This window comes from Lynx canadensis, chromosome C1, assembly GCF_007474595.2.
Source record: "Lynx canadensis isolate LIC74 chromosome C1, mLynCan4.pri.v2, whole genome shotgun sequence".
Classification (NCBI taxonomy): Eukaryota; Metazoa; Chordata; class Mammalia; order Carnivora; family Felidae; genus Lynx; species Lynx canadensis.
The window spans coordinates 187,978,333-188,266,690 of NC_044310.1; the positions used below are offsets into that span (position 1 = coordinate 187,978,333).

At 37.6% G+C, this 288,358-nt stretch overlaps 1 protein-coding gene, 1 non-coding gene and 2 pseudogenes across 2 annotated transcripts; 3 read left to right on the forward strand and 1 right to left on the reverse strand.

Annotated features, from left to right (window-relative positions):
- The first annotated feature begins 15,232 nt into the window (after positions 1–15,232).
- Positions 15,233–15,566, forward strand: LOC116738237 (annotated as a pseudogene).
- Positions 15,567–20,292: 4,726 nt separating this feature from the next.
- Positions 20,293–20,739, forward strand: LOC115521918 (annotated as a pseudogene).
- A 19,615-nt stretch (positions 20,740–40,354) lies between these two features.
- BMPR2 (bone morphogenetic protein receptor type 2) lies at positions 40,355–240,186 on the forward strand. Its single transcript, XM_030328063.1, is given in 16 exon segments — positions 40,355–40,450; positions 152,389–152,559; positions 153,684–153,854; positions 194,375–194,485; positions 195,717–195,767; positions 195,770–195,807; positions 197,653–197,883; positions 198,610–198,654; positions 198,656–198,725; positions 202,997–203,157; positions 204,377–204,524; positions 211,093–211,229; positions 226,472–226,644; positions 228,846–229,387; positions 229,390–230,124; positions 232,758–240,186. Coding segments are annotated over 16 exon segments (3,111 nt in total). The 5' UTR covers positions 40,355–40,374; the 3' UTR covers positions 233,009–240,186.
- Positions 161,546–161,669, reverse strand: LOC115522666. The gene has a single exon (XR_003971552.1). It is a non-coding gene; the product is annotated as a U6atac minor spliceosomal RNA (small nuclear RNA).
- Positions 240,187–288,358: the final 48,172 nt, after the last annotated feature.

The following is a 288,358-nucleotide window of genomic DNA, read 5'->3' on the forward strand; positions in this document are numbered from 1 at the left end:
TGATCTGATTTCATCTTAAGAGATCTATAATGATTTGGAAGAGCACAAATAGATATTAAGATTTTGCTTCATTTTCTCCTTGTTCTAGATGTGCTTTTCTCTTTCCCATAGTCTTCCGTGGAGGCTTCCTCCATCTCTCATCAATTCTTCTCAAATCACAAATGTTTTCCCAGCCTGTGAAATCTAGTGACTGGCTGGCCAGAGCATTACGGCAATTGTGTTCTTCTGAAGGAAATCCTTTTTTTAACTGCCAGGAATTTCAGGCTCCAAACTTGGGGGGGCGAGGTGGGGGGGGGGAGACTTTTTGGCATAATGCCGGATAATTGCCTTCTTTCCCTTTAGCCAACTGAAGGCGACTGGCTGGAGCCCAAGGGTAAAACCACAGTCTCCCATGGCTGCAAGGGACAGACTTTCAGGGATCCTGGGAGATTGAGACCAGTCATTTCTCCTTCCATACAGACAAGACCTCTTTCAAACCACAGCCTGGCAGAACTTTAATGCTTTCCAAGGAGAAATCATACGACTCTATTCATCACAACAGCATTAAAAACAATACAATAAAGCATTGTTTTTCGTCTAAAACAGAGATTGGCAAACTTTTTCTGCTAAGGACCAGTAAATATTTTAGGCTTCACAGACTATATGCTTTCTATTGCAACTACAGCAAAAATAGCTGTAGACAATACCTAAGCAAATGAGCATGCTTTCCAACAAAACTTTGCAGGCACTTACCTGAAACTAATGTAACTACATTAGTGTATCAACTACAATAAAACAAAAACAAACAAACAAACAAAAAACGGGTGTCTGAGTGGCTCAGCAGTTAAGCGTCTGACTTTGGCTCAGGTCATGATCTTACAGTTCGTGGGTTCGAGCCCCGCCTCAGACTCTATGCTGACAGCTGAGTCTGAAGCCTGCTTCCAATCTGTTTCCCTCTCTCTCTGCCCCTCCCCCACTCCCATTATGTCTCTGTCTTTCAAAAATGAATAAAGGTTAAAAATAAATAAATAAACAAACAAAACTTTGTGGACACTGAAATTTGAATTTCATTTAATTTTCACATCACATAAAATAATTCTTTTTTTCCCCAGCCATTTACAAATGAAAATTTTTTAGCTCATGGTCTATATAAAAACAAGCCTATAGTTTATTGACCCTTGATCTAAATTACTGGTTTTAAACTGCTTTGGCAAGTCCTCTAAGGGGAAAAAGAGTTGGTTGGACTTGGCAATTCGCATTCAGGCTTTCATTATTGTAGCCATCCCCCTTTTTCCTGTTTTATAATTGGGGCTCCCAGGTTTGGGGGATTTTTTGTTTGTTTGTTTGTTTGTTTGTTTGTTTTGGGAGGTCTTAACTTTTTTTTAATTGAAGTATAGTTGACATACAATATTATATTTGTTTCAGGTGTAAAACATAGTGATATGACATTTACATACATTATGAATGATCACCACAGGAAGTCTAGTTACCATCTGTCACCACAGAAAGTTATTACAATATTGCTGACTATTCCCTACATTGTACTTACATCCCTGTGACTTATTTATTTTATAACTGTAAGTTTGTACCTTCCCAGGTTTTGTTTTATATATGGAGAGGTTTCCATAAAAAAACCAGAATCTCCTTTTTGCAATTTCAGCCCATTTTCTTTTGGTCTTCCCTCTGTGAAGATAGAAAATAGTAGCTAGTTTACTTTAAGGGCCTTTCAAAAAATGATCAACAGGGTGCCTGGGTGGCTCAGTTGATTAAGCGTCCAACTTCAGCTCAGGTCATGATCTTGCAGTCTGTGAGTTCAAGCCCACATCAGGCTCTCTGCTGATGGCTCAGAGCCTGGAGCCTGCTTTGGATTCTGTGTCTCCCTCTCTCTCTGCCCCTCCTCCACTCACACTCTGTTTCTCTCTCTCAAAAGTAAACATTAAAAAATTAAAAAAAAAATCAACAATTCAATCTTAAATAAGTCTTGTTCTTTCATCTGCCTTGTAAGTCAGTCACATTTTGCCAATGCTTTAGTTTGTATTTGAGATCTTTCTTTTTAAAAAAAATTTTTTTTAACATTTATTTATTTTTGAGAGAGAGAGACAGAGCATGAGTTGGGGAGAGGCAGGGAGAGAGAGGGAGACACAGAATCTGAAGCAGTCTCCAGGCTCTGAGCTGTCAGCCCCCGATGGGGGCTCAAACTCACAAACTGTGAGATCATGACCCAAGCCAAAGTCGGTCATCCAACCAACTGAGCCATCCAGGAACCCCTGTGTTTGTGATCTTTCTCTCCAAGTTCTCAAAATCCCTCAGAATTCCACAGACTGAAATAATATCTCACAGGGAAGAGCACCTTGCTGTGCATCCCCACATCTTTTCTCTATTAGTCAGGGTGTCCAACAGCACCCTGGCTGGAGGGAGAGCCCCCATTGTGCTTAGAAGGAAGAAACAGGTGGCAAGGCTAAGAAGACTGCTTGGGCTTGGAGTCTGGTCTGAGATCTAAGAGAGGTTTTTTTTGTTGTTTTTTTATTTTTTATTTTTTTAAAGTTTACTTATCCTGAGTGAGACAGAGATGTGAGTGGGGGAGGGGCAGAGAGAGGAGACAGAATCCCAAGCAGCTCTGCACTGCCAGCACAGAGCCTGATGCAGGACTCCAACTCATGGAACTGTGAAATCATGTCCTGAGCCAAAACCAAGAGTCGAATGTTTAACTGACTGAGCCACCTAGGTGCCCCTAAGAGAGTACTTATGTGGGAAAAAAAGGCCTGAGGTCAGAATCCAGGAAAATTTTGAATAGACAAGAAACAAAGTGGGCAGTAAATGAGAACAAGCAATTTAGGATAGGTGCCATGAGTAACACAGGGGTGCTTCAATATCATCTCCTATGCTGCATGTTTGTATGTATGTATGTATGTATGTATGTATGGAATAAATTCTACCCCTAATGTGGGGCTCAAACTCATGACCCAGAGATCAAGAAGCACATACCCTACTGACTGAGGCAGCCAGGAGCCCCTCCTATGCCTCTTTTATACAAAAATAATGCATGTTCATCACAGAAAAAAAAAATTATATACTGGGGCACCTGGCTGGCTCAGTCAGTGGAGCATTCAACTCTTGATCACGAGGTTGTAAGTTCAGGCCCCACATTGGGTGTAGAGATTACTTAAAGATAAAATTTATAAATGAATGAATGAATGAGTGATTACTTAAAGATAAAATATATAAATGAATGAATGAATAAAATCTTTTGAAAAATTATATACCAGGGGCACCTGGGTGGCTCAGTCGGTTGGGCACCTGACTCTTGATTTCGGCTCAGGTCATGACCTTGAGGTTCATGGGTTTGAGCCCTGCATCAGGCTTTTCACTGACAGTGGGGAGCCTGCTTTGGGGTTCTCTCTCTCCCTCTTTCTCTGCCCATTCCCCAACTTGTGCACTCTCTGTCTCTCTCAAAATAAATAAATAAACAAAAAATTATATACTAGGGGCACCTGGGTGGCTCAGTCTGTTGACTGTCTGACTTTAGCTCAGGTCATGATCTTGCAGTCAGTGGGTTCAAGTCCAGCATCAGGCTCTGTGCTGACAGCTCAGAGCCTGGAGCCTGCTTCAGATTCTGTGTCTACCTCTTTTTTTTGCCCCTCCCCTGCCCATGCTGTCTCTCTCAAAATAAATAAACATTAAAAAAATGAAAAAAAATTATATACTAAAAAATTAAAATCACCCATAATTCTGTCACTCAGAGATAATAACTGTTAACAATTTGGTGTGTGTCTTCCCAGAATTTTTTCTATGACCATACATATTTATAAATTTTAAATTCTCAGTTATATCATTTGAATGTCTCATGAGCAATTCAGATTCACTGTGTGCCATAAAAGTTTCTTCATCTCTAAACCTGTTTTACTGATACCCACTGCCCATTTCAAAACTTTGAAGTTCCTGGTCCTGGTTCTCCCTCACCACCATCCCATGGATCATTAACTCTCCCGGTTAGCTCTTCTTTTCCAAAAGTCAGAATAGTCACACTTTTACCCGTTCTTTCTAAAACATAAATCTGATTTTTATTCTTAATATAAAACATTTTTATTTCAAAAGAGAGTCTTTATATTTGCATAACTAAAAAACAGACTCCCTCGTGTAGAGTGGGCAGTACCTCTGCCAACTAATATCCTGTTATCTGCTGGACATTTGAAAAGTATCCATTGTCAGGGATACCAGTAAAAGCTGGTGCAAAATAAATTCATTAATTAATTAAAATAAAAGCTGATGCAAAGCCATCGTTGGTCCCTACAAAGTCAGGCATCAGTACCTGAAAGGTGAGTTCTAGAGACAGAAGAGGTACCTTTGGATCCTAGCTCTAAAATGAGTTGGTGGAGCACCTGGGTGCCTCAGTGGGTTAAGCGTCTGACTCTTGATCTCAGCTCAGGTCTTGATGTCAAGATTGTAAGTTCAAGCCCCATGTTGGGCTCCATGCTAGACATGGAGCCTACTTATAAGTAAGTAAATAAGTAAATAAATAAAGTTGGTTTTATTATATTTATTACATTATGGGGGCTCCTGGTGGGCCCAGTAGGTAGGGTATGCAACTCTTGATCTCAAGGTTGTAAGTTTGAGCCCCACGTTGGGTATAGAGATTACTTAAAAATAAAATATTTAAAGTGAGTTGATTATGGAAGTGGAGGTGTCTGATGCTGAGTAAACCTGGTCAGAATCTAAGGACTATTTGGAAGTGGGTAATTAATTTCAATTAACAGGAGTGCCTTCTCCTTAGGGTCTGAGAAACTCTGGAGAGAGGAGGTATCCCCAGATGGCAGGTATGCTCTCACAGTCTGCCATATTAATAACAGATAACATTTACTGAGCACTTACTGTGTACCAGGCACTGCGCTAAGAGCTTTATTTTCATGTTCTCTTATTCCTCACCCCAGCACTCTGAATAAGACATGTTTATCAGAAGAGGAAAGAGAGGCTTAGATGCTATGTTAAATAATTGGTCCAAGGCTAGAAAGTGCAAGAGCTGAGATTGGAGCCCTGGCTAAGTGACTTCAGAGTCCTGACTTTTATGTCATTTGGCTGCTGCTGTCCATACTCAGGACTCCACAGTGAGGACTAGTGTCAGACAGAAGAGGAGGTTACCCAGGAGGACAACCCCTATGGTCTAGTAGAAGCTAGGGCCAGGGTATAAACCCGGACTCTGAAGGGAGTGAAATTCCTCAGGCCAAACTGTTACCCCAAAGCTTCTGTGTTTGAGCAAAGGCCTGAAACAGAGAGACATCCACAGTAAAACAAGCCTATTTTAGGCTGTTGAAGAGACTCTGGGTGGGGAATTAGCTACCCTAGAGAATGAGGCCAGAAATCTGCCGTTATCCAGTCTGCTGTGTCCACTGCTGTCAGTGCAAATTCTTTACCTGCTGCTCATCCAATTTAACAATCCATAGACAGAGTTAACAGAAACCTGTGGGATTCCAAAAAACACTTGTCACATTGTAGCTCTCACTTCAACAATATATGGCCCTTGCAAGTACTAGACACCTGAAGATCAGCTGTACATTCACTAGCAAGTATTGCTTGAGTACTAGCTTTGTTTTAGGCACTGTGTCAGATTCTAGGGATACAGCAGTGAACAAGAAAAACGGTCTCAGGGCACCTGGCTGGCTCTGTCAGTAGAGCATACAACTCTTGATGTCAGGTTTGTGAGTTCAAGCCCCATGTTGGGTGCAGATCCAATAAGTAAATAAGTAAGTAAGTAAATAAGTAAATAAATAAATAAAAAGAAAGAAAATCTAAAAAAAAAAGAAAAAAGATAAACAGTCTCTGTATTCATAGAGCATAGGGCAGAAAGCAGGTGACAGGTGGGTAATTTGTGACAAGGTGTGAGGAATGATGTGATGGGACAGTACAGTACTCTAGGAAAATACAAAGAGATTTTCCAGCTTCGAGGTTAAGGAATGTCTCCTTGGGGAAAAAACTTTTAAGGTGAGACCTGAAGAAATAGGTGTTAGCCAAGTGAAACGTGAGCCACCTAGGCAGAGGTAAGGTAGCCTAGTGGAAGGAGATGGAGAAGCTGCCAGAGAAGAGTGAGGTCAGCAGTTGGAAAGGGAAGTGGAGTTCAGGGAGGGGCTTTGGTTGTTGATATGTTTATTTTGCAAGATAGGAGAGGTTTTACAAGATGGGAGAGAAAAAAAATGAGGGTAAAAATATAAACAATTGGTGGATTTGTGTAAAGGGTAAAGGGTAAATGGGAAAAGTTACCCCCTCCAAAGACAAGTGAGCAAATCATGTTAATTCTCTGCTTGTAACTAAGTCTCTAATGACTCCCCATGACCTGGAAATCAAAATTCATTAGGACTTCCATGGTTTCTGAGATGTGGGCCCTGCTTATCTGTCTGGCCTTATCTCCTTTCATTCTGTTCTTCATCACAGCATTCCAGCCACATGGATCCTGGAGCACTTTAAGCTCATTCCTGCCTGAGGGCCTTAGGACTTCCAGTTACCTTTGTCTGAAATACTCTTCCTCCAACTCAGCACAGCACGGATTTCTCATTCAGGTTGTAGTACATAGATTTCTTCCTCTAAGAAGCTTTCCCCAACCACACTTCTAACATTTTCTCATCCGTCTACCCCAGACTTTTCAGTATCTCAGTTATGTCTGCCTCCTCCAGTAGACCAAAAATCCCCAGAGAGCAGGATCTACTTTGTCTTGAGCATCACCCCACCTCCTGCACCCAATTCAGTAGAAAAGGATCTACTCAATAAATAGTTTTTGAATGAATAAATTAACAAATGAGGAAGGAGATTGTTGCCAGAGAGCACATTAGTGAAGGAAGTGGAACAGTGTTGATGATGAGGTTCGGGTGTAAAAGTGGGTGTGAATCCCTCAGTGCATTGGAGGCAGCTCACTGAATAAATGATGAATGAAGAAAGTAGATATCTATGGAGCACAGAACAATAATGTTGCATAGGAGGAAAAGACAGTTCCTATTGTTTCCCTATTTCCTTCCCGTCCTTGGAAGCTGGAAAAGGAGCTGCCATGGATTAAGGCATTTGCTTCTACTCGTCATTTGAATCTTTACTGCACTCCTGTGGTATAGAAGCTGGAAAGTAGCCCAAGGGAGTCAAAATCTTGACTTTGATTTATAAACATGTTTAAAAAAAAGAAAGAAAGAAAGAAAAAGAAATTGTGGTTATGACCTACCCATAGTCAAGAAATCTCTTTGACTTCCACGGGTTTGGTATTAATGGAAGCCTTTTATCTCCAGAACTTTGTACTTGTGCTGCCAAGCGGAGGAGGGGAAAATGCAGAAAGCTCTGTCTGCATAATCACCCCCCTGCTGGCCCTCCCCAAATTCAGAGCTTGCTTGAAGGCTCACCCCCCCCGCCCCCCCTGGTTCTCAGAGGCCCCAGGCTAGCATGAGAAATCAGTGGGAAAATGTTCCTTTAGATGTCAAAGCCACAGCTTCTACCAGAAAACTGGGGACAGATGAATAAAGCCCCGGGCAAGGACAGGCAGGTCCTTATGTTGCTTATGTGAACATTCTAAAAATTTCCTCATAAATGCTGAGCCTGGAGTTCTTAGACAAAATGCTAATAAGTTCTGCCCTAAAACACATTTATAAAATTAAAGGCACTTCACCCTCTCCCTCATGGCCTCTGTCTTTTGACAGGGCCACTTTCAAGGGGGAAATAGCTTATTTTAAAGTGTATTTTGCAATCCATGGCTCCCTCCAAAGAATTATCTTTTCTCCCATTTTCTATAAGAATTTTAATTTATTTTAATTTATCTTATTTTTTTTAAATGTTTACTTTATTTTTGAGAGAGAGAGATAAAGAGAGAGAGAACGAGCGGGGGTAGGGCAGAGAGAGAGACAAAGGATCCAAAGCAGGCTCTGTGCTGTCAGTGCAGAGCTCAATGTGGGCTCCAACTCAAGAATCCTGAGATCACAACCTGAGCCGAAGTCGATGCTTAACCGACTGAGCCACTCAGATACCCTAAGAATTTTTAAATAAAAGTTTTAATTTTGGAATAATTTTAGACTTAGAGAAAAGTTGCACAGTTAGTACAGAGTGCCCATAAAATCCTCTTCAGTTTCCTCTATTGTTAACATCTTTTCTTAATTACTACAGTACATTTGTCACAACTAAGGAATCAATATTGGCCCATTACTGTTAATTGAACTCCACACTTTATTTGGATTTCATTAGTTTTTTTCCCTGTTGTCCTTTTTCCATTCCAGATTCCATCCACAATATCATAGTATACATCTTTTGGCTCCTCTGGGCTGTGACAGTTTCTCAGATTGTCCTATTTATGTATTTATTTATTTAGTAAGCACTGTACCTGACTCGGGGCTGAAACTCATGAACCATGAGATTTTGACCTGAGCCAAAATCAAGAGTTGACGCTTAATCTTAACTGACTGAACCACCTAGGCACCCAGAGCATGCAACTTTTGATCTCTAGGTCAGGAATCTGAGCCCCACGTTGTGGGTAGAGGCCATCCTCCCCAGAAAAGCCAGTGGAGGAGGAATGGGGTAGGACAAGGTGTGGAGATCAAGCTCACCTCCTGGAAGAGGGAGCATTTACATGTATTAAATGGAATTCTTTTGTCAGGAAGATTTGTTTCTTCCTCCCCATTTATTTATTCATTAATTCATATTTATCTAAAAGACTCATACGAATTTTTACTTTGAGTTGTAAACCAACATGTATTAACTTTATTACTCAAATTGTTCTCATTTTGGCCATCTGGAGTTCTTTCAGGTTGGTCTTTGTGTCCCTTTGACATGTTCCTGTCTTACAAAAATTGTTAAATTTATTTATTTATTTTGAGAGAGAGAGAACAAGCAGGGGAGAGGGGTAGAGGGAAGGAGAGACAGAATCCCAAGCAGGCTCCATGCTATCAGCTCAGAGCCCGATACCAGGCTAGAATGACCTGAGCCAAGATCAAGAGTCGGCCACCTAACTAACTAAGCCACCCAGGTGCCCCTGTCCTTATAAAACTTTTAAAATATACAAATGAAAGCTGATCACTTATATTTTGAGGCAGTTTTTTCTTAACATTACATACAAGGTCTTGGCAATCCCCTAGTGACTCTAGAAGAGATTTCACTTTAAAAGGTAATGTTTTCCTAATCTGATTGTGCTGATATTATGAGTCATGGTTTAACTACTTTGATTTGTTTTTTTTTTTTTCCCTTGTTAAAAAATGTTACACTAGTAATCTGAGTTCATTGTAGAGAAATTGGAAAATTCAGATAAGAAACAGAAGAAATTAGCCATTATCTCATTATATCTTCCTGTACTTTTTTCCTTCCCAGGATGTGCATGTATTCATGTGCATATACCTCCAACCAGGATATTAACATCTTTTTTACATCATTAGATACATTTAATGGATATTTAACTTGTTTTCTACTTCTTTGCTATTATAAAATCCTTGTATATATTTTATTTTTATTTTTTACTTTTATTTTTTCTTAAATCAGAAAACATTTGCTTTTACTTGGAATACAAAGAAAAATTCATTTTTCACTTCTTGCTTTACTAAGGTAGCAAGTGGGAAATGGTCACTTGATGGGGCACCTGGCTGACTGGGTTCTTCTCTTCCTAGCCCAAGCCAGAATTCATTTGCCAGTCTCCAATACAGTTGGGTGGCCATGTGACTGTGTTCTGGCCAAGAGAATGTGAGCAGGACTGAAAGGCACCACTTCTAGGTCCATAAAAACCTCACGGCACACTCCTCACTCTTTGGCTATCCATTTTCCTGCTGAATGGAGAGGACTTTGAAGACAAAGAAAAGGGTGGAGCCACAAGATGGAAAAAGCCAGTGTTCTTGAATGATTATATGGGGCAGAGCCCCTTCCCCTCCTTGTCCTACCTCCTCCTTCCCCTCTCTTTCCTTCCCCTCTCTTTTCCTTCTGATTCTTCCTTTCTTTTTTCCTTCTTCTCTCCAGCCCCTCCACCAACCCATATTGGACTGTAAACAAGAGAAACAAACTTTTATTATGTCAAACCACTAGACTCTCAGGGTTCATTTATTATGACAGCTGAATTGTTTCTCTATGCAATACACAATGAACACCTGTTGGGATGAGCACTGGGTGTTGTATGGAAACCAATTTGACAATAAATTTCATATTAAAAAAAAAAGAAATATACCTTTTGGGATATTTCCTTAACTGAGATGTCCTACTCTGAGAACATTTTCTCCTTCTGCACAAATGGGAGTGAGCCTGCATAGTGAAGAATTAACCAAACAGAAGTCTGGCCTTTGCACTGAGCTATCGGGAGCTAATTGCTAGGCTATCTTTACAATAAACTACCCTCTGGGAAGGTTTCTCCTGCTTGCAGTAGAAAGAACATTGGCTAAGATGCTATGTATATTTTTAAATATTTTGCATAAAATGAGGCAATGAAGTCTAGAGGGGAAAAGTGCCACACTGTCAGATCTGTGTTCTAGACCTCTTCAGCCACATCTGTGTCCTTAAACTTTCTTTCTTTTTTTTAAGTGTTTATTTATTTTTGACAGAGAGAGAGCAGGGGAGGGGAGAGAGAGAGGGAGACAGGATCCAAAGCAGACTCCATGACCACAGACAACCCGATACAGGCCTCGAACTCATAAACCATGAGATCATGACTTGAGCCGAAGTTGGCCTCTTAACTGACTGAGCCCCCATGTCCTTAAGCTTTCAACATGTCCTAAGTTCTCTAGACCTTAGTTTTGTTATCTGTAAAATGTATGGTGGGACTAGACAGCTTTAATATTCTTTGGTTCTATTTCTTTCTTTTCTTTTCTTTTCTTTTCTTTTTTTAATGTTTATTTACTTTTGAGAGACAGAGAGCAGGGAGGTGCAGAGGGGCGGGGGGATAAAGGATCTGAAGCAGGCTCAGTGCTGACAGCAAAGAGCCAATGCGGGGCTCAAATTCATGAACTGTGAGATTATGATCTGAGCTAAAATCAGATGCTCAACCGAGTGAGCCACTCAGGTGCCCCACCTTTGATTCTATTTCATGTGGTTCTCACACAAACTACATGCAGCAAGGCAGGTAAAAGAGAAAGGTTTAAATATTCATCTAAAGTTTTTGGTCCTAAATATCCTAACTTTTCCCCAGAGAAGACCCAAAGGATACCAAACAGAGGTGTCATTTTATAGAGACAGTCCTCAGAAATGTGATTTGAAGAGCACCAGATATCCTTTTTTTTTTTTTTTAATGTTTATTTATTTTTGACACAGAAGAGACACTAGCATGAGCCAGGGAGGAACAGAGAGAGAGGGGGACACAGAATCCAAAGCAGGTTCCAGGCTCTGAGCTGTCAGCACAGAGCCCAATGCAGGACTCAAACTCACAGACTGCAAGATCATGACCTGAGCGGAAGTCGGATGCTCAACCGACTGAGCCACCCAGGCGCCCCCAGATATTCTTTTTTATCTAAAAGTATCTCTTTTACCTGCCTCACACCTCTGCACTAAACTTGACTGCAAGCTCCTTTCCTTGTATCTGCCTTTCCTTGTATCTTTCCTTTCCTTGTTATGCCTGCCCCTCAAAGTCTTACCTGCTAACACCTCTACTCTTCACCTCTAAGAACACCAGTGCAGCTGTTTCATATACAAATGTTTCCATCATAACATATGTGCTAACCCTTAAAGTGACAAGCATAATGGAAGCATGTGCAAAGGGTGATGGGATTCACAGGAGGGAGTAGCAACTCTTTAAGGAAAATTTGGAAAGGTTTCACTAGGAAGCTTGCAGGATTCTATCCATCCATTTGGTGGATGGATAGAATTTTGCCTGGTAAACACAAAGGTTTTTCCAGGTGAAGAGAATAGCATGCGCTTTTTTAAAAATTAAGTTTATTCATTTATTCTGAGAGAGAGAGAGAGAGAGAGAGAGAGAGAAAGAATGTGACTGGGGGAGAGGGAGAGAGAGAATCCCAAGCAGGGTCCATGTTGTCAGCACAGAGCCCAACTTGGGGCTTGAACTCAAAAACCGTGAGATCATGACCGTGAGATCAAGGGTCAGATGCTCAGCTGATAGAGCCACCCAGGCACCCCAGCATGCACTTTAATTATAAGATACTTCTTTTGAAATAGAAATACACCACTAGAGATAACACATTAGAGATAACACTACCATCCTACTCTAAGTTAGTCTATTGACTTATTTTCCCAATTATTTGAAGGTTCCAGGGTAACATAAGAATTCTGGGTTCCTGGAAAAATGGGAAAAAAGATTAGAACTAGAAGTGTTCAAATCATTTTTGCAATCATTAATTTATTTAACTCTGACTGAGGTAGTGAGGAATAAGGACACTAAGGCTCAGAAAGAGTGTTTTGATCACTAGCTGAAGGATCACTTTCCTAACTAGCAGAGCTGGACTAGAATCCAGGCATCTTGACTATGTCTAGCATGCTTTTCATTGCACTTCTGGAACAAATATGGCCCTCAGGGCGACATGATGAGAGACCTTCAAAAGAATCCACAGGAAGGGATATGTTCAATAATAGCAAGTTCGAGGCAAACATTGTGAAAAATTATAGTGTTCTGAAAAACAAAGGCTGAAACCATGTAATGTTGGATGATTGTTTTTGAATTCCCTTGATTCCCCATCAAGTTGGGTCCTGCACAGACATCAAATTCACTCTTTGTTTATTACTTGGCTTGAGTTACTAAAGTCAGTTGATCACATGCTATGGGATGCAGCCCAAACACCTGAGGGCTGATTTCTTCCCACCTCTGCTTTGTGATGAAAATTTCTCAAGTAAGTAGGTGTTATTTGCCAAGAGAGAACTTTACTTTAAAATGCTTAACAGGAAGCAAAGAGTCCTGGTTTCTTTTTCTTAAGAAACTTTTGAGTAAATAAGTGGGAAAATTTACTTGAAACGTTTTTTGTTGTTTTTTTTTATAACTCATTTGGGATTAACTTACTATTTAAGCATGTGATACTTCCTTTTACCAGAGCTTTTTTTTTTTTTTTTTTTTTTTGAGAGAGAGAGAGAGTGCATGAGTGGGGAAGAGGGTCAGAGGGAGAGAGAGAATCTGCGTGGAGCCTGATGTGGGACTAGATCTCATGACCCTGGGATCATGACCTGAGACAAAACCAAGAGTCAGACACTCAACCAACTGAGCCACCCAGGTGCCCCCATAACTTTTTCTAAGCTAAATTATTTGAAGGTGAGCTAGGGTACTTCCCTCAGTAATATAGTTCTACAAAATGTACACATACAGAATATTTAAAGGGTCCTTGAAAGAATGAAGAATGTATGAGAATACTTCCTGGTGTAGTACATATGAAGAACAGCTTAGCTGGGTATAGGATTTTCCCTCCTCACATTTGTGGCTAATTTTTCCTGTCTTCTAGTACTTGGTGTTAAAGAGAAGTGTGATAAAATTTGATTCTTTTTTTTTTTTGAGGTAGATTTTTTAATAAAATGTCTCAATTTTTGTCAGATTTGTTTTTTCTATCCTTAAAATTGTATTAAATTCTGATTACAAAACCAAGATTGGAGATTTCAGAAAATTTGGAAAGTAAAGAAAATTTTAAGAAGAAAATAAAAAAATAAATGAAACTACTACCTCAAGAGAACTATTGCTAATATTTTTTTATATGTTTCCTTCTCATCTGTATTTTCCCTTCTAAGGGGTGCCTACGTGGCACATTCTGTTGAGCATCTGACTCTTGATTTCAGCTCAGGTCATGATCTCATTGTCTGTGAGATATAGCCCCACGCTTGGCTGCACCCTGACAGTTTGGAGCCAGCTTGGGATCCTCTCTCCCCCACTATCTCCCAAAATAAATAAACATTTGAAAATAAATAAATAAATTACACTAAAAGTAAGGTAAGATAATAATATATGGTTGACCTTTGAGCAACACAGGTTTGAACTGTGCAGATGCCCTTGTACATGGAATTTTTTTTTTATAAATACAGTACAGTACTGTAAATGTATTTTCTCTTCCTTATGATTTTTTAAACATTTTCTTTTACTTTATTGTAAGAATACAGTATAGAATACATATACCATGCAAAATATGTGTTAATCCACTATTTGTGTTATCAGTAAGGCTTCCAGTGAACAGTAAGCTATTAGTAAAGTTTTGGGGGAGTTAAGAATTACATGCAAATTTTTGAGCAAGGTTGGTACCCCTAATCCTTGTCTTGTTCAAGAGTCAGCTGAACTTATAATTTTACGTACAGTAGAGAAACTTTTAAAATTATGTGAATTTGTAAACAATTCTAGGATATTTAATTGAAAGACAATGGTTCTTAAGACTTACACCCATGGAAACTCATTGAGAATGTGATAAAATATGAACCTTCCAGACAATGCAGTATACATATACTTCCAATATTCTGTACAGAATTTCAAAGAGTTCATGAAGTTCCTCTATATATTACAAATTAAGACACCTTGATAATAATGTCTAATAGGCCAACATTTATTAAGTAATCTTTATATGCTAGGCACTCTTCCAAATGTTTTATATATATTAACTAATTTAGAGTTTGTTATAACTCCATGAGGAAGGCAATATTATTATTGCTACTTTTCATATAAGGAACTCAAGGCATAGACAGATTAGTTAACTGACTCAAGGTTACACAATTAGAAAGTGGCAGAGCTGAGATTTTAATCCAGGTAATTTTGGGGCGCCTGGGTGGCTTAGTCGGTTAGATGTTCGACTTTGACTCAGGTCATGATCTCACAGCTCCTGAGTTCGAGCCCCAGGTTGGGCTCTGTGCTGACAGCTTGGAGACTGGAGCCTGCTTCGGATTCTGTCTCCCTCTCTGCCCATCCCCCGCGTGTGCTCAGTCTCTCTGTCTCTCAAAAATGAATAAATGTAAAAAAAAAAAAATTAAAAAAAAATCCAGGTAATTTAACTTTAGAGCCCACACTCTTAACAATGAATCTGTTATTAATCTATGTTGTCTCAACAGATTTGTGAAAGTACAATTGAAACAACTTTTAAATTCAGTTGAGAAAGCTCAACACCATGCCGTTACACATTGAAGCTGACCAGGACATCTAGGAATCTGGATTTAATAGTGGCCACAAGTTTAAGGACCATTGTTCTGTACTATGTAGCAACCTTCTGCCTGACTCTGCCAGGTTACTGTTGAATCTGCTTCTGAAGTTTGAAGATGTTCGTTCATGTTGATTTTCTGGCTAGTTAAAAAGTTTATGTTTCTCTTTCCACCATCTTGGAACCTATGGAGGCCTGCTGGGAACAGGACTCCTAAAAAAACAAATATGTTTGGAAAGCTGTGGTCCAAGGCCATTTTTGCTGGCTATAAATGGGGTCTCTGGAACCAGAGGGAGCACATAGCTCCTCTTGAAACTGAATGTGTTTATGCTCAAGATGAAACTGAATTCTATCTAGACAAGAGATACGCTTATGTGTACAAAGCAAAGGATAGATAATACAGTGACTCCTGGTGGCAAACCAAGCAAAACCACAGTGATCTGGGAAAAAGTAATTTGTGCTCGTGGAAACAGTGGCATGGTTCTTGTATTCCAAAGCAACCTTCCTGCTAAAGCCATTGGCTACAGAATCTGTGTGATGCTATACCCCTCAAGGATTTAAATGTACTAAAAAGTAAATAAATAAGGTGTAGACTTTTAAAAAAATTTTTTTAATGTTTATTTATTTTTCGAGAGAGAGAGACAGAGTGTGAGCAAGGAGGGGCAGAGAGAGAGAGGAAGACACAGAAGTCGAAGCAGGCTCCATGCTCTGAGCTTTCAGCACAGAGCCTGACACGGGGCTCGAACCCACAAGCCATGAGATCATGACCTGAGCTGAAGTCAGACGCTTAACAGACTGAACCACCGAGGCACCCCTGTAGATTTTTTTCTTTAAGTTTATGGCTTGGAAGTAGAAGATTGAATTAACTTTTAGTTTTTGATACTATTGGGTAGAAAGCTACATTATTAATGGTAATACGGGAAGACTTACACTAATGGAGCAAATAAACATACATGGTAGAGCAGTTTGCAAAGAAAGGGAAATACTTGTCACAAAAAGGTATTGTCAGCTAACTCCAGCTAACCCTAGCAGATGAATATCCAAATGCTAATTTTGACAAGGACACTAAGATACTACTCATATAATGTATTATAGTGTTTAATGCAAGTATCCTAGAATGACTTCTACATGCATGGTCTACATTTTGTATTAGAACATATAATAGAGAGTAATTCTCAGAATTATAATTTTGGCCAGGGCAGTTAAAGCTAAATCAAATCGATGATTAATTCATTTTTGTAAAACATTAAGAGATGTTTTACAAAATAAGATATAGAATTTGCTTGCTAGTCAAAGTGTCTCACTTTTTGACTTCATGCCATACTATCAGGCATAAATAAGCAGGAATTAATAGGGTACTAATAGGCATGAATGAAAGTTGCAGTCATTTGGCACATAGACATAAAGTGGGAGGAAAGTTTTCAAGGTAGTGATGGTAAACCAAGTGCTACAACATCTGATTCGCAATCTGGTTTCTGGATGTGGGCATAACACTAAGTTACACTTATACTTGAAACTAATGATTCCCTATAGGTAGCAATCAAATATTATGGTGTTTGGCATCTTTTATGCCTAATTAGAGAAGGCAAGTATTCAGAGAGTCTGAAAATTCTATATCTTTTTGCATCCTGTTTCTAGACCACAAGACTGAAGTCAGTAAATAAAGTGCCTTTGAGAGGGATTTGTTGATAATACTGCCATAGCAAAAGTCCTTAAAAAAAAAATCATGGGAGGGTTGCCTGGGTGGCTCAGTCAGTTGAGCATCTGACTCTTGATTTTGGCTCAGGCCATGATCCCAAGGTCATAGGATCGAGCTCCACATCTCCTCCATGCTGAGCATGGAACCTGCTTGGGATTCTCTCTCTCTCTCTCTCTCTCTCTCAATCTCTCTCTCTCTCTCTTTCTGCCCCTCTCCCCTGTTAGCACTCTCTCACTCTCTCTGAAAAGAAAGAAAGAAGAAAGAAAGAAAGAAAGAAAGAAAGAAAGAAAGAAAGAAAACCAGTAAAGCCAAAATAACCTTGAAAAAGAACAAAGGGGTAGGAATCACACTTCTTGATTTCAAAACATACTACAAAGTGACAGTGAATTGGGGTGCCTGTGTGGCTCATTTGGGTGAGTGTCCAACTCTTGATTTCGGCTCAGTTCATGATCCCAGGGTGATGGGATCAAGCCCCATGTCAGGCTCCACACTGAGTGTGGATCCTACTTGGAACTCAGGGCACCTGGCTTGTTCAGTTGGTAAGCATGTGACTCTTGCCATCCTGAAGTTGAGCCCCACTTTTGGCATAGAGATTACTTTAAAAAAAAAACTCAAAGAAAAATTAAAACAAAACAAACAAAAGTGATGACTGGGCAACATCAAAAGACAAAATGACAGAAAATAAATCAGGGAAAATATATTTTCAAAATGTATTTAGAAAAAAAAGACTAGAAAGACTAAAGACTAAAAAGACTACTTTACAAAGATATTATAAATTTCAGAAAAAAACAATGTTGAGAAGAAATTGCCAAAGAGCAAGAAAGAACATGCAATTCTCAAAAAGAATAATACCAGTAGTTAATTAAGAGGAAGAAATGCCTATATCATTTAAAGAAATCCAAGTTAGGGGTACCTGTCTGGCTCAGTCGGTGGAGCATGGGATTCTTGATCTCAGCATTGTAAGTTCAAGCACCACACTGGATGTAGAGATTACTTAAAAATAAAATCTTTAATGGGGCGCCTGGGTGGCGCAGTCGGTTAAGCGTCCGACTTCAGCCAGGTCACGATCTCGCGGTCCGTGAGTTCGAGCCCCGCGTCGGGCTCTGGGCTGATGGCTCAGAGCCTGGAGCCTGTTTCTGATTCTGTGTCTCCCTCTCTCTCTGCCCCTCGCCCGTTCATGCTCTGTCTCTCTCTGTCCCAAAAATAAATAAACGTTGAAAAAAAAAAATTTAAAAAAATAAATAAATAAATAAATAAAATCTTTAAAAATGAAAAAGAAATGCAAGATAAAAAAATAAAGAAATGCAGGTTAAAACCAAAACAACCTATTATTTTTACCTTTTTACCTATTATTATTACAATTATTGTTTTAACCTGTTTTTACCTATTATTTTATCCACTTCCAAAGCTCTTAAAAATTCATAATACCGAGGGTTGGTCAGAGTGTTAGGGACCAAACATTTATTTAAAAAGATTTTGTTTATTTATTTATTTGAGAGAGAGAGAGAGAGAAAGCGGGGAAAGGGCAGAGAGACAGAGAGAGAATCCCAAGTAGGCTCCACACTCTAGTGTGAAGCCTGAACCCATGAACCTCGAGATCGTGACCTGAGCTGAGGTCAGATGCTTAACCGACTGAGTCACCCAGGCACCCCAGGGAATAGGCATTTTTTTTTAATGTTTATTTGTTTTTGAGAGAGAGAGAGAGAGACAGAGTGTGAGCAAGGGAGGAGCAGAGAGAGAGGGAGACACGGAATCCGAAGCATGCTCCAGGCTCTGAGCTGTCAGCATAGAGCCTGACGTGGGGCTCGAACTCATGAACTGTGAGATCATGACCTGAGCCGAAGTCAGACACTCAACTGACTGAACCACCCAGGCACCACGGAATAGGCATTTTTGATGGGAGTAGAAATTAGAACAAATATTCTTCAGGGCAAAATGCCTTTAGTTATATAAAATAAAGTGCATCCTAGACTTTCACCCAGTTATTCTCTTTTAGAAATTTAACACAAATTCTAACACAAATAGGCACAGAGGTATATAACACAGATGCTCACTAGAAAATTAGAAACAGGGGCGCCTGGGTGGCGCAGTCGGTTAAGCGTCCGACTTCAGCCAGGTCACGATCTCGCGGTCCGTGAGTTCGAGCCCCGCGTCGGGCTCTGGGCTGATGGCTCAGAGCCTGGAGCCTGTTTCCGATTCTGTGTCTCCCTCTCTCTCTGCCCCTCCCCCATTCATGCTCTGTCTCTCTCTGTCCCAAAAATAAATAAACGTTAAAAAAAAAAAAAAAAGTTAAAAAAAAAAAAAAAAAAAAAAATTAGAAACAAATGTCCTTCAAAGGATGATTGGAGTTACGATCTATTCATTAAAGGAGATTATGCAGCCACTGAAAAAGATAGTTTTATGTGGGAGGATAAATTAATTGGGAAAAATAAAAAGCAAGTTGCAGGAGGAACTGGGACTAGGTGAGGCAAGGCCTAGGCCTCAAGCAGAACACCTAAGGAGATACTCTTAGAGTAGTAGGAGTGCAGGGCTGGACCCTGAGAGTGAGTGCCTCCTTCAATTTTACATCCTAGTCTTTCTCTTCTCTTGCCTTATTCTAGTCTCAGCCCTGCACTACAGACTGCATAATATAGTCCTGTATCTGTTAATAACAATAATTGTGTATATAAATGAATATTTATAATTGTGTGTATTTGGTACAAACTTTTTAGAGGGCATATGTATGTGTGTGTTTTATTTTATTTATTATTATTTAAAATTTTTTTTCTTTAATATTTATTTTTGAGAGAGAGAGAAAGGGAGACAGACCATGAGCAGGGGAGGGGCAGAGAGAGAGGGAGACACAGAATCTGAAGCAGGCTCCAGGCTCTGAGCTGTCAGTACAGAGCCTGACGTGGGGGTCCAACCCACGAACCGTGAGATCATGATCTGAGCTGAAGTCAGATGTTTAACTGACTGAGCCACTCAGGCGCCCTCATTTATGTTTTAAAGTAATCTCTAGCCCAACATGGGGCTGGAACTCAGGACCCAGAGATCAAGATTTGAATCCTTTTCTGACCAAGCCAGCCCGGGGCCCCTATATATAAGTGTGTATATACACAGTATATATATTAGTGTGTGTGTGCATGTGTGTGATAGTTAAAGGGAAAAAACATTAAAGAATATATATCAAACTATTACCAGTGTTTTTTCTGGGGCATGGGATTTTGGGAGATTTTCACTTTCTCAGTCACATACTTCTGAAATCTTGTGTTAAAAAACAGTTAACAGGGGCGCCTGGGTGGCGCAGTCGGTTAAGCGTCCGACTTCAGCCAGGTCACGATCTCGCGGTCTGTGAGTTCGAGCCCCGCGTCGGGCTCTGGGCTGATGGCTCAGAGCCTGGAGCCTGTTTCTGATTCTGTGTCTCCCTCTCTCTCTGCCCCTCGCCCGTTCATGCTCTGTCTCTCTCTGTCCCAAAAATAAATAAACGTTGAAAAAAAAAAAATTAAAAAAAAAAAAACAACAAAAAAAACAGTTAACAGCTTTTGGCTTTTTTGGCTCAGAGGAGGCGAAGGTGCAACTGTCTTTGGTCATCCTGAATCCAGGTTCATCCATCACCATCTGTCTCTACCATGCTGCCTGAGTTTGACCCCAGCGAAATCAAAGTTGTATATCTGAGGTGCACTGATGGTGAAGTAGGTGCCATGTCTGCCCTGGCCCTCAAGGTCGGCCCGCTGGATCCGTCTCCAAAAAAAGGTTGGTGATGACATCGCCAAGGCAACTGATGATTGGATGGGTCTGAGGATTACAGTGAAAGTGACCATTCAGAACTGACAGGCCCAGACTGAGGTGCTACCTTCTGCCTCTGCCCTGATTATCAAAGCCTTCAACATTGCCCCACAGATGCAGCACCGATATTTAGTCAGGCAACTCTCTGGAAACATTAAAGAGATCCTGGGGACTGTCCAGTCTGTGGGCTGCAGTGTTGATGGCCGCCACCTTCATGACATCATAGATGACATCAATAATGGTACAGAGGAATGTCCAGCTAGTTAGGAACTACAGAGGAAAATTTTTATTTTTTTTATTTTTTAAGTGTTTATTTTTGAGAGAGAGAGACAAAATGCAAGCAAGGGAGGGGCAGAGAGAGAGGGAGACACAGAATCTGAAGCAGGCTCCAGGCTCTGAGCTGTCAGCACAGAGCCCTACGCGGGGCTCAAACCCACGAACTGTGAGATCGTGACCTCAGCCGAAATTAGACACGTTTAACCGACTGAGCCACCCAGGTGCCCCAAGGAAAATATTTCAATATAAGATCATTTGACAACTAACCAACCAACCAACAAACAAACAACAGCAATCAATTAACAATTGCGTATTTTTGGTTACAGAAAAAGCAAGGAGGATTTTCAAAAATAATAGGGTAATCACACAGAGTTCCATGTGCTATATGTGTTTGAATACTGAATTGAGCATTTTGTGTATCTGTGGTTGGTATCACATCGCTACTACGTGAAAAATGAAATAATGAAAAAATGAATGAGTATCATATGTTTTTGAAACATGTATTTAGAAAGTTGTATGGGGCACCTGGGTGGCTCAGTCAGTTAAGCGTCCAACTTCAGCTTAGGTCATGATCTCACAGTCTGTGAGTTTGAGCCCCGTGACTGGCTCTGTGCTGACAGCTCAGAGCCTGGAGCCTGCTTCAGATTCTGTGTCTCCCTCTCTCTCTCTGCCCCTCCCCTGCTCATGCTCTGTCTGTCTCTGTCTCAAAAATAAATAAAAACTTAAAAAAAAAAAAAAAAAGAAAGAAAGAAAGTCGTACGACAGGGACCCCTGGCTGGCTCAGTTGGGAGAGCATGTGATTCTTAATCTCGGGTCGTGAGTTTGAGACCCATGTTGGGTGTAAAGATTACTTAAAAATAAACTTAAAAAAAAGTGTCAGCATTCCCTCTGCTAAATTACATTCTTGGCAAGTAGAAATTCAAGTTACACAAGCAAGAGCCAATTTTAGCTTCTAAGTGAATAGTGTCTTCCCGTGCATGCCGTACCCTTGTCTCTAGATAAAGATCAGATTAGGTGTCTTTCATATGGGAATTTCAAAGCAGTTTAAAGATATTAATTAGCTCTCACAACTCTGAAGTGGGTGTATATTATCATGTCTGTTTTCCATATGATAAGACTGATAGACTGTATGATTTCCCAGTATTCCATACCTCATATTGTTAGTGAAACTGAGAAAGCCATTACTTAATTGGCCATTTTTTATTTCTTGAGAAGAAATAAAGCAATTTGGGGGTGGATAAGTCAAACCAAAATAGCTGTTTATGCACCAAACATTTTTAAGACACATAGGTATTTTTATTTTTTTTAAACAATCTGGAGCATTTTAAATTTATATTCCAATAGTTGGTTGGAATAATATTTTCTAAATTAACATTTCTACTTTAAAATGTATAGACAGCCAGAGGTAAAGCTTTGTTGATCAGAGATCTGCTTTGGGTATTTTGTCAATTATAAGAAAGGTACTTACAGATGAAGTAATGTGGTTTAGTGACTTGGAGATCTACTTTTAAAGATCCTGGCCTGGCACACTGAAAGGGGACAATGAATTCTTGGAAAAGGGAGGATTAAAATACACTTCACTTGTGCCACTCCTATGCTAACAACTTTATTCACACTATCTCATTTAATCCACAACATTGTACTTCTCATTTTACAGGTAGGGAGAGACATGAGTCATGTTAAAGAAGATAAGAAGGCAGGCAGGATTCCAAAAGTCAAGTCAATAACGCCAATTTGAAAAAAAAAAAAAAAATGCCTATTTGATCCTGCCATCTTCTCCTTTTTGTTTTTTATTCCCCCACTTGAATGAGGTGCACGATTTTAACCTGCCATTTTGAACTCTGTATTTATGAATATACCCATTTAAACAATAGTTGTAATCTATTTAATTCTTGGTCAAATTTTTATGCAGTAATAGGGAAACTATTTCCAATTTTTTTTCTATTCTCATTTTTTATTTTACTGAAATGATTATGTCCAGGAGCAACTTTTTCCATGCACATTTTACATTGAGATTCATTTCAGTCATCAGCTTTTTATTCTCATCAAAATCTGTCCATTTAAACTACTGCTATAGTGACCTTTCTTTTGTAGCTATTATTTCCATGAAACTTTATTTTTCCCTCTCATCCAAAGTATTTATTAGGTTAAAGAGGTAGGGTCGAAACATCCCTTTTTGCCTGGGATACAGGAATTCAATATAGGTCATTTCTTATGATACTAATGATGAGACAAGTATTACCTGCTTTATCACCTCATCAGAGGGAGGCTCAAATGCAAAAATAGATGTGAAGGTGCTTTGTAATGTGTTAAAGTTAAGTAAATGTCACTTTAATTATTGTTAAAACAAGTCATATAATTCATCTCCTGGAACTGTTCTAGAAGGCACACACCTTCCTATTCCTTGCTGTAATGTTATTTGCAAAATTGCTTTCAGACTTCAGCTGATTTTCTAAGTATATCCCAGTGAGCTAGTGACTTCACTCACTGTTCTCTTGTCGTTTGTTTTCCATTCTGACCTCATTAATTTTTCTTTCTCTAGCCCTTGTACTGAAATCCTCTGTGATGTAGAAACCAGCTTTGGTGTTGTAATGGATTTGTACCATTGGTTATCAGTTTCATCATCCTGGTTGCTGTAATTGTTGCATGGAATTGAATGATAGTGTTACTGGCTAGCAGTTGTTTGAGAAAAATTAAAGCAAACCTGTGACCAAATAGATGATATCTCAGCAGAGGTTGCAGGTACACTATTATAAGAAATTCTCCTCTTATGACACCTCTGTCTCTTGCCTAATATACTACTTGCTTGTACAAGAGTTTTGAAGGAAGTAGAAAGGCTGCTGTTAATCTAAGCAAAGCTTAAAAATTTATTTACTTTAAGGTGTAAAGTTTATAGGTTCAGGGTTTTTCCCCTTTCTATATCATAAAACAGCTTAACATTTCACCATTGTTTTCAACAAGCCACATTATTTATAAATATACTGATAATATTAGGTAAAAATCCATGAGAAGTGATCCAATTTCATCATATTGATTTTATCCTGCTCCTAGTGTTAGTATAAGGACTAAGAGATTTTTTCCTTTAAGAATCTGCTGCATTTCTTGTGTATAGTTTTATTCTTAAAAGGTATCCTGCAAAAGAAGTAAAAGTTGGAGCGTTAGCAATGTAATTGTTACTGGCAAAATGCCTTTCAGTTCCTTTTTTTTAAAACCAGTTTCATTGAGATATAATTCACAATACAATTCATCCATTCAAAGTGGACGATTCAATTTTTTTTAGTGTATTCATAGAGTTGGGCAACTATCACAATCCATTTTGAGACATTTTCATCACCCTAGCAGGAAACTCCTTACCTAGTACTTGTCTGTTCACATTTATTCCCAACTCCCCTTTCCCTCCAACCCCAGGCAACCACTAATCCACCTTCTGTCTTTAGATTTGCCTGTTCTGGACATTTCATATAAATGGAATCATACAATATGTGGTCTTCTGTAACTGGCTTCTTTCACTCAACATATTGATTTCAAGGTTCATTCATATTGTAGCATGTATTAGTACTTAATTACTTTTTATGGGTAGATAATATTACGTTGCATGGATATGTCATATTTATTTACCCATTTATCAGTTGATGGACATTTGAGTTGTTTCCTCTTTTTGGTTATTATGAACAATGCTGCTGTGAATGTTTGTGTAGAGGTTTTCTCATTTCTCTTGGGTATATACCTAGGATTGGAATTATTGGATCATATGGTAAGTCAATGCTTAACTTTTGAAGAACTGCCAAACCTGTTTTCGAAAGTAAATGCACCATTTTATATTCTCATCAGCAATATCTCAGGGTTCCAATTTTTTCACATCCTTTCTGACACTTTTATCTATCTTTTTTATCTTAGCCACCTTAGTGAGTGTGAAGTGGTACCTCACTTAGGTTTTGATTCGTATTTCCCTAATGGTTAATGATAATGATAATGAAATTCCTTTCATATCTTAAATTTCTTTGAAAATTTAAGGCTCAGAGTCTGAAGCCTGCTTCAAATTCTATGCCTCCCTCTTTCTCTGCCCCTCACCCACTCATGCACTCTCTCTCTCTCTCTCTCAAAAATAAATAAACATTAAAAAAAAAAGTGGATCACTTTCCACCTTTAAAAAAAACTAAAAAAAAAAGAACTTGCAGGGCAGAGCACAAGCCTCTTTGGCAATACAATTGATAATATTTGAGCATATCATTCAGAAATTACAGGTTATAGAAAATATCACTGCCTTTCCAAGCAATAATAAAGGCACTGATCTCAAAAGCCATCTTGTATGTCAGCCAGATATGCATGGTTCAAGAACACATAAGACACATAAAATAGGAGCTGGCTCAGTCAGTAGACCATGCTAATCTTGATCTCAAGGTTGTGAGTTCAAGTCCCACATTGGGCATGGAGCCTACTTAATTAAAATAATAATAATAATAATAATAATAAGTTAAACAGATAAAAACACATAACACATAAAAGAAAATCAGCATTGGACTACACAAGAAAATAAATCAAAACAGAAAACATGACTTAGCCCTTTGTAGCTAAGGGTTTTCACAAGTTGTATAAAGAAGAGGAGATAGAAATAAATATCAGAATCTTCTGCATTTCATTTGTGGTTTGTTGCACATAGACATACTTATGTTGACTGTGTATGGGAGCTCTTTTATACCATGCATTTTAGCCACTTGGTAAGTTGTTTCGCTGTCTTCATGATCCATCCCTTGCTCAGAGAAAGCACTCCCATCCCAGCTAAATATGTGGATCTGGTGGAACCCAGCAGGGACAATTAAAATTCTAGTGCCAGAATGGTTTATTTACATTGTTTCTATTTATATCCCATCAAGGGCTTGAGGAAGCTTACATAGATGATATAATACAATAAAATAGAAAAAAATTAAAATAAGAAAGATTGTCATAATCTACCCAGTAGTAAACCAGAGTACTAAATATAATATTAGCATATCCAGAATATTTAAATAAATATTAGGATATGATGCTGATGATAAAGTGTCATCTGTAAAATAATTTGTTTTATGATAATGTTCAGAGAGTTTGCTTAATTTTTTTTCATTTCCTTACCATGAGTATAATATTTACTCTGGATACCAAAGACTACTTGTTTTGTTTTGTTTTTTTACTTTTCTTTGTCTAGAACTACTATTTGAAATAATATTTTTTCTAATTAAAAAAATAATACATTGTAGGAGGTCAAAATGTATCAAAAAGTGTAAGGAAGAAAATAAAATAAAAAATCACCCATAATCTCCTCCCTTCCCAAATCAAAACCAGCAACAATAAAAACAGAAGAGGAATGTTATACTACTCCAGAGTGTGAACAAAGCTTTTTGTGAACTCAGAGGACAAGGCAGGTAAATGATGATCTGGGGATTGGAGAATGCTTAACCCTCCAATTATGCTATGTGTGTGGGTTGTTTTTTTTTTTTTTTAAGCTTATTTATTTATTTTGAGTGAGCCGGGAAGAGGGGCCGAGAGAGAGGAGAGAGAGAAATCCCAAGCAGGCTCTGCACTGTCAGCGTATAGCCTGACCTGGGGCTCAGATTCACAAAGCATGAGATCAGGACCTGAGCCAAAACCAAGTCAGATGCTTACCTGACTGAGTCACCCAGGTGCCCCTGAAGAAAGAAAAGAAGGTGCCTGGAGCAGGGACAAGGAAAGGCATTGAAGGTAGAGGGAAAAATCTGTAGGAAATGACAGAGCCAGGGGCACCTGACTGTCCCAGTCAGTAGGGCATCTGACTCTTGATTTCAAGGTTGAGTTCAAGCCCCATGTTGGGCGTGGAGCCCACTTAAAATAAATAAATAAATAAATAAATAAATAAAAGTAAAACCTTAAAAAAAAAAAAAAAGACAAGAAAATGAGAGAGACGCTTCTCCCTTTTCCTTTTCATTAGAAAGAAGGTAAGTTTGGGAAAAGGCCCAGTATATTCAGTGAACTGTAAGAGGTTTAAGAGGGGTAAAAAAAGAGAGATAAAGCTTGTGAAGGAAAGATGGTGAAGGCCTTTGTTCATAAAGCTAAGAAGTTAGGGGGCACCTGGATGGCTCAGTCAGTTAAGTGTCCGACTTCATTCAGCTCAGGTCATGATCTTGCGGTTCACGGGTTTGATCCCCACATTGGGCTCTGTGCTGACAGCTCAGAGCCTGGAGCCTGCTTCAGAATCTGCCCCTCCCTGTCCCTCTGCCCCTCCCCTACTGGCTCTCTCTCTCAAAAATAAATAAGCATTTAAAAAAAAAAGAAAGAAAGAAAGCTAAGAAGTTAGGCTTTGTACCATAAGGATTGTCCTTAGCTATACTGAAATAGGGGAGGTAATGGATAACTGGAAATGTGATGTTGGTCATTAAACTTTTTTAAAAAAGATTTTATTATATTATATTATATTTTATTTATTTATTTATAGATTTTATTTTTTAAATGTTTAAAAAAATTTTTAATGTTTATTCTTGAGAGAGAGAGAGAGAGTGCAAGCGAGGAAGGGGCAGAGAGAGGGAGACAGAATCTGAAGCAGGCTCCAGGGTCTGAGCTGTCAGCACAGAGTGCGACACAGGGCTCGAACTCATGAACTGTGAAATCAGGACCTGAGCCAAAGTCTGACACTTAACCACTGAGCCATCCAAGTGCCCCCTAGATTTCATTTTTCAGTAATCTCTACAACCAACGTGGAGCTCCAACTCACAACCCTGAGACCAAGAGTTGCATGCTCCACCAAATGAGCCACGCTCCCCTGGTCATGAAACTTTTAACTAGAAAATTGTTACTTGGCCTAATCACCCCATCATATTGTCCTCTATTTCCCTATTTTTCTATTACTGAAGCCTTGTGGCCAAGATAAAACAATCCTTATAGGGAGATGTAGGAAGGCAAGACAATGGCAAACATTTCTTACAGATGTTCTACATAAAAACTTGGCAAACAGAATGCATATGAGTAATCCTTAGCTATGAAACCATTCTGGTAATAGTCTGTGTTTGGTATATTTTCTTAAAGGCACTTATTTTTGGAAATTTGGAAAGATTATTCAGTAATATTTGAAAGAGGAAAACCCCCCACAAGTCTGATAGTTCTCCTTTTTTATTCTGTGCTTTAAGAAGAATAAATGTGTACAGCCTATTTTTGGATAATAGCAGATACACACTGAGAAAATTGATTAATATGAGAATCATATAATGGAAAACAATCCCCCCTCAACCTCCAAGAGCAATGAGTTAGCCAGTAGTAGGCAATGATGGTTCTGAAGTAAAAGAAAAAACAGATATGCCCTGGGATGAACAGCTATAACCAGTCCTCTTTTGAATTATTTGTATAACTGAAGCTTGGATTTCTCTCCATTAAAAAAGAATAGGTGGTCATCTTGCTTTTTGAACATTTAGGCAAAGATTTTATCCTAAATTTTATTGTATGATTTGATTTCCTAGCACAAAAGAGATTTGGAAATTGGTCTTTTAGTTGAAGGGAAAGGGAACCCTTTTAAGTGGAAGAAGTTCAAAGTTTAAAGCATGATTAGTTTTGTGTTTGGAAAATAAAATCATTACATTTTAGGTCTAAATATCTAATCAGTTCTAACCAGAGAAAATTCTAGATTAAGGAAGAAAAAGTAAGTTTTGATGTAGATATTTCTGTGTTCTAGAGTCCTCTAAAAAGGATGAATAAATATCTATCTTGGGGGAAGGTTGTGAGGATGAGTATTACAGTAGCTTCAGCTGCTCTTGAAGTTATTTGTGTAATTTCTACAAGAAGATAGTCTAGTGCAGTTATGTGGAGGTCATTATGAAAGGGCAGATAAATATTTATTAAAAGCCAGAAAAATGAAAATGCAAGGCCATAAGACAGTCTTACTTCAGTACATTTCAAATGCTTATGCAACAGCCTCAGCATCCAAGTGAGAAAAATGTTGACATGCTTAATAACTGGAAAAAGTATTGAAAAAGTTTTAGCGGTGCCTGGGTGGCTCAGTTGGTTAAGCATCTGACTCTTGATTTCGGCTCAGTTCATGATCTCACGGTTGTGAGTTTTAGCTCTACATTGGGCTCTCTGCTGTCAGCACGGATCCTCTATTTTCTTCTCTCTGTCCTTCCCCTGCTCGGTCTCTCTCCCTCTGTCTCTCTCAAAAATAAATAAACTTTAAAAAAGCAAATGTATCAAACATTTGTAGAAAGTACAGTAAAAAAATATAGGGGCGCCTGGGTGGCGCAGTCGGTTAAGCGTCCGACTTCAGCTCAGGTCACGATCTCGCAGTCTGTGAGTTCGAGCCCCGCGTCAGGCTCTGGGCTGATGGCTCGGAGCCTGGAGCCTGTTTCCGATTCTGTGTCTCCCTCTCTCTCTGCCCCTCCCCCGTTCATGCTCTGTCTCTCTCTGTCCCAAAAAATAAATAAATGTTGAAAAAAAAAAATTAAAAAAAAAAATATATATATATATTCTATTATGCCTTTTTTTCTAATCCTTGAGATACAAATAAGCCTATGTAGGATCAAATTTTTTTCCTTGTTTTGTGTCCTCAGTTGGCTGACTTTTCATTTCGATGACTACTAAACATTTTCTAGGTGTGCAGCAGCATATGATTTAGTCACTGTTCTCCGATATTATAAATCTTTCTGGAGAAATAAGATTTTTACACATTACAGGGCACCTGCCTGGCTCTACCAGTTGGTAGAGCATGCAATCCTTGATCTTAGGGCTATGAATTCAGTGTCCACATTGGGCACAGAGTTTACTTAAGGAAAAAAAAAAAAAAGATTTTCACAATTAAGTAATTGTATGTGAAATAATTAAAGAGAAATAACTTTGCTTTTCCTCTTCTTATTTTACTTTTTTTAAGTAGGCTCCATGCCTAGCATAAAGCCCAATTCGGGGTTTGAGCTCACCACCCTGAGATCAAGACCTGAGCTGAGATCAAGAATCTGATGCTTAACCGACTAAGCCATCCAGGCACTCCATAATTTGTGCTTTTATCACTTCTTTGACAACATTGCATAACTATGTTATGTTCATCATTCTGAAATAGAGAACTTTTAAAACTTAATACTGGGGGCACCTGGGTGGCTCAGTCGGTTAAGCGTCCAATTTCGACTCAGTCATGATCTTACAGTTCATGGGTTCATGCCCCACTTCGGGCTCTGTGCTAACAGTTCAGAGCCTGGAGCCTGCTTAGGATTCTGTGTCTCCCTCTTTCTCTGTCCCTCCCCTGCTCCCACTCTGTCTTTCTCTTTCTCTCTCTCTCAAAAACAAACATTAAAAAATTTTTAAAAAGTTAATACTGATATAGCATTTGTACAACTCCAAAAAGGATTCAGTAAATGCTTATTGATTGATTAGTAGCTTTCACAAGTCATAGTACTTCTGAATAAATTGTAAGGGGTGATTCAGACCTTTCTGAGGATTATAAAGGGTAAATTATATACTTTGATCACATATTAGGAAATAAGTAGAAAAATCACTTGCTTCTACATTCTGACTATGAATAGTGGGAATCACATACATTAAGAAGAAAAGTGAATGGGGCTCAGTTGATGGAGCATGAGACTCTTGATCTTGGGGTTGTGAGTTCAAGTCCCACATTTGGTGTGGCGATTACTTAACAGATAAAATCTTTTTTTCAAGTGTTTTATTTAATTTTGAGGGAGTGCAAGTAGGGAAGGGGCAGAGAGAGGAGGACAGAGAGTCTGAAGTGGGCTCTGCACTGACAATGTGGAGCCTGGAGCCTGTTCCCCTTTCCGCCCCTTCCTTGCTTGTTCTCTTTCTCTCTCTCTTTCTCTCAAAAATAAATAAGTGTTTAAAAAAAGCAAAATAAAATCTTTAAAAAAAGAAAGAGAAAAATTAAAAAAATAAAAATGTAAAAAACTGATTTTTTGCTATGAAATTGTATGAACTGAGAACTCAAAATTATACAAATAGCTTCAGCCGAGGAGGGGGCAGAGGAGGAGAGAGAGAGAGAGAGAGAGAGAGAGAGAGAGAGAGAATGTTAAGTAGTCTCCATGCTCAGTGTGGAACCTGACTTGGGGCTCAATCCTACGACCCTGGGATCACAACCTGAGCTGAAATCAAGAGTCAATCACTTGACTGACTGAACCACCCAGGTGCCCCGAGATTATCCCCCTTTTTAATCTAGTAGAGGAGAAAACAAAAGCAAGGAATCAAAATGCAGCCTGATAAGCACAATATTAGAAGCTTATAAAAAGCGTATAGAAATAACGCTAAGAAGGGGTGCCTGGCTGACTCAGTTGGTAGAGCCTATGACTCTTGATCTCGGGGTTGTGAGCTCAAGCCCCATGTTGGGCCTAGAGCTTACTTAAAAAAAAAAAAAAGTAATGCAAAGAGGGAATAATTAATTCTGTTTGGGGTTTGGGGTCAGGGGAATCTTCTTAGAGGTGGTACTGTTTGAGCTGAGTGTTGTATGGTGAACAAAAGTTAAGGAGACAGCCAGAAGGGAAAGGATATTCCTGACAGATAAAATAGCAAGCACAAAGGCATGTATATTTGAGGAACTGTAAATTCTTTGGTATCACAGGGCTTTGCAAGAGCAGAGACTGTTTTGCTTATTGTATCCACAGTAGCCTAATACAGAGCCTGGACCACAATGAACAATAAATATTTGCTGAACAGAAGAATAAAAGAGACGGGCCTTGTGTCATTCTGAGGAGTTTAATTTAATCTTATAGCTCCCATAGGCTGAAGCTGACTGGAAGCCAGTGGGCAAGGGAGTCTTGGAAATTTATTTTGTAGGAGTCAGTCCCTGAACAAAGAAGAAAAGGGAAGGAAATGGAACTGAGAGCAAATAGTCAAATGATCCACACCCTTCTTATGACCTAACAGCTTTGTATCAAGTGGAACATGCCTGCCTCTCCCATGCTCCAATAAACTGGCCTCCTTTTCTTGTTTTCTTTTTTTCTTTCCTGTTTCAATTGGAAAACAATATACTTTTTAATTATTTTTTTATTTGGATATAGTTGATGCACAATGTTACATTTGTTTCACATGTAAAAACTGACCTCCTTTTTATTTCTCAAATATACCAAGATTGTTCTAACCAGCTTAAGGCCTTTGCTTATTTCCTAAGACAAAAAGAGTCTTCTACCAGATCTCTGCCTAGCAGAGATCGATACCTCAGGGGTCAAGTGATACCTCCCTAAACAGGACTTCCTGAAAAATCCTTTTAAGATAGAACAGTTGTTCCTCTCATATTGTCTCCCCTTTCTAAAAGGTAATGTGGTGAAATAACCTAAGGTCATCTCCAATTATCTACACCCTTGTAAAATCCTTTCCCCTTGAGTGTGGGTAGAACGTGTGGCTTGCTTCTAAATGACTGAATATGGAAAAGGTGATGGGATGCCACTCCTATGATTATGTTATATAAGATTCTGTCTTAACACACTGGAATAAGAGAAACTCTCTGTTGACTTTGACTAAATAAGTTATGTTGTGAGAACACCTATGGAGAAGGCTACATGGCAAGGAACTTTAGGAGCCTCCAGGGAGCTGAGAGTAGCCCCCGGCACCTGAATAAGATTAAAAGAAGATTCTTCCTTAGTCAACCCTCCAGATGAGAATAGCAACTGGCTGATGTCAACCTTGATTACAACTTTGGGAGACCCTGAGCAGAGGACTCTGCTAAATCAAGGCTGGACTCTAGATGCATAGAAACTGTGAGATAATAAATATGTGTGGTTTTGAGCTGCTAAGTTTGTGGTAATTTGTTAAACAGCATTAGAAAATAAATACAGGTTGGAGCACCTGGGTGGCTCAGTCAGTTGAGTGTCTGACTTGATTTCGGCTCAGGTCATGATCCCAGGGTTGTGGGATTGAGCCCTGCATCAGGCTCCATGCTGAGCATGGAGGCTGCTTAAGATTCTCTCTCTCTCTCTCTCTCTCTCTCTCTCTCTCTCTCTCTCTCTCTTTATCTCTCTCTCTCTCCCTCTGCTTCTCTCCCCTGCTTGTGCTCTCACTAAAAAAGAAAAAGAAACAAAAAAGAAAAGAAAAAATTTGAATACAGATAAATACCATGAGAGGATGAGAGGAAGGAACTTGGCTCTCTTGTTCTTGCTATATCACTATACCTAGACTAGTGATTGGCACATAGTTTAATAAACATTTGTTGGTTACATAAATGAATAAAAAGAAGGTGGATGAATGTATGAATTTCAGCTGGATGGGAGAGAGGATAGGACTGAATCCTTGGAACATGGCTAGTGACCATCAGCTAAGGAATACTATTTTCAGAGATGGGGTTAGGGGGGATCCATCAAGCAGGTATATATATGGTTCAAAGACTTCAGGGGGCAGTGATAGGTGATATACTGTTTTAAGATTTCCTTTACTATATTATAGAGTTGACCCTTGAACAATATGGATTTGAACTATGCAAATCCACTTACACATGAATTACTTTTGATAACTATAGTATAGTACTATAAATGTATCTTCTCTTCTTTATAATTTTCTTTTTTTAAAAAATATTTTATTTTTTAAGTAATCTCTACACCCAACGTGGAGCTCGAATTTGTAACTCCAAGATCAAGAGTCATATGCTTTACTGACTGAGCCAGCCAGGTAGGTGCCCAGTTTTGTTTTTGTGGTTTTCTTTTTTTTTTTTTTTCATGTTTTTAAATTTTATTTTTGAGTGAGAGAGAGAGCTCATGCATGTGCACACAAGTGGGGGAGGGGCAGAGAGAGAGGGAGACACAGAATCTGAAGCAGGCTCCAAGCTCTGAGCTGTCATCACAGAGCCCCACTTGGGGCTTGAACTCCTGAACTGCAGATCATGACCTGAGCTGAAGTTGAACACTTAACCAACTGAGCCACCCAGACTCCCCTGTTTTTGTGTTTTTTAAAGTAAGTTCTATGCCCAATGTGGGACTGGAACTCATGACCTGGAGATCAAGGGTCATGGGGGCGGTCTACCAACTGAGCAGTCAAGTGCCCCATCTTCCTTATTATTTTCTTCTTCTTTCTTTGTTTTGAATTTTATTTGTTTATTTTGAGAGAGAGAGAGAGAGCATGAATGGGGGAGAACACACACACACACACACAGAGAGAGAGAGAGAGAGAGAGAGAGAGAGAGAGAGATTCGAAGCAGGCTCTGAGCTGTCAGGGCAGAGCCCCACATGGGCTTGATCCCATAAACTGTGAGATCATGACCCGAGCTGAAATCAAGAGTCGGACACTTAACTGACTGAGCCACCCAGGCACCCCCCCCCCCTTATGATTTCTTTAACAACATTTTCTTTTCTCTAGCTTACTTTATTGTGATAGTGTATATAATACATATATCATACCAAATATGTGCTAATCAACTGTTTATGGTGTTTATAAGGCTTCCAGTCAACAGTAGGCTATTAGTAATTAAGTTTTGGGGGAGTTGAAAGTTACATGTGACAAAAAAGTTATATGCACATTTTCAACTGCCTGGAGGTTGGCACCCCTAAACCCTGCATTGTTCAAGGCTTACTATAATTTTCCTCCTCCATCTCCTCCTCCATCTTCTTCCAATGTGTAAACCTTAGTAGAAAATTTAACCATATTTTGGGGTAGCTTTGAGAATAAATAAAGGATCTTTTTGTTTGGTGGAAAGCAGAGCTCAGTGTCTGGCACCACCAAGGAAAAGCTCTGATGAAGCATTAAGGAATCTACTCCCAAAATCATTGTTGCACTATATGCCAACTAACTTGGATGTAAATTTAAAAAATAAATTAAAAAAAAAAAAAAGATGTCAGTAGAAAAGTCCAGAGCAAATGAGGTAAACTTGTGGAAAATATAGTCTTCCTCTGGGATTATTTATTTATTTATTTTTAAAGGAAGGATTTCTTCTTCTTCTTCTTTTTAATGTTTAGTCATTTATTGAGAGAGAGAAAGAGCATGCGTGTGGGGCAGAGAGAGAGAGAGAGAGAGAGAGAAACAGAGGTTCCAAAGTGGGCTCTGGGCTGACAGCAGAGAGCCTGACACAGAGCTCAGACTCACAAACCATGAAATCATGACCTGAGTCAAAGTTCGATGCTTAACCAACTGAGCCACCAAGGTGCCCCCCTCCCCCCCTCACTCCAGGGTCTTTTAATGCTTGGGGAGAAACTGGGTTTTCTTGCTGTCAGTCACTCAGAATGGGAAGTTCAGATGATTTTATTTCATTCTAAATGGAAGGAAAGGGAAGGGTGATTCCAGATACTAGGCTAACTAAAATTTCAAAAGTTAGACAAAAGGAGAAGGAAAGAAATGGGACAATAGATCTAGGTTCCAAAAGCAAAGCTTTATTATTATTATTATTTTATTTTTAAATTTTTTTATTTTTTAAGCTTTTCTTGTTTTAGAAAGAGAGAAATTTAAGGTTACTTTTAGGTCCAGAGAATGTCAAGTTGGAGGTGTGGGTTTGTCAGTTTCCAACCTCATTTTCCTTGTACGCCACAACTGGGTTTTCCCCTCTCCCCACAACTACACCTTAATGTTCCAAAAGGAACATTATGCCATGTCCCACTCCTCATTTTAGTCCTAAAGATTAAGTCCTAAATTTTCTAAACTGTTTTAAGTTGCTTTTCATTATTTTGACCCTGAAGTATGTCCCAGAGCTAACTTCTGGGTGTCTGTATTATTTTTTTTTCTAGAGTTGAGAGTTTTTATTGTATTTTTCTTTGACAACATCCTTTATAATGATAAAGCTTTTTCTTAGAAGTATTCAGTATCTGGGCACTTGGGTGATTTGGTCTCTTGAATGTCCAACTTCAGCTCTGGTCGTGATCTGAGTTCAAGCCCCATATAGGGCTCACTGCCATCAGTGTAGAGCCCACTTCAGATCCTCTCTCCCCCTCTTTTTGCCCCTCTCCTGCTTGCACTCTCTCTCACAAAAATAAGTAAACATTGAAAATAAAAGAAGTACTCAGTATCTCTGAGCTCAGGTAACTCCTATTTGTCCATATAACAGGGATTCTGCCTTGGTCCTTATTCAAATGCTTGTTCTAATAATCTGCTTAGTCCTCTACATCTCTCTTAAGACCAGGGCTTTGCTTTTACAAATCTTCTACCTCAGAGGAAAGCTATAATCCATGAGGGGCCATAATACATAGTGAAGATCCATCAGTCTTATAGACACTATTGTTCCCTTGGATTTCTCTGTTGGCTCCCTTCATTTCTGATTTCTTACCCCGGAATTTTTCTCATATGTTAGAAGATTCTCCTCTATCCTGCTTGGGCTTTGGTGACTAGAGTACTGTTATTTTCCCCTCGCACACACCATTGTAGTATTAAGGTTGTTCACAAAGTTTTATGTACCTCTTTTAGTAACATTGTATAGTATTACATTTCCCTGCAGTACTAGCAATTAAATTTTATGATGCCTACTGTAGCAATCTTTTTTTTTTTTCTAAGTAGGCTCTATGCTCAATGTGGGGCTTAAATTCAAGGCCCCAATATCCAGAGTCACATGCTCTACCCACTGAGCCAGCCAGGTGCTCCCCTAATGTAGGAATCTAGAATGTATCTCAGTGAAGCCTCCAATAGTCTGGTGACCTCACTGAATCATCAGAATCCATGTAGTGGATGTTGTACTGAGCTCCCAAGATCCACCCTTTAGGACTGAAGGCACAACCTCTCCCAACTGCTGCACATGCTGGTGGCTGACAACTTTCAGCTGGGGCCCTCTCTGAGGGTTGCTCTTGACTTAAGAGAGCTCCTCTCATCCCTTCCCTGGGTGCAGCCCATATCCAATGACAGGTTGATAGGAGGGTATAAGACCTAGCCTCCTGTCTCAATTTAGGACAATGTTAAAGGGCCATCCCAACTCCAGGGCTCCCTGCAGAACTGGCTGAAGCCTCAGTTGCAGTTGTGTTGCAGTTCAAGCTTTCCCCTTCCAGAGACTTTGTGACCCTTGGTCTCCAGAGATTGTTCTTGAGAGAACTACCCAATAACCTCCTGCATTCAAATCTCATGGTTTCCCAGTGAATCCTACTTGTAACAGGCTTCCTGATGACTTGTATCAAACATGTAACATGTATGAGAAATAAACCCTTGTTGCTATAAGCTGCTGAGATGTTTGCTACAAACTAGCCTATCCTGGTTTACAGATACCAAACCTTGGCTGCCCTGCCAATCCTTTGTTTTCACTAGAGCTTGACTTGTATTGTCTGTCTTGTTTTGTGGATGGATTGATGGCCATGTTCTAGTTCTTCTCTGATGGTTTTTCTCATAGTGAGTGAACAGCCATGTCCCAACTGAGATATTACAAGGAGCAACACAAAAGGGAAGAGGGTTGCCTATCTAGTTGTCTACTAATTATTCCTACCAGGTCAGTGGCATATATTTTTTTCACATGAACTTCCTAGGACCCTTTCTTCTTTTTTATATATTTTACCACACATTTATAATATGCATAAGGGTACTTAATTTTTTTAAATGTTTATTCATTTTTGAGACAGAGGTGGGGGGAGGTGCAGAGAAAGAGGAGGATGTAAGATCTGAACCCAGCTCCATGGTGACAGCAGAGAGCCCAATGCGGGGTTGGAACTCACAAACTGTGAGATCATGACCTGAGTCAAAGTCCCATGCTCAACCGACTGAGCCACTCAGACACCCTGGTACTTAATGTTTCTTAGGAAAAATTTTATGCAAATAAAAATAGAATAACCAAGTAGTTGATCCCAATTTGAGAAAGAATAGTATACTACTAATTAATAAACTTTCTACACTTCTAACTTACTAAAATCCAATTTCTTTGAGTGCTAGTTCTTATTTCTTGAAAGTCAAACAGTAGAACAATACCAGTTTCTTATTTTAGGCCTTTGGGGCAAAACAAAATATAGTAATAAAGCTAATGAATTAAAGCATATGTTCCTCCTAATTTATTTTTTTTTTTCTTTTTAAGGGATCTTACTATAAGAAAAATTTCTTTCTGCCTGAAGGGTAAACAGTATAAAAATATTTCCACTAAAAAGTCTGAGAATCCTGGGTTGCTATTATCAAAACCCATAATTATACTGGATATTTAGTATGATAACAGCAACTAGTTTAAGGAATGTGGAGGTTTATTCACATCAAGTTCAGATAAAGAGATAAAAGGGGACTTGAGCAAGCAAAGAGTATAACTTCAGGAGTCTATCTATGAATGTGTCTTTGGAACTGCCCTTATCCACAATGAAAGACCAGCAAAGCCAGCTTTCAGAATAGCCCTTCTGCTTGGTAGAAGGAAAGCTAGACTTCACTTCTAAGATCGCCCACCCACGCAAATTTTTCCACCTCGCAGCTAAGAATTAAACACAGACTTCCGATCATGGCGCCACGCACGTCACTTTCTCCCTTTTCCCCCAGCAAAATCCCACCCAAGTCGACCTGATCCCGCAGGAGGTGTGTAAAGGCTGCAGGGAGTGGGGGAGGAATTCCTTCCCCTATCCTGGTTGCTTAGGTTTCTGCAATTCAAAAAACCGACTAAACAGATCCTTTCCAGGAAGCTTGAGTACCAACAGGACCTCTTCATTTCCTTGGGTTCGAAGTCATTCTTTACCCTTAGGCAACAACTCCTCACCGAAATTTTCCTTTCACAGGCCCTAAAAAGCCCCTTAGGCCCTCAGCCTTTGTGAATAAAGGCCCACCCTGGAAGTGGAAACCGAGCGGCATAGACAGATAGGCACATACAGTTGAACAATGCATAGAATTTTAAAAGAAAGTGTTTCCTTTCTGGCTTCGCATCCTTTCAAATGTTAAATATTTCTGTCAGCTAAGAAGGGCTACGGTAATGGGCGCTTGAGAGAAGCAGGACACCGATAAGACCAAAAATATCAATTTAGAGGTGGTCTTTCCAATTTCTGCTTTTGTTTGAGTCAGGGAGGGGAGCCCGAGGAGGCCAAGGTCTCCAGTTCTGGGAAAGGAGAGTTCTTCTGGATTCTTTGGGCTACGGAGAGGCAGGCTCTGGCCCCAGGAAACAACGAAGGCAGTTCTGCCCCTCAAGGCTTTACTCCAGGAGTCCCGGAGGAGACCGCGACGCCCCAGTCCAAGTCCAAATCAGCCAGCTCAGAACAGTTTGCCAAGGCTGGACAAAAGATGTGGCCGCTCTCTCTTAAACACACACACACACACACACACACACACACACACACACATCCCGAGTGTGCCCGTATGGAAGGTATGTGTGTGTTAAGGAGAATGGCCATTGCTGCCCACTGCGGGCTGCCGGCCCCACCCTGCCCTCGGCGGCTCCAGGGAGACACACCGCGCGAGGGCCGCGGAGTCCTTCTCAGCAAGCCCCGGAGTGAGGGGCGGGGCCGGGCGGGGCCGCGAGCGCGCAGGCGCGGTGTAGGCTTCCTCGCGCCGCCGCCGCTGTTGCCGCCGCCGCCCGCGCTGCACCACAGGCCCGAGACAGACAGGGCCGGGAAGAGCCGGAGACTGAGGAGGAGGCGGAGGCGGCGGCGGCGGCGGAGGCGGGGCGACTCCGGTGACCGGGAGCGCCGCAGACTGGCAGCTGCGGCGACTCCCCCCTTTGTGTCTGGTCTGCTCGGAACCACTGGAAGTGCTTCCCGGAGGGGTGCGGGGTGTCTCGCCGCCTCGCTGCCCACCCTTTTCCCCAACCAGCCACCTACCTCCGCCCTCCCGCCGCCCCCCGCCCTCGGCCCGCGACGCCCGAGCTCCGCCCGGAGCCCAGAGCTGCGGGAGAACGAGGCGGCGGCGGCGGCGGCGGCGGCGGCGGCTTCTTCAGAGGGGTTGTGATTCGCTCACAGGAGCCATTGACGGGAGAAGAGGCTTTTATTCGTGGAATTTACCTCAGGCAAGATCGAACGGCTGCAATAAAAGAGAGAGAGAAGCGAATCCAGGAGGGCTGGAAAGGGCAGCTCCCCGCACCTCCCCTCCGCCCGCCGTCTCGGGGAGCTCCGGGCCCTGCCTGCTGACCCCTCCCCTCCCCCCCCTCGCTTCCTACTGCCCCTCAGCCCTCCGGCGGGGCCCTGGCAGAACCTCGAAGGATTGTTCGGCGAAGGCTTGAATTGAAGGCTGTGGTTTGACCATGGAGGCAGGCACCTTTTTCGATCCAGTCGATGAACAGGGTTTGTTGTTCTCGAAATCCGAGTGAAGGAAGCACCGAAGCGAAACTTAAAAAGGAATCCTGCCCTCCTGGAGCCACGGGCGATGCGACTTGTGCCGCCGGGTGCCGCCGCCGCCCGCCCGGCTTCGCCCTTCCAGGCAGTCGGGAACTTGTTCTGATCCTCAGCCCCGCCATCGAATCTCCGCTCTCCATCCTCCTACACCCTGGATATGTTTTCTCCCAGACCTGGATATTTTTTTGACATCGTGAAACTACGAGGGAAATAACTGCGGGGCTTCTTTCTGTCTCCCTGCTTCTCCACACGGACATGCCTTCAGTTTGGGTGGCCGAGACACCCGGTTCTAGGCGAATGAACCTCTCCAGCCGCGAGGGAGAGAAATGAAGGGAATTTCTGCAGCGGAATGAAAGCTCTGCAGCTAGGTCCTCTCATCTGCCATTTGTCCTTTCAGACTGCATTGTAATACCGGGCCGGACAAGTCGGACGAGAGCGAGGACCAGCCTCCCGGCCGTATCTCTCGGCCCGTGTTTACTTTCCATATTTCTTTTCTCTGCTCTCCTGCTTCTCGGCTGGCCCAGGGATGACTTCCTCGCTGCCGCGGCCCCGGCGGATGCCGTCGCTCGTGTGGACCGTCCTGCTGGTCAGCACTGCGGCCGGTGAGTAGCCCCCGGCGGCGCGTCGGGCCACTGCCCCTGCCTGCGGGTGGCGGGCGGGGAGCCCGCAGAGGCCAAGGCCTGAGCTCGCCCTTCGCGACGCGTCCAGCGATCGGTGTGGAGGGAACCGCGTCCCGTACCTGCGCGCCTTTCCCGTTCCTTCTAGGGAAATAACCTTGCATGTTTTTGTAGTTTCGAATCCCTACTTCCATATCCCCCCCTCACCCTCCACGGGGGGAGGGGAAAGACATACTGGGTGTGGTATCTTGACATTTTTAGCTGTGAGGTAATGCAAGGATTAAAAATAATATTTTAATCGCCAATGAACAGTGTCTATTATGAGATCTTTGCAAACACAGCTGTAGATTTTTATTTTAATGTAAAGAAGCGGATTTGGCTTACATTAAAAAGAACATCAACTATAGAACGCACACTTGAACCTTATTTTTAGATTTAGATCACTCTTTGGGAGTCCATGTTACTTTCATTATTCAGAAATGTTACGGAATGAATTGAATAAATGTTGAGTAAACCAGAACTTTGAGATTCTTAATACATTGTATAAGAATGTTAATTATTATCATTGGTATTGTTTTGTCCCAAAGTATTTTAGTAATTATATTTCCATTTTTCAACCTAGATACACTCGTATTTTATATGCTTTTGGAATTACTCTTGGCCTTAAAAGCATTTTCGATAACTTTACATTTTAGTCATCTGGCATCAATTGGCTTTCCTGTCATTGAGACAACTTTGACCTCACATTAGAGGTGTAGGAGATTTGAGTCCTAAAAGTTCTTTGGCATTTTACTAAGCTTAAAGGGAAACAGTAGTCATCCTTTCCTTAGGATTTTTTTTTTTTTTTAAGTTCTCAGATACCTGAGAGAAAGCGTCATGTTTCATCTGCAATTATTTTTCAAGCGGTCTTTTGGTGATACGCTCTTAGAAATTTTTGGGAGTGAACTGTACATATAATTCTTAAGTTTGGTGTAGGATGGCCAAATAGATTATGCATTTAAAAATGAGTGAAGGACAATATAACAGCTTTCCAGTTACTTTTTTATTTTTATAAGTGTATTTTTAACATTCACATTTCTCATTGCTTTGTTAAACACAGAGGTTGCTTGCTTATTTCCATTTTAAGAGTCTGCATTGGGAAAATTCTGAAAGAAAATTTGAAGTTTCCTTTAGTGCCTTTGATATTGTTGATTAATGTCTTATGTCTATGATAAATCTGTGTAGTTGTATTAAAAGAATTTGAACTTTTGAATTGAATATATTTTGAAACTGGTATTTTAAATTCTTAATCATCACAATTCCTTTGGGGATTAAAACAAACAGTTTTTCTCTAGATTTCTTCAAATTGTATTAGTTGTTTAAATTCTCTAGCTGTAAGTCTTGTGATTCCTGTAAAATATGAAGAGAATAAAAGGCCTTAGGCTTAAGCAGTCATTCTATGATCAGAGATCTCAGAACATAGACTTTTTATGTTCTTTGTTATTCTTGACCTTTTTAGAATGTAGATTCTCATTTATAGTTGACAGGCTTATCATTTTGTGATCAGAACTGATAACAGTAAAGGAAAGAACACTGATTTAAAAATAATTTAATTTGTATTTGGTAAATAAAATATTAGAATAATGTCCTTTAAAAAGGAGGGATTGAAAGAATCACTACTTTAAAGTGGTTTTAGTCTTCATTAGTATTACATAGTAGCAGATGCCAAAATTTGTAAGCTATAACAATAATAGTAATAATAATAATGTAATAATAATAGTGTTTATTGAATGCTTGCTCTGTGCCAGCAACTATTCTAACAGCTTTCCATGTGTTTTCTCATTTGATCCTTATGACAATTCCATACTCCAGCTGTAATTATGTTCCTTTTACAGAGAGGGCATGTGAAGTGCAGAGAATTTAAATAACTCACCACACCGTAAACTGTGGAGCCAGTAGTGCCTTCACTAAATCAGCCTTTGAAAAGAAGTAGGGACACTTGACAGGTTCTTCATTCAGCACTGGTTATTGCGGATGTTATTCTAAATGTGAAAACTTTGCCTAATATTGGAGTGGCGAGTTCAGTTTCATTAGGTACAAGGTGACTAGAGAGGGCCTACGTAGACTTGGGTTACATAGATGTAATGATGTAACCAGACAGGTGCAAATAGTACTGCTGAACAGGAAAAAAATACTAGAAGACCTGCTGATATCACATCCCTCTTTGGGGCCATAGGTGAATCCTTTATTTCTTTTGAATCCCTCTTTTCCATTTAGTGTATCTAGTTCTTGGATTCCTTAATTCTAAGAACATTTTGTATGCAAAAAATTAGAATTTATTAAAAAATGTGTTTGGTTTATAAATGAATTCTTAATTTTAATCAAAGGATAAAATACAATGCAGTACTTACCGCAGACCCAGCTTCTATTAAAAAAATTCGGGGGGCACCAGGGTGGCTCAGTGTGTTAAGCATTCTGCTTGATTTCAGCTCAGGTCGTAATCTCACAGTTCATGAGTTTGAACCCAGCAAAAGGCTCTATGCTGTCAGCACTGTCAGTTTGGGATTCTCTCTCTCTCTCCCTTTCTCTCTGCCTCTCCCCTGATTGTACTTGTGTGTGTTCTCTCTTTCCTTCTTCTCTCAAAATAAATAAATATTGACAAAATAAATTTTTGAAAAAAAGTCTTCATTCTTCATTTAGGTTGTAATGGTTACATAGCTAACCCTATATCCCACCCTACCCCCCTGTGCTTGAGCAGGCTCAGCTACCTTTTCCTCCAGTCTTCTTGTTCTCTTCTTTCTTGCCATCCTTGGTGGCCTGGGAGGCCAGGGAACCCATGGCATTTCAAATAGCCTTATTGTTGGGATTCACTCCTCGAAGGTTCTCCAGGACAACTAAGAAACTCAGGATTCTGCATCACATCATAATCCTCCTCCTCCTTGGCTGGCTTAGATGTGTCCAATGGCTGTCTGACATCAATGTTAGCTGAATCTTTATGCATTTGAAATAATTCACTTGATTAGATTTCTTTCTTTAAAAAAATTTTTTTTGTTGTTTTTTGAGTAAGCTCTATGCCCAACCTGGGACTTGAACTCACAACCTTGAGGTTAAGAGTCATGTGCTCTACTGACTGAGCCAGCCATGGTGCCACACTTAATTAGATTTCAGTTTTATATCTCTATAGGAATACATTGTCTACAGGAAGATGCACCTATTTAGTGTTCTTGAGCATTGAAGTTAATAAATATTGTTGAGGAATTAGAAATTTAGTAATCTTTACTTTTGTGTTTCTTGCCATGTGAACACTGCAACAGGGTCACCTGCAGTTTTTGATAAAATACGTATTTCTGGCACTATAGCGTAGATGTACTGAATGGATCTCTCTGGGAACTATACATTTTTTAAAACTTAAACCCTGAAAGATTCTCCCTTAGGCAAGTTTATGTAATCAGTCGTGATTGTTTGGATTTTTAAAGTATTGTGATTTAGTCAGCTTTTGGTGCATAATAGCTGGTAGCCATAAAAATATAGTGGCATACAACAATAAGCATTTATTCTGCTCCATTTGTCTCATTCTTGGGCCCAGGCTGGAGGTCAGGGTAACATCTCTCTGCAGGAAAGCTTGTCTTATGGCAATGGCAGAAGTACAAGAGGATAAGTTCAGTCCCTAGCCATTTTTAGACTCTTGTTCTTTTAACATCTTATTTGGCCAAGACTAAAGACAAGGAGTAGTGAAGTACACTTTGGCTATAATGAGGCCATGGTAATATATGGACATGTGGTACTATTGCTGGAGAATGAAGAATTGGGATCGTCAGTCTACCACATATGGTCAGGAAGATAGTCCAAACTCTTACTGTTTGAGCAGGGCCAGACTCTTTTTTTGTTTGTTTGTTTATTTTTTAAAGAAGTTTTTTTTAAAAAATCTTTATTTTGAGAGAGAGAGAGAGAGAGAGGGAGAGAAAGAGTCCCAAGCAGGGTCTGTGCTGTCTGTACAGAGCCCAGTGTGGGACTTAATCCCACAAACCTTGAAATCATGACCTGAGCTGAAATCAAGAGTTGGATGCTCAATCAACTGAGTCACCCAGGAGCCCTTATTTATTTAAGAGAGAAAGAGAGAGGGGGGAGGGGCAGAGAGAGAGAATCCCAAGCAGGCTGCATGCCCAGTGCACAGCCTGACACAAGGCTCGATCTCAAGACTGTGAGATCATGACCTGAGCCAAAATTAGGAGTCCAGTGCTAAACCAGTTGAGCCACCCAGGTGCCCCAGGGCCAGACTTTTAATTAGGCCTTTGCATAAAAATTATACCAGCTTTGATCTCTCCACAAGCCTACCCTGGCATGTGGGGTGATGTGGTAGTAGTGGTGTTGGTGTTCCTGTAATATGAAAAGTGGGAATAGAGAGATTAATTTCAAATGAGGACAACTCTCATTAAAGGCCAACTTTTCTTTTTAAAAAAAATATTTTGGGTGCACCTAGGTAGCTCAGTCGGTTGAACATCAGACTTTTGATATTGGCTCAGGTTGTGATCCCACAGTTGTGGGAATGAGCCCGAGTAGGGCTCTACACACAGTGTGGGGGTTTCTCTCTCACCCTCTGTCTCTGCCCTTCCCACTCTTGTGTGTGCATTCTCTCTCTCTCTCTTTCAAAATAAATGAATATTTTTAAAAACAGGATTTTATTTTTAAGTAATCTCTACACCCAACATGGGGCTCAAACTCATGACCCTGAGATCAAGAATTGCATGCTCCACTGACTGAGCCAGCCAGGAGCCCTTAAAGGCTAACTTTACCATAGAAAGAGAAGAAATTGAGTATTGATTTCTGATGGGTAAATTCTAACTAGAAAAGGTACAGAATGAAGTCAGAGTAAATCAGTCAATTTTATAAATGACCATACCACTTATTTTGGTACTTATTCACATATTTGTTGAATGTCAGTTTATGTATTTGCTTTGTCCTCCAAATTGCTTTTTGAGGACAGGGTTCCTACCTTAAACTGTTTTGCAATCTATCATATTGTTGTGCAGATAAAAGATGTTTAAGAAATACTAAATGAGGGGTGCCTGGGTGGCTCATTTGGTTGAGCGTCTGACTTTGGCTTAGGTCACGATCTTAGCAGTTCATGGGTTCAGGCCCCGTGTCCAGCTCTGTGCTGACAGCTCAGAGCCTGGAGCCTGCTTCAGATTCTGTGTCTCTCTCACAGCCCCTCTCACACTTGTGCTCACTGTCTCTGAAAAATAAATGAACATTAAAAGAAAATTAAAAAAGAAATACTACATGAATGAATAATAAAAAGAAATTGGAGCCAGGAAGTGTTCTAAGATTGCTCACTTATTCAAATGATGTATTAATTTATTCTTTCTTTGTTTTAATTCCTTCAACTATAAAGTAGTTTAAGTGGTGTTGTAAGAAGACCCCTGTCTTGAGTTAATGAGACCTGAATTCCGTGTGATTCTGGACAGATTACACAATTTAGTTTTCTCAATTGTAATATTATGGGATTGGACCAGATTATGTTTGAAATGCAGATTCCAGGCAGCTACTTCCAGACCTACTTAATCTGAATATCTGAACAGTGAGTTTGGGAATCTGCATTTTATTTATTTATATTTAAAATTTTATTTATTTTTGTAATGTTTATTTTTGAAAGAGAGAGAGAGGGAGGGAGAACGAGTGGGGGAGGGGCAGAGAGAGAGGGAGACACAGAATCCAAAGCAGGCTCCAGGGTCTGAGCTGTCAGCACAGAGCCTGATGCAGGGCTCTACCTCATGAAGTGTGAGATCATGGCCTGAGCTGAAGTCTGACGCTTAACAGACTGAGCCACCCAGGTGCCCTGGGAATCTGCATTTTAAACAAACATTTCCCCAGGTAAATTTTATGTACTCTGATGTTTGAGAAGTATAGGATCTAAGATTTCTTTTAACTCTCAGATTTTACTTTATTTATTTAATTTTTTGTGCCTTTCTGGATCTTTTATTCAGTCACATTAGTACAAACATTTCTTATTTTAAGCTTTAAGTAATTATCTAAAACCTTTTTCTTTTTTAAAATTTAAAAAATGCTATTTGTTTGTTTAATCTTGGTCTTAAAGGTGGTTTGCTCTTTAATAAAAAGTGCTTTGCTCACCTAATATTGTATTTGTTCATTTAGCTTGTATTTTGACCATTTTATTTTCCTTTTCCTTCTTCCAAAAAGAAAAACTACTTGTTAGTAGAAATAAATGGTTTTACTTTTAGTAAATTTACATGAGAACGGTTGATGAAACATTTACAATAGAAATAGTGTTAAATTAGACTAGATAACATTGATTTGGTTTTAGTTACAAATTAGTATTCCATGGAGTAAGTACTCCAAGTGGATAAATTGCATTTTTAAAATTTCTGTCCACCAAAGAATTATATTCTGATTTAATTGATGTCTGCTAGAAAAAAATTAAATATGAATGCTGTGATATCTCAAAATTCACTATTTTTTACCATCTTGCATAGTACTTACACATGTTGAAGAGACTCCCATATTACCAGACTATTTCCCCCTTGTAGTTAAATGGTCTAGTCTGTGAATCCTTTCTAGAAGCAATAAAGATGGCTTTAGTAGAATTTTGAGGGCAATAGACTTGATTTGTTTTTGTTTTTTTTTAAGCTTTTTTTATTTTTAAAATTTTTAAAAGATTTTTTTTTTTAAGTTTATTTATTTAGAGAGAGTGCCTGCATGAGATCAGGTGGGGGAGGGGCAGTGAGAGAGAGGGAGAGAGAGAGAATCCCAAGCACTGTCAGTGCAGACCCCAATTCAGGGCTTGAACCCGCGAACAGTGAGATCGTGACCTGAGCTGAAGTTTGTTGCTTAACCAACTGAGCCACCCAGCTGCCCCTTAAACTTTTTTAGATCTGTGCGATGGATATGACAGTTAAGGCTGCTGGATTACAAGAATACATTTATAATTTATGTATGGTCTATGTGACATTAGAAATAATCCTGTGGGTAAATGACATGAATATTTTATTTAAAAAAATTTTTATTTTTAAGATTTTATATTTAAGTAATCTTTACACTCAATGTGGGGCCCGAGCTCACAGCCCCGAGATCAGTAGTCACATGCTCTACTTACTGAGCCAGCCAGGTGCCCCTGACATGACCATTTTAGAATACATTGTATTATCAGAACTATTAGAACACAACATTTATTTCTTGCTGTTAATTGTACTTAATACAGTAAGTGTTTGACTAGATGTAGTTTCTATTCCAATATGCACCTATGGGACCAGGGAGAAGGGTACGGGGGCATGAATAGGATAGATAACATGTGGAAGGAGAACTAAAATGTCCAGTCAACAAACATTTATTAGTGCTTCCTTTGTGCAGGGTTCTTTTCAAAATATTGGTGGATATAAAGAAAAATAAGGGCCTCCTCTCCTCCCCCAAACATTTTATGCCATACCCTATATCACTTTAAGAAAGAGAATTAGATTTCATGCTATTTGGCAAGAGTAGGTATTTTGCAAATCTTACTAGCATTGTATTATTTCTTCTCTGCCTTTCTTTCAGGATGAGAAATTCCTGAAGGTATTCTGCAACACAGGGAAAGAGACTGTGTTCCTGTGTGTCTTCTAGCTGATCTCTACCCTCCTTTTATTTCTCTCTTCTCTGCCAGCCTTCTTGAAAGAGGAGTGAACACCTATGGACTTCTATATCCTCAACTCCTTACTTGTCCCATGCTGTATATTAAATCATCAGTGACTTTCTAATTGCCTTATCCAAGTGACTTTTCAATCTTGTTTTCTTTGACTTTTCTACAGAATTTGACAATTTTGGTCACCCCTTCCTTCTAACTCTCCTCATCTGACTTTATTAACTTTGCATTTCCCTGGTTATATATCATCTCCATCTTCTCTTCTCCATAAATGTTTTCTTCTTCTTTTTTAAATCTCCCTTAGATTGTCTTAAGTATACTTTTTTCTTATTGCAACTCCTCTTCCTTGTTGATTTTCTTTTATTGTTACTCTTCTCCTAAGCTTTAATTATTCTGGAAAGTAGATGACTTCTAAGTCAAACAGGCAACCAGAATTGGAAGCTAGAAAGGTTTGAGTTCCTTCCTAATGGTACCATCAACTATTTACTTTGGGCATATCACTTCTTTTGGTCTCAATATCCTCATTGTAAAGTGAAGGGGTTCACCTGTATGGTGTGTATAGTATTTATAGCACTTTTGCTTATGGTATGAGAAAAGAAAATATATTTAGTTAGTAGTAAGTGTATAGCATTTTGAATGTTATATTTTGTTATTATTGAGTATATATATATATATATATATATGTATATAGTACTTTGAATTTAGCTTAGATTGGGGAAATCTGTGGGATATTCTGAAATGGTAAAAGTACTGCTTTGAAAGAAACTTAATTTTTTGCAAATACATTTTATATGTTGATTGTCTATGTTGAGTTAGGATCACCAAAGTGTTCTAGAGAAAGGCTGTATAAAGAAGAATCCATAACTAAGGATAATCTATAAATATAAAGGATGCTTTATTTATTTATTTATTTATTTATTTATTTATTAAAGGGTGCTTTTAAAATAGTTAGAATCCTAGAATTTTAGAGTTGGAAAGGACTTTAGGGTAGACTTTAAATAGTTTTAAGTTTAGTTAAGAAGTTTAGTTAGAAGTTAGTCTAAGAAGGTTAACTTTTATACAATGTCTTTTGTTTTAATTTAATTTTTTATTTTAATTTCAATATAGTTAACTTGAAGTGTTACAGTAGCTTCAGGTGTACAATATAGTAATGTGACAGTTCTATTCATTACTCAGTGCTCATCATGATAAGTGTACTCTTAATCCTGTTCACCTAGTTCATCCATCCCCCCCCCATGGTGACCTCCCCTCTGGTAACCATCTGTTTGTTCTCTACAGTTAAGTGTCGGTTTTTTGGTTGATCTCTTTCTCCTTTGTTTGTTTTTTTTTTTTGTTTCTTAAATTCCCTATATGAGTGAAATCATGATATTTGTCTTTCTCTGACTTTACTTAGCATTATACTCTCTAGATCCATCCATGTTGTAAATGGCAAGATTTCATTGTTTTGTGTGTGTGTGTGTATATGTACATGTATACATATACATATACATATGTATGCCACATATTTTTTAGAACTTTTTTTTATTTTTTATTAAAAAATTTTTTTTAATGTTATATTTATTCTTGAGAGAGAGACAGAGCACAGCAGGGGAGGGGCAGAGCAAGAGAGGGACACCGAATCTGAAGCAGGCTCCAGGCTCTGAGCTGTCAGCACAGAGCCCAACGTGGGGCTCGAACTCACAAGCCGTGAGATGACCTGAGCTGAAGTTGAATGCTTTACCAACTGAGCCACCCCGGTGCCCCTGTTTTTTTTTTAATTTATTTAGTTAATTTTGCCACATCTTCTTTATCCATTCATCTATGGATGGACACTTGGACTGCTTCCATAATTTGGAAATAATGCTGCAATAAACATAGGGGTGCGTATATCTTTCTGAATTATTGTTTTTGTATTCTTTGGGTAAATACCCAATAGCAGAATTACTGGATCACATGGCAATTCTGTTTTTAATTTTTTGAGGAACCCCATACTGTTTTCTACAGTGGCTGCACCAGTTTGCATTTCCAAGCAGTGCACAAGGGTTCCTTTTTCTCCACATTCTCAGCACACCACATTCTTACCAATTACTGAATCTGTTGACTTGCATCTTTCTGATTATGAGTGATATTGAGTATTTTTTCACATGTCTGTTGGCCATTTGTATGTCTTTGAAGAAATGTTTGTTCATGTCTTTTGCCTATTTTTAATTGGATTATTTGGTTCTTTTGGTGTCTGAGTTGTGTAACTTTTTTATATATTTTGGAAACTAACCCTTTATCAGATATGTCATTTATAAATATCTTCTCCCATTCAGTAGGCTGTCTTTTAGTTTTGTTGATTGTTTCCTTTGCTGTTCAGAAGCTTTTTATTTGATGTAGTCCCAATAGTTTATTTTTGCTTTTGTTTCCCTTGACTCAGGAGACCTATCTAGAAAAATGTTTCTGTGGCTGATGTCAGAGAAGTTACTGCCTATGCTCTATTCAAAGATTTTTTAAGGTTTCAGGTCTCACATTTATGTCTTTAATTCATTTTGAATTTATTTTTGTGAATGGTGTAAGAAATTATTTTAATTTTAAGATAAATAATGCCAGGGGTGCCTGGGTGGCTCAGTCAGTTAAGTGTCCGACTTCAGCTCAGGTCATGATCTCACAGTTCGTGGGTTCAAGCCCTGTGTCAGGCTCTGTGCTGACAGCTCAGAGCCTGGAGCCTGTTTCAGATTCTGTGTCTCCCTCTCTCTCTGCCTGTTCACGCTCTGTCTCTGTCTCGAGAATAAATAAACAATAAAAAGAAAAAAAGATAAATAATGCCAAAGTCAATTTCAGCGTAGCTTTTGACTCAGTTATCACACATTCTAAATCAGTTGAGATCTAACTAATGCCATTTTAACTTCTGGTAAGTAAATTTTGTAAAACAGCTTTATTGAGAGGTAATTCCCATACCATACAATTTACTCCTTTAAAATGTACATGGGACCCCTGGGGGGCTCAGTCGGTTAAGTGTCTGACTTCGGCTCAGGTCATGATCTCACTGCTTGTGAGGTCAAGCCCTGTGTCAGGCTCTGTGCTGATGGCTCAGAACATGGAGCTGCTTTGGATTCTGTCTCCCTCTCTCTCTGCCCCTCCCCTGCGCACACACTCTCTCTCACTCTCTCTCTCACTCTCTCTCTCTCTCTCTCTCTCTCAGAAATAAATAATAAAACATTAAAAAATCAAATGTGCAATTCATTGTTTTGGTATATTATTAAGTTAAAAATTATGGTAAAACAGGGGCGTCTGGGTGGCTCAGTTGGTTAAGTGTCTGACTTCAGCTCAGGTCATGATCTCACAGTTTGTGAGTTTGTGAGTTTGAGCCCCAAGTCAGGCTCTGTGTGGAGGGCTCAGAGCTAGTAGCCTGCTTTGGATTCTGTCTCCTTTCTCTCTGTTCCTCCCCCACTCCCTCTCCCTCTCTCTCAAAAATAAATAAATGTTAAAAAAAATTATGGTAAAACATATATAGCATAAAATTTGCCATTTTAACCATTTTCCAGTATACGATTTGGTGGCATTAATTGCATTCACAGTGTTGTGTAACACACATTGAATGTGTGTCACCAAAATGTTTTCATCACCCCAAACAGAAACTTTAACAATTAAGCAATAACTCCTATTTCCGCCCTCCTCCCAGCCCCTGGTAACCTCTAATCTACTTTCTGTCTCTGAATTTGCCTACTCTAAGATATTTCATATGAGTAGAATCATACAATATTTGTCCTTTTGGTACTGGCTCATTTTGCTTAGCATAATGTTTTTAAGTTTATCCATGTTATAGCATGTGTCCAAATTTCATTACTTTATAGGGCTGAATAATAGTCCATTGTGTGTATATGTCACATTTTGTTTATCCATTTATCTGTTGATGGACACTTGAGTTTTCCCCTTTTGGCTATTGTGAACAATGTTGCAGTGAACATTATTATACAGTATCTGTTCTAGTCTCTGTTTTAAATTCCTATGGGTGTATACCCACAAGTGTAAATTGCTGGATCATATGGTAATTCTATGTTTAGTTTTTTTTGAGGAACCGCCAAACTATTTTCAATAGTGGCTGCACCATTTCACATTCCTACCAGTAATGAACAAGTATTCCAGTTTCTCTACATTCTTGCCAACACTCATTGCTTTCTGTTTTATTTTTGTGAAAAATTATTTATTAGAGCCATCATAATGGGTGTGAAGTGGTATCTCATTATGGTTTTGATTTTATTTGATTTTCCTAATGATAAATCATGTTGAGCATCTTTTTATGTGCTTATAGACAATTTGCATATCTTCTTTTGTTTTAAGCTTATTTTGAGAGAGAGAGAGCATGCAGGGGAGGGGCAGAGAGAGAGGGAGAGAGAATTTCAAGCAGGCTCCACATCATCAGCGCAGAGCCCCAGCTTCAGGCTTGAACCCACCAACCGGTGAGATCATGACCTGAGCTGAAACCAAGAGCCAGACACTCAACCTGACTGAGCCACCCAGGTACCCCTATATATCTTCTTTGAGTAAATGTCTACTCAAGTCCTCTGTCTACCTTTTTTTTCTTTTGAATTTGTTTTATTGAGATATAATTGATACATAACATTTATAAGTTTAAGGTGTACCACATATTGATTTGATACATTTCTATATCACATTATGATTACCTACATAATATTAGCTAACACCTCTATTACGTCATGTAATTATCATTTTTGTGTCTGTGTTGGGAATAGTTACGATCTAGTCTCTTAGCAACTTTGAAATTTATAATATATTTGTCTATAATCACTGTGCATTGTATCCAGGATTTATTCATCTACTAGCTGCAAGTTTGTACCCTTAAATAACATTTGTCTATTTTTTTAAAAAAATTTTATGTTTTATTTTATATTTGAGGGAGAGAGACAGAGACAGAGAGTGAGCAAGGGAGGTGCAGAGAAATAAAGACAGAATCTGAAGCAGGCTCCAGGCTCTGAGATGTTAGCACAGAGCCCAACGTGGGGCTCGACCTGAGCTGATGTCGGATGCTTAACCGACCGAGCAACCCAGGTGCCCCTGTCTATTTTTTTAATTGGATTGTCTTTTTGTTGTTGAGTGGTAAGAGTTCTTTTATATTATGAATGTTAACTTTCTATCAGGTAGATGGTTTCTGTATGTTATGGGCTGAATGTGTCCCCTCAAATTTCATGTTGAAATCATAACCCCCAAGGTGATGTATTATAAGGTGAAGCTTTTGGGAGTTGATTAGGTCATTAGGGTGGAGCCCTCATTAATGGGATTAGTGTTCTTATTAAAGAGACCCCAGAGAGATCTTTTCCTTTTACTGCTATGTGAGGTTACGCAAAAAGATGGCCATCTAGGAAATAGATTCTTACCAGTGACTGAATCTTCTGGCACCATGATCTTGGATTTCCCATTATTCTAGAGCTGTGAGAAATGTTGTTTAGAAGACATCCAGTCTCCGGTATTCTGTTATAGCAGCCTGAATGGATTAGGGCACCAATGTTTTCTCCTATTTTCTAGGTTTCTTTCCTATTTTTTAAAATCGTCTTAATAATATTTTTTGATGTACAAAATTTTTTAATTTTGATGGAGTCCAGTTTATCTATATTTTGTTGTTGGTGGTATGCATAATTTTGGTGTCATAGTTAAGAATCCATTGCCAAATCCGAGGCTGTGAAGATTTACTCCAATTTTTTCTTCTAAGAGCTTTATGGTTTTAGCCCTTATGTCATTGATCCATTTTTAAATGTTTATTTATTTATTTTGTGAGAGAGAAAGAGAGAGAGGCATGGGCAGAGAGAGAGGAAGACAGAATTGCAAATAGGCTCTGCACACATCATGGGGCTTGATCCCACAAACCGTGAGATCATGACCTGAATGGAAATCATGAGTCAGACTTGACTCTTTTTTTTTTTTTTTAAAGCCGTATTAAATTTTTTTTTTTCTTAACGTTTATTCATCTTTGAGAGACAGAGAGAGAGAGACAGAGCATGAGCGGGGAAGGGGCAAAGAGAGGGAGACACGGAATCCAAAGCAGGCTCCAGGCTCTGAGCTGTCAGCACAGAGCCTGATGCGGGGCTTGAACTCACGAACTGCGAGATCATGACCTGAGCCAAAGTCGGGCACTCAACCAACTGAGCCACCCAGGCACTCCAGGAGTCAGACTTGACTCTTATCTGACTGAGCTACCTGGTGCCCCATGCCATTAATCTATTTTTTTGAGTTAAATTTTATATATGGTGTGAGACAGGGATCCAGCTTCATTCGTTGCACGTGGGAATCCAGTTGTGCCAGTGCCATTTGTTAAAGAGACTGCTCTCCCCATTGAATGGAATGCCCACTCTTAAAAAGTCAGTTGGGCACAGATGTATAGATTTATTTCTGGACTTTCAGTTCAGTTCTATGGTCAGTCTTTGGACCTTTGCTTTTCTCTGTCTATACTTTGGTGATCTCATCCATTCTAATTTTTTTTTTTAATGTTTATTTATATTTGAGAGAGAGACAGAGTGTGAGTGGGGGAAGGGAAGAGGGAGAGGGAGACACAGAATCCCAAGCAGGCTCCAGGCTCTGAGCTGTCAGCACAGAGCCTGATGTGGGGCTCAAACCCATGAACTGTGTGATCATGACTTGAGCCAAAGTCAGATGCTCAACTGACTGAGCCACTCAATCTTCCTGCTCTCATCCATTCTCATGGCTTTAAAAATAGCATGTAGAGGGACACCTGGGTAGCTCAGTCAGTTAAGCATCTGACTCTTAGTTTTGGCTCTGGTTTTGATCTCATGGTTCATGAATTTGAGCCCCACATTGGGCTCTGTGCTGTCAGTGCAGAGCCTACTTGGGATTCTCTCTCTCCCTCTTTCTGGCCCTCCCCCACTTGTGCTCTCTCTCTCTCTCAAAATAAATAATTAAACTTAAAAAAAGTTACACTTTCCCTATAAAAGAAAATAGTATGTAGAGGTGAACAAATTTCAAATTTATTTCCATCCCAAATCTCTTTTCTTGAAATCCTGTTGTGTGTAACCATCTGTGTATTCAGCATCTCTGCTTAGATGTTTGATAGTTATCTCACACTTAATATGTCCTAAAACAAACTCCTTTAGTTTCTTCTATAGGTCTGTTCTTCCTGTATTCTTACCCAACTCAGCAAATGGCAATTCTGTCATTCTAGTTGTTTAGGCCAAAAATTGAAGATATTTTTTTCTTTTCTTTTCTTTTCTTTTCTTTTCTTTTCTTTTCTTTTCCTCTTTTTTTTTTTTTTTAAGTGGACTTCAAGCTCAGTGTGGAGCCCAACATGGGGCTTCAACTCACAAACCTGAGATCAAAGCCTGAGCTGAGATAAGGAGCCAGATGCTTAACTGCCTTAGCCACTCAGGCAGCCCTCAAAAATTGAAGATATTCTTGGGGGTGCCTGGGTAGCTCAGTCAGTTGGGCAGCCGACTTCGGCTCAGGTCATGATCTCGCGGTCCGTGAGTTCGAGCCCCGCGTCGGGCTCTGTGCTGACAGCTCAGAGCCTGGAGCCTGTTTCGGATTCGGTGTCTCCCTCTCTCTGACCCTCCCCCATTCATGCTCTGTCTCTCTTTGTCTCAAAAATAAATAAACGTTAAAAAAAATTAAAAAAAATTGAAGATATTCTTGTCTCTTTCTTTTTTTACACTCATATCCACTCTGATACCAAAAACTCGTGGTTCTACCTTCAAAATATATTTAGAATCTGACTACTTCTTAACACTTCTGTTGGTACCACATTAGTTTAAAGGCCACCATCTTTTCTCACTTGTAATTTTTCAGTGGCCTTTGTTTTCTCCAACACAGTCACTTTTATTATATTCGCTTTTCAATATAGTATCCTGGGTCACCTTTTCAAACAGAAGTCAGATCATGACGTTTCTCTGCTTAAAACTCTCCAAAACCTCTGCCTGTCATTCAGAATAAAAGTCACAATCATTTGATTCTACATAATCTGGCCCCTACTTCTTATGACTGCATCTGCTGATCTCTGCATGCTCAACTTTTATTGTGCTTTTAACTTTACACAGAAGAAAACATTTAGAAAATCAAATGTTTTAGAAGAGGTTAGATTTAAGATACTTTATTCTGTATAATTTGACAGTGGCTACATGTAATGAATAAATCTATACATTGGGAGAATAAAGGAGGAGTCAAATGAACATTTCTTGAGCCTCTAACATAGCCACTAAGTGCCTTACATATTTATTGTGTGATCTCATCCTTTAAACAAGCTAATCAGTACTATTATTCTTCCTTATTTTATAAATGAGTAAACTGAGTAAGTGGGAGACCTGGGATTCAAGCTTAGGCCTCTATAACTCCAAAGCAAAGCATTCATGAAATATATATCGTGTTAGCCTGAAGGTATAAAATACTTGGAACAGTATTTTAGGCATCTGAATATCTTACTGGATTTTAATCATTCAGGAATAATTTCTCAGGCTGAACTATGTCTTGGTTATGGTCTCTTATTTTGCAGTAAATGATAACAGATGTTTTAGGTTTTGGTTTTGTGTGTAGCATTCAAATGTTGATAGATAATAAACATTTTCATTAACGATTCAAAGCTTCAGTTTTGGAAAGGAACACTAGTTAGATCAGAAGAATAACGATGACATATTTAGTTGAGGATAAGTTTTTAAGGTTTCCATCTGTTGTTACTGATTAGAATCCTTAGGGGCCGGTCTAGTGTAAAGAGCAACTTTTAAATTTAGTTACTACACAAAGGGCCATATTGTGATGACATGAAAGGCAAGATTAAAAACAGCCAAATGATAACAAGAGATGAATTTATTCATGTTACTTATTGAAATAAAGTTTTTTTGTGAGAGATAACTTTTCTGGGATATTTATTTTTCCTTTGGCTAAACCAATGTGTTAGCTTGATGAAATGGTGTTAAGAATGTTAATCTCTAAATGAAGTTTAGTTTTTCGCACTAGTTATTATCCAGCTCTTCTGTAGGAATCATTGTTTTGTCCATTTACTTAGGTTTATGAAAAATTCAGTTTTACTGATCCTTGCTGCTAAGTCCCTCTACTAAGAGCAAGACAGTAGTCTTAGATTTATACTAACCTCAGATTTGTACACTAAGCAAGTAATAGGCTTTATATTAACGAAGTGATATAGATTAATGAAAATAGATTAAATTCATTACCTGAAAATAGATTAAATTCTAGTTATTTGGAATTAAAAGCCAGTGTGTTAATGCGTGGTTTTGGAAGAATATCACTTGGATAGGCTAGGTTATTCTAAAACAGCAGTGGTTATTTCTTGCTCATACTGTGTGTCCATTGAAGACTGGCAGGAGTATTCTGCTCATCATTCAGGAATCTGGTTTGATGGAATGCTACCATCTTGAAAGTTGATGGTTGCAGTGCTAGAGGTAAAAGAACGTATAAGAAGGTCTTTCATGGCAGTTTATATGCTCTGCCTAGAAGACCGTCCCATCGCTTTCACTTAAAACTCACTATTTAGTCTCCCCTAACCTCTAGATCTTTCCAAGTATCTAGAAAAGGAATTTGGGAAACAGGACCAATGGTGACTGTAAGGAAGTAATAAGACAAACATGTGTTGGCTTTGCTTTGTATTTTAAGACTTGTTTTGGCTTTTAGATTTTGACTTTATATCTTTTAACAATCTTTCTTGTTTTTCAGAATCCTAAAGTTGTAATAGAAGATCACTGTAGGGGTATGTAGATGGCTTAGTTGGTTAGCGTCCCATTCTTGATCTTGGCTCAGGTCATGATCTCACAGCTCGTGAGTTCGAGCTCCATATCAGACTATACACTGTCAGTGCGGAGCCTGCTTTGGATTCTCTCTCGTCTTATCTCTCTGTCCCTCCCCTGCTTGCTTGCTCTCTCTCTCTCAGAATAAATAAGTAAAATAAAAAAAAATTTTTTAAATATTGTAAAAACGATTTTAAATGATAATGAAATATAGAAAATTAAAAAAAATTCATTTCCATTTTACTTTTTATTAAATTCTGTTCCCTAGATGTAACCACTGTTAATAGTTTGGTGGATAATTTTTCATACTTTTTTGTATGCACTATAAATAAACATCTGTGTAATTAGAGTTTGTTTTTTAAGTTTATTATTATTTTTATTTGTTTTGATAGAGATGGCATGAGTTGGGGAGGCACAGAGAGAGAATCCCAAGCAGACTTTGGGCTGTCAGCGCAGAGCCCGACGTGGGGCTCAAACCCACAAAACTATGAGACCATGATCTGAGCCAAAACCAAGAGTCAGACACTTAACCGACTAAGCCACCCAGGTGCCCCTAGAGTTTGTTTTTTATTTTATTTATTTTTTATTTTTTATTTATTTTTTTAAATGTTTATTATTTTTTTTTTTTTTTGAGAGAGAGACAGAACGTGAGTGGGGGAGGGGCAGAGAGAAGAGGGAGACACAGAATTCGAGGCAGGCTCCAGGCTCCGGGCTGTCAGCGCAGAGCCCAAAGTGGGGCTTGAACTCACGAACCGTGAGATCATGACCTGAGCCAAAGTCAGACATGTAACTGACTGAGCCACCCAGGCACCCCTTGTTTTTTAAATAAAGGTAGAATTATATTATATATCTTATGTACAAATTTTTGTTATTAATCATGAAGGAGAGTTGTAGAAGTAAGATCATTTGGTCAAAGTTTGCACATTTAAAATTTAGATATGATGTGAACTTCCAAATTTCCCCCCCAAAAGATTGTACCAGTTTCCATTTCTACTAGTAGTATATCAGTGTCAGAATTTTCATTTTCTTTTGTTTTTTTTAAGGTTTTTCTTTTTTTAAGGTTTTATTTTATTATTTTTGCAAATGTTTACTTACTTGTGAGAGTGAGAGTGTGCCTTCACACGAGTCAGGGAGGGGCAGAGAGAAGGAAAGAGAGAATCCCAAGCATGCTCCACTCTGTCAGTGCGGAGCCCAATGAGGGGCTTGAACTGATGAACTGTGAGATATATCTGAGCATAAATCAAGAGTTGGATGCTTAACCGACTGTGCCACTCTGGTGCCCCAAGATTTTATTTTATTTTTTTGTTTTTAACGTTTATTTATTTTTGAGACAGAGAGAGACAGAGCATGAACAGGGGAGGGTCAGAGAGAGGGAGACACAGAATCTGAAACAGGCTCCAGGCTCTGAGCTGTCAGCACAGAGCCCGACGCGGGGCTTGAACTCACGGACCGCAAAATCATGACCTGAGCTGAAGTCGGCCGCTTAACCGACTGAGCCACCCAGGCGCCCCCCCCAAGATTTTGTTTTTAAGTAATCTGTACACTCAATATGGAGCTCAAACCCACAACCTGAGATCAAGAGTCGCATGCTCCCCCAACTGAAACAGCCAGGCACTCACAGAACTTTCATTTTCTTCTACCTTTTCCAATGTTATATAATATCTTTTCAATTTTTGCCAAAGCCAAAGCATCGTATAGTAAGACCTTGGTTTGCAAGCATAATTCGTTCTGGAAACATGCTTGTAATCCAAAGCAGTCATATATTAGAGCGAGTTTCAAGGACCATTGGCTCAGTTCTGATCATGTGACATTCAGCCTCACATACTACTCATATTGCAAGACATTTCTCATTTATCAAATTAAAATTTACTGGAAATGTTTGCTCATTTTGTGGAATATTCACAGAGCAAGTTACTTGCAATCCAGGGTTTTACTGTATTTTGTTTCTGTTTGCAGTGCTTTAGTTGTTAGTGAAACTGAACTTCTTTTCATATGGTTATTGTTCAGTTGTATTTCTCCGAATTACCTGTTTATATATCAGATTAATTTTTCTAATGATTTGTTTCTTTTTCTTATTGATTTGAAGGTGATATTTATATGATTTTATGCAATTAGAATTGTTTGTTTTTTCCTTTATGACTTCTGGATTTTGTGTTATCTTAGAAAAGCTTTCTCTATATCCACAAGTAACCAATTTAGTAGGTAGGTCTATAGTTTTTTTTTTTTGTTTTTTGTTTTTTTTTAATCTTTAGATGATTTAATGCACCTTGAACTATTCAGTTTTATATATATTAACTCAAAATAGTAGTATGAGACAGATAATATTATTATCTTCATTTACAGATGAGGATTTTTAGGCATAGAGATATTAAGAAACTTGCCCAAGGCAACATAACTAATAAAGCTGTAATATAGACATAGCCTATGCTCTTAACTGCTGTGCTTTACTACTTCCTATATAGCCAAGTTGTCTTTTAGTTACTGAATTCCATTTGAATTCACTGAATTGTCTTTTAATGACCAAATTGTCTTTTAATCACTGAATTCCACTGAAAGGCACTATTTGGGGAAGTTAATTTGAAATGCATAAAATATACTTCTGTTAACATGTCATAATAGATTTTTTTGTTTGTCATGGTAAATAGATGTCTAATATCAATTGCTTGAAATGCCTGAGCATGGGAACCTAGACATTTTTAGCTCTCAATTAGAGCCTTACCTATTACTTAAATTTAAAAATTTCTTAGAACCTTAGATGTTTGGGTTTCTAGCTTATAAAAATTGAGGGAATATCAAATCAATAGATGATTAATATGAGTGGCTTAAAATGCATGAGCACGTACATACATTTAATGTATGTAGAATATTTTTGAGTTAGAACCTATTTTCTGTGGGGTGCCTGGGTGGCTCATTTGGTTAAGTGTCCAACTCTTGATCTCAGCTCAGGTCTTGATCTCAATCAAGCCCTGCCCTGAGTTGTGCTCTGCACTGGGTGTGAATCCTACATAAACAACAACAACAACACCTATTCTCTGGAGTTGGTGTATGGAAATACATAGCATTAACTGGAACATTTTTGTAATCCTAGTTGTGCAGTCTAGTGGTTATATTTCATAGGATGTATATAGAGGTAGGAAAGAAGAATAGTAGCAAAAGGTAAAAGGGCAGAGTTGGAGGAAGTCTCAGGGAGAAGGGAGAAAAAGTAATTTACTTAATTTCCTCTTATATTGTGTGTCATTTTCCACCCAAATTCTCTCAGCTTGGTGTGGCTTTGCCTTTTTCTTTTTTTTTTTTTAATGCTTATTTATTTTTGAGAGAGAGAGAGAGATTGAGTACAAGCAGGGGAGGGGGACAGTGAGAGAGAGAGGCCCAGAATCCGAAGCAGACTCCAGGCTCTGTGCTATTAGCACAGAGCCTGATGCAGGGCTCAAACTCATGAACCGTGAGACCATGACCTGAGCTGAAGTCAGACGTTTAACCAATGGAGCCCCCAGGCCTCCTGTGGCCTTGCCTTTCTTTGATCTTTGTACTGGTGTAGGCTCCAAAGAAGCATACTATTCTTCATTGGGTAAGCTCTTGCAGAGTTTGTGAATTCAGACATTTTTAAACAGTAGCTATGAAATTGTAAAGTTTGGGGGCTATTACTTAAAGCGAAGAATTATAGTTCAAGTTCAGCTCAGGCCATGATCTTGTGGTTTGGGCTTGAGTCCTGTATTGGGCTCTGTGCTGACAGCTCAGAGCCTGGAGTCAGCTTTGGATTCTGTATTTCCCTCTCTCTTTCTGCCCCTCTCCAGTTCTCTCTCTCTCTCAAAAGAAAATAAACATTAAAAAAATTAGGGGTGCCTGGGTGGCTCAGTCGGTTAAGCGCCCAACATTGGCTCAGGTCGTGATCTTGCGGCTCGTGAGTTCAAGCCCCGCGACAGGGCTCTGTGCTGACAGCTTAGAGCCTGGAACCTGCTTTGGATTCTGTGTCTACCTCTCTCTCTGCCCCTCCCCAGTTCTCACTGTCTCTCTCTCCTTCAAAAATAAATAAACATTAAAAAAACTTTTTTAAATTAAAAAAGTGGACTTTATAAAGCAAGAAATTATATTTGAAAAGAGAACTCTGAATAATTAAATAAGTGACTATCAGAAGGAAGTTAATATGGTTAAGAGTACTAAAATTACTGTGGGTTGCATTTATCATCCGGTTGGTGAGCTGATTCCTGAAGTCTTTTCAGCCCATTTTACTTACTTAGGTCACTAATTAGAGACTTTTGTTGTTTAAAACATGGCATCTAGTTAAGGTGTTTGGAAAGAGATTCCTGTGAGATTCAACTGAGTCATGACCTCAGTAATTATCTTGAAAATTGTGTTGGAGAAACAGTGAATTTCTGCAGCTAATGAATACTTCATTATTGTTTAAAAGAATCTGTTGTATAAAAGATATATCAAAAAATGTTACATAAGTAATACTTGAATACAGAGAACTATACTAGATAACTACTGAGAGTAACAAAGAGAAAGAGAAATAGCTGTTGTTTAATAACTAACATCCCTCTTTATGAATGTCAAATGCATGTCCAGTGCAATGTTTTTATGTATATTTTTCCCTAATCAAAATAGCTGAAAGGTATTTTTCTTATTTTTGAATTAGGGAAAAGACTAACAGATTAGGTAGTTTGTTTAATTGAATGTACTTCTAATAATTACTGATTGCTTATTAAATTATTTATTATTTCTTTTTGACAGGTATTATGCTAAGGTTTTTACTTTATTTCATACGATTCTGATATCACTTTTGTGATACAGGTACTATTATTACTATTATCTTAATGTTTATTTATTTATCTAGGGGGAGAGAGAGAGCATGAGCAGGGGAGGGGCAGAGAGAGAGGAAGAGAGAATCCCAAGCAGGATCCGGGACTGCCAATGCAGAGCCTGACATGGGGTCCAAACCCACAAACCTGAGATCATGACCTGAGCCGAAATCAAGAGTTTGGCACTCAACAACTGAGCCATCCAGGCACCCCTAGGTATTATTATTATTATTTTTTTTTTTTAAATTTTTTTTTCAACATTTATTTATTTTTGGGACAGAGAGAGACAGAGCATGAACGGGGGAGGGCCAGAGAGAGAGGGAGACACAGAATCGGAAACAGGCTCCAGGCTCCGAGCCATCAGCCCAGAGCCCGACGCGGGGCTCGAACTCACGGACCGCGAGATCGTGACCTGGCTGAAGTCGGACGCTTAACCGACTGCGCCACCCAGGCGCCCCGGTATTATTTTTTAATAGATAAAGAAACTGAGGTGCACGGAGGTTAAATAAATCACCCCAAACCATACACCTAGAAAGTGGAAGAGCTGGAATTCAGGCTAAGGACTTGATTTCTCAAAGTCTCTGCTCTTAACCATATTTCCTTTCAAGATGTTCTCATGCTGTTAAAAAGAATCCATAGCACTGGGTGTTTTATGGAAACCAATTTGAAAATAAATTTCATATTAAGAAGAAAAAGACAAAACTAAAAGGCAACCGACAGAATGGGAGAAGATATTTGCAAATGACATATCAGATAAAGGGTTAGTATCCAGATCTATAAAGAACTTAGGAAACTCAACACCCAAAAAACAAATAATCCAGTGAAGAAATGGGCAAAAGATATGAATAGACACTTCTCCAAGGAAGACATCCAGATGGCCAACCGACACGTGAAAAAATGCTCAACATCACTCATCATCAGGGAAATACAAATCAAAACCACAATGAGATACCTCCTTACACCTGTCAGAATGGCTAACATTAACAACTCAGACAACAGATGTTGGCAAGGATGCGGAGAAAGAGGATCTCTTTTGCATTATTGGTGGGAATGCAAGCTGGTGCAGCCACTCTGGAAAACAGTATGGAGGTTCCTCAAAAAACTAAAAATAGAACTACCCTACAAGCCAGCAATTGCACTACTAGGCATTTATCCATGGGATACAGGTGTGGTGTTTCGAAGGGACACATGCACCCCCATGTTTATAGCAGCACTATGGACAATAGCCAAAGTATGGAAAGAGCCCAAATGTCCATCGATGGATGAATGGATAAAGAAGATGTGGTATATATATATATACAATGGGGTATTACTTGGCAGTGAAAAAGAATGAAATCTTGCCATTTGCAACTACGTGGATGGAACTGGAGGGTATTATGCTAAGTGAAATTAGAGAAAGACAAAAATCATATGACTTCACTCATATGAGGACTTTAAGAGACAAAACAGATGAACATAAGGGAAAGGAAACAAAAATAATATAAAAACAGGGAGGGGGACAAAACATAAACTCATAAATATGGAGAACAAACTGAGGGTTACTGGAGGGGTTTTGGGAGGGAGGATGGGCTAAATGGGTAAGGGGCATTAAAGGATCTACTCCCGATATCATTGTTTCACTATATGCTAACTAATTTGGATGTAAATTTTAAAAAATAAAAAATAAAATTAAAAAAAAAATCCATCACATTGAGATGCTTTTCAACTTTGAAATTCTATGAATTGTTCTCCTTAAAGCAGTAAAGTTAGGATAAATTAACATCTTCACATCAGCTGTATAATAAGAATATTTGATTCATTAGCAGAAAGACTATTACTGCTTGATCAGTTCTGCTTCTAAGTTAGCATGTATTCATTGAAAAAACAGTATATATGTATCTATATATCGTAACTGTTTTAGGGTCTAGAGTAGTATGAATTGTGGTCCTAATATTTAACATACTTATTACTTACCCTATTATAGGACAAGAGCGTAAATACAATTGTGTATGCTCAACTGCTGATTGGATTAAAAAATCTTAATTTGAAATAAGATATACAGAATGTATATAGACAGTTATTTAAAAAAATGTATGGTAACAATTTGGGCAGTGGATAGGTCATTGTGACTGGACAAGAGTGTAATAGAGTTAACAGTTCCCTTGAGGTTGGGCTAAGAGAATTGGCTTGATTATGAATTTATTCTGTAGAAGAGCAGCCAGGTGGCCAAGGCATAGTGACCAAATGTGTGTAAACATAGGTGTAAGCCATCCTAAGGAGCAGGGACAGAGGCTGAGAGGTCTAGTCAAGTGGGCTGAACTGTACAAAAAAAGAGAAGGGGAAAATTCAGCAACCTGAGTTATCCTTTATCATTCCTGTGGCCACTGAGTTTTAGATCTGATTGACAGTCATCCTACTGAGTCCCTGGATGAGCTGGATGGTGATGAAGGCTGAAGTTATTTGTTATGTATTCTGCTTTATTTAAGTTGGCTTAGCTGTTGTACTCTGCTCTGAAGAGTTGAGATCTGGCTAATAGCATCATCCTTTGTGGGGGAAGGCTGTGAGGAGGTATAGATGGGCTAAGGAGGTAACAATAAAAGTAGCAGTCCAGGATAGAGATATGCATGCAAGAGCTCACTGATACTGTTTAGGGTTGCATTTACAGCCGCATTTGTCCCTCTACATTTATTCTTTTTTTTTTTTTTTTAACTTCTATTTATTGAGAGACAGAGCATGAGCATGGGAGGGGCAGAGAGAGGGGGAGACACAGAATCCAAAGCAGGCTCCAGGCTCTGAGCTGTCAGCACAGAGCCTGATGCGGGGCTCGAACTCACAAACCTCAAGATCATGACCTGAGCCGAAGTCAAACGCTTAACCGACTGAGCCACCCAGGCGCCCCCTCTACATTTATTCTTGACAGTTGGAGTTTTGGGGATAGTCACATCTATTTTATTTGACTACAAAATTTAAATCAGGTGAGAGGAAACACTTGAACTGAGATATAGATAATAAAAGAAGACAGAGAATGTCAAAGAGAGATGTGAGGGAAAGAACCCTATTTTAATTATTAGGTAATATATATATTAAGTGGTTCATCATAGATACTGTCTGCTTGAATTTTGGGGGTTTTACAGATGCAGCAACAATATATTTCCTTGATGTGAGTGCTTTATCGTTTTCTTCAGCAAGACACTTTTTAATGATATCTTACATCTTTAGCATACTAAGGTTGGGATCAAGGTCACTAAGTTATTTTTCCCCTAAAAAACAACATGTTTCACTAAACCTATGAATTTTTTAAATCTATAATCTCATGTGTTTTAAGTTTATTTATCTTAGAGAATAAGCATGAGAGGGGGAGAGACAGAGAGGGAGAGAGAATCTCAAGCAGGTTCTGGCCTGCCAGCACAGAGTCCCATGCAGGGCTCTCATGAACTGTGAGACCATGATCTGAGCCAAGCAATCTAGAGTTAGATGCTTAACCAACTGAGCCACCCAGGCACCCCTATATCTATAATCTCATTTAAATAGATCACAGTAGTAGGAGAAAATGATTCTTTGGTTTCAGTATTTTATGAGTACATTTCTAAGGAGAAAAGTATAGATAACTTAAAAATGCTTCTTCATATTGTCATCTTCAGAGATTTTCTTTTCCAGTGTTCTTGGGAAAATTTCTCATTCAGCTCTTTTCTAATTACATATGAAAAAACTGGTTGTATAAGAAAAAGGGCTGTATGTGAAGCAAATTATATACTGTAATGCACCTAATGTTGCCAAGTATGCTTAATGAAGGAGGCAAGGCTAAATGGCCATCCCAGGGAGGCATAGTGCTTTTCTATAGGGAAGCAGTTAAAATAAGTGTGAAGACATCATGAGTTTAAGGATAAGAAGGCAAGTTTGTAACACTCATGAAATGAGATAAAGCACTCCCCTGCTCGTTTTAAAAATATTCCTTTCTATGTTTTCTAGTATTTGAACACTATTTAATAGTGTTGTAAGGAGATATTGAGCAAAAGAGTAGGAACACTTACATTCTGTAATCTAGCTTTTACATGTTATATTTATGAAGATTAAAAGAATGTCATAGTGTCTTAGAGCTAAGAACAAGGTGTTTGGATCCCTGCCTCAAATGGCACTTACATATTTGTTGAGAAGACAGATCATAGGTGGTAAATACGTAAATACACAAGATAATTAGAGATTATGATAAATGCCACAGAGCTGTATTAGAGGGTAAATAGGAAGGCCACTTTAATTAAGGTGGTCAATAAAGCCTTCCTTGCAAGGTGATGTTTGAAGAATTTAAATGAGCCAGATATGTGAATAATTGCAGAAAGAACATTCCAGGTAGAGGAACAGAAAGTACAAAGGATGGGAGGTGGGAGAGGTTGGTATTTTATAAGATTAGACAGGAGACTGGTGTGACTGAAGTATAGTGATGTAGGAAAAGAGATGCATGACTAAAGTTTAGATAGGTGGGCCAGAGCCAAATCATGTGACGCCTTTTAGGCGATAGTATAAAGATGAAGAGTTTGAATTTTATTCTAAGATAATAAAAAATGCTTTTGAAAGATTTTAAGCAGGGTAATTTCATGATCTAATTTTCATTAAAAAATACTTATTTACTTTGAGAGAGAGTGCAAATGCAAGCAGGGGAGGGGCAGAGAGAGAGAGAGAGAGGTGGGATGAGGAGGGAGAGAGAGAATCCCAAGCAGGCTCTGCTCTGTTAGCACCAAGCTTGACGAGGGGTTTAACTCAGGAACTGTCAGCACAGAGCCTGACTTGGGGCTCGAACTCAAATACCATGAGATCATGACCTGAGCCTAAGTTGGATGCTTACCCGACTGAGCCACCCAAGTGCCCCTCAAGGACTCTACAAATATGTGTTAGTGTTATCTATACTTTTTTATTTATTTATGTCAACATAGAAAGTATTTTGCCTCAGGTAATAATTCAAAGAATAAGGGTAGAATCCATCCCCCTAGATACCCTTTATGATGCAGAGAATACAGACTACAGGAATAATTCCTAGTTACATGGCCCTTTGTAAGTGAGGACTTTCCTGTTCATCCTGTTCTTAAAAGGCTTATTATTGCATTGTTTGAAGACTTGGGTCATGTCTCATTTGTATTCTCATTTAAAGTACAGGTAATGTTCAGTGTATCACTTTGAGATTTTTGTTGTTTTTTGTTGATGGTCTTCTACCCCACCCTCTCTGCCCACATATCATCAGGAAGTCCTCATTCATATATCCTTAGTAGTTTTTTGTCTGTGAAACTTTTTCTCATCCTTAGGTACTTTCAAATTGGAGGCTGCTAGTTTTCATACTTGGACTCTGGAATAAAGTTGGCATGACTGCAGTCTCTAATGTCTCATCAAAAAACAAAACAAAACAGAACAAAACAAAACAAAACAAAACAAAACACCTTTTTTTTCCCCCCCAAAGTAAGCACTACACTCAATTAGGGCCTTGAACTCATGACCCCAAGATCAAGAGTTGCATGGTCTACTGACTGAGCTAGCCAAGTGCCCCCCACTAAAAATCTTCTAAGTAGACCTCAGATTATGAGCAATAACAGATTTTGACCAATGAAGATGTCTTATATTCCTATAAGTGATAGGAGTGATATGGAGTGATATGAAGTGATAGCTCCATAAGGAAATGGAATAATTGGGGGTAAAATCAGGGTGGAATTTAAATGAAATAAAGATTTTATGTCAATGAGTAAATGAAATATTATCATCTCTGTTTTAAAAAGTACTGTAAACACACATAAGAATACACAGTGGTCAATAAGATCCCATACAAATATGTTACATTTAACAAATACAAAAAAAAAATTATAATAATGGCTAACTGCAAGAAGACCTAACATAGCTAGCAAAGTCTGTTTTCCGAATCTGATACCTCAACAGCAGAATTTTACACAGTTTACTATTTTAATTTGTAGATACTTAAACATTCACAAGATATGTAGAATTAGTGGCTTTTTTTTCTTCTGTTATTTAAAAACTAGCAGATATACAGAGTATATATTTAAAAAAAGGTTTTCTATCAGTTTTCCTTTTTAGTCTCAGAAGAAGCTTTTCTACTCTGCAATATCCCAATATATTAAAATTCTTTTCGAAATAGTTTTCTCTATGGCAAGTTTTCCTATACTTTAAAAAATCGTCTTGAATTGGGGTACCTGGCTGACTCAGTTGGTAGAGCATATGACTCTTGATTTCAGGTTGTGGGCTCAAGCCCCATGTTGGGTGTAGAGATTACTTAAAAATAAAATCTTTTAAAAAATATCTTGAATTAAGAGAATTATTTATAAGTTAGCACTTTTTTTGTGTGCAGCAGCAGCATTATTCATTTCTAAAGCCTTTAATTTAGAAAAATATAAGATTATAGACTCATAAAGAAAAACAAGTCTAAATAAATTGGAGGTTAGCTATTAAGAGCCAAATTCTATCCATATTTGACTTTTTAAGGTATATGGTAAGTGCATAAACTTTAAGTACTTAGCATAATGAATTTTCATAGAGTAATTTTTACAAAGTAAAAATGTGCATATAACCAGCATCCCATACATTAACTCTGGGAGCCCTATTGCACTTTTTTTTGTGTGTCACCATTCTGACTAAGCTGTAGCTTAGTATTGAATATAGGCTGAATTTTTTAAAAATATAACTTATTGGGGCTCCTGGGTGGCTCAGTCGCTTAAGTGACCGACTTCGGCTCAGGTCACAATCTCCTGGTTGGTGAGTTCAAGCCCCGCATTGGGCTCTGTGCTCACAGCTCAGAGCCCGGAGCCTGCTTCGGATTCTGTGTCTCCCTCTCTCTCTGCCCCTCCCCTGGTCACACTCTGTCTCTCTCTCTCTCAAAAATAAATAAACATTAAAAAAAAAAAAGATGCTCACCACTTCTGCTAATGTGTGTGTGTGTGTGTGTGTGTGTGTGTGTGTGTATAAATTTATTGTTGAATTGGCTAACCTATAGTGTGTACAGCGTGCTCTTGGTTTTGGGGGTAGATTCCTGTGGTTCATCACTTACATATAGCACCCAGTGCTCCTCCCAACAAGTGCCCTCTTCAATGCCCATCACCCATTTGCCTCTCTCCCCCACACCCCCATCAACCCTCAGTTCTCAGTATTTAAGAGTCTCATGGTTTGCCTCCTTCCCTCTCTGTTTGTAACTATTTTTTCCCCTTCCCTTCCCCCATGGTCTTCTGTTAAGTTTCTCAAGTTCCACATATGAGTGAAAACATGATATTTGTTTTTCTCTGACTTATTTCACTCAGCATACCTTCCAATTCCATCCATGTTGCTGCAAATGGCCAGATTTCATTCTTTTTCGTTGCCAAGTAGCATTCCATTGTATATATAAACCACATCTTCTTTAGCCATTCATCAGTTGATGGACATTTAGGCTCTTTCCATAATTTGGGTCTTGTTGAAAGTGCTGCTATAAACACTGGGGTACATGTGCCCCTATGAATCAGCACTCCTGTATCCTTCGGATAAATTTCTAGTAGTGCTATTGCTAGGTCATAAGGTAGTTCTATTTTTGATTTTTTGAGGAACCTCCACACTCTTTTCCAGAGTGGCTGCACAGTTTGCATTCCCACCAACAATGCAAGAGGCTTCCTGTTTCTCCACATCCTTGCCAGCATCTGTTTCTTGAGTTGTTAGTTTTAGCCACTCTGGCAGGTGTGAAGTGGTATCTCAGTGTGGTTTTGATTTGTATTTCCCTGATGATGAGTGACGTTGAGCATCTTTTCATGTGTCTGTTGGCCATGTGGATGCCTTCTTTGGAAAAGTGGTTATTCGTGTTTTCTGTTATAGACTGAATGTTAATTCTTTGTTGTTGTTGTTGTGTGAGTAGTCTCTACCCCCAACATGAGGCTTGAACTCATGACTCCAAGATTAAGAGTCTCATGTTCTACTGACTGAACCAGCCAGGCATCCCTGAATGTTAATTCTTAAGTTTGATGTTCATCATGCTGGATTGCATTTACTGTAGTATTACTGTGTATCTTTTCTACTAATTTAGTCTAATTAAAAAAATTTTTTTAGGGTTTGTTTTTGTTTTTTTTTGACAGAGAGAGTTAGAGCAGGCTGGGGAGAGGCAGAGAGAGAGAGAGGGAGAGAGAATCCCAAGCAGGCTCCATGCTGTTAGTGCAGAGCCTAATGTGGGGCTTGATCCCAGGAACCATGAGATTGTGAGCTGGGCCAAAATCAAGAGTCCGATGCTTAACTGACTGAGTCACCCAGGTGTCCCTAATAATTAAAATTTGATGTGAATTTGTCTTAATAGGGAAAAGCAACTACTTTTTTCTCTTAATTTTCAGAGAATATTGACTATCCAACTTTTTTTTTTCCTGATAGCTTCCTTTTTATTTTTCTGTTAGTCCTGCAGTTACTGTGGTTATTACTGTGCCTAGTTAAAGGTTGAACTTATCACTTAGCCTTCTTCCTGGTAATGAGGGACACAATACTTTAGTGAGATGACTTTTCCTTAATCCTGTTTTAAAAAGATCTCAGGGGGCACCTGGGTGGCTCAGTCGGTTGGGTGTCCGACTTCGGCTCAGGTCATGATCTCACAGTCCGTGAGTTCGAGCCCCGCGTCAGGCTCTGTGCTGTCAGTTCGGAGCCTGGAGCCTGCTTTGGATTCTGTGTCTCCCTCTCTCTCTGCCCCTCCCCCACTCATGCTCTGTCTCTCTCTATCAAAAAATGAATAAACGTTAAAAAAAATTTTAAAAAGATCTCAGACTCCAAGGTACAATAATTATTTCCAGTCTCAAAATGATATTTCATTATGATTATGTAGCTCATTAATTCACTCCATACTTATAGTGCTCACCAAAGAACCTTTGGGTTTCAGTCATACAAGGTTTAGTGAAGTATAATTGCTAAAAAAGCCATACAGTGTTATTGATGTTCTCTGAAGAAATATATTTGGTATATATACCAAAATACCAATATATCGATACACCCAACATAGGGCTCAAACTCACAACCCTGAGATAAAGAGCCAGCCAGGTGCCCCCCTATTTGGTATATTTTATATGCAATTTGGTTTATAATAAGTTATCAAAAGTTTGAAATATTTTATAAAGGACTGAAATGCTTGTGAAGTTGAGAGGATTTCCTGTAAGTTACTGTTTTTTTTTTCCATCAGCAAGAGATGTTGAATTATTACTATACTTGTATCAGAACAAGACATCTGCGTAATATACATAAAGGTTTTGAAGAATAATTGGTGCATCAAACTCATTTTTTCATAAACATTCTCACTATAGTATATACTCTTTTTGACTGATTCTTCTGCTGGTCATCTGGAGTCACTGTATTCTTCTATCTCCTTTCCCCTGTTATCAACAGAATCATAACCAGGTCTCCCCATCCTTAAAAACATAAAAGCAAGGAAACAAAATAAACCAACACCAGACATATACACATGTTAACTGTGTGGCCCCTTGTTTTATTGTCATTTTTACTACTAGATTTCTTAACCCTTTGCAATTACTTTTATAATTTTATTAAGAGTATTTCTAGAAGTTACAAAATTTAATAGCCTTTATATTTTAAATTTATTTTTTACCAGAGTAATATTAGAGAAAATAGCCATCCCTTAAAACAAATACTTAAATTTAAAAGATTTTGATGAATATATCATGTTTAAAATAAAACAGACCTATGTCTATTTGAATTTCAAGCTTTTTTGTAATGGATGTAGATTTTAAATTTAATAACCAACTTTAGACCACCTTAGCTAGATTAGCCTAAGAAGTTTGAAATATTGGGCCATGCCATTGATTTAATTTTCACTTTCTCCTTTTCTTTTGTAGGCTTTTCTAGTTACTTTATTTTATTTCAGTTTTGTAAATGTTTATTTTGAGAGAGAGATAAAGCTTGAGAGGGGTAGAGGCAGAGAGAGAGGGAGACAGAGAATCCCAAGCAGGCTCTGTGCTGGTAGATGAGGGGCTCGAACCCACTAACCGGGAGATCACGACCTGAGCCAAAATCAAGAGTCGGAAGCTTAACTGACAGAGCCATCCAGGCACCCCTCTAGTTATTGTCATTAAAATTAACCTGTCCAAAAGGGGAAAGAGCTCTTTTTCTCTGTACGTGTTATAAATTAGTGTTATATGTTAGATTTGAAAAACTAACAACATATTAGCTGTCATTTTTTGAGTACTTAATACGTGTGAGATATTGTGCCAATTTTGTTATTTTAAAAAATCTTTTCAACCTCTATGACGTATAGAATCTTATTTAAGAAACCACAGCCTTAGGGGCTCCTCGGTGGCTCAGTCAGTTAAGTGTCTGACTTCAGCTCAGGTCATGATCTCATGCTGGGCTGGTGAGTTCGAGCCTCCTCGTGTCAGGCTCTGTGCTGACAGCTCAGAGCCTAGAGCCTGTTTAAGATTCTGTGTCTCTCTCTCTCTCTGCTCCTCCCCCACTCATGCTCTGTCTCTGTCTCTGTCTCTCTCTCTCTCAAAAATAAACATTAAAAAAAATTAAAAAAAAAAAAGAAACCACAGCCTTAGAAAAATTATGTAATTCTCCATGGTACTTTAGCTAGTGATAGTGCAAGGGTTTGAATTCAGGTAGTCTGGTTCCTGAGCTCACCCTGTCATTGACAGTATATCAATGAGATTTTTCTTCTTCGTTCTTATAAAGGGTCTATGGGTCTAAGTTAAAAGAAACCAATACTTGGCTTTGATGGCTCAGTAGTACTGTTTTATGCTCAAGACCTGCCAATAATAATTTCCTTTCTTCTGGTAAGGTATCTTTGAAGAATAGGAAATAAATGAGTTGGGTCTGTTTTCCAGAGAAGAGCAGGGTCATATAAAAAATCTTTATCTGTGTGTCTATCTCCATCCAATAACCTGGATCTGGGGTAGGAACAGAGTAAGGTACCCACATGACCGGTGCTACCCTTTACCGAGGTGGATAGAAGCAGGCGGAGCAGGACAAGTTGCAACCTGACCTCCACACGTCTTTTAAAATACATTCCTGATGCCCAGGACAATTTAAAAATGAAAAGATAGTATCCCAAACATCAAGAATGTACCATTCATGGGGCGCCTGGGTGGCGCAGTCGGTTAAGCGTCCGACTTCAGCCAGGTCACGATCTCGCGGTCCGTGAGTTCGAGCCCCGCGTCGGGCTCTGGGCTGATGGCTCAGAGCCTGGACCCTGTTTCCGATTCTGTGTCTCCCTCTCTCTCTCTGCCCCTCCCCCGTTCATGCTCTGTCTCTCTCTGTCCCAAAAATAAATAAAACGTTGAAAAAAAAAATTAAAAAAAAAAAAGAATGTACCATTCATAAACTATGTGAAATAATTCCATGAAACACATCTCTGCTATAATTTTCATGAAAAGATGTAATTAAAAAATTTAATGAAAATTTTGCTTCACAAATGAGACTTAGTAGTGGTTTTAATTAATTAATTAATTAATTTTAAGTAAGTTCTACACCCCGGACGCCTGGGTGGCTCAGTTGGTTAAGTGTCTGACTTCGGCTCAGGTCATGACATTATTCATTCATGATATTCACTGTTTGTGGGTTTGAGCCCCACATTGGGCTCTGTTCTGACAGCTCAGAGCCTGGAGTCTGCTTCCCATTCTGTGTTTCCCTTTCTCTCTCTGTGCCTACCCTGCTCATGCTCTGTCTCTCTCTCCCCAAAATAAATAAACAAAAAAAAATTAAAAATAAAATAAAAATTAAAGTAAGCCATACACCCAAATAGGGCTTGAACTCATGACCCTGAGATAAAGAGTTGGATGCTCTACTGACTGAGTCTGTCAGGTGCTCCATTAAGTTTCTTTTGTTTTTGTTTTTTTTAAAAGAGAATAAAGATTGTGTTTCATTTTCAGATATTAACATTGCCTAAGTGTGGATTTATAAGAAATACTTAAAAATGTTTTCTCTAAAGTGACTCTACTTCTGTATGTTTGCTAAATTATGTAGGTAAAAATTTCATCATCTAAAAATTATGAGGATGATTTATAGGAAATGCTTAGTTTACATCATTTTTTCTCATAATGTTTTTCTCTGTGTTGATGGAGTTTCCCAGTTTCCTTTGATTAAAAAAGAAATGAGCTATGGACACCTGAGTGTCTCAGTTGGTTAAGTATCCAACTTTGGCTCAGGTCATGATCTTGCAGTTCTTGAGTTTGAGCCTGGCATTGGGCTCTCTTTTGTTGTCTGCTGTCATTGCAGAGGCCCCTTCAGATCCTGTCTCCCTCTCTCTACCCCTGCTTCCCTCTCTCTCCGCCCCTCCCCTGCTTGTGCTGTGTCTCTCTCTCTCTCAAAAATAAATAAACATTAAAAAAATTAAAAACAAAAGAAATTAACATCAACATAATACCATTTTTTAAGAGACCTTCAAGTATCATTAATTGTTCCAATAATGTTCTTTATAGCCAAAGAAAAAAAAATTTCGGGTCCAGGAGACCAATTCAGGATCGTGTCTTACATTTAGTTGTTATGTTTATTTATACTTCCTTAATTTGTGACATTTCCTCAGTCTTTGTCTTTTATGACCTTGACATTTTGAAAGAGTACAGATCGGTTATTTTGTAGAATGCCTCTCAGTCTGAATTTATCTGATGTTTCCTCATGATTAGAGTCAAGTAATGGATTTTTAGCAGAAATATCAGAGAAGTAATGTTGGGTTCTTCTCAGTGCATCATATCAAGGAGCACATGACATCAGTTTGCCTCATTACTGTTGTTGTTAACTTTTGTCACTTGGTTTAAATGGTATCTGCCAGATAAAGTTACTGTTTTTCCCTTTGTAATTAAAAGGCAACTTGTGAAGAGATATTTGAGACTCTGTGAATATTCTGTTTCTCATCGGACTAATCTGGGCATTCGTAGATGATGCAGATATTGCAAGTGGACATTGTGTGTTGTTATACAATTTTGCATGAGTAAAAGATCCTTTCAAAGGGCAAGATAAATGAATGAATTTTATAGCAGTATAAAAAGTTCATCAATATATGGTTTTCTGATTCCATTTTGTAATTATTAAGAAATTGCTACTTGCTGAGTTTTGGTGTAATATCAAAAGAGAGTATCCAGGGGTTCCTGCCTGGCTCAGGTTTTGAACTACTGAAATGTAAAATTCTGCATTGAGACCAACAGCTTGAAAATACTTGTGGGTTTTTTTTTTTTAAGTTTATTTATTTATTTTGAGAGAGAGAGAGCATGTATGCATGCATGCATGCACAGAGGCATGGACAAACAGGGAAGGAGCAGAGATAGAGGGAGAGATAATCCCAAGCATGCCCCGCTCTCACAACCACTGAGATCACGACCTGAGCTGAAATCAAGAGTCACATGCTTAACTGACTGGCACCCTGAAAGTAACTTTGAATAGTTATGGTTGTTCTAGTGCCCACATGATTATAATTTGAAATGATTAGATTGAATGACTCAGGAGAGTATTTTACTCAGTCTTGATTGTTTTCCATCTTTTTTTGGCATACCTAGCTTAAAATAAAACAACTCCTGGATGTCTGAAAAGTCTTAAAAATTCATAATATTCTTAAATTTATGCCAAGACTGGGGAAAGTTATATAGTTAAAGTTACAGTTTGCCAAATTCCATGGGTAAAGTCCTTGAATATGGAAATGAACAAAACTGCCTTTGCTCTCCGGAGGTTTATAGTTTTTTTTTTTGTTTTTTTTTTGCTTTTTTTTTTTTAAATTTTTTTTTCAACGTTTTTATTTATTTTTGGGACAGACAGAGACAGAGCATGAACGGGGGAGGGGCAGAGAGAGAGGGAGACACAGAATCGGAAACAGGCTCCAGGCTCCGAGCCATCAGCCCAGAGCCTGACGCGGGGCTCGAACTCACGTACCGTGAGATCGTGACCTGGCTGAAGTCGGACGCTTAACCGACTGCGCCACCCAGGCGCCCCTAGGAGGTTTATAGTTTTGTAGAAAAGTCTCACATAGATGGATGAATGATGAGAACTGGGATCCAGATCTTCTAGAAGGTAATGATCCTATCTCATCAGTTAAAGATAATGGGAAGCCTAGAATTTTGTAAGCCCTTAATACAGTGATCTTTTGCTTATGCCAATGATGCTTACCTTTTTATTAAAAGTCATGTATTCCTGGGATGCCTGGGTGGCTCAGTCATTTGAGTGGCTGACTCTTGGTTTCGGCTCAGGTCATGATCCCAGGGTTGTGGGATCAAGCCCCATGTGGAGCTATGGGCTGAGTGTGGAGCCTGCTTAAGATTCTCTCTCAGGGCACCTGGGTGGCTCAGTTGGTTAAGCATCGGCTTCAGCTCGGGTCATGATCTTGAAGTTCAAGAGTTCAAACCCCACATCAGGGTCCTTGCTGTCAGCTTGGAGCCTGCTTTGGATGTCTTTCTCCCTCTCTCTCCACACCCTCCTCTCAAAAATAAACAAACATTAGAAAAACAAAAAGATTCTTTCTTTCTCCCTCTGCCCCTCTCCCCTGCTTGTGCTCTCTCTTAAAAAAAAAAAAAAAAGTTTATGCATTAACATAAAATGGATAAAAACAACACAATTAAAAAAAAAGTCCTGTATTCCTCTAAGAATCTGATGAAATCTATGTACCCTCTCTTAACACATGACCTATATATGTGTACTTACATACACAGTCATACAAATAGACACTCAGAGTGGTGTCTAATAGGATTGATGTCCTTGTAAAAAGGGAAAATTTGAACACAGACATGCACACAGGGAGAGCACCATGTGAAAATGAAGGTAGAGATCTATAAGCCAAGGAATGCTAGATTGCCAGGAAATCACCAGAAGCTAAGACCGGACATGGAACAGATTTAACCCTCATAGTCTTTAGAAGGAACCACCCTGCTGACACCTTGATCTCAGATTTTTAGCCTCCTGAACTGAGAGACAATGAATTTCTGTTGCTTAAGCCACCCAGTTTGTGGTACTTTTGTTTCACCATTCCTACCAAACTAATGCAGACCTCCTGGCCTGGGTTGTAATTTTCACCCTGCCTTTTAAACACTGGTTGAAGCAGTTTTCATGTGATCTTTTTTTTTTTTTTTAAGTTTTTATTTATGTTGGGAGAGAGAGAGTGTCAGTGAGAGTGTGCTTGCGTGCATAAGTGGGGGAGGGGCAGAGAGAAGGAGAGAATTCCAAGCAGGCTCTGCACTATCATCACAGAGCCCAATGCAGGGCTTGAACTCACTAACCGTGAAATCATGACCTGAGCTGAGATCAAGAGTTGGCTGCTTAACCGACCATGCCACCCAGGTGCCCATGATATCTTTTTTTTTAAGTTTATTTTAGAGAGAGAAAGAATGGGGGGAGGGGCAGAAAGACAGGGAGAGAGAGAATCCAAAGCAAGTTCCAGGCTAGGCTGTCAGCTTGGAGCCCAATATGGGGCTCCATTCTATGACCCTCGGATCACGACCTGAGCCAAAATCAAGAGTTGGACACTCAACTGACTGAGCCACCCAGGTGCCTCTCATATCTTTTTTTTTAATTTTTAAAAATGTTTGTTTATTTTTGAGAGAGAGTGAACAAGGAAGGGAGGGACAGAGAGAGAGAGGGACAGAAGATCTAAAGCAGAGGATCCAAAGTTGGTTATTTTTTTTAAGTTTATTTATTTATTTTGAGGGGGGGTGGATAGGAGGGGCAGAGAGGGAGGAGAGAGAGAATCCCAGGAGGCTCCACACTGCCAGTGAGGAACCCAGTGTAGGGCTTGAACAATGAGATCATAAGCTGAGCTAAAACCAAGGGTCAGACCCTTAACCAACTGAGCCACCCAGGCTCCCCCCCCCCCCCGCCCCCCCGGTTAAGTGTCTGACCCTTGATTTCAGCTCAGGTCATGATCACACAGTTTGTGGGATCCAACCCCACGTGGGGTTCTGTGCTGATGGTGGGGTGACTTCTTGGGATTCTCTCTCTCCCTCACTCTCTGCCCCTCCCGTGCTTATGCATGTACACTCTCTCTCTCAAATTAAATAAACTTTAAAAAAAAAAAAAAAGGTGGTTGAGGCCAGGTCCTTTCCTGTTTCTCAGAGGCCCACCATCTTCACCCCAGGTAGTCTGTGCTTGTCCTGGGCTGGTGAGGGGAGAGTGGAACTTTGTCAGGAATAAACTTCGTTCTGTGGGGAAATAAAATAAAATAAAATAAAATAAAATAAAATAAAATAAAATAAAATAAAGTAAAGTAAAGTAAAGTAAAGTAAAGTAAAGTAAAGTAAAGTAAAATAAAAATAAAGCAAAAATAAAAATAAAAATAAAATAAGTAGTTGAACTTAAAGGTCCTTTCTAACTCTAAAAGATACTTACTCCTATCTGACTTGATGAATTCTTTGGATAGTATTTTAACTTAGCCTCAGATGCTTTAATGATTCTGTTTTTACATGGTTAGGCATGTATTTCATAGAATTGCTTATGGGAGTATATTTCATAGAACTTGACTTTTGGTCAAAATTTTTATTGTAATAGTACTAATTAAGTATAAAAAACTATTATGATTCAAGCTGTGTCAAGGCTGTCACCTTCCCTGACTGACAACCTTTTATCATGTCAGACTATGTCTGGATACTTAACTCCATTTAGAGCATTGGTTCCCAGATTTTTCCTATTAGACTATAAATTGACAGTAATGAAGTTTTGTTTTCCTGAAGCCCGAAGAGAAAACCAGATACAGTAGTTAGTACTGTTTTCTGTCATTTCCTCTGCTATCATGTTTTTATTCATTCATAAGAAGTCCAGATATGGAAAGGTTGACTGTTGGCAGGGCAGTACATAATTGTGGGACCTAGGGCAAAATGAAAATGTGGGCCCTTTTGTTCAAAAAGCAAGAAGAAAGTGCTGTTAAAAATACTAAAATGTAGGCAGCTCTTCCTGCCCATGAGTCCTGTCCCCATGCTTTAATCAAACCACCTTTTTGCACCCTTCCCCCCCAAAAGATACTAAAATACACAACTTTTCCCTTTCTTTTGCAGTCTTTCTTTTGACTTATCATAAGGTATTTTTATCATTAATATCATTCTAAGTAAAGAATAATTAAAAATTTAAATCATTAGCTTGACTTTTACCATTCTTTTTTGCATTGTGCAGTGTCCATTTAAAATGCAAATATGGGGGTGCCTGGTTGGTTCAGTCAGAAGAGCATGAGACTCTTGTTCTTGGGGTTGTGAGTTCAAGCCCCTCTTTGGATACAGAGATTACTTAAATAAAAACTTAATTTTTTTTAACATTTATTTATTTTTGAGAGAGAGACAGAGCAGGGGAGGGGCAGAGAGAGAGGGAGACCCAGAATCCAAAAGTAGGCTCAAGGCTCCCAGCTGTCAGCACAGAGCCCGATGTGGGGCTTGAACCCACAAACTGCAAGATCATGATCTGAGCCAAAGTTGGACACCCAACCAACTGAGCCACCCAGGTGCCCCTAAAATAAATAAAAACTTAAAAAATAAAATAAAACAAGATGCAAATATAAGAATAATTAACTCATTTGTGCAATCACTGAAATTATACAATCATATTTTGTAGCTGTATTTGTATGTATAGTTTGTTTTATATCAGAACAGTAGAAGCACTGTACAAAACTAATTCAGCTGCTTTTATTTTAATTTTTGATAAATGCATATTCTTCCGACATTCTGCCTTTGGCTTACTGATGAGTAAGGAAGGACTGAGAGGAAAAGGAATTATGGGTTGCCCTATCTTTACCTTTTCTTCTGTGTATCAAATTCAGCATAAGTAGTTGTCTAAGATGGGCAAGTAATAGGAGTAAGAAGGGATATGATAGAAGTTTTTTTGGTTGTTCATGTTTCATGTTGCCTTCTGGATTCCAAGTAAGTTGTATACTCTCAGAGCTGTGAGCACCCTCCTCCCCAGATGAGAAGTAACATAATTTTTTTTGTACTCTGTGGCTGGGTGAGAGACTATTATTTTTCTGAGTATCCTTGCTAGCTCTTTTGTATTGTCAGAAGGATCTCAGGTTATAACCAATGAGTTAAGGAAATTGATTATATACTATTAACCATTTGTACAGAATTAAATTATTTAATAGGAATTTAAGAATCAGGCCAGAAGTCTAACTGTTCTGTTAGGAGTCTGTTCTGTTCAGGAGTGTAACTGTTCTGTTTTCTGGGACATGAACATCGTTTCATGAGTGTGAAATATTTTTAGCAAATTAAAATTGCTCTCTGGGTACACCTAACCAATCCATTATGGTTGGACCCTGCTTTTTAGGGGAAACCATACCAAGTTGAATATCAGTGAATAAATAAACCTCTGTGCCAGAGACTGGCAAACTTTTTGGGTTGTGGTGTCATTCCAGGTTAGGCACATGTGAAAAGTTGTGAACTTGGTTAATACACATGTTTCACCCTATCACTACTGTGCCCTGGCTGCTATGCAGGGATGGCAAGAATAGTCTAATAAACTTGAAGCTGTGGTGATGGTGTAATCAATGTTAGTAGTGACTGAGGTCTCGGTTAGTATGCCTGAGCAGTCTGTTCAGGCATCATTCTCCATGCTTATATTTGTTCTGTCCATTTGAGGTACCTTGTTGGTTATTATAAATATTGGTGTGATCTAGTTAAGGTACTGCTTCTTAATAATGTATTCACATTGTATTCTGCATAAATATTATGCTCTGAAGGTGTGCAACTAGTGTTTTTTTGTTTTGTTTTTTAAGTAGGCTCTATGCCCAACATGGGGCTCAAACTCATGACCCCAAGATCAAGAGTGCATGCTCTACTGACTTTGCCAGACAGGTGCCCATAGTGTTTTTTTTTTTTTTTTAAAGAAGTTCTTTTAACTTGGAATTTAATAAAACAGAGAGGGTTGATTGAGAAAAATTAAATTTACTTATTGTATAAAAATAGTGTATAATTCTCAAATATAATTGTATATGAGATGATGTGTAAAAAGCTAAGATATAATATATGGCTTGGATGTGATGTCCAAAAATTTTTGGGTTATTTTATATAAAACATCTTCAGTGAAGTGCTTTTTAAAAACTGTGCAGTTTTAAGTGGCAAAATAATTTTTTTAAGTTTATTTATTTATTTGGGGTGGGGTGGGGGGAGTTGGGGTAGAGAAAGGGAGGGAAGGAGGGAGGGAGAGAGAGAATTCCAAGCAGGCTCTGCGCTGTCGGCACACAGTCCCTGACAGAGTGCTCGGACCCACAAATCATGAGATCATGACCTGAGCTGCATGCTCAACTAACTAAGCTACCCAGGCACTCGAAGTGGCAAAATAATTTCATATGTTCGTTTCCTCTCAGAAACCATATATCTATGGTTGTTTCTTAGCTCTATCAAATATCCACCCATATGCACTATTGGTTAAACTGCTTCTCGCAAAAAAATTGGTCTTGACAAAATTTTCCTGTTAGCTTTTCATTATCACCAGATGTACTGGCACAACAGTATATAAAATCTAGGGAGAAAACAAATGATTGTGAACCATAGCAGAGTTAATGGGTCTTCCTTAAAGCTCTCATTTAAAGATAAAGGTGTATAAAGCACACAGAGGATGCTTCTAACAAGTGTTTTTAAAATAGATAAAAATTTAGATTCTTGTAAGCGTTAGTATTAATTATAGTAAGGATTTTCAGTCACTGTAATCAGTCTTCTGATTTGAAAGAGCAGGAAATAGGGCGTAGGGCCTACAAGGAAACAGGAAGTCTGCCCATATTTTTATTTCACATTCCACTTGAACTATGTTGGAAACACAGGGTAAAGCATCAAACAATGGTTGTATAAGGTTTTTTTTTCTTTTTTATCTGTTTCTTTATCTACTTTGTATTATATTTTGATTTTAGTATAGTGGGATGGAGTGTCCTGTGTCTAGACATGTCTGGAATGTCTTGAATGGATTCATTAATATGAGGAACATTGTGAATGTTTCTTTGTCAAGGAGATAATGTTTTCTTCCCATTCTCATTCATTAGTCAAAGAAACAAAATAAAATATTCTTCTTAAGTGTTCCTTTAAACAGATTCATGATTCCAAAAATAAATAAATCAGATCAAACAGAATGTGGAAAGAACTCAAGAAGATATATAAATAATAACAAATGAACCTAATTATGTTATAAATGAATAATATACTGAAGGGGTGGAGAAAAAAAGAACTAGCTTAAGTTACTTTGAAAAACCATAAAAGACAAAAATATTATACACAAATATTGTACTCTAATTAGTACATTTATTTTTCATAGAGGCATGGGTTAATATTTCTTAATTGCTTTTAGCAATTCTACTTTAAGTGTATACTTGTCTTGAACTAATAAGTAAAAATATTGTAATGACATCTAGGCTCTTAAGTCTCCACAGAGACAGCCTAGAAGTAATGATGCTACAGTGGCAATCTATTGCCCAGATCTTGGTTTCTGAATAACACTCTCCAATAAAAGGAACTCAGAGGGAAAGGATTGATTCCAGGGCTGGAGCAAGGAAATCAAGATGAACTTGGAACATTTAATGGTACCAGAAAGTAAGGAGGTGCTCAAAAAATGGTAATGGGTATGTTGGAAAGATACAGCCTGCTTGAAGCTACTTCTGCTAGCTAAAGCTGAGACCAAAAAAAAAAAAAAAAAAAAATAGTATTGGATCAGAATCCATAGAATAAAATAAATATCTACGAGTCTATACTAACATAAACAAGGGAGAAGGGACAGCTTTTAAAATTAAATTTATTTTTTAATTAATAAACTTTATATTTTAGAGCAGTTTGTTTCATAACAACATTGAGGGACATCTCTTTTTTTACAGTAGAATTCCAGTTAATAAATGGAGAATGAATGGGGAAATAAATAAGAAATTAGGTAAATACCACACAGGTTCTTGTTGCAGTCAAGAATCAGTCATTGGATGTTAAAATTAGTGGGTGAGAGTATGGTGAGAAACAGGATACTTGCATAGTCTCAAAGTATCTTCCCCACAAGATATTTTTTAATTACAAAGAGAAACCCTAATTATAGTGGAGAAATCTGGAGACACCACCCTCACAGACACATTATCATCTCATATTCTTCCTGATAACGTATACTGAGAAGGATACAGCATCACCTCTTTGATATTCTTTTTTAAAAATGTTTTTGAAGTTTATTTCGAGAGAGAGACAGAGCGTGAGCTGGGGAGGGGCAGAGAGAGAGGGGGGATGCAATCTGAAGCGGGCTCCAGGCTCTGAGCTGTCAACACAGAGCTGGATGTGGGGCTCGAACCCATAAGCTGTGAGGTCATGACCTGAGCCGAAGTCAGACGCTTAACCGACTAAGCCACCCACATGCCCCATCACCTTTTTGGTATTCTTGCTAGAAAAGCTTTCTCAATTTAATCATGAGAAAACAGTGACAAACCCAAATTGAGGAACGTTCTATAAAATAACTTACTATTTCTTTTAAAAAGTCTCAAGGTCATGGAAAAAAACATCAATCCAAGGAACTACATTTATTGGAGGAGACTAGGAAACATGACAATTTTTCAGATTTGGATTGAATCCTTGGACCAGAAAAAGGACACATTGGTGGGAAAATTAATGAAATTTGAATAAGGTCTGTAGATTAGTTAATTGTATTGTATCAGTATTAATTTTCTGGTCTCCATAATTTTACTCTGGTTGTATAAGATCTTGTATTAGGAGAAGCTGAGTTATGGTTATGCAAAAAGTGTACTATTTTGGCACATTTTCTGTGAGTTTAAAATATTTTCTTTTATTTTTTTATTTATTTTGAGAGAGAGATAGAGTGAGGGAGGGACAGAGAAACAGGGGATATAGAATCCCAAGCAGGCTTCGCACTGCCAGCACAGAGCCTGACATGAGCCCCACGTGACCTGGGGGAAAATCACTAGTTGGACGCTTACCCGACTGAGCCACCCAGGTGCCCCTAAAGTATATTCAGAATATAATGTTGAAAAGACAGATAGTGTCCCTTATAATTCTAAAAATATTTAAGGTGGTAGAAGGAGTTCTTGAGGTAAGAAAATGATGAAGTCACCAAAACTTAAGACTAAATTTCTATTAATTCTTTAGGCAGATTCATTCATATTTGATAAATTTTATTTTAAAATTGTTATGAAAAGTATCCTTTCTTTTGGCGAAGTATTTTGTCCATGTAGTTATTATCTTAAATTTTTTTGCACCATTAGAATTAAGAATTAGAAATAAAAAAAATTTTAATATAATTTATTGTCAAATTGGCTAACATACAGTGTGTACAGCATGCTCTTGGTTTTGGGGGTAGATTCCCGTGATTCATCACTTACATACAGCATACATACCCCGTGCTCCTCCCAACAAGTGCCCTCCTCAATGTCCATCACCCATTTGCCCCTCTCCCCCACCCCGCCATCAACCCTCAGTTTGTTCTCTGTATTTAAGAGTCTCTTATGGTTTGCCTCCCTCCCTCTCTGTTTGTAAATATTTTTTTCCCTTTCCCTTCCCCCATGGTCTTCTGTTAAGTTGCTCAAGTTCCACATAAATGAAAACATATGATATCTGTCTTTCTCTGACTTATTTCACTTAGCGTAATACCCTCCAGTTCTATCCACATTTCAAAAAGTTAAAAATAGAGCTACCTTATGACCCAGCAATAGAACTACAAAAAAATTTTTTTTAATGTTTGTTCATTTTTGAGGGACAGAGAAAGAGCATGAACAGGGAGGGGCAGAGAGAGAGAGAGAGAGAGAACCATAGAATCTGAAGCAGGCTCTAGGCTCTGAGCTGTCAGCACAGATCCCGACGCGGGACTTGAACCCATGAACTGTGAGATCATGTCCTGAGCTGAAGTCAGATGCCTAACTGACTGAGTCACCCAGGGACCCCAGGAATTAAAAATTTTGAATCTAAAATAAGTAACTCCTGGGGTACCTGGCTGGCTAAGTTGGTAGAGCATGCAACTCTTGATCTCGGTGTTGTAGATTTGTGCCCCATGTTGGGTAGAGAGATTACTTAAAAATAGAATCATAAATACATACATATAAAAATAAAATCATACATACATATAAACAAACAAACAAAATGAAAAACAAGGAACTCCCTCACCTGAGAAAAAATCATAGACATATGAAAGGTAATTTCAGTGGTGGGTGTCTGGTTGGCTCAGTCAGTGGAGCATGCTACTCTTGATCTTGGGGTTGTGGGTTCGAGCCCCACATTGGATGAAGAGATTACGTAAAAATCAAATCTTAGGAAAAAAAAGAATTCCAGTTTTGGATTGACTCTTTACATTTGAGTCAAAAATTAAAACAAACCCTCTGTCCGAAATCATTGTGAATTGAGGTTATTTTCATCCCAGGGAGGAGGGGTGCTGTATTTGAGTAGAGAAAGGAAATAGTTGAGAAGAGAAATGTCTGAATAGTTGAATTTCATACATGAAAGAGATTAATGACTAGGATCTAGTATAGATAGAATGATTTCAGGATATGAGGAAAAAAGTAGGAACCTTTAACTTGTAGAGATTGCAGGATGGTAAGACGGGGAGTCAGTTAAGCTGTTGGGAAAGTTTTAAAATAAGACATGGAGAGGAGAGAGCAAGCTATAGGGGACTTCTGTGGTATGTGTTCATCAAGATGGAAAGAGTTAGCTTAGAGAAGTGGAATATATGTTTCTGTATTCTCTGTATATAATAGAAGCTAGTCAGGAAATTTCTAGGGGAATTGTCAGAAGTTTTTGCAATGGAAGTTTTGACTTTTGAGCCTGAATAGACTTGGTTCTTTTTTTCTGTCTTTTTTTTTTTAATGTTTATTTTTGAGAGAGAGACAGAGTGTGAGTAGGGGAGGGGCAGAGAGTGAGAGAAACACAGAATCTGAAGCAGGCTCTAGGCTCTGAGCTGTCAGCACAGAGCCCAATGGTGGGGCTCGAAGTCACAAACCGTGAGATCATGACATGAGCTGAAGTCAGACGCTTACCCAACTGAGCCCCAATAGACTTGGTTCTATGTGAATCCTCAAATAGTTTTTCAGCCCTCAGGTTTAATCTAAAATATAAAGCATTACATCAGGAAATTAGCTGTAACATAACTCTACCTAGGTGAACATGTCATACTTTATATATGGCTTCCCTTGTACTTGAACATACAGGTGTTTTTGTGCTGCCACTATGTCATTTTAGAATGGTTAAAATGAAAGCTTTCAAAAAATGTACTTTGGTATGGTATCTCTGCATAGAAGGAGAGGAAGCTTCCCGGTATAGTTAAGATTTTAAGAGCTTCCTTTTTGGTGCTCAGTCTCATAAATCTTGGTATCCCAAATGTTATTGATTTAATAGTTTCTAAAACTATTTGGTACGAGATTCATTATAAATACTGAATTTTCAGTTTATTTTTCATTCCTCCCCCACCTTTTTTTTTTTAACATGGGTTTATTTTCAGTTCCATTTGAAATTTTACACTGAGATTCAGACTGTCACAAACATAGAATGATATTGTAGGGAAGAAAACTTCCTTCTACCCTTCTAGGTTCTCAGCTGGGGCTCTCTGACAAAAAATAGATTAATAAGAGAAAAGCATACAAATCTATTTAATATAAGTTTTACATGACACGAGAGCCTTCATAAGGAAATGATATGAATATTAATAATGATATAATGATATTAATATTATATGAAATAAAATTGCCCTATGTTGGTACCTTTCTTTTGAATACCTTTGGCTGCAGTTTTAAAGAGTTGAATTTTGGGGTGCCTGGGTGGCTCAGTCAGGTGTCTGACTTTGGCTCAGGTCATGATCTCGCAGTTTGTGGATTCCAGCTCTACAACAGGGCTCTGTGCTGACAGCTCAGAGCCTGGAGCCTGCTTCGGATTCTGTCTCCCACTCTCTCTGCCCCTCCCCTGCTCACATTTTGTCTCTCTCTCTCTCCTTCAAAAATAAACACTTTTGGGGCGCCTGGGTGGCGCAGTCGGTTAAGCGTCCGACTTCAGCCAGGTCACGATCTCGCGGTCCGTGAGTTCGAGCCCCGCATCAGGCTCTGGGCTGATGGCTCAGAGCCTGGAGCCTGTTTCCGATTCTGTGTCTCCCTCTCTCTCTGCCCCTCCCCCGTTCATGCTCTGTCTCTCTCTGTCCCAAAAATAAATAAAAACGTTGAAAAAAAAATTTAAAAAAAAAAAACAAAAATAAACACTTTTTAAAAAATTTAGAAAAGTTGAATTTTGTTAGAGCTTGCGTAGAAATGCAAATGATAGTTTCTGAATATTCTTCATGGTGGGCCAACGTATTCTGTTTGTTAAAATGTTATTTAAGTGTCTGTGAAAAAGGACAACAGCATATTTCAGGCTCCCCCATTACCTACTAACCTTGTTTTGAAATGGCTAATTTGTAACAGTGCTATTGTCCTATGGCCTTGTGCCAAATGGAATGAATTTTTTTCCCTTTAGCCTAGAATGTGTTCTGAGTTTTTACTATTTTTTTGAAGTCATATAAAGAAAATATATATTATATCCAGGAGAACTTTACCAAGATCAAAGATTATCACTTTGAATTTTAGTTGTATTGTATTCAGAATGTTCTCACATGCATTTTCTCATTTGCTAGAGGTTATATCATTATTTTTCCTATGATGGGAATAGTAGCCCAATCTGTTATCACTTATGAGTTATGCTCTGTTATACTTTTAAGATATAACTTATATTTTGGTACCTAGAATTCTCATTAAAAATACAGGCAAGAATTGTTAGTTTTGTGAATTTTATAATCAGGTGATAATAAACCTTAAAAACTAGAGTTTATATAATCATTAACCACACTATTAAAAATTTTTTGGTGTGCACACTTATTTTCCTATGTTTATACCTATGGTTGGTCCAATGTCTTCAGTAATTATTTCATTGGTAGCTCTGAAGTTATATCATTTAAGCAGAAAGAGGAAAAATATTCTTTGCATGTGTACTATATGTTGTGTTTGCATATGTGTGTATATGTACATACACACAGTTGATCATCATTATTTATGGATTCCATATTTGCAAATTTGCCTACTCACTAAAATTTATTTGTAACCCCAGAACTGATACTCATGGCAGTTTTGTGCTCATTTATGGACATATGCCATGCTGCAAAGAATCTGAGTCATCTGATACCCATGTTCCCAGTTGAGGTTGAACAAGGTGATACTCTGCCTTCATTTTTTTTTTTTTTTCCAACGTTTATTTATTTTTTTGGGACAGAGAGAGACAGAGCATGAACGGGGGAGGGGCAGAGAGAGAGAGAGACACAGAATCGGAAACAGGCTCCAGGCTCTGAGCCATCAGCCCAGAGCCTGACGTGGGGCTCGAACTCACGGACTGCAAGATCGTGACCTGGCTGAAGTCGGACGCTTAACCGACTGCGCCACCCAGGCGCCCCTGCCTTCATATTTCAATTTTCATATTATGAACAAGTGTCCTTTACATGGTCTGTTTAGTGCCACCTTTTTATCATTTTTATGCTTTTTGTTGGTTGTTTCACTGTTTAAAATGGCCCCACAGACAAAGTGCTGAAGTGTTATCTTGTGTGTCTCAATGCAGGAAGGCTTTTTTCCTTATGGAGAAAATACCTATGTTAGACAAGCTTCATTCTTATGAGTTATAACGCTGTTGGCCATGAGTTCAGTGTTAATGAATTAACAACATATATTAAATAAGGCATCTTTAAACTGAGACACACATAAAACAATGTTATATATTGATTAGTTGATGAAATCAACTGTAGGAACCTAACTGTATTATCTCCTAAATGTTCAGTATTTGCTAATTTATTGTTTGCAACGACTTTGTAGAAAATATAAGAATCAACTGAAAAAAATCAACTGTGTGTATGATAACCTATTTGTATATTATATGTTAAACATTATATATTATTGATGATATTACATATGTTGTATATTATTAATTATATATGTTTAATATATATCCCTTCCTTATCTAAATCTGCAAAAACATCCATAACCTTATAGATGAAGAAAAGGAAGATAGATACAATTAGGTGAGTGATTTGTCCAATATAATAACCAGATTTCAGGATCTGGCTCCAAAGTCTATATTCATTTTAGATTATACTATCTGCTTTGCCTAAGAGATATAAAAGCACGTGTCTGGAGGCACCTGGATGGTTCAGTCAGTTGAATTGCTGACTCTTGATTTTAGCTCAGGTGGTTGGTGGGTTTGAGCCCGTGTTGGTTTCCATGCTGACAGTGTAGAGCCTGCTTGGGATTCTCTCTCACTTTCTCTCTGTCCCGCCCCCACTTTCTCTCTCTCTCTCTCCTCTCAAAAATAAACATTTAAAAAATATATAAAAGCACATATAAATATATTTGACATTCACTGAGATTTCAGGAAGAGTAAGTTTTCGCCTCATCTATTTGAAAATTAAATTGTTTTCATTTTAAAATTCACATTATACTTTTTTAACAATTAAAAATTTTTTTTCTTTAGTGATTGATTTAAAAACCTTTTCCAGGTAGTTTTGTTGATTCTCATTTGGATTTATGTTTAAGTACAGTCTTGCCTGGGAAATGTGAAATAGAGTTTTAGTTTTTGGTTTTTTTTTTAATTTATTTAGAGAGAGAGAGAGTGCACGAGTGTCCAGGGGAGGGACAGACAGAGAGAGAGAGAGAGAGAGAGAGAAGGAGAGAGAGAGGGAGAAAGAGAATCTTAGGCAAGCTGTGTGCTGAGCTCAGACCCACGCAGGGCTCATCTGAGGACTGTGAGATCATGACCTGAGGCCGAAATCAAGAGTGGGTCACTTAGCCAACTGAGCCACCCAGGTGCCACTAGAGTTTTAGTTTCCTTGAGTATGATCTTATATGCTTAGAATGTCTACTGTCCCCAGAAGAAAACAGTACCCTGTTAATTCTTGAGCTTTTCACTACTTTTTTTCCCTCCGAAAAGCACATTGAGAAATTAGAAAAAAACTTTATTAAAAATAAAAGTACAGGGATGCCTGGTTGGCTCAGTTGGGAGAGGCATGCAACTGTTTATCTTGGAGTTGTGAGTTTGAGCCCCATATTGGGGGTAGAGATTACTTAAAAATAAAATCTTTAAAAAAATACATATATCCAAAGAAATATTGAGCAATTGCAAAATTAAGTTGAAGGGAATATCTTACTAAATAGGACAGTAGAGTTAATTAGACTAATTATATACAGAAACTCAGTGAATTTTATTGCTTTACTTTACATAACCAGACCCCTTTCAAATATTGCTTCCAATTAAAGCTTCTTGATTTAAGTTGGAGGATGAGACCTGCTGGTATTCCTGAATATGCATTTGTTACCTACACACACATCCTGCCTGGGGTCTGAAAACACCTGTAGAAGGGTGAAGAGTTTTTAAGGCAATGCTTAGCAGTTGTGCTTTATATATGAGATCCAATTTAGGAGAAAAATATTACAAGCTTCATTAAAAAAAAAGTTGCATTTGTTTTTTAAACTAGGAAATTATGTATTTGCAGACCTACAGTTACCTATCACTGAAGGTTTTTCCTTCCTAGAATCTTAAGTCTGTGTAACTAGTACTCTTGCCATTTTCTATAGCATTTGGTAGCAAATCTGTCCCTATTAACATGTTTCTAAAACAGTTTTTCATGATTTAGGATGGAGAGGTGCTTAGAGGAGAGGAATTTTAGGAATTTGGAGATAGTTGAATAGCATCAGAGTTCAGCCATAGGTAAGAAATTTCCCCCCTTCCCCCAACAACAACAACAACAAAGTTCCACTAAAATTCATAGATGTTAGAAAAGCAGAAGTGGGGTAACTGTTGATTTTTTTTTTGTACATGAAGGAGAATGCAGGAATTTGAAAAGTGAGTGTACACTAAATACATGTACTGTCATTTAAAGTTTATTAGATGTTTTTCTTGAGTTCACTTCAAAAGCAGAAAATATTTCAAGAGAAACTTGTGAATGACAGCGTGCTATTTATCTTATTCTTAGCTAATTTGAAGTGCTCACTACAGAGTACTTCAAGTTGCTATTTTCAGTATCTGATTGTCAGTGAAGTTTGCATATTGTGTTAAAAAACAAAATTCAGCTGAGTGAATTTGAAGATCTAATTGGTGTCATTCAGTGATTTATTAATCAAGACCATCCCATCTAGCAACAGGAAGGAGCTCTGAAGAACAAATGGGAGACTTTAATAGGCCAAAGGAGGCAGAAACAAAGAGATTACCTCATGTTTCTTTGAGGGACAAGAGTCTATCAGGCAGATTACCTCACTAGTGCTGATCAGGAAATTCCAGATTTACTGGTTTAACTTGCTATCTTGGGAAAAGTTGAAACTGCAGTCAGGTTGTGTATTAGGTCCTTGGTTTTTGCTAATGTGGGGCTTGGCATAAGTGACTTCAGTTTGTGTGTGTGTGTGTGTCTTTTTTTTCTTTTAAGTTTATTATTTTTTACTAAGCTCCACACCCAACATGGGGCTTGAACTAACGACCCCAAGATTAAGAGTTGCATGCTCCACCACTGAGCCAGCCGGGTGCTATTGTCTCTTTCTCTTTCCTCTTTCTCTTTCTCTTTCTCCCCCACCCCCCCATCCTCTTTCCCCGCCTTTCCCCTCGTTTTTCCTCCTTTCCCTCTTTTAATGTTTGTTTATTTTGAGAGAGAGCACATGAGCAGGGGAGAGGCAGAGAGAGAGGGAGAGAATCCCAAGCAGAGTCCTCATTGTCAGTGCAGACCTCAGTGCGAGGCTCAATCCCACAAACTATGAGATATGATCTGAGCCGAAATCAAGAGTTGGATACTTAACTGAGGCACCCAGGTGCACCTTGTCTCTCTCTTTTTAACAATTATTATAAATCATAAAGATATTTGCACAAAAGTATCAACAAAGATATGAGTGTTATAGCAAATACTCAGCACCCAGGAAGGGACAAGCAACACGCACTCGGGGAATCAGAAAAGACTGTTCTTTACTGGTTTCGGCCCAGCAGAGTTACCTCCAAAGGCTGAGCATCTGGCTCAGTTTTACTGGTCTTTTATACATATGTGCTTCCCGGTTGGGTGGGACTAGTACAGTCAAGCTTCTGGTTCCTGGCTGCAGGCTGATACAAGAGGCAAGCAAGATTGCAGAAGGCAAAAGCATGCAAGGGGAGTATCTGGCCTTGGACATCTGGCTGGCCCTTAAATCTGCTTTTTATCAGCTTTCCTTCTCATTCCTGCCTCTTGATTCTTAAGCTGCTGTAGCAGACTTAGAGAAGATCAGTTTGTGGGGGACAGGGAACCCTTTGCTGCCACAGGAAGAGGGGCAAAGACCCTTCTGGCTTCTTCCTGCTAGACAAGGATGTCGAAGGGAGGAATGTGACAGCTAGGGTTCTTTGCCATCAAAAGGAGAGTAACGACAGCTGGAATGGTCCAGCTGGAGCATCATCTGGAGTTTTATAGCTTCTAGGTGAGAGGAAACAAATCTGGTTAGCATATTAAGAATACAAGGACCAAACAGGAGGGCTATGAAAAGCGTTAGGAGAGGACCAGCTAAAGGGAGGAATCAGGTTGCGCCAAGAGTTCCATGAGTCTGCTGATTCATGCCTCCATTTGATTATCTGTTCCTTTATCTCTAACTATCCCTAATTGGTTAACATAGAAGCAGCATTCCTCATTTAGGAAGAGACATATCTCCCCCCGCCCCCTTCTCAGCAGTTAATAGGTTTAGCCCTCTTCTATGTTGTAATACTACTGCTGCTGAAGAGTCTACCTGGGCTTGTAGGGTTACCAGGGAGTTTGCAACTTGTTCTATGTCATCTGTCGGATCTTGGGATAGTTTTGGTAAAAGGAAATAGATGAGGCTACTCCCCTGACTCCAGTACTTACTCTGGCAGTGATTCCCAGCCCAATTAGTAGAGGTATAGCTTGGATAGCTCATTTAGACCAGGTATGTGCAGCCAAGGGAGCTATAAGGGATTGGTTGTTGGGGAGAATATTTATTTGGGGGTTAGGAATGCAAAAGGTGCAAATTCCCATCCAGTTAGCAGGCATGCACAAATAAGCATTGGTTACACAAACAAAGAATATTCTCGCAGGGAGAAGTCACCAGCATGACTCTTAGTTTTTACCTGTTTGATTGTATATCTCAGTTTGGTTGCATTGGTTGTTAGTTAAGTTACCTACAGGGGTTGTTCCCCATTGGCCCTTAAAACATAAGGAGTCCCGCCCTATTAGTTTTATATCAGTAACCACGGGCCCTATTGTGACAGTTATGTTATCTGTTGACATGTTGTGGGGATAGCCATATTGGTTACGTTATCTGGGACTGCAGTGGCCTCATAATATAAGGGGGTTAGAGAGAGACAAAGCCAACAGTCCTTGGGTAACTTAGGGTTAGAGGAGTTGAGGAGGTGATGTGTTGAATTTAGAATCTGGTATAAGTGAGAGTTAAAGTCATAAGGCCCACTGTGTCTGATTTTGGAAGCTTGGGCCTACTGGGCAGACTTCCAGAAGTCTGCTTTATAGAATTTTATGCCTCCTATTGGGTTGTCTCCTTACGGGCCTGGTCTTGGACTCCCCCTTCATCAGACAATCCAAAGTGGGTTTGTTGTGTCCAGCAGGCATATTTGTCTGGGGTTCCATGACATGATGTTCCCTGCCAATTCTTCCTTGCCAATAAGTTTTTCCGTCATGGGAACAGAGCAAGGCAGATTGATAACATTTTGCATGTTGATATGTGTATGTGATGAAAGCCTTGTTAGTTCCCTGTCCTAGGAGTTGTTTTAGGCAATTCAGGGCAGGGAAAAGGGAGGAGCTCATGTGATAGGTCTTGAAACAGTCATCATTACATTGAAGAGGGCCATCGTTTCTTACGAGAGTATTTAGCATTAACAGGAGAAATTTCTTTTTTTTTTTTTTTTTCTTTTTTTAAGGGTAGGTTTCCAACAATTTCTTATTCCAAGTCGGGACAGCAATCATAATTCAGATCATCTACATCTAAGGAGAATAAGGCATCATGACGCTAGTAGAGGAAGGCTAACGAGAGTTCATTACTGAGGCGTCAGTCTGTGGAAGTAATTTGGGTAAGCCCTACAGCAAACAGTATAGCAACAAGTATGGAAAGAGAAATAGGTAGGGGATGACAATGAAATTTGAGAGAGAATGATTTGTTATAGTTAAGTTGCTTGGTGATTTCCTCAAGCTTTTGGTTTACAGAGAGTTTTCAGTTGTTGGCTACAGCCTGCTTATCGTCTGCTATCTTCTTTTTTTTTTTTTTTTAGTGTTTTTACTTATTTTTGAGACAGAGAGAAACAGAGCATGAGCAGGGGAGGAGCAGAGAGAAAGGGAGACACAGAATCCGGAGTAGGCTCCAGGCTCTGAGCTGTCAGCACAGAGCCCAACGTAGGGCTCGAACTCATGGACTGTGAGATCATGACCTGAGCCGAAGTTGGATGCCCAACTGAATGAGCCACCCAGGCGCCCCACAATGAATCTAGTTTCTTTTTAATGTTATTTATTTTTGAGAGAGAGAGAGAGAGAGAGAGCGAGCAGGGGGGGGCAGAGAGAGAGAGAGAGAGAGATACAGAATCCGAAGCAGGCTCCAGGCTCTGAGCTGTCAGCACAGAGCTGGACATGGGGCTTGAACCCACAAACTGTGAGATCATGACCTGAGCCAAAGTTGGACGCTTAACCGATTGAACCACTCAAGTGACCCTCATCTGCTATTTTCTTAAGGGTGATCTGTAAAGGATTATTCTGGTTAGCAGTTACTTTCCATTCCAAGTGGTTGTCAGGTGACAGGTGGGCTGCCTTTAATCGATAATGGATCCAGGCGGTTAGTCCTGCAACCTTGAGGACTGTGGGTGTGGTTAGCACAAGTAAATAGGATCCCTTCCAGGTAGGTTTGAGTGGTTCCCTTTTCCAATCTTTTATCCAGACCTGATCCCCAGGTTTGTGAGGGTGTACAGTTTTCCTAGGGAAATAGATATCCCATCTGTTACCCATCTATATATCTCAAATACAGCTTTTCCTAATCCTTTTTGTATTACTAAATTTTGTATTTCTAAATTCCTTAGCTCTGTCAGGTCCCCCTTGAATTTGACTAGTGGAGGGGGCCTTCCATATAGGATCTTGAATGGGGAGAATCCTATTTTTGTCCGGGGTGTACAGCATATTCAGAAGAGAGCTAGGGGTAGCCTATCTGGCCAGGGCAAGTTAGTTTCCTGACATAGTTTTGCCATGGCTGATTTAAGGGTCCGATTCATATGTTACACTTTCCTTGAACTCTCAGGCCGGGAGGCTGCATGTAAGTTCCATTGGATACCTAGGGATTTGGCTACTTGTTGCACCACGTTGGCCACAAAAGCCGGGCCATTGTCTGAGCCTGTGGTTAATGGCATTCCGTATCTGGGAATGATGTCCCTTAGCAAGGCCTTGGTTACTTTTCCTGCCTTGTTGGTGTGTGTGGGGTAGGCCTCAACCTTGGCCCAAAAACATGCAGATGAATACCAAAAGATATTTTCATCCTCTGCTGGGTCTTATTCCAGTAAAGTATACCTCCAGATATTCGAATGGTGCCTGTCCATAGCGTTGGATTCCCATGGGCCCAGTGGGGCCTTGTTTGGCATTATTTTGAGCGCAGAGGAGGCAGCGTTGAGAGACCGAGGCACAGAGGGACAGGAGTCGAGCAATTACATAGTAACGGCTCAATAAGGTGTCAAGGGCAGTTTTTCCTAGGTGGGTGAGCTGTTGGAGAACCACCTGGTCGGCTAGCTGCTCTGGTATGTAGACTCTTTGGTTTGGAAGTACTCACCACCCTTCTTTTGTCTGCCCTCCTTTTTCCTTTTTTGCCCATTTTGTTTCTTGGATTATGTACCTTGTGGAAGTTGACAGTTCCAGGGCCAGCATGATTTTTGAGGGTGTTGTTTGTTTTCCCGTTGCTTGTTTAGCTGCAGTGTCTACCTGTTGGTTACCTTCTGACACTGAGCTTTTTCCTCTTTGGTGTCCCTTGCAATGGATGACTGCTACTTCCGATTCCTTGACTGCCCTTAATAGTTTTAGGATTTCTTCCCCTCCTGTGGTCAAAAGTCCACTCTCCTTATATAGAGCCCCATGTACATGTAGAGTGGCAAAGGCATAGCATAAATCAGTGTATATGTTGGCCCGTTTGTCTTTACTGAATTCTAGTCCTCTCATTAGGGTCCACAGTTCTGCTTTTTGGGCTAACCATCCTTATGGAAGGGCCTTTGCTTCTATGACCTCACAGTCAGAGACTGCATAACAGGCATATCTTTTGCCTATGTTCATGAAGCTGCTGCTGTTGGTGTACAGGATGAGGTCAGGATTTTGTAAGGGTCTGTCTGATAGATTGGGTTGGCTAGAATAGACTTCATCAAGTACCTCTAGACAATCATGCTTTGGGGCCCCTGCCACTGCAGGCAAGAAACTGGCAGGGTTTAGAGTTTTTATGGTTTTCCTTCTTATTTGTGGGTTCTCACATAGCAGTCCCTGATATTGTGTCATCCAAGCATGAGTTAGCCAGGGTTGCCCTCTGGCATCCATCAAGGTAATAACAGAATGGGGAACCTTAACGTTTAGGTTTTGCACCAATGTGAGTTTGTCTGCTTCCTTGATAAAAATGTGGTGGCTGCCAGGGCCCTAACACGGGGGCCATCCTGCCACATCTGAGTCAATGAGCTTTGAAAGGTATGCCACCGGTCTTTGCCAAGGTCCGACTTCCTGGGTGAGAATCCCCAGGGCTACCCCATTCCTTTTGTGTGTGAACATGTTGAAATCTTGTGATGTATCTGTGAGTTCCAAGGCCGGTGCTTCTGTGAGTTTTGTTTTTATGGTTTTGAATGCCTTTTCTTGATTAGAGCCCCAGAAAAGGGGTGCCCTTTCTTCCCCCTTTAGTGCCTGGTATAGCAGTCTGGCCAACTCTGAAAACCCTGGGATCTGTATCCGACAGAGTCCTGCTGCTCCTAGGAACTCTCGGACCTGCTGGAGGGTAGTGAGAACTGGAATGGCATAGACTGCCTGTTTCCTTTCAGCTTCCAGCTTCCATTTGCCTTGGGTAATTTTGAAGTCCAAATATTTAACTTCCCATTGGCAAATCTGTGCCATTTTCTTTGACACCCGGTATCCTGCCTCTGCTAGTAACCTGAATAGGGCCCTGGTTCCCCCGGCACTGGGTCCACATGGGACTGGCTAGCAGGAGATCATCCACATATTGGAGGAGGACACATCCTAGGTCCCATCCCAGAAACCTGGCTAAGTCAGATAACAGCACCCCACCGAATAAGGTTGGTGAATTTTTGAATCCTTGCAGCAGTCTAGTCCAAGTGAATTGTTCCTTTGCCCCTGTGGTAGGGTTTTCCCCATTCAAAGTCAAATTGGGGTTGACTATTAGCCAGTAGCTGGAGGCAGAAGAAGGCATCCTTTAAATCTAGACATGTGAACCATCCTGCTTCAGAGGGTGTGAGTCTAGTAGAGTGTATGGGTTAGGCAACGCTGAAAGCAGTGTGACGACTGCTTCTTTAATGTCTCTTAGGTCCTGTATAGAGCGGTAATTATTTGTCCCAGGCTTTTTCACAGGCAGCAGGGAAGTATTCCATGTGGACTGGCATTGTTTTAGAAGTCCCCATTGAGTAGCCTGTCCATGTGTGTCTGGATCCCCAGGAGTGCCTCCAGTGGGACCATATGTTGGTGTATTTTGACAGGTTGGGCCCCAGGCTTTAAGTCAATTAATATTGGGGGGGGGGGTGCCAGACCACAGGGATTTCCTTCTGCCCAAACTGAAGGTTCAGCTTCTAGCTCGGGGGCCATGATTGGCTCACCATGAGGGGAAGTATATAGTCTCCATTCCTCTTACTGTGGAATTGTTAGGGACAAAATCATGAGTTGGGCCTTTTTGTTTAGGTGCAGTTGAGTCTGTCCATCAGAAGTGACAGCTGTTTCTGGGCCCAACTTGGCTAGGAGTTCTCTACATAACAGGGAGACCAGGCTGTCAGGTAGATACAGGAATTCATGAACTATTTTGTGACCCCCCCCCCCCCCCCCGCTCCTCCCACAGCCAGCATTGTTGGGGACCACAAAATAGCCTTTGGGTTTAAGTCCCAGGGGCTCTTACGATGGTGGCTTCTCTACGGAAAGATCTGGCCCCCCTACCTTAATTTTGACCATGGGCTCATGGGGGCATAGTTGGAATAGAGCCAGTCCTTTCCTAATCAGAGGTCCACTCCTCCCAGTCTGATCAGGTCAGCCTCAGGTGGTTCTGGTTGGTAGTAGCTGGTTGGAGCAGAGGTTTTTTGGTTTTCCTTTTTGGTTGTTGGGGTATTCATTTTTCCAGTGTCCAAATTCTTTGCAATAGGTGCATTGATCCCATCCCAGTGGGCCCTTCTTTTTTGTTTTGAATCCCCTCGTGGTTTCCCATGGAGGCCTTTCTGGAGGTGTGGCGCCCCAAAACCGAAGCCAAGAGAGCTGCCTTTTGTTTCATTCTTCAGTTTGCATCCTTTCTGGCAGCTCGATCCTGATTTACACAAAATCTTGTTGGCGATTTCAGTAGTTCAGTGGCATTCTTTCCAGGACATCTTCCAATTTTTTGTGAGCTTCTGTCTAATGTCACCTTGGGCCTGTCCCATGAAGGCAGCATGACCATGCACTGGTTTTTGGGGGCCTCTAGGTCGAACGGAAGTATGAACTCTGAAGGCTTTACATAATCTTTCATAGAAGTCAGTGGGACTCTCTTCTGGATTTTGTAGGACCTTAGATACCTTTGCCATGTTGGGCTTTTTGGCCCCTGCTTTTACCCCGTGGAGGAAGGCAAGTCTGTGTCTTTAAATCTGACTCTTCCTGCTTCTGTGTTAGGGTCCCAGTGGGGCTCCTCTTCAGGAGGAGCCGTACCCAAGCCTCAACGTCTGGTTGTCCATTTGGTACCTGAGTCTGGAGCCATTTTCTGTCTTTGGTGACAATTCGTCAGCGCTCTTCTGTGTTGAAAAGGGTAATCAAGAGCTGCTTACAGTCAGCCCATCAGGGCGGTGTCCTGGATTCTGGATTCTAGGAGATCTGTCATCGCCTGCAGCTTCTCAAGAGTAGAGCGGCATGTGGTGCTTCTAGCCTAGGAGGTCAGTATTGGAGAACAGTTGCTAGAAAACTGATCCCACCTCCTGTAGGGTCCCATCAGGCCTATTCTCTGGCGACCCCTAATCATCTCCCCAGTGGCATCTTCATCGCTGTTGGGGGTCTTGAGCCGTGGACGTACCAGTTCAGGTGTCCCTGGTTGGGGCCGACTAGCTGCTGGCTGAAGCAAGACCGTCAGAGTGGACTATCAGGAAGGCAAAGTTGCCCTCCCTTGATTGATGGGGTACTGGGGCATATGGTAGGAAATGGAAGGATTTCTGAATTTTCTTGGAGGATGGGGGGGCGTTTTATCTGCTTGAGGTCTCTTCTTGGCCCATGCCACTAAAACCCTACATTGTCCCTTACTGTTAAGGCAGAACTGGACCCAAGGAGGCTTGACTTGGACTATTTCCAGCCACTGATCCATGTATGGGAATTGATCCGGGTGGCTGGGTCTCCACTATTTTATAAACAGCTCGGACTGTGGGGACATCTAGGGTGCCCTCAGGGCCAGCCTACACCAAACATAAGCCATTCTAATTCACAGAGGTATGTAATTTCCTTGGGGTCAATTTGACCCCATAATCACCTGCAAATTCCCTTTTTTTAAAATTCTTACTCATATCCTCCAAAACCTTGGTTTGAGGAATTTAACCTCCACCCCCCCCCCCCCCCCAATCCTGGTATCTTAGATGGATCCCTTCCAATGTATGTGTCACAGGACATAAACGCTCGGAGGGAGAGAATGAGGCCACTTCATCTGTCTAGCTGCTCCCCTTGCGGGGACCTTAGATGCCTCTTAGCACTGGCAGGGTCAGTATATAAACCCATGACTTGGATCAAGCCTCTGTGGACCTGATTCTGCTTGAGCCATAGGAGATCGTTACAGAATTCTAGGCCGTAGGATGCACTCAGGCTCCATAGCCGATCCATGATAGTACAAGCACTCAAACACACATGCAGACAGATTGAAGACTTCCACCCAGAGACTTCCGTGTCCCTATTCGGCAAATATGTCACCTGGGAGGTGAGCAAGCTCCCCTCTGCCTCTAGGGAGGACCTGAACTTGGTCCTGGGACCCGGATACCACTCCACCCAGATACGAAGTCCTATTCTGGCAGAATTTTCTGATTCCCCCTAGGGTCCATTAGAATGCAGGCAGCAGCTGTTATTACCGGCCAGTGAGGGTCAGGGTTCAGTGAAACCACTGGTGGCAGGCCTTCCTTCCTGTCATGGTGCCTTGAATGCCGGTGCTCCACAGCTTCCCGACCAGTGCACCAAAATGTTACAGCAACTACTTGGCACTCAGGAAGGGACAAGCAATATGCACTCGGGGAGTCAGAAAAGACTATTTTTCACCAGTTCTGGCCCAGCAGAGTTACCTCCAAAGGCTCTGAGCATATGGCTCAGTAGTTTTACTGGTCTTCATACATATGTGCTTCCCGGTTGGGTTGGGACTAGTACAGTAAGCTTCTGGTTCCTGGCTGCCAGGTGATACAAGAGGGCAAGCAAGATTGCAGAAGGCAAAAGCATGCAAGGGAAGTATCTGGCCTTGGACATCTGGCTGGCCCTTAAATCTGCTCTTTTTATCAGCTTTCCTTCTCATGAGGACCAGATGATGACTCAGGGACTGTTAGTGAAAGTGTTTCTTTGTGATTTGATATGTGATGCCTATTCCAAAAACAGCATTAACAGGAGTAATATTAAGAGATAACATCTAAGGTCAAAAACAAGTTAACATCTTCTTGGGATAGTAAAGCAAAGTATTGTGCATAACCAAATTATGGGGCTAGAAGTTAGCAATGGAGCACAAACTAGGTTCCTGTAGGGTTACTGGGTCCAAAAATGACCATGTAGGAAGATCAGAACCAAGGTCCCAGCTTGAAACTTTCTCCTTGAAAGGAAGCAAAAACAGTCCCCCCTCCCCCCTGACACCCCCCCCCAAAAAAAAACCAGGGCTTAAGAATTTTTTAATAATTGTGGACCTAAGGAATATGAGAATGAAGACACTCATCCGTATACCAGGAACTTAGCCAGGGTCACTGAATCCGTGACAGGATCTGCAATACCCCATGAATCTTTGCAGAGTTTGAATGTCAAAATGCCATTATAGGAACTAGTTCTGTACTAAGGGAAACATTTGAAAATATGCTGGAGAGGAGTTAGTGAGTGGGAATTGGAGAGAGCAAACAGAAACTCTGAGCCTGCAAACTCAGATTCCAAAACATATGAAAAAAAAAAAAAACAACAAAACATCTGATACTGAGGAAGGTCATTAGAAATGATCCAAAAGTGACATCTGTATTTATATGTGGGGGAAGAAAATCTGTGTAAAACTTAAAGAAAACATATGTTATAACCTTGGCTTAGGAAAAGATTTCTTTTAAAAGTTACAAAAAAATCAAAGAATAAAGGAAATTTAATTGCATTAAATTTTAAATTCTGTGCAACAGGATACTGCAGTGGAAAAGGAGCTACAGATTGAGAAAGTAATTTGTAACAAATACAACCAATTAAGTATTATCTAAAATATGAAAACACCTTTAAAAAAAGTAACAAGTTAAAGGGAAAGTGGGAAATTATTTGAATAGGCAATTCACAAAATAGGCAACCTGGATGGTTAATAAACATCTGAACAGATGCATCATTAATCAAGGAAATGCCAGAAGGAGGATAAAAAAAATTCTGGAAGGTCTGACATTAACAATTAAATACATGGCTGGAATTAACACATCTCTTAAGTTCTGAGTCATCAGGATGAACAGAGCTTGCCTGTTGACCAGTAGGATATCGAACAAGATAAGAAATAACCTTTGTTTTTTTTTGTTTTTTAAACTTTTGTTGTTTAAAATCATTGAGATTTAGTGATTATTACAGTATATAATCTAGTTTATTTTGATTGATAACAGAGAGGAAGTAAATGGCTTTAGGACTAGGATGAAGGGGGGAGACTTAAATATATTCCTGGTGTACCTTTAAATTATTTGTGTATATATTACTTTTAAAAAGTAAAATTATTCTGGTTACTGCATAGAGACTGGATTATGAGAGGATGTAGAGAAATCAGTAAAGAGGCTATCAATGTTTGTTCAGGCAAGAAATGATAACAGCCTAGACTAGGATCGTGCATTGGGTAGAGATTAGTATATGTTATGTAGATGAAGTCTAGAGATACTTTGGAGGTAAAATTCATTGTATTTGGTGATTAACTGGATGTTATATATTTCTGCAATAGAATTTTGTGGTGAGCATGCAATACTTTTGCAGGCCAAAATAAAGTTACTAAGTAAAAAAAAAAAAAAAAAAAAGAGGCCTATAACAAGAGCCTTAAAACTTTTTCATTCCTCAGGCACCTGGGTAGTTCAGTCGGTTGAGCATCTGATTCTTGATTTTGCTCAGGTCATGATCCCAGGGTCATGAGATGGAGCCCCACATCAGGCTCTGCACTGAGCTTGGAGCCTGCTTTGGATTCTCCCTCTCCCTCCCTTTGTCTCTCTCCCTCTCTCTCCCTCTTTCTCTCTCCTCCTTCCCTCCTCTCTCTCTCTCTCTCCCTTTCTCCTCCCTCCCTCCCTCCCTCTCCCCTCCCCTCCCTCTCTCCCCCCCCCCTCCCCCTCCCTCTCTCTCTCTCTCTCTCTCTCCCCCCCTTCTGCCTCTCCCCTGTGTGTACATGTGCTCTTTCTCTCTCCCCCCCCCAAAAACACAACAAAACAAAACCCTTTCATTCCTATATTATTTCTCTGAGGTACTTTGATTTCTTCACTTCACTTGCATCTTTATTTCCATTCTTACAGCACTTTTCTAATTAAAATTTTTATATGCCTCCATTGCATTATTATGAGAAATGCTTTTTATCGGGGTGCTTGAGTGGCTGATTTCTTTAAGTGTCAGACTCTTGATTTTGGCTTAGGTCTGATTGCATGGTTTGTGAGTTCGAGCCCCACATCAGGCTCTGTGCTGACAGCATAGAGCCTTCTTGGGATTCTCTCTCTCTCTCTCTCTCTCTCTCTCTCTTTCTCTCTATCTCCCTCCCTCCCTCCCTCCCCCACTTCTCTGCCCTCCCCCACATGCTCTCTCCTCCTCTCTCTCTCTCTCTAAAATAAATAAATTTAATAAAAAAAAAAGGAAACGCTTTTATGTTTCACCCACTCCCTATCTATTCATACTACACTTCTTCCACATTTTGAGCAATTGAATCTTCCCCAGGTGCAGTTGTCAGTGTCATTTTGTTACAGGCTCCAAGAACTGTAGCAGCTTCCTATCTACAGACCAAAGTTTATAGGACACATTGTAACATTCTACATTATTAACTTTGCGTTTTCCTATTACTTCCTTCCCTAACACACACACACACACACACACACACACACACAACACCAATTTCTCTCTTCTCTCCTCGTCTCTCCTCTCTCGCTCTACACACACACACAACACACACACACACACACACACACACATTCAGTCTCTGTAGTCATCAGAACTTAATAATTCATAGTTCCTATTCATTTGGTTCTGTTCATATTGTTCTTGAATGCCTTTGTATCTCTCAACATCTTACTTGGCGTTTTTGGGTGCGTCATAAATTCTCCATCTTTCCTCATCCTCTAGCTAGAAGTTTTTGCATGTGCCCATAGCATCTTATTTACTTCTGTCAGGGCACTTTCCTCTCAAAATTTTTCTTCCTTTATTTCCTGGCTAACTTATTGACACCAGTATTTACCCTCTTGCCCAGGCCACAAATACAGGGTGATCTTTGGTTCTTGATTATTCTTCTAACTTCCATGCCTATTTCCACCAGAGCATCCAACTAGATACCAAGGTAATCCTATCATTTCTAAGGAAATTAACATTATCTAGAAACAACTATAGCATACAGAAATTATTTTCTTAACGCTTACAATAAGCCTTGAGTGATTTTTCTTATTCCCATTATATAGGTAAGGGAACAAAGTTCAAAGAGGCTAAGTAACTTGTGCAAAGTTAACTGTTAATTATTTGTGTTTACTTCAAAGTCTGTGCTAGTATTTCCATTTGGCCTCACAATATTTCTTTAATCTCTTCCCTTATTTCTCTCTGTTCCTGCCTTTATAATTTTTCTCTCTGGCTTACTGCATTAGCTTTCTCACTGGTATAATGCCTCTTCCTCTCTCCTCTCCCCCCCACCCCAATCTTTTTCATACTCTGCCAGAGTACTTCTCTAAAATACAAATCTTCATTTTGTTCTCCTGCTTAAAATTCTTCAGTGGTTCCCTGTGGCTCACAAAATGAAGTTCAGACTCCTTATCATGGCACATCCATCATCTAGTTCCTGCTTACATTTTCAGCATCATTTCCTACTACTCTCCCAGTCTGCATTCCAGCAACACAGAACTGTTGATGGTTACTGGAACTTAACATGTTCTTTCTAAGCTTTTTGCTTTTGGAATTTTCCCCTTGCTTGGAATTTCCTTCTCTCCTGGCCTCCCTTGTAAATCCTTACTTATCTACACAATTCAGCTCAAGCTACAGGTCTATGATGAGAATATTTAAAAATATTCCTTGACATTCTCTAGAGAGATGAATCAGTGTTAGGCTTTTCTTTCTTTCTTTTTCTTTTTCTTTTTTTTTTAAATGTTTATTTATTTTTGAGTGAGAGAGAGAGCGTGAATGGGTGAGGGGCAGAGAGAGACACACACACACACAGAATCTGAAGCAGACTCCAGGCTCTGAGCTGTCCGCACAGAGCCCAATGTGGGGCTTGAATCCACGAGCCATTGAGATCATGACCTGAGCCAAAGTCGGACACTTAACCAACTGAGCTACCCAGGCACCCCTGTATTTGGCTTTTCTAAGTCCTCTTATTTTGCTTCTAGTAGAGCATTTACCACATTGTATTTTGTTTTTCTCACCTGTTAAACAGTGGAGTCCTTGAAAGGTAGAATTCTCTCTCTCTCTCTTTTTTATTTAGTAAACTCTACCTTCAGTGTGGGGCTCGAGCTCATGATCCCAAGCTCAAGAGTTGCATGCTCTACTGACTGAGCTAGTCAGGTGCCCCATGGGTAGAATTTTTTTTTTGATTTTATAATGCATATTTTTTCTTTTTCTTTTTCTTTTTCTTCTTTTCCTTTTTCTTTCTTTTCTTTTCTTTTCTTTTTCTTTTCTTTTGAGTGGCAGTGTGTGAGCAGGGGAAAGTGGCAGAGAGAGAGACAGAGAGAATCTTTTTTTTTTTTTTTTTAATTTTTTTTCAATGTTTATTTATTTTTGGGACAGAGAAGACAGAGCATGAACGGGGGAGGGGCAGAGAGAGGGAGACACAGAATTAGAAACAGGCTCCAGGCTCTGAGCCATCAGCCCAAAGCCTGACGCGGGCTCGAACTCACGGACCGCGAGATCGTGACCTGGCTGAAGTCGGACGCTTAACCGACTGCGCCACCCAGGCGCCCCGAGACAGAGAGAATCTTAAGCAGGAACACAGAGCATGGAGCCTGATGTGGGGCTTAATCCACAACCTGAGGTCGTGACATGGGCCAAAATCAAGAGTCGGATGCTCAGCCAACTGAGCCATCCAGGTGCCCCTAGAATGAGTATCTTTTTTATTCTAGTCTTAGTATAGTGTCTGGCTTAGTACATATTTGTGTTAATCTGCCTGGGATTCCATAACAAAGTGCCATAGACCTGGTGGTTTTAACAACAGAAATTTATTTTCTCTTAGTTCTGGAAGATAGAAGTCCAAAACCGTGTACCAGGATGGTTGCGTTCTAGTATGGGCTGTCTTCCTGACTTTTTTTTTTTTTCCCCCAACTTTTTTTTTTATTTATTTTTGGGACAGAGAGGACAGAGCATGAACGGGGGAGGGGCAGAGAGAGAGGGAGACACAGAATCGGAGACAGGCTCCAGGCTCCAAGCCATCAGCCCAGAGCCTGACGCGGGGCTCGAACTCCCGGACCGCGAGATCATGACCTGGCTGAAGTCGGACGCTTAACCGACTGCGCCACCCAGGCGCCCCTGTCTTCCTGACTTTTAGACAGCTACCTTACCTTCTCGTTGTGTGCCCCCATGGGTTTTCCTTGATATGTACATGTGGAGAGAAAGAGAAATCTCTCTCTTCCTCTTCTTATGAGACCACCATTGCTATTGGATTAGGACCCTATGACCCACCTCATTTATTATTTTTTTCTGTGGCCTCATTTAAATTAATTACCTCCTAGGAGGATCTGGGTGGCTCTGAGCCCTGCTGTGCACGGACAGCATGAAGCCTGCCTGAGATTCTCTCTCTCTCTCTCTCTCTCTCTCTCTGCCCCTCCCCCATTCACTCTTTCTCTCTCAAAATACATAAATAAACATTAAAAAAAATTACCTCCTACAAGCCATATCTCCAAATACAGTCACATTGGGAGGTTACACTTAATTTGGAGGGATACAGTGAATTTGGGGGTATGCATCAATCCATAGCAGTATTTAGTATTTGGTAAAAGAACTGTTAAATTTTTTTTATGATTCACTCTTTACATGATTGTTTTTGCCATTAGATTATATTTTCTTTCTTTTCTTTTTAAAATAAACTTTAAAGCTTATTTACTTATTTTGAGAGAGATAGAGCATGAGCAGGGGAGGGGCAGAGAGAGAGGGAGACAGAGAATTCTAAGCAGGTTCCATGTGGTACCCCACACAGAGCCCAATGTGGGGCTCGAACTGATGAACCATGAGATCATGACCTGAGCCAAAATCAGGAGTTGGACAGTTAACTGACTGAGCCACCCAGGTGCCCTTCTTTCTTTCTTTTGAAGTAGCCTCCACACCCAACGTGGGGCTTGAACACATAACCCTGAGATCAAGAGTCACATGTTCTACCAGCTGAGCCAGCCAGGCCCCCTACATTATACATTTCTTTTGTTGTTGTTGTTTTAAGATATTATTTTTAAACAATCTCTACACCCAATTTGGGGCTCAAACTCACAACCCTGAGATAAAGAATCACACACTCTACTGACTGAACTAGCCGGATGCCCCTAGATTATACATTTCTTGAGAGTAGGGACTATTTCTATTTTTGTATTTCTTGGATTTTGAATATATGGATTTTGAAGAGTTGAATGAGCTAATAAGGTAATTGAATTATAGAATGAGATTGATGATGTGTTATTTAAGTCAGATAGATGCCTAAGCAGGGTTTCCGGACTATTGTGATTGATTTTTTGTCTACTGCATGTCTCATATTCTTTGTCTTTATATTTCAAGGCAACCATTATTACCAGTTTCTATATATTTTTTCTTACACATTCTATTTACATGTGAATGTTATATATTTATCACTGTAGGGTTTTTGTCATTACAGATAATAAATTCTATAAAATAACTAGCTTGATGCAACACAATATGATTTTAAGTCACAAATCTTAGTTTATTTCCTCTTCTTTTCAGGAAGAGATGGCTTCTTAAGAGGTCATGCAGTCAGAAAATCCTTTTAGGTTTTGTTTTCATTTTATAGTTTAAAATACTTTTAATTTTCAGGTCACAGTGGTTTTCCCATATTCACATATAAGTAGAAAAATAATTCATTATCTAACTATAGGTAATGAATTATTTCTTACTAGTTATTTGAGATTAGTCTCTATCATCATGTTTCCTTCCTTAGCACAGTGGTACTTTACCAGGGGCAATTTTTTTACCCAGGACATTTGGCAATGTCTGGAGACATTTTTGGTTGTTAACAACTAGAGGGTGTTACTAGGATTTACTTGATAGAAGTCAGGGATGCTGCCAAATATCCTACAATGCACAGGACAGCCCCCACAATGATTATCTGGCCCCAAATGCCAGTAGTGCTGATGTTGGAAAATAGTAGTTAGCATAAATAATAATGAATTGAGTATAAATCATGGCCTCATTCATTCTTTCTGAAATTACAGTCTATGTTCACTCTTTACTTCATGATTTTCTAATTTTAAATCTCAAGTCATCCCTGATTAAGATGTTATCTAATGTGCAACAGATGTGTACATCTGTTTTTTCTTAGATTCTAATCTTAAAATATTTAAAATGATTTCATCAAATACTGTTGGCATTTGCTTTGTAAGTTTTAACCTTAATTAAAAACATGCCAAAGACAGCGGAAGATAAAATTTTCTTAAACTAAAATGATAAAGTGATTCATTGTATGTTGCCGCTTTGAAGTTTGACCTGACCCTATTCCGTGATCCACTGAGGCTGAAGTTATAAAGTCATCTGCCAGCTGGTAAGGTAGCAAGCAACTGTCTAGGTTGTTCAAAAGTATTGTTTGCCAGATTGGAGGCAAGCAAGGTCTATGTCTAAACTTCATCTTTACTGGATACCCAGGCTCTTTAGGGATATTAATAATGTAATTTTTCTTTGGATATCGGCAATTTGACAGTGAAGGTGGTTCCTGATGGAAGTCAAATCATGAGGAGTAGGTGACATGAACATCTCTGGATTGAGTGATAATTTCAAGAAGATGTGTATTTCATAGGGAAGATAAAAGAATGTTTTAAGTCACTCATAACCTTCCCACTGTACTCTTAGACCATCTTCCCTCTATGCCCCCTATAACCTTCTTCACTTTTCCCATGCAAGAGGAGGAACAGATTAGAAACTGGAGAGAGAAGAGAAATGATTAATTGATTTTGGGAAATTTCTTCATGTGAGATGGTTATGAATTACTAAGTTAAAATGTCTGGAACATTATTTGATACACTAATTGGGAGCTGAAGAAAAAGATTTCAGTTTGAGATTTGTAAGTCATTAGTGAACAGCTGGTAATGAGGCTGTTGAAGCTAATGAATTGTTCAGAGAAGTTTAGAGTGAATAGAAAACAGTTAAGAATAGAACACTGGAGATTACCAATATTTAGGAAGTCTATAGAGGTCAAGGGGCTTGCAAAATAGCTAAGAACTGACCAGAGAGATAGGAAAACCAGAAGTAAAAATTAAGGTTAGGGGCACTTGGATGGCTCAGTCAGTTAAGCGTCCAACTCTTGATTTCAGCTCAGGTCATGATCTTACAGTTCATGAGATAGAGCCTGCTTGGGGTTCTCTGTCCCTTGCTCTCTCTGCCCCTTCCCTGCTCATTTTTTCTCTGTCTCAAAATAAATAAACTTAAAAAAAAATTCAAAGCCTTTAGATTTAGAACCCCTGGGACAGATATTAAGATTAAGGCTCAGTTCATAAGAAGCAATGTCTAATTATAGTGGTTGTGGTAGAGCAGAGGACAGTAATCAACTTTTGGAGGAAAGAGCAAAGATGCTTTTGGGTGTAACATTCTCCGGATTGAGACCATGGCCTTGATCCTAAGTGTTTCTCGGCTAGGGCCCGGCAAAATTAATGTCTTGGTCTTTTCAATTGTCACTGCTGATTTTTTTTTTTCTGATTAGGATAGATTATTGAATTTTTAGCAAAGGCTTAAGTTTGTTATTTTCTGAAGAAAAGTAACATAGTGAAAGAGATAACATGTTGCAACTATGGAGAAAGAGTATAATTTAAGGGAAATTATTTACAAGTGATTGTGTTTCCCGTACTGATAACTGGTTGCATTCATTCCCAAGAACATTTTCAGAAGTGGTTACACAAAGTTTATAGCTATGATCATAGACAACAGATATGTACAAATTAATTGAATGAAGTATCAATTCTAGGAAATAAATATCCATCCATCTATCCTCTGTGTATGGGTATAGGTGCCCGTATTGTACGTGTGTCAGGAATGGAAGATCACCTTCCACACCCTCACCTGTCCCAACAATTTCTTTGGTATAAAAACGAATGCAGAGTGGTGCCTGAGTGGCTCAGTCAGTTGAGCATCTGGCTTTTGATTTCGGCTCAGGTCATGATCTCATGGTCAGGCTCGGTGTTGACAGGGCAGAGTCTGCTTGGGATTCTCTGTCTCCCTCTCTCCTTGCTTGCTCTCTCTCAAAATAAATAAATAAACATTTAAAAAAATTGAATGCAGGGATAGGAGTTAATTTTAATTTGATACAAAACACAGCCACCTGGCAAAGAGGGGAAGTGCAAAATCAGTTGCAAACAACCCAGCCAATAAATTGGGAGGAATAAGAATCCATGTTTACTACTGTGTTTTCATTCAAAAACATAATTTATACTAAGCTGTACTTCCATTGTGATTCAGGAGAGTTTTATCTTCTGTACTTCTGATTTGATTTGTGGGCTGTGACTAGCATTAAAAAAAATAGAAAATAAGAGTATATTGCACACAGTAAAAAAATTTTATGAAATTTTTGTTTCACATATATGTGTGTGTATGTGTGTATTAGGTGATGACTCAAAAGCATTTCTTATGCTGTTTTAAGTTAACTATATAATGACACATCATTGGTAATAGTGATAATAAATTGGCCATTTTCATGAAAAAACCATTTTGATAAAGAGATCTTATTTGCTTCTTGACCTTGTGATTTGAATTACAGTTTACCCTTGTACAACAGGGGTTTGAACTATGTGGGTCTACTTATATGTGGATTTTTAAAAATAAATACAGTATAGTATGGTAAATGTACTTTCTCTTCCTTATTATGATTTCCTTAATAATTTTTTTTTTTTGTCGTCATCTGTGTGGCTCAGTCGAACATCTGGCTCTTGATCTCAGCTCAGGTCATGATCTCATGGTTCATGAGTTCAAGCCTGGCTTTAGGCTCTGCACTGACAGTGTGGAGCGTGCTTAGGATTCTGTCTCTTCCTCTTTCTGCCCGTCTCCTGCTCATTCGTATGTGCTTTCTCATGCACGCATGTGTGCGATGTCTCTCTCTCAAATAAACTTAAAAAACATTTTTTTTGGTCTAGCTTACTTTATTGCGAGATACAATATATAATACACATAATACAAAATATGTGTTAATCAAATGTTTACGTTATTGGTAATGAGCAGGAGGCTGCTACTTAAGTTTTCAGGGTCAAAAGTTACATGTGGAATTTTGACTGCACCTCTAACCTCCATCTTGTTCAAGGGTCAACTGTAGTAAGCTCCTGAAAAATTTAAGTAGATCATCTATTAGAGATGTTACATATAGGATGAATCTTATCTATCTATTTAGAGTACAAGTGGGGAAAAAAGGCAGAGAGAAGAGAAAATCCCAAGTAGGCTCTATGTTCAGCACAGAGCCCAACACAGGGCTCAATCCCACCACCCTGGGATCATGACCTGAGCTGAAATCAAGTGTCAGATGCTCAACCAACTGAGCCCCAAATTCCAGCTTTTTAACAGAAAATTTGACTTCCCTGGTTCTTTTCAAGTAATAGTTCATATTTCTAACTTATTTATGGTCCTATTCCTAGAAAATGTATTCTTTTTGTACAGCTTTTTGTACAGATCTGTGGGTCTGTGTTTGCAGTTTTTCTAAGTTCAGTGTAGGGGAAAAAACAACATGGAAAAATGTAAAGCAAAGCTCTTTGGACCTTAAGGATGAATTAGAGTTTAAGAAAACTTGCTGTGGCCAAGGAACATTAAAAGATTTGTCTCATCTCCCCCACCCCCTACAATGATACACTTCTCCCCCCACCCCCCCAAAAGTGTTTCTCCGGCAGTACTGAAAATAACCTCAGCCTGAGTTGGCTTTGTCAGACTTGGCAGTTTTGCAAGACACAGAGCTATAGAATTTTTTACTAAATCTTTGCAAAAATATATTGTTTGCAGTAGGAATTGTGCTTCAGACTTTGCTTTTTCTTATTTCCATGCTTTCCCATGTTATTGAAAATTCTTTTTTTAAAAAAAAAGGTTTTTTTTTTAATGTTTATTTATTTTTGACAGAGAGAGAGACAGAGCATGAGCAGGGGAGGGGCAGAGAGAGAGGAGACACAAAATCCAAAGCAGACTCCAGGCTCTGAGCTGTCAGCACAGAGCCCGACGTGGGGCTCGAACTCACTGACAGCGAGATCATGACCTGAGCCAAAGTCGGACACTCAACCGACTGAGCCACCCAGGAACCCCTGAAAATTCTTCTTTGTAGTAAATTAAAATCTCTTTTTTGGGCTTCCCTCAAAAGCCTTAAATTTACCACTTTCAGGAATTTTAAATGATTTTTTTTTATCTTTTCCTTGTCTATTTTCAGTTGTTGCAAATAAATTTTAACATGTTATGTATCGTTTAATAAAAGTGTAACATTTGCAGGTAATATTCTTTTCTGTAACAACTTTATGAGAAATAATTTACGTGCCATATAAGTTACCCAAATAAGAATTCAGCAATTCTTAGCATAGAGTTGTTCAGCTGTCACCACAGTCAATTTTAGAGTGTTTTTATCACCCCCAAAAGAAGCCCTGTACCCATTAGCAGGAATTCTTCATTCATTCCTTCCTCCAGCTCCTGGCAACTGCTAATCTACTTTGTGTCTTTAAGAACTTCCCTGTTCCGGGGGCACCTGGCTCAGTCAGTCAGTTAAGCGTCCAACTCTTTGTGTTGGCTCAGATCATGATCTCATGGTTTGTGAGTTTGAATCCCGCACAGGGCTCTGTGCTGACGGTGTGGAGCTTGCTTGGGATTCTCTCTCCCCCCCACCCTACATATGCTCTTGCTCTCCGCTCTCTCTCTCTCTCAAAATAAATAAATAAACTTAAAAAAAAAAAAATTTGCCTATTCCAGACATTTCATATAAATGGAATCATAAAGTATGTGACCTTTTTTGTCTGGCTTCTTTTGTTGAGCATAATGTTTTCAAGGTTTATCCATGTTGCAGCAAATATCATTGATTCACTTGTTTTTTATTGCCTAGTATTCTGTTATGGATATACCATATTTTATTTATCCACTCATCAATTGATAGACATGTAGGTTATTCATACTTTTTCACTATTATGAGTAATGTGGTCATGAATATTTGTGTACAGGTTTTTGTGAGTATATGTTTTTATATCTCTTGGGTATATACTTGGGAGTAGAAGTGTGGGATCATAATTGACTGAAGTGTAAGAGATCTTTTTATATATGTTTTTAATTTTTTTAACATTTTTAGAGAGAGCGAGTGGGGGAGGGGCAGAGAGAGAGGGAGACACAGAATCCGAAGCAGGCTCCAGGCTGTGAACTGGTAGCACAGAGCCCAACACGGGGCTTGAACTCACAGACCGGGAGATCATGACCTGAGCTGAAGTTAAGACGCCTGACTGACTGAGCCACCCAGGTGCCCCAAGATCTTTTTATATTCTGAATACTAGCCTTTGATGAGATCTATAATGTGCAGTTTTCCCCCCTCATTCTCTGAATTGTCTTTTCACTTTCTACATGGTGCACTTTGAAGCATTAAAGTTTTTAATTTTAATTAAGTCCAAATTACCTATTTTTGCTTTTATTATAATTTTTTGGTGTCATATTTAAGAAACTTGCCTAATTCAAGGCCACAAAGATGTATGCTTATGTTTTCTTTTTCTGAGAATTTTATAGTTTTTCTTAATATTTAAAGTCTGTGGTCCATTTTGAATTAATTCTTGTATATGGTGTGAGGTGAGGGATCCAGCTTTATTTTTTTTGAATGTCCAGTTGCCTGGATATCCAGTTCAATCATTGTTGGAAAGGCTGTTTTCTCTGTTGAGTTTTTGACACTGTTGTCAACAATCATTTGGCCATTAATATGAGGGTTTATTTCTGATCTCTCAGTTCTCTATAATTGATATATCTGTTTTTATGTCATTACCACACTGTCTTGATTATTTTTGCTTTGTAGTAAATTTTGAAATCAGGAAATGCAAGTCCTCCAACTTTGTTTTTTTCCAAGATTGTTTTGCCTATTCTGAGTTCTTTTCATTTCCATATGTATTTCAGAAGCAGCTTGTCAATTCTGCAAGAAAGGCAGCTAATGTTATGTAAGGATTGCACTGAACATGTTGGTCAATTTGGAGAGTGTTGCCATTTTAACAATGTTAAGCCTCCCAATCCATGAGCGTGGGATGTCTTTCTGTTTAGTGCTTCTTCAATATCTTTCAGCATTATCTTGTACTTTTCAGTGTACAAATCATACATTTTTTGTTATATTTATTCCTAATAATTTTATTCTTTTTGATGCTTTTGTAAATGGAATTGTCTTAATTGCACTTTTGGATTATTCATTGCTAGTGTTACAAATATAATTGATTTTTGTATATTGATCTTGTATTCTGCAACCTTGCTGAACTCACATATTTGCTCTAATATTTCACCCATGTTAAGTAGCATGTATCAAGAGCTTTTTGCTTTCTTTTTTCCTTCCTACACCTTCCTTCCTTCCTTCCTTCCTTCCTTCCTTCCTTCCTTCCTTTCTTCCTCCCTTCTTCCCTTCTTCCTTCCTCTCTCTCTCTCTTCTTCCTTTCCTTCCTTCCTTCCTTCCTTCCTTCCTTCCTCCTCCTTCCTTCCTTCCTTCCTTCCCCCCTCCCTTTCTTTCTTACTTTCTTCCTTTTCTTGGCAAAAACATAACATGAAATTCACCCTCCCAACATTTTGCAAGTGTGCAAGTAGATGCAAATTGTTGTTCAGCCCTCTTTCCACTTTCCATTTCTGTGAGTTTGCTTTACATACCTCATATAAGTGGTTGCCAGGGGCTAGGTGGAGGGGTGCAGAGGTTTTATTTCCTGGGTTTAGAGTTTCAGTCACGAAGGATGGGGGGTCTGGGGATCTATTGCGTACTTGCAATAAGCATGCCAACCAATTGGATTTGAGCCCCACCCTAACAGTCTTTTTGTGACTGCTTTATTTCTGTTAGCTTAATGTCCTCAAGGCTGATCCACGTGATAGTATATGACAATATTTCCTTCTTTTTTAAAGGCTGAGTAATATTTCATTGTATGTATTTACCATGTTTTCTTTACCCATTCATGTATTGATGAACATTTAGATTGCTTCTACCTCTTAGCAACTATGAATAATGCTGCAGTGAATAATGGGTGGTATGGACTGAATTATGTTTTCCCCAAATTCACATGTTGAAGCCCAATGCTTCAATGTGACTGTATTTTAAAAAAATTAAACAAATTTTTAAATTAGTTTTCTTTATTTTTGAGAGGCAGAGAGACAGAGTGCGTGTGGGGGAGGGGCAAGAGAGAGGGAGACACAGAATCTGAAGCAGGCTCCAGGCTCTGAGCTGTCAGCACAGAGCCCGATGTGGGGCCGGACTCACGAACCGGGAGATCATGACCTGAGCCAAAGTCGGATGCTCAACCGACTGAGCCACCCAGGTGCCCCTTTTTTAAAAAATTTTTTAATGTTTATTCATTTTTGATGGGGGGGAGGGGCAGAGAGGGAGACACAGAATCTGAAGCAGGCACCAGGCTCTGAGCTGTCTGTACAGAGCCCACTGTGGGGCTCAAACCCATGGATGTGATATCATGACCTGAGCTGCAGTCGGATGCTTAACACGCTGAGCCACCCAGGTGCCCTCCATTGTGACTGTATGTGAAGACAGGGCCAGTAAGGAGGTGATAAAGGTTAGGGTGGGGCCCTTAATCCAATAGGTTAATGTCCTTTTAAGAAGAGGAAGAGCTACCAGAGCGTGCTCTCAAGTGCATGCGCTTCATCATGTGTTTCTCTCTCTTTCTGTCTCTGTCTCTGTCTCTCTCTCCACCCCCCCTCTGCCACTCTGCCATGTGTGTACATGATGAGAAGGTGACTGTCTCAAGCCAAGAAAGAGAGAACTAAATTGCCTAGCACCTTGAGTTTGGACGTCCAGCATCCAGAACTGTGAGAAATAAGTTTCTATTGTTTAAGTCACACAGTCTGTGTATTCTGTTATAACAGCCTTAGCTGACTAATATAATGGTGTGTACATATCTCTTTGAGATTCTGTTTTCAGTTCTCCTGGATATATATTCAGAAGTGAGACTGGTGGATCATATGGTAGTTCTATTTTAAATTTTTTGAGGAACCTCCATATTGTTTTCATAGCATCTGCTCCATTTTACATTCCCATCAACAGTGCCCAAGAATTCCAATTTTCCAGATCCTTAGTAACACTTTTTAACTTTCTTCTTTTCTTTTATTTTCTTTTCTTTAGTTTCTTTGTTTCTTTTTTCTTTCTTTCTTTCTCTTCTTTCTTTTTCTTTCTTTCTTTTTCTTTCTTTCTTCTTTCTTCTTTCTTTCTTTCTTTGTTATAGAGCCATTTTAATGGGCATGAGGTGATACCTTGTGGTTTTGATTTGCGTTTCCCTCCTAATTAGTGATGTTGAGCATCTTTTCATGTGCTTATTGCCCATTCCTGTATCTTCTTTTGAGGAATGTCTATTCGGATCCATTCCCCATTTTTAAATTGGTTAGTCGTGTTTTTTGGCTTTATGCATGTGTGTGTATGTGTGTGCTTGAGTTGTAGGAGTTCTTTACATACTGCAGATATTGATCCCTTATCAGAGATGTGATTTGCAAATATTTTCTCCTATTCCATAGGTTGCCTTTTTAGTCTCAATAGTTTCCTTTGCTGGGCAGAAGTTTTGAAGTTTAACATAGCCCCATTTGTCTGTATTTGCTTTTGTTGTCTGTTCATTTTGTGTCATACTCACGAAATTATTGACAAATCACATGTCATAAAGTTTTCCCCCTGTGTTTGATTCTAGGATTTTTATAGTTTCAGGACTTATAGTTAGGTCTTTACTTCATTTTGAGTTAGTTTTTTATATGGTGTAAGGTAAGGAAGGGTCCAACTTTTTTCTTATGCATTTGGATATCCAGTTTTCCTAGCACCATTTATTTGAAGAGACTGTTTTTTCCCCATTGTGTTGTCTTGGCATGCTTGTTGCAGATCATTTGACCATATATGTGAGGGTTTGTTTCTGGGTGCTGTATTCCTATTCTTTTGGTCTATAAGTATGTCTTCATGCCAGCACCATACTGTTTTCATTACTGTAGCTTTGTAATGTTTCATAATCAGGAAGTGTGAGAATTCCAGATTTGTTCTTTCTCAGGATTGTTTTGGCTCTTAAGGGCCTTTTGAGATTCCACATGAATGCTTTTTTTTTTTAAACCAAAAATCGATTGTATGGCCATATCACATTTTATTGATGCATTCATTAGTTGATAAAAATTTGAGTGGTTTGCAAGTTTTTATTTTCCTCTTATGACTATTGCTGCTGTGAACATTTGTGTACAAGTTTTTATGTGGATATATGTTTTCAGTCTTTTAGGTACATATCTAGGAGAGTAATTGCTGGGTCATGTGGTAATTCTATGTTTATCCTTTTGAGGATCTGCCAGACTGTTTCTCAGTGTGGTTGTGCCATTTTATATTCCCACCAGCAATATATGAGGATTCCAGTTTCTCTGCATCCTTGCCAACATTTTTATTGCTTATAGCTATCCTAGTGGGTGCTGGAAGTATCACATAAAAAGGTTTTTCAGGATTGGTACAAGAAAGAACATGCCTTTTTGTCTGCTTTCCACATGGGATATTTCTATTGATATATCTCTGCCCACTAACTGAGAAGATATATTACATGTAACTCTTGGAGCAAGGTTTTTCTACCTTGGCACTATTGACATCTTGTGCTGGATAATTTTTGTGTGTGTGCATGGGGGGTGGGGGAACATATGTGCACTGTAAAATTTTTAGCAGCATTCCAGGCCTCTACCCACATGTCAGTGTCACCACCACCTGCAGTTGTGACAACTAAAATGGTCTCCAAACATTGTCAAATGTCCTCTGGGGAGTAAAATTGCCCCTAGTTGAGGACTTTACTGGCTTAGAGAAAGAAATACAATCATATCCTTTTTTGTCAGTCTAGATTTTGCTATTTTTTGTCATTCACAGGAATGTTTAACTTTGCTCCGTAAAATTTTACAAAACTTTAATTTTTCTAGTAGGAAAACTCAGTTCCTGCCTTAAAATTTTGCTAAATAATTCTCAGGGAAGTTTTCCTTAGTGAGTTTAAACTTAGATTCATAGAATAGAGAGAAAATTTTTTCATTTATTTTAATTTTTTTAGAAAGTTTACTATTGAAATAAAGTGATTTGGGCACATTTGCTTGTAAGGAAATTTTTAGAATTATATAAGCCAAGATGTTGAGTTAGATGGGGCCTTGAAGAAAGCTTGACATATTTTTTTGATTTTTAGATCGAAACCTAAAAAAATAATGTAATTTGTTTCAAGTAACCTTCTGATTGGTGACAGAGATAGAACCAAAACACAGAGGGGAGGTGGATTGAGGGTTAAACAGATGGTGGTGATTAAGGAGTGCACTTGTGCACTTGTGATAAGCACTGAGTATTGTGGAAGTGTTGAATCACTATATTGCACAGCTGAAATTGATATTACACTGTGTTAACTGGAATTTAAGTAAAAACTTAAAAAAAAAAAGACCTATGGTGGGGTTTTTTGGGACAGGGGAGGTTTGCTTGTTTTTGTTTTTGTCCTTTAAGTGGTAAAGGTAAGTTCATTTGATATGTAGGAATGGAAAGATTAGTTTGCTTTGGGGTAAAAGTCAATTTATAGTCTCATTTCAAATTATACATACAAGTAAGTGACAGATGGATTATAGTGATAAACAGTAAAAAAAAAAAGTTTAAAAAAAGTCAGGCAATGAAAATAGAGTAAGACAGAAGTCAACATTTTAGAGCAGTGAAAATATTCTGTATGATACTGTAATGATAGAGACATGTCATTATATATTTGTCTAAACCCATAGAATATACAACACCAAAAATGAACTGTAGACTTTGGGTGATTATGATGTGTCAATGTAGGTTCATCATATGTAAGAAATGCACCTCTCTGCTAAAGCATATTGATAATAAGGGAGGCTATGCATGTGTGAGGGCTGATGTCTGCAGGAAATATCTGTACTTCCTCAATTTTGCTGTCAGCTTAAAACTGCCCTAAAAAAAAAAAAAAAGAAAAAGAAAAAAGCCTTAAAAAAAAGGAAGAACCAAGCAAATTAAAAAAAAAAAAAAAAAAAGAAGCAAACACATATCAAATCTCTGGAAAGAAAAGGCCTTTCTGTATTTAATGTGATGGGAAAATAAAAGATCCTGATAGATTGATAATATAGAAAGTTGGGCCTTTTGCTTTTTAACAAAATAAAACTTTTGTATTCCATTAAATCCTTGGAAAGACCTGTTCTTTTGATTCCCAGGTTAGCACTTTCTCCATTACACTGTTTTACTGAGAGCATAAGTTTTCCCCACCCAATTTAATTTGCTCTGTTCTTTCTGGGATAGATTATACTATAAAAGACATAGTTGTTTTATAAATAAGTAGTTTGATATTAATTTACATATGAACGAATATCTGGGCAAAGTAAAAGCCTAGAACTTGGTTTTAAGAATTTATATTCTGGCATGCCTGGGTGGCTCAGTCGTTAAGTGTCAGGTTAAGTGTCCCACTCTTGATTTCAGCTCAGGTCATGATCTCCCTATTCATGAGATGGAACCCCATGTCACTCTCTGCGCTGACAGCTCAGAGCCTGCTTGGGATTCTCTCTCTCTCTCTCTCTCTCTCTCTCTCTCTCTCTCTCTCTCTTTCTGCCCCCTTCCCCCCACCAGTGTGCACATGCTGTTTCTCTGTCACTGTCTCTCAAAACAAATAAATAAACTTTAAAAAAGGGAGGGGCTCCTGGGTGGTTCAGTTGGTTAAGCATCTGACTTTGGCTCAGGTCATGATCTCATGGCTCGTGGGTCAAGCCCCAAGTTGGGCTCTCTGCTGACAGCTCAGAGCCTGGAGCCTGCTTTGGATTCTGTGTCTCTGTCTCTCTCCACCCCTCCCCTGCTCACACTCTGTCTCTCTGTGTCTCTCAAAAATAAATAAACATAAAAAAAATGGGGAGTGACAGGGTGCCTGGGTAGTTCAGTTGGTTGAGCATCCAACTTCGGCTCAGGTCATGATCTCATGGTTCATGAGCCCTTCAATGGAGCCTACTTCGGATCTTCTCTCCTTCTCTCTTTGTACCTCCCCTGCTCATGCTCTCTCTGAAAAATAAATAAACATTAAAAAAAAGAATTTATATTCTTAGGTATTTGGGAGCAGATACATATACTTGTATGTCCATGTGAATATACGTATTATTGTAATGACATTTGACCAAATAGCATGCATATTTTACCTAAGACTTTGGAGATGTTTTTAGCCAGGTTTGTTTTGGTGGGTATTGGGTAGTAGGTTATGGGTGGGTTGTTGGCTTGGTGTTTTGTTTTTGTTTTTTCTGTACAGTGTTGATGAAATTTAAGTAAAATAACATTCACCCTTTTAAGTATTCAGCTTGTTAAGTTTTGGCAAATGAATATGATTGTGTAACCACCGCCATAATCATGAAGAACATTTTCCTCAGAATTTTTCCTCTTGCCTGTTTACCATTGCTTCCTGCTTTCACCCCTTGCTCCAAACTATCATCAGTGTCTGTCTCTATAATTTTGTCTCAATAATTTTATTTTTAGTATTTCATATATGTGAAATTGATTTATTAATTAGTATAATAAATTAACTTATATGGAACTAACTGTTCATTTAGAAGTATGCCTTATTGGGGCACCTGGGTGGCTCAATCAGTTAAGCATCTGCCTTCAGCTCAGGTCATGATCTCACGGTTCATGAGCTCTAGCCCCGCATCAGGTGAGGTCAAGCCTCACTTCAGGCGAGTCCGAGCCCTGCTTTGAATGAGCCTGCTTCTCTCCCCCCCCCCCCCCCCCCCCTTCTCATGGGATTTTTCTCTCTCTCTCCCTCTCTCTCTGCCCCTTACTCACTTGCACCCTCTCTCTCTCTCTCTCTCTCTCTCTCTCTCTCTCTCTCTCTCTCTCTCTCTCTCACAAAAAAAAAGGTATGCCTCATCCTTTTCGTTTTTAAATTTTTTTTTTAATGTTTATTTATTTTGAGAGAGACAGAGACAGAATGCGAGTGGGTTAGGGGCAGAGAGAGGGAGACACGGAATCCGAAGCAGGCTCCACGCTCTGAGCTGTCAGCACAGAGCCTGACGCGGGGCTTGAACTCATGAGCTGTGAGATCATGACCTGAGCTGAAATCAGACACTGAACCAACTGAGCCACCCAGGCGTGCCCCTATCCGTTTCATTTAAAAAAAAAAAAAAAAGACTTTCAATTTCATATTAAATTAGACATTTTGTATTTGTGATATTCCACATATATGTATATGTACATTTAAAAAAATTTTTATTACATTTATTTAATTTTGATAGAGAGAGACAGAGCACAAGTTGGGGAGGGGCAGAGAGAGAAGGAGACACAGAATCTGAAGCAGGCTCCAGGCTCTGAGCTGTCAGCACAGAGCCTGACGTGGAGCTCACACTCACAAACTGCGAGATCATGACCTGAGCCGAAGTTGGACTCTCAACCAACTGAGCCACCCAGGCGCCCCTGTATATGTACATTTGTATATGAAGTTATACTATGCATAGTCTTTTGTGTCTGACTTATTTCATTAGTATGTTTTTTAGATTCAACCATGTTACATGTATCGGTAGTTCATTCCTTTTTATTGCTGAGTAGTATTCTTATGGCTATTTTGAATTATTGTTATAAATGAATATCTTGTATACTGGTCTTTGTGTGAACATATGTTTTCATTTCATAGAGTACATAGAGGGGAAATTGCTAAGTAACATGGGAAGTATATGTTTACTTTTATAAGGAACTGCCCAACTTTTCCAAAGTGGCTGTACTGTTTAGCATTGTCACCAGCAATGTATGAGAGCTCTGATTGCTCCACATGATTGTTCGGGTTGTTTTTTGTGTTTGTTTATATATGTAGTTATATCGTGATTTTTAGAGAGGTTAGTAAGTCTATTCTGTACGTGAGACTTTTTTGGGTAGAAATATTTTTTGTGGAGGTTGCCAGGTTTTTTGTTGTTGTTTTTGTTTTTTTTTTTTGTTTTCTTAGAGCACTAGACATGTGATCAACTTTGAATCAAACAATGCACTCTTTCTTTACCTTTTTTTACCTATAGAATTAACTCTCCATTATCTTATTATTATCTTATTATTAACTGTCTATATCTTATGCTTCTTAATCTTTAAAAAACTGAACCAAATAACTTCCTTGGGAATTAGACTTTTTCTTTTTTTAAAGAATAGTAAATATGTGAGATTCTTGCTACATTCCATCACCATAAACTTCAGGGTAGTGTGTCAGTCCTTTTACAGATAACTTCCAAAATATACAAACATAATTGTATATAAACAACTTAAAACTTGAAAATTAATATGCTAGTGAGAATTCTATATAATTAATTATGCACAATAACTTGTAGTTTCTAAACTTTTACATTTGCTTCTGTTTTTACTACTTGATCTCTGTAAACCATGGTGATGGGCCCATTAGTTGTGTATAATAAAGACTGTACCAGCAATGACAACTCATAATCTCACCACTTTTTGGAATATATCCTCCCAGATCTTTTACACACACACACACACACACACACACACACACACACTTTCTTCTCCCTTCCTCTCTCTCATACATAATGAACAAAAATGAAATTATGTTGTCAGTGTTTAATATGGTCTTTTCTATTAAAAAATTATTATAGTTATCAAATCTAAACAACTTTCCATGGCTTCATAGTGTTTTATTTTGGAATATACTACGATTTTGATAGCTTAAATATTTATCTGAGAGAACTGATTATTTCCAATTTTTACTGTTATAAATGATGTTCCAATAAGTACACTCATACATATTTATGTATTCTTTTTTTTTCGTATAAAAATTTAAAAGAGAATTTGGGGCCTAAGGTCATTTACATTTAAAGTTTTTATGTATGTGCTCGCTTCGGCAGCACATATACTAAAGTTTTTATGTAATGGGGTGCCTGGCTTGCTTAGTCTGTGGAGCATGTGAATCTTGATCTCATGATTGTAAACTCGAGCCCCACATTGGGTATAGAGATTACTTAAAAATAAAATCCTTAAAAAATTATGTAAAACATTAAGTTGCTCTCCAGGAAAGCTGTGGCAAATTATGTAGATAAAGGATATTTTTAGGATATTCTAAAATTTATTTTTTTTTTTTTTTTTTTTAAGAATAGCTACTGAGAATGACCACTGATTACAACATGGGAAGAAAAACTGAGTCATCCAAAGCCTTCTTATGAAATTCTTATGTATTTGTTTACAGTTTTTGACTTGTTTATTTGTATGGGTACTATTATGTTGTATATGTATACTGTATCTTATTCTCACCATATCTCCAGACTTAGAACATTGCCTAGCATAGAACAGGCACTTAGTAAATAGTTGACTGAATCATTAATGAGTGATTGTTTTGTCGGCCCGAGGATATATAAACCTCTTGGTGGTTTGAGCCTGGCTTATCTGTTGTTGTTGTTGTTATTTGTGGTTTACTGTTGTTGTGAATTAGGGGAGAACAATGTATCTCATTGCTGTTTGAGAGTGCTTGGATTACCTGACAGATTTTGTCAGCTCACAGTTGTTGAGTGTGTATGTATTTGTGTGTTTTAATCAGCTTTTGATTGCCTTTCTCTTTACACATCTATGCAGAAAAGTGTTCATAACTGATAAGAGTGATTTATTATACTTAAACTGTTTATACGAATAGTGTGGTTTATGTTGAGTACCTCCATTTCTTCTGGGAGTTTGGCATTTTGGTTTGTGCTAAGTAGAGGGTGCCTGCATGACGAGTCCCCGATAAAAACTTCGGACACTGAATCTCTAGTAAGCTTCCTTGTTTAGACAGTATTTTATACATATTGTCATAATTCACTGCTGGAGGAATTAAGTGCCTCTTGTATGACTCCATGGGGAAAAGACTCTTGAAGCTTGTACCTCGTTTCTCAGATTTTGCTTCACAGGGCTTTTCCCTTTGCTGATTTTGGTTTGTATTATTTTACTGGAAAAAATTACAGCTGTTGAGTATGAGTTCTGTGAGTCCTGTCAGTGAATCACTGAACCCATCTTAAAGATGCATCTTATGAAGATTATAATCTTCTTCCCACTCTGCTCTCTCTTTGACGTTATGGGAATGTCAGAATGACAGTTTAATCTGTTATAATCTGGATGCAGAAATATAAATTAAGGGACAATTGTTTAATTTTTGAAAGGATTGGAATAATAAAAGACTTCTGTATTGATAATCAAATTTTAGAAATTTTTATACCAGATTTTATAGGGACATTTCTGTTACGTTAAGCCACTATTTCCCTTGCGTATTTCTTAATAGAATTGTAATGATACCTGAAATCCCAGTTTTTTTGTCCTAAGAAATTTGTGTTCTAGGATAGGGATATTGTTGCTTCAACTATTCCATTATTTGCCCCATTACTGCAAGGTTCTTGTGTTTTTTTTAGATAGTTCATTTTGACACTTAGATAAACAGAAGCCAAAAACACAAACATACCCAGAATTAGTCCCTGAACTTTGTTCCAGGGTAAAGATAAGACATTTAGACTTCTCCAGTACAGATAAATATTGTTAAAGCTACTGAAAATGGGTGTTATGTGACTCTTGGGTTGTTTGGACAGACAGTGAAGGTCTTAAAAAAAATCCTGCCAACAAAAACTAAAATGAGAATTTACGTTATCCGCAGAACCCGTTTTTAAAAGGACTATAGATTTGACTCAATAAAACATCTCTATATATAGTTATTTGCAACATGCAAAAAAAAAATTTCTCTGAACTATGTTATCCTGTTCTTGTTCAGCTTTTTACTGTGTTTCTGCCTTTATTTTTATTTTTTTAATTTTTTTTTCAACGTTTATTTATTTTTGGGACAGAGAGAGACAGAGCATGAACGGGGGAGGGCAGAGAGAGAGGGAGACACAGAATCGCAAACAGGCTCCAGGCTCTGAGCCATCAGCCCAGAGCCCGACGCGGGACTCGAACTCCTGGACCGCAAGATCGTGACCTGGCTGAAGTCGGACGCTTAACCGACTGCGCCACCCAGGCGCCCCCTGTGTTTCTGCCTTTTAAAAAATGGACTGGAGTGCCTGGGTTTCTATTAAGCATTGGACTCTTAATTTCAACTCAGGTCATGAGATTGTGCTCTGTGTCTGGGCATCGAGCCTGCTTAAGATTCTCTCTCTCTCTCTCTCTCTCTCTCTCTCTGTCTCTCTGTCTCTGTCTCTGTCTGTCTGTCTCTCTCTCTCTGTCTCTCTCCCTCTTCCTCTCTCTCTCTCTCCCTTCCCTCTCCCTCTCTCTCCCTCTCCCTCTTTCTCTTGCTCTCTCTCTCCCTCTTCCTCTTCCTCTCTCTCTGCCCCTCCCTCGCTTGCTCACTCGAATGCTGTCTCACTCTCTCTGTCAAAAAAAAGTGAATAAAAAATGGACTTAGTTGAGGTATAAACTGCATGTGTTTAAACTGTACAGTTCAATGAATTTTTGTAGTTGTATACTCATGAAAGCCTCCCACCACAATCGGCATACAAAATATTTTCATCATCTCCCCAAAGATTCTGCATGTCCCTCTATATTCTGTTTTTACCTTTGCCCCTAGCACCAGCCACCACTGATCTGCTTTAGATTACTCTGTATTTTCTAGGATTTCATATAAATGGAATTTTCATATTAATGAAACTCTAGGATATGTTCTCATACATAGTGTTATTCACAGTGATATCATTTTCACAAAGATATTAAGATTCATCCTTATTTGTTGCATGTATCAATAGTTTATTCCTTTTACTGTTTAGTAGTATATAATGATGTTACACTTTATTGACCCATTCGCCAATTTATGGACTTGGGTTGCTTCCAGTTTGGGGGCTATTTTAAATAAAGCTACTATTATACTAGTTTTTGCATAGACATATGGTTCCATTTTGCTTGTATGCTCTTCCTTTTGTTCATTTGGAAAAAAAAAATGGTTCTCATAATACTTTTTGTCCTTGGCAAAAAATAGGGGAAGGAAACACATCAATCATTTACTCATTAAATAAACATATATTGAATGCTAGGCATAGTGTCATGTGCTAAAGACACAGTGGTGTACAAGAACTCAGACTCTGCTGTCATAGAGTTTATAATTTGGTGAATTAAGCCAGGCACATTACAATAGTAAGTGTGGAGATTTTGTGAAGAATCCAATCCTATAGAGCATATAATATGAGTTCCCCCTTCACTGTCTAGGGTGATTAGGGAAAGATTGTTTGAAGAAGAAAAGTTAAAGTGAATAGGACTTAAGTAAGTGATGCATTCTAGGTAGAGGGAGTAGAATTCATGAAGGCTTTCACGTGAGAAAGAATGGTACTCTGTGGCTTCTGTTGGGATGAAGGTAGAGGGAAGGATTTGCAGCTGCTAGATCATGCAGGCCCTTATACACCATCTTAAGGATTTGGGAAATGAAAATCAAGCAAAGCAATAACATGGTCCAGTTGTGGATCTCAGCTAAATTTATACTGTGGTCAGGTTTTTGAATAAGTACTTTATAGTCAATTTATTTCCCCAAATTCTATCTTTCATCTTTAATTCTGCTGATTACCTTTAATCATAAATTTTAGTAAGGAATGCTGTTAATTTTAAGTTTTGGTAAAGAATGTCAAGAAGATGAGCAGAACATTGGAGTAAGACTGAGACCATTCCTCATGTTATTTTCTTATTTATTTCTGATTAAGCAGAATTTATTTATTTTTGATTAAGTAGAATTTATCCTGGGTTTCCACCAAAAAACTGCTAGAACTGATCATGAATTCAGCTAACTGGCAGGATATAAAATCAATGCACAGAAATTGGTTGCATTCCTATATGCCAACAATGAAGCAACAGAAAGAAATCAAAGAATCGATCCCATTTACAATTGCACCAAAACCCATAAAATACCTGGGAATAAATCTAACCAAAGAAGTGAAAATCTATACACTGAAAACTATAGAAAGCTTATGAAAGAAATTGAAGAAGATACTAAAAAATGGAAAAGTATTTCATGCTCCTGGATAGGAAGAACAAATATTGTGGAAATGTCAATACTACCCAAGCAATCTGCATATTCAATGCAATCCCTATCAAAATAACACCAGCATTCTTCACACAGAACAAACCATCCTAAAATTTGTATGGAACCAGAAAAGACCCTGAATAGCCAAAGCAATCTTGAAAAAGTAAACCAAAGCAGGAGGCATCATAATCCCAGACTTCAAGCTATACTACAAAGGTGTAATCATCAAGACAGTATGGTACTGGCACAAGAACAGACATTCAGATCGATGGAACTGAATAGAGAACCCAGAAATGGACCCACAGACATATGGCCAATTAATCTTTGACAAAGCAGGAAAGAATATCCAGTGGAATAAAGACAGTCTCGTCAGCAAGTGGTGCTGGGAAAACTGGACAGTGACATACAGAAAAATGAACCTGGACCACTTTCTTACACCATACACAAAAATAAACTCAAAATGGATGAAAGACCTAAATGTAAGACAGGAAGCCATCAAAATCCTCAAGGAGAAAGCTGGCAAAAACCTCTTTGACCTTGGCCTCAGCAACTTCTTACTCAGTACATCTCCAGAGGCACGGGAAAAAAAGCAAAAATGAACTCTTGAGACCTCATCAAAATTAAAATCTTCTGCACAGCAAAGGAAACAATCAGCAAAACTAAAAGGCAACCAACAGAATGGGAGAAGATATTTGCAAACGATTATCAGATAAAAGGTTTATCCAAAATCTATAAAGAACATATCAAACTCAACACTCAAAAAACAAATAATCCAGTGAAGAAATGGGGAAAAACATGAATAGACACTTCTCCAAAGAAGACATCCAGATGGCCAACTAACACATGAAAAAATGCTCAACATCACTCATCATCAGGGAAATACAAATCAAAACCACCAGGAGATACCACCTCACACCTGTCAGAATGGCTAACATTAACAACTCAGGCAACAACAGATGTTGGCGAGGATGCTGAGAAAGAGGATCTCTTTTGCACTGTTGGTGGGAATGCAAACTGGTGCAGCCGCTCTGGAAAACAGTATGGAGGTTCCTCAAAAAACTAAAAATAGAACTACCCTACAAGCCAGCAATTGCACTACTGGGTATTTATCCGAGGGATATAGGTATGCTGCTTTGAAGGGGCACGTGCACCCAATGTTTATAGCAGCACTATGGACAATAGCCAAAGTAGGGAAAGAGCCCAAATGTCCATCGATGGATGAATGGAGAAAGAAGATGTGGTATGTGTGTGTGTGTGTGTGTATATATGTGTGTGTGTGTGTGTGTGTGTGTGTACACACATATATATATATATGTACACACACACATCTCTCTATATATATGTATACACACACACACATATATATACATACAGAGGGTTACTGGAGGGGTTCTGGGAGGGGCGATGGGCTAAATGGGTAAGGAGCATTAAGGAATCTACTCCTGAAATCATTGTTGCACTATATGCTAGCTAACTTGGATGTAAATAAATAAATTAATTAAAATAAATAAATAAATAAATATCCTGGCTAAGCCTGGCTGGCTCAGTCAGTGGAGCATGTGACTTTTAATCCTCGGGGGGCCATGAGTTCAAGCCCTGTGTTGAGCATGGAGCTTACTTAATTTAAAAAAAATTTGTTTTTGAGAATTTAAATATCAGGGGTGCCTGAGTGGCTCAGTCGGTTGAGCGTCTGACTTCAGCTCAGGTCATGATCTCACAGTTTGTGAGTTCGAGCCCTGCGTTGGACTCTGTACTGACAGCTTGGGGCCTGGAGCCTGCTTCAGATTCTGTGTGTGTGGGTCTCTCTCTCTGCTCCTCCCCTGCTCACACTCTGTCTCTTTTTCAAAAATAAATAAAGATGAAAACATTTTTTTAATAAAAAATAAAGAATTTAAATATCAAAATACTACTGAAATACTGGTGTTTTAAACTTCCATTTAGCTAAGAAAAGGCTATTTGCAGGAAACAAATTTGGCAAGAGGCCTGATATATAATGCTTGGTTATAGTCTGATGACCTTTTGTAACTTAGTAATACGTTATGATATTAAGAACTCTTTTATAGTATTTGATCTGAGGAAAAGGAAATTTTTATGGAGGATCAGGGTTGTTAAAATTGTGACAATTGTAACAGTTTACAATTGTACTTTAAAGAGTGGTGCCTGGGTAGCTTAATCTGTTGGGCATCCAACTTTGGCTTAGTTCCATGATCCCACAATTTGTGGGTTCAAGCCCCACATCCTCTGTGCTCACAGCTCTGAGCCTGGAGTCTGCTTCAGATTCTGCATCTCGCTCTTTCTCTGAGCGACCTTCCCCTGCTTGTGCTCTGTATCTCTCAAAATAAATAAAAACGTTAAGAAAAAAAATTGTACTTTAAAGAATAAAAACAAAAAGTGAGTATAATCTCATGCTATTTTTGTTTATATGTGGTGCCTTGTGTATATATTATATAAACTACTAGAGCTGCACTATGTAATATGTACTAATATAGCCACTAAGCTGTATTAGTGAACTTGAGCTGTCAAAACACAATACCTTGATTGAATGGCTTAAACAACAGGAATTTCTTTCTCATGGTTCTGAAGGCTTGGAAGTCCAAGTTCAAGATACTGGCTCATTCTGTTCTCTGGTAAGCACTGTCTTCTTCATTTGCAGATGCCATCTTCTGGCTGTGTTCTCACACGGTAGAGAGGGATGAGTGAGAGACAGGAAGCCAGCTGTCTCGTTTCTCTTCTTATTAGGGTGCGAATCCCATCGTGAGGTTCCCACCCTCAGGTTACAACTCAACCTGATTACCTCCCAAAGGCTCCATCTCTAAACACTTGAAGTTAGGGCTTCAACATGAATTTTGAGTGAGACATAAGTCCATAGCAGTATCTGTTTAAATTTACATTTAGGTGCACCTGGGTGGCTTAGTCAGTTAGGCGTCCCAACTTCAGCCCTAGGTCATGATCTCGCTGTTCCTCAGTTCTAGCCTTCCACCAGTCTCTGTGCTGACAGCTCAGAGCCTGGAACCTGTTTCCAATTCTGTGTCTCCTCTCTCTCTGTGCACCTTCCTCATTCATACTCTGTCTGTCTCTCTCAAAAAATAAATGTTAAAAAAATTTTTTAAATTTACATTTAAATTAACTGAAGCTTAAAAAAATTGATTAAAATAAACAATAAAAAAATTCAGTGGCTTAGTTGTATTAACCATATTTCAGGTGTTGAATAGCCATATATATCTATTGACTGTTTTATTGTACAGAACAGATTATAGAATATTTCTGTACTTGCAGAAAATTATATTGGATAGTACTGATTTAGAGAATATTTGGAGGCCTTTCAAGATCATTACAGATCATAAGAAAGATGTTAGTCCCATTTTGGGTAAGAGGCAAAGCTCTGATTGCTTCTGACTTGGAGTCTGCTGTCCTTCCTGAAAAACTATTATAATGAACTCTTTTAAAAAGTAGAGTTTTTTGTTTCGGTGCAATGATTAGTTTCATTTTAACATTTTTGTTTTTTTAAACCTGCTTGCTGTATTCATCATAGTGTATTCTTTGTATAATTTTTACTTTAAAGGAGTATTGCTAATTACTTGTTTCAGATCTTATCAGAAAGATTGTTTCTATATGTATAGCACTTTTCAAAGCCCTTTCATATATCGCTGCAAGTCATGGTGAACCTGAGTTTGGAGATGGCATACAGTGTATGTAACTTCACTTGTGGGTATCTCCTAGATGGTGCAGTGTAGTATGAACTGTTCTTTCTGATAACAACAGGTGTATCAGGTCATTGGTATTCTTTCTTCCCTCCCTTCCTTCATTTATTTTTTTAAAGTGCCAAATACCAATTTGTTCATTTTAGAGGGAGGGGATATACCATTCTAGTAACCCATATACCGGTGGTCTGCCACATTGCCCCTATTTTCAAAATAGATGTATCATCTAACTGTCTGTCTGTCTACACTAGTATTATTATTGATCCAAAAATAAGTGAGATTTTCTTTTAAGTTGTATTTATTCATTTATTTAGGTAGTCTCTGTACCCAACATGAGGCTCGAACTCAGGACCCTGAAATCAAGAGTTGCATACTCTTTAGACCAAACCAGCCAGGTGCTCCAAAATAATGAATGAGATTACACTTCATATTGTAAGATTTTGAGCTAGACCAATAGCCTTATATATGTTGGGGTTTTGTATTTGTCGTGGTCACATCTAGTTCAGTTAATTATTGCTTTGTACTATGAAGGATTTTGTTCGTTGCTTCATTCCCAGTCACTGTGAAGGTGCTCTATAATTATTCATTGAACAAACTTAGAACCAATGACAACTGTCTTATAAATACTTTACAGTCTCATATAGCATCTAACACAATACTGTGTATGTATTGGCCACTGAGTCAGTTCTTGTTTATTAATGTGTGCTCCTTATATGTACTATACTAAGACATCCATTTCAAGATTTTTCATAAGTGGAGATCTGGTTAAAATAGAGAATACTTAAAAAACTTTAGCCATTTCTTATAAACTGTCAAATAATAAAATTCTATAATAAGTCCCATGTAATAGATCTTGATATTGGCTCTATTATAGGAATCTGTATTAGCATAACTTATTTATAGGGATATGAGTGAATAGTTTCTCATAACAAATTTTCTGGTGATTTCTTCAGCAATATACATCTATAATGATTTTTTTAGAATAAAAGAGTAAATAGAAAAATAATAAAGTGAGATATCAATTTATTTTTAGAAAGCAGCTTCATATTAAAAAAAATTACTACAGATAAGCCATTGAGATCTTTGGAAACATATGCTAATTCTCCTCTGTCAATCTTTCATTACTGCCCTCCCCCCCCCCCCCCCCCCAGTATCAAACAGTAGAATGAGGCATTGCTACTCAACAACTCAACAACAAAAACATAGGTTACAAAGGGGGGCCTGGCTGGCTCAGTCAGTAGAGCATGCAACTCTTAATCTCAGGGTTCAAGCCCCCTGCTGGGCATGGAGCCTACTTAAAATAAAATTTTAAAAATGAAAACATGGATTACAAAGTTTCTTTGTTTTTTTTTTTTTTTTAAATAAATGACTGGACATCTTCAGCTTAAATGGCATATTAACACATTGCCAATTTTATATACTGATACTTCTTTGCTGAAAACATTCATTTACCACATCTATAAAATTGATTTTTTTAAAAATTTGAATGCTTCATTCTCTTATTTTCTTTGTCAGTGTCTTGTGTTAGAATTTGGCCTCTATTATTTCAATCTCTCTTTTTACCCCTTCTGTATCTCTGATTTTAACAGATATTCAAAGTAGATGCCAGCCAACATAATCATTTCTTTCCTCTTCACATTTTTCTTTATTTTAAAAAGTTGCCTTCATTTTGGCATATGAATTTTTATATTCTTTGAACCAATTTTCTTATTTATTTTGTTCTTCAGTATGTATCTGCCTATAAGTAAACTGATACTTATAACTACAATTTTCATGTCTGCCAAATCTCTCTAAAGTATAAATTGGTATTTATTTATTTATTTATTTATTTATTTATTTAGAGGGGAAGAGAGAGCAGGAGTGGGGCAGGGGCAGAGGGAGAGTGTCCCAAGCAGGCTCCATCCATGCTCAGCACGGATCACTACTCCAGGCTCGATCTCCAGACCTTTAAGATCATGACCTGAGCCAAGATCAAGAGTTGGATACTTAACCGACTGAGCCACCCAGGCACCCCAGTTATCACTAAGTTTTAAAAAGCTTTTGTAGAGTTAGTTTGAAAAATCTGTTCTCTATAATTGTGTACAATTTCTAGAGTTTTACATTTATAGTCTTAGCTTGTGTGCTATATCTTGAAGATAGAAAAAGTGTAGGCTGTTCTCAAAATGTTGGACTGAGAAAGTAAGATGTCCTGTTGCCAAAAATAAGGTTGTTTTCATACTGTCTTTGCTAGAATCCTTGCTTTTTTTCTTTAAGCATTTCCATTTGACTAAGTGAACTCTCTTCCTTTGCTTTCTAAAGTTCTAGTTTTTTGGAATCTTATCACTGTTTTTGTCAGCTACTACCTGGATACTCAGATCTAGAATGTTCACACCCCTTCTTTTAACCCATTTTTAGTTATTTGGCAAACATGATTTATTCAATAGAATTTTACTTAATTCTGTTAAATAAAAGTAATGAAAATTGCATATCATGGAGAAATAGAACATTATTTAGAATTCTTAGAAATTGATTCTACATTTGAAAAATATATGAAGTTAAAGAGGCCAAAAAAAAAAAAAAGCCACAGTATTTAAATTGGCATTAGAATACTCATGCTATTAAGAATCCTAAGAGTACTTTTTTCTTTCTTTCAAGTAGGTTTCACATCCAACATGGGGCTCAAATTTATGACCCTGAGATCAAGAGTCACATGCTCTACTAACTGAATCAAACAGGAGCCCAAGAGTACTGTTAAACAGAGAGGAAGAACATCCTTGCACTTACTTACATCTTGAAGGATGTAATTAAAAATTCAATAAACTTTGATGAATCTTACAAACAATAATATTTAAATTTAAAAAGTTCCAGGATTCTGTGAACTACTTTTCATGCAGATTTCTTTTTAAAGTAAACTCTACACCCAATGTGGGGCTTGAGCTCATGACTCCAAGATCAAGAGTTGCATGCTCTACCAACTGAGCCAGCCAGGCACCCCAATTTTATGCATATTTTAGTAAACACCCTCAAACAATGCCAAATGCTGTTTATGGATACATATATATATGTAGTAAAAAATGAAACCATAGATTTAAAGGTTAAATACAAATTTCATGAGTGCAGTTTCTTCTCAGGAAACAGGATCAGGGAAGGGTCCAGAGAAGTTTCCAGGTGTAAATGTAACATTTAGAGTGGATTCAAGCTATTTAAGCCCAAGTATTAACATTTGTTTTATTTGGATGGTGGGTGATGTTTTATGTTATACTTTTCTGTGGTTTGAAAATTTGTTTTATTAAAAGGAGAAAAAAATCAATAGGAAAAATAAAATTAGTATTAAAAGAAGTAAAAAAAAAAAAAAAAAAAAAAAACCCAGACATGGTACATACTATAAAGACTGAATAATGGCCTGGAAGAATACTTCAACAAGCTCTCACAGGAGCAGAGGAAAAAATGAAAATAGTGAAATAGAATGTACTGATTTTGGAGACTATGGATTTATAATATTACTGTCATTTCTGAAGCAGAGATAAGAAAAAGGAATGAACACTGTTATCAAAGCATAAATCAGTATTGTTTTCCTATTCTGAAAGAAGACCGAACTCTTTGCATTGAAAGGATTCAGGATATCAACAAACATGATAAAACAGTACTTAGCTGATGCTAATAAATTGGTTGGATTAAAAAAAAGGAAAATCTATAAACATTTGTAATTAGTCCACCATTCCCAGGTTGGTGAAGAGGAACTAAAATCTAGCTTCACCTCTGAAAGTCTAATGCTCATTATGAGTTGTGCTAACAGTTCTGACACAAAAATGATTCCAGGATAGAGAGGAAGCAAGAAAATCTGAGGTTTTTTTTTTAATTTTTTTTTTAACGTTTATTTTTGAGACAGAGACAGAGCATGAACGAGGGTGGGGGCAGAGAGAGACGGAGACACAGAATCCGAAGCAGGCTCCAGGCTCTGAGCCATCAGCCCAGAGTCCGACACGGGGCTCGAACTCACAGACCGTGAGATCGTGACCTGAGTTGAAGTCGGACGCTTAACCGACTGAGCCACCCAGGCGCCCCGAAAATCTGAGTTTTAAATCAGAAGCAGCAGTTCATTTGGCAGAGAATTGATTGGATTCAGTTGACTACCTAATCTAAGGAAAATTAAAAATCACATTTTTTTTACATTCTCTTATTTGACAAACATATTCACATAATTGAATTAATTATGTATATTATATTTTCCTGTCTTCCTTTTAAAAATCAAGAATCATATCAAAATTTCCTTTGTACCTCCCTGCTGTGGGGGTGAGATAGCATTTTGGAGAGGATGTTTCTTTTACCAGCAAAGCTTTTTTGCGTATTGCAGAATATTTAGTACCGCTGGCCATGGGCTTAAAGCTTAATGAAGACCCCCCCAGTCATGTGACAACCAAAACAAAACAACAAACAAAATAAATGCGTACCTCAGAAATACTGTGGATTGGTTCCAGACCACTACAGTAAAGTGAATATCACAGTTAAGTGAGTCAAATGGGGGGCGCCTGGGTGGCTCAGTTAGTTAAGTATCTGACTCTTGGTTTCGGCTCAGGTCATGATCTCATGGTTTTGTGAGTTTGAACCCCACATCGGGCTCTGTGCTGGCAGTACAGAGCTTGCATGGGATTCTCTCTCTCTCTCTCTCTCTCTCTCTCTCTCTTTCTCTCTCCCTTTCTCTCTGCCCCTCCCCCACTTGCCCTGCCTCTGTCTCTCTCAAAATAAACTTTAAAAAAATGAGTTAAATGAATTTCTTGGTTTCCCAGTGCATATAAAAGTTATGTTTACACTATATTGTAGTCTACTAAGTGTGCAATAGCATCATATCTAAAAACAATGTACCTACCTTAATTTAAAAATACTTTATTGCTGGGGCACCTGGGTAGCTCAGTCAGTTAAGCATCTAACTCTTGATTTTGGCTCAGGTCATGATCTCACGGTTGGTGAGATCCAGCCCAGTATTGGGCTCTGTGCTGACCATATGGAGCCTGCTTAGGATTCTCTCTCTCTCTTTCTGTCCCTCTTTCCCCTGCCCCCACAAAATAAATAAATAAGCTTCAAAAAATAAAATATTTTATTGCTAAAAATACTGACCCTCTTCTGAGCTTTCAGTGAGTTATCATCTTTTGCTAATGGGGGGTCAGAGTGTCTTATCTTGATGTTGGTTGCTTTTGACTGATCAGGGTGGTGGTTGTTGAAGTTTGGGGTACCTGTGGCAATTTCTTAAAATAAGACAACAGTTTGTCTCATCAATTGACTCTGCCTTTCAAGGACAAATTCTCTGTAGCACATAATACTTCTGATAGCATTTTAATCCACAGTAGAACACTTTCAAAAATGGAATCAATCCTCTCAAAATCTGCCACTCCTTTATCAGCTAAGTTTATGTAATGTTCTGAATCTTTTGTTGTCATTTCAACAGTCCTTACAGTGTCTTCATCAGAAGTAGATCTGTCTTAAGAAACCACTTTCTTTGCTCATCTGTAAGAAGCAGCTCCTCATCTGTGCAAGTTTTATCATGAGATTGCAACAATTTAGTCATATCTTCAGACTCTCCTAATTCTAGTTCTGTTGTATTTTTCACCATATTTGCAATTACTTACTCCGTTGAAGTCTTGAACTCCTCAGTTATCCATGAGAGTTGGAATCAGCATCTTCCAAACTCCTGTTCATTTTGATACTTTGACCTCTTTCCATGAATCATTAATGTTTTAATGGCAACCTGAATGGCAAATCCTTTCCAGAAGGTTTTCAATTTACTTTGCCCAGATCCATCAGAGGAATCACTGTTTATGGCAGCTATAGCCATACACATGTATTTCTTTTCTGTTTGTTTGTTTGTTTATTTATTTTGAGAGAGAGAGAGAGAATGAGCTTGGGAGGGGCAGGAAGGGAGAGAGAGAGAGAATCCCAAGCAGGCATTGCACTGTCAGCGCAGACCCCTCCTTGGGGCTCAAACCCACGAATCGTGAGATCATGACCTAAGCCCAAAACACTGGTCAGACAGTTAACCAACTGAGCCACCCAGGCGCTCCACAATGTATTTCTTAAATAATAAGACTAGAGGGGTGCCTGGGTGGCATAGTCAGTTGAGTGTCTGACTCTTGATTTCAACTCAGGTCCTGATCTCACAGTTTGTGAGATCGAGCCCTGCAGTACAGAGCCTGCTTGGGATTCTCTCTTCCTCTCTCTGCCCTTTCCCTGCTTGTGCGTGCTGTCTCTCTAAAAATAAATAAATAAAGTTAAAAGAAATAATAAGACTTGAAAGTCAAAATGACTCCTGGATCTATGGGGTGTAGAATAGATGTTATGTTAGCAGGCATGAAAGCAACATTAATCTCTTTGTCCATCTTGATCAGAACTCTTGAGTGACAAGGTGCATTTTCAGTGAGCAGTAATATTTGGAAAGGTTTTTTTGTTTTGTTTTTTTTCTGAGCAGTAGGTCTCAACAGTGCACTTAAAATATTCAGTAAACCATGTTGTAAACAGATGTGCTGTCATCTAGTTTTCTTGTTCTTTTATGGAATATAAGAAGATAGATTTAGCATAATTCTTAGGGACCATAGGATTTGGGGATTAGTCAATGAACATTGGTTTCATTTTGGTTACCAGCTGCATTAATTTCTAACAAACAAGAGAGCCAGCCTGTGCTTTGAAGCTTTGAAGCCAGTCATTGACTTCTCTCTAGCTATGAAAGTCTTAGGTGGCATCTTTTTCCTATATAAGGCTATGTCATCCACATCGAAAATCTCTCTTTTTTAAAAAAGTTTACTTACTTACTTATTTATTTATTTATTAGAGCAGACATTAGCAGGGGAGGGGCAAAGAGGGAAACAGAGAAAGAGAGAGAGAGAGAGAGAGAGAGAGAGAGAGAGAGAATGAATATACCAAGCAGGCTCGGCACTGTCCCTTCAGGGCTCAAATCCATGTACCATGAGATCATAACCTGAACTGAAATCAAGAGTCAGATGCCTGACTGGCTGAGCCACACAGGTGCCCTTGAAAATCTGTTGTTTGGTATAACCACTTACATTAATTATCTTAGCTAGATCTTTTGGATAAGTTGCAGCAGCTTCTACATCAGTACTTGCTGCTTCATCTTGCCCTTCTTTGTTATAGTGATGGCTTCTTTTCTTAAACTTCATGAACCAACCTCTGCTAACTTCCAGCTTTTCTGTAGCTTCCTCACCTCTCTCAGCCTTCATAGAATTAAAGAAAGCTAGAGCTTTGCTCTGGATTAGGCTTTGACTTAAGGGAATGCTGTGACTGGTTTGATCTTCTATCCAGACCACTAAAACTTTCTCCATATCAGCAATAGGGCCATTTGGCTTTCTTATCATTCATATGTTCAGTGGAATAGCACTTTTAATTTCCTTCAAGAAATTTTCCTTTGTATTCACAACTTGGCTAACTGGCATAAGAGGCCTGACTTTTAGCCTATTTAGGCTCTGGATACGGAGGGTAAATAAATGCTTAAGCATTTCTAGCTTTTGATTGAAAGTGAGAGATGTGTGACTCTTCTTTTCACTTGATCATGTAGAGGCCATTGTAAGGTTATTAACTGCCCTAATTTCAATATTGTTGTGTCACAGAAAATAGGAAGGTCCAAGGAGAGGAAGAGAGATGGGGGAACTGTTGGTCAGTGGAGCAATCAGAACACACACAACATTTATCAATTAAATTATCCATCTATATGGTTGCAGTTTATGGCAACTCAAAACAATTACAATAGTGAAAGCAAAGATCACTATTCAAAGTTTACCATAATGATTATAATAAGAAAGTTTGAAATATTGTGAGAATTATCAAAATAAGACACACAGACATAAAGCGAGCCAGTGCTGTTGGAAAAATGGTGCTGAGAGCCTTGCATGATGCAAGTTTGCCACAAACCTTCAGTATGTCAAAAATCCAGTATCTGCAAAGCTCAGTGAAACAAGGTATGTCTTTATTGCTTCCACATATTTCCAATTGATTCTTCTGGACAAGTGGTCCTGCCTAAGTTAGAAACTGCTGTTCATGTGTTGATTTGTACTCAGGGTGTCGACCAGCATGTACCAATCAAAATACAAAGTGTAACTGTCTAAATCTTTTTAAAAATGTAATTATTGCAGTAATTCCATCTTTTACCTAGTTTTTCATCATACCTCTTCATCTCCCCCCATATATAAAGAGTGTCTATATTATTAATAGTTCTATGTTACCTGTAAAATTGAATGGAAAGTACAGAGAATTCTAATATACCCCCTGCCCAGACATGCCATCTTCACTTTCAAAATCAAGTTGAGGATGTTTCCCTCTATTCCTAGTTTGCTGAGAGTTTTCATCATGAATGGGTATTGGATTTTTTCAAGTGCTTTTTCTGCATCTGTTGATTTTATCATGATTTTCTTCTTAGCCCAAGATTTAACAAGTGGTACATTTTGTCATATTTGCACTTGATTTGTTTAAAAAATGTTTGTGTGCATGTATTAGGTTAGTGAAAGCTCCACTCCCTAATTTCATTTCCTGTAGTCCTTACCAAAACTGATCACTCTCCTGAAGTTGGTATGAATCCTTTTTTTTTTCATTATACCTATAATTTCAACACTATATCCATCCATAAACAACCTACATTATTATTTTGGGTTATTTTATTTTTCATAAATGATATCATACTGTATAATGTTTTTAAAAACCATTTTTTAAAAAATTACATGGAGAGTAAGATTAATATTACTCCCATATTTTGCACAAATTGATTTACACAAATATCCTACCAACCATCCATCGAATTAGGATATTTATTTTATTTTTATTATTTTTCTTTAAAATTTTTAAAGTTTATTTATTTATTTATTTTGAGAGAGAGAGAGAGAGAGAGAGCGCGCTCACCAGTGGGGCAGAGAAAGAGAGGGAGAGAGAGAATCCCAAGCAGGCTCCATACCATCAGTGTAGAGCCTGACACAGAGCCCATACTCATGAACTGCAAGATCATGACGTGAGAGAAACGAAGAGTTTATGCTTAACTGATTGAGCCACTCAGGTGCCCCTATTTTTATTTTTATTTTTTTGGTACAAATTAAGAAACTGATGCAAGTAGGGAAATTGGAATTTGAATTCTGATTCACCCAACTCTGAAGCCCATGATTTATCATATACCAGGCTACTTACATTCCATTCTTTGATGATGCCAGGATTGAATGGCTACTGAAGCTTCTCAGTTATATATTTGCCTTAATTTGGGGCATTGTCAAAGTAATAAATAGTTTTTCTTTTTAACATCAGCCTTTTAGAATCTGTTGATTTAGAAAAATGTAATGATAAAGCAACTTTGGAAGGATGCCTAAGTAACTTAGTTGAGAATAGTTGTTTCCTGAGGTGGAATGAAGGGACCATTTGAATAGGCAACTGGGAACAAAGGTATGAGTGAAACTTTTCACTATGTATCTTTATATTTCTGTATTTTAAACCATGCAGCGCATTGCCTATTTAAAAAAGATTTTAGAGGGACGCCTGGGTGGCTCAGTCGGTTAAGCGTCTGACTTCGGCTCAGGCCATGATCTCACAGTTTGTGGGTTCGAGGCCACCTTCAGGCTCTGTGCTGACAATTCAGAGCCTGGATCCTGCTTTAGATTCTGTCTCTCTCTTTCTGTGCCCTTCCCCTACTCATGCTCTGTGTCTCTCTCAAAAATAACCATTAAAAAAATTTTTTTTAAAGATTTTAGAGAGAAAAAAGAAATATGTAATCACTGAATTTATCCATACTTTAAAATGGCATTTATTACTGGGCGCGTGGGTGGCTCAGTCAGTTGGGCATCCGACTTCAGCTCAGGTTGTGATCTCGTGGCTTGTGGGTTCAAACCCCATTCTGGCTCTGTGCTGACGACTCAGAGCCTGGAGCCTGCTTCAGATTCTGTGTCTCCCTTTCTCTCTGCCCCTCCCCCGCTCACACTCTGTCTCTCTCTCTCAACAATAAATAAACAATTAAAAAAAAATTTTTAAATGGCATTTATGACTCATAATGGCATCTAGTGTATTTGCAAATCAGTAATGCCTTTATTGTGGACAACATACTCATTCAGTTCACAGATGATGCTTGAGGAGCAGTTGCACCTGCTACAGACCCATTGGAACAATTCTGGAGTACCCCCATGGTTGTAATCTGTCTAGCAGGCTGGTAACTTTGGTTCTAGGCCCACCTAGAGTCAAACTTATTTAATGATTCTTATCATTTATTAAATTTGACCTTCGGGGCGCCTGGGTGGCTCAGTCATTTGAGCATCCGACTTCAGCTCAGGTCATGATCGCACGGTTTGTGGGTTCAAGCCCCGCATCAGGCTCTGTGCTGACAGCATGAAGCCTGCTTGGGATTCTCTCTCTCCTTCGCCCTCTGCCCCTCCCCTGCTGGTGCTCTGTCTCTCAAAAATAAATAAATGTCTAAAAAAAATTTTAAAAAAATTTGACCTTCCATGATATATGATGAAAAGCAACTTACTGAGAAATGAGTTGTTTGTGTTTATCAAAATAACAAAATAATTGAAGGATAATTTTTCCAGTTATGATTTTATGGTGCAACAAAGCTGTTTGGAAGGCATTTCTTTGGGTATTTTATCTTTTGTGTTTCTTTGGGCATTTTATCTTTTTTAGTCTTATATTGCTAGAAATATAAATTGATACTTGAAAATACTTTTTAACCAAATATCCATCAAAACATTACTATAAGTAGAGTATAATCATTAAAATTTAAGAAGAAAAAGAGCCCTTTTAAAACTTTAGACCCTTTTAATTTTTTTGTTAAATTAGTTTTAAAATTCATTATAGAAATAATGCATGGTCTTCATTATAGAAAAAGAATTCAAAAGGGCACAGAAGTCAAAAGAACATTCAGTTCTCTCCATCCAAAGATTACTGCTTATACCTTTGGTTTTTGCTATGTAAACAGTTTAAAATACAACAAATTGAATGAAAATAATTAGAAATTCAAAAGAAAAAATAATGAAAATAAAAATCTAAGTTTCACCTTAAACTAATATTACACTGAATTTTAACTAAGTGGAATCAAATAAAAACTTGAAACTGCATCAGAGAAAGATAAATATATGATTTCATTCATGTGGAATTTAAGAAACAAAACGGATGAAATTAGGGGAAGGGAAGCAAAAGTAAGATAAAAGAGAGGGAGGCAAACCACAAGAGACTCTTAAATACAGAGAACAAACTGAGGGTTGCTGGAAGGGAGGTAGGTAGGGAGATGGGCTAAATGTGTGATGAGCATTAAGGAGGGCACTTGCTGGGATGACCACTGGGTGTTATATGTAAGTGATGAATCACTAAATTCTCCTGAAATTAAAAAAAAAACAAAAAACTTGAAACTACAAAAAAAATGAAATACATCAAATAAAATTATGAAACAATTAAAAAAACCCTAAATTTTCTGATAAGTTAGCCTAATATCTATTTGGCAGACATTCTGGAATCAGACAAACATGAGTTTGAAACTTTACCCTGAAACTTAGCAGCTGGGTTATTTGGGATAACTTCTTTATTCCTCTGTATGTTTTAGTATCCTTCTTTGTAAAATTGAAATGATAATGCCCATCTCATAGGATTATTGGGAATATCGCAAAGATTCCAATTATAATTTCCATTTAATAGTTAAATGTATGTTTTTCTGTCTCAAGGTAACAAATATTTGCTATTAATTGAAGGAAGTTAGTTTGTTTTTGCAAAGGATGAAATGTTTGACCAAAGCTACGGGAAGATTTATACTTAGCATGTTTTATATTTTGAAATGTAATATCTCTCTATTAGGTGAGAATTGATTTTGACATTGTAGGATTATCATTGACTAGATTTTTTTTTTTTTACCACCTTGCCAATTTTCAGGAAGGAATTGATTGAAGGTAGTAGACAAATCTTCATTATTGTATTATAACTGTTCCTATTGATCCTAGCTAGAGAGGCAGATGAGGGAAAGTGGCAGTTCTTCCACTAGAAATAAAGTGGTTGTACATTTTAATGGCTGATGAGGGCAGAATTGGTTGAACATAAGCTGGAGACTGGTATTTATGGTGGTATTCTTCTCAACTTCTGATATAGCCATTGAGGTTTTTAGGTTAGGGTTAAATACTTCATGACATTGACTTCCTCAGAAAATATATTCAGTATATTTCCTCAGAAATATATTCAGTATCACTATCTTGGAAATACTGAATATGAGCCAGCTAATTTTCAGAACTAAATTTGATTTGTTAAAGGGAACACACACAAAAAAATCCTCTTTAATTTGACATAAATAAATGGATAGATGTAAACACAATACAGGGTCACATGTTCCATTCATTAGATTTACTTTGTAGACATGACTGTTGAAGACTAAGCCTGGTTTATGTTAAGAAGAAGAATGTTTTATAGGAGATTTCTCTATCTGTGCTTCAGGTTTTACTTTTGTGATACTAAGTAGGGCTTGTATAGTAGAATTAAAAATGTATATGATTGCATCTCTCTGAGGAAATTGGCATGTTGAATATTTGTGGTTATGAGAAAAAGGTTGATGTGAGGAAGAGGTAAAACAAATAAATGGAGTGTGAGAAGGATAATGTATATAGTCTGATGTTTTGGCTTGTTGTCTATCACTGAATGTTACAAAATTAAAAATGTTTAAAATTTTTTTTTTCAACGTTTATTTATTTTTGGGACAGAGAGAGACAGAGCATGAACGGGGGAGGGGCAGAGAGAGAGGGAGACACAGAATCGGAAACATGCTCCAGGCTCTGAGCCGTCAGCCCAGAGCCCGACGCGGGGCTCGAACTCCCGGACTGCGAGATCGTGACCTGGCTGAAGTCGGACGCTTAACCGACTGCGCCACCCAGGCGCCCCTTAAAAATGTTTTAAAATGCATGTAATTCTGCAGCTAGTGAATGGAACAAGCACTTAGTGTTGATTGCATTTGTTCTTTTCCCTTATAAATTATAGGTAAACTAATGAAAATTATCCTAAGTATAAAATCTGAATTTTCCTTATATGAACTATTGATAATTCTTTTATGTGCTAAAAAATAATAAATATTCCACCATCAATAGGTTACACCATTCAGTCACCTTTTAGATATAATTTGAGATGTGTGGCCACAAGAACCCTCACCCTCCTCTCACATCCTTGAAAATCATCCATACCAAGTTACTTTATATCTGAATTTTATGCATCAGAAATTTCTTTTTGAGATAAAGCATTGCATTTCTCAAAAGTACCATTTTTTTTAAATAAACTTAAAAAAATTTTTTTAATGTTTATTTATTTTTGAGAGAGAGAGAGAGGGAGACAGAATCCAAAGCAGACTCCAGGCTCCGAGCTATTAGCACAGAGCCTGATGAGGGGCTTGCACTCATGACCTGAGCTGAAGTCTGACACTCAACCAACTAAGCCAACCGGGTGCCCTAAATAAACTTTATTTTTTAGAGCAGACTTAGGTTCACAGCAAAATGAAGTGGAAAAGTACAGGCACAGCTGCCCCCACTATTGATATCCTGAACCTCTGTGATACATTTGTTAGAATTAATGAACCTACAGATAACACATAATTACTTAGAGTCCACAGTTTAATCTTGGGTTCATTCTTGGTATCGTACATTCTGTGGACAAATGTATAATGACATGCATCCATCATTACAGTATCATACAGAAGAATTGCACTGACCTAAAAATACTCTGTGTTCTGCCCATTCATCCCTCCCTTCCCCCAACCCCTGGCAACCACTGATCTTTTTACTGTCACCATAGTTTTGCCTTTTCCAGAATGTCATATAGTTGGAATAATACAGTATGTAGCCTTTCAGATTGGTTTCTTTCACTTAATAATATGCTTTCAAGTTCTCCATGTCTTTGTTTATCCATTCTTAAGTTGAGAGACATTTGGGTTATAAATAGTTTTGGGTGGCTACAAATAAAGTCATTATAAGCATTTACATGTAAGTTTTTGTGTGAACATAGATTTTCATTACATTTAGGTCAACACCTAGGAGTGGGGTTAATGAGTTAAATGTTAAATGTTTAACTTATAAGAAAATATGAAACTATTTTCCACAGTGGCTGTACTGTTTTACATTTTTATTAGAATTGTTTCCCCATCTGTGTCAACATCCTTGGCACTACTTGATATTGTCGAGAGGTTTCTGTTTTGTTTTATTTTTAACTTTTACTCATTCTAATAGATGGTAGTACTGTTGTTTCATTGTAGTTTTGAGTATTTTAATGTGAAATTCACATTTATTATGTGAAAACTTATTTGCCAAATGCCTATTTACTTTTAATGTAGGGGAAAGAAAATAGAGATAAAGATTGATGGATCAATCTTGTCCTTGGCATGCTTCTAGGAAAAGCTGGCCAGCTGAGGTTTCCACATTAAACGGCCTTTGGTGTCCAGGCATCAGAAGGGAAAGAGGGCATACTTGGCCTGTTTGACCTTATTACAAAGGACCAGTCTTTTTTAAACAACAAAAAACACCCCGTAACTGGAGTCTCTCATTTCAGATATTTAATGTCATAATTAGCTGTTATTTATTTTGCCACATTTTACTTTGTTTATATGTAAGGACTACTACTTGCATGACTCTTTAAACCAAGATTTTGTAATACAAGCCAATTACTGACAGTACTACAAGTACTTGGTCAGAGAAAGGGAATTTGAATGCTATGTAAGTTTTTAGTGCACAAATGTATATGATGGGGCATAATGTATTCTGTTGGTAGAGCAAATGGTCTAATGTCAAGTTCCTTTTTGTAGACACCATACTTTATAGAATATTATTCTCGTTTTACTTTAAATAAAATTTCTGTTAAAATTGAACATGTACACAAATGTTCGTAGCAGTTTTATTTCTGGTAGCCAAAACCTGGATACTACCCAAATGACCTTTTGAAGGGTGAAAAGTTAGACAGATTGTGGTACATCCATACAATGGAATATGACTCCATAAAAAGTAATAAACTGTTGATACAGGCAGCAACTTGGATGAGCCTTAAGGAAATTTTGCTTAGTGAAAAAAGCCAATCTCAAATGGATATGTATTGCATGATTCTCTTTATATAACAATCAAGAAATAACAATATCAAGCTGGATAACAGATTAGTAGTTGCTATTTTTTAGGAATGGAAACAGATGGTGATTATAAATGGTTAACATGAAGGAATCTTGGGATAGTACAGTTGAGTATTGTGATTTTGATAGAATGTAACAGAATCGCATAGATTTACACTCATACACATAGATTATTGCATGCATAACTGGTGAAATCTGAATAAACTGTATGAATTATCTTAATGTCAATTTCTTGATTTTGGTATTGTGTAGTGATTATGTGGAATGTTTGCACTGAGGAGGGAGGCATTAGACTTCAAAAAAAAATCCTCAAAACCTTCAAAATAAAATGGAGGGGCCTCTTGGCTGGCTGAGTCAGAAGAGCATAAGATGTTTGATCACACGGTTGTCAGTTTGAGCCCCATGTTGGGTGTAGAGATTACTAAAAAAATAATAAAAATTTTTTAAACGAGATGGGATAGGAAAAAGCAATTATGCCATATAGATATGCTTTTTTATATGTGCATTACAAAGTTTTTGTTTATAGTTCAAAACTTTTAAGTATGAATCTTTTGCTGTATCTACTTTATATCTAGAAATATGTTTGATTTTAACCTTTGCAATCATTTGTAAAGTTTGCACATTAGGATAGCTTAAAGAAATACTGGTATTAAATGTGCGAGATAACCTAGTAACTATAATTAAACTTGTCATTAAATGACTTTGAATATGTGGCTACATGTTGCAGAAATATGGTAGAATCATAATTACACTGATGTCCTAGAATTGGTTTTTATAAATAGGCTGTACTTTATTTTCTGGCTCTTTAGTTGATATTAGTAATATTTCATAGAAGACTGCCTAAATGGTTTTAAATATGGAAATCAAGTTACATTTATTTTTAGTAATTATTCTTTGTGATTACTGAAATCAGTAATTACTGTGTATCTCCAAACAGATCATGTAAGATGCTTGAAGGGTAGAACTCTATATTACCTACTTGTGAATATCTTATTTGCCTTGCCCAATACTTTGATGGTGCTTCTCTTATGATAAATATGGCAGGTCTATGTGTCTAAATGGATTTGGGTATATAGTTCTTGGCTCTTTTATTTTTTCTTCAGAGTTTGGTGCTTAGTTTTGTAGGTTCAGAAAGCATTATTTTCATAGATTATTTCCAGTGCTAAGGTGCTAGTGAATTAAGCCATAGTATATAAAAGATACACCCTTATCTTCATGTGTATCTTACCTCACTTATTTCTTCTTCTGAATAAGTCAGAAGCCCATGAGTAATAAATATATTGGTCATGTGTATTAGACTGTTATTCTGACTAGTCAAACATATTAGGAAAGTCAACTTTAAGAAACCAAATAAAGATTAGCTGTTGCTTTTGATAACCTTTTACTTCTTTGGTATTCTCAGCAATGTTGATAAATATTTGTTAACCGATAAGTTATGTGGCAAGTATTCTATTAGAATTAGTTAAATCAGATTATGTGTATGGAAAAAGATTAACTAGCATTGAAATAGATTGGTTGTTCCTTCAGCAAAAGGTGTGATTGAACATTTCTGTTTCTGGCTTTATATTGATTAAAAAAATTTTTTTTAATATTTTACACTTAGGTTATTTCCAAAGTTTCCTCTTTTTTTTTAGTGTTTATTTATTTTTGAAAGAGAGACAGAGACAGAGCATGAGTGGGGGAGGGGCAGAGAGAAAGGGAGACAGATTCCAAAGCAGGTTCCAGGCTCTGAGCTGTCAGCACAGAGCCTGATGCAGGGCTCGAACTCATGAACTGTGAGATGATGATCTGAGCCAAAGTCAGACGCTCAACTGACTGAACTATCCAGGCATCCCTAAAAAAAATTTTTTTTAATTTAAATCCAGGTTAGTTATCATATAGTATAATAATGATTTCAGGAATAGAATTTAGTGATTCATCATTAAATATAACATCAAATGCCCATCCCAACAAGTGCCCTCCTTAATGTCCATCACCCATTTAGCCCATCCCTCCACCCACACCCTGCCAACAACCCTCAGTTTGTTCTCTGTATTAAGAGTCTTTAATGGTTTGCCTCACTTTCAGTTTTTATCTTATTTTGCTTCCCTTCCCCTTTGTTCATCTGTTTTGTTTCTTAAATTCCACATATGAATGAAATCATGATATTTGTCTTTGTCTTATTTTGCTTAGTGTAATACACTCTAGTTCCATCCACATTGTTGAAAATGGCAAGATTTCATTTTTTTGATTGCTGAATAATATTCCATTGTATATATAAACCACATCTTCTTTATTCATCAGTTGATGGGCATTTATACTCTTTCCATAATTTGGCTCTTGTTGAAAGCGCTGCTATAACATTGGGGTACATGTGCTCCTATGAATCAGCATTCCTGTATCCTTTGGATAAATTCCTAGTAATGCTATTGCTGGGTTGAAGGGTAGTTCCATTGTTAATTTTTTGAGGAACCTCCACACTCTTTTCCAGAGCAGCTGCACCAGTTTGCATTCCCACCAACAGTGCAATAGAGTTCCTGTTTGTCCACATCCTCACCAGCATCTGTTGTTTCCTGAGTTGTTAATTTAGCCACTCTGACTATTGTGAGGTGGTATCTCAGTGTGGTTTTGATTTGTATTTCCCTGATTAATCCATTTACATTTAGAATGTGTACTGAAATATATGAATTTAGTGCCATTGTGTTCCCTGTAGAGTTGGTGTTTCTGGTGACGTTCACTGTCTTTGTTGCTTTAGGTCTTTTTGTTTTGTTTTGTCTTTTTGCCACTCAAAGAGTCCCCCCTTAAAATTTCTTGCAGGGCTGGTTTAGTGGTCATGAATTCCTTTAGTTTTTGTTTATCTGGGAAACTCTTTATCTATTCTTCTATTTTGAATGATAGCCTTGCTGGATAAAATTCTTGACTGCATATTTTCCTGATTCAGCACACTGGAGTATATCCTGCCACTTCTTTCTAGGCTGCCCCATTTCTGTGGATAGATATGCTGTGAATCTGATTTGTCTTCCCTTATAGGTTCAGGACTTTTTTTCCCTTGCTGCTTTCATAATTCTTTTCTTGTCTGTTTTGTGAATTTGACTATGATATGCCTTGGTGATGGTCGGTTCTTGTTGAATCTAATGGGAGTTCTCTGTGCTTCTTGAATTTTGATGTCTGTGTACTTCACCAGATTAGGAAAGTTTTCCAGTATAATTTGCTCATGTAAACCTTCTGCCCCTTTTTTCTCTCTCTTCATCTTCTGGGACTCCTATGATTTGGATGTTTTTCCTTTTTAATAAGTCACTGAGTTCTCTAAGTCTTGAATCGTGATCTTTTGCCTTGGTTGCTCTCTTTTTTTCTGTTTCATTATTCCCCATAATTTTATCTTCTTTTTTTTTTTTGATGTTTATTTATTTTTGAGAGAGAGAGAGAAAGAGAGAGAGAGAGCACAATCAGGAGGGCAGAGAGAGAGGGAGACACAGAATCCAAAGCAGTCTCCAGGTTCCGAGCATGAGTACAGAACCTGACGTGGGGCTAAAACTCACAGACCACAAGATCATGACCTGAGCCGAAGTTGGGAGCTCAACCAACTGAGCCACTCAGGTACCCCCATAATTTTATCCTCTACATCACTGATTCACTGCTCTACTTTGCCCATCCTTGATGTCATGACATCCATTCAAGATTGCATCTCAGTTACAGCATTTTAATTTCAGCCTTATTAGATTTTGTTTCTTGTGTCTCCACAGAAAGGGATTCTCTGGTGTCTTTTATGCTTTTTTCAACCTCAGCTAGTATTCTTATTATCCTGGTTCCAAATTCTAGTTCAGACATCTTACTTATATCTGTTTGATTAAGTCTCTGGCTGTCATTTCTTGCTGTTCTTTCTTTTTGGGTAAATTCCTTTGGTTTGTCATTTTTGAGGAAGAAAAAAATGTATTAATAAAAAATTAAAATTAAAAAATTAAAAACAGTACAAAAATCAAATAAAGGAAGCTAGATCCTGGATATGTTTCAGTCTGCTTATTGAAAGAAGCTTGATAGAGTAGAGAAAGAAGGGAAAGGATAGGAAAAAAAGGCAAAATAAAACTTAAAAATAAAAAAAATTATATAATAGAGTAAAATAAAAGAAAATGAAATAGAAGAAAACAACTTAAGCAAAAACAGAAGCAAAGAAAATGAACAAATAAGTGAACCATCAAACAGAATGTGAAAACTGAATGAACTTATATCCAGTTTCCCCTGGAACTGAAACTATGAATCACTCTATAGTCCATACACTAAGCAGGTGGAGTGACTTCTGTTGGTCTTCTGGGGATGTGCTTGGAGGGTGTAGTTGGGCAGGTGTTGATGTAATGGCTCCGTTCTCCATTGAAATGGTGCTGCTTAGCTTACTGGGATGGATCCGTGTGGTGTGCTTATGGATGTGTGCATGCACATCATGGGAGAGGAGGTAATGGCTCACCCAGCTTCCTAGTCTCTGGTGCAGGAACTTCGCACTCTCACTGAGCCTTGATCAGGCGTCTCTCCTTTGTCTCAGGCCTCCATCCACTTCCTGCCTCTATCCTGTCTGTGTCCAAGCTGTCCATTTGCCAGGTGGCACCTTCCTCCAGAGTTTTATGCCAGAAGGGGTTGTGTCTAAAAATCCCACACTTCAGAGGCCCAGCAGCTTGGACCTGTGCAGACTTTCTTGGGGACAGTCTCTCACTGGACAATGGCCGGGTTCCAGCTTGTCTCAGAAAATGTTCAGCATTTTCAGTGATTGTGCAGCAGCAAAGGTTCAGAGATTATGGCAAATCATAACACACAGCTAGCACCAGGTGTTGCCACAATCTGGCGTCTTTGTCCCAATATCAGTAAATATGGCAGTTTTCTGGGGTCCACTGGGACTTTTGCCTGTGGGGAGACCATAACACCTCTACCAGATGCACTCTAAGCAAGGAAACTGCTTCTCCCCTCTGTGGCACATGGACCCCACAGACCGGCACTGCCTGCTCTTGATGATTCACCCTACTTCCTCACCGGAGCACCACCAGGCACTGAGATCCTAAACTTCACACTTTGTGCTCCACTGTTTATAGAATCCTGGTGGTATTGAAAACCTCTCTTTTCTCCCTGTCAATGATTGTTGGGAACGGATTTCCTAGTCAGTCTCCTGCAAGTGTTTTCACTCTTTCTCTTTCTTTCTCTCCAGCTGCTTTTTGGGGGGATGCTTTTCTTGCACAGATCCCGATGCCCTGCACTCTTCCCCTTTCTCTTCTTTCCCTGTTCAGTCTCTGCGAAAGCAGCTCCCTTTTCTCTGCAGCTTTTCTATCCCCCAGTTCACTTCTCTGCACTGCGTACCTGCCACCCAGGTGCCCCAGTAAATTTGTTTTAAAAACTAAGGATATTAGGGGCGCCTGGGTGGCTTAAGTCGGTTAAGTGTCTGATTTCAGCTCACGTCATGATCCCACGGCTCATGAGTTCGAGCCCTGTGTCACTGTGTGCTGACAGCTTGGGGCCTGGAGCCTGCTTCAGATTCTGTCTCTGTCTCTCTCTGCCCCTCCTCCTCTCTCTCTCTCTCTCTCTCTCTCTCCCTCCCCCTCTCCCTCCCCCTCTCCCTCTCCCTCTCCCTCTCCCTCTCCCTCTCCCTCTCCCTCTCTCTCCCCCCCCTCAAAAATAAATAAACGTTAAAAAAAATTTTTTAAACAAATTTACTAAGGTATAATTTGTATACTATTTTAAGTGATGGATTATTTTTTTGTAAATTTACAGAATTGTGCAACCATTATCACAATCTAATTTTAGAACGTTTCCATCTGCCTAAAAAGAAACCATGTACTCCACTGGTAGTCACTCTCCTTATCCATAGTTTACTATGCCCAATGATGTATGTTTAGCTTTCTACAAATGACTTTAAACTATGATAAATGTGAGTCCTGCAGAATTTTACAAGATTATTTAGCCCTCTAGTTTATTAAATTGTTTGTTTTTATGTTTTGAAGTTTTGATAATTTAAACCATGAACTTTTAAAATGATATTTCTTTACTCACATACCTAAATTGTTTAATAGAGTGGTGAGAATAATTTGTGTAAGAAGGGATTGATTTTGAGAAATCAGTTTTCAGGTTTGATTCTTCTTTGGTGCTAGTTAATGAACAGGAAGAAGTTATTGAATAAATATAAAATTACAAATTTATTCAAGCCTTGATAGGGATTTAGTGGAAAATTTATTATGCCTTTCAAAATGACTAAGATTTCATAAAATAATGCTTTGCTAAGATTGTCATAAAAATAAATTTGTCATTCTTTTATTTATTTTAGCTTCTCAGAACCAAGAACGTCTCTGTGCATTTAAAGATCCCTATCAACAAGACCTTGGCATAGGTGAGAGTCGAATCTCTCATGAAAATGGAACAATATTATGTTCAAAAGGTAGCACTTGCTATGGCCTTTGGGAGAAATCAAAAGGGGATATAAACCTCGTAAAACAAGGCAAGTAATACTTTTCTTACCTGAAATAACTTTGTGTTTCATATCATTGAAATTTATCTAACAAGGACATGGACATGGATTAAAACCCTCTCTAGGAAAACAGTTTTAAAATATATATCCATGTATATTCATCCATAAACTCCATATTTGTGAAAGGTAGTTAGATTTTAGCTTATTTTTATAATATTTTTCCTATTATAATGTTAACAATGTATTTTCTTTCTATGAAGTTTAGAAAATATAGAAAACTAGAAGAAAAACAAATGTCTACAATTCCATCCTCTTACAAGCTCTTTTACCATATTAATTTATTCCCTGCAGGTATATTTTTTATGTACCTCTATGTTTATTATATGTGCGTATACTTATTTTTCAAAATTAGAATGATGTAGTATGTATAAACAATTTCATACCCAGTTTTCCCTATCTTAAATTATAGTATGAACATTTTCCCATATCTTTAAATATTCGAGAACATTTTTAACCTCTGTACAATATTTCATTGTATACACACATATTGTGTACACACAATTTACTTACACATTACTCTGTTGTTGGACATTTTACTGTTTTTCAGTTTTACTATAATACATAACGCTTCAGTAGATATCTTTGAACTTAAATCTTTGATTATATCAGATTATTTGCTTGGAATAGATTGCTAGAAGTAGACTTATTAAGTTATAAGGCATGAATATTTTAAAGGCTCTTTATAAAAATTGCCATATGGCTTTCTAGAAATGCTATATACATTTACATTCCCTCCAGGAGTATATGGGAGTGTTACTGAAACCTTGTTACAATTGTATATTATTTTTTTAAGCCTAGAACAATTTAATAGATAAAAATGAAATATTAATGTTACTTTAATAGTAATTCTTAGATTAATGATGAGGTTAAACCATTATTAGTGGCTTTTCCCCATGAAATGCTTATTAATACTTTGCCATTTTTTTGTTATTTAAACAATGTGTATTTCCTATTGATTTGCAGGAGTGTTTTATAACATGTATGTATATGCACTTATTCTGTCACATTGATTGTAATTATTAATTTGTTATTTTTCTTTAAATTTTATATATTGTATTAATCCCTAACTTGTTTATGTTAATATCAATTTGTAGGATGTTGGTCTCACATTGGAGATCCCCAGGAATGTCACTATGAAGAATGTGTAGTAACTACTACCCCTCCCTCAATTCAGAATGGAACATACCGTTTCTGCTGCTGTAGCACAGACTTGTGTAATGTCAACTTTACTGAGAATTTTCCACCTCCAGACACAACACCACTCAGTAAGTACTTTAAGTATCTTACTTTTCCTTGTTAATTCCTTTCTGCAAAGATTTGCAAAATTTAAAAATATAAAATCATCAGTTTGGGCAGGAGTGAGAGGGAGAGTTCAAAACTTCATGAGACTACTCTAACTACCACCTGAAATCCAAAAGAGGTGCACCAGGATTTCTAAGGTATCAGTAGATTACCAAATAATTTTGAATCAAAAATGGTACTTTTCCAACACCTGTGGAGGAGAATTTGGCAATATTAAGAAAACTACATGTGTGCTTTCTTACTCTTTCATCCAGCACCCCCATCTGTAGGATTTTATCTTGAAGATATATTTCTAACAGTACAAAAATACATATGCATAGAGGTACCTGGCTGGTTCACTTGGTAGAGTATGCAACTCTTGATCTCAGGGTCATGTTCAAGCTCCACATTGGGCATAGAGCTTACTTAAAATATATATGCATAGAGTTATCCATTGCAGTATTATTTGTAACTGCAAAATATTGGAAAATATCTAAAGGTTCAGGAATAGGAGATTAGTTAAAATATACTCTGGTATATACATATAATGGAGAACTACCTATACATCTATAACAAAAAATGAGTAAGATCCCTGTGAATTGATATGGAGTGATTTCTAGAGATAATGTTAGGTGAATAAAAAGCATATATACTATGCTGTCTTTGGTGTAAAACAGAGCTTACCATAATTTACAAAAACAAAAACAAAAACAAAAGATAAACCAGAAAATAATGAAGTTGGCTACTAACAATGGAAGGAGAGAGTAGAGTGGAAAGTATACAAAAAAGAATGAAAGAACTTATGTAAGGATTTTGCAAACACAGTGTTTAATTATATATACTCTTTTGGACAAGATGGGATATAAGAGATGGAGGAGAATTGCAAACAAGTACTGAACTCTTTTAGGTTTGCTTTTTGGTAGTGTGGAACACAGCAATTCTGAAACAACCTTAGATGTATAATAGGATTAAGAAAAAATGAGTAAATGGTGTTGTTCTTGGGAGCTGGTGCTGTTACTGAGGGAATATGCACATACAATTATAGATGGGAAGACAAGAGAATATTATGTGAGTAGATTATAATTCAAGGTGTAAGTATGGATTTATGACTTTAAAAACATACATATGTATGTGTTACATGCATGGATAGGTGGCCATATAAATATGTGTATATATTTGTATGTGTATATATTTATATTCATGTGTGTAGTATACCCATACACATACCTATGTAGATTTCTTAGCTCTATTTGTTGAAAAGGACAAGAAGCATTAGCACCCCAGTAGCAGTAAGCAAATGTAATGCCCAGATTTAGACTTTATTTATTTGTTTCTATTTATTTATTTTTTAATTTGTTTTTAAGTTTATTTATTTTTTGAGAGAGGGAGATACAGAGCATGAGCAGGGGAGGGCAGAAAGAGAGGGAGACACAGAATCCAAAGCAGGCTCTAGGCTCCGAGCTGTCAGCACAGAGCCCAATGTGGGGCTTGAACCCACAAACCGTGAGATCATGACCTGAGCTGAAGCTTGACGCTTAATCCAATGAGCCACCCAGGCATCCCTAGTTATGTATGTATGTATGTATGTATGTATGTATGTTTATTTTTGAGAGAGAGAGAACGAGAGCATGAGCAGGGAGGGGCAGAGAGAGGGGACACAGAATCCAAAGCAGGCTCCAGCCTCTGAGGTGTCAGCACACAGCCGATGTGGGGCTCGAACTCAGGAACATATGAGATCATGACCTGAGCCGAAGTTGGATGTTTGACTGAGCCAACCAGGTGCTCCGTATTTAAAAAAAAAACATTTTTTTAAATGTTTGTTTATTTTTTTTGAGAGAGAGAAAGAGCGTAAGCAGGGAAGGGGCAGAGAGAGAGAGACACAGAACCCGAAGCAGGCTCCAGGCTCTGAGTTGTCAGCACAGAGCCTGATGCAGGTCTTGAACTCACGAGCTGTGAGATCATGACCTGAGCTGAAGTCTGACGCTCAGCCAACTGAGTCACCCAGGTGCCCCACGGTGCCCCATATTTTTAAAGTGTATTTATTTATTTTGAGAGACAGCGCACACATGCATGTGAGAAGGGGAGGGGCAGAGACAGAGAGAGAATCCCAAGTCGTCTCTGCACTGTCAGCCCAGAGCCCAATGTGGGGCTTGATCTCAGGAACTATGAGATCATGACCCAAGTCATGTCAAGAATCAGATGTTTAACCAACTTATCCACCCAGGCGCACCCAGATTTAGACTTTTATACCACTTCCCACTGAAAGGAAGTTGGGCTCCTTGGAAAAATGACTTATTCTAGGACGGGAGCAGGATAGGTACAAGATAAGCCCAAAGTGTCTTATAACACTAGAAAGTAAGAAAAGAAATGCCCCCAAACAGGTGGAGACTTGTTACAAAGGAGCTAGCTTGAAGTAACTCCTACTGGCTAAATTTGGGACAATTTGAGTGCTAAAAAAGTACAGTAGCAAATTGCAAACCATTGGAGGGAAAATGAACTCATGCATCTATGCTGAAAGCAGAGAAGGTAGAAGAGAGGGTACTTGTTTATAATAGAATGCCAGGTTTCCAACTGGTAAATGAAGGAGTTGGAAATTATCCTGCAGCTATCATGGTAAAGATTGGATCAGACAAGAATAATAAAAATATCCTAAATCTAAGGGCATTTTCAATATGTAACCAGGATATATGCATTGTTTTAAAGTCTCTCCCACATATTGCAAGGGAGAAATTAGTAATTATAAAGTGAGGGAATTGGATAACACCTTGACCAGGTCATTAAAATTAATATTATTAGTGAAGATGGTAGATGGACATCCATGATACCCTGAGAAGGACACAGTTTCACTAATAGAATACTATATTTCAGGTAAGATTTGCATAACTGGAATCTAATCATGAGGCATCATCAGAAAAACCATGAACTAGGAATGCTCTGTTACAAAAAGGAGATTTGTCAAAAATGTCAGTGTCATAAAAGGCAAAGAGACTGTGGGAAAGATCTAGATCAAAGGAGGCTAAGGAAACTTGACAACTAAGCCATACCTAACTCTCCTATACTGGATAAAAAAACTGTGATAAAGAACATTGTTAGACCAGTTGACAAAAGAGACGATTAAAGAATTATTTCCTTTTTTTTAATGTTAATTTTTATTTTTGAGAGAGTTTGAGCCCAGGAGGGGCAGAGAGACAGGGAGACAGAGGATCTGAATGAAGTAGGGGCTCTTGACCTGAACCAAAGTCAGATGCTTAACCAACCTAGCCACCCAGGTGCCCTAATTAAAGAATTATTTCAATGTTAAATGTACTGAAGCTGATATCAGTACTCTGGTTATGTAAGAGAATATCCATATTCTTAGGAAACATTCTAAGAAATGTTTAGAAACATGGAGCTAGAATGTATATATATTAACTTTTCTGAAATACTTTTAAAAAAAGCGTGTGTGTGTGTGTGTATGTGTGTATTCTAGAAAGAGAGAATGGTAAAACAAGTAAATGGGGTAAAATGGTAACAATAATTGAATATGGGTAAAGGTAAATATGTGGGTATACTTTATACTATTCTTATTCTTATAACTGTTCTGGAAGTCTTAAATTTTTTCTGAATAAAAAATTAATTTTAAGAAATATTTTTGAGATGTAGCACATTTCAAGAATTCTCAGTCAATAGCTTTTATCAGTCCATACCCTGAGATCTTCATTTTGGGATTATTTCCTTTAATGTTTTGATGAAACACTAACTAAACTGAGAGCAATAGGAAGTTTTTTCATGTAGTTCCTATCTACTCAAAGTCATTAGCTTTTATTAAGAAATTATACTCTGGGGCGCCTGGGTGGCTCAGTCGGTTAAGCGGCTGACTTTGGCTCAGGTCATGATCTTGCGGTCCGTGAGTTTAAGTCCCGCGTCGGGCTCTGTGCTTACAGCTCAGAGCCTGGAGCCTGTTTCAGATTCTGTGTCTCCCTCTCTCTGACCCTCCCCCATTCATGCTCCGTCTCACTCTGTCTCAAAAATAAATAAACGTTAAAAAAAAAAATTAAAAAAAAAGAAATTATACTCAATTGACTACATTTATTTTCCACAAAGAAATAAACAAAACAGGGTCTCTAAATTTCACTTTTACATCTAGGTAGTTGTAAGAAAAGTGAATTTATGCATAAGTTCTCAAGATTTTTATGGCCCATTTTAGATTTTTACCTAGATTTTGGTCTACTGTAACCTTTTGAACCAAAAGCAGAAGTGTTGCCAACAAAGAATCAATAATGTTAGCCCAATAAAAAGGGAAAATGTTTTAATTAAATGCTCTAATTTGGGAGCATTAACCCATTTATATATTTTGTGGTAAACAAAGCAAGTAAATTTGAAGTTAGTGCATAAAATGGATATTATTTTTTTCATTAATCTCAAGAAAAATACATTATTATATAGAATATCTAACATTTAGTCTATAAATAATAGGTGCTTGATCAAAATAAAAAATCTGTAAGTGTTGAAGTTTAAAGAAATTAAAATATAGAATTAAGCAGAACTTTTTGTTCATGGTTATAAAATAATACATCAGTAGAAAATTTGGTGATGGTGATTTTTTCTCCTTTAAAATTTTCTGTTATAAAAATATCATTTATTGAATATTTAACATAAATATTTGTTAAAAACATTTATATGTTTAATTACTAGAAACACAGTGCAAACTTACCAGAGATGGAAAAGGGGGATAGTGTCGGGTGACTGTTGATGGGGAAGGTTACATATTATTCTCATACTCTTGTAGTCTTTTAATCTTTAACCTGTTCGTATATTTGTGTACTACTTGTATAAGACAATATTAGGGATACCTGGGTGGCTCATTCAGTTGAACAACCAACCCTTGATTTGGCTCAGGTCATGATCCCAGGGTTGTGGGATTGAGCCCTGTATCAGTCTCCTTGCTGAGTGTAGAGCCTGCTTGAGATTCTCTCTCCTTCTGCCCCTGTCCCCCACTTGCTCTCTCTCTTTCACTAAAATTTGAAAAAATAAATAAGGAAAATATTAAAGGAATACCTGCTTGTTAAATTAGAAAAATAGAAAAATGAGATAATTGATAAGGAGAGAAATTACCTATATCCAAATATAACCATTGTTAATATTTTGAATGTTTGTTTTCTAGTGTTTCTCTTTAATCTTTGTATAGTTGTATTAGTGATAAAAACACATTTTAGGGGTGCCTGGTTGACTCAGTTGGTGGAGGATGTGACTCTTTGTCTTGGGGTCAGGAGTTAGAGCCCCATGTTGGGGGTAGTCTACTTAAAAAAGAAAAAGAAAAAAGAATAAGAAAAAAATGCATTTTAGATCCTGTTTTTTGTTTAGTAGACTAGTATTTCCTAGGTTATTGTGTTGTTTCATAGTCATCAGTTTTAATAGCTGTATAATATTTCATCAACTAGATATTTTCCTTATGCATTCCCCTGGTTTTGGACATTTAGACGGTTTCTGGTTTTTTGTTACAATAGGCATCCTTGTATATGTAATATTATATTAAATTACAGTTACCAGAATTATAATTTTTTATTAAAATTTTTTTAAATGTTTATTTAATTTTGAGAGAGAGAGAGTATGAGCAGAGAAGGGGCAGAGAGAGAGGGAGACACAATCCAAAGCAGGCTCCAGGCTCTGAGCTGTCAGCAGAGTGCGATGTGGGGCTGTAACTCAGGGACTGTGAGATCATGACCTGAGCCAAAGTCAGACGCTCAACTGACTGAGCCACCCAGGCACCCCCCCAGAATTTATAATTTCTATATCCAGTGGCATCAGTATTAAAATTCTTCGTTTATTGTCAGAATGCGTTTCCATTGGTGGAAACAGTTCACATTCTTCCATCAGTGATATACTAGAATGCATAGTTCATCATATCTTTATCAGCACTAGTATTGCTAAATAAAACTTTGCTGAGATCATTTTGAAAAATGATTTGGATTGTTTTTATCAGTGAGGTTCACATGCGTTTTTTTTTTTTATGTTTTTTTTTTTTTTTTGAGGGAGAGAGAAAGAGGGAGAGACACAGAGTAGGGGAGGGGCAGAGAGAGCCGGAGACAGAATCTGAAGCAGGCTCCACGCTCTGAGCTGTCAGCACAGAGCCTGACATGGGGCTTGAACTCACAGACTGTGAGATCATGACCTGAGCTGAAGTCAGATGCCCAACTGACTGAGCCACCCAGGCACCCCTGTTTTTACTGTTTTAATTTCCTATATTTGTTGTTCATTTGTAATATTCTTTCTCAATAATGAAACTAATTAGTTTTGAGAAAAATGATTTAGAATCATTGGAAATCTAGTCATTTCATCCCTTCTCAGTTTGTCTTGATACCATAGGGATGACAGGAGCTACATTGTAAGTAGTAATTTAACATGCATTTGTAACATTAAAAAAAATTTTCTTTTGAACCTTGGCCCTTTCTAAGGAAACACTCTTAATAGCTTTCATTAAAAGTTCAATGCTCATTTTATAGCGCCAAATTGTACATTAATCAAGGTGTTAAAATAAAACTTACACTGAAACAGTATCTCCATACCTCACATGACATTTTTGTGATGGCTATTAAAGCCTTGCATTTGCATAATATTTTTAAATTTCATAGTGCTGTCACATCTATAAATTCTTTGAAGATGTTTCCTTAATATTTGGGTAGTTCAGTCAAAAATAACCCTTTTGGGGGAGCCTGGGTGGCTCAGTCAGTTGAGTGTCCAACTTTGGCTCACATCATGATCTCATGGTTTGTGAGTTGGAGACTCCCATCAGGTTCGCTGCTATCAGTGCAGAGCCCACTTCAGATCTTCTCTCCCCCTCTCTTCTGCCTCTCCCCTGCTCATGCTTTCTCCCTCAAAAGTAAATATTAAACATTAGATAATAATAATTAAAAAAAACCCTTTGTCCTATTGAGTAACGATGCCTAATACTCAGGTTGAATGGTCATTCATTGAAATGGTTGTCTTTAGCAGATTTGATTTACAGCTTACCTTTTTTTTTTTTTTTTTTAACTTTTTGCCTATTATTGTATTGACAGTAAATGTCAGATGTTACTATTTGGGGCCCAAACAAAAAAATGTTTTAAACTTTTATATTTGAAGTTATTTCAAACTTATAAAAACTTCCATATACCTTTTATCCACAGATTCACCAGTTATTAAACATACTGGTATATTTGCCTTATTATTTTCCCTTTCTCTATATACATATGGATATCACTATTTTTTTTCTGAACCTTTTATGCAGAAGTTACAGGCATCATACCTAAATTTTCACATATTTTGTAATTGTCCCCTTGTCTCTTTTACTAGATTCATTTTTTTAAACATTTTATTATAGTTGACACATAATGTTATGTTTGTTTTAGGTGTACGACATAGCAATTCAATATCTCTATTTAATGTTCACCACAAGTGTAACTACCATCTGTTGCCATACAACGTTATTACAATATCATTAACTCTATTCCCTATGCTGTACCTTTTATTCCCATAACTTAGTCATTCCATAATTGGAAACCTGTATCTCTTTCTCTCCTTCACCCATTTTGCCCATTTCCTTACTCCCTTTGTTCTGGTACCCATCACTTTGTTCTCTGTATTTGTAGGACTGAATCTTTTTTTGCTTGTTTATTCATTTGGTTTGTTTTTTAGATTCCACACATAAGTGAAATCATAAAGACGATAGTTTGGTGCCACAAAGTACATGGCAATGCCTTAAACCATATGTGTATTGTCAGGCCTGAGGGCCTCTTACATCTTTGTTAAGGGGAGTGCTAACTTATCCTTTCATACAACACTCTTCTATGAGATTCTAAAGTCTTTGGTGATAAGGACTTTTTATTAATGCCCCTTTGTCTCCATAGTGACTCATGCAGTGTTAGGTATGTAGTAGTAGAAGTGCAGTAAATGTTTGTTAAATAATAATTTAATAAACAAAGGGATATATGCCAATGTATAAGTTTGGAAATATTTTCAAATGCTTGAAAGGAATAGGATTTGTTATTATTTGTAATCTGGCAATAGTGAATTCAGTGGATTCACTCACTAATGGACAGTTATTTATGAAAGCTGGTTGCTACTTTCAAAAAGGACAAATAGTTCATGAGATGCCAAGTGCAGACAAAAAACAATTATTAACTCCCTTATTTTAGATTCATCATGGTAAAGTACAAAAAAGCCCTACTTTTTCCTGTTCTTCTTTGCCATCCCAAAAATGAAACACCAGATTTTAATTTTTAAAATAATTCAGGAATATAGAAAATTTTTCCTAAATAGATGCTGTTACATGATCTTATATTCAGAGACCCTTACTCAAAACGTGCAATTGTGGCATATTTTAATACTGGTAAAGAAAATGATGCACAAGTAAGTTACGGCTTTTTAAAAGGTTATGTTCTAGGGAACAACAGAAGGTACTTAATGTTCTCTGTTTAGCTTATTCATTTCTCTCTCGATTGTTTTCAGCTGAACAGTTTACTTCCTGACATCAAACTATTCATTGCTCTTACTGGAATTATATCTTTCTCATCAAGTATGCATTTACACAATATCCAGAACCATGTTTACTTGCCCTCTTACTGCTATACCTCATACACGGAGTAGGGTTAGACCTGGTGGCAGTGAAGAAATAAATATATGGGTGACTGAGAATAACAAAATATAGCTCTAGCTCTCTTTCCTTAGAAAAAGCTTGTTTTTTGTACCAACCTCAGTTGAAGCTGAAGACCATAAGGTACTTAGTGATAGAAACTAAAGCATATGAGAGCAGGGAATCTTTAAGGTGGGGCAGGAGTTGTCAGGGAAAATATGACAGACTAACCCATGGCCATAAGTGAATATCTGTAATTTTGCTGAGCCACAGAGTCTTATAATCATTTCAAGATTACTTTGATGTGGAGTTAGGGGAGTGGAGAAAAGTTATTCCACTTAACCTTTAGTTCTTAATTTTTTTTTTTTTTTACAGATTAAAGATTTTATGTAGCCTTATAAAACTGCCCTTTATATTTTTGGAGACAATGAGATAGGGCACAAATTAATTATTTAATGAGTTTTGCATCATAAGATACTTGCAGTAAACTTAAGATTCTTATAAAATGTTGTTCCAGATGGGATACATGTGGTAGTGAAATTTTAATTGACTTTATCAGGATTATAGACTTACTAGACTGAGCAGTCTCTTTACAATAAAAATATAAAAGAAATTCAGGCATTTAGCATATAGTGAAATCAAAACTAGCTAAATACTACTTTGAAATATTTATTATGTGTCAGATGTTGTTCTAAGTGTTGTCTATGCATTAAACTTTTACAATTAACCTTTACAGAAACATATGAAATGGTTACTGTTACATTCTTACTTTAAGTTGAGAACACAGATACGTAATTTACCAAGTCACACAGCTAGTAAGTGGAAGAGCCAAGATTCAAACCTAGGTGTTTTGACTCCAGAATATTTGTTATTAACCATTACTTTCTAGTGTTTTTACCTGTTACTCTTCATAATCAGTTGTTATTAATCATTACTCTTACACTCAAACGGGGGGGGCAGTTTATATTTGTTTGCTCATTCATTTGGAAGGAAGAGAGGTAAGATCATTTTGAAAATACTTGGTTACATTTCTTAAAATTTAAGGACTCTTCATGATTTTTTCACCATATCTCTGTACCACTGAGTATCATAACATGTTTTCTATATTCACATGACATATTACTTTATTTTAATATTTTTCTTCAAATGATCTCATTAAAAATTATATGTCCTTTAAAAGGAAACTTTCCGTTGCTACTATAAATGGAAAGCCAATGTCATAAGTAAAGGTAACTTTAATTATTTATCTAAAAATAAATAAGAAAACTAAACCATATTATATATACTAGGTAGCTGGATGTTGTTGTTTGCCAAATGGTCTGAAACTTGAAGCTTACTTTCTCTGTGTTAAAAGAGAATACCAAATGTTTGAGAGGTAATAGAGATACATTGTCACCAAGTTGAGGTTTTCTTCTTTTATAATTAGAAGAAAGGAAGCTAACTTTCATTATTACATGTCCATGTACCACCTAAATCCAGAAGTCTGACACTTCAGCAAAGTGAACTGTATTATTCTGAGTCTCTTCAAACCATAAGAGACTTTGTAGTATTCATTTTGTTTAAAAATAAAATCAGTCTTTAAGTAAATTAATGTATATTTATAGTATTTTACTTTCTTATCCCCTTAATTCATGCTTATGTGTTTGTAAATTCCCAGAGTTTGAAAGAAGTGTATAATTACTGTAAGGTTTGAACACTTATTTTAGAACAGCTTCTTGATAAGTTTTCTGGAATTAGTGTAATTAACCTCCCTAACTACAAAGTAAACAAAGTGATTAAGTTAGTAGAAAAGCAGACAAAAACTTGTCATTTTCTAAAAAATTAAATAGACTTAAGTTGTATTTGATGTTCAAAGTTCTCCGATGAAAGTCAGTATAAAGATAGAATACTTTTATTTTCTTTTATTTAAATCATTCATTAAGTTGATGGTTATATCAAATTGATGAGAAACAAAGATTGAATAAAGGTTTAAGAAGTCACATTCTAATTTATGCTGTGTGGTTCAGATTAAGTATTTTAACTTCAGTGTCTGGCAGCAAATATCTTTATCTCACACCAAGCTAGAAAATAGAAAAGAAAGCCTACATTTGAAGAAGCTGACATATGGCATAGAGCCACAGATAGGTTTTTAGCTGTTGTGAATTTATAATGATTTTTCAGTTTTTACTGCTTCTATGACAGCATTAAAGTGATTAAATAGACAAAAGGGAAATAAGGATGGCTAGAAGTCTTTGCTTAGTACTTCATGAAGCATTTTAGCAAGAGACAAAACAAAATATGTTGTTCTTTTTATACTTACTAAAATATTAGTGGGGTGCTTGGTGGCTCAATTGGTTAAGCGATCTATTCTTGATTTTGGCTCAGGTCATGATCTCATGGTTCATGAGTTCGAGCCCCACATCAGGCTCCGTGCTGACAGTGCAGAGCCTGCTTGGGATTCTCTCTCTTTCTCTTTCTGCCCCTCCTGTGCTTGCTCTCTCTCTCTCTGTCTCTCAAAATAAATAAAATAAACCTTAAAATTTTTTAAATAAAATAAATAAAAAAAAAAAATATTAGTTGAGGGGCGCCTGGGTGTCTCAGTTGATAAAGCATCCAATTCTTGATTTTGGCGTAGGTCATGATCTATGTTTGTGAGTTTGAGCTCTGCATCGGGCTCTGTGCTGACAGTGTGGGGCCTGCTTGGGATTCTCTCTCTCTCTGCCCCTTCTCCACTAGCATGCTCTCTCTCTCTCTCTCTCTCTCTCCTCTCTCTCTCAAAAATAAATAAACTTAAAAAAAAATGAGTGGAGAAAGGGTGGTGCAAGAGAAGTAAAGTATGTATCTTTCAGAAAATACTGGTTTTTTAATGCAATAGTAACAAGATTTTTTCTTTCTTTCTTTCTTTCTTTCTTTCTTTCTTCTTTCTTTTTAATGTTTATTTTTTGAGAGAGAGACAGAAGCAAGAGGGTGAGCAGGGGAGGGGCAGAAGAGAAGGGAGACACAGGATCTGAGCTGTCAGCACAGAGCCCATTGAGGGGCTCGAACTCACTGCCCATGAGATCGTGATCTGGCCCAAAGTAGGATGTTTAACCCACTGAGCCACCCAGGTGCTCCACAAGATTTTTTCACATATTATGTGGTGTTGGTCAGTTTTCATTCTAAAGTTTTGCTAGCTCTGCCCTATTGAATCTCACTTCTAATTCATACCTACATATTTCGTCCCTATTCTCTCTCTTGCAAAACAAAACAAACAACAAAACAAAACAAAACCTAATCCTCCATGTTGGTGTTTTCAAAATTTTTATTATTACTTGATTGTCCTGATGAGCAAGGCAAAACCTGTGACTAATCTGGCTTTACTGACAAACTCAGTGGAAACATTTGGTCTGTAAAATCTAAGACCCGAGCCTGTATGATGGAATTAACTGGTATTTAAAAATAAATGTCTTCTGAAATACTAGACAAATTTGGATGTAGAAGCAAGATATAATTTCCATGTGTGTATTTTAACATATGTAATTTTTCTTGCCTTTTATTTCCAATTCATGTGTGTTCCTCTCTACCTGCCTTAACTGTTTCTCATTTCCTTGTATCTCTCTGATCACTGACAATTTTCTGTATATGTTCATGTAGAAAAACTGATTATCCATTTAATAAATATTTAGTGGTTTCATCTTCCAACATAACATAAGAAGTAGAGTCACAAAAACATGAAAATACTTCAAAAACATTCAAAACCAAGATGAAACTAGGCTTGATTTGAATAGCAACTGGCTTTATAGTAGTATGTTGTTTTTTTTTTAAGTTAAAATACAATTGGCATGTAACATTCTATTGGTTTCAGGTGTTCAATATAATGAGTCACTATTTGTATGTATTGCAAAATGATTACAGTAAGTCCAGTTAACATCTCTCATTGTGTAATTATAAAATTTTTGTTCTCGTAATGAGAACTTTTAATATGCTCTCTTAGCAACTTCCAAATATGCAGTGCAGCATTATTAACTACAGTTTCCATGCTGTACATTTTATCCCCATGCCTTTTTATTTTATAACTGGAAGTTTGTTCCTTTTGACCCTCTTCACCGCTTTCACCCACTCCTTTCCTCTGACAACCACCAATCTGTTCTCTGTATCTATGAGCTTGGGTTTTGTTTTGTTTTGCATTCCACGTGTAAGTGAGATTATATGGTACTAGTCTCTGTCTGACTTATTTCATATAGCATAATGCCCTCAGGATCTGTCCATATTGTAAATAGCAAGATTTCTTTCTATTTTATAGCCGAATAATATTCCTATGCACACACACATGTGCACACACACACACTCACACACACACTCACCCATTGATGGGACATGTAGGTTTTTTCCAAATCTTGGCTACTGTAAATAATGCTGCAGTGAACATAGGGGTGCATACATCTTTTTGAGTTACTGTTTTTGTTTTCTTCAAATACCCAAATTGAAATTGCTGGATCATGTTGTAGTTCTATTTTAAAACTGTTGAGGAACCTCCATAGTTTTTTCCATAGTTGGTCACACCAATTTACATTCCCACCAGCAGTGCACAAGGGTTTCCGTTCCCACATCCTCACCAACACTCGTTATTTCTTGTCTTTTTGATAAATAATATTTAATAGTAGTTGAACAGATACAGTTTTGGTTGGAAATGCATTGACAACTCAAATACTGTTATAAGCTCTTCTCAAATTGTCTCTGTAAAAAAAGTACATTATGTTCTAGCTATAGTATAAAATAAGTTAGCCTGATCAGCTGCTAAAAAAAACAAGATCATCTAAGGGGGGGGGAAGTGCATTGTTTCAGAAATATTCACTTGATTCTTTGGGAGGATATAGCATAATGATTAAGAGCTTTGGCTCTCAGTCTCAGTGCATGGGTTAAAAACCTTGCTGTTCTACTTGCTAAACATATCTTTAAACAGGTTACTTAGCCTCTTTCTATATCAGGTACCTCATATACAGAGTTATACTACCTATTTTATATGATTGTTGTATAGAACAAATGAGGTAGTGCATATAAAGTGCCTACCATATACTAAACATTTAATAAGTAATAGTTATGATTAGGAGAGAACTGTCCTTAAGTCTTTCTAAAAACCAGCTGTTACAAAACATCATTCCTCGTTTAATTTTCCTTTACCATTAAGGACATTTTTTTTGCTCATTTTTATTTATTATATGAGAGCCTATATTCTGTGACCTTTTTTTATTGAAGAAAGGATTGTTTTTGAGTTTCTTGTGAAATGTATTCAGGTTCCTATGTCTTTCTCAGTTGAGAAACAGAACAAAGATAATATTTTCTCATCTTTCATTAACTCCAGCCTCCACTAAAAAAAGAGCCATAAGGAGTTATCTCTGAAACAATGAATTATTCTGCTTTATTTTTCGGAGGTATATACTTTTTTTCAGGGTTTTTAGCAATGAATAAAATAGTCTTCATTATTCTTGGATTCCATGTTTATGACTTCTCTTACTTACTAAAAATTTATTTGTAACTCCAAAGTCCATACTCATGGCGCTGTCTTGGTCATTCACAGACATGCACATAATAACAAAAACTTGCCTGACATGCCTGTTCCCAGCTGAGGTTGATCATGGACATGTTCTTGCCTTCTTGCTTCAGCTTTCATACTGGAAACAAGTGTCCTTTTCAGCCTATTTAATGGACTTTTTGCATTTTTCTTGGTGATTTTTCAGTCTAAAATGGCCCCCAAGTGTAGGGCTGATGTGCTGCCCTAGTGTTTCTAAGCACAAGAAGGTTGTGATGTACCTTACAGAGAAAATAAATGTGTTAGGTAAGCTTCTTTGGGCATGAGCTATAGTGCTGTTGGCTGTGAGTTCAATGTTAATGAATCAACAATATACAGTATATTAAAGAAAGCATCTTTAAATAGAAGCACATATAAGAGAAGGTTATGTATTGATGGGATTGGTGAATATGTTTTGACCAGAGGCTGACAGGACCCTAACCCTGTATTTCCTATAAGCGCATTGGTTCAGTATATGCTAATTCAGTGTGTGCAATGACTTTATATAACATAACTACCATAAATAATGAGAAACAAATATATATATACAGTTTTCCCCACTGTGTGAAAGTAGTATGTTCCTATGAAACTTTGCTAAGTTGAAATTTTTGAGCATTCCAAGACCCCAAAAAATAACATCTCTTAGGCTTTCCTAGTATCTTAGGACACATCTTGCTAATAGATACACAGAATAAATCAAGATAAAGAACAAATGCTCACAAACACAGTTCACAGCTATGGCAGCTTGATGCTGAGATGCTGAGCGTATTTCTGGGGGAAAGAGCTTTTGGTGGAACCACTCTCACTGCTCACGTTGTGTACTGTTCCTGTAACAGCAAATGCTGAATGCTATTTTCACTCTTTGACGTTTTTTTTTTAAAAAAATCCTCTCCAGATTTAATTTGGCTAGTGAAAACAGGTACTGTGTCTTTCATGAAGCAAAGTGATGTAATTCAAACTTTCAAAAAGTGGAGGATACCAGTATATTGTGGTAGGCAGCTTCTGACGTGGCTCCCAGTGATCCTTGCCTCCTGGTATTCCCACCTCTGTATAATCCTGTCTCCCTGAATGTAGGCAGGACTGAGTAACTTGATTCTAACAAAAAGAATATGACAACGGTGATAGGATATCACTTTTGTAATTGGATTTTAAAAGACTGAGAGTTCTATTTTGCTGGTATCTTGCTCTGATGAAGAGGGCTGCTTGTCAAAGAATTGAGGTCTACTTTCTGCCAAAAGCCAGAGAGGAACTGAAGCCCAAAGTCCAGCAACCTGCAAGGAACTGAATCCTACCAACAACCACTGAGTGAGCTCAGATACTTGCCCACTTAAACATTGAAATAACTTTGGCACTGACCTAAACCTTGACTGCAGCCTTGTGAAAGATCCTGAAGCAGAGTACAGTTAAGCAGTGTGTGGATTCCTGAGACACACAGAAACTGAGATAATAGATGTATATTGTCAGTATGTGTTGGGGTAGTTTGTTATGTAACAATAGATAATTAATACATATGTAGTTAAATATTTATAGTTATGTATTAAGACCTCTGAACATAATGTATGTTATTGCATGTGATGGAGCATGCAATAAAAGGTAATACTTTTTGGGCGCCTGGGTGGCGCAGTCGGTTAAGCGTCCGACTTCAGCCAGGTCACGATCTCGCGGTCCGTGAGTTCGAGCCCCGCGTCAGGCTCTGGGCTGATGGCTCGGAGCCTGGAGCCTGTTTCCAATTCTGTGTCTCCCTCTCTCTGCCCCTCCCCCGTTCATGCTCTGTCTCTCTCTGTCCCAAAAATAATAAATAAACGTTGAAAAAAAAAATTAAAAAAAAAAAAAGGTAATACTTTTTAAATAAAAAGTGTTTTGACTTTTGTCAGCTTCTATTCTTGCCCCTCAATGTTAAATTATTATTTTCTTTTCACTTCCAAGTTTTTGACAGCAGTGACCACAATTCCTTTTTTATTACTGCTTTTTCCTCTGAAATTTTTCATATGAATTTTCATGTGAAAATTTCGTATATATAGAAAAAAAATTAAGGCTATTACAAGTGTTATCTGATGTTTCCCTGTAGATTCAGTAATAACATTTTCAAGTTTGCATGGCCAAGGATATTTTTAGTAGGGCTGCTATTTTGCATTTTGGATAATAGCTTAGTTGTGCAAGACTGTTCCAAATCTTGAAGGATTTTATTTATTTATTTATCTATCTATCTATTTATCTATTTATTTATTTTTAAATATTTCGAGAGAGAGAGGTTGGGGGCAGACAGAGAGAAGAGAGAGAATCGCAAGCAGGCTCCATGCTATCAGCACAGAGCCTGACAACCTGGGGGTTCGATCTTCTGAACTGTTAATTTCATGAACTGTGAGATCATGACCTGAGCTGCAATCAAGAGTCAGACGCCTAACCAACTGAGCCACCCAGGCGCCCCTAAATCTTGAAGGATTTTAAAGTCCCTGGTCTAAGACTCACTAAAGGCTATAGTCCTCCCATCCTAGTCATGTGGCTGCAGTGTCACTTGAGGTCTTCTCTGTCTGGCCTCAGTATCAAGGAGTAACATCTACTCAGAATAAGTTATTCTCATAGTGGATTACTTGATCACAAGGAGTACAAACACAATGAAAAAAGAGTTACTTTCAAAATTTAAAAGGCAAATTTCTTTTAGCACCTATTTATTTGTAGCAGGATTCTCACACAGAAGAGTCGTGACACCAAGGCTTTTCTTTCTAGGAAACAACTTTATTTGCCGGCACTGCTCAGTTGGGTTCGTACCCAAAGAACTGAGCCCGAACACCACATGGAGTACATTTATTTTTTTTCTTTTTACTTTTTGTCTCCCATATATGGTAACACACACAAACATGCAGTCTGATTAAGTGGTCTCATGTTATAAAGTCCTGAGGGATGTTGTCAAGTATGCACATAGCCAGGTTACCTTGACATTTTTTTTTTTTTTCCTTAGTGAGGGGACCCTACCACATATTTAGTATTAACTCTGTTTTGTATGTTAAAAAGTGCTCACTCCTTTTAAAATAAAATTGTTGTATATTAAAAAATTTTTTTTTCAACGTTTATTTATTTTTGGGACAGAGAGAGACAGAGCATGAATGGGGGAGGGGCAGAGAGAGGGAGACACAGAATCGGAAACAGGCTCCAGGCTCTGAGCCATCAGCCCAGAGCCCGACGCGGGGCTCGAACTCACGGACCGCGAGATCGTGACCTGGCTGAAGTCGGACGCTTAACCGACTGCGCCACCCAGGCGCCCCAAAAAGTTGTATATTAGAATGGACATCCAAAATGTACTGCAAATGATATAAATAAAAATTATTTTTCACTCTGCTAGCTTTTAATGCAAATGTCTTAGTTATGTAATTTTCTACATTGTTTAATATAGCCTGTCAGTTATTGAGGATCAATACATTTTCGTTTTTAAGTCAGTGTTTTTAGTTGATAACTTCTGAAGTGTTGGATCTATCAAAGGATTAGAGCTACAGAGCATCATTTAAAAAGCTTACTGTGGTTTGTTTTGCAATTTGATGAAATACTAAGAGAGTTCATTTTATTTTATTTTATTTTATTTTATATATATGAAATTTATTGACAAATTGGTTTCCATACAACACCCAGTGCTCATCCCAAAAGGTGCCCTCCTCAATACCCATCACCCACCCTCCCCTCCCTCCCACCCCCCATCAACCCTCAGTTTGTTCTCAGATTTTAACAGTCTCTTATGCTTTGGCTCAGAGAGTTCATTTTAAACTTAAATTGCTTTTATCTCATCTTTATCATATAGACATCATAAGATCAGTAAGGCTTCTTTGTTTGAAAAGTTATATAAATTTGGATTAAAAATAGAACTTCCTACATTGTACAGAATGTCACCAGTGCTGCTTTTTTTTTCATTAAAAAAATTTTTTTTAATGTTTATTTATTTTTGAGAGAGAGAGAGAGCAAGCAGGGGAGGGACGGAGAGAGAAGGAGACAAAGAATCCGAAGCAGGATCCAGGCTCTGAGCTGTCAGCACAGAGCCCAACATGGGGCTCGAACTCACTAACTGTGAGATCATGACCAGAGCCGAAGTCAGATGTTTAACTGATCGAGCCACCCAGGCTCCCCATCCATTGCGTGCCTCTAAGGTAGGTTTGCAGACAGGAATATGTAAAGGGACAAAGAAAGGAACATAAAAGAGAAGGAAGGGTAAAAACAGAAGTGTCTGTGTTGGAGAAAGATACAGTACCAGCAAGAATTACCCTAACTCCCCTTTGGCCTTACCAGTGTCTCGGTATTTGTCACTTTACCTCCCTGTTCTCACCATCTAAGGAGTGGGGTTTAATAGGAACTGGACAAATATTCAGGGACAGTTTGGGTAAGAATATCAATAATGGTCTGATGAAGACCCTATTCCTTTTACTGTCCTTTTAAGAAAGACCAGATGTGCATGTTTAGAAAGGTCCCTTTAAAGAATTGTCAAATAAGATACTGTAGATATTTTGAGGGTAAGGGATGAGGGAACAATCTGAGAAATATGGAAAGGATGAATTAAGGGTTTCAGTGGTTTTAAATGTGGATTAAGAATGGTCTTCTGCAGGCACCTGGTGGCTCTGTTGGTTAAGTGTCCAGTTCTTGATTTCGGCTCAGGTCATCATCTCATGGTTTTGTGGGTTTGGGCCCCGCATTGGGCTTGCACTGACTGCGCGCAGCCTGCTTGGGATTCTCCCTCTCTCCCTCCCTCTCTAACCCCTCCCTCACGTATGCTCTCTCTGTCTCTCTCAAAATAATAAATAAACTTTAAAAAACAAAAGAATGATCTTCTGAACAGTGCTGATTTCATAAAGCCTTGTCTAAAAAGACACATTTTCCTCTGTCCTATCTCCCTATCTGTAAGCTTTTTTTTCTGCTCTGTTCCTACACTAGTGCATCTTTTAATAACTCTGGCCTTCTTGGCTGCTAGCTATTGCCTCTGCTGCCAAAACATTAGAAACAGCAAGAGGATACGCAGCTTTTCATTTGTCTACTTTGTTTAATATTTTTCTCTTGCCAACAGAATTGGGTACTTTAAAAGTATTAAATATAACTGAAATCCCAATGTATACATTTGTGGAATGTTTCTATGAGCGTAATAGGGATTAGCTACAATAATCTCCTAATTATCATTTTAAGTCACAGACTCATTACAAGGAAAAATAACTGCATTTGTTATATAGAAAAGCAACCCTGAATTAATTTCATGTGCATACAACAACATGGTTAAATCTTTAAAACATATTGAAAACAAGAAGCAAGACATAAAAATTCCATTTATATAAAATTCAAAAATAGGCATAATAAAACCCAAAACCTAAGCATACAGAGAATGTAATACTATTAGGAAGGGCAAGGAAATGATTACCACAAAAGTCAGAGTAGTGCCTGTTACTGGAAGCAGAAAGGCTGTTATGAACAAGAAGGAGCAAGTAGGAGGTTTTTATGATCCTAAATATTCTATTTCTTGTCATAGCTACATGCATGTTTACTTCATACTAATTCACTGAACTGTACATTTGTATTATAAACACTATTGTATATGGGATTTGTTTCATAATAAAAATGGTTTAAAAAATAGGAAAACATGGGAAAAACTAGAAAACAAATTTAATAGGCAAAAAGCTATTTTTCTGTACACGTCTTTCTTGCTTTCCTTATAATTGAGCACATTACTATCATAATTAAAAGAACATCAAATGGGGGAAGTTATATGTACAATGCAACTCATATTTTGTTTTCTAGTAATAAGCAAATGACTGGAAGATAAATTTCCACTTTTATACTTGGATTATTTCATGGTCATTTTCTGAGAACAAGAGTCTTTAGCATGCATTCTGGATTTAGAAGTATCATTTGTAGACCAGTTAGGAATTGAGTAGGGATCTCTGAGTGATTCACCTCTTTGGTTTCATTCTGTATTGTGAGATTTTAATTTTTATTTGTTTTTGTTTTATTTTAAATACTAGATATTGTAATAGTTACATTTCCATGTTAATTTAGGCTTGAATTGACAATTCTTACTTATTTAGGTTACTGATGTTTTCTAAGAAGTATTAAATAATTATTTTCCAAAGTTGTTGCATGGAGTAACAACCCTTTGTTTTTCATCTCTATGTATAAAGTTAAAAAAAAAATCAATAGAAAAAGGCAATTTGGCCTGGTAGAATTATATCAAAGATATTTTGAGAGCATTTTAAATGTTGTTTCTTTATACTCTAATGAATCTTTTTTATGGTAGCATAGTGTAGAGATTAATCTTTATCTTCTGTTTCTTGTATTTACTAAAAATTCTTAATCTGTTACCTAAATGCTATTTTATCCTTCTGTTATTTAATGACTATTCTAAGAAATGTAATTAATTTGTTAGTTTTAATTCATTCTTTAATGAAGGAAATAAAACTAAAATTCAGTCTCTTCTAACCACAAAACAGCTATTTTAAAGAAATTAGAATCATAAATACTTACAAAGTTAAAAAAAAAAGTTAAGAAGGATAGGCATTGAATGTCTTTTCTGTGTTTTCTTGTCACATCTCTCTCCCCCCTTTTTTGGTTTAACTTGGATTGTTTCTCTTTTTCTTTCCTTTAGTTTTCCATTATTCCTTTTATAATTCAGCCGTAAAATGCCTGGACTCAGCAGAACATGAACTGTTTTTGTTATTGTTGTTATTTATTGTGTTTGTTTCTTACAAGCTAGGTCTATTCACAGTGATTAAAGAGACAAGTTAAATTTAAAGTAGTCTTAAATATTCAGTATTACATACCAACTTGGAAAAGAAATAAACAAGAAATCTGCTTCCTCTTAGTTTGTTTTTTTAGACGTTAAACATAAACACTAATCTGATTATGATTACTATATAATTACCATTCCAAACATATTAGAATAAATCAACATTGTTTATTCCTTGTAAAAATATTTGTTCAAAACATTGAGCTGCAGAGTATCATCATTACAGAAATGATATTTAGGAATCTGAATTATTTTGTTAAGGAGTTCATTTAACTGATCACATTGATTGTTTTGATTTTAAATGTTTTTCTGTTTTTATGAATAAGTACCTTGCTTTAAAAAAATGTTTTTAAACCTAATCCCTAATTTGCCTTTCCACACAGAGTTGTAAAAGATTAAGGAGCCAACAAAACCACCAGTGTGTTATAGTTAGGATTTCCTTTGTTGCTTGCTGCACATGCAACAATGTTGTTCTTTCTTTGACACAGACCCAGACAAAGGCTGAGTGTAGCAAGGAAGCAGACAGCACGCCTCCAGTAGTAGCCCCTGCCTGGCTCCAGGATTTGTAAACAGAAACATCCCAGGCTCCAATAAGGCAGACAGCGGTTCCCTGTCTGTTCTGCATTCAGGAAGCGCTTGCTTGCATAAGCCCAGCCATTGCACAGGCATACATAGCAGTATTTACATTTGGCTGAGTATTTAATTGAGAAAGCTAATAGGGAGGAAATAGAGGGTTTATTAGAGCTAGGGGAACAAAACAATTTAGGGTATAGCATATATGTTTAAAAGAGAAAGATTTTTAAAGAAACAAAAAACAAGTTATGAGTTTTCTAGTCAAAGGCCTCTTTTATTTCACGCATATATGAATGCACATATTGAAATATTTTTCCTGGCAGTTTTTCAGGGATCTCATATTTTTAGACCATATGACATATCCTGGAAAGTTTTTTATTTGAAATATTAACCATTGGCATGGTTTTTTAACATATTTAAAACAATTTTTAACACTTTTTTCATCTTCACTACTCTATAAATTAGTAATTCCTATTTCAGATTTTGGATGAATGAATATTTTTATGTAAAAGCTATATTGCATTTTCTTTTGTAAATTGAGAATAAAAAAAAGAGAATGCTAAACCTTCAGAAAAAGATTAGAAGATTCATACAGAATTTTGGAATTTGAAAGACCTTAAAAGTTACCTGTGTAACCACTTTTTAAAAACTAGTTTAATTCATTTTAATAGCAAACTTACAGGAAAAGTGCAGAAGACAGACAACATTAAAAACATGTACTTACTTGTATGTAGGACAACTCAGAAAAGTGTAATGAATGGATGGAATCTACTGTATGATAAAAATGCTGCAAACACTACTTAGTTTCTGTCGGTAAGAAATTTACTTGTTTTTAAAAAATCCAAATGCTAGGGTTGTCCAGAAACATTTGCAGGTTATTTATAATTGTGATAAAGTTAAACTGCTGAAACTTGTTCACTGAAACATTTAGACTGTGCCAATGCTTTCTGTCCCCTCACTTACATAAATTAACATAAAGGGATGCCTGGGTGGCTCAGTTGGTTAGCGTCTCACATCATGATCCCAGGGTTGTGGGATTGAGTCCTGTGTTGGGCTTTCCACTGAGCATGGAGCCTACTTGGGATTCTCCCCCTCCCCCTCCCCCTCTCCTTCTCCCTCCCCTCCCCTTTTCCCCACTCACACATACTCTCTCTCTTTTTAAAAAAAATCACATACAAATGAAAATGGAAAAACTACCAGTACCTGATTTTTGTCCCCTGTTTTTCCCTTTTCAATTATATACTTAGGTAGGTACTGTTTTGTTTTGTTTTATTTGTTTTTAAGGTAGGTACCTTTTGACCTTATGGGGGAAAATGTCTAACATTCAGAACTACCAATAACAGGAAGAAAGAAAAAAGTGGGTTTTTGTTGGTGTCTAAAAATGAAATGTTTCCGGGGCGCCTGGGTGGCTCCGTGGGTTAAGCATTGGACTTTGGCTCAGGTCATGATCTCACAGTTTGTGAGTTCAAGCCCCGTGTAGGGCTCTGTGCTGACAGCTAGGAGCCTGGAGCCTGCTTCAGATTCTGTGACTCCCTCTCTCTGCCCCTCCCCCCTTGCACTCTGTCTCTGTCTCTCTCAAAAATAAATAAAATGTCAAAAAAATTTTTTAAATGAAATGTTTCCTGTCATAGTGGATTCTTAAGCACATTCTCCACATGTGTGGTGTGCTACTTTGGCATAATTGTTACACATTTGGCATGGATAATACCCAGGCTGGTGTCTTCAAAAAAAGGACAACCAAACAGGCCTCACTTACCTCCTGCAAAGCACCAATGGCTACACACTTTGGAAGTGCAGATCTGTTTTGACATGGTGAGCAATTTCTCACACCAAATGCTGGAAAGGAATACTGGGAATCAGAATTTCATTGGATTCTGATAACATCTTAATTTCATGGACTATAACTGTATCAAGACTGTAATCATGAGGTCTCTTTAAGCAGCAAAGATGCTACAAAATTTTTATTAAAAACATAATTTTTAGAAAAATCTTTTTAGTCTATTTTCTTATACTTTACATTCCTTTATAACAAGTTAGTCCAGATTATAAAAAACATTGTCAAGTACATTGACAACATCAAAAAGAGCAGAAAAAGGATGAGATGGAAAAATTGGAAATCAGATGTAATAATTTAGAAAAACTCAGTGGTCCAAGAGTCCCTAATAGATTCTAAGAGTATCACTGTAGATCAAGTGCTATTCAGCATTATAAACCCAGTCATATAAAAAGAAATTTGCTTTAATATGTCTAGTTTAAGAAGGCAGGAAAAATGTACATTGTATTTTAAGAGTATTTTATACAAAGTGGTTCAAGTTTAAAAACATATTTAATTGCAGATACTCATTGGCTTCTTTTTCCAGCAATTTTGTATCTTGTACTAATCATTTTTCAGTGACATTAATAGTCAAGGGAAATTGCCCCTTTTGGGGGATGGGTTGAAATAATGAGCTTAGTTTTGAGTATGTTGTATGTATATCTCTCTAAAATATTCAATGGGAAACAAAGTATATTTGTTAAAGAAGCTCTGTACGTACATGAATTGATTCACTCAGTATTTAATCCATATATTTCAGAAATCAGTCCAGCTGCTGTATTTCCAAATCAAAGAGCTTTTCCTGGTACACACGTTTCTTCTTCCTTAGCTGAACAGTTGAGTCAGGTGGAAGGCAGAGACTCGTTTTCTTTGTTCCCTGTTAAAAATTATTCAGAGCTTTTGGGGTGCCTGGGTGGCTCAGTCGGTTGGGTGTCTGACTTCCGCTCAGTTCATGATCTCATGGTTTGTGGGTTCGAGCCTCATATCGGGCTCTGTGCTGACAGTTCAGAGCCTGGAGTCTGCTTCGGATTCTGTGTCTCCCTCTCTCTCCCCCTCCATGTTCTCACTCTGTCTCTGTCTCTCAGTAATAAATAAACATTAAAATTTTTTTTTAAATAAAATAAAATAAAAATTATTCAAAGCTTTTTATTTATTTTTTTTTAAATTTTTTTTATTTTTTTTCAACGTTTATTTATTTTTGGGACAGAGAGAGACAGAGCATGAACGGGCGAGGGGCAGAGAGAGAGGGAGACACAGAATCGGAAACAGGCTCCAGGCTCCGAGCCATCAGCCCAGAGCCCGACGCGGGGCTCGAACTCACGGACCGCGAGATCGTGACCTGGCTGAAGTCGGACGCTTAACCGACTGCGCCACCCAGGCGCCCCAATTCAAAGCTTTTTAAGTTCCAGCTCCTCACTGTTGGTTTAGGTAATCAATATTTGACTCTCCTCTAGTTCCCTACTTAAGAATATCTTTTGTTAGACAAAATGTAAAATGTAGTACCTCACATTTCTATTCTAGTAGTTTTTCTCAAGGATTATCTGTATATGACATGCAGAGGAGAAGATACCACTCAAGGCTATCTTGCCTTTTATTCCAAGTAAAACCAGCACTTACGTTCTTACGAAGCATGTTTAAATCACACCTTCTATGAGGTGCTGGGTGGCTCAGTCAGTTGAGTTCTGACTTTTGATTTGGCTCAGGTCACGATCTCACAGTTCATGGGATCAAGCCCCAGGTTGGGCTTAGTGCTGACAGTGTGGAGCCTCTTTGGGATTCTGTCTCTCCCCCTGCCCCTCTGCCGCTCCACTGCACGCACTCTCTCTCTCTCTCTCTCTCTCCTCAAAACAAATAAATACATTTAAAAATACACTTAAAAGTAATCACACCCTCTACAACCTTTGTTTATGGAGAATAAGATGTCTTTTTTTTAATGTTCATTTATTTTTTTTTAGAGAGAGAGAGCACACTTACACACAGGGGAGAGGCAGAGAGAGATGAAGACACAGAATCCCAAGCAGGCTTTTTGCGCTGTCAGCATCGAGCCTGATGCAGGGGTTGAACCCAACGAACTATGAGATCATGACCCAAGCCAACATCAAGAGACTGAGCCACCCAGGCACCCCAGAATGGCTTTTTAATTTAGATTGCTGGCCCCTGTTTGGTTTTTTTTTTATGGGTGTTATCCATAAAGAGTTTGATACCATAATTTATTTTAAAGATAGTACCATGCTTGTTAATTTTCCTGAATAAAATATGGATCGTTTGCAGAAGAAAAGGGACCTAACTGTATATTTTGGATGTCTGTCATTGCTTTGTAATCTGGGGATGTTGTTAACAAAGCCCTTTCTTTACATATAGATAAATGCTGAAAAGGGTGCTATTTGAATAGGCACACAGATATGAGGAACATTCCTTGATTTACAAAAGCATTTATTCCTTTTGGAATCTGTTTGCAGTATTCTTGTTGGCCTCATGATCAGCCCCAAGCTTCTGCTCATAAACAGCATTCCAGACCTTTTTTTTCATATCAGGCTGATCTATCTGCCTCATGGTTTTTCAATAGCCCATAATTACACACAACAGTTTAAGTGTACTTAAGAACATCTTTTAAGTGGTTTTGTCTCCCTTATTTACTTTTGTGGTTCATTCTAAAGAAATCATTTGATTATCTTACGTTGATGATTCTTCTAAGATTTAGATAGCCCAGTGCATTTGATTTATTATATGCCTGTTTCAGTAATCTTACCTTTTTAAAAAAACTTTTAATGTTTATTTTTGAGAGACAGAGAGACAGAACATGAGTGGGGGAGGGTAGAGAGAGGGAGACACAGAACCTGAAACAGGCTCCAGGCTCTGAGCTGTCAACACGGAGCCTGATGTGGTGCTTGAACTCACAAACCGCAAGATCATGACCTGAGCTGAAGTTAGACGCTTAACTGACTGAACCACCCAGGGACCCCAGTAATCTTATCTTTGAATATTTTGGAATAAGGAGCGAGCAGAGGATAATAGCTTCTCTTTGGGTAAACTTCCTGGCCATTTAATATGAACTAGGATTCAAAGGTAACAGTATGAAATTGCTGTGAAGTTGATAAGATGCCCGTAGTAAGCTTACATTTTGTAGACAAAGGAAAATAGGTTGAAAACTATCATTTTATTATGCAGTTTGTTTGGCATAGAGGGTAAGGAGGATTTGTATTTCTTCAGTAAATCTTATGTTATCATATACTAGAATTTCTAAACTCAGACTTTAAGAGAAGCTGGGACACTAAAAGTAAGATGTTGGAGGATAATTCTTTTTTTTATTTTAATTTTTTTTATTTGAGTGTAGTTCATGTACAATGTTATATTAGTTTCAGGTGTACAACATAGTAATTCAGATAATTCTTCATTGATAACAAAACAGGCACACTGTGTATCCCACTAATGAAAAGGACAACTCATGCACAAAAACTGGTACGACACTGTGAACCCCGAGAAAGCAAGAAGTGAGCTCTTTTAAAATGATGGCTGTTGGTTTTTGGTTTTGGGGGTTTTTTTTTTTTTTTTCTGCTTAGAATAAAAATAGGGCAGGGGCATCTGGGTGGCTCAGTCGGTTAAGTGTCCAACTAAGGTCAAGTCATGATCTCACCATCTGTGAGCATCTATGAGTTCAAGCCCCACGTTGGGCTCTATGCTGACAGCTCAGAGCCTAGAGCCTGCTTCGGATTCTGTGTCCCTCCCTTTCTCTGCTCCTCCACTCACCCTCTCTCAATCTCTCAAAATAAATAAACATTTAAAAAATTTTTAAAAAGAATAAAAATAGTGCATATTATTGTAGAAAATTTAGAAAGTACATTTATAAAAATTGCTCAAAATCTTTGTTAACAGGGGCGCCTGGGTGGCTCAGTCGGTTGAGCGTCTGACTTCAGCTCAGGTCATGATCTCACAGCTCGTGGGTTCAAGCCCAGTGACAGGCTCTGTGCTGACAGCTCGGAGCCTGGGGCCTGCTTCGGATTCTGTGTCTCCTTCTCTCTCTGCTCCTCCCCTGCTCATGCTCTGTCTCTGTCTCTCTCAAAAATAAATAAACATAAAAAAAAATCCTTGTTAACATTTAGGTGCATTTTATTTTAGTCTTTTTTCTGTGTGTGTTTTATAGTAAAACATATCATGTAAAACATAGTTTAACATGAAGTATCATCAAACCTGTGTCAAGGAGAATATCCCAGATGACCCCTGTATTTTATCTCTTCTTAATCACAACTCATAATTCCTTCCTAAGGGTAGCTATTATTCTGACTCTTATGATAATCATTTCCTTGCTTTTCATAGCTTTTCTATGTTCTGATATATGCCCAAGTTTAATGTAGTTTAATTGTTTCAGCTTTTGAATTTTATATAAATTAAATCATAGCATCTTCTTTGGTATCTTGCTTCACACAATATGTTTTAAAATTTTGTACTATTGAGGGTGCCTGGGTGGCTTACTTATTTAAGTGACTCTTTTTACATTTTTTTAAGTTACTTATTTTGGGAGAGACCGAGTACCAGCAGGGGGAGGGGCAGAGAGAGAGAATCTCAAGCAGGCTGTCAGGGCTTGAATCCACAAACTGTGAGATCAGGACGTGAGCTGAAGTCAAGAGTCGGAAGCTTAATCAGCTGAGCCACCCAGGTATCCTGATACTGACTCTTGATTTTGGCTTACAGCATAATCTCACGGTTCATGTGATCGGGTCCTGGTTCGTGAGATCGAGCCCCGTTTCATGAAATTGAGTCCTGCATCGGGCTGTTAACACAGAGCCTAGTTGGTATTCCCTCCCTCCTTTCTCTTTCTTTCTCTGCCCATACCCCACTTGTGCACACTCTCCCTCAAAATAAGTAAGCTTTAAAAAAATTGTGCTATTGAGAAAACTATAGTTCTTCTGGTATTTTTTGTGTTTTGTCTTTTTAAAAATATAATGAATACAAGTCAGTTCTGCTGTATAATAGTCTATTGTATGGCTATACCACAATTTACTTTTCTATTCTCTTGTTGATAGATATTTTTTTTTCTAATTTTGTATACTATGAATGATTCAGTTATCAACATTCTTGAACATATGTCCTGGTTCACATATGCACAAAATTCTCCAAAGTATATAACTAGGAGTAGAATTGCTTAGTCATTGTGTGTATGTATCTTCAGCTCTAGTAAATAAAGCTGAACTGTTTCCAAAACAGTTGTACCAATTTGGACTACAAGCAGAAGTATATTAAAGTTCTGTATGCCAATACTTTTGCTCTTAATAATTTTTTATGAGGTTTAAAAAAGGTATTAAAATATAAACATCACCAGCAAATAATTGAGAGGGTTGGAAAAGTATTCTAAAGTCTTTCTATTGCCCAGAAAACAGATGGGCAAAGGCAAATTGTCTAAAATAAGATAATAGAAATAAACACAAAGATGTCACTAATTATCTTAAATGTAAATGAATTTAACACTCCAGTTGAAAGACAAAGAGTGTTTGGGTTGATTTTAAAGCACTAGCATCCACTTGCAAAAGAATGGAGTTGATCCCTTACCTCACACCATGTACAAAAATTAACTCAAAATGGATCAGTAACCTAAATATAAAAGCCAAAACCATAGAACTTTTAGAACTTCATGGCCTTGGATTTAGCAGTGAATTCTTACCTATGACACCAAAAACACAAGCAACAAAAGTAAAAATAGACAAATATGGACATCATCACATTTAAAAACTTTTGTGCCTCAAAGCATGTATCAAAAAATGAAAAGATAGCCCACATACTACAACATGGATGAACCTTGAAAACATTGTGCTATGCTAAATGAAATAACCAGACACAAAATAACAAATATTACATGATTCCACTTATATGAAATATTAGGAGTAGGCAGATTCATAGAAACAGAAAGTAGTTTGAGGTTACCAGGGGCTGGGAGAAGGGGAGCATAGGGATTTATTCTTTAATGGTTACAAAGTTTTTCACTGGAGTGATAAAAATGTTGTGAAAACAGGTAGTGTTAATGATTGCACAACATTGTCACTGTAATTAATGCCACTCCCTTTTATAATCATGAATGGTTAAAAAGGCAAACTTTATATATTCATCACAAGTTTTAAAAATTAGTAATGTAATATGCCAAAAATCATTAAATTGTACACTTTAAATGAATGAATTGTATGCTATGTGAATTATATGTCAACAAAGCTTTAAAAAAAAACAAAAATTAAAAACACACTAATAATCCTGTTTAGTTTATTTACAAGAGATACATATAAATCATAAGGATGCAGAAAGATAAACAAAAATTGGTGGGGAAAATATAGAATATTAGATATATTCATATCAGATCAAATGGACCTTAAGGCATCAAACATTGCCAGAGACAAAGAAGGGGTTACTTTATAATGACAAATATTCATTTAACGGAAGATAGAACAATTTAAAATTTGTATGTAGTTAGTAATTAGTTTGAAATACATGCACCAAAAATGGATACAACTAAAAGAGTAGACAAATTCTGTTCTTAATTATAATGGAAGATTTTAACACAACTTTCTAGTATCGATAAGCAGTCAAATATTCAATAAACAGAAGATTTGAACAACTCAATGAACATACAGAAAGATGTTCACAAGCTTTTTTTTTGGTAAGCAGTGTAGTATAAAACATAAATTGGAGGGTTCTTTATGATCTAGGACAATGTTAATTGAAAAGAAGCAGACCACGGGGCGCCTGGGTGGCTCAGTCGGTTAAGAGTCCGACTTCGGCTCAGGTCATGATCTCACGGTCCATGAGTTCAAGCCCTGTGTCGGGCTCTGTGCTGACAGCTCAGAGCCTGGAGCCTGCTTCAGAATCTGACTCCCTCCCTATCTGCCCCTCCCCACTCATGCTCTGTCTCTGTCTCTCAAAAAAAAATGTTGGAAGTTGGATGCTTAACTGACTGAGCCACCCAGGCACCCCTCAAAAGAATTCTTTACATCCACTAACATTTCCATTTGGCTTTTTTATATCTCATTTGATGTTTCCCATCTGTTCATTCATGTGTCCACTTTTTCCACTATATTTTTAAACACATTTATCATAGTTATTTTTTAAGTCTGATATTTTCGTCATCAGTGATTGTTTCTGTTGATGACTTACTTTTTTTAATGTTTATTTTTTTAATTTATTTTGTTTAATTATTTTTTGAGAGAGAGAGAGAGAAGAGAGAGAGAGGAGAGAGAGAGAGAGTGGGAGAGGGGCAAGAGAGAGAGAGACCAGAATCCAAAGCAGGCTCCAGGCTCCAAGCTACCAGCACAGAGCTCAGTGCAGGGCTCAGACTCACGAACTGCGAGACCATGACCTGAGCCAAAGACAGACACTTAACCAACTGAGCCACCCAGGTGCCCCTTAATGTTTATTTATTTACTTAGAGAGAGAGAGAGAGTATGTGTGTGTGTACGTGAACAGAGGAGGGACAGAGAGGGGGGGAGAGAGAATCCCACGGAGACTCCATGCTGTCAGTGCAGAGCCCCATCTCAGGAACCTTGAGATCATGACCTGAGCCGAGGTCAAGAGTCAGACACTTAACAGACTGAACCACCCAGGTGCCCCAGATGACTTACTTTTTGAGATTGAACCAGATTTCTTCTTTCACATCTTTTGGCTTTTGGTTTAGTAATGGACATTGTGGATAAAAGAAGAGTCTAAAATATTTATGTTCAGAAAAATACACTGTTTTGTCAAGCTACTACGATGAAGGGCTAAATGAATGTAGTCTGTTAGCTGTATCTGGGCTTTGCTGTTGGCTTAGTTTGATTCATTTCATTATAGGTTTCAAATGATTTGAGGGCAGGATGAACATTCGCCTAAGTTTGGTTTAAGACCTCAGTGCTTATAGGATTTCTTGTAGTTCTTTCTATGCCTTTAGTCTTTGGTAAACCCTATACTCTGGCACTTCAGGAAAGAACTCTCACAACTTTTTCTTTTTTTAATGTTTCATTTATTTTTTGAGAGAGAGAGTGCAAGCAAAGGAGGGACTGAGAGAGAGGGTGACAGAGTAGCCAAAGCTGGCTCCACGCTGATGGGCTTACAGCAGTGAGCCCAATGTAGGGCTTGAACCCACGAACTGCGAGATCATGACCTGAGCCAAAGTTGGATTGCCAACCAACTGAGCCACCAGGCACCCGAAAACTCTCTAAACTTTAATACCCCTTGGCCAACCACAGTTGGACACTGTCTTGTAATCAGTGAAAGCCAGCATTGCCCAAAAGGTTTGTCTCAGCTCTCTTGCCCTTTTCAGGCTTCAGCAGGCCTTGTGTACCCACACTTAAGAGGGTTCTCTCAGTTCTCTTGTCCTGCCTCTATTCATACTTGTGAGTACTTGGTAAAGGCCTATAGAAAAGAGTTGGCAGGTGATTGTAAGCTCTTTTTGTGTTCACAGCCCTAGATACTCTTAGCTGTCATGCTATCCAGTACTCTTATGCTTTAAGAATTTGTTAAATGTTCAGCTGTTTCTTCCTACTCACATCTATGGGAGGTGTCCTCTTCACCTCACTGCATCATTAAGGATAAAGGCAGTTTTAGAAATCTTCTCTCTTAGAAAAGGGTTGTAACTTACTAGTTTTTTTATATACTGGTTTCTTTGTGTCATTAGCTCTTAATGAGCTTTAGAGAAAAGATTTTGTAGGTTTATTAAGTGGCTTGTTAGGTGTCTTGGCTTGTTATTAGGGTAGAAGCAAAATTTGCTTGCATCCTTTTACATCTTAAGCAGAATTGGAAATAACTTTTTCACATTTAAGCATATCTGATGTGATAGTTCATCCTATCTAAACAACCAATAATTGAAAGACTTATCCTTAGGATGTAAGGGGGGGGTGTTTTTTCCTACCACTAAGAAACACTATCAACTAATTGTAAATGCTGTCAATTGCTTGAGGCATCCCACCTTAAGAGTGTATTAGATGAGATCAGTGTCAAAATTGATTAAATATGGTGCTTGCCATCTGCACATATGGAACTTATTTATCCTGGTAGATTATCCACTCAACATCAACTCCTCATGTTCTGTCAACAGCCATTTGAGGAAATCATAGGAGTTCTGTTGTTTGAAAACTCTACATTGGATGGCAAAAAATGTTGATATTGCTAAGGTATAGTGTTGGGTAATTGAAGATTCTATGTACTTTCTACTTTGTGTATAGTAGGAAGTTTTTATAATGAAAAGATTAAAAATAAAGCAAGCAATCTCCCGTTGGCATTTTCTGGTATGAACAAGAAGCAACTACATTGGGGTGAGTGGCTGGTTTGTTGGTAGAACATGGAGCTCTTGATCTTGGGGTTGTGAATTTCAAACCCCATGCTGGGTGTAGAGCATTACTTTAAAAAAGCAAGCAAGCAAGCACCTGCATTAACATTTTTAGATTGGCATATCAGTGGTTGGGAACAAAATTCTAGAGATGATAGTGGAAAGCTCTCTTTAAGAAATGCTGGATTTTTCTTCTCAATTATGTTTGGGATGCCTAGGTGGCTCAGTTGGTTGAGCATCCAACTTCGGCTCAGGTCATGATCTCATGGTTTGTGTGTTCGAGCCCTGCAGTGGGCTTTGTGCTAACAGCTCAGAGCCTGGAGACTGCTTCGGGTTCTGTGTCTCCCTCTCTCTCTGCCCCCCTCTCCTGCTCGTGCTCTGTCTCTGTTTGTCTCTTAAAAATAAATAAACATTAAAAAGAATTAAAAAAAATTTTTTTTAATGTTTATTTTTGAGAGAGAGGCACACACATACAGAGTGAGAACCGGGGAGAGGCAGAGAGAGAAAAACAGAATCTGAAGCAGGCTCCAGGCTCCAAACTGTCAGCACAGAGCCTGATGTGGGGCTCGAACTCATGAGCTGTGAGATCAGGACCTGAGCTGAAATCTGATACTTAACCAACTGAGCCACCCAGGCAACCTCCCCCCCAATTATGTTTTTAATGGCACATAAGAAAGAATGTGTGTTGAGTCATTATATTGCCTACCGAAAACTAACGTAATGTTAGAAGTAAATTATATCTAAATTAAAAAAAAAAAGTGTATGGAAAACAGAATATAGATGTTAGATTCGAAAAGAAACTCAGAAAAATCAGACTCTGTGAAAAGGTATTAGGGATACCTAAGCCAGTTTGTTTTTATTGTCTTTTTAAAGTTCACATAAACTGATTTTTTTATAAACTGATTTTGAAAAATCTATGACTCACCTGCCCTTCCTCTCCAGAAAAAGAAAAAAAAAAAGAAAAAAAAAATCTGTGACTAGATAATCTTAAGGAGTCATTTCAATAAATAAAAATATATTCAAGGTTATAAGTCATAGTTTTAGTTATAGTTTAAGCAGCATAATTTTTAGTATTCTTTTCTCTAAATAAAAAAAAGTATGTAAGTACCATATGGTTAACATTTGTAGTATGTTCAAGATATTGCTCTTCTTCATAGGTTGTGAAACGCTTCTGTTGCTTAAATCAGTGACAAAAACAGTTTTTTTAATGGGAATATTTCTGGAAACCTTACTATTTATATTATTATTACATAATTGTATCCTTTTTCCAGAAATTTTTGTAATGCTAAAATTACTATCTAATAACAAGAAAATAGATTAGGAAAATTATTCCTATTTTGTAATAAAAGTTTGATAGAATTAAAATATACATCACTTTAGCAGTATACAGTATTTTCATAATGTAGTTAAAATAAGAATATCTAAGGGTACCTGCCTGGATGGCTCAGTTGGTTAAGCATCCAAATTCAGCCTAGGTCATGATTTCACAGTTCATGAGTTCGAGCCATGTGTCCAGCTCTGTGCTGACAGTGTGGAGCCTGGAGTCTGCTTGGGATTCTGTGTCTCCCTCTCTCTGCCCCTCCCGCCGCTCTCACTCTGTCTCTCTCTCTCTCACTCTAAAAAAAAATAAATAAACATTTTTTAAAAAGTATAAAAACAAGAATATCTAACCTAGAAGGCCAAATCTTAATGTTCTATCTTTAATAATTTTCACTTGTGTTAAACAGTCTATACTTTTTAAATATACAATGTTATTTTAGAATAGAGAATGTATGCTTTGTTACATTTTAAATTTCAGTTTGTAATGTCACATAAACTAAAGAACATTAAGTTTTAAATTCTTAAAATTTTAAAGTGTCAACATATTTCAGAAATTAAAAAGACTTTTTAGGGGTGTTTGGGTGACTCACCTAGTTAAGTGAGTGACTTGATTTTCGCTCAGGTCATGATCTCACATTGTGTGATTGAGCCCTGCCTGGGGTTCTGGGCTCTGAACTGAGCATGGAGACTGCTTAGGATATTCTCTCACCCATTCTTTCTCTCTCTCCCTCCCTCTCTGCCCTTCCCCTGCTCTCATGCGGCCTCTCAAAATAAATAAATAAACTTAAAAATTTTTTAAAGACTTTTAAAATAAAACTAGATTTCTCATGACTTCTTATTCCTGATTGAATTTAAAATACACTTTTCATATAAGTAGTGTACTTCAATTCTTTGGGGAATTACAACATTGGCTGTTCATTTGCAGAGATGGTTTTTTCCAGAATGTCACAATTACTATTATAATTTTCAATATTTTATATATTATTTTCTTATATATATATTTATTTCTTATATAGACTTAGAGAATCTTTTTATTAACTCATGTATTTGAATATACACAAGAAAATTAAAACCCATTTTAAAATGCAGCCTTTCTAATTTGAAAATACCAAAACTTTGTTTCATAATAAACTTGTGAATTTTTTTGATCCAGGTAAAGAGCAGCCCTCACTATTGAAAAATATAAGTGTATTTGTCCTGTCACATTGGTGTAAAATTTGGGGCAGGTTTTTTTTTGTTTTTTTAATGTTAACTGAATGAAATTGGATTTAATTGTGTATAACCGGTTTTTTTGTTTGTTTGTTTTTAGATAATAAATCCTAGTGATTTCCTAAGCTTCCACCTTAGGAAGCTAGAAAAAGAGCAAATTAAATCCCAAATAAGCAGAATAAAGATCAGAAACAATTAAATTGAGAACAAAAAGTTCATAGAGAAAAAAATCAACCATACCAAAAACTGGTTTTTTTGAAAAGAACAAAAAGATTGATAAAATATCTAACCAAGCTACTAAGAAAAAAAGAGAAATAAGTGCTAATAATCAAGAATGAAAGAAAGGTCATCACCTGCAAATCACATGAGTATTAGAAGGATAATAAAAGAATATTATGAACAACTCTTGCCCCAAGGTTGGTAACTAATACCTTGACATACACATCTATCAAAATTCAGAGAGAATATAGGCATTATCTATTAAAGAAACTCAACCAATAATCAATAACCTTCTAAAACAGAAAGCACTCGCTCAGGTGGTTTCACTGTTGAATTCTAGCAAAATTTAAAGAAGAAATGATACCTAAGTGCCTGGTGGCTCAGTCAGTTCAGTGTTCGGACTCTTGATTTCTGCTCAGGTCCTGATCTCACAGTTTGTGAGTTCGAGCCCCACATCGGGCTCTGTGCTAACAGTGTAGAGCCTGCTTGGGATTCTCTCTCTCTTCCCCTCTCTCCTGCCCCTCCCCTGCTCATGCCTTGTGCTCTCTCCCTCTCAAAAATAAATAAATAAAATTTAAAAAAAATATAAAGAAAAATGATACAATTCTCTAAATCCTTTCAGAAATAGAAGCAGAGGGAACCTAGTCCTAACTCATTCTGTTGAAGCCACATTACCGCATACCAGACAATGAAAAGACCAGCCATACTAGGATAGATATTGCAAAAACACATATCAAAGAGTTTGTGTCCTAAAATATGCAAAGAACTGTTAACAATAGGACAACAAGGTGCCTGCGTGGCTCATCCTTAAGCATTTGACTTCGTCTCAGGTCATCATCCTCAAGGTTTGTGAGTTCGAGTTCCACATCTGATGAGCTCATGCCACTGTTTTGGGTGAGCTTGAGCCCTGCTCTGGTGAGCACAAGCTCCATTCCGATGAATGTGAACCTCACTTTTCTCTCTCTCTTCTCTGTCTCCCCCTCTCTCCATCTCTTTCTCTTTTCCCTTTCCCTCTCCTCCTTCTCCTTCTCTCTCCCTTCTCCCTCTCTTCTCTCTCTCTCCATCTCCATCTCTCTCTCCCTCCATTTCCCTCTCTCTGCCCTTGGTGGGATTCTCTGTCTCTCCCTCTCTCTCTTTGCCCCTTGCTCACTAGCTCTCTCTTTCTCTCTCTGTCTCTCTCTCTCTCTCTCTCTCTCTCTCTCAAAAATAGTGTCACATCCCTTCCACCTTCATTGTAAAAGACAGTATTACAGGAGAAAAACAAATAGAAGTTTAACATATATACTTCCTGCATACATGAGAGATTCCCAGAAAAACTGAGTAAATCTCTGAAGTAGCCCAAGTAACCAGGGTAAATACTGTCTCCAGCTAAGCCAAAAGAAAATGGGGAAGGGGGAGTGGGTTAAGGAAAGACCAGTAACGGATTGTTACTAGGAAAAGCACAGTAAACAAGTGTATGGTTGTTATGTAGATTTAAGTCCTTGTCTTCTCTATGATAAAAGTTTCAAGAGTTTTAGGGGCGCCTTGGTGGCCTCAGTCGGTTAAAGCTGCTGACTTCGGCTCAGGTCCATGATCTCACGGTCCGTGAGTTCGGCCTCCACCGCGTCGGGCATCTGTGCTGACAGCTCGAGCCTGGAGCCTGTTTCAGATTCTGTGTCCCCCTCTCCTTCTGACCCCTCCCCCATCAGGCTCTGTCCTCTCTCTGTCTCAAAAATAAATAACGTTAAAAAAAATTTTTTTTAAAGTTCTAAAGAGTTTAGTCATTTCGTATACTCGATTACCGAGAGGGAGACACCTTACAAATGGAGATTGTTCCTACAAATTTAAATGCCTTTTATAAAAGGGTAGCTTCTACTTGGTTTTCAGAGCTGCTTCTGTGTCTGGTGTTCCCTTTTTCCTCTTAATTTTATTTTCAGTGTTGATTTATTTTTAAGAGAGAGAGCACAGCAGGGAAGGGGCAGAGAGAGAGGGAGACGAGAATTGGAAGCAGGCTCCAGGCCCTGAGCTGTCAGCACAGAGCCCTAACACGGGGCTCAATCTCACAAAACCGGGATATCATGACCTGAGCTGAAGTCAGATGCTTAACCGACTGAGCCACCCAGTTGCCTCTGGTGTCTGGTGTTTCTTAAAAATAACCAGCTCAAGATAGTCCTTATGCCAAAGAGGCATATTATGAGGTATTATATTCTGCCACCCTCACAGCCACAATAAAACAGAATAGACTGTGTGGCTTAAACAACAGAAATCTATTTTCTCACAGTCCTAGTGGCCAGAAGTCCAAGATTAGGGTGCCAGCCTGGTTGGATTGTGTTAAGAACTCTCTGGCTTGTGGATAGCTACCTTCTCACCATTTCCTCACATGGCAGAGAGAGAACGTCCTCTGACATCTCTTCTTATAAGGGCACTAGTCCTATCATGAAGGCCCCACTCCCGTGGCTCATCTAAACCTAATCCCAAAGGTCCCATCTCCAAACCCATCACATTGTGTGTTAAGTCTTCACCATATGAATTTTAAGAGAACACAGTTCAGTCTGTAATACATTTTGTTTATTCATTCATCGGTTTATTAACATTCATGTTGTTTCCACTTTGGGCTATTATGATTAGTGTGGCCATGAGCATTCCTGTAGAAGTTTTTGTTTGAACACTTGTTTTCAGTTCTTTTGGGGTATATGTCTATGAGGGGAATTGCTAGGTCTTATGGTAATTCTATGTCTAACTTTTTGAAGACTTCCAGAATGTTTTCTACTGCAGCTACACTATTACATTCCCACCAGCATGTACAAGAGTTCTAATTTCTCCATATTCTTTGCAACAACACTTTTTATTTTCTGGTTTTTTTTTTAAATTATGGGCCATCCTAGTATAATGAAAGTGATATCTGATTGTAAAATGAGTTTTTTTTTTTTTCAACGTTTATTTATTTTTGGGACAGAGAGAGACAGAGCATGAACGGGGGAGGGGCAGAGAGAGAGGGAGATACAGATCGGAAACAGGCTCCAGGCTCTGAGCCATCAGCCCAGAGCCTGACGCGGGGCTTGAACTCACGGACCGCGAGATCGTGACCTGGCTGAAGTCGGACGCTTAACCGACTGCGCCACCCAGGCGCCCCATAAAATGAGTTTTTATATGTAGCTTTCTCCCTATAATTTATTCTATAGAAGAAGGTACAATTATCATTATGTTAAATGATAAGTATGTAAATATACTGCAGATTAAAAAATTTTTTTAATGTTTATTTATTTTGGGAGAGAGAGACAGAGACAGAGTGTGAGCAGGGGAGATGCAGAAAGAGAAAGGGAGACACAGAATCCAAAGCAGGCTCCAGGCTCTGAGCTTTTAGCACAGAGCCCAACGTGAGGCTCAAACCCAGGAAATCATGAGATCATGACCTGAGCCGAAGTCAACGCTTAACCGACTGAGCCACCCAGGCGCCCCAAAATATACTGCAGATTAAATGATTGTTACATATATTGATGAGTGCTGAGAAATACATAGAATTTTTGAATCATTATATTGTGTATACCTCAAACTAATATTAACACTATGTTATACTTGAATAAACAAATAAATAAAAATTAAAAATAATAAAGTGACCTCTGGGTTTAGGTACAATCCTGGAGTTTGACTTGCTAAATGAGTAAGTATTATAGTGAACCAGAAGATTCTTCTATAGAGATATTGTTTTGACATTGTAATATTCAGTTGTGTTTAATTTGACACAAATACATTCCTTTAGAACAGGAATGCACATTGGAGGAACTCTTTGTTATAGAAGCTTTTGACTTTGCCAGAGGCTTCTAGTTTGATACAACACATAATTATAATGTCCAAAGTGAGAAAGATTTAAAATAACATATGCTTGAATTTGAATTTAAAGAATTATTATTATTTTTTAATGTTTATTTATTTTTGAGAGACAGAAACAGAGCATGAGCAGGGCAGGGGCAGAGAGAGGCGGGGGGAGACACAGAATCTGAAGCAGGTTTCAGTCTCTGAGCTGTCAGCACAGAGCCCGACACAGGGCTGGAACTCATGAGCCATGAGATAATGACCCAAGCCAAAGTAAGATGCCCAACCGACTGAGCCACCCAGGCGCCCCTTGAATGTAAATAATTATTAAATAATGATGTTATCAGTCATCAAGCCTACCCTCTGGTCATTATTACCAAACAGTGAATACCTTCAATTAAAAAAAATATGTGAACAGCTATTTCATAGGGTAACTCATTCCATTTTTAGACAGCTCTATTTATCAGCCATAAATTCTTGTGCATACTGAGTTAAAAACTGCTGTCCTTGAACACACACTGATTGGATCTTATGTTCTCGCTAGCTGTTAAGTCCTTTTTTCCACATAAAGACAATTATTTATCTTCTCTAGTGTTTTTCTTGTTCCACACCAGACACTTCAGTTCTTTCTACCCATCACAATTTAGAGTTCTTCACTATTCTCTTCTGAATGTGCTCCGGTTTGTGGAAATCCATCCTAAAGTGTGTTTCATCTGGTCCACAGAATGGAACTAACACATAGTATAGTTTACATGCTTGTAATTGCCCTGTAGTTTAGATATGTGTGTTCCCTATCTGCAGGTGAATAACCTTTGGCTCAGACAGGTGGAAGAAATTTTCCCAAGGTCATGCAATAAGTGGAAGAACTGAGTTTTAAGTCCACTTCAGATTTCATTGCCTGTAAAGCCATGTTCTTTTCATTAATAATCATAATATCAATATTGATAAACTACCATGTATTGCATAAATAATATATACTCAACAAGGTACTAAGTACTTAGACTCCCATCTAAGCCTCACAGAAGACTTTGAGGTAGACAGTACTGACTTTATAATGAGAAAATTAAAGATCAGAAAAGGCAAATAATTTGGCCAAATTCCACTAAGAGTGGCATAGTCAGGATTTAGAACCAAATGTGATTCCAAAGACTGTTCTCTTAATATTGTATTATTCTGCCTATGCTGTTCCATGATGTAGTTGATATTCATTAATTAGCACAGCCAACAGGTGTTTCAGTGTTTGTAAATCTATAAGATCATTTGTATGATTAAAAACACATAATTTGTGACCATCACAAATTTATTATTTTTCTTTAATTTCCTTTGATGCAAAACATTGCTGATTGACTATATATTGATATAGCCTTTCTGTCAGTTCTTAACAAAATGATAAAATAAGAAATAACTGTGTTTTAAAATTTGTCTTCTTTTAGGTCCACCTCATTCATTTAACCGAGATGAGACAATAATCATTGCTTTGGCATCAGTCTCTGTATTAGCTGTTTTGATAGTTGCCTTATGCTTTGGATACAGGATGCTGACAGGTAAAAGTATTCTCCGTTTCTTCTTTTGTATCAAATATACCATTTAGTCAGAATCAGTTTTTTTCCTTTTTTTTAAATTTTTTTTTTCAACGTTTATTATTTTGGGACAGAGAGAGACAGAGCATGAACGGGGGAGGGGCAGAGAGACAGGGAGATACAGAACCGGAAACAGGCTCCAGGCTCTGAGCCATCAGCCCAGAGCCGGACGCAGGGCTCGAACTCACGGACCGCGAGATCGTGACCTGGCTGAAGTCGGACGCTTAACCGACTGCGCCACCCAGGCGCCCCTTCCTTTTTAAAGTTTCTATGCTAAAAAAAACTCTGTGCTACAGTAGGTCCCATCCTCTCTTCACAAACTTTTTTCTTAGTTTTTATGAAAAGTTACAAGCATATACAAATATCTATCACCCAACTTCAATGATTATTACATCTATATATCATCCATAGCCCCACTCACCACACCCTTCATGGTACTGGGTATTTTGAAGTAAATTGCATATGTCATTTATCTGTAAAAACTTTAGTATTATCTCTGAAATATAAGGACTCAAAATATATGTAACCACAATACTATTTTCACACCAATAAATAAATAAATCTTCAGTATCATCAACTGTCTAGTCAGTTCTTTTTTTTTTAATACTTATTTTAATGTTTATTTATTTTTGAGAAAGAGAGAGAGAGACAGAGCACAAGGAGGGGAGGGGCAGAGAGAGAGGGAGACACAGAATCAAAAGCAGACTCCAAGCTCTGAGCTGTCAACACAGAGCCTGACGTGGGGCTTGAACTCACAAGCTGAGAGATCATGACCTGAGCTGAATGAAGCTGGATGCCCAACTGACTGAGCCACTCAAGCACCCCAATTGTCCAGTCAGTGCTAATAATTTTAGGTTTAATGAGCTTTTTAGAAAATCAGTACCCATTCATTCATTTGAATCACTTTTTTTAAGTTATTAAAACCTTCTTTAATGTTTCTGCAATATTTCTTCGAATTTTAAATTAGGTCTGTTACTGGAACTATCTCCCAAATTCAGCTTTAATGTTATTATTCATCATTCATCTTCATTTATAGATAATTCTTAGTTTAGTAATAGTTTTACTCTTGTGACATTGGCATAAATCTTGCTGCCTGCCTTCTGTAGTTCTTCTTTTTTAGGCAATTATAAGAAAAAGTGTAATAAAGATTTTAAGAGAACCGTACATTAGCAACTTCTTTTTCCTATTGTTATAGGAGACCGTAAACAAGGTCTTCACAGTATGAACATGATGGAGGCAGCAGCATCAGACCCTCTCTTGACCTAGATAATCTGAAACTGTTGGAGGTAAGATTGCTTTTAGAACATATGGACTGTTCTTTCTGCTCTCATAGTATATCTGAGACAGTAACTTCATTCACTCACTGCATCATTCATCCATTTATTCCTTGAGCATTTATTAACTATCAGTTTGGTACCAAGGCCTATTTCAGGCACTGAGAATATAGTAAAAACTACAGAGAGCCGCCTTGAGACTTGTATTCTAGTGGGAAAGAGTCTACAAAGAGGTGAAACAAATAAATGTATATTACTTCTAGTAGTAGTAAGTGCTATAGAGAAAAATAAAACAGATAAAAAGAAAAAGATGGAAAGCGGTTTAGTAAAGAAAGTATATTTAGAAAGGAGACGGAAAGTGTATTTAGAAAGGAGATGATCTTTGAGTATAGACTGCAATAGTGTATAGGAATAAAGACATGTGAAATTCTGAGAAGAATGTGCCATTCAAGCAACCCATGGTATATGCCAAATAAATATTCCTTGTTTGTGCATATATTGCATATTTTTATAGGTACATACAACTGTTATATGGTAATATCTCAGAACCTATGTTATAGTCTTACCATGATGAATGTTTTTATGATTATTATTAGAATAAATAAACTATGATCCCCATACTAGAGACTGTTAAATAATAGATATGGTAGATTTAGTTATATAAAACATTTTAGGAACCTTCTGTTTGGGAGAAAAAATACAATAAACAAAGTTAAAATATTCAAAAAAGCATTTCAACACATAAAGTACAATTGTTAAAGAGCTAGTATAAATCAATATAGAAGCAACAATCCATAAAAAATGGACCAAAAAGATGAAGTGTCAATTCATAAAGAATTAAAGGTAGCTTTTGAATGCATAATAAGATGTCCAATTTACTAAATTGGAAAAAAAAATACTAGTTAAAACCACAGGATTTTATCCTGGACTGAGTAAAATACTCCCAAACATTGCTGATTTAACTATATATTGATACAGCCTTTCTAAAAGGCAGTCTGTTTATTAAGTAATTAACCTAGAAATAGTTAAATATGACAAAAATATTAAATAAATGATGGTAAATCCTTAACCTGTTTCAGTAAAGTAAAATCCCCAGAAGCCAAAAATGAAGAGAATGGGTTGCATTTTGCTGATTTTATTTTTTTATTGTGTCCTGTATATTGTGAATGTTATATTGAGGAGACCTTGTGTTCTGGTAGGTTTTTCTAAAGTGTGTTTATTTCCATTATTTGTTTTAGTAGGCAGTTAACTTGGTTGGACGTACTGTGAACTCCTTGTCTCTTAGATGGAAGCTCAAATCTCACTGCAATTGTTTTATCTTTAGCTGGAATTGGTCTTAAGTATTCATTTCATTTCCCCCTCTCTCACTCTTCTTTGTGGGATTCTCCTCTCCCTTTCCAGCATTTTTGGTTGCCCTAAATTCTGTCCTCTGGCTCCTAGGGCCAGGAAGACTATAGATTTTCTATCGCAGTTCTAACTGCACTGTGCAGTGTTCGTGTCAGCCTGCTTTCAGGCTAAAAGCTATAAAAATGAGTAGTTCACCCTATGGCATTCCTTTCTTTTAAGTGTTGACTCCCCTCAGAATCTACTTCCTTTTGTTCATTCTCTAGCACTTTTAGATTTCTTTTTAAAATTTTGTTCAGAGTTCATAGTTGTTATCTATGGGAGGGCTGGGTCTGATAGGAGTTTCCTGAGCCATATGAGATGTAGAATTTATTAGTTTCTTGACAGTGGAGTAATTTAAACTATGAGCAATAGAGAACTGTGGTATACATTTGGATTTACATTTTTCTAGAAAATTGATTGTTCAGTTGTGATATGAAATAATACCTTGCTTTCTTCAAAACAAATTTACAGCTGATTGGCCGGGGTCGATACGGAGCAGTATATAAAGGTTCTTTAGATGAACGTCCAGTTGCTGTAAAAGTGTTTTCCTTTGCAAACCGTCAGAATTTTATCAATGAGAAGAACATTTACAGAGTGCCTTTAATGGAACATGACAACATTGCTCGCTTTATAGTTGGAGATGAGAGAGTTACTGCAGATGGACGCATGGAATATTTGCTTGTGATGGAGTATTATCCCAATGTAAGTTCTTTATAAAAATTAAACTGACATTTATATTAGCTGTCAATCAGAATTTTAGGAGGACTACTGTTATGTAGAACATTGGTGGTTTGCAAACTGGTTAATAATGGTTTGCTGTGAGATAAGGATCTCACATCAGAATGTGAATCAACCAAGTCACTAGTTAACTTTTTAGTTCATCTGTCTGTCTGTCTGTCTGTCTCTCCCTCTCAGCAAGACTTTCTTGATGAAGGAAACAGTGTTTTGACTGACGTTCATTCTTGTGCAGCTCCTTATCCCTGACTGGTAAATACTTTGTGGATGAGCCACCTTGAATAGCACTGACACATACGTATTTATGAAAGCTTTCTGTTTCATACTTGTAAAACATAACAATTTAATTTGTATTTGTACTGGTAAGAGATACAGTATAAAGAAAGAATGTAAAAGACTGTGTTTTCTATCTTAATTTCAGAAACAAAAGAAACATTTAATATGAAATACTCACTTATACTTTTAACATTGGAGAAAAAAATTAATAATTTTAAATTATCCTTTCCATCATCTTCTCCCCTCTCAACTCACAGAAATGTCTTACTGTTTTGAGATTTTGAAATGTCATAGTTCATTAAATCTCCATGGAATCCTAACCTACTTAAATACTGCTAATTTACCTCCTTATGTACAAGTAAATTAATTCCACTTTTTTTTTTTTTTTTTGTATTTGTATATTTCTTCTTTATATAGGGATCTCTCTGCAAGTATTTGAGTCTCCATACAAGTGATTGGGTCAGGTTCTTGCCGTCTGGCTCATTCTGTGACTAGAGGTCTGGCTTATCTTCATACAGAATTGCCACGAGGAGGTAAGACAATGAGTAGAAGATGAATGACACTCATGTGGGGCAAAATTCACAAAGGGAAATTGTATTCATATCTTCAAACTAAGAGTATATTTATATAATAGCAGATTTATTATTAGCTAGTTGTTTGAAGTATCTGGCTTGAGGAAATGTATTGAAATATAACAGAAGAATAAGAAAAAGGACTTCGAGACCCTAGAGAGGTCATGGATCCTATTGAGATTTTGATTAAAGCTCTGAACACCTCTGTAAAGATACATGTATGGCAAACTTTTAAAAATGTTCTTTTGATTCTAGGGGTTCTCAGACCCGTTAAAGTCCATCAATGAACTTAGTTGAGAAGCTCTTAGCTAGGCTGTAGTACATTTCCTTGGCATTTATTTGCTTATTTAAATGAAATACAGTGCATTACCAATTCTTTAGTTTTAACATCATATGGATTTTTATTCTATATTTGACTGGTCTTTAGTATAAAACCTACACATATCTTTTTATAACTTAGTGTTTCTCTTAGCTAGGATTAGGTTTGGTCAAATCTGTCAGGGGGAAAAAATTACAGGCTTCAATAAGAATGAATTTTTTTTTCTTTCTTATGTAAGAATTTAGAGAGAGTCTAAAACTGGTTTGGTGTAGCCTAAGCCTCCAGTAATAGTTCTCCTCCATTATTCTTTTTTTTTTCCATTATTCTTTACATATGGCTTACATTTTCAAGGTCACCTCATTGTCCATCATGCTATATTCTAATCAGTAAGGGAAAGGAAGGGAAGGTAGAAGGAATTGCCCCCTTCTGCCTCCAGAAGCTCTACTCTCATACGTATATTTTATTTTACAGAACTTAGTTCACACTTAACTACCACACTTAAATACAGTTGTTGGTGTTATTATTGTTGTTGTTTTTAAGCTGGCTGTGTTGGCTGTGTTGCTATATCAAATAGTATTGGATTCTGTTACTGAGTAGAAGGAGGATAATGCATGCTGGGGAGTTGATCTTCGCCAGTGTTTCAGAACTGTGGTTTGTGTTCTTTGTCATAACTACAGTTTTCTTCAGCATCTGTGCACATTTTTGGTAGTTGTTCAAAACATCTTTTTAATACATTTACTTTCTCACTTTGTTTCAAAACATACATCACAGGCACATCTAAATTAGCTTTGTTGCAAAAATCAGTCTTAGTGCTTTCTCAAGCTCTCATCCCTTACGGATTTTCTTGTCATACTACACCCCAGAATATTGTTTTTTCAGTTTCTTTGACCCCTGTAGATAAGAGAATCTTTAATATATCAGTTTCTTAGATCTTTGTTCTATTGTATAATAGTGTGGGTCATCTTTTCTAGCTGCTGCTTCATATATAAAAAATTTCTCCTGAATAATTTATCACTTCATTTATCTTGACATCTTGCTTTTCCTGAATACAGAATTGACCAATGTTATCGCCTATGTCAGCAGTTTGATGCACTTATTCTGGTGCTTTAGGACACTAACCATTTGGACTATGCTTCCTTACTCTTAAGTATTATTATAATTCACTTAAAAAGCTGGCTTAGCGCAGAACTTAAAATACCATCCTCATCCCCCTTTTCAAGACTTGCATGACTTAGCAAGGTTTCAAAAAAATGAAAAGAATGATTGCCATCAAATAAGAGTTTTATTTAGATGTAGATGTTACTTTCAATTATTAGCTAATATCACTTAAACTAGTTAACCCCCCCTTTTTTTTTAGTTAACTTTTTTTTTAAAACTGAGTATATACATAGTATTGCAAAAAATAAATAAATACAATAGCTATTTTGGGGGTTTTGTGGTTTTTTTTTTTAGTATAGTAGCTATTTGAATTTATGCTTTTACCTAATATTTTAAAGGTATTGGAAATATACAGTATTATTTCAAAATATTTAAAGTGTTATTTCACTTTTTGTCAGAGAACACTATTTTTCATAGTATCTTCATTTTTTTTTAATTTCTTTTCAACGTTTATTTATTTTTGAGAGACAGAGAGAGAGAGAGAGAGAGAGAACACAAGCAGAGGAAGGGCAGAGAGAGAGAAGGAGACACAGAATCCAAAGCAGGCTCCAGTCTCTGAGCTTTCAGCACAGAACCCGACACAGGGCTCAAACTCACAAACTGTGAGATCATGACCTGGGCTGAAGTCGGACACTTAACTGACTGAGCCACCCAGGCACACTCCCTACCCCACCCCCTACCCCCAGTATCTTCAAACGTAACTTTGCTGTTTGGCATAGAAATTTTATGGTAAGAAATAATACTATTATTATTTTATTTAGCTGTTTTTAGCTTCAGAATAAGGAGGAATTGAGCCTGCTTATTTATTTGTAACTGTCCTCCTTATGAATTTTTCCTGATAATGTCAGTGAAACTTATTACCATACTCCCCCCTCCCCCCGAATCTAACAAAGAAAGAACATATTATAGATCACTCAAATCTAACAGAAAATTACTGTTAACTATGTACATCCTTCTAAGTCCTTTGCTGTGTATATGTGTCCACAGAGACTATTTTTTGTTCAGGTTTTATTTTTTAACACAATTAAAATAATAGTATGCCCTGCTTTTCTTTGAAATATTTGCCTAGTACAGTGCTACTGTCCAGGGCAAAATTATTGTATGTTCTCCTTTCTCTGCACTCCCTACTCCCAAATGAAAAGGATTAAAAGGAATACCGAGGAGAACTTTAAGGGGAAAAGTCTCTCAAAAGGGCAGTCTATAGTTCTACCGTTTACATTGGTAATGAAACCTATCTTGTTTCCTTTCTTCTCTTCCTTTCCCTTGTTTTCTTCTTTACCCCCTTCCTTCTTTGCTCTCCACCCCTCTTCTTTCATTATTTCATGTCTTTTTTTTTTTCTTATATAGTAGCAGAAGGTACTACCCTATTTTCTTCTCTGGCTGTATCATTGACTCATTGCCCATTCTCCCCATTATTTTTGCCTAATTTCCTTAAGTGTGAGATCTTTAAGTATTGATTTGGTATTAATATACAAAAATTTTCCAAATATAGAAACATTTTTATATCTCTATAAGTTTCTTATATAAATATCACCTTGAGATTATACTATACGTACTAGTATTGTGGTTTTATCCAGAATAAGAAATGCAACTCTTTTAGGGGCTGAGTGAGCCATGTTAGTACAAGCTTTGGAAGGCTAGACCAGGAGGTGAGAGGGGAGAAAATGAACAAGAAATCAACTCTTTTTTAACTACTATTTTTGTCTTCCAATTGTGACAGGAATCATTATCTTCTGTTTTTAGTTTCATTGTTGGTGAGATTATAGTCTGATATTCATTAATGAGAGTAATGAATGTAAATACTGAGCCTATTTGGGCCTAAATATAAATACTCAATAAAGTTATCATTGACTTTGTTCTGATTGCTCTGTTTCTTTGTATACCTAGAGACTTATTTTAAATTTCAGAAATTGTATAACAATTTTTTTCAACTCAGGAGCTATAGTTTTGCTTAATATAATATTTATATAAGGTTTCCTTAAAGAGAGGAAAGAAATATGTTTTTGGTGGGGCAGCTTAGGTTAGATACATTCTTTCAGTCAGCAAACATTTATTGTGTGCCAAGCCTTTTGAATTCAGGTAAAACATGTTCTCTTTCTACCTTCATGGAGCATATAGTCTAGTGATAAGTAATGTGTGTATAATAGTGCTCTGCTTCTCTGTAAAATCAGAAAACAGGTTTTCATATCTTGTGAGATACCAGCTCCTCTACTTATTCTCCAGGTCCATTGTAAAATTTTTTCTAGTTTGATTTGAATAACTGAGGTGGGCTTAGAAACAGGGCTAACCCTGAGGGCAGAACTGGGATGTTCTGTCATAGGTTTGATCAGTGAAGCCATAGGAGAATAGTATAACATACAATATACAGATTTTGGAGGCATCTTGGCAAGTTGACTTTTTTTAGTTATTTATACTAAATATTTCTTTCTCTGTTGCCTCCTTTTGCTACCCTTAGAAAAAGGGAAAAAAAAACAAGTATGTTTTAAAATTAGAAGCAATAGCATGTTGGCTATTAGTTGCAGCTAAATATTTAAAGCTTAATTACACATGCAACAGTAGTTTATGTTGTAAAATATAGTGAAAATAGTGATGATTATGAGTTGAAACTGCTTTCTTGTGTCCCTTTCTGTTATTAGATAATTAAATGGCAGAAAAATAATACAATCATCTATATTTTTGTAGTCCCTATTACCTGCATGTTTATGTCCAACAGTGCTATTTAAGCATTAATAAATATTTGAAATTATCTAAACAGATCATTATAAACCTGCGATTTCCCATCGAGATTTGAACAGCAGAAATGTCCTGGTGAAAAATGATGGAACCTGTGTTATTAGTGACTTTGGATTGTCCATGAGGCTAACTGGAAATAGACTGGTACGCCCAGGGGAAGAAGATAATGCAGCCATAAGTGAGGTGAGTGTATACAAAAGGTATCACTCTGATGTACTTCTAGAAGATAATGAAGCATTAAAAAAATCTATCCAGGACAGTTACCCTTATATGCTACCAATTACAGCATATTAGGAATTATAAAATTAAGACCTACAGAAGACCTTGCATGAAGTTTATCAGTTCTTTATGGAAATCACTGCTTGTTCCAACTCATTTTTTTAAATGTTTATCTATCTATCTATCTATCTATCTATCTACTTATGTATTTATTTTGATAGAGAAAGAGAAAGCACAGGGGAGGGAGAGAGAGAATCCCAAGCAGGCTTCGTGCCGTCTGCGCAGAGCCCTATGCATGGCTTAGTCTCATGAACTGTGAGGTCATGACCTGAGCCAAAATCAAGAGTTGGATGCGTAACAGACTGAGCCACCCAGGTGCCCCCCCACAACTCATTTTTGAGAGGCATTGGGAGGAGGATTGTAGGAACTGTATTTTCTTTTTTAAGAACTGATTTTTGAAGCAGGAGTAAAATTTCGAAGTTTAAGACAGGACAGTCACCTTCTGATAATCACTGTTGAAATGTGGACCACATCCTTCCTGACCTTTTTCTCTGCATCCCCATACACGTCTCTCTCTCCATGTGTATGTATGTTTTTAATTAAAAAAAATTTTTTAAATATTAAATTATGGGGGTGCCTGGGTGGCTTAGTGGTTGAGCATCCGACTTCAGCTCAGGTCATGATCCCATGGTTTGTGGGTTTGGCCCTCGCATCGGGCTCTGTGCTGACAGCTCACGGCCTGGAGCCTGCTTCGGATTCTGTGTCTCCTTCTCTCTTTGCCCTCCCTTGCTCATACTTTATCTGTGTCTCTCAAAAATAAATATTAAAATATATATATATTAAATGACGTACATACTATTGTACTTTTATATTATACTATTGTATTGCACTTTTCTCATTGTGTCTTGCAAATGTTTCTTCATTGACATACATAGGATAGTTTAGCTTATTCTTCCTGATTGATGAATAGTATTCAATAGAAAAGATTTACCACAGTTTATTCAAGAAGGGTGTTTTGTAGGTAAAAAATTAGGTATAGAAAGTTTCAGTGATATACATAAGGTCAAATAATGTGTCATTGACATATAGTTGACATGAAATTTATGTATAACTTCTGGTCTGATGTATGCATGTCAGAATATGCTACATTATGTTTCTGAAAAATGTCACTCTAATTTATCAGGTTGGCACAATCAGATATATGGCACCAGAAGTTCTAGAAGGAGCTGTGAACTTGAGGGACTGTGAATCAGCTTTGAAACAAGTAGACATGTATGCACTTGGACTCATTTATTGGGAAATATTTATGAGATGTACAGACCTCTTCCCAGGTAAGAGAATTGCTGTCAAAAATTGATACATGTTTTGAGTGAAGCAGTTATATCCTCTTTTTCGACTTTTAAATTGAGTCAACTTTTATGTTTTTACTTTCACTTAAACCTTTAGTTTATTGCCATCTAGTGTTCAGAAACATTATTAGCAGAAGGATGTCAATTAGAAATAACTTTGTAAACAGATCCCAACTTTGCATCTGAGTGCAGGTGTTTGTTTTTATATTTATTTTTGAGAGAGATGGAGAGACAGAGTGTGAGCTGGGGAGAGAAAGAGAGAAAGAGGGAGACAGAATCCAAAACAGGCTCCAGGCTCTGAGCTGTCAGCACAGAGCCTGATGTGGGGCTTGAACTCACAAACTTGGGAGATCATGTCCTGAGCCAAAGTCGGATGTTTAACCAACTGAGCCACCCAAGCACCCCTGAATGCAATTTAGTTAATTGTTCATAATAGCTTATCTGTGTTTAGTTAGATTGCTTTAGCAGTCATTGTTGTCCTTATGCACCCTCTGAACATTTGATAAGCTATACTTAAAATATTCCCTGAATTGACCCAAGAAGTTAGAAACAATGAATTTACCATTGGAACACTTTTTTCTTTCTTTCTTCCTTTATTTTTTTCATTCTTCCTTCTTGACTTCCTGATTCCTGCTTTCCTTCCTTCCTTTCAATGAAAGAACACCCATTTAATATGAATGCTTATTTAAGCCTTATTTGAATTAACCAATGAGTTTATAGTTTTTCTCTTTTTGTTAGGATTACATTACTCTCATTATTGTCCTATAAAAACTTTAACTACCAATATGTGTGCATTGCATTCTGCTAGATGGTGTACAAAATGACTTGATATATATGGCTTCTATCTTATAGGAATAATACCATTAAAAGTATAGAAAAAGGAAAAATGGTCAATTGAACCAGCACTGGACAAACTATATAATGGAACTATTTAATAATAACAAGATTAGTAGTGGGGTTGAGGTGTTTTTTGTTTTTTGTTTTTGTTTTTGTTTTTGTTTTTTTTGCTTTAAAAACAGTAAAACATTTAGCAGTAGTTTATAATTCTAAAAATAAAATAATTAATAATTACTTAGATTAACTACAGGTTAGGCAGTTATTATTTAGAAGTATATTTTCTAGTTAATTGGAAGTACAGAGTACTCAGTTGAGGTGTTTTTCTAGGCATAGCAGAATTGCAGTAGTATCACAGCATTATTAGAACTTTGAAACTTTTTATTTATATTACTGGAATTTAGACCACAGATATTTTTATATATCCTAATTCAGAATTTTTGTTTTTTTTAGAAACATGACTGACTAAAATTCTTAAACCAGCATTAGTACATTACCATCAGCAATATTTTTTCAACAATTACTGAATTCAAAGAATAACTATTGCTTTTGCCCTGATAAATAATATCAGGTGTATGAAAATGGAAAGGCAATTAAATCTTATTTGCAGAAGATTAATTTAGCAGATATGTAGTTTGAATTGAAATAGAACTAGAGGCGGTTTAAAAAGGAAAAAGACAGGTGCCTGGTTGACTCAATCAGTAGAGTATGCATCTCTTGATCTCTGGGTCAGGGTCACAACTTCAGCCCCACACCGGGAGTGGAAATTACTTAAAACAACAACAACAATAGTTTAAAAGAAAAAATATAGGTAAGGCGTGCCTAGGTGGCTCAGTTGGTTAAGTGTCTGACTGTTAATTTCAGCTTAGGTCGTCGTCTCATGGTTCATGGGATCAAGCTCTGTGTCAGGCTCTATGCGGACAGCTCGGAGCCTGCTTGGGATTCTCTCTCTGCCTCTCTTTCTGCCCCTCCCCCATTTCGTGTGCATGCACATGCTCTCTCTCTCTCAAAATCAATAAATAAGCATCTGTTAAAAAACATGTAAAAGAATAAGGTGTTACTATTTTAATGATGCAATGGTTTCAGTTTGGGAAGATGGAAAAAGTTCTAGAGATGGGTAGTAGTGATCGTTGCACAGTATTAACATAATTATTGCCATAGAACTTAGCTATACACTTAAAATTGTTAAAATGGTAAATTTTGTGTTATGTATATTTACCACAATGAAAATAAAAATAAAGGAAACAAATGAGAGTTGCAGTATAAGAGATCTATAATCTTGGATATGGAATGGAGAGAAGAAATGTGTGTGTTCTGCTTAGCTAATTGTAAGAAAATCTAGGGGCGCCTGGTTGGTGTGCAGTCGGTTAAGCGTCTGACTTCAGCTCAGGTCACGATCTCGCGGTCTGTGAGTTCGAGCCCCGCGTCGGGCTCTGGGCTGATGGCTCAGAGCCTGGAGCCTGTTTCCGATTCTGTGTCTCCCCTCTCTCTGCCCCTCCCCCGTTCATGCTCTGTCTCTCTCTGTCCCAAAAATAAATAAACATTGAAAAAAAAATTAAAAAAAAAAAAAAAAGAAAATCTAAGGAACTGAGAAATATTAGGAGATCTAAGAAATAATGAGGGTGCAGCCAGGAACTTAGGAAAAAAATATTGGTTTATATTGGAAACATGAGTTTCTCCACTTATGAAGACTTTCAGATGGGGTATTGATGGACAGCTGAAGAAAGTTTTTAAAATAATTTTTAAGGGGCCCGGGGTATCTCAGTCGGTTAAGCATCCGACTTCAACTTAGGTCATGATCTGAAAGTTCATGAGTTCAAGCCCTGCCTTGGGCTCTGTGCTGACAGCTCAGAGCCTGGAGCCTGCTTTGGATTCTGTTGTGTCTCCCTCTCTCTCTGCCTCTCACCTGCTAGTTCTCTCTCTCTCTCTCTCTTTTCTCAAAAATAAATAAAACATTCTAAAAGTTTAAAAAATAAAGAATTTTTAAATAAAAGGATGTTGAGAGAACTAAAAGTGAAATGATTTAGAAATTGTTTATGTAAAGATGGTAAATGGGAACTTATGAGTAGATGCACTCTGCTAAGAGAACAAATGAAGAGTGCAAAAAATTATTGCGTAAAGACTGAATATGGGGGACCTCCCTGTACCAGTAGGTTAGTTTAGAAGACTGTTGGTCAGAAAAATAGTGAGAAACTAAGAAATTGTTGTAGGGAGTATGGCCGGAGTCGCAAAAGTGAGTCTGCAAACAAAGTGCAGTTAAGTGAAGGTCCTCATACTGGAGTCCCACTCCAGGATGAAGCTTCTTTTTATTAGGATAATTGCTAAAGACTATGTGCAAAAGTCAGCTAAGCAAGAGTGTTGATCAGTCTAATGGTTTAGCTTTTCAAGGTTACATTTCGAGTTAATTGGTTTCTGTAACACTAGGAAGGGTCAGGTGTGAAGGAGGATCGGCCCTGACAGTGTTAATGGCTCTAGGGGTTCCTTACTGCCACAGCCATGTTCAGCTGTGTAAACATGTCCTAAGGCCTTGCACCTTCTCCAGCCCTTCCCTTTGGGTTCTTTTCCTTTGATGCTTCTCTCCTGCATCTCCCACAAGAAATCATAGTATCTTGGAAGTCAGTGTTAGAAATATTAAGAACCAAGATTGATAGCAATAGATGTAATATAGGTCAAAAGGAAATAGAACTGAAGAATGATCTTTGAATTTAAATAACAAAAGGTCAGTATTCTTAGAGGATTTCTGTGGAATAGAGAAGATGGAAATATCAGAGTATGGGAAGGAAAAGTATTAGGAAGCACAGGAAGAAGATACAAGATACTCTTAAAAATGTTAACAATGAAACGGGGATGGAAGTTGAATAAAAAGGAACCCTTAAACATATTAATAAGCATAGAGAATAGCATGTTATAATTATAACATTTTGGAAAACATTTTTTCAGATTTATATGATACACCTCCAAATGCAGTACATGCTTATTATTAAATGTAAACACTATGTAATGTAGACTGATGCTCGCTGTAAAATATATGCAGAATAAATGAATTAGATGTTTGTATTACAAGAAAGAGTGAAATGCTGCAATGTTTTTATAAAAGAAGGAATGTGAAAGGAAGATAAAAAAGGAAGGCAAGAGAAAGAAGAAGGAAGAAAGAATAAGCATAATTTAAGAAGGGAACTAACAGTTCCTAACTCCTTAGAGACATAATTAACAAATAGCAAATGAGGTGAGAAGCAGGGAATGGTATCTGATATTCTAGATATTTGATCTATTTTGGACAATTTGAAAGAAAGTGGGATTATAAAACCTCCCTTGAGCAATCCAATGTTTATAAAGTTTAAGGAAATCCAGTAAGACTAATATAATTCATGATGATGATGTCATTACTTCATCTTTGTGTCCCTAGTGCCTAATACTAAGTTAGCTCTAAACAAGTATCTATTGAACAATTAGATTAAGAACCATGAAGATTTCTTAGAAATTTGCAATTCTTCTGGGGTGCCTGGGGCGCTCAGTCGGTTAGGCATCGGACTTCAGCTCGGATCATGATCTCGCAGTTTGTGAGTTCGAGCCCTGCATCGGGCTCGGTGCTGACCGCTCAGAGCCTGGAGCCTGCTTTGGATTCTGTGTGTGTGTCTCTCTATCTGCCCCTCCCTGCTCACGCTCTGTCTCTCTCTCTCAAAAATGATATAATAAACTTAAAAAAATTAAAAAAAAAGAAATTTGCAATTCTTAATGTCATTCATTCACAAACAAGATTGTATATCAATTTTATTTAGTAGGTTTTCTAATTATATTTTAGACCTGCTTAAAACAAATAAGTAAAATTATGAATTTTTAGTTATTCTACTTAACCAGCATTTGAAAAAAAAGTGACTAATAAATAATACTGGAAGATATCTATGTGTTGTGTATATGTCTCAGAGAAACAGATATGATGTATAGTAAATATCTTCTGGTTCACAAACATTATGGATTGAGGTTTTATTAGATGAGGTTTCATGAACAAAAGTGATATAAACTAGCAGGATTAAAACTTCTGGTTTGTCTTTCAAGTTCAATATTGATGGTGATTGAACAGTAAGTAGGTTAGGGGTGCCTGAGTGGCTCAGTCATTTTAAGCATCCGATCTTGATTTCAGCTAGGTCATGATTCAGGTTCATGAGGTTAGAGTCCAGAACGGGGGCGCTGGGCGGACAGTAGGGAGCATGTGGGAAGAGATACGCGAGACGCGAGAGCGAGAGAGAGAGAGAGAGAAGAGCAAGAGGAGAGAGAAAGAGAAAGAGAGAAAGAGAAAGAAAGAGAAACAGAGAGAAAGAAGCAAAAGAGAAACGAGCAGAAGAGATGAACCTCCCTCCCTCCTCTCCCTTCCCTCCCTCCAGCCTCCCCCCACCCCACTTCTGACCCTCTCCCACTTGCACTTTCTCTGTCTCTCAAAATAAATAAATAAACTTAAAAAACAATAAGTATTTGCTTAAATCTTTAGAGTTACAAAATATCATTTGTATAGATACTGCAATATTCCAAAACTTTTGGGTTATGTTGCATAAATTATAAATTAATCTTTGTAATATAATCTTTTTAATATTGGTGGAGGGAAAATGTTTATAGGTTTTTGAATATCCAAATTGAAAATTGAAAAATAAAACTTAAATAAATGTTTTATAAAGTATTTTCTATCTGGTCATCATAACTTTTGTATTATTTCCATGTGAGTGAGATAAGGAAGACAGACATTGCCATTTTGCTGACAAGAAAAGTAAAACACAGAATAGTTAAATGACTTTTCCAGGGTAGAGATGAAGACACGATTGGAGCTTAAGTGCCTTATCCTGCATTCTGGTGTTCTTCCTTCTAATTTATCGTGTCACTCTAATGGGATGGGAGCTGGGGCCAGCAGACAGTCTCTCTCCTGTGTTCTTTGTCAAGATTTTGACTAGACCACTGGTATTCTGACCCTTGTCCCAGCAGTCTTCTGTATGGCACAGTATGTTTATTAAGTTTAATTTGATCACATTTTGTAAAAATCAAAGCTTCTTATCACAAGCAGCTGATTGTGCTTAGGGGTGATAAATAGGGTTATTAAATAGTGGTAGAATAGTTAATGATACTTAAAAATCCTTGATCTAGATATTACTTCTTAGGGATTTTTTAAAAATTAGTATTGAGTTTTCTGTCGTGGCCATTATCATAAAAATTTTTGTGACATTTGATACAATCTGGCTGGACTATAATAGAGCCAGTGACATATTAAGACATGATGACTATACATCCTAGACACTTACATTTGGTTCTACAGACATGTGTTATACTATATCCTGGGCTTTCTCCTTATATTCACCACCCTCAATCCCTGTATGGGGTAAGAATTCAGGCATTTTCAAGTAAATGCACCTTATGTATGTAATAATCCCCCCCAATTTAGTAATTCTAGAAGCCATTTAAAAATAGCTATGTCCATTATTGAAACTACCCCTTGATTTATCAACAGATTTAATTTATTAAAGACTATTTTAGTTAAAACCTTTATTAATTAATATTGTATTAAACCCACAAAAGGATCTTTTGCATTTCCAAATAGGCCCAAGGATTAAAAAAAATAAAAAAGATTGTGACATATATTCTTTGCTTACTTAGTATCAGAAATTCTGCTCCTGTTCCATCATTTTATAATAATTCAAAATTTTACTTTATTCATTTTTTAAAAAATACACAGGTGAATCTGTACCAGAATACCAGATGGCTTTTCAGACAGAAGTTGGAAACCATCCCACTTTTGAAGATATGCAAGTTCTGGTGTCTAGGGAAAAACAGAGACCCAAATTCCCAGAAGCTTGGAAAGAAAACAGCCTGGTAAGAAAAAACTAAATTATTAAAAAGAGGACTTATGACTGAATATGTTTTAATGTTGTTTGAAGCAAAAATAGACTGTTAATGTTAATAGTTTTTAGAGTTGTCTAATGCCAAAAATCCTTGCTTGACTTTTATGATGTTATACAGTTTCAAAATTTTCAAATAAAAAAGTCCTCTTTTTGGTTCAGATGTAGTTTTTTCCAAGTAAAAATACTAGAGAGACTAAATTGTGTCTGAGCTTGCCAAATTGAATAACAGCTGGAATAATTAACAGATTAATATTTTTAAACATTATTGAAATTCCATCTTACTCTCTTGAGAGTGGTACCAAAAATGTTAATTAGTGCAGACTTACATATTCAATAGAAATTTAAACTACCTAAAAAAGAAACCAGGTATGCTTTAAATTCTGCCTATTAAAAAATGCATTCTAGGGCCTTCCTGGCTTGCTCAGTTGGTGGATCATGTGACTCTTGATCTCAGGGTTGTGAGTCCAAGCCCATGATGGGTGTAAAGATTATTTAAAATAAAATCTCAGGGGTGCCTAGGTGGCTCAGTACATTGGGCGTCCGACTTCAGCTCAGGTCATGGTCTCGTAGTCCATGAGTTCCAGCCCCACATGGGGCTCTGTGCTGACAGCTCAGAACCTGGAGCCTGCTTCCGATTCTGTGGCTCCCTCTCTCTGACCCTCCCCCACTCACACTCTGTCTCACTCTTTCTCTCCAAAATAAATAAACATTTAAAAAAATTTTTTTAAATATAAATCTTTAGGGGTGCCTGGGTGGCTCAGTTGGTTGAGCGTCCAACTACAGCTCAGGTCATGATCTCACAGTTCATGAGTTTGAGCCCCACGTCAGGCTCTGTGCTGACAGCTCGGAGTCTGGAGCTTGCATCGGATTCTATCTCCCTCTCTCTCTGCCCCTCCCCCACTCACACTCTGTCTTTCTCTCTCTCTCAAAAATAAATAAACATTAAAAAAAATAAAATATTTAAAAAACAAATGTGGTCTAAAATGCTAAAATATCTACAAAGGCTTCTGCCATTTTAGTAAATTGTTGCTACAGCACTATAAATATCTTACAAAATTTACACGCACATGCACACACATACTCTCTCTCTCTTTTTGTCATATAATTCTTTTAACATAAGTAGGATCATTTCATTATCCAGTATCATTTTTTGCTTATGTACAGTTTTTCATGTCAATACCTGTCATGTATCTCTTTATCCATTTAGTCAGTATTCTATTGTATGATATCCTAATTATTGAATTACCCTTTATTGATGGTAGTACCTATATTTCTTATTTTAAACATTTTTTAAAGAATTATAAAGTTATACCTATACATGGTAAATCAAATTAAATAGAAGGGCATAAAAAAGGAAATGGAAAAGGAAAAGACTACATATCCCTAGCACCACTCTTCAAAAGTAACTCCTGTTAACAGCATTCTGAGGTTTTGGTTTTTGTTTCTAACTTTTTCTTCTGGAGGTTACTGTTATAACTGTGACTACCATATCTATTATTATTTCTTATTATCTCTCATTTGCTCTTTCCTAGTTTTGTAATGCTGTAACTATTAAATAATTTGTGTTTTGTCTACAGATTGCTCTAAAATTCAAAAAAAAACATCAGAAATTGTAGAATTATGATTATGTAAACATCCACTGTACAATATAGTATTGTGCTTGGACTCATAGAGAAGGAAGTAAAAATCCTATGTTAGTTAATATAAGCCTCTGCTGCTTGAGAAAGAATGTTTCAAAAGTCACCATCCACTGGATTCTCTTTGATATACATGGCGCTTTTTAATTTCTTTCTTCTCTATAGATTCTACCAAGAAGCAACATTAAAAAAAAAAAAATCTCATCTTTTTCTTGTAAGTCATTATTTCTTTGATGAAGCCTCTTTAAGTGATATGTGTTAGTATGAGCATGGTAGTATGAATACCTGCACCCTCAAAATGTTTTTATCTTGTCCTCATGTTTGTATAATAATTTGGCCAGGTAATGATTTCAAGATCAAAATCAACAAAATCTCATAGTGGTTCCTGTGAAATCACTACTCTATTGTCCTCAAGCATTCAGACATATTAAGAATTCCAGAGTCATCTAATCTCATTCATTATTTTTTGTCTCTTTGTTTTATGCCCTTGTTTTCTTGTCTCTATAAGCTTTTAACTACTTTTACTTTATTGTTGAATTAATCAATTTCACCTGGACATATGTAGCGTGGATCTTTCACACATTTTGCTTTGCAGTAGACAGGTTTTCAGTTTGAAAACTCAGAAGTTTCTTCAATTCGGAGGGATTTTCTTGTATTGTTAAAAATTGGGGCACCTGAGTGGCTTAGTCAGGTAGGCATCCACTCTTGATTAGGTTCAGGTCATGATCACATGGTTCATGGTTTGAGCTCTGTGCGTTACAGTGTAGAACCTGCTTGGGATGTTCTCTCTGCCCACCCCCCCCCCCAACTCTGCCTCGTCTCTCTCTCTCAGTTCGCTCTCAAAATCATACGGTAAACTTTAAAAATAAAAAAAAAATAAAATTATTTCTCCTCTTCCATTTCTTCCTTCTCAAAATATTGGTTCACTTGACACTCCAGGTCTCAATTGTTTTTTGTATTTTCCATTTTTTTTTTTTGTTCTGTTTTACATTGTTCAAGATTTACTCAGCTTTAGCTTTTAAATCACTCTTTCATTTTTCACCTTCACCACACTATTGGTTATCTGTTCATTAAAATTTTACTTTCCCTCTTATAGTTATAATTTCTAGAAATTCGTAGTGTTTGCTTCTTCCATAATAATCGTTCTTATTTAAGACTATGACAGGAATTTGTGGGCCACGTTGGTGGCTCAGTTGGTTGGAGCATCCAGCTTCGGTTCAGGTCTGGTCTCACGGTTCCTGAGTTCGAGCCCCGCATCAGGCTCACAGCTAGCAGTGCAGAGTCGCTTAGGAGCCTTGTCTCCCTCTCTCTCTGCCCCTTCCCCACTCACATGTGTGTGCACTCTCTCTCTCTCTCTCTCCCTCTCTGTCTCAAAAAAAACATTAAAAAAAAGAATGTGATAGGTACTCGATTATTCTCAAGGTGTAAATCAGAATTTTTGATACTTTGTACAAATAATTTTCTTGACTATAGTTAAAGAACAAAAATGAAAAATTCATTAAGCATTTAAATCATATTACTATGTATTTTTGCATTTTAATTTTAGGTTGTCTTCATAGGATTAGCGTATTTTCATCTGATCCCCACTTATATGGGATGGCGGCATGTCAAAGAGAGGCTAGAGATGTCATATTTTCCATACAGAGTTAGACTGAATATTTTCTCCATTGGTCATCTCCACTTGTCATCTTGTCCCATTGGTCAAGGAAGTGCTTTCCGCTTCAGATGAGATTGACATCTTCTTCAAGGCAATTGAAGACCTATTGCCAAAACATATGCCCAAGATTGCCTCTAAACTGCAGTCCCTGTTTGGGAACTGGGACATATCTTAAAAAGGCCTTGGCAGAGGTGAGGCTGAATCCCGTACCAGGATTCACTAGATATGCTAGCCTCACAGTAAAGCATCTCTTAAGGAAAAATTTCTGTATGAAATTTTATCTAGTAAAATACTTCATCTTAATATTTATTTCACCAAAGAAATTTGACTCATTATTTTCAAGTATCTCTTAATAACCTTGCCATTACAGGATATGCATCGTATTCATATTTACCTGAAAACTTTGTGCTTCCAATTTAGAGTAGGGAAGTAGGGAATAAGTAATACTTGGTTACTTCCAGTGAATCCATTTAGTCTAATGTGCTATAGTCATATAACTGCTTTCTCTGGTAAAACACAATCCAATACTAGAGAGGAATATAACAAATGCATAGTTTATAAAAAGAGAAAGATACCTCTATATCTAAAAGAAGTATTTTTGCTTCATAATTGCATTGAATTTAAAAGATTTTATAATAATCAAAACTCAAATGTCCAAATATAATGAGTGTAAAAACTAGTTTTTAAAAACTTCCAGGACCTAAAATAGATCAGGCAATTAAAAGGGGGAAGGGGATCCTGGGTGGCTCAGTTGGTTAAGTGTCATACTTTGGCTCAGATCATGATTTCACAGTTGATGGATTTGGCCCTGTGTTAGGCTCGGCACTGACAGCTCAGAGCCCAGAGCTTGCTTCATATTCTGTGTCGCTTCTCTCTCTCTGCCTCTCCCCTATTGTGTTCACACTCTCTCTCAAAAAATAAAATAGGCATTTAAAAAAGGGGGAGGGGAATAGTTTTCTTATACAAAATGGAAGTATAGAAATAGTCTGAGGGGAAATACATGAAAATGTTAACCATAGTTATCTCTGAATATTGGATTTATTGATGACTTATTTTTTCCCCTGAATTTACAGAGTTTATATTAAAAATGAACTGTTGTAACAATCACACATACACACAGTTTCAACTGAATAATAAAAATTATAGGCAAAATTTATTTTTTAAATGCTTTTTTCTCATACATAAAATGTCCAGATTATAATTTGTTTAACCACACCACCATTCTTCATATTTTTCATTCTTTTCCAAATTCTGAGCCTCTGTTTCTTAATCTCTTTTGAATATTGGCTTATTCTCTTTCCCCTTTTGAAATCATTTGTCTGGCTTATCTTTATCCTTAGTCTTATTTCTGTATAACCTCTTTTTCTCACAAGTTTATCTCAATGTATTGTCATGTAAAAGTTTGAAAGTTCCTCAGTTGTTTTTTTTTCCTCTAATCTTTTCTTTCTCCACCCATTATTAATCCAGTCTTTCTAACATATACTATGTGTCCCAGAAACTATCCCTCCCTCTTCTTTTCATCATTTATTTCAACTTTTACTATTCTCTTCTTGGGACAAATCAGCAAACTTTGCTATGATCTGAATTTAGCATTTCCCATACTTTTTTCCCTCTCACACAATCTACATTAAGAAATACACATGCACCTCATGATCTATGTGCCTTTAGGGATTATACTTAACCTTACTACATACCTCTATATTTTGGTATTTTCTATTCTAGCCTAGAGTATTCAGTTTGGGGAGACTGTATAGTTGTTTGTTTTAAATGTTGTTTCCCAACCCACTAAGCTAATTTCATGTCATGACCCATCCATGAGCCCTCACTTCCGTTTCCTGTCATTAGGTGGGAAAGATTTTTAAAGTTTTCTTTTCTTTTTTTTCCCTACTTTTTCTGCTTGTTTTTCTTCATCATTGTTAATAATGATAACCCCTTTATCTCATTTACCCAAATGCTGGGTATCATTATTTATATATTTGCAGTTAGAGTCCCTTGTTGAAGCACTCATCTGATTTTGCCTGAATATTTTTCTCTAATCTTATTTATCTCCTCAACAAATTTAACATTTAAACAGAGATCATTTATATAGATTAAACTGCACGTATTAAGATACCTAATTGTTGGAGCACCTGGGTGGTTCAGTTGGTTGAGCATCCGACTTTGACTCAGGTCATGATCTCGTAGTTCGTGAATTTGAGCCCCCACATTGGGCTCGCTGCTGTCAGCCTGTCAGCATAGAGCCCACCTCGATCCTCTGTTCCCTTCTCTCTGCCCCTCTCCCACTTGTGCTCTTCCCAAAATAAGTAAATATTTTTTTAAAAAAGATATATAATTCATTAGTTTTGACATATGTGTATACCCAAGACCATCACCACAGTCCTTATTATGAACATGTCAGTTAGCCCCCCAAATTTTTCTTGTGCCCTTTCGAGTCTCCTTCCTGCCTCTCTCTATTTTCCATGAATCACCAGGCAACTACTGATCTGCTTTCTGTCACTAGTGATTTATATACTTTTCTAGAATTTTATATAAGTGAATCTTACAATATGTACATACTGTTGTTATCTGGCTTCTTTCACATAGCATAATTATTTTCAGATTCATCCATGTTGATATGTGTGTCATTAGTTTATTCCTTTTTATTACTAAGTAGCATTCCTTTGAATGGTTATGCTACAATTGTTTACCCATTCACTTGGTGGTGGATATTTGGATATTTCCAGTTTTTGGCTAGCACAAGTAAACCTCCTTGAACATTCATATACAAGTCTTTGTATGGACATATGCTTTCAGTCTCTGGGTAAATACCTAAGAATAGAATGTAGTACATGTCTGTGGTAACCTTTGAGAAAGTGCCAAACAGTTTTCCACAGTGGCTGTACCATTTTCTATTCACACCAACAGTACATGAGAGTTCTATCTAGTCCTCCACATCCTTACCAACACTTGGTATGGCCATTCTTCTTAATTTTAGATATTGTAATAGGTATGTAGTAGTATCTCATAATGGTTTTAATTTACATTTCCCTGGTGACTAATTATATTTAGCATCTTTCACTTGCTTTTGCCATCCTTCTTTGAGGACATGTCTGTTCAAGTCTTTGCCTACTTTAAATTGGATTGTTTTCTTACTGTTAGTTTTGAAGTTCTTTTTTTTTTTTTTTTTAATTTTTTTTTTTTCAACGTTTATTTATTTTTGGGACAGAGAGAGACAGAGCATGAACGGGGGAGGGGCAGAGAGAGAGGGAAACACAGATCGGAAACATGCTCCAGGCTCCGAGCCATCAGCCCAGAGCCTGACGCGGGGCTCGAACTCACGGACCGCGAGATCGTGACCTGGCTGAAGTCGGACGCTTAACCGACTGCGCCACCCAGGCGCCCCAAGTTTTGAAGTCTTTATATGTTCTGAATACAAGTCCCTTATCAGATACATGATTTAAAAATATTTCTTCCCAGACCATGGTTTGTTTTATTCTCCTAACAGTTTATAGGAACAGATGGTTTTTAATTATGCTGGAGTCCAATTTGGTCAATTTTTTCTTTCATGGATATATTTTGTTTTCATATTTTAGAAATCCTTGTGTAACCCAATTCTTGGTTAACACTCATTTCTTTCAGCACTTTAAATATATCATTCCTCTGCCTTTTGGCTTTCATGATTTCTGATGAGAAATTGGCTATTACTTTTATTGAGGATCACTTGTGTATTTCAAGTCACTTCTTTCTTGCTGCTATCAATATTCTCTTTATCTGTGGCGTTTTATAGTTTGATTCTAGTGTGTCTCAGGATAAATCTTTTCAAGTATTTCCTATTTAGAGTTCATTGAGTTTCTTGGATGTGTAGATGCATTTCTATTATTAAATTTATTATTATTATTAAATTATTATTAAATTTAAAATGTTTTTGACCATTATTCCTTCAAATAGTCTTTCTGCCCTTTTTCCTTTCATCTCTTTCTGGGGCTTCCATTATGTGTATTTGGGGTAAAATTGATGTGTCTCACAAATCTTTTAGGCTGTGTTTATTTTCTTCATTTCTTTTTTGTTTCTGTCCTCAGCATATTTCAACTCTTTGTCTAGTAACCCCAGTATCTTTGTATCCTCAGGGACAGTTTCTTTAATTTCTTTTTTCCTGTGAATAGGGCCATACTTTCTTGGTTTTTTTGTTTTGTTTGTTTGTTTTGTTTTTGTTTTTGTTTTTGTTTTTGTTTTTGTTTTGGCCCTGCTTTGTAATTTTTTATTTAAGACTGGACATTTTTAACATCCTGATGGGCAAAAAGAAAAGAAAAGAAAAAAGAAAAAAGAAAATAAAAGACTCCTTGGGTCTTTGCAGATTGGACCTTGTGTTGAGGCCCTCCTTTACATTTATCCGGACCTTTTATGATTCCTGCTTTAGCCTTCACTTTCTGCTAGTGCTGAGCCTAAAGACAGCCAGTTATGAAAGCTTATGGTCTTCTCTGAGCATGCATCCCATCCTGGATATAGCATGACTTTTCTAGGTTTCCCAGTATATGCAAGAGCTTTTCTTTTTCTTTTTTTTTTTTTTATTTTTTTTTCAACGTTATTTATTTTTGGGACAGAGAGAGACAGAGCATGAACGGGCGAGGGGCAGAGAGAGAGGGAGACACAAAATCGGAAACAGGCTCCAGGCTCTGAGCCATCAGCCCAGAGCCTGACGCGGGGCTCGAACTCACGGACCGCGAGATCGTGACCTGGCTGAGTCGGACGCTCAACCGACTGCGCCACCCAGGCGCCCCTATGCAGGAGCTTTTCAAAACCCTCATTCCCCCAAAGTCTCATACACCCCAGCTTTTTCCTCCCTCACTTTCAGCATTTCTGTTTTGTGGCTCAATTGTTGTATTTTATCCCACTTGTTGTATTTTAACACTTGTTACTGACTTTCAGTGATTTCAAGGAATGTTCTCCATTAGTCATATCGACTTCTCTTTCCTGAGAGAGTTCTGATTTAGGCAGAATAAAGACAGCCCCTCTCATGGGTTCTTCAAGGAATTCATAGACCTGTCAAAACAGACAACATAATTTCTTGGAAACAATATTACTTTCCTCCCTCTGGGACCAGATACCACATGGGGAACACAGGCTACCATCTTCATATTTTACTTGGTTGCTATAAACATTTGAGCAACTTTCAGAGCTTCAATAAGGTTGATTCTGACAGTTTTTTTCTTAAGTTGTGGGGGGTTTTAATGTTTATTTATTTTGAGAGAGAGAGTGAGAGAGCACATGCACATGCTGGGGAGGGGAAGGGAGGGAGGGAGGGAGAGAGAGAGAGAGGAAAGAACCCAAGCAGGCTCAGCACTTCCAGCACAGAGCGCAATGTGGGCTCAAACTCACAAATTGCGAGATCATGACCTGAGCCAAACCAAGAGTCAGATGCTTAACTGACTGAGCCACCAAGGCACCCCAATTCTGACAGTTTTTACCAGGATTTTAGTACTTCCAGGGAAGAATTTTCACTGGTCTCCTTCTTCTGCTATTTTCTCTGATACCCTTATAAGTTGGGAAATATTCTTCCCTCTTTGATTTTCTGGAAGACCTGGGTAGAATTGCCCATTAACTCCTTCCTGAATGTTTGGTAGACTTAATTAATGAAACCATCTGGGCCTGGAGTTTTCTTTATGGGAAATTTTATTATTTATTTTATTTTATTTTATTTTATTTTATTTTAATTTATTTATTTTATATATGAAATTTATTGTCAAATTGGTTTCCATACAACACCCAGTGCTCATTCCAACAGGTGCCCTCCTCAATACCCATCACCTACCCTCCCCTCCCTCCCACCCCTCATCAATCCTCAGTTTGTTCTCAGTTTTTAAGAGTCTCTTATGTTTTGGCTCCCTCCCTTTCTAACCTCTTTTTTTTTTTTTCCTTCCCCTCCCCCATGGTCTTCTCTTAAGTTTCTCAGGATCCACATAAGAGTGAAAACATATGGTATCTGTCTTTCTCTTTATGACTTATTTCACTAGCATAACACTCTCCAGTTCCATCCACGTTGCTACAAAGGGCCATATTTCATTCTTTCTCATTGCCACGTAGTATTCCATTGTGTATATAAACCACAATTCTTTCCATTCATCAGTTGATGGACATTTAGGCTCTTTCCATAATTTGGCTATTTGTTGAGAGTGCTGCTATAAACATTGGGGTACAAATGCCCCTATGTATCAGCACTCCTGTATCCCTTGGATAAATTCCTAGCAGTGCTGTTGCTGGGTCATAGGGTAGATCTATTTTTAATTTTTTGAGGAACCCCCACACTGTTTTCCAGAGCGACTGCACCAGTTTGCATTCCCACCAACAGTGCAAGAGGGTTCCTGTTTCTCCACATCCTCGCCAGCATCTGCAGTCTCCTGATTTATTCATTTTAGCCACTCTGACTGGCGTGAGGTGATATCTGAGTGTGGTTTTGATTTGTATTTCCCTGATGAGGAGCAACGTTGAGCATCTTTTCATGTGCCTGTTGGCCATCTGGATGTCTTCTTTAGAGAAGTGTCTATTCATGTTTTCTGCCCATTTCTTCACTGGATTATTTGTTTTCCGGGTGTGGAGTTTGGTGAGTTCTTTATAGATTTTGGATACTAGCCCTTTGTCCTATGACATTTGCAAATATCTTTTCCCATTCCGTTGGTTGCCTTTTAGTTTTGTTGATTGTTTCCTTGGCAGTGCAGAAGCTTTTTATCTTCATGAGGTCCCAATAGTTCATTTTTGCTTTTACTTCAATGGGAAATTTTTTAACTACGTATTTATAGATACAGAAACCATTCAAGTCATCTGTTGTTTATGTCTTGTGTCTTTGAAGGAATTTGTCCATTTCATCTAAATTGTCAAATCCTTTTTCAATATTTGTTTAAAGACCTTAAACTAACTCCCCAGTGGTGACTTAATTTTTCTGTTTCTATACAGTTTATTTCCTTAATCTTCTCTTCTCTATTTTTTACTTACTCTGGGACATTCAGTATTGCTTTACTTACTTTTAGAACAACCATCTATGACCAAATCGTTATTCAGGACCTCAGAATCCTGTTTGTAGTCAACCTCTTTAAATCTCAGCTATTTTTCTTATTTTTTCCCTTCCCCTATTTCATTATATTAATTTACTTCTAAATCTTTACTTGTGTAAATGACTTACTAACCATTATTTATACTTTGTTTAGAACTTATAAAGATTTTTCTCAAAAAAAAAAATCAACTTACAACTTTTATAATAGACCCCATCTATTCACTAGCAACTGGCTGTGTTCTATCAGCATAGTTTGGAGGCATTCAACATACGATAATGTATGAACTGTGGAGCTATGCAGCCTGGGCTTTGACCTTAGCTTTGCCATTTACTAGATGTGTGCCCTAATTTCTCCTCTGGGTCTCTTTTCCTGCATATGAAAAGTGGGGATGATAATTCCCACTTACTTCAAATAAGAATTAAATGAATTAGGGGCTCCTGGCTGACTCAGTCTAGTGGAGCATACAAACTCTTGATTACTGGGTCATGAGTTCAAGCCCCACATTAAGCATAGAGCCTCCTTAAAATATAAAAGAATTAAATGAGTTAGAACACAGTCTAGTATATAGTAAGATCTCAACAGTTGTTAACCACTATGTATTATTATGCATCAGTGATGATTCTATCATAAAAATGGAAACTTCATAGAGGTAGAGACCAAGGTTTTTGTTTATCAAATTTTCATACATCCAAGACAATGCCTTGATGAGTTGTCTTGTTTTGGTGGAGGGTGGGGAAAGTTTTTTGAAAATTATTTCCCAACTGTATAATGAAAAGTAATAAATAGAGCCTCATTCCATGTCTCTCTTAACTTCAGATACAGAGAACAGTCAATATACAATTTTTAGCTGCTTGGATTTTGGTATTTCTGAGTCTTCTGGGCCAGCAATTGGTGAATGGGACTCTGTGCAATAGACAGTGCTCTGTTTGGGGAAGAACAGTCTCTTTCAGTTTTATATGGAAAGCTGTCCAAATCTTGGCTTTAGAAAGATTTCACTGTGTACACTTCACTGTGTTACACTTTATGTTTAGTAATGAATGGAGCTATAAATTTGTGTGTATGACAGGTATTTGTTGAAGAAAAATGTCATTAAGTTTCTCTGAAAGAATACCCAAGAAACTAGTAACATTGGTTGCCTATAAATTAGGAGAACAGATGGTTGATGGATAGGAACCTTTGTTAATCTTTGTTATAGGTGAAAATGGATCTTGTTTTAATTTGCAGCTAGTAAGTAGTAGAGCCAAGATTTGAAGCCAGGTTCTTAACTGAGCTGGCACTCTTGCTACAAAACCGGAACTAATATTCTTTTTTTTTTTTCAACGTTTATTTATTTTTGGGACAGAGAGAGACAGAGCATGAACGGGGGAGGGCCAGAGAGAGAGGGAGACACAGAATCGGAAACAGGCTCCAGGCTCTGAGCCATCAGCCCAGAGCCTGACGCGGGGCTCGAACCCACGGACCGCGAGATCGTGACCTGAGCTGAAGTCGGACGCTTAACCGACTGCGCCACCCAGGCGCCCCTGGGAACTAATATTCTTAAATACTACACTGTACTGCCTCAACATAGTGAATAAGATTAAACATGTTTGCATATTTATAAGGCATTTGCACTTCTCGTTTATGTGCCCTTTGTCCATATTTCTATTTTGTGTTTACTATCATTTTTTAAATGTCTTGTAACTAGCAATCATCACAGAAATTCAGCCAACAAACATCGAGATGCCAAAAATGGTGGGTGAAAAGTGTATAGAGAACATTATATTTACAGACACTTTAAGTATTCCTCCCACCCCAAAAACACTGATGGAAGTTTTTAAAAAACCCACTGATTGAATATAAAAGGGAAAAATGGAACTTTACAATAGAGAAAGAACCCTGGCAGACACCAACTCAGACATGTGATCAAGGTTAACTTCACTAGTAATGAGACAAATCAAAATTGTGAACCACATGATAAGATGCAGTGAGAAAAACACAGCATCCCTTCTGTGATTTTTCTGTCAAAGTTTCAAACTTTGAATCTAACCATGAGATTCTAAGAAGTAATTGGCCTATAATCCTGAGATTCTAAAAAGTAACTGGCCTATAATCCTCAAAAATGTCAAGGCTGTGAAAGACAAGAAAGTAAATTTGAAATTATTTCAAAATAAAAAGAAAAAATTCTCATTTCATAACTGGAGACAAACTCATTTTATCAAACCAATATCAAAATCCACTAAGATAATGTGTAACTAGTTTTAGAGGTGTCTTTATTTAAAAAGTTAATTAAGTTGATTTCTGAACTTCCTTTGTGGTCTTCAAATCCAAGTCAGTTTTAAATCCATTACATACAGTCTTTTCTCATGTTTACAGATTTCATATTTGGAATTTGACTACCTGCTAAAATTGATTTGTAATCCCCAAATCAGTACTCTGAACGCTTTATGGTCATTCATGGATGTACACAGAGCAGCAAAAAACTTTAGTCATCAGATGTATATTTTCCCAAATGAAATCAACAAGGCACTCTGTCTTTTTGTTTCATCTCTTATACTATAAACAAGTGTCCTTTTTGGCATTTGTTTAGCATATTTTTCACATTTGGGGCATTTTGTTAGTGACTTCTGGGTTAAAATAGCCCACATGTAGTGCTGAAGTGCTGAGTACAGTGCTCCGAAGCATTAAAAGGCTGTGATGTGCCTTTTGAAGAAGAAAAATGTATGCTAGATTTACTTTGTTAGGCGATTATGTAGAGTGCTATTGGCCATGAGCATAGTTAATAATTAATAACTATTTTTAAAGATGTCTTTAAACAGGGGGGCGCCTGGGTGGCTCAGTTGGTTGAGCATCCAACTTCAGCTCAGGTCATGATCTCTTAGTTCATGGGTTCTAGCCTCACTGTGCATGCAGACCTGCTTGGGATTCTCTCCTCTCTCTCTGCCTCTCCTCCCCCACACTTTCTCTCTCTCAAAATAAATAAACTTTAAGAAAAAGATGTCTTTAAACAGAAACACAAATAAAACAAGATTATGTGTTGATCAGTTGGCAAAAATCTTGTGGCCAGAGGCTCACAGGAGTCTAACCCCGTATTTCCCCCAGGAACAATGGTTCAGTGTTCACTAATTCAGCATTTACAGCAACTTTGTAGAACATAACTACCATAAATAACAGATTCAACTTTACTTCTAACATAAACACCAAACTTCTACCTCAAGGAGGTTACACAGTTGCCCTTAAACTCTGTATGATCAGTATCTATTCTTCAGGTTCTTCTAAAATTTGAGAAATAGGTAGATTATTATTTAATGAGAAGATTATTAACTGATATCTATATTGTTTGAATTTTACTCAGTAGTCAGAGCCTGGAACATATATTAAAATAGATTTCAAAATTCAATATAAATTTCAGGACACTTGGGTGGCTCAGTTGGTTGAGCATCCAACTCTTGATTTTGGCTCAGGCTGTGATTTCATGGTTTATGGGTTTGAGCCTCGCATAGGGCTCTGCACTGACATTGCAGAGGCTGCTTGGGATATTCTCTCTCTCTCTCTCAATAAATAAATAAACATAAAAAAATTTCAATATAAATTTCAGCCTTAAAAGATATAGTCTTGGATTTGTGCTGTGGCACTGAGGCAGGCAGCTTAGAAGACCCAAGGGAGCAGGAAAGATGGTGTCAGGGGTGGGCCATGGTGCAGGTATTCATTTAGCCTATGCCCAGAATAAACATTATCAAATTTCCTACATGTTTGGATCTGTTTGTCAAGAACAGAGATTATTAGGAAAACACAAAAAAATGTTGCCAAGATTGCTAACAAGGATTTTAGCTTAAAATAGGCTTATGAGATAAAATGCTCAGATTAAGCATTGCATGGAATATATACTAAAAATTATTTGTCAGTTATCTGAAATTAAAATTAAGTAGTATATTTTTATTTGTTAAATCTGACAACCATTACCTTAATTTTTTTTGAATGTGTTTTAAAGGCACAAGAACTATGAATATCAGCAGGTGAAAAACTTTCAAGCTTAATAACAACAAATCCAAAAACAAGTCTGAAAGGATTCTGGATGGACAGTTTGTCAAATACACAAAATCTGTTTTTTACTTTAAAAAAATTATTTTAATGTTTATTTTGAGAGAGAGAGAGAGAGAGACAGAGACAGCATGGACAGAGAGAGAGAGAGAGGGAGACACAGAATCTGAAGCAGGCTCCAGGCTCTGAGCTGTCAGCATAGAGCCCGACATGGGGCCTGAACTCACGGACCACGAGGTCATGACCTGAGTCGAAGTCGAGCCCTTAATTAACCAACTGAGCCACCCAGTCATCCCAAAAATCTGTTTTTTAAAAGGAAGTTCAAACCAACTTTCCCAAAAGGGAGACTATTGTTCACTACTGATTTGGGTGAATACTACAGAATAAGACTGCTTTAGATACTACTATTGAAACTAGTTTAAAGAATAAGAAAATGCCAACCCTTTAAATTTCATAGTTAGAATGTAGTACTCTTTACTAATAGTAAAAAAGCTCACCTAGAGATTGAAGATAGCCTCGTGCCAAAATTCCATCAAATTCAAAGCTCATTTTTGAAGTGAGATTAATGGTTATTGATTGAAATAACAGTCCTGTGAATGAATAATGATATAAACCTGTGACCTTGGCGAACCATGTAACTTTTTACAACTGCTTACGTTTATGGGTAATTCTTTAGGAGTTTAAGTTAAACCCTGCTTGCTTAGCTGTTCCTCATCTTTTGAGAAATGTGACCCTTTACAAATCTCTGAAGTCTAAAATATTTTATGATAGCCGTGTAAAATATTGGTTAAAGAACATTCTTTTATCTCATGTCACTCAAAATCTCAATACTTAATTTTCTTTAAAGATATACTATTTGACATTTACTTTATTACAGGCAGTGAGGTCACTCAAGGAGACAATCGAAGACTGTTGGGACCAGGATGCAGAAGCTAGGCTTACTGCACAGTGTGCTGAGGAGAGGATGGCTGAACTTATGATGATTTGGGAAAGAAACAAATCTGTGAGCCCAACAGTCAATCCCATGTCTACTGCTATGCAAAATGAACGGTAAGACTTAGAGGGCTTTGGCATTCATCAGTCAATATTGAAAATTGAGACTAAACAGAGAATAGGAAAAAAAAAATGCTATTAAACCAGTCTAATAAGGCAATGATTAACTCATATACTTTAACATTATAATTTTTCTTTCAATATGCCTGTTTTTTCACAGAGATTTTGCTTGGTAGAAGTACAAGATGGAATCTATGTTTTTCTGTATCTCAAAATATAATAAAAGAGACTAGTCTTTACTAATGCTCCTACTTCCCTAAAATATAAAGGCAAAACACTTTCATAGTTCCAAAAGTTTATAAGCACTTCTACATAAATTGTCTAATTTATCGTTGGTTGTTATTATCCCTCTCTCTCTTGCTTTTTAAAATTTTTTTAATTTTTAATTTTTTTTTTTTTAAGAGAGAATAAAACTATGAACTCGCCTGTGTATCTAACCACTGTTTCCCTGGAGACTAAGGTTTCCAGCCTTCCTATCCAATGCTCTTTTGTATAGAATATACTTCTATTACTTTTACATGAAAGCAATTCATAAGGTCTTTCTATCCCATCATGAATATTACTTTATGAGACATTTCTCTGTTAGAACTATGATTTTTGGTTCTAAATAAATGGGCTTTTAAAAAAATTTCTTTAAAAAATTGGAACTTTTTTTGTTCCATGTTTGGGGGGGAATTTTCCCACAAAGTTATCATTTTATTTAATACATGTTAAAATTTTTCAGAAAAGCACCCAGGAAAGTGTTACCAGAGAAAACTGGGATAAAAATATACTTGATTATTGAATAATTTTTTTTTGCTATTTTCTATTGTTCTAATTTCTAAGAGCAATTTGTATTATGAATTATAGACCCAAAATTGGGTTTATACTGCTTATGTTTAGATTGAATTAGCTTCAGCATGTGAACCCTTATTCCTTATGTATCAGCAAGTCAAGGAAGGTAAAAACTAGCAATTCTAAATATAAATTTTCTCCCTCTATGCATACCTGGGGATAGTCTTCTACTTCTGTCTTCCCTGATCTCTGTATTTTCTTTATACTCTAGCATGTTACTTCTACCTCTCTCAAGAGTCAGTTGCTTTTATTTTTAAGTGCTTTTGAACTTTTCCTGAATGGTAAGAAGAAATCCTTGATGCTACTCCCCCCTCCTTGTATTGCCCATTTTTTGCCCCCCACAGTCCTTCGGTTCTATGCTTTACATGCTGTTTCTCATGTCCAATCACTTCTAAATAGTTTCCCCTAAATCATGGTTCATCCCATAGTCATTCTACTCTAGATTTCATTATTTTGAACCTTACCTAGACGTCCTTTCCTTGTGCAGTACAGCTGCTTTTTTGTTCTTCACCTTCCTGTCATTCCCCTCATAACTTTATTAGTCTTTCTTTATAGCACCTCTTTTCCTTTAGCTGCTGCTTTTCTCCTATAACATTTTGTATCTATTAATGTTGCCATTGTTTAATTAAAGCTAGTCCTGGCTTTTATTTTAAATAACCTGAATAAGTTACAGTGTAATGCTCAAAAACCATCCCTCTCAGCGGGTGTTGATGGCTGTGAAGAACTGGAGAGCAGTTCTGAATTGTTGTTCCTTTATCTGTCTCACTCTGCATTATACTCTTAGGCTGTAGGACTTTCATTGATATGGCTCAGTTTACCCCCAGGAAGATACATTCTATTGCTAGACTGCCTCTTAATGGAAGCACTTTAGAACAACCTAAACGCTTATATTCTTTATACCATTTGGCCATTGGAACTTAACTGGTAATGTATTTGTTGAGTAGCCACAATGATGTATCTAGGATTGTAGGAGTACAAAAGAAATATACACCATGGCTCCTCCTCTCATGAAACTTTGTCCGGTTGTGCAAGAATACAATTCATAAAAATATATTTGGTAGTGTTACAAAACTATAGGGGACATATTTAAATTAAGTCCTATAAATCAAAATAATGAACATCTATGAAAATCATATCTAGATCGACATAAGTTTTTCAGTAGTCTTAAATAATATAAAACTATCATTTAGCAAGTTATTGATACTTGATTATGCGATCAGAATTTTAAAATAACTTCTAGAATAATATGGGTTAGGAATAGAATGAAGAGCATTTTATACTTTAAAATCAGAGGTCTTAAACTTGGAGGGTCAGTTTGTCATAAATTTACATTCTCAATGTGGCACTTTTTTTCTTTCTTTAAGCAACCTGTCACACAATAGGCGTGTGCCAAAGATTGGCCCTTATCCTGATTATTCTTCTTCCTCATACATTGAAGACTCTATCCATCATACTGACAGCATTGTGAAGAATATTTCCTCTGAGCATTCAATGTCTAGCACACCTTTGACTATAGGGGAAAAGAACCGAAATTCAATTAACTATGAACGACAGCAAGCACAAGCTCGAATCCCCAGCCCTGAAACAAGCGTCACCAGCCTGTCCACCAATACAACAACCACAAACACCACTGGCCTCACTCCAAGCACTGGCATGACCACTATATCTGAGATGCCATACTCAGATGAAGCAAATCTGCATGCCACAAATGTTTCACAACCAATTGGGCCAACCCCTGTCTGCTTACAACTGACAGAAGAAGACTTGGAGACCAACAAGCTGGACCCAAAAGAAGTTGATAAGAACCTCAAGGAAAGTTCTGATGAGAATCTCATGGAGCATTCTCTTAAACAGTTCAGTGGACCAGACCCACTGAGCAGTACCAGTTCTAGCTTGCTTTACCCACTCATAAACTTGCAGTAGAAGTGACTGGACAGCAGGACTTCACTCAAGCTGCAAATGGCCAAGCATGTTTAATTCCTGATGTTCCACCCACTCAGATCTATCCTCTGCCCAAGCAACAGAATCTTCCTAAGAGACCTACTAGTTTGCCTTTAAACACCAAAAATTCAACCAAGGAGCCCCGGCTGAAATTTGGCAGCAAGCACAAATCAAACTTGAAACAAGTAGAAACTGGAGTTGCCAAGATGAATACAATCAATGCTGCAGAACCTCATGTGGTGACGGTCACAATGAATGGTGTGGCAGGTCGAAACCACAGTGTTAACTCCCACACTGCCGCTACCCAGTATGTTAATGGGACAGTACCAAATGGCCAGACAACCAACACAGTGGCACATAGGGGCCAAGAAATGCTGCAGAATCAATTCATTGGTGAGGATACCCGGCTGAATATTAATTCCAGTCCTGATGAGCATGAACCTTTACTGAGACGAGAGCAACAGGCTGGCCATGATGAAGGTGTTCTGGATCGTCTTGTGGACAGGAGGGAACGGCCACTGGAAGGTGGCCGAACTAATTCCAATAACAACAACAGTAATCCATGTTCAGAGCAAGATGATCTTACGCAGGGTGTTTCAAGCACAGTAGCAGATCCTGGACCATCAAAGCCCAGAAAAGCACAGAGGCCTAATTCTCTGGATCTTTCAGCCACAAACGTTCTTGATGGCAGCAGTTTGCAGTGTAAGTGCAGGGATCATTTAATCTCTCCTGCTTGTCTTTTGGGACCATTTAAATAATTAATTAGATAAAATCAAAATGTGTTTCAACTAGCAATTACTTATTTTTACCACTTTTGGAAATAAAATAAACTACTTGGTTGAACCTCAAAAGTGATCAGACTATTGTAAAGAAAAAAAGTAGTTTTTTGTTGCTGATAGTGAAATAGTCAATGTCACAATAGTCAGAATAATTAATTACCAACTTAATACATACCTTATATAGCTCCTGGTTTATAACGCAGTTTTCATACTTGTTGTGAATGGTTGAGATTAAGTAAATACAAGTTTATTTTTTTTTTTTTTTTTTTTTTTTTTTTTTTTTTTTTTTTTTTTTTTTTATTTTTTTTTTTAACGTTTATTTACCTTTGGGACAGAGAGAGACAGAGCATGAACGGGCGAGGGGCAGAGAGAGAGGGAGACACAGAATCGGAAACAGGCTCCAGGCTCCGAGCCATCAGCCCAGAGCCTGACGCGGGGCTCGAACTCACGGACCGCGAGATCGTGACCTGGCTGAAGTCGCACGCTTAACCGACTGCGCCACCCAGGCGCCCCAGTAAATACAAGTTTAGAAGCTTCAGGTAACAGGCACCTGGGTGGCTCAGTCAGTTAAATGTCTGACTTTGGCTCAGGTCATAATCTCACAGTTTGTGAGTTTGAGCCCTGCATCAGGCTGTCTGCTGTCAGCACAGAGCCCGCTTCAGATCCTTTGTCTCCCTCTCTCTCTTCCCCTCCCCTGCTTATGCTCTGTTTCTCTCTCTCTCTCTCTCTCTCTCAAAAATAAATAAACATTAAAAAAAAAAAAAAAAAAAACTCCAGGTAGAATGATGCCAGTAGAACTTTTGAAACAGTTTGTTGAGTATATTAACATCTGTTTTAGACACATGTAGATTTTATCAGACTAAACTTAATAAATCTGAGAAGTCCAGAGAAAATTCAGAAAAAGTCACTATAAAAAAAACAAACTTGTTCTTGTTTTTTGTTTTTTTTGTGTTTTTTAGTGTCATCTTTTTCAAGAGTTACATGTTGAGCCTCCTACATGCCTATAGCATTGTGTCGTTGGGTCCCCTAGAAATCTAAACAAATAGCTTGATACTTGGTTTCTGGCTATAAAGAGGTTATAACGCAAGACAGGAGAGCTCACCAAAATCTTTAATAGTCATCATTATACAAAACAATTTATGTTTTAGACTGACAGCACTTTATGAAAAAACTCAAAGTCATATTATATGGTTGTTGCCAAGGACTACAAAATGGACTGAAGGGATTTAGGTCTCAAAAATTAATCAGTAGTGGGGCGCCTGGGTGGCTCCGTCGGTTAAGCGTCCGACTTCGGCTCAGGTCATGATTTCACGGTTCATGAGTTCGAGCCCTGCATCGGGCTATGTGCTGATAGCTTGGAGCCTGGAGCCAGCTTCACATTCTGTGACTCCCTCTCTCTCTGCTCCTCCCCCGCTCACACTCTGTCTCTGTCTCTCTCAAAAATAAATAAAACATTAAAAAAATTAAAAAAAAATTAATCAATAGAGGGGCACCTGGCTGACTCAGTCAGTGGAACATGCAACTTGATTTTAGGGTCATGAGTTCAAGCCTCATGCTGGGCATAGAGCTTACTTAAAAAATTAATCAGTAAAGGGGTGCCTGGGTAGCTCAGTCGGTTGAGCATCCCACTTCAGCTAAGGTCATGTCTCGTGGTTCACGAGTTCAAGCCCTGCATTGGGCTCTGTGCTGACAGCTCAGAGCCTGGAGCCTGCTTCAGATTCTGTGTCTCCCTCTGTCTCTGCCCCTCTCCCACTCATGCTCTCTCTTTCTCAAGAATAAATAATAAACATTAAAACAACATTAAAAAAAATCAGTAGAATCTAGCCCTTTGCTTGAGTGGCTTGTATCATAGATCATTTGACACACCCTGTGGCAGGGCTTCATATCAATAAAATGTCTTGTCAGTGTGGGAAGGGGGAATTACTAGAAAATTTGTATTATAGTATTTGTGTCATTCTTCTGAAAATATATGCCAGGTGCCTTTAAAATTTGATCTTTTTTGGGGTGGCTCAGTCTGTTAAGTGTTTGACTCTTGATTTTGGCTCAGGTCATGATCTCACAGTTCGTGGGTTGGAGCCCCACGTGGGGCTCTGCCCTTAGAACCTCCTTAGGATTCTGTCTCTTTCTCTCTCTGCCCATCCCCCGCTCACTCACACATATTCTCTCTCTCTCTCAAAAAATTAAAAATTAAAAATAAAGTTTGATCTGCTTTGAACATTAAGTAGAGTGATTAAATGCATTTGCCAAGTTAGGATCACTACCAATAACCAAAGGATTTGAGAATACAGCTGAGAAGTTTTCATTTTCTCCTCTGTTTTTGCTTGTCCTTATATAATAATTCAACCAGTTATAAAAACATTGGACTTGAAGAGTCTCAAAATAAGTTGGTTAAGTTTTGCCTAGAGAATAATTACCTGGCATCATGAATTTCAAGTAATATCTATTAAAATCTCCTGTAGATAATTAGTCTATTCTGTTCTTAAGTTACAACCCTAAGTTTTTATTATTTAATAGTTTCTTTATATATAGTTTATTTTTCTGTACCTTTATTTCCAGTAGGTGAATCAACACAAGATGGCAAATCAGGATCTGGTGAAAAGATCAAGAAACGTGTGAAAACTCCCTATTCTCTTAAGCGGTGGCGCCCCTCCACCTGGGTCATCTCCACTGAACCTCTGGACTGTGAGGTCAACAACAATGGCAGTGACAGGGCAGTTCATTCCAAATCCAGCACCGCAGTTTACCTTGCAGAAGGAGGCACTGCTACTACCATGGTGTCTAAAGATATAGGAATGAACTGTCTGTGAAATATTTTCAAGCCTATGGAGTGAAATTATTTTTTGCATCATTTAAATGTGCAGAAGACATTAAAACTGCTTTATCTTCCTGTCAGTATCCCCTCCCACCCCTGCAACAGGACTTGCTTTAAATAGATTTCAGCTATGCAGAAAAATTTAGCTTATGCTTCCATATTTTTTAATTTTGTTTTTTTTAAGTTTTGCACTTTTGTGTAGTCTCCTTAAAGTTATATTTGTCTGTTATGACCACAGAATTATATGTGTGTGTATCAAAAGTGGTCTCAAAATATTTTTTTAAGAAAAAAAAGCAAAAACAATGTATTGCTGATAATCAGTTTGGACCAGTTTCTAAAGGTCATTAAAACAGAAGCAAATTAAGACAGGTTTGACTGCAGTGGTGTCTGGTATCCATGTTTTATTTCTGGGCCCAAGCTAGTTTATATGTTGAACTGTTGTGAACATATTATCTGTTGGACATTCTTTTCTCTTGTGTTTTGTTTGAACGTGCAATAGTCTATAGTCCACAAATAAGCTTTCTTATAAGTTCTCTTCCTAACAGAGCACACATTCTTCCATGAGTACATTTTTCTGCCCCACCCCCCATACTTTTGGCAGGTCAGTTCTATGACAGTGAATTTTGCACAAGAGAAAGCAGCTACCTGATTTCTTGCTTTCTCTCTCCTAATGGAGAATGCAGAAACATTGTCTCAAAGGGCTCTAGAGAAGGAACTACCAAAACCTAATTTGAAATGCCATTTATTTTAACCTTCCAAGTCCTAAATGTTTCTTTCCAGGCATTTTAACAAACATATTTGGTTCTGGTTTTTGGAAGTTCATAAGAGAGCATAGAACAAAGTAGACAAAGTCAAATATTAGCCTTTTTTCATTTTATTTTATTTTTTGTATGTATGTTCATGTTCCATATTCATTTATTTAAGAAGCACATTTTTATCAGAAAACTTATAGAGCTATACTTATATGGAATTTTTAAGTAGGTAGATGGTTAAGACTACATAATACTATAGCCTTCATTCTCTGAATAGGCCGTCTTTCACTCAAATAAAATTACATTTCCCATTTAAAATAACTTCAAAAATAATTTGTAGTTTTGAACTGGTAATATCTTTTTATTCCCTTCCTAAGCAAAGCCTGGTGACTTTATCTGAAAATGAGTCCTCTTCCCATGACCTAAAACACTGTGTGGAAAAATCATTCATCTGGCATGCCACATCCCTGTGGAAGGAAGGATTGCTGCCAAACCTATCATTTTTGAGCAGACTGAGGCTTACCTCTTTTTTCATAACTGTTTCCTCACTAATCCTATTTTCATAATTTCTCTTTTTTCCAGTTTTTCATATGATCTTTGATATGTGAGAAGCATTTATTATTTACATTATAATAGAATATACCTTTTAGTGATAACATGTTATATATCCTTCAAATCATATTGTCTTTTTAAAAGCTTCCTTTGCTTCTTTCAATACTGATAACTATCTCTAAACAACACCTCAGCATGTTTTTTTTTTTTAAATAAAGCACTTTATGTCAAATAAGGGACTTTTTTTTTATAAGCACAGATTATTTTCTATCAATTTGCAAACAGTGATGATCTCACTTAATTTTTCCAAATTCTCTATATAGACATTATTTAAGATCTAAGATTTCTATGGGAGGTTAAAAAGCTAAGAGGAAAACACAAATCCCCATATTCTTGCTTTTAGGTTTTTATCTCTTGAACAATATTTTCTCACTCATATTCTTCTATCTTCATTTAGCTAAAGACAACCTAAATTTCCCAATTTTCTGTCCAAAATATTTATGACTTACTATATAAGCCACCTTTTTTTTTTTTTTTTTGCCATCTGCTATGATCCTATGAGTTAGATGTTACATCACTTAACATTTATTCTATTTTTCTAGTGCCTAGGACTTCCACCTTTTATGTTTTATTGGCCCTTCTGTTGATTCAGATCTTTAACATATTTTTCAGTCTTCTGATACAGTTATTCTTCTATCTGTGAAACAAATTATATCTTTCCCACCAAATTTTCACTTAGTTCTCTTGCCTTTAAATGTCTTTGAACTGCATTTCAGAATATTATTTTCAAACATTTGTAGGATATCTTTGAGTCAAAATAAATGATATTCCTTCTCCAATTGAAAGCATTGAGGATAAATAACCATTGGAGGTCTAACATCAGTTAGACCTGATCATCTTTTCCTGACAGAAGAAGAGTTATCTTACATTCTACTTTGTGTTTAGGCTAGTTGGTTTTAATTTTTCTAGCATTTTTTTTTTGATGTTGACTAATAAAATGCTTTCAAAAATATATATACCAAATTAGAAGAATCCTTATAAGTTTCCCATTTCATGCAAGCATATTTAAAACAAATAATTTTCTTTCCCTAGTTTTTTTAGTAGACTGAAAAAAATAGAAGTAGAAAGTAGATCATTTTAATAAATTTTAAATTAAATCGTATATCAGACTGATTCAGAATCTGTAATCTACAAGCAGGCAAAATTACTTAAAATACTTGGTAACTTTATTCATCTAATAATAAATGTTTCTTGAAGCTAATATTTAACTGCTGTCACAAAATTTTGCATGTAGAAAAGCATTTGGGTGCTTTTGAATAAAATATTGAATGAAATAAAATATTTAATGAATAAATATTAAAATTCATTTTGCTGGTTTTACAACCTCAAAAGCTTTGTAATTGATAACCAAAGTCTAATATTAATCCCTTAACTATCCTAATTGTGTATCAGAACTAAGTCATTGAAAGAACTTGATTTGAATTGTGTTTAAACAAAAATGATTTAATTATGAATCCTAACATTGTTCCCCCTTTTTAAATTCATAATTTGGTTGGGAAAACATTATCAGTGCAAAATGTTATGTGAAGGCACAAGAATTAAATAATACAATTTATTATATACTGAATGCTGGGGTATATATACATAATCTCTTGTAATCTTCATAGCAACAATTTGAGGATTATAGTTAATATTCCCACTTTACAGATTGAGAAAACTGAAACTAAGAGAAGCTAAGTAATTTGCCCAAGTTCCACATCCTAGTAATAGAGAAAGCTGGATTTTAACCTGGGGTTTACCTCTCCACATCTCTTTCATCCACACCACACTGCCTACACACTGTATGGAAGGATGTGTAATATACTGACATTTTGTAAGAAATTCAGTTACAACACTCCAATACAGTTGTGGCTTGTATATAAGCCAAACCAGATACTTTAATGCCTTTAGAAGTTAGGCAAACATAAAACATGTAGACATGTCTATACTGACTATTGCTTGAGAAATAATTATTAATTCAAGATAAAATTCAATCCCACATCTGCCATCATGATTCTTAAAATTGTTTCACTTTTCTTCACTCCTAATATTCTTACATTGCAGAAATAAAGGTAAAGCAAATTTTAAGGGAAAAGTGAAGGTGGCTTGTAGGAACAGAGACTTTCCCCTAAATTGATTCCATACTTGATTTGAAGGAATTAATTTAACGTGGACTTTAAGTGTTATCAATCATTTGACTTCATTTTGAAAATTTCTGCTTATAGTGAAAATTTATTAATCCAGAAAACTAATTGAGGAGGATGTAGGAAGGATACAAGGACAGTATCTTTCTTATGAAGGAGTTTCAATAACTTCCTTATATGTACACACTTATTCCAGAAAATATACATTGGTTCTGAATGTGAAAATAACTAAAGAAAGGTAAGAACACACAAGCAGTTATGTGTTTCAGTGGGAATTGTCACAAAATTTGACATGTATTTTTATTTAAAATATTTTCAAGTTTGGTATCTAAAGCCAAATGGAATACCTGGTAGACTGCAGTTATTTACTGAATTTACATTCTCTATAAACCTCTCTTCATACTCATTTGCTATGGAAAAATACGTCAATACATTTTTTGTTTCTTTTTTTATATTTATGGAAATGAATATTTTATTGGAGGTAGTTAGCTCCTAGAACTTGAGATTACATTGTATTTCTATACAACCTTTTATAAATTTATGTTGAACTTAACGACCAGTTATGTGCAGGTGATTGTGTAACTATTCACGGATTGCTTTCTCTGTTACTTTAACTTCCAAGCTAACTTGTTAGAATCTGTACACATGTAAGTTGATTATCTAGACCTGTTATTCCAGAAATTGTGTCACACTCCCACATACACCCCAGGAGTTGTTTTTTTTTTTCAGACCGAGATGTTTCTAAATATACCTTTTGCTGTCAGTTTGCTCTTCAGCAGATAAAATTGCATTTTAATTTGTAGATTCTGAACGATGCAAACTTTAGCCAAAACTACCTGATCTACTCTTAAATATATTCTTTGATTTAGTAAGTCTGGCAAATCACTGTTTGAGCTAGTTACACAATGTTATCAAAATAAGGCTTTTCTATAGCTTCTCAGATTAAACTAACATAGAAGAAAAGAGGAAATCTCAGGGTGCTCTGGTGCACCTACCCATTACTTTCGTTCAATCACCTCTTTCTGACTTACTCTGTCTCTTGGTTATCTGATTTGCAATCTTCTGTATCAGGAAAATTTTCTTCATGTCTATTCTGCTTCCCTCCTGTTTTGTTTTAAAAGCATTTCTCTTCTCCAGCAGTAAAAAAAGAGAGTGAGTTGTTATCTTCTCCACTATTGTTATTCTTCAGTATGCTTCAGGCTTCTCAACATCTAAGCCAGTTCTTCAGACAAAATTACTTTGGCTCCCTTAGTATTTTCTTCTCAGCCCTATTTTTAGAACTATTTATGCTTAAGAACACCTAAAATTATATTTTATGTTCTATTCAAATTCATTACTTCAGTTAAGTAATAGTTCAGTAGAATAGAATTAAGAATTAGGATGTACCGTTTGACAATGGATCCAACCATCAGATTGTCAGAAAATCAGTACTTAAGTTTATATTATCTAACATTTTCTATTGTGGAGTTTTACAGTTTTATATTCTCATTAGTTACAACTAAAAAGCCATGCATACAGAATTGTATGTAATTTTGCCATTAAGAATTTTAACCTATATTGCAGCAAGCTTAGCATTATGATTGAGCCACAACATTTTACATATTTCTTTGTATCAAATATTAACACAAAATGCAAGATTAACTTCCAAAAACAAACCTTATAATAATTAGGTATTATCCATGAACGTTTCTGCAGACCACTTTTGAAATACTTATTATTTGCAACATAAACTGGACTATAACAATTTTCATTTAACTTTTAAGTGGCTGGCTAAAATTGAGTGTTTGTGCATATAAAGCAAAATTTAGGATTTTATTTCATGACTGATACATTTGAAAATAATTCAGATTTTATGCTGTATATTAAAATTGTGCCCCAAATCTTATCAGATCTTAAAAATTTCAATTCTGTTATTATTAGTATGATGTTCATAATGCTACTACTGATTGTAGTGACATTCATTTTTAAACTTAATTTGCAACCCAGATTCTAACATTTGGGTAAGAGAGAAGGAATCTTTAGACATAAATCATATCACTAGGGCGTCCAGTTCATCATTGAATTTTTAGGCAAATTACTGGATTTTAAACAACTTCTTAAAAATGTTTCAAAAGGCAACATATAGATTTTTTTTTCATTTTATTTGTACTTTTAGATTTCAGAAACATCTTCATGTTTTAGACGCACACTGTAGACCTAACATTACTTAAAAACTCAGGGCCCTTTTCATCCCTTTGCACATGAGAAACTTTAATTGGTAGCAAACAAGCAATTAGTCCAGTTGAATATTTAAAGTGTTTGTTGCACACACAGTTCCTTTAATGTTTCATCTTATGATTTGACTTAATTTTAATAGACATAACATCAGATTTCATTAATCATAAAAACTTGCCCCGTTCTATAATTACTGAATAGAGGGAAATGACTCAACTAATTGGCTACATGTTGCAGCATATTTAGGCCTTAGAGTTGAAACACCATCTTAAGACCATTTCTCTTCTTTGGGCAAATGGTTATACATGATGGGACAAATCATTTAATTTTGCTTTGTTTTTTAATGGGGAGAACTTAGTAAAATAGTTCCTCTGAGATAAAATTTTCTTGAGGTAATTTAACATTATAAAACTGTCTTCTAAAAGTGAAATAATGAGTTTATAGTTTTAGTAATAGTTTGGATGGTTTTAAGAAGGTAACCTATGGTAAGCTATTTATCACTTTGTCAGAAACAAATGTTCAAGCTCCAAATTGATACGCTGTATACTTAAAATCCTAGCAGTGAAGTTATTTGTAACCAGTCTCTTGTCTCAGGCTCTCCACCTTATTACCAATTCTCTTGTGTATGATAGGGAAACATTTTTAAAGAAGCTTAATAATAAAACTAAGTTACTAAAAGATGCAATTCAAAGATAGGTTCCAGTTAAAATTGAATTGCTTGGCTTCTGTGGCTTTTCTTTTTCTCGTCACATTTATTTATTTAAAGTTTTTGTATGCCTTGTTGTCATGTTTCCATGGAAATTATATTGTATAAGTGTTTGTATAAGCTGGAATCATCCTTAATTTTCTGTTGATAATTTTTCAAATAAAGATAAGTGGATAATTGTAAAGTACACTAACTCTTAGGGTGTTGTAGTAGCTGAAACATGGAGATGTGTAGCTGCCATGCTTTTTCTGAATGGACAGGAGAAACATAAGCTACAGAGTATTCATTTCTGAGGATGCTTTTCTGGAATAAGAAAGGCTAAAAATATTGGCAATTCCTCAGAACCCTCTTTCTTGTTAACGGGTATCTTTTGTTGGTGTGTTTTGCTCTTACATTACAGATAGAATATCATATGAATTTATGAAAAATTACTTTCAGTTATTTTGCTTTTGTAAAAGCCGTCTGAGACCTTGCTATGCTGTATAAGTTGTGTTTGATGGATCAGTGTGAGTATGAAATAAAGCAAATCACTTTTCTTTTGTATTATCTATGGATGCCACTATGAAAGCTGACATTAAGCCACTAAAGAGTTTTTTATGAATAATTGTAAGTAAATGCTTTGATATATATAAACCTAAATAAAAAGATTGTATTGCTACAGAGACATTGGAGAAGGAGATTTTAAGACAGTTCTTTAGGTTTAAAAAAGGCTTGCTGTAAAATGGTGCATTATTCCATTTATTAAAGATCATATTAATGACAACAATAATTGTATCTTTTGATTTTTATGAGGTCACCAGAAATTATGACTATTAGTGTGATATTTTAGGTGTTTTGTACCAGAGTAGTAAATGTCCTAATATGACTGTCATTACTCAGCATGATAACATAAACAATTATCTAACGTTAGAATAATAGTTGCATACTTTCTATTTGCCAGGCACAGTGGTAGTAGAAAAACTACCACTTGACAATTCTCATAGTAATCCTACAAAATACATATTGTCTCCATTTTTAAAAAGCTGTTGCTAAAGAAGTTAAATATATTGTCCAAAGCCACAGAACTGGTTTGAGATTCTAATGTATTTTGCATTTTGCTTTGAAACACAGTTTTCAACCTCTGATTATGCCAAGAGAATTCAAAAATAGAAGTGAAAATGGCCCAGTGGTTAAATAGAATAGCCTGGGACATACATGAAGCAATTTTCAGTTACTGAAAACCTAGCAGGTACCAAAAACATCTCTATTGGCCTAACATTGTGTATGTGCTAAACATCATCAAATAATCTCAGATCCTTGAATTTTTATAAGTCCTTGTTAAAATGCAATATGAGTTTTTGAAGGCAACACATTGTTTTTGATTCTAGGTGAATCCAGTGTATTAGCTAAGTGTCCGGAACAGGGACAAGCATGTTTTAAAAGAGTGTTAGATTTGGGCGTGTGGTTGGCTCAGTAGAGCCATGTGAGCCTTGGTCTTGGGAGGTGAGTACAAGCCCCAAATAGAGATTACTTTAAAAAAATTAAAAAATTGGGACACCTGGGTGGCACAGTCAGTTAAGTGGCTGACTCTTGATTTCAGCTCAGGTCATGATCTCATGGTTTATGGGATTGAGCCCTGTGTCGGGCTCTGTGCTGACAGCATGGAGCCTACTTGGGATTCTCTCTCTCCCTCTCTCTGACTCTCCCATGTTCATGCTCTCTGTTTCTCTAAATAAATAAATAAATAAGTAATAGAATTAATTAATTAATTAATTAATTAAAATATTACCAAAAAAATAGAACAAAAGAGTGTTGGCCCCATCTTATGTAGATGCCAAGGGAGTTTTTGCTTCAGGAGAAGCATAGCCTACTCTAGGAGGTTCTGTTGTCACCATAAATAATATTTTAAGGATAATAGATTTGCATGCACAACCTTACAATATAATGTTGCAGGCACTGCTGCAATTCTCTGCAGAACATTCAGGGTGATAACTAAATGTCCTTAGAGAAAATATGAATACGTTGGCTTGAGAAAAATGTGTAATAATGGCCTACTGAAACTTTTAATAAGGACTTATCACAAGTAAAATTATTTTCATTTACACCTACACCTATCTGATCCATCTTCCTAGTTTACATCCTCTGCGAGTGACTAACTTAAGCTAGTGATTAATCTTTCTTTTTAATCCTAATGATGAGTCTTCCTCTTTATTCTCTAGGGTTTTTCAAATTCAATTCTACATTTGGACAGCTTTCATTTTATTGTTATAATATTCACTTTTTTGAAATTGAATCACTGTTACTAGATACAAAAAAGTATGATCTTATTCCTTCCCCCCCAGGAACTTAAACCATCTTGTGGCGGAGGGAAGGCCTACACAAGAAATAGTTACATCCAAAGAAGATGACATGTAAGTCACCAAATTAGTGGTAAACTGTATGCTCAATATGTGTTTGAAGAGCCAAAGAAGACTTTTGTGAGGAAATGATTGCTAAGCAAGGTCTTAAAAGGATGGGTGGGATTTCAATAGGAAGAATAAAGGCAGAGTATTTGAAATGACCAGAGATAAGGGAGAATAGGGACTGGAAATTAGGCAGAAGTAGTTCCAAACATCTTTTAAAAGCCAGACCCAGATGTCTAGACTTGCTGTCATAGACAATAAGGAGATCAAATTTTCTTAGTAAGGAAGGACCTTGACAGTAATTTGAAGAAGTTTGGACTGACAGGTATGCAGGATAGATTGGAAAGGAAAGTGATTGGACTGAAGGCATGAGAGAAACTGCAAAAAAAAATGCAGTTTCCATTGTGACCAGAAAATTCCTTTTTCAGAAGGGCATCAAAATATATTTTGTTTTTTGTTTTTTATTTTTTTATGTTTACTTATTTTGAGAGAGACAGCATGAGTGGGGGAGGGGCAGAGAGAAAGGAAGACACAGGCTCCAGTCTCTGAGCTGTCATCACAGAGCCCCATGCAGGGCTCGAACTCACAAACCGTGAGACCATGACCTGAGCTGAAGTGAGACGCTTAACTGACCGAGCCACCCAGTTGCCCCAAAATACGTTTTGAACACCTAATGTGTAATTGTAACAAGTACCATAGTAGAAAATAAAAAAACACAGCCCCACCTTCAAGTTGCTCATAGATGATTTGGAGAAAATTATAGTATAGTTTATAAGTGTTATGGCAGAATGAAAGTCCAGTGTATTACAGAAGTACATGGCAAAGATACCTAATCCACTTTAATTGAGTCAGAGATAATTTCTCCTTTTGAGAGAACTTTCTTCATTGTCTTAAAATATGAGTAGGTATTAGGCCCTGTAGAGGCCTGAGAGGATGCTTTTCCAAGGGGATGGGAGGATATCAGATTGGAGTAGAGTTTGGGATACTACGGCAAAGTATGAAGAGAAATGGCCCAGAAGAACCCAGATGATCCAGATGGGATTACATCACAGACAGGTTAGCATGCTATGCTAAGAGTCTGGACCTATCCTAGAAATCATTGGAAGAGTTTAAGCATAGGAGGTTCAAATTAGGTAACTCAGCTGATACTATAAAGAATGAATTGAAAGGAAGGGAATTGATAAACATGGAAACCAGTGTGGCACTGGCAAGAGATCATGAGAGCCTAATCCAAAATTGAGCGATGAAGGGGAAAAGGAAGCAGATTCAGTCAGGATTAAAGATAGGCAGTGGGACCTAGTGAACCACTAGGATGAGCACTGTAGAGATGAAGATTGTAACTTCAAGGTTCTAATATGATAAAGACTGAGAGAAATTAAAAATCTCAGAGAATGTACAACTAACTGTCTTTATAGGTTTTCTAAACAGAACAGCTTTGACACCGTATATTCAAATTTTTGGTTCCAAAAATATATGCAGACACCTTTCACCTATTACCTGTAGAAATGCTTCAAGAGCAGAGCCTTCCCTAGGTAAGTCACACGGAAGTTCAATTTTATCTTTTTGAGTGAGTGCCTTTTTGGACCAACTTGTTGCACATAGTATTGTACTAGGGCATTGGGGGGTAGCCCTCCTGATAAAAATGAGTATCAAAAGCAGCTGTAAAAGGAGCAACAGCAGGAGTGCCTGGGTGGTTCAGTTGGTTAAGTGTCCAACTCTTGATTTTTGCTCAGGTCATGAGCTCAAGGTTTGTGGGATCGAGCCCCACATCAGGCTCTGTTGTCTCCCTCTCTCTCTGTCCCTTTCCTGCTCTCACTCATACTCTCTCTCTCTTAAAATAAGTAAATAAATTTAAAATAAATGAATAAATTAAAAAATTTTAAAGGAGAAACAGCAACTGAAAGATATCCTAAGATGGTAGATGGTGGAAAGATAACATAGAAGTTGTATTGATGGTAGATGTGTGTCCTTCTCTTGCCCAGTGTTTCCTTCTCCCATCAAGTCCTACTTAACTTCTCAACCCTAGAGCCATGTTTCCCTCTCTATATAGTTAAAAAGGAAGATGGAAAAACACAGGAACTATTTCCTATTCAAGGAAGTAAGTATCCCAAAAGTGTGGTTTGTTTTTAATTGGATAAATGGAACAGATAAAAGGGGAGGTTTTCTTTGCTTAACAACCTTTCCATAGATTGAACCAATCCATAATTTATGTAAGACATCATGGAAAATATACCTCAATTCCTAAGAAAAATATATTCAAGAAAACAAATTATTTTCTTTAAACTTAAAAAAATGTTTTTAATGTTTATTTTGAGGGAGAGTGACAGAGCATGAGCAGAGGAGGGACAGAGAGAGAGGGAGACACAGAATCTGAAGCAGGTTCCAGGCTTTAAACTATCAGCACATAGCCTAGTGTGGGGCTTGAACTCATGAACTGTGAGGTCGTGACCTGAGCCAGTTGGACACTCAACCAACTAAGCCACCCAGGTGCCCCAACAAATTATTTTCTTTAGATGTCATGTAGAACTTCAGAACTACTTGGGTTGTTTTTTGTTTTTTAATGTTTATTTAGTTTTGAGATAGAGACAGAGAGACAGAGCACGTGTAGGGGAGGGGTAGAGAGAGACGGAGACACAGAATCCAAAGCAGGCTCCAGGCTCTGAGCTGTCAGCACAGAGCCTGATGCAGGGCTTGAACCCACAAACCGCAAGATCATGACCTGAGGTGAAGTTGGACACTTAACCAACTGAGCTACCCAGGTGCCCCTTGGGTTTTTTAAAATAAAAATTTAGTTTTTAAAGTACAAGAAAATAAGTTTGTTAAACTTGTTTATCCATGACACTAGTGATGCCCTTTAGGAGTCATATATTCTCACATATATAAAAGTAAACATTTTCAGTAAAATTTTAAAGTAAAAACTCTTATATGTATCTCCTTAACTCCCACTGCCCTTTTTTAAATGACATTCGGAACCCCACTGTGAGCTGTTGCAATAGGCATTCAGTCTTTGTTTTTTTGTTTCTCCCTACTATAAAGCAATTTTATACTCTTTTGCCAGTCATCTTGTCAATATTCTTACCAAATAACCAATAAACTTGAAATTCCAAGTTGCAGCAATTTACTTTTTTTTATCTTCCACCACTCTACTAAATAGTTTCTAGTTACTTCTTTATCTCCTCACTAGATTGTCAGCTTTTGCATCATGAACGAAGTCTTAATTTTTTTCTGTCCCTCAAGTACTGATTTTAATTGACTAATATGCTGATACCAAAATAGCTTTGTTTTGTAATTTTTAAGAAGAATTTCATTTAACTTCTGCTAATCAGGTTTCTTTTTCTTTCTCTTTTTAAATTTATTTTCAAGTTAGTTAAGATACAATGTAGCCCTGGTTTCAGAAGTAGAACCCAGTGATTTGATGGGCATTGAGGAGGGCACTTGTTGGGATGAGTACTAGGTATTGTATGTAAGCAATGAATCATGGGAATCTACCCCGAAACCAAGAGCACACTGTATACACTGTATGTTAGCTAACTTGACAATAAATTATATTTAGAAAACAACAACAACAACCAGTGATTCATCTCTTACATATGACACCCAGTGCTCATCCTGAAAAGTGCTCTCCTTAATGCCTGTCACCCACTTAACTTCCCACCCACCACCCCCCTCCATCAACCCTCAGTTTGTTCTCTGTATTTAAGAGTCTCTTACCGTTTGCCTCCCTCTGTGTTTTTATCTTATTCTTCCTTCCCTTCCCCCACGTTCATCTGTTGAGTTTCTCAAATTCCACATTTGAGTGAAATCATATGATACCTGTCTTTCTTTGACTGACCTATTTCATTTAGCATAATAAATACCCTCCAGTTCCATCCACATTGTTGCGAGTAGCAAGATTTCATTTTTTCATCACTTAGTAGTATTCCGTTGCATATATAAACCACATCTTCTTAATCCATTCATCTGTTGATGGACATTTGGGGTCTTCCCATAATTTGGCTACTGTCAATTGCGCTGCTATAAACATTGGGGTGTATGTGCCCCTTCAAATGAGCATTTTTGTATTCTTTGGATAAATTACTAGTAGTGCAATTGCAGGGTCATAGGGTAGTTCTATTTTTAATTTTTTCCGGAACTTCCATACTGTTTCCCAGAGTGGCTGTACCAGTTTGCATTCCCACCAACAGTGCAAACGTGTTCCCCTTTCTCTGCATCCTCACTGATTTGTTGTTTCTTGAGTTGTTAATTTTAGCCATTCTGACTGGTGTGAAGTGGTATTTCATTGTGGTTTGATTTGTATTTCCCTGATGATGAGTGATTAATCAGACTTCTTAATCTGACTCTCTATGTGCTTGAAAGTTACTTAACTGCAAGTCATTCAGTGAAGTTATTCTGTCAGATTTGTGGCATATCTTTAGGGTTAAAACTGAACAAAATGATAAGCACTGATAGAATGTGTGGATGTGATATATATCTGGAGAGAGAGAGGATTTTTAAATTTAAATTTTAAATAAACAAGTTCCAATATTTTCCATAAACCACTTTCAGTAAGTATGGTTTTAGAAAAGGTGAGTTAGAGTAAGTGGGTTTGGAAAACAGGCCCTTTGGTTAAATGCTTTTATCTTTTTTTTTTTTTTTTTACTACAGTGTTTTGTTTTTTTTTACTCCTTACTTTTTCAGTTATGTTAATAAAACAGTAAAATCACTATTCCTCAGGTACCAAAGCAACAGACCGTGTACCACTTTGACCACCAGGCGGCTCCCTTATTCCATGTTCTAAGAACTGGAGCTCTCCATTCTTTTCAATGTCTAGTTGTGTTTTGTTAAATTTGGTAACAATGTTTTCTTACTGAGTTTGAATAATGAACGAACAGGCCCCATAAACACTATTTAAATTAGAAGAGTCCAATGCTTTGCATTGGCAGAGAAGGTTGGGGCTACGAGGCAAAAGTCTGCAGGTTACCCCTTCTCTCAAGAACAACACAAATACCAAAGCCAGAACTTAACAAACAAGACCTTGTTACGACTTCACTTTAGTACTGCAATGAAACATAATTTACAATTCCTGCGACACTGGCAGAGGTGTCTAATCCAGAGTTGTTCGAACATTTTCATGGAATACTAGCATTTGCCAGGATTCTATCAAAGTTTAGCAGAGTTCTATGAAGGAAGGCATTTTGTAAGCAAAGTTAGGTTTTAGATTTTTTTTTAATTTTTTTTTCAACGTTTTATTTATTTTTGGGACAGAGAGAGAGAGACAGAGCATGAACGGGGTAGGGGCAGAGAGAGAGGGAGACACAGAATCGGAAACAGGCTCCAGGCTCCGAGCCATCAGCCCAGAACCTGACGCGGGCTCGAACTCACGGAGATCCATCACGAGATCGTGACCTGGCTGAAGTCGGACGCTTAACCGACTGGGCCACCCAGGCACCCCAGGTTTTAGATTTTTTTAAAAATTTAACATTTATTTATTTTTGAGAGACAGAGCATGAGTAGGGGAGGGGCAGAGAGAGAGAGAAAAACAGAATCTAAAGCGGGCCCCAGGCTCTGAGCTGTCAGCACAGAGCCCGACATGGGCCTCGAACTGTGAGATCATGACCTGAGCCGAGGTCAGACACATAACCGACTGAGCCAACCAGGCACCCCTAGGTTCTAGATTTTTTTAAAAACCATTATTGACTTTGGCTTTCTCGATAATTCATTTTTTGAGAAAACAATTTCTGATTATTTTCTCCCCTTATTTTTCTCTTTGCTGATTATTTCTACCTTAAAATTGCATTTAAATAATATTCAGAAATGGGGCGCCTGGGTGGCGCAGTCGGTTAAGCGTCCGACTTCAGCCAGGTCACGATCTCCCGGTCCGTGAGTTCGAGCCCCGCGTCAGGCTCTGGGCTGATGGCTCGGAGCCTGGAGCCTGTTTCCGATTCTGTGTCTCCCTCTCTCTCTGCCCCTCCCCCGTTCATGCTCTGTCTCTCTCTGTCCCAAAAATGAATAAACGTTGAAAAAGAAAAAAAATTAAAAATAAAAAATAAATAAATAATATTCAGAATTGTTGAACAGCCTTCAGAATTACTCTGTGTAAACTCAGGCAACAACAGATGTGGTGAGGATGTGGAGAAAGAGGATCTCTATTGCACTGTTGGTGGGAATGCAAACTGGTGCAGCCACTCTGGAAAACAGTATGGAGGTTCCTCAAAAAATTAAAAATAGAACTACCCTATGACCCAGCAATTGCACTACTAGGTATTTATCCAAGGGATACAGGTGTGCTGTTTCAAAGGGGCACATGCACCTCAATGTTTATAGCAGCGCTATCGACAATAGCCAAAGTATGGAAAGAGCCCAAATGTCCTATTGACAAATGAAAGGATAAGATGTGGTATATACATACAATGGACTATTACTTGGCAATAAAAAAGAATGAAATTTTGCCATTTGCAACTACGTGGATAGAACTGGAGGGTATTGTGCTAAGCTAAATTAGTCAGAAAAAGATTAATATCATATGACTTTACTCATATGAGGACTTTAAGATACAAAACAGATGAACATAGGGAAGGGAAGCAAAGATAATATAAAAACAGGGACCAGAAGAAAATATTAGAGACTCTTAAATATAGAGAACAAACAGAGGGTTGCTGGAGGGGTTTTGGGAGGGGGTGGGCTAAATGGGTAAGGGGCATTAAGGAATCTACTCCTGAAATCATTGTTGTACTATATGCTAACTTGGATGTAAATTTAAAAATTAATTAATTAATTAATTAATTAAAAATAATAATAATAAAAGAATTACTGTATATTATCATAAAAAGGAAAAAAGTATCAGTTTTTCTATTGTTATAAAATTTTTGTGTCTTTAAGTTTCCATCAAGTTTCCATTAACTTTTCCATCAAGTTTCCATACATGCCTTCAGATGTATAAGGGTGCCTAGCCAGAAGAGCATGTGATTATTTTTAAGTTTGTTGTGTTCTTTTTTAAATATTTATTTATTTTAGAGAGCTCACAAGTGAGGGAGGGTCAGAGAGAGGGGGATAGAGGATCCGAAGCTGGCTCTGTGCTGACAGGCTGACAGCAGCAAGCCCAGTGTGGAGCTTGAACTCACAAACCGCAAGATCATGACCTGAGAGGAAGTCAGACACTCAACCAGCTGAGCCACCCAGGTGCCTAGGAGCATGTGACTCTTGATCTAGGGATCGAGAGTTCAAGCCCCATGTTGGGTGTAGAGCTTACATTACCAAAAAAATAAAGAAAAGAAAAGAGAAGAAAAATAGAAGACTTCTGATTTATAAACTGACAGGAAGTTCCCCAATTATAATGTTTATTTATTTTTCAGAGAAAGAGACAGAGCACGAGTGGGGGAGGGGCAGAGAGAGAGGGAGACACAGAATCCGAAGCAGGCTCCAGGCTCTGAGCTGTCAGCACAGAGCCTGAGATGGGGCCTGAACCCATAATCCGTGAGATCATAACCTGAGCTGAAGTTGGACGCCCAACCAACTGAGACACCAGGCACCCTGGAAGTTCCCCAATTATAAGAACTTATTTGGAGGAGGGTCTGGGTGGCTCAGTTGGTTGAGCTTCGAACACTTGATCTCAGCTCAGATCTTCATCTCAGGGTCATGAGTTCAATCTGCACACTGGGCCCCTCATTGGGCATGAAGCCTACTTAAAAAAAAAAAAAAAAAAAAGAACTTATTTGGAATTTTAGGTGGTAAATTCAGCTACTGATATCTCCTTTACCTAAGATGAAAAAATAATAGTGAGGGATGAATGAGACATGCTACATCTAGCCTAATAAACCAAAATATCCCAAATGATAAGGGGAATGTTGAGCAATATTAGATCATAATCTGACTTGAATATGATTTCAGATTACCTATTTCAGGAATGCTAGATAATTTTCAATATTATTTTATTACCTAAATCAGAGCTATTATTTTCTCATGTTCTCAAAAGAGAATCACTTCCCTCCATCTTCCAAACATCTGTCCTTTAAATTTGAAGGCTGTTTCTACTATATCACATATATCAAGTCTTCCATGTGTTTCAAACAGGACCTCTTTCAACCTGAAAATTCTTAGCAACACAAAGCTGATTTGAAGAATTAAAAAATCAGAAGTACAATTCCTTTAAATCATAGATTTACTAAAATTCTAGAAATAACCTGTCCTAAAGTAGATAGACTCTCAGCAAATTATGTTCTATCTAGATATTACTCTTAACTAGTTTAGATTTTCTGTATTATTTACATATTTAACATGTAAGAGGAGAATACTTTAATACCTATTCTCCAGGAAAGGAGTAAAATCATAATGAGCCTGGAGCTGAACTCAGCCTGTCAGCTGTGTTTTGTTTGGCCTGTATAATATAGTTTTTTAAAATATTTATTTATTTTTTTGAGACAGAGAGAGTGTGTGTGGGGAAGGGTAGAGAGAGAGGGAGACTGAGGATTCAAAGCAGGATCTGTGCTAACAGCAGCAAGTCCAACGTGGGGCTCAAACTCACAAACCATGAGATCGTGACCTGAGCCGAAGTCAAGAGTCAGATGCTTAACAGACTGAGCCACCCAGGTGCCCCTGGCCTGTATAATATTTAACATTTGATTTTATTTGAATGCCTTTGAGCTGGGACCTGGACTCTTCCAAACCCAGCAATTCCTAATCTTTGAAAACTTTTGATTTGTGCCCCCTGTTCCAGGAATTTCCATCTCAGGCGTTACATAGCTATAAGAGCCTAGAGGAAATGCTTGCCATATGGGAATAAACTCAGGAGGAGAGGCAGCCCTGGCTAAAACTGAAGGAAGGCTGCTTGTTTGCTCTCTCCATTGGTGAGCACTTTTCTTCTTCCATAAGAAGTCAACACTTACGTCTTCATCCTTTCTCCATCTCCCTTTGAAACCTGCATATAAATATTCATGGAATAAATGACTAAATTTTTTTTAAGTTTATTTATTTATTTTGAAGGGAGAGAAGGTTTGAGAGAGGGAGAGAGAGAATCCCAAGGAGGCTCTGCAGAGCCCAACATGGGGCTAGATCCCACAACCATGAGATGGTGACCTGAGCCGAAATCAAGAGTGAGACACTCAACCAAGTGAGCCACCCAGGCGCCCATGACATAATTTTTTTTAGGCTGTGTTATTATGTCCCAATATGGCTTTCTTTAAACCAAAACCAAACTTTTACTATATAAGCATCACCATGCCAAATGGAGTAATCAGCAATCACCCCAGACTTGAACACTACTTGGTTATTTTTACAGAGGCTTCTCTTTCTTAATGCTTTCTTTTTTAACTTGGTGGGAGAGATGATCAGCAAAAGTAGAAAAGGAAGGCTACTTTTGAGAAAGGAAAAGGAGACAGAAAGAGTTTCAATTCCTCCTTTTAGAATGGTAAAACCAGAGAGAAGAGGCATCCAGATATCATTTGTTGGTCAAGCCTCTTGCTTCGTGGCAAATGGAACCAAAGATGTATGGAACTGTGTGCTTCAGGCCTTCTCAGAAACTCACCTCAGTGTCCTTTACCGTCTCACCTAAAATCTTTTTGGTGGTAATTCTGGGTTATTTATTTTTTTAGTCGCTCATGTCAAAAGAAGCACTTGGTGATATGCTTTTAAATAGATAAATCTCAAAGTTAATGTAAAATCTCCCCTATAACTTTTCTTCTCTAAACTATAAAATCTCCTTCACCTTCCTGTTAGCCTTTTCTCAAATGTCTTATTTTGAAATGCTCTCCTCATTTATTGCTAATCTTGTTCTGTTTTGTTTCCATCTAAATTGTGGGGGCCCAAATCAGACCTTTAGTACCTTCAACTTTAGTGTACAATGAATAACTTACAATTTCATTTTGGGGAAGATTAGTAATGCTACTAACCCTGCAAAACTGGCCTTTCTAGAACAAAACAAGCCAGATTCAAAAGGTGTATGTTTTAATATACAGCATACAGATGTACCTCTCTTTAACCAAATCTGCTACCTGAAAACCTGGCTTTAGAGATTATAAAGTGATTCTTTAATTAAAAGGATTTACCATCAAAACCATAATGAGATACCACCTTACACCTGTCAGAATGGCTAACATTAACAACTCAGGCAACAATAGATGTTGGTGAGGATGCAGAGAAAGAGGATCTCTTTTGCATTGTTGGTGGGAATGCAAGCTGGTGCAGCTACTCTGGAAAACAGTATGGAGGTTCCTTAAAAAACTAAAAATAGAACTACCCTACCACCCAGCAATTACACTACTAGAGATTTATCCACGGGATACAGGTGTGCTGTTTTGAAGGGACACATGCACCCCCATGTTTATAGCAGCACTATCAACATAGCCAAAGTATGGAAAGAGCCCAAATGTCCATCGATGGATGAATGGATAAAGAAGATGTGGTATATATATACAATGGGGTATTACTCGGCAATCAAAAGAATGAAATCTTGCCATTTGCAACTATGTGGATGGAACTTGAGGGTATTATGCTAAGTGAAATTAGTCAGAGAAAGACAAAAATCATATGACTTCACTCATATGAGGACTTTGAGAGACAAAACAGATGAACATAAGGGAAGGGAAACAAAAATAATATAAAAACAAGGAGGGGGCAAAACAGAAGAGACCCAGAAATATGGAGAACAAACTGAGGGTTACAGGAGAGGTTGTGGGAGGGGGGATGGGATAAATGGGTAAGGGGCACTAAGGAATCTACTCCTGAAATCATTGTTGCACTATATGCTAACTAATTTGGATGTAAATTTTAAAAAATAAAAAATAAAATTAAAAAAAACCCCAGTCATTTCCCCTTTCACCATACTGACTCAATGATATTCTTGAGTTCACTTCTCTCCAACAATACTTGAGTACATTCTCATTAACACAAGCCAGTGTTTTTTGAAGTGCAGGTAGCAGTCAGTCTATTAGGGAGCTGCAAAATCAATTTAGTGTTGTTGTTGTTTTTTTTTTGATTAAGGAATAGAGTAATATAGAGAATAAAATAAAATAGAAAATATCTGAATGCATCACATAGTAAGGATGTATTTTAATTTGTAAAACTTTCATTTGCATTTTATATATGAATTATGAAATGTGTTATGCATGTAGTGAGTTGGGATGTACAATGTAATTTTCACTGTGGACATATCTCAAAAATGTTGAAAGCCTCTAAATGTATCTAGCTTCGTGGTGGTTTGTTTACAAATTATTCAGTGATGGTGATAAAGCTCTGGCCAATGAAATGTCAAGGGAAGTCTGGTGGGAAAGGCTGGGGTACAGGTGTGGGGTATGGGAAAAGATTCTTCACTCAAATCATGGTGCATGGTATAGTTACTGTCTTTTCTTTTATTGGATATGGTTGTATCTGTACGTGTTTTCTAGAACTGAGGTACCATCTTGGAACCACAAAGAGAGTTCATATGAGATCATGTTGAATAGAGCAAAGTGGAGGGAAGAGGGAGGAAATCTAGGTCTTAGGATTATTGTTAAAATGTGATATTAAATACTTCTGGAACTATTCCAGCTCTGGACCTGTTACATGAGATAATAAATCCCCTACTGTTTAAAAAAAAATAAAAAAATAAAAGGATTTACCAATACTTTTCTTTAAAATAAGCTGTCCTCTGGTACAAATAGTCATTTTATTCTTTTTTTTTTTAATTTTTTTTAACGTTTTTATTTTTTTTATTTTTGAGACAGAGAGAGACAGAGCATGAACAGGGGAGGGGCAGAGAGAGAGGGAGACACAGAAACTGACACAGGCTCCAGGCTCTGAGCAGTCAGCACAGAGCCCGACAAGGGGCTCAAACTCACGGACCGTGGGACCGTGAGATCGTGACCTGAGCCGAAGTCGGACGCTTAACCAACCGAGCCACCCAGGCGCCCCACAAATAGTCATTTTACAAACACATTTATTATGCAGATTGACATATGCTTGTATAATTTGAGAGAGTAAGAAGAAAACTGTAAATTGAAACAATATAAAAGCTGCCAACTTTATAGAAAGCAATAGTGTGTCTTTATGTCATGTTATTCTACACTGCTCTTTTTCACACCTTTCTTAGAAAGTCTCCGAGCAAAAGCAAAATTTAAAGGGCTTCATTTCTATAATCCTCCAGCTTAAGTAATTGAACTCTTCAATGCAGATAGTAGGTAAACAAATGAAATTAACTCTTCAATTAAAAAAGGAGAAAGCAAACCTATACAATGATCATCTCTCTTCCTTTTTCAACTTCAAAATAATTAGATTGATTTGGACTCTGACTCTTTATTTTGTAAGATTACATTTTAACTAAAATAGACAAAACAAGAACTTCCTTATAATTCAAACAGTTCCTTGAATTTTTCAGATAAGCTCCACCCTTGGCAGAACTGACATCTGAAAGGTATGAGCCAACACCCAAATCCCTTTTGTACTTGGGATTAGGGAACAATATTTCCGTGTATGTGTGCACGCGCGGGCGCGTGCACGGTGGGGAGAGAGAGAGGAACAGAGTCAGAGACAGGCAACAAATTAAAACTGAGAAAACAGAACCAGTTACTAGAATTCATAAAGCTCAAAGCCCAGAAAACTTTTGATCCTTAGAGCAGTGGAAAATCCATTTCACTTACCTTATTACCCAGAAGTTAGATGTGGCAAAACATGGGGGATTTACAGTCCTCGAAACGTAGCAGGCCACGAGAGTAAAGGAAATAAGTGGTTTGAGAGGGCTGCCCATTCTTTTCTGCTGAAAAACACCCTCTTTCCACCTTTTCCCATGGAGGTAACTATAGGAAATTCAGTGCTTCTCTCTGTACTCACCAATTCTACACCTTTGGTAAACTCAGGAGACTGTGTTTCCAAAGTGGGTCATTTACTGCACAGAATTTATGGATTATTTTTAAATTGTTGCTTTATGACTATGGTCTAAGTCAACCCTTGACTTCATTGTCATATTTTATCCCAATATGGCTTTCTTTAAACCAAAACCAAACTTTTACTCTATAAGCATCACCATGCAAAATGGAGTAATCAACAATCACCCCAGACTTGAACACTGTTTAATTGTTTTTGAAATTGAAATAAATGCATTTGGTCTAGTCTTTCATTTTCTGTAAGGAGATACCAGCTAGAAATAAAATCATGTCTTTAGTTAGTAAGTAGGCAAGTTTATTTGGAAAGAGATTAAATCCTTACATATTAGTTACTTTTAAATTGACTAATTCAGGGGCGCCTGGGTGGTTCAGTTGTTTAAGTGTCAACTTTGGCTCAGGTCATGATCTCACGGTTCATGGGTTCAAGCCCCATGTGGGGCCCGGTGCTGACAGCTCAGAGCCTGGAGTCTGTTAAGATTCTGTGTCTCCCTCTCCCTCTACTCTTCCTCCACTCGTGCTCTGTCTCTGTCTCTCAAAAATAAATACACATTAAAAAATAAATAAAAATAAATAGACTATTTATACATTCAGCAGTTTTTGATCACCTACCATTATTGTCATTTCTCTTTTTTTTAAGTTTATTTATTTATTTTGAGAGAGCATGAGCAGGATAGGGGCAGAGAGAGAGATGGAGAGAGAGAGAGAATCCCAAGCAGGCCCCACACTGTCAGCACAGAGCTGGACGTAGGGCTCAAATCCACAAACTGTGAGATCATGGCCTGAGCCTAATCAAGAGTCAGATGCTTAACCGCCTGAGCCACCTAGGTTCCCCCCATTATTGTCATTTATAACATATTTTAAACCTGGATCAGATTGGTTTTTAGCACCACTCTTCTATATAACTATTTATTATTAATAAGAATCATAAAATGAAATGAATGATAAAAATGACCAGAAAGGAACACGAGAACATCAGGGTGAAAATTTTGTTTATTAAACATCATATGTATGTACTCATGACATTAATAAATAAATAATAAAATGAATATTACAGGACAAAAAAGGAAGAAATAATTGATAGTTTTTATTTACTATATATTTACTATATATTTTATTTACTATATATTTACATTATTTATTAATGTAGTTTTTGAAAAAATATTTAAAAACTTATGCCTATATATTGATTTGTTCATGACTAATTATATTTTAGCTTGTTAAATAATAACAATAATTTTAGAAGAATAAATTAAACATTTAAAGATATTATTCAAATTCAGTAAAATAGTCCAGGTATGAACTGAAATATGAACTAACCAGATAAAAAGTTACATCCTGTAGTGTGCATTCTATTTAACTATTTTTAATTGTGACCACAAATGAAACTTGAAATGATTACATAGAATGGAGAGAATAGAAATCATCATGTATCTTAATCTCTACAATCACATACTATCATTTCTTTTGAATCTACCATTTTAATTCAAGAATATGTTGTACTACAGGAGTCTGAGATACAAACTATCCCCAAATAAGCTACAATTCTAAATTGTTGTGAATGTACTCTTAAAATGCCTCTGTAGAGATTAATCTGCATGTCTTGAGAGCCTGCTGCATAACTGGGATTTCTCTGAATTAACTTTTATATAAAAATACAATGTTATTGAGCATACATAACACAGATGTGCTAATTCGAAGCTTTCATTAGTGAATCTCAGTAATAGCAACAATCAGTATAGAATTTATATCAACAAAGAATTTGGGGAGAGAGTATTCGATCACTGGCATTATTAGAATTAAATACTAATCATCATAATAAAAAGCAAACCAACTCCTAGTTTGTTTTTGTTGTTTTAAAAATGCATCCCCTTATTGCCTGAACCAGGAAAGCACTACCGCTACTGCTCTTCCCTTGTTACAAAGCTGCCTACCATGAGCCAGGCATGGTGTCAAGTGTTGGCATGCCATGATGGGCATAACAAATGAACTCCTGTTCTTATGGCACTTCCAAGTTAGTGGGAGATCAACAGAGAATAAGTAAACAAATAAGAATTTACAAAATTCAAAGAGCTATGAAGGATTAATCAGATCCAGAGACAGAATTACAAGAAGTCTATTAGGCAACGTGGTGAAAGAGGGCTCATGTTCTCCGTACTTGATGAGCAAGGGGGAGAGGAGTGCAAATTGAAACTGGCAGATAGGCAGACACCTGACCAACTTTGAAAAATTAGGCTTTTCCTTCAAAGTGCAGAAAAAAATCCAAGGTTCAAGCAATGGAATCACGTAACTTATGTTTCCAAAAGATTACTCTGGCTACTGTGTGGAGAACAGATTGAAATCTGGCAAGAATAGATGCTAGAAGACCTGTTAGACTATTTCTAGTCCTTGAGAAAGATAATCGTGGCTTGACCTCAAAAGATGGCAACAGAGATGGAAAGAATATCAAGATATGTCTTTGATAAGAATGAATGATAGTGGAGAATGAAGGGACGTTGTCAAGAATGATGCCCAGGTTTTTGGCTTGTATAACTAGGAAAATGCTCATGATTTCACTTAATGGGAAGTTTGGTAGGGGGCAGGTTTCCTAACAATGACTTGATCTAACATGCATCTTTCTGTGAGTTTTTAGTTATTTTGTTTTTAAAAAGACTTTATTTTTACAGCAGTTTTAGGTTACACTAAAAATTGAGTAGAAAATACAAAGAATTCCCATAGACCTCCTGTCTCTCTTCCCCCACTGCCCACCTCAACCCCAGCCTTTCCCACTGTCAACATCTCACATTGGACTGGTACATTTGTTAAAATCAATTCATCTACATTCACACATCATTATCACCCCATATTAATACTTTGCATTAGGGTTCACTCTTCTTGTACGTTCTCTGAGTTTTGACTAATGTGTGATGAAATGTATCCTCCATTATAGTATCAAACAGAATAATTTCACTGCCCTAAAAATCCTCTAGGTTCTGCCTATTTATCTCTCCTTCTTGCTAACCCTTGGTAACCACTGAGTTTTTGCTGTTTCTATGTTTTACTTCCAGAATGTCATATCATGAGAATTATACAGTATATAGGCCTTTTCAGATTGGTTTGTTTCACTTAGAAATATGCATTTAAGTTTCTCTGTCTTTTCATGGTTTGATAGCTCATTTCCTTTTAACATGGAATAATATTCCATTGTCTGGAAGTATCACAGTTTATTTATCCTTGGTTGACTTCTTGGTTGCTTCCAAGCCCTGGCAATTACGAACAAAGCTGCTATAAACATCAAGGTGCACGTTTTTGGGTAGACATAAGTTTTCAATTCATTTGGGTAAATATCAAGGATCACAACTGCTGAGTCATATAGTAAGAGTATATTTAGTTGTAAGAAACTGCCAAACAGCCTTCCAAGCTGCTGTAACATTTTGCATTCCCATCAACAATGAATGTTGCTTCACATCCTTGCTAGCATTTCGTGTTGTCAGTGTTTTGGATTTTCACCATTCTACTAGGTGTCTAGTGGTATCTTGTTGTTTTAATTCAGAATTACCTAATGAATGTTGAGCATCTTTTCATATGCTTATTTGCCATCTGTATATCTTCTCTGGTGGGATATCTGTTAAGGCCTTTTGCCCATTTTTTTTTTTTAAATCAAGTTGTTCATTTTTCTTTTTTTTTTTTTTTTTCCTTTTTTTTTAAAGTAGGCTGCACACGCAGAGTGGGAGCCCAACGTGGGCTTGAATTGACAACCCTGAGATCAAGACCTGAGCTGAAATCAAGAGTTGGACACTAACCAACTGAGCCACCCAGACACCCCATGTTGTTCATTTTCTTATTGGTGAGTTTAAGTGTTTTTTTTTTTTGGTATATTTATTTTTTAAAGCATTTTAAACAGTTCCTTGTATATATTTTTTCATTTTAAAAATTTAATTTCACTCTAGTCAACAAAGAGTGTTATATTAGTTTCAGGTATATGATATAGTGACACAACAATTCTATACATTAATCAATGCTCATCATGATAAGTATACTCTTTAATCCCCTTCACCTGTTTCACCCCCATCCCCCTGCCTCCCCTCTGTAACCATCAGTATAGTTAAGAGTCCATTTCTTGGTTTGTCTCCCTCTCTCTTTTTTTTTCCCCTTTGTTCATTTGCTATGTTTCTTAAATTCCACATATGAGTGAAATCATATGTATTTGTCTTTCTTTCTCTGATTTATTTTGCTTAGCATTATATTCTCTAGCTCCATCCATTTTTAGTTTATTTTTGTTTATGGTATAAGAAAGTGGTCCACTTTCATTCTTTTGTATGTAGCTGTCCAGTTTTCCCAACACCATTTGTTGAAGAGACTATCTTTTTCCCATTGGATATTCTTGCCTCCTTTGACAAAGATTAATAGTCCATATAATTGTGGGTTATTTCCAAGTGGTTTATTCTGTTGCATTGATCTATGCATCTATTTTTGTGACTCTACTATACTGCTTTGATTACTACAGCTTTGTAATACAACTTTGAGTCCGGAATTCTGATACCTCCAGTTCTGTTTTTCTTTTTCCAAGACTTATTTGGCTTTTCAAGGTCTTTGGGGGTTCCATATAAATTTTAGGATTATTCGTTCTATTTCTGTGAAAAATTCTGTTGGTACTTTGATAGGGATTCCATTAAATGTAAAAGTTGCTTTGGGTAGTATGGACATTTAACAGTATTTGATCTCCCAATCCACGAACATAGATTTATTTAATTAATTTTTAAAATTAAAGATGACACATTTGTTTGTGTCATCTTTTATTTCTCTCATCAATGTTTTATAGTTTTCAAAGTACAGGTCTTTAACTTCTTTGGTTAAATTTTTCCTGGGTATTTTATTATTTTTGATGCAATTGTAAATGGGATTCTTTTCTTAATTTCTCTTTCTGCTACTTCATTATTAGTGTGTAGATATGCAACAGATTTCTGTATAATGATTTTGTATCCTGCAACTTTACTGAATTCATTGATCAGTTCTAGTAGTTTTTTGGTGGAGTCTTTAAGGCTTTCTATATATAGTATCATGTCATCTGCAAATAGTGAAAGTTTGACCTTCCTTACTAATTACGATGCTTTTTAATTCTTTTGTTGTCTGATTGCTGTGGCTAGAACTTCCACTACTATGTTGAATAAAAGTGGTGAGAGTGGATATCCTTGTCTTGTTGCTGACCTTAGAGAAAAAGCTGTCAGTTTTTCACTATTGAGTATGATGTTAGCTGTGAAATTTTCATTTGTGGACTTTATCATATTGAGATATGTTCCCTCTAGACCTACTTTGTTGAGGGTTTTTATCATGAATGGATGTTGTACTTTGTCAAATGCTTTTTCTGCATCTATTGAAATGATCATATGGTTATCTTTTCTCTTGTTTATGTGATGTATTTCATTGATTGATTTGCAAATATTGAACTACCTTTGCATCCCAGAAATAAATCCCACTTGATTGAGATTAATGATTTTTTAAATATATTGTTGGATTTGGTTTGCTAATATTTTGTTGAGAATTTTTGCATCTATGTTCATCATAGATATTGGCCTGTAGTTCTCTTTTTTGTGGTGTCTTTATCTGGTTTTGGTATCAGGGTAATGCTAGCCTCATAGAATTAATTTGGAAGATTTCTTTCCTCTTCTATTGTTTGGAATAGTTTGAGAAGAATAGGAATTAACTCTTCTTTAAATGTTTGGTAGAATTCACCTGTGAAGTCATCTGGTCCTGGACTTTTGTTTGTTGGGAGTTTTATTTATTTTTTTTTAATTTTTTTTTAATGTTATTTTTGAGATAGAGACAGAGCATGAACGGGGGGAGGGTCAGAGAGAGAGGGAGACACAGAATGTGAAGCAGGCTCCAGGCTCCGAGCTGTCAGCACAGAGCCCAATGCGGGGCTCGAACTCACGGACCGTGAGATCATGACCTGAGCCAAAGTTGGACGCCCAACCGACTGAGCCACCCAGGCACCCCTGTTGGGAGTTTTTAAACTACTGATTCAATTTTGTTGCTGGCAATTAGTCTGTTCAAATTTTCTATTTCCTCCTGATTCAGTTTTGGGAGATTATATGTTACTAGGAATTTATCCATTTCTTCTAGGTTGTTCAATTTGTTAGCATATAATTTTTATAATATTCTCTTATCTCTTATAATCCTTTGTATTTCTATGGTATTAGTTGTTATTTTTCCTCTTTCATTTCTGATTTTGTTATTTGACTCTCTCTCTCTCCTCTCTCTTGAGTCTGGCTAAAGATTTATTAATTTTATGTTTTGATCTATTAATTTGATTTTTTTGATCTTTTCAAAGAAACTGCTCCTGGGTTGACTGATCTGTTCTATTAGTTTTGTGTTTTTTGTTTGTTTGTTTTAGTTTCTATGCCATTTATATTTGCTCTAATATTTATTATTTCCTGCCTTCTACTTGGTTTTGGTTCTATTTGTTCTTTCTCCAGATCCTTTAGGTGTAAAGTTAGATTATTTATTTGAGATTTTTTCTTGCTTTTGAGGTAGGCCTAAATTGCTATAAACTTCCCTCTTAGAACAACTTTTGCTGCATCCCAAAGATTTTGGACAATTGGTCTTCGTTTTCATTTGTCTCCATGTATTTTTTGCTTTCCTCTTTGATTTCTAGGTTGAGCCATTCATGGTTTTGTAGCAGGTTATTTAACCTCCATGTTACTTGTGTTCTTTCCAGATCTTTTCTTGTGGTTGTTTTTTCGTTTCATAGTGCTGTGATCAGGAAAGATGCATGGTATGACCTCAATCTTTTTGAATTTGTTGAGGCTTGTTTTGTGTCCTAACATGTGATCTATTATGGAGAATGTTTCATATACACTTGAAAAGGATGTGTATTCTGCTATTTTAGGATGGAATGTTCTGAATAGGGAATCTGTTAGATCCATCTGGTCCAGTGTATTATTCAAAGCCACTATTTCCTTGTTGATTTTCTGTTTGGATGATCAATCCATTGATGTAAGTGGAGTGTTAACATCCTCTACTATTATTGTATTAGTATTGATTACTTCCCTTTATGTTTGTTGTTAGCTGCTTTATTTGGGTGCTTTCATGTTGGGTGCATGGATATTTACAATGTTCATATCTTCTTGTTAGATTTTTTTTTTTTTAACGTTTATTTATTTTTGAGACAGAGAGAGAGCATGAACAGGGGAGGGTCAGAGAGAGGGAGACACAGAATCTGAAACAGGCTCCAGGCTCTGAGCTGTCAGCACAGAGCCCGACGCGGGGCTCGAACTCATGGACCGCGAGATCATGACCTGAGCCGAAGTCGGCCGCTTAACCGACTGAGCCACCCAGGCGCCCTCTTCTTGTTAGATTTTTCCCTTTATGATTATATAGTGTCCTTCTTTGCCTCATGTTACAGTTTTTTTTAAGTCTATTTTAGTCCATATAAGTATTGCTATCCCAACTTTCTTTTGACATCCATTAGTATGATAAATATTCCTTGATTCCCTCACTTTCAATCTGTATGTGTCTTTAGGTCTGAAATGAGTCTCTCATAGGCAGCATATAGATGGGTCTTGCTTTTTTATTCATTCAGTTACCATATGTCTTTTGACTGGAGGGTTTAAGTCCATTTACTTTCAAAGTAATTATTGATAAATATGTACTTATTGCTATTTCATTACTTGTTGTCATAGTTTTGTAGTTTTTCTGTTTTTTTCTTCACTCGCTCTGTCACGGTTTGCTAACTCTCTTTACTGATATACTTGGATTTCTTTCTTTTTATTTTTTGCATATCTATTACTGGTTTTTGATTTCTGGTTACCATTAGGTTTATATATAACATCTTATGCATTTGTAGTCTATATTAAGCTAATGGTCATTTTAGTTTGAACCCATTCTTTGTTTGATCCCCTCTTTCCCATGATTTAGGTATATGGTATCATACTCTATATCCTTTTATTTTGTGAATCCTTTAACTGGTTTTTATAGATATTCTTAATTTTACTGCTTTTGTCTTCCTACTTTTCTTGCCCCTACTTATGGTCTTTCCTTTCTACTCAAAGTGTCCTTGTAAATATTTCTGGTGAGCTGGCTTAGTGGTGATGAATTCCCTTAACTTTTTTTGCCTGGGAAACTTTTATCTATCCTTCTATTCTGAATGATAGCCTTGCTGGATAGAGTATTCTTTGTTTCAGGTTTTTTTTTTTTTTTCTTTCAGCAATTTGAATATATCATGCCACTCATAGCCTGTGAAGTTTCTGCTGAAAAATCAGCTGATAGCCTTTTGGGGTTTCCCTTGCATGTAACTTTTCTCTTGTTGGTTTTGAAATTCTCTCTTTATTGCTACTATTTGCATTTTAAATACTATGTGTCTTGGTGCAGACCTCCTTGGGTTGATTTATTGGGGGCTCTCTGTGACTCCTAGATCTAGATTTCTGTTTCCTTCCACAGATTCAGGAAGTTTTCAGCTATTATTTCTTTAAATAAATTTTCTGCCCCCTGTTCTCTTTCTTCTCCTTCTGGGATCCCTGTAGTGTGAATGTTATTACACTTCATGGTGTTGCTGAGTTCCCTTAGTCTATTTTCATTATTTATTATTTTTTTCTCCCTCCTGTTCAGCTCTATTGCTTTCTATTACTTTGTCTTCCAGATCACTGATCCCTTCTTCTGCTTCCTCTAGTCCACTATTTATTCCATGTAGTGTGTATTTAATTTCAGTTATTGAGTTCTTCATCTCCGATTGGTCCCTTTTTATGTTGTCTATCTCTTTGTTGAAGATCTCACTGAGATCTTCCACTCTGTCCCCAAGTCCAGTGAGTATCTTTACGACCATTACTTTCAATTCTCTATCAGACATATTACTTATCTCTGTTTTGTTTAGCTCTCTTGCTGTGATTTTGCCCTGTTCTTTCATTTGGAACATATTCCTCTGTTTTCTCATTTTGCCTAACTCTCTGTGTCTGTTTCTTTGTGTTAGGAAAGTCAGCTGTGTCTCCTGCTCTTAAAAGTAGTGGCCTTCTGAATAGGTTCTATAGTGCACTGCAGTACAATGTATCATGTTCACCAGAACCCTGGGCTTTAGGGGTATCTGCTATGTGTGTTGCATATGCCGTACTGTTATGGCTGAGCTGTGTTTGCTTTCAGTCCTATCATCTCCAATGGCTCTCTTTGCCTCTTGTGGGTAGGGCTTAGTCCCTGTGTTGTTAGTGAGCCAGTTTGGGGCCACATTTGGCTTGAGTTGAGTCAGACCAGGTATTTTCCAAAGATGAATAGCACTGAACTACATGGTGATTTCCTTGTGTCTTCCCCTGAGAAGTTTTCATTGGTGGGTGGTGCCTGCAGTCAGACCCAATGTCTGCTCCCAGTCCACTGCTGGGGCCAGAGCTGGACTGATATATGTGACTATCTTCCCCTCTCCCCAGGACAGGAGTCACTTTGGAGTAGTTCTACCCTCTGTTGGAGCTGTTTGCATACTGCCAGGCTTGTGGCACTTCCCTGGATCAGCTCTGGCCAAGGGATTATTGGAGGGGAGGTCTACAAAAGAATGTGGGGGTGGGGAGTGGTGTGCCCATCCATGCTGATCCGCTGCAGGAGGGGACCTACAGCCACTTGGGAAAATTCCTGCCAAGGCCAGCCAGGTTGGAGGGGAAAGATCCATTAAAGGGCAGGCAGGTGAGTGCTGCTAGCAACCTATGTGGAGAATGTGCTGCTGTACTGGTTCCAGCAGGTATCTGTGTATCTAGGCTGGGTGGGGGCAGGGCAGGGAAATGGCACTTGCCAGCTCTTTTATTCTTAGAGAAGCCTCCCAATTATCCCTGTCCCTCATGCTTGAAGATTAGTAAATAAATCTTCTTCTCATATACCCAAGACATTTTTCAAACTGCTGCATCTATGCTGTATCTCAGTGGGGCTGTTTGTTGTGCAGTTTCTTTAAGGGCAGAGACTCAGTTTCTTATTGCCCTTTGGCTCTCTCAGGTGTTAAGCCCCACTGATTGTAAGAACTCACAAGGTTAGGCCCCTCTCATTTTCAAAGCCAAATGTTATGGAGATTCACCTTCCCAGTGCAGGTCCCCCATGCCTGGGGTACCTGTTGTGGGGTTTTGCTCCTCTCCTCTCTCCACACCGACCATGTCCCTCCCTCCTGTGGACAGTCCTGTGGGTCATTTTTATTACTGACTGGGTCTCTACCCTTACGATGTGGCCTCTTTTCTACATTTAGTTGTGGAGAGAATCTGTTCTGTCAGTCATCAGGTCATTTTCTGGATTATTTATACTGATGTGGTTGTTCTCTAGTTGTATCTATGAAATGAGATGAGCTTAGTGTCTTCCTACTTAACTATCTTCCCTGGAAGTCCCTTAGGTAACAGTTCTTTATCAGATATGTCTTTGCAAATATTTCTTCCCAGTCTGTGGCTTGTCTTCTCATGTTCTTGATTAGCTTTCAGTTTTATCTCTTCAAACCACTGTTTCATGTTTCATTTTAATTCAGTCAAATATGGGAATCTTTTGTATTGTAAGAGGCTTTCTTTTCCTTTTAAAAAATTAGTGTATTTTGGAGTGCCTAAGTGGCTCAGTCGGTTAAGTGTGATTAAGTGGTTCAGGCCATGATCTTATAGGTTGGGAGTTCGAGCCCTTCATTGAGCTCTGTGCTGACAGCTCAGAGCCTGGAGCCTGCTTCAGATTCTGTGTCTCTCTCTCTATCTGCCCCTCCCCCACTCATGTTCTGTCTCTGTCTGTCTCTCTCTCTCTCAAAAATAAATAAACAGAAAAAATTTTTAATGAATATATTTTATTATTATAAAAGCAGTATGTATTCCTAATGGAAAATTTGAAAAACACGTAATTAGGAAATAGAGGAAAAACCTGTGAAAAACTCTGGCACCCGGAAGACTAGTGGCCTTGGGAGTATCTGGAAACCACACCCTTGTCCTGGGCAATTTGACAATACATGTCAGAAGCCTAAAAAAGATACCCACCCTTTGACCCAACAGTCCTTGCTTAGACTTGTATTCCAAGAAAATAATTGGACATGTGCCCAGAGAGTTAAATACAAGGATGTTCTTAATTGGAAAAAATTAGAAACAACCTATATCAGTTTGCTAGGGTTGCCATAACAAAGCACCACAGACTGAGTGGCTTAAACAACATAAATTTATTTCTCACAATTCTGGAGATTAGATTCCGAGATTGACATAACAGCAAGTGAGTCTTCTCTGTTGGGCTTCTAGATGGCCATTTTCTCCCTGTGTCTTCATATGGTCTTCATTTTACATATATGTGTGTCCAAATGTCCTCTTCTTATAAGGGGATGAGTCCTACTGGATTAGGGCCCAACCTAATGACTTCATTTTAACTTAACTACCCCTTTAAAATCTAAATTCTAAATAAAATAACATTCTGAGAAAGTGGGTGTTAGGACTTCAACATATAAAGTTTAGGGGGATGTGATTCAGTCCATCACACAACCTAATCCAAGAATTTGGAATTAGTTAAATAAAGCATGATGCATTCACACAATGGTATATCCATACATTTTAGTTCATGTATGAATTTTTTTTTTTTATTTTTTTTCAACGTTTATTTTATTTTTGGGACAGAGAGAGACAGAGCATGAACAGGGGAGGGGCAGAGAGAGAGGGAGACACAGAATCGGAAACAGGCTCCAGGCTCTGAGCCATCAGCCCAGAGCCCGACGCGGGGCTCGAACTCACGGACCGCGAGATCATGACCTGGCTGAAGTCAGGCGCTTAACCGACTGCGCCACCCAGGCGCCCCGAAGTTCATGTATGAATTTTTAACTGCCATTAAAAATAGCCCTAGAAATTTATATGGCATAGAAAGAATTTCATGATATATGTTGGTCAGTGAAGATAACTGGCTACAAAATAATATAGGTAATATGATCCATATTCTTTCTATGTGAAATAAACATACAAATGCACAGAAAAATAGCTGAAAAAGTTTAATATTAATTACATTTGGGGGATAATATGGATGGTTTTCTTTGTTTTATTTCTGTTTACTTATTTGTTGCTTAACTGTGCATTTATTTTATTTTATTTTTTATTATATTTTTTAAAGTTTGTTTTTATTTTTGTTTTTTTGTTTTACAGAGAGAGAGAGTGTGTGAGCAGGGGGAAGGGCAGAGAGAAAGGGAGAGAGAATCCCAAGTAGGCTCTGTGCTGTCAGTGCAAGCCCAACATGGGGATTGATCTCACAAACTATGAGATCATGATCTGAGCTTACATAAAGACTCAGATACTCAGTCAACTAAGCCACCCAGGGGCCCCACTTAACTGTGCATTAAGGTTTTTTTCCACAATAAGTTTGTGCAATATTTTAAAAGAACCCCCCCCCCCCATGACACAAACACCTACCGGGCCCCACCAAAATATAGAAGGGGAAAACATACCCTATGCCTAAGCATTTTTTTAGATAATAATTCACTGCCATGGAGTTGTTCTGTAGCCATTTCTGTTTTCCTGTTCCTAAGCTGAGCTTTAGTGGGATATGAAAGCTTGCTGTTTCTATTTGCCCCTATATAGTAATGGTTTGCTCATTTAATGTGCAGTGAAGTGCTCAGTGTACTTTATTCTTTTTTGGAGGTTATTTGGAAAGGTTTTTGCCTAATCATAAGGCATCACTGAAGCCAGTGATATTATGAGTAGATGATTCATCTTGGTTTAGGGCTTATGATCAGATGGCTCTGGACTCTATTTTCAAATTTATAGAGAAGACTTTAAAAAATGAAGTGAGTTCCCAAAAAGAGAGGAGGGTGAATATGTTCAGAGTCCTGAGCTCTGTGATTTTTAGCTTAGGAGGCAGAAGATACTGATTCACCTCATTCATGGGAGAATAAACTATAGTCATTTTCTTCTAAAATCTGTTATTTTTTTCAGAGGCTGAGCGTACTACTCCAATTATTTTTTTCTAGGCCTGCTCCTCATCCCCACCCCCCTGCCCATCCCACTTCTGTAGCTTGGGTAATTTACGCACAAAATAGGTAATGTTTTAATAAAAAGACAACACCTAAGTTAAGACATCAAGTAATTTGAGACTACCTGTATACATGATTCCACATGTTAAGCTTTCACTCTGCATAATATACCTATATGGCCATGAAAATTTTTGGTGAACTGAAATGTAGCTACTCCCCTGGTTATTACATGGAGTAGTGATGGATTTAGCATCACGAAACTTGTACAAGCATGTGGTATACAATAAGAGCAGAACTCAAAAATTAAGTCTTATAATAAAGAAGGTATCTTATATTGAGCACCTTGTTTATACCTCTGACAAGTATTTAAAAAAATTTTTTTATGTTTATTTTTGAAGGAGAGAGAGACAGAGTGTGAGTGGGGGAGGGGCAGAGAGAGAGGGAGACACAGAATCTGAAGCAGGCTCCAGGCTCCGAGCTGCCAGCACAGAGCCCGGCGCAGGGCTTGAATCCATAAACTGCGAGATCATGACCTGAGCTGAAGTCGGACACCCAACCGACTGAGCCACCCAGGCGCCCCAATACCTCTGACAAGTCTTAACAATACCTCTAGAATTAAGAATCCTCTCCCGAGGCACATATTTTATAGATCACTTCTTGCCCTCACCTTATCATACAAACAGAAATGCTTTTGTTGATTTGTCCATTTTTAAAATTTTTTTTTCAACGTTTATTTATTTTTGGGACAGAGAGAGACAGAGCATGAACGGGGGAGGGGCAGAGAGAGAGGGAGACACAGAATCGGAAACAGGCTCCAGGCTCTGAGCCATCAGCCCAGAGCCTGACGCGGGGCTCGAACTCACGGACCGCAAGATCGTGACCTGGCTGAAGTCGGACGCTCAACTGACTGCGCCACCCAGGCGCCCCGATTTGTCCATTTTTAGAGCAGAGTAATGAGCATGCACTTCAGATTCCTAGCATTTTGCTTTGATCCAGAATAAAATTTGATTAAATGACTGTTTACATCTATTATTTACACCACTGTCAGTGAGTAGCTTGGATTACAGTGTCTGACCTCCATGCTTCTAGCCAGTAAGTATGAATTAGGAATACTCTTCAGGTGGGTTCTTGCAAGGACCCATTAGCCCTTACTACCTTGTAATGCCTGGGAGTTGAACATGTAAGAAGGGAAAGAAACCAGGAAGTTGCCTACCAACGTGTTACTGTCAAAACCCTCCTGAATAGGCTGGATTTTGTTTGATCTTTGGTCAGACCCAGATAATACTTAGATAAGAGATTATCTGTGAATACAGGGTCTTATAGGTCTTTCCCCTAGACTGTCAGCTCCTCAAGAGTATGGGCCATGTCTTCTTTGTCTTGGGAGTTCTAGGCCTGGCATAGAACAAGCACGTAATAAATATCTGTTTGACTTAATTAAAAATCAACCACCTACTTACTCATCACCTTCATTTTATATATATTGTTCTGTTACTAACCTGGGATATGATAAAATCCTATTAGTATCATGAAACTTTGAATACTGTCCTAATATTATGTTAAATTTTGGAGATGAATGACACATCTGAAGCTAATATAACATTGTGTGTCAACTGTACTCCAAATTAAAAAAATAAACAAAAATTTTTTAAGTAGACTCCATGCCCAACGTGGGGCTTGAACTCGACAACTCCAAGAATACAAGTCTCATGTTCTATCGATTGAGCCAATGAGGTGCCCCAAATACATATTTTTTACAAACATTAAAGATGAGGGGCACCTGGGTGGCTCAGTCTGTTAAACATTTGACTTCGATTCAGGTTGTGATCTCACGGTTCATGAATTTGACCCCCTGTCGGGCTCTGTGCTAACAGCTCAGAGCCTGGAGCCTGCTTCAGATTCTGTCTCCCTCTTTCTCTGCCCTTCTCTGGTTCACCCTCTGTTTCTCTCTCAAAAATAAATAAACATTTAAAAAAAAAGTTAGAGATGAAAGAGGTCTTATAGATAATTTACTGTAGAATGCCTTTATTTTATAAATGGGAAACTGAAGTCTAAAGAGGTTAAATGACTTTTCAAAGCTGGTTAGTGGCAGAGATAAAGCCAGGAAAATCCAGGTCCTCCTGGCTCCCAGTTTGCTACTAAATACCCCTTACCCACTAAGGAGACTGGTTATACACTTTTGTTTTGGTTTTTCTATCTTTTTTTTTTTTTCTGTCTCTCATCACATTTTTTCCCCCTCCCACTTAGACATGAGATCAACATGCAAATCATAGAACTTGGAAGTTTTTAGAAAAACTGGAAGTTTTAGAAATACTGCGTTGTGGCCCAGTAACAACACAAACTTCATCTTTCCGGAAAGATATGTTTACTCATGTTCTCTGGGCAGCAGCTGACTGTGAGAGCTTTCCCCAAGTGCAGATATCTTTACTGTTCAGTGGATGTACTTTGCACTGGAATGTCAGGAGACTTGATCTTTCATCTTGGCTCTATCACCACTCCTGTGGCCTTGGAAGGTTAATTTTCCTCAGTTCCTCATTTTATAAAACATAGAACCTGAACCATATGAACTCTAAAATCCTATGATTCTACCTGTTTCCACTTCTGATTTATAAACAATTAAAAATTTTTTCCACATTTAAAGTAAAAGCCACACCTAAGCCCCATGGAATTTGATCATGCTTACATTTTTACGTGAATGTTGACAGACCTTCTCTGATCTGTTTGGTGTAACTGAGTGATTTAATTTTCATTTCAATGGCTTCAATTATTATCTTCCATTTGTCATTCTACCAAAGGAGTAATTGACACAATGGTTAAAGTTGTTCTATGACTCAGTTCCTTTGAGTTCTATTTCAAGCATTACTTTGAAATCTCTAAACCTCCTCTTCTAGCTATCCCTTATCTGGAGTTACATGGTATCCATGGATCCTGTCTTTTTTGCTTCTAGTAGAGTTGGGAGAAAGGGCATAGTGTCTCCTCAGGATTAGAGATCCAGGGAGGGGCCTGGAAGAGGGAACATTAAGAATAAGGGGGAAAGCTGCCACGTTGCTGACTCTACTACAGTGGGTGACAAAGAGTTAGTTGCAACCTGACTCCTCTTCCCACCGTGGGGTTACTGGCTTTGTGTTGTCTTGGTAAAGTCCCCTAGACATATCATCCCAGCCTATCCCTTGCCTTCTTCTACTTACATGTCTACATGCCCAGGAATGGAGAATCAAGAGATCAGTTTTCTGGCTGCTGTTGAAAGGATGCCCTGTTTGTCAGAGGCAAGTGGCCTGACTTATCCTGAAAATTACCCTGATGTGCAAAGCTGCAGAATGCATAGCTATTTGTTACCAGCACTTAAAGGAACATAAAGTCCAGTGTCGCATTACTTTGTTTGCCTCTAACAGACCTTTCTCTTTTTCCATCAACTCTTTCACACCATCAATCACTCAATAGCATTTATGAAACCCTTCCCTTAAGAATGAAGCAAAGTTAGGAAGGAAGAGAAACCATGATCTCTGGCCTTGAGAACTAAAACAATGCCGAGAGGTCTGAGAATGCATGAAAACACTAAGTACTATAGAAACAAGTACAAATGAATGTAATGGAGAGTATTTCCAGATATGTTTAGGAGTTAACTGGCATGATCAAGCCTGGGTGAAGTTAATCAGAGAAGGCCTCTAGCTTCTTAGAAGAATAATCACTGCAAATTTAATTGAATATATTAACATACTCACCTAGAAAACCCAGGGACAATTTTACAAAGGATTTAAATAATTAAAGGGGCACCTGGGTGGCTCAGTCAGTTAAGCCTCCCACTTCGGCTCAGGTCATGATCTCACAGTTCATGAGTTCAAGCCCTACATCGGGCTCTGTGCTGACAGCTCAGAGCCTGAAGCCTGTTTTGGATTCTGCGTCTCCCTCTCTCTCTGCCCCTCCCCCACACTTGCTCTCTCTCTCTTTCTCTCTCTCTCTCAAAAATAAACATTCAAAAAATTTTAAATAAATAATTAAAGAAAGGCCCACCAGGTCATATTCCAGAGAATACAAAAGACACAAATGAAAAAAAAATCACATAGCAAGCTATGTGAGAAGGGCTTGAATAGAGAGTGAATGGGGAAGCTAAATAGGCAATTTGTAGAAATATAGTTGAATGCCAAGCTGAGTAATGGGATCTGATAAAGTTTGGAATGGGGAGTCAATGAAGTTTCTTGAGAATGGAAATAGCATGTGAAATGATCTAAGGAAGATGAATCTTCCTGCTGTATATAAACTAACTAGAAAAGTTAGTGGCAAGACCCAGGTTAGGGCTGCAGCTGTAGGTTTGGACAATAATAGCCAACACTCACTGATTGCTTTTTTTTAATTTTTTAAAAATTTTATTTATTTATTTTGACAGAGAGAGCACAAGCAGGTGAGGGGCAAAGAGAAGGAGAGACAGTATCTCAAGCAGGCTCTGTATCACCACCATAGAGCCTGACACGGGGCTCAAACTCAAAAACCATGAGATCGTGACCAGACCTGAGATCAAAAGTCGGATGCCTAACTGACTGCACCACCCAGGTGCTGTCACTGATGGCTTTCTATGTGCTGGTCACCGGGCTGAGGGCTTGTCACACAAATTAATGAGTTCTAACCTCAACAGAACTATATGAGAATAAATTAAATAACTTGCTCCAGGTAATACAAGTATAAGTGAGGAACTGGAATTTGAACTCAGGTACTCTTGTTCTAAAGCAACTTAACTACTATGCTAGACTGCATCTCTGAAGTCAAAAAGTACAGGAGAAAATTACCTTAGTGTAAGGGTTGACAGTTTGACCTTTAGATTCAGACTCTTTGGGATTTTATCCTGCTGTAGCCCTTATTATACACTCCCAGATAGTCCACTTAAAATTCTACCCTTTCTTTTCCTTGTCTATAAAAATGGGGATAAATAGCACCTATGTATAGGACTACTGTAAAGTATAAATGTGTTGTAGTGTGTTACTACTCATCACAGTGCCTGACACACAGTGAGTGTTAAATAAAAGTTAACTACTGCAATCCTTATCAAAATAATACCAGCATTCTTCACAGAGCTAGAACAAACAATCCTAAAATTTGTATGGAACCAGAAAAGACCCCGAATAGCCAAAGCAATCTTGAAAAAGTAAACCAAAGGAGGAGACATCACAATCCCAGACTTCAAGCTATATTACAAAGCTGTAATCATCAAGACAGTATGGTACTGGCACAAGAACAGACACTCAGATCAATGGAACAGAATAGAGAACCCAGAAATGGACCCACAAACGTATGGGCAACTAATCTTTGACAAAACAGGAAACAATATCCAATGGAATAAAGACAGTCTATTCAGCAAGTGATGCTGGGAAAACTGGACAGCGACATGCAGAAGAATGAACCTGGACCACTTTCTTACACCATACACAAAAATAAACTCAAAATGGATGAAAGACCTAAATGTAATACAGGAAGCCATCAAAATCCTTGAGGAGAAAGCAGGCAAAAACCTCTTTGACCCTGGCCTCAGCAACTTTTTACTTAACATGTGTCCAGAGGCAAGGGAAACGAAAGCAAAAATGAACTAGGGGACCTCATCAAAATAAAAAAACTTCTGCACAACGAAGGAAACAATCAGCAAAACTAAAAGGCAACTGACAGGATAGGAGAAGATATTTGCAAATGACGTATCAGATAAAAGGTTAGTATCCAAAATGTATAAAGAACTTAGGAAACTCAACATCCAAAGAACAAATAATCCAGTGAAGAAATGGGCAAAAGACATGAATAGACACTTCTCCAAAGAAGACATCCAGATGGCCAACTGACACATGAAAAAATGCTCAACATCACTCCTCATCAGGGAAATACAAATCAAAACCACAATGAGATACCACCTCACACCTGTCAGAATGGCTAACATTAACAACTCAGACAACAACAGATGTTGGTGAGGATGTGGAGAAAGGGGAACCCTCCTGCACTGCTAGTGGGAATGCAAGCTGGTGCAGTCACTCTGGAAAACAGTATGGAGGTTCCTCAAAAAATTAAAAATAGAACTACCCTACGACCCAGCAATGGCACCAGTAGGTATCTATCCAAGGGATACAGGAGTGCTGTTTCGAAGGGACACACACACCCCAATGTTTATAGCAGCACTATCAACAATAGCCAAAGTATGGAAAGAGCCCAAATGTCCATCGATGGATGAATGGATAAAGAAGATATGGTATAGATATGCAATGGGGTATTACTCAGCAATCAAAAAGAATGAAATCTTGCCATTTGCAACTATGTGGATAGAACTGGAGGGTATTATGCTAAGCAAAATTAGAGAAAGACAAATATCATATGACTTCACTCATATGAGGACTTTGAGATACAAAACAGATGAACATAAGAGAAGGGAAGCAAAAGTAATATAAAAGCAGGGAGGGGGACAAAACATAAGAGACACTTAAAAACAGAGAACAAACAGAGGGTTGCTGGAGGGGTTGGTGGGGGGGAAATGGGCTAAATGGATAAGGGGCATTAAGGAATCTACTCCTGAAATCATTGTTGCACTATATGCTAATTAACTTGGATGTCAATTTAAAAAAAAAGTTAAGTACAAATAAAATTGTTATCATCCTATGTCTTGGATTCTGGCAAAATAGTGCAATAATTGCCAGAATAAGAAAAAGGGGAAATTTGGTTTAAGGTTATTTTCCTCTCACAAGTCCTTTGCTCTTAAGTTACGGTTTTAGGGATCAGTAGAATCACACTGAGGGAAGTAATGAGAAACGTAGTGATGTTCCTAAGAGAATAAATTAAAAAAATGCCAGTCTTACTTGAAGAAGAATCACGCTAGAAGTTAGGGAAAGGAAGGAAGCCTGAGACTTTGGTTAGTGTAGAGCCTCTTGGGTTGTACACAGGGAGGAATGGGATTGCCATTTTATTTTTTTTAATATATATATTTTTAATGTTTATTTATTTTTGAGACAATGTGAGAGACAGAGTGCAAGCAGCGGAGAGACAGACAGAGGGAGACACAGAATCTGAAGCCGGCTTCAGGCTCTGAGCTGTCAGCACAGAGTCCAACGCGGGGCTCAAACTCACGAACTGTGAGATCATGACCTGAGCCCAAGTCAGATGCTTAACCGACTGAGCCACTCAGGTGCCCAGGGATTGCCATTTTATTAACTTACAGATTGAACATGAATTTAACTTCCCTTTTGGTTTCCTCTTTTTCATCCTTACTATTAATAGACTATAGATATATTGAGAAGTAATCTACGCTCCAACTCCTCCTCAGAACTGCATGCACTTAAAATGCAGTTAGTAGGTGAGATTTTAAAATGACATTTCTTAAAAATACAAAAAGCAATAATATGATAGGTGACTGCCATTGTTCATAGGTTGGTCAGAGTGTTGCTGGCCCTCTGAAATCCTTTTTCTTTCTAGAGAGATCTTCAAGAAGAGGTCTTTTGCCCCATGTGTAATGACTTCTTAGGAGCTGAGTCAAACAAGGAGTCTTATTTTAGTTTTCTAAATACCAAGTCTGGGCAGGCCTGTGTTTTCACTACATGGGTGGAGTACAGAGTTAAGCTTATTTACATGTTAGCTGCCTAAGTCATCTCACAAAGTACCATGACCAGAGATAGCATAAATGGGGGGCTAAGCTACTTCCCATAGAGTATAACAGGAAGTAGTTATTTGACACCCTCCCCTTTGAATTCATTCTGTATTCTGACATGGCTAAGTGATATTGAGAAAAGATAGAGTAATCTTTGGTGGTATTAGTACTCTTAAAATCATTAATTTGCAAATATTTATTGACAATGGTGAGTATCTGTATAGAATACAGTATCTGGAACATAGTAGAAGTTTATATTTTGTTGACTATGAGCTAGTTCTTGGACTGCACATTTGCCAATATAAAGCATTTAATTGCATTTCTTTTTTTTATGATTTTATTTTTAAATAATCTTTACATCCAATGTGGGGCTCAAACAACCCCAAGATCAAGAGTTGCATGCTCTTCCAAACGAGCCAGTCAGATGCTCCTTAACTGCATTTCTTTAAGCAAAATTCAGCGATAGCTACAGGTAAGAAAGATTAGGTACAATGTAGATTGGATATATTTTCTCACTTTTGTTTCTTTGCTAAGAAATCCCAGTTCCGGGGGCGCCTGGGTGGCCCGGTTGGTTAAGCATCTGACTCTTGATGTCAGCTCAAGTCATGATCTCACAGTTTGTGGGATGAAGCCTTGTGTCGGGCTCTGCACCGATGGCATGGAGCTTACCTAGGATTTTCTCTCTCCCTGTCTCTCTGCCCCTCCCCCTCTCACTTTCTCTCTCTTATTAAATAAGCATTAAAAAAGAAAAGAAAAGAAAGAAATCCCAGCTCCAGTTTAGCAATGGTAAAGTGATTGCTATTACACAGCAGTGATTGGTGTCCATGAGCTTATGTTGTTACAGAATTTGAAAAGGCAAGGCATATTTCATGTACTAGTCCTCAACTGTCTGCATCAAGTTGTCACCATAGAGACAGAAAACTTGAAGACTTCGTTACAATCATTTTGGAAGGGAAATGTCTATTTGTGGCTGAGACTTGGCCTCTCAGAAGTAGAGTTTATGAAGAGTTTCTTATTGTCTACTATGTAGCGAGGAATTTAGCACAAAATATGGAGTACCCTTATTGGGTAAGATGATTAGCAATTATAAAAAAGAAAAAACCTCCTTTGATTAGCATACAGCTAGGTCATACAGGTCAGTTATGACCTGAATATAATTTAGGTACTCTAGCAATAACTATCTTCATGTTCTGTGGCCTGCCTCTCTCTGGTGTGTTATTGAATAGTTTCTTGCCCTAATTATTCTCATAACCTACAGAGAAAACACTGCTTTGAGATTAAATCTCCCATAAACACTGAAGTCATAAACTCAAAATCAGTGACTAAAGATCGTGTGGTTTAAGCAGTTTTTTTTAATCTGCTATTTCCCTAGGTCCTTATAGATAAATAAGACCAAGCACTTCTTTATAGATTTCCATTTTTGTTTCTACTGCTATACCAACTAAATGTTTTTTTGTTTTTTATTTTTTGGAGAATATAATTTTGTTTTCTAGAAAGATGAAGAATTTACTCTTTCAAACAACCTATGTTAGCACTAATGCTGAAGCAAAGTAGAAAAGAAGAATTTATTTCAGTCTATTTTACCACTTGGAACATTAATTCCATAAGGAAAACACTTTATTAAATTCTTCTGGCATTTAAAGCTTATAAAATGCATTTGCTTGGTTCTTTTAAGCCATATTGAACTTCTTTCTTTGGATGTTTCCAAAATCACATTGGAATCTATCAAATTTTAAAATGCATATCCTTGGATACCACAATTTCACTTCAAGGAATTTCTTCCAGAAAAAATATTCCCATTAAATGAAAGTCCATTTTGAACTTGACGCTGCTCAGCCTAATTTCTGCCCTTGGCTCCAAGAATGCCAGACAAGAGGTTGGCAGATTCTCTTCTGAAAAAATTTAACAGCACAAGGGAAAAGATTTTTGGAGGCCCTACAATAAAGCAGGTGGATTCCTTTTTCATGACCCCAAAGAAAAGCTCACCAAGGACAAGCCCCATTTGAGTACACAAAACCAACAACCACCTATTATGTGAAAGTCACTTGACATTTGAGGAATGTCTCTATCATGAAAGGCAGACACCAAAACAAAGGAATTTTTGGAAAGCATAGACAACGCAGGAAGATAAATAAATTATATCTGTGAAACATGAATAAACAACAATGGAATGCCATATTAAAAAGGAAGATCAGAGAATAAAGGGAGCTCTTAGAAATGAAAAATATGATTGAAAAATATGAAATAAGAAATTCATACAAGAGTTGGAAGATGAAGACAAGGAAATTTCCCAGAAGGAAGATCCAAGAGATGACATAGAAATGGAAAATAGATGAGAAAGTTAGAGGGTTAGTCCAGGAAGCTCAATATTTCTTAGAAAAGGGAGAGACACAGAGAAAGAGAACAGGCTATAAAAGAGTCCCAATAGCAAACCCAATTCACCCTCTATGGTGCAGATAAAGAGATTTTTAGCAAGTGACTACTTAAAGAAGTATGAGCAAGAAAAATTAGGGAACATACAGGGTGCTATCGTGTCCAGAGACTAGCCACAATGGGAAACTTATATTCCCAGGGCAGAAGTGGCTAGGTCAGAGGGGGAAGTAGTATAAATGAAGCCCAGTGACAACTTGAGCCCAGGAGCAAGGGCCTCCCAGTGGGAGATATAGCTACTGTGTGAGAGATATGGTTCTACATAAGGGATACAGCAGAGAAGAAATATTTTGATTTCTCTCTCTTCCTGTGATGCCCTGTGATCTCACATTGGCCAAACCTAACCAGAAACCAGCCATTATAATTATAGTCCACAGGAATTGTTCTCTCAGGGCAGGGCAGGGTTAGTATGTGAAGAGAAATAAATTATTAAAGAATAATACAACACTTTCCCATCTGAAAAACGTCTGGTGTCCATCCCAGGGAACTTAAAAAAACAAAACAAAACGTTCTACATAAGGCTCAACACAATGAAATTTCAATACGCTATTAACAAAGAGAATATCCTAAAATCTTCCAGAGAGGAAAAAATAGATCATATATAAAGGATCAGAAATCATAATGGCATCGGATATATCAACAGCAACATTAAATGCTATATGACAATGGAAGCAATGTCTTCAAATTTCTGAGGAAATATTCTTTCCAAGCCAAATCATCAATCAAGTGTAAGGATGAAATAAAGACATTTGCAAATATGTATTGAATGTAAAAAAAATTACCTTCTATACACCATTTCTCAGGAAGCTATTACAAAACAGAGGAGTAAACAAACAGTTAAATAAAAATGGAACACCCTGGGTTGAGGGAACATTATATATGCACAGCCAAGAAGTGAATGTAAAGCCTAGGGAGTCAGCTGTGCAGATATCCTAGAACATATTTAGTTTAAACAGAGCAGGAGAAAATAAACCTCCATAATATGACTTTAAGGGAAAAAGGAACCATTATTCATTTTGGGAGAGTTTTAACCATTCTTTGGAGGGTTTGGGAAGGGCAATGGAAATGAAGCAAATGACTACTTAGGAAAATCAGTCTTCTACTTCACTCATATGAGGACTTTAAGAGACAAAACAGATGAACATAAGGGAAGGGAAGCAAAATTAATATAAAAACAAGGAGGGGGACAAAACATAAGAGACTCTTAAATATGGAGAACAAACAGAGGGTTACTGGAGGGGTTGTGGGAGGGGGGATGGGCTAAATGGGTAAGGGGCATTAAGGAATCTACTCCTGAAATAATTGTTGCACTTTATGCTAACTAACTTGGATGTAAATTAAAAAATAAGTAAATTATATAAAAAAGAAAGAACAAAAGAAAGAAGAAAGAAAGAAAGAAAGAAAGAAAGAAAGAAAGAAAGAAAAAATCAGTCTTTCAGAGGCATGTGGGTGGCTCAGTTGGTTAAGTGTTCAACGTCAGCTCAGGTCATGATCTCATGGTTTATGAGCTTGAGCCTCTGCATTGGGCTCCACACTGACAGTGAGGAGCCTCCTTGGGATTCTCTCTCTTCCCCTCTCTCTCTGCCCCTCCCCAGCTCGTGCTCTCTCTCTCAAACATAAATAAACATTTAAAAAAAAAGGTGGGGGGAGCCTGGGTAGCTCAGTAGGTTGAGTATCAGACTCCTGATTTCAGCTCAGGTCATGATCTCATGGTTTATGAGATCAAGCCTGGCAACGGGCTCTGTGTTGACAGTGTGGAGCCTGCTTGGGATTCTGTCTCTCTCCCTCTCCCCCTCTCTCTGCCTCTCCCCCACACACTCTCTCTCTCTCTTTCTCAAAATACATAAATAAACATTAAAGAAAAGAATTGATTAAAAAAAGAATTGCTAAAAAAAAGAAAATCAGTGTTTTAAAGCTATTTAATTTCTTAATTTGTGTATATATATTGCTTTCATACAATATTAACTTTAAAATAATCTCACATGAATGCAAAGTATACATGCAAAGATACCATTATATCACTGTATATTGTATCACAAAATTGAAAATACTCTAAATGTCCATCAGTAGGAGAATGATTGAATTATGGTACTGCCAAATAAAAGAACATTATGCATCCTTTAGAAAGGAGGAGAGAGAATCTAGATGTGTAGTTAGTGAGACCTAGATACATGTTTAAGGAAAAAAAAAAACAGGTTTCAAAACTTCTCTATAATGTGATCCTATTTTTTAAAGTAAAAAAATTCTCATATATATTACCTTTTAGATAGAAAAACTGAAGATTGAGCAACTGTGAAGTTTTACTTTCTCATTAAATTTTTTTGTATTGAACTGTTTATAATGAGGATGGACTTTGTGTACTCAGAAAAATCAACACAGATGAATTTTTAATAAGATTACTTTAGGTCTTAGAAATCAATTTTCCCATACCTTCAGTTAACAATATTCATTCATCAAACTATTGTGTTTGGTATTGGAGAGACAGAGATGAATAAAATGTATTTTCTACCTTAAATTTTATCAGTCTGGTGGAATGATTTTAAAACTGCCCTGTGTTTCAGGGGTGGAATAAATGTTTGATCTGAATTTCATTTTCAAAATATATTTTAACTATTAAAACATCTGTAACAAAATCGATTAATTTAATATAATAAATTTTAATACATTGAGACCACCACTTGCTAATGTCTACTGTCCGGTAAACTATTCTTTTGTCAGACATAAATTTTTCCTGTAATTTTAAAGTATATATTTGAATTTATTATAAACATGTCATTATGTAGGAAGGTTGTCTTTACATTGGTCTTTTTAAAATCCAGTCCGTGTATGTCTGCTTATATAAAAATCTACAGGTGACTGGGGGCACCTGGGTAGCTTAGTCAGTTAAGTGTCCGACTTCAGCTCAGATCTTGATTTCACAGTTCGTGAGTTCGAGCCCCACATTGAGCTCTGTGCTGACAGCTCAGTCCCTTGAGCCTGCTTTGGATTGTGTGTCTCCCTCTCTTGGTCCCTCCCCTGCTCATGCTCTGTTTCTCTCTCTCTCTCTCTCAAAAATAAATAAACATTAAGAAAAAAATCTACAGATGACTGTGACCATAGCATAAGTGCTGAGCACAATTAAATACATAGCAAAGTTCATCTGGCTGATGTACATTCTTTTCTTTTTTCCTATTAATTAATTAATTTATAAGGTTTATTTATTTATTTTGAGAGAGAGAGCACATATGCACACCAGCAGGGGAGGGGCAGGGAGAGACCCCAAGCAGGCTTTGCACTGACAGCACAGAGCCCAATGTAGGGCTTGAACTCCCGGACCCTGAGATCATGACCTGAGCCAAAGTTGACTCAGATGCTTAACCGACTGAGCCACCCAGGATCTCCTCTTTTGTTTTTTTAAAGTAAATTCTTATGTCCAATGTGGGGTTCGAAGTCATGGCCCCTGAGATTAAGAGTCACATGTTCTACTGACTGAGACAGCCACATGCCCCTTCATGTACATTTTTACATGCAAGAACAAATAAATGGATAACGTGTCAGGTAGCATGGGTAGAGTTTTGCAGATTCTTAAATTTAGAGCTTTATAAGTTTCCAGTGTTTGTCTGACTTTTATAACTTTTATAATAAAAGATATGAACAGTTGTCTATTTTTGTGAACCAATTTTAAAAAATATTTTATTATGGACACTTTGAAACAGATACAAAGTAAACAGTAGAATAATGAACAGCTCTATACTTATCACCCAGCTTCAAAAATTATGAATATTCTGCCATTCTCATGTCATTCTGTTTCCCTACTTGGTTATTTTTTCCCAATAAACATTTCCTATTACTCCCATTTCAGGTTTCTGAATCTGCCTAGTTGAAGACCAATTAAAAGAACTGTTACCATTTGCAATCACTTAGCTTTATTGATCAGGATTTTCTCACTATAATCCAATATAAACAAAATACAGAAATATTTTGGATACTGAAGCTTATATAAGAGTGCAATTATCATTTACAAGTCCTAATTTCAAACTTTAGTGTTCACCAAAATAACCTGAGGTTTTATGAGATTAATTTTTTTACATTACATTTTTTTTTTTAGCTAAAACTAATACATAAGCATGCTTTAAAAACTTCAAAAATTGGGGCCCCTGTGTGGCTGAGTCGGTTGAGTGTCTGACTTCAGCTTGGGTCATGATCTCGCGGTTCGTGGGTTTGGGCCATGCATTGGGCTCTGTGCCCACGGTTCAGAGCCCGGAGACTGCTTCGGATTCTGTGTCTTCCTCTTTCTCTGCGCCTCCCTGTCCCGCACTCTGTCTCTCTCCCTCTCTCTCAAAAAAAAAGTTGAAAAAAATTATAAAAAAATAAAAAATAAAAACTTCAAAAGTTGTACAAAGAGTACGCATAAAAGAAAGAACATCTTCCTTCCCCTCCCTACCCAGTTCCTATTTTCAGAGACCAATTTCCAGAAATACTCTGTGCATACACATACAAGCATGCATACAACTATAATCCCTAAAAGAAAAGCCCTGCTGGCAGTGTGCATTGTTTTATACCATGCCTTTGTTGATTAATGTATCTTTTAATACACAGATTAGATCGAAGAGTTCCTGGAAAGGTACAAAAACTGCTGGTATAGGGAACAGCATGTAATCAACAAACGGAGGAGGGAGCCAATGCCTTGCTTTTGGGGAATAGAAAAAGCCATATGATATTTGAATGGAATCTTTATGGAAAAGCCTACATGGCTGAAAAGTAGAAGATTGTTATAAGTGGTAATACTTATCAGTTCCAAACCTAATATATTTGGATTTTCTCTTTTTCTTTCTTCCCGTGTGTGTTAATTGGTAGGTACAAAATATCTAGAGCAAATGCTAGCTTGTTGAAGGTCATCCCTACTATGGTGAAAGAATATTAGAATATAAGTCAAAAGACTTGGGTTCTAGTTTTAGGCAATCCATGTAACGTCTTTAGTTTCCTCATTTATATAATGGGATACCATGTACTTGTCTTTCTCATTTAGCTTTTGAGACTATCTGCTGAAGTAGAGTACCATCCTATGGTGAAAGCAAATTGTCTTTGGAGTCTAAAAGACATAGGTTTGAAATCACTGTTCTGCTGCTGTGAATGGTAAAATTGCTAAATCATTCATTCCATTCACAGGAAGTTATTGGGTATCTGCCATATTGAAGAAACTGTCCCAGGCATGAGGATAAAAGGGTGAACAGGATAGATAGGAACTCAGTGTGTGCCAGCACCGTGGTAAAACCAAGAAGTAGTGGTAAATCCTTAGGCTGTCTCATTTACTCACACAACTGCAAATAACATCTATATGCTGAAAATTCCCAAATTTATACCTCCTGGCCTGACCTCTCTGAAATTGAGTCTTACATATACAACTGCCTTTTTGATGACTCCTTTTAAATAATTCATAAGAAACTCAAACATAATACTTCCAAATCTACACTGATTTTGATCCCAAGGCCAGCCCTCCCTCCTCTCTTTCCTATCTTTATAAACAGACCACCATCCACCAAGGTGTTCAAGCCAGAGATCTGGGGGATATCCATGACAGCTCTTCTCTCTTACATCCCACCACCTGCGAAACAAATTAGTTCTACCTAGAAGGTAGATCTTGAATCCATCCACTGTTTCTCTCTCTGCAATCCCCCTTGCTCAGTCTTCTTTGCAATAGGCTCCTCATTATTTTCCTTGCTACTTCTTGCTCCCCGACAAGCCATTGGCTACAGTGGCCAGAGTAGATTTCCAGCATGAAAGGAGCAGCAACAGTAATGATAACAAACACAAACAAAACAAATTAAACAAAACTGAGAATATAAGAATTCTTTTATTTCCACATCTTTCTGGGAAGAATCCCACCCCCATCCCACCCCACCCCCACCACCTGCCCCAAATCTGGGGCTTCCCTTGTGCTTATGAGGATAAATTGGTTGAGATGTAGATTTAGGTCAAAAAGGATAGATTGACTTACGTTAACAAGGGCAGGGAGGGAGTTATTCAAGAGTGGAATCTTGAAGATGAGAGAATTAAGCCAAATAAAGAAGAGCCAAAACCAGGTCTGGCCTACTTTTGGGGGGTAATATTTAGAAAGAAGAGAGATTGGAGAGTGTTGTTGTGCAGTGCTGAGTAGAACTTAGGAGGTAGATGAAAAAAAATTTAAGTCATGTTTACTGAGACTCATACACAGAAATTTTCCTTTCATGCTTATTTCATAGACTTCAGTAAATATTAGACTGCTTTTCATTTTTATGTTCAGTATCTGTTGTTTCTTTTGAATGAGATGTTATGCCAAAACAGGCAATGAGTGGGCTCAGCTTTATTCAAAATATACCACTGCACTTAGAATAAAATCTAAATCCTTTACCAGTGCCTAAAAAACTCTAAATCATCTAGCCTCTATTTACCTCTCCAATCTTATATCTGAACTACTTTCCCCTTTTCTGACACTGGTCTTCCTTTGGTTCCTTAAGCACACAAAGCCTTTTACTTTCTTAGTCTCTACACAGCTATTCCCTGTTTAAAATATTCTTTCCATGCATAGCCTATTCTTATCTTTTAGGTCTTGTCTAAAATGTCACCTTTTCAAAACATGCTTTCTACCTAACAAATTTGGGTCTCGACTGTTGTTGTTCATGGCACACTATGGTTTCCTTTATAGAACTGTGCAGGTGGTAATTTTTTCACATGTGTGGTTATGTGTGTGTGCACACATAACTGTTTTGTTCACTATCTGTCTCCCACAGATATAAGTCCAAGAGAACAAGGAGCTTATGGGTTTGTTCATTGCTGTAGATCCCATGCCTCACAGTGCTCTGCACAGAGAAGGCTGCCAATGAATATTTGTTGAGTGAAAAAATAAGCTCTTATAGAGCTTAACATCAAGAATACAGACACTGAATAGATAACTGTATTATGATGACTACAACAGTGCTACTGTAAACCTGAGGAAGCTAATTTAAGTGGGGAGCAAGACAATCCAGGCCTCCCTGATCTGAGAACTGATCCAGAATAGGCCTAGTGAGGATAGTGAAGAGTGTTCCAGGCAGAGGAAATAACAAGTGTGAAGGCCTCAGGAGGAGAGTAGGAAGTATTTGGGGGAAACCAATGAACCAGTATGGCTGGAGCCTAGAGAGGAAGAGGTGGGCCCAGGGAATGTGTGGTAAACCTTAGGATTGGGAGATTATTCCTAAGAGAAACAGAAAGCTTCAGGCAATAGAGTAAGGCAGTTAAGTTTGTGGTTTCAAAAGATCACTGTAGATGTATGGGGAATGGGTTAAGGTGAGGAATGGAGAGCTTGGAGAAGTAGGCCGGGGTAGAGACAATCAACGGTGACTGGTCAGGTAAGTGTAAGAGCATAGGCCAGAGATGATAGAGACCTGGCTGGAGCAAGTGATGAGTTTGGAGAATAGTAGTATATTTGCAAAATATTTAGAAGCTAGAATAGTTAAGATATGGTGAGTCTTGGTCTTGCCATAACGGAGCATGAGAGCCACGATGACTTCCAGGGTTTCAATTTAGACCATTGAGTAGATAGTGGCACCATTTATTGAGATAAGAAAAAACTATGGGGCGCCTGGGTGGCTCAGCCAGTTAAGCATCTGACTTCGGCTCAGGTCATGATCTCACGGTTTAGTTTTGTGAGTTGGAGCCCCTCATTGGGCTCTCTGCTGTTAGTGCAGAGCTTGCTTCAGATCCTCTGTTCCCCTCTCTTTCTGCCCCTCCCTCTCTTTACTTTTTCTCTCTTTCAAAAAAAAAAGCATTAAAAATTTTTAAAAAAGAGAAAACTGAAAGAGGAGCCAGTTGTATGTGGGTGAATGGAGGGAAGATGACAAATTCAGCTGTGGACAAAGTTTGAGGCAGCTGTGAGGTATACAAGGAGGAATGTCAAGCAGGCAGTGAAATAGATGGCACTGTGATGCTCAGTGGAACTCTTCATACAAATGAAGCCATCTGCCTAAGGAGTGAGTCAAGTGAAAGACTTGGAATAGAGTCCCAAGGTACTCTTACCATTTAAGTGCCAGATTGAGAAGAAGCCAGGAAAAGTGACCAAGGATTAGAGAGGTAAGAGCAACATCAGAATGTGTGATGCTATGGAAGGCCTTGATGAAATGGTCTTAAACAAAACTATCCGTGAAGTAGTAGTCAGATTTTAAGTAGAGAACATCACTCAGCAATTAAAGTTCTGATATTTCCCCTCCTTCATTAGGAAATTGTATACAGTAGGCCCTTCTTACCAAAGTGGATACATTCCAAGACACCCAGTGGATATCTAAAACTGTGGATGGTATCAAACTCTATGTATACTATGTTTTTCCTATGATAAAACTTAATTTAGAAATTAGGCAAAGTAAGATATTAACAATAAGAACTATTAATAAAATAAAGCAATATACTGCAATGAAAGTTCTGTGAATGTGATCTTTCTCTCAAAATATACTGTACTCACACTTCTTGTGATGATGTGAAATGATAAAATGTCTACAAGATGAGATAAGGTGACATTAATGTCATAGGAATTATAGGCTATTATTGATCTGACCATTTGTCAGAAGTGGGATCATGTGCTTTCAGACTGAGGTTGACTATAGGTAACTGAAACCATGGAAAACAAAACCATGGGTAAGAGGGGCTTATTGTATCAACATTTCTTGGGGAAAAAACACCTCCTCAAATCCCAACCTTAAAAATGACTATTTTTTTTCATATTAGTATTTTATACTTCAATATTTGTTTGTTTGTTTGTCTATTAGGTAGGGTTCACACCCAGCATGGAGCCCGGCGAGGGGTTTGAACTCACAATCCTGAGATCAAGACCCAAGCTGAGATCAAGAGTCAGTTGTTTAACTGACTGAGCCACTCAGAACCCCCTTCAATATTTGTTTATAATGCATAACCATTATTGTACTGTTGGAGTTATAATAGATGTATTTTACTTTTCCCTTTTAAAGTGAAAGGAATTTATGACTTCATAATTATCATTTTAGTGGCTATATAATGTTCCATTTTATAGCATCTTAGAGATTTATAAAAGGATATGGCTGACTCCACTAAAACTATAGGAAGAAAAAAAACTACAGGAAGATAAAGTTTTTCTCATAACCCACTCTCCTTTACCGTAAAGATCATTTTAAAGAGTTAAAAAAACACAGAAGCAAATGAGCCTATCAGTAATGTCTTCTGGAGTTTAAATACAGATAAACAAATTCCAATATGTTGCATTTTCAACTTCATACATAATTTGAATGACATCCTAAGAAGAACAGGGTTAAACCAGAGGGAGACATGTTTATTCTGTTGATCCTTGAAATACAAAGACTCGGTTCATAGCTAAACTAGGGAACTGAAGACCAATATATCACCTTGATGCACATTGTTCTGAATCTTCAACAACTGATAATGAAGTCAAGGGCAAGAGTAAATGATGCTTTTATGTAATGCCATTAAATCTTAAAAACTATTAAAAATATTTTTCTTTAATTATTTTCTACTATATTCTTTTCTTTATGTAAATTTTTCAAATTCTATTTTACTTCCATCATTTCATTTTAGTCTACTTCAGTGTATTCATTTTTTCCAAATCCTCAAATGATATCCTTCCTCCCCTTTTTTCTCTATCAAACCACTATCAACACCCAGACCAAAACACACCTAGGATCTAGCATCATTTATTCGATTTTGTGTGTGTGTGTGTTTTTAATTTTTTAATTTTAATATTTTTTTAATTTTAATTTTTCTACCTCATTGATTTCTTTTCTCCCTGCAAAATGATGAAACAAAGAAATTCACCCCAAAAGAAAGAGCACAAAGAAACGACAGCCAGGGATTTAACCAACACAGATACAAGCAAGATGTCTGAACCAGAATTTAGAATCACAATAATAAGAATACTAGCTGGAGTCTAAAATAGATTAGAATCCCTTTCTACAGAGATAAAAGAAGTAAAAAATAGCCAGAATGAAATTAAAAATGCTATGACTAAGCTGCAATCACGGATGGATGCAGCGGCGGCAAGGAGGGATGAGGCAGAACAGAGAATCAGCGACATAGAGGACAAACTTATCGAGAATAATGAAGCAGAAAAAAAAAGAGAGATTAAGGCAAAAGAGCACGATATAAGAACTAGAGAAATCAGTGACTCATTAAAAAGGAACAATATCAGAATCATAGTGGTCCCACAAGAGGAAGAGAGAGAAATAGGGGTAGAAGGGTTATGTGAGCAAATCATAGCGGAAAACTTCCCTAACCTGGGGAAAGGCACAGCCATCAAAATCCGGGAAGCACAGAGGACTCCCATGGATTCAACAAAAACCGACCATCAACAAGGCACATCATAGTCAAATTCACAAAACTCAGGCAAGGAGAGAATCATGAAAGCAGCAAGGGAAAAAATCCCTAACCTACAAGGGAAGACAGATTAGGTTTGCAGCAGACCTATCCACAGTACCTTGGCAGGCCAGAAAGGATTGGCAGGATATATTAATGTGCTGAATCAGAAAATATGCAGACAAGAATTCTTTATCCAGCAAGGCTGTCATTCAAAATAGAGGGATAAAAAGTTTCCTAGACAAACAAAAATTAAAGGAGTTTATGACCACTAAACCAGCCCTGCAAGAAATTTTAAGGGGGACTCTCTGAGGGGAGAAAAGATGAAAAGATAAATAAATAAATAAACACATACATACATACATACCAAAGGCAACAAAGATTAGAAAGGACCAAAGAACACCACCAGAAACTCCAACTCTACAAGCATCGTAATGGAAATAAATTCCTATCTTTCATTACTC